At 37.3% G+C, this 288358-nt stretch overlaps 7 protein-coding genes and 1 pseudogene across 21 annotated transcripts; 4 read left to right on the forward strand and 4 right to left on the reverse strand.

Annotated features, from left to right (window-relative positions):
• Positions 1-42484: 42484 nt before the first annotated feature.
• On the reverse strand, positions 42485-76023 carry QPCT (glutaminyl-peptide cyclotransferase). Of its 2 annotated transcripts, none has more exons than XM_079109904.1 (7): positions 75787-76023; positions 63346-63492; positions 57147-57425; positions 50625-50801; positions 48189-48288; positions 45904-46020; positions 42485-43106 (listed from the first exon to the last, which is right to left on the reverse strand). In XM_079109904.1, the coding sequence occupies exons 1-7, from the start codon at positions 75904-75906 to the stop codon at positions 42961-42963; spliced, it is 1086 nt and encodes a 361-aa protein (XP_078966030.1). In that variant the 5' UTR covers positions 75907-76023; the 3' UTR covers positions 42485-42960. The 2 variants fall into 2 exon arrangements, with proteins under 2 accessions (XP_078966030.1, XP_078966031.1); XM_079109905.1 differs by lacking the exon at positions 75787-76023 and adding an exon at positions 65729-66057.
• Positions 76024-95211: 19188 nt separating this feature from the next.
• On the forward strand, positions 95212-168633 carry PRKD3 (protein kinase D3). 3 transcript variants are annotated; one of them, XM_079111060.1, is made up of 19 exons: positions 95212-95368; positions 102519-103446; positions 120230-120368; positions 122020-122151; positions 123373-123530; positions 129710-129902; positions 132202-132279; positions 135456-135639; positions 137205-137328; positions 139508-139585; positions 140879-141155; positions 144452-144504; positions 146459-146531; positions 148841-148947; positions 159863-160024; positions 160248-160346; positions 162973-163240; positions 164213-164298; positions 165566-168633. In XM_079111060.1, the coding sequence occupies exons 2-19, from the start codon at positions 103159-103161 to the stop codon at positions 165737-165739; spliced, it is 2673 nt and encodes an 890-aa protein (XP_078967186.1). In that variant the 5' UTR covers positions 95212-95368; positions 102519-103158; the 3' UTR covers positions 165740-168633. The 3 variants fall into 3 exon arrangements, with proteins under 3 accessions (XP_078967186.1, XP_078967187.1, XP_078967188.1); XM_079111061.1 differs by lacking the exon at positions 95212-95368 and adding an exon at positions 95576-95789; XM_079111062.1 differs by lacking the exon at positions 95212-95368 and adding an exon at positions 100986-101356.
• Positions 163103-181879, reverse strand: NDUFAF7 (NADH:ubiquinone oxidoreductase complex assembly factor 7). Of its 5 annotated transcripts, none has more exons than XR_013759253.1 (11): positions 181732-181879; positions 181258-181421; positions 179738-179818; positions 178752-178862; positions 175786-175999; positions 174882-174940; positions 174209-174319; positions 172319-172462; positions 171131-171304; positions 170326-170619; positions 163103-163231 (listed from the first exon to the last, which is right to left on the reverse strand). XR_013759253.1 is itself a non-coding variant. In XM_079111063.1 (10 exons), exons 1-10 carry the CDS (start codon positions 181784-181786, stop codon positions 170404-170406), a joined length of 1329 nt encoding a protein of 442 aa, XP_078967189.1. In that variant the 5' UTR covers positions 181787-181879; the 3' UTR covers positions 170321-170403. The 5 variants fall into 5 exon arrangements, 1 of the variants encoding a protein (XP_078967189.1); XR_013759256.1 differs by lacking the exon at positions 181732-181879 and adding an exon at positions 181563-181721; XR_013759254.1 differs by lacking the exon at positions 174882-174940 and having other exon boundaries at positions 175940-175999; positions 181732-181855.
• CEBPZ (CCAAT enhancer binding protein zeta) lies at positions 181852-200837 on the forward strand. Its single transcript, XM_079111059.1, has 16 exons — positions 181852-182083; positions 184300-185795; positions 187752-187983; positions 188585-188774; positions 189951-190039; positions 191728-191781; positions 192358-192460; positions 192586-192654; positions 193710-193776; positions 194752-194852; positions 195618-195675; positions 195932-196128; positions 197363-197449; positions 199871-199932; positions 200017-200098; positions 200467-200837. The coding sequence occupies exons 1-16, from the start codon at positions 181928-181930 to the stop codon at positions 200601-200603; spliced, it is 3180 nt and encodes a 1059-aa protein (XP_078967185.1). The 5' UTR covers positions 181852-181927; the 3' UTR covers positions 200604-200837.
• CEBPZOS (CEBPZ opposite strand) lies at positions 195929-204902 on the reverse strand. Of its 5 annotated transcripts, XR_013759257.1 has the most exons (7): positions 202780-204846; positions 202398-202513; positions 201287-201331; positions 200636-200726; positions 200177-200503; positions 199475-199638; positions 195929-196062 (listed from the first exon to the last, which is right to left on the reverse strand). XR_013759257.1 is itself a non-coding variant. In XM_079111065.1 (6 exons), the coding sequence occupies exons 3-5, from the start codon at positions 202510-202512 to the stop codon at positions 200644-200646; spliced, it is 243 nt and encodes an 80-aa protein (XP_078967191.1). In that variant the 5' UTR covers position 202513; positions 202780-202856; positions 204853-204902; the 3' UTR covers positions 200177-200507; positions 200636-200643. The 5 variants fall into 5 exon arrangements, 4 of the variants coding, with proteins under 4 accessions (XP_078967191.1, XP_078967190.1, XP_078967193.1 ...); XM_079111065.1 differs by lacking the exons at positions 195929-196062; positions 199475-199638 and adding an exon at positions 204853-204902 and having other exon boundaries at positions 200177-200507; positions 202780-202856; XM_079111064.1 differs by lacking the exons at positions 195929-196062; positions 199475-199638 and having other exon boundaries at positions 200177-200507; positions 202780-202856; positions 204590-204846.
• A 13570-nt stretch (positions 204903-218472) lies between these two features.
• SULT6B1 (sulfotransferase family 6B member 1) lies at positions 218473-237792 on the forward strand (the record flags this gene model as incomplete). Its single annotated transcript, XM_079109929.1, has 7 exons — positions 218473-218671; positions 219857-219969; positions 223701-223790; positions 227197-227323; positions 231266-231360; positions 235680-235836; positions 237662-237792. 7 exons carry the CDS (start codon positions 218473-218475, stop codon positions 237790-237792), a joined length of 912 nt encoding a protein of 303 aa, XP_078966055.1.
• An 11515-nt stretch (positions 237793-249307) lies between these two features.
• EIF2AK2 (eukaryotic translation initiation factor 2 alpha kinase 2) lies at positions 249308-283784 on the forward strand. Of its 3 annotated transcripts, XM_079109602.1 has the most exons (16): positions 249308-249498; positions 253459-253588; positions 254294-254414; positions 256619-256767; positions 263202-263325; positions 263686-263765; positions 264048-264144; positions 265420-265454; positions 266600-266662; positions 268543-268665; positions 271668-271802; positions 272659-272839; positions 276437-276565; positions 281958-282059; positions 283076-283129; positions 283209-283784. In XM_079109602.1, the coding sequence occupies exons 2-16, from the start codon at positions 253470-253472 to the stop codon at positions 283326-283328; spliced, it is 1632 nt and encodes a 543-aa protein (XP_078965728.1). In that variant the 5' UTR covers positions 249308-249498; positions 253459-253469; the 3' UTR covers positions 283329-283784. The 3 variants fall into 3 exon arrangements, with proteins under 3 accessions (XP_078965728.1, XP_078965727.1, XP_078965726.1); XM_079109601.1 differs by lacking the exon at positions 249308-249498 and having other exon boundaries at positions 252917-253588; positions 266603-266662; XM_079109600.1 differs by lacking the exon at positions 249308-249498 and having other exon boundaries at positions 252929-253588.
• LOC306643466 (ADP-ribosylation factor-like protein 4A) lies at positions 257181-263188 on the reverse strand (annotated as a pseudogene). Its single transcript has one exon. The product of its transcript is annotated as an ADP-ribosylation factor-like protein 4A (transcript).
• Positions 283785-288358: the final 4574 nt, after the last annotated feature.

Genomic DNA, 288358 nt, shown 5'->3' on the forward strand with positions numbered 1-288358 from the left:
CCCGTTCCTCCTCCTCCTCTGGGTAGCCCCCCAGGTGTTCAGGAGCGGTCACTCCGAGACCAAGAGACCCACCGCGCTCCTCCTCAGGCAGCCCCCTGGTGTTCAGGTGCGGTCACTTTGAGTCCAAACAACTCACCACTCTCCTCCTCCTCTGATCAGCCTCCCGGAGCTCTGATGCAGTCACTCCGAGTCCAAGCGACCCGCCGCGCTCCTCCTCCAGGCAGCCCCCCCAGCATTCAGAAGCAGTTGCTCTGAGTCCAAACAGCTCGCCACGCAGCTCCTCCTCTGGCAACCACCTGTAGCTCTGGTGTAGTCACTTCGAGTCCAAGTGACCTGCCGCGCTCCTCCTCCTCCTCCTCCTCCTCCTCTGGGCAGGCCCCAGTGTTCAGGAGCAGTCACTCTGAGTCCAAACAGCTCACCGCGCAGCTCCTCCTCTGGGCAGCCGCCCGGGGTCCCAGTGGTTGCTCCGAGTCCAAGCGCTGTGCTGAGTGGCCTCCTCTACGACGCTCCCAGTTGTCCGAGTTCACTGCTCCAGCGGGGGGAGGGGTGTCTCGCCAGGCAGCTCTACTTCACAAAGTTCCCTGCATTCCGGGACTACCGCCCCATCCGGGATGCCTCCCCAATGGGAGAGACTCACCTGGCTGCTTTGAGTTGGTCCCAAGTCTCTCAGTTTCTCCTCTTTTGAATCCTGAGTCCTGGAACAACATGAAATGCAGCCACCCTCTAGTCCACCATCTTGAAACCCCCTCCAAAAATATTTAATGGAAAATTCCAGAAATAAACCATTCATAAATGGTTAAATGGTTTAAATTGCACACTACTCTGCACAGAGTGAAGAAATCTCATATTGTCCTGTTCCATCTCACCCATGACATGAATCATCCCTTTGTCCAGCATGTCATTTCATAGTTGTCTGGGTTATCAGACCAACAGTCACAATATTGCAGTGCTTGTGTTTTAAGTAGCCCTTTTCCACTTAATAACAGCCCCAAAGTGCAGGAGTAGTGAAGCTGGCGATTCAGATACACCAAAGAAAAGCTGCAAAGTGGTTCTTTCAAAGTATCCTCTCATATCATCCCAAGAAGGGTGAGCATAGTACAATAAGATATTTTGAGAGAGAGCAAGACCACATTCACACAACTTTTATTATAATACAGTGTCATAATTTTCTATTTTGTTAATGTTGTTAAATTCTTACTGTGCCTAATTTATAAATTAAACTATCAGAGTGATGTGTTAGGAAAAAACATAGTACATATGGGATTTGGTACTACCCATAGTTTTAGGCATTCACTAAATTTTAAGAAGGTCTTGAAATATACCCCCAGTGGATAAGGGGGACTCTTTGTGTATTTATTTATTTATTCATGCATTCATTCATTCATTTATTGTCACTCATACACACACACACACACATACACACACACACACACACACACACACACACACATGTAAACTCCACAATGGCATAAGTATTTGCTCTTTGCTACATCTCCTCGTACCTAGATCTGTGCCTGACACATAATAGATGCCTAATACCTGTCAACAGAATGAACCAAGAGATTACTTGAGATGAGCACTAATCCTTCGTATTGTAGATAAAGAATTTGGGAAGAGTTAGTAACCACAGTCTGATCACAATATGCATGTCTAGTTACACCTTCAGCATCCTCTTGCCTGCACACCCATGTGCCCTGCAACTGGGTGACTGCCACAGATCGCACATAGCTGACCTGCCCAGTCAATGCTCCCTGTGAAATCTGGAGGAAAGGTTACTTGCATGATACTGAAGTCTGTGAGGGATACTGCTCTTTGAGTTACCCTGCTATCTGAGGCAATGCATTTGGGCTCTGTAGAAGGCGTGATAGTTAAGCCAAGCCCAGGTCATTTGGAAATTTCTTAACTGAGTGACCCAAGTCCTACTAGCTCTCCCAAGGACCCAGGCTGTCATCATCATATCTAGCACATAACAGCGACTCTGGAGACCGTTACTTGAGGTTGAATCCATCAGTATTTGAGTATCTTTCTTCTCTGTGTCTCTCTGAGACCAGACTCAGCCAAGGATGTGGTATGAGCCTTGTGTGATACTGGGGATATATGTGGGTTTGGTTTCACACTCAGTGTTTGACTTCCTCACCTGAGCCATCCCTGCATGGTTTGTAAACGCTGACACGATATTGGCTCAGACTGAAAATTTAGCTGTTGAGACTCAGTATTACAGCAGCTTCTAGAAAAGGTGTTATCCCCAGCTGCGTGAGTTCTCTGGAGTCAGAGGTGGTGAGATATGGATGGGACATGAATGCTAAACAGAATTTCAAGTTGATTTACCACACAAAGCAGAGCTATTTGCTTTCACGTATGTCATGATCATTACCTCCTTTAGAACAGGGACTCTGTCTTGTTATCTTTCCTTCCCCAGTATCTGGTCCAGTGCCTGGCACATGACTTTGCTCAGAAAACTTGTAACACTACATTCAGTTGAAGATAGCTGTCAGAAGGATTCCTGCCCAGCATGGTGGCACATGCCTGGAATCGCAGCAACTCTGGAGGCTGAGGGAGGAGGATCATAAGTTCAAAACCAGCCTCAGCAACTTAGTGAGGCACTAAGTAACTCAGTGAGACCTATCTCTAAATAAAATACAAAAACATGGTAGGGATGTGGCTCAGTGGTTAAGTGCCCCTGGGTTCAATCCCAGATACAAAAAAAAAAAAAAAGGATTCCTGTTCCCTTCCTGAAATCAGAAACTATAACCACATGTATACTCTTTGTGCTTATCATTTCTAAATAAGTTACAATAAACAGGGATTACCTTGCATTAAGCAAACAAATATCATCAGACAAGTCCTGTTCTTTTATAGAGCATGTGGGTATTACAAAGATAAAATGGTAAATGCACAATTTCATTTAGTTAATTACCATAACTAAGAATTTTAAAGTACTACTTCTGAAGCTAGAAAATTTCCAGAGAGCGAACCTCAGGAAATTATGCACAATGGTCAAGAACCTGCCTGGGGCATTAGGTTGATGTTAAGTTTCAAATCCTGGCAGACATTTATGAGCTGAGTGTCCTAGACAAGTTACTTGACCTCCCTGAGTCTCAACTTCTTTACCCCAAAAGTAAAGATAGAAAAGTTACCCACTGTAATGGGTTGTTATGAAGAGTTAAAAAGTAATATCTTTAAGAGACTATGTGCTTAATAAGTGATGGTTATTAGAGCCATTATTGGTTTTATTCTGTTATTAATCAGCCCTTGCACATCTATCCCCCAGTCTTCTCCTTAGTTCCTGTTCCTACGCGTGGAGTATTACAGTACTTCATCTACACCCAAGTCCTCATCTCTAAGAGCAGGTGCTGCCTCCCCTGATCCCTAGGAAATCCTGGCCTGCTACCTTTTCTCTCCTGACTTTAAGGGTAGGTCTTCTCCCTCTCTGAAACTTCTTTTCTCTCTTGCCTTCGACTCACCCAGAGGCTTAACTGGTTAGCTCTAGTATGAGAACTGCTCAGCTTTCGCAGTTCTTTCACCATTTTTTCCCACCTCTTCTTTTTTCTTCTCTTTAACTAGTAGTTTATTTGAGTGAGGAAAGAAATTTTCAGATATAGAGAAAATTTTGGCAGGAAGTACAGAGAATTTCCATATATCCCCTGAACCCTGCTTCTCAATTTCCCCTATTATCAACCTTTGAATTAGTCTAGTACATCTTCTACCGTTGATGAGCCATTGTAGACATGTTATTATTAACTAAAGCCCAGAGTTTACATTTATGTTCAGTCTTTGAGGAATGCATTCTTTTCTCACCTCTTTTTGTCCATTTTTTCTACGGATCTCCCTACTTCCTGCCCTAACCCCCTTTTATTGGAAGGCCCTTCCTTACTCCACCCTTTGCCCAAGTTATGTCCAGGTCCTTACTGCCTTTGCATAATCCTCCTCTAGCGTCAACGTGCTGTCTGTATTCATCTCCATATTTGACACTAGTGGGCTCTCTGCGTGTGCACTTAACACAGCACCTCCCTGGCTGGCCCAATACTGCCTTCCTTCTTATGGTGATTGGTTCTCCTGCAGAGCTCTCTGAGATGCTGGTGTCACCCAACCAATGAGTGTTTTGCACACATCCGACAGAAGGAAGAATCTACAGAGAGTGAAAGACTCTGCCCTTCCCAACCTGCCCTTAAAGCTGCTCATCCCACCATTTATTCCCATCACTCTTGTCCTCATCAGACCAAAGGGAACAGAAAATAAGAGCCTCTGAGCCTGCCTGCCTTCCATCGTTCCTTCCCTCTTTCCTTCCTTCCCAGAGCCCCCAAAATTAGCTTAACTAATTGGTTAATGAGAAAACATCTGCAAAATACCCTGGACTTGGAAGTAAGGCTTATGAATGCAAGGTGATAGTGGTGCTGAGTCCAGTTCTTCTGTAAGTCCCTGTTGTCCATGCAATTGGCACACCCAGGGCTGCTCTCAGGCTCAGAAATGTCCTAGCAAACACCCATCCTCTTGCAATACCTTGACTTGGATTGGTCACCAACTGCAGCAAAACTAGAAAGCCAGTACCTGCTGAGAGCATAATGTTAGGAAGCTGATATTTAGGGAATGCATATTGCTTTATTAAAGACTTTCATATCGAATTTGCTGAGTATGAGTTTCAGGCCAATCGCACATTTAGGCTGCAGCAATATGAATCGGTTTGACTCGATTTAGTGCAATATATGTGTACATGATTCAATCAGATAACTGCATTTTCTTTATTTACATGACACGAGTGATGAAGTTTTCAGTCCTCAACCAGTTGCTTTGACAAGTGCAATCCCATATTAAACCACCATTTTGGTTTTTTGCTTCATAGGAACAGGGCTGGGAAAAAAAATCTTTGGCACAATGTTTTAAATGGTATTTTCAAGTCACAGAGGGGATTTACCATTTCCTCACAAGCTAAAATGCCTTTAGGATGTATGTTTAACTGCATTCTCACCCCGTGGTGCACTGGACAGGACTTACAAGCCCCGGTGGAGAGTTTGGGGCCAATTTTATCGTTAAATAAACTCTGGAATGCCCCAGGCAGGGCTGTTAACTTGTCTCCACTACAGACTACACGTCCAAATAGCCACCTCCCTTCTGTGGGTTCCCACAGGGCTCTGGGTGTGCTCCAGAGCCCTCCCCCTGGCATAAGGGACAATTGGACCATTATATTTGCACCAAGAGCAAGCAGTCAGCTTAGTTCAGCTCTGTACACAAAGATGAAATAAAATGGGCACCAAATATAGGCCACTGGGACAATTTATTTGTCTTAAGAGTGTTTAAAACATACAAGCAAGCCCCGTCAAGCTATAAATAGTTAGCTTTGTGCAATTACCACACAAGCCCAAAGAGTATTCTATGTGGATACAGTTTAGAAACCCTATCATGGGTCACACCACGTAGGTGGCCTGACAAGAGTCCCACTTATTGCATCTGTGACAACCCAGGAGGTTAAGAACCCACCCAACCCCTTCTCCACATTGCATTTTGTAATGATTTTTATCATTGTCTTACTTAAAACATCAATTTGAAATTCTCACTTTTTCCAAAAATATTTAAGTTAATAAAGCATCTTCAAACCACTTCCAAAAGTTCTTCTTGTCCAACTCTCCGATTTTTTTTTTTTTTAAGAAGAAACTGGTGCCCAGGAGGATTCCTAAACCAGTTGAACAGCTCTATTCTAATTGCAGCTTTACCATCAACTCCTAGTCCAGTACATTTCCACAACTGTCCACTACAACCGAAACAGACCTGTGATCCCACAAGCTTATCAGAAAGAGACAAAAAAGAAAGAAAGGAGAAATAAGAGAGAAAAAATGAAAAAGAGAAAGGAATGAAGAGCAAGAAAAGAAAGAGGGAAGGAAGGAAGGAAGGAAGGAAGGAAGGAAGGAAGGAAGGAAGGAAGGAAGGAAGGAAGGAAGGGAGGGAGGGAGGGAGGGAGGGAGGGAGGGAGGGAGGGAGGGAGGGAGGGAGGGAGGGAGGGAGGGAAGGGGAAGGGAAAGGGGAGGAACAAAGCCAGGCAAGCAAAGAGCCTGATTTTTCTCATTCATCATTAACAGTATGTCTTTCAGATAAAAGTACTGGGAAGCATGCCCCTACCCCAACCCATCAGGAGAATTCACTCATCCATAATCCCTGAGGATTCCAGCTAGCTGCTCTGGCCCTTCTCCCTCTCCTGGAGAGGTAAATGTGCCACTCCTCCAGGCTCATCAGCACTTTGTACTGCAGTGAGGGACTCCTGAAGACAGTCGTAGCCCACGGCAGAGGAAGGCCTCCATGCCCTCCCAGGCTTTGAAGTCCTAGGTCACTCTGTGGAGTCTCCAGGCAAAGGCCACTGCCAGTGGAGACAAGAATGGAGCACAATGTGAATATAAAGGTTGCCTGAGAGGCAAATGTGAGCCTCTCTCTTGAAAACAAGTGGTGAGTGGATAGCAATCTGGGCAGAGACGACACAAGAACAAAACCACATAAGCACAGGAATGAGATTGTAAGATCAGTCAGCTTTGTGTCCAGACACTGCCATGGACAAAACTAAGCAACAGTAGCAGAAAGGAACTCAAAGAACCTGTCCCCTTCAGGAAGGGACTGCTGAACCAGGCAGTTTCAAAGTCAGGATGACTTGAAAAGCACTCTGTAATATTTTGGCTCAAGATGCCCCATCTACCCCAGCTTGTTGTATCCGCCCCCCAGAATGTGGCCCTCTCCGGTCTGTCCCATGACTCAGGCCAGAATCAAAATGACTGTAGCCTGGTGGGGACAGGGCTAGCAGCCTTCCACTGTTCCCTCTGTGTTGAGGTTCCCTTGACTTAGCCCCATCTCCTCCTTTTCCTTCTTCTTGGCCTTCTGCAGATGCTACACCTTCAAGAAAAGAAGGAAAATTCTCTGGACCAGAAGAAGCCTAGGCTTCTTCCCTAACCGGCTGAGACCCAGGTTGAGACCTTGACTGGTCTGACTCCTATTAGGTGGCTCCTTGCCTGTCGATTTGAGATAATAACCGGGAAGCAGAATACTTAAGGGACTAAATGGGCAGCTCCAGGATCAGAGACCTCATGTTAAATGGCAGCTCAGCCACTTACACAAGGTGGGCAACTGGCTACGCTTCCTGACCTCACTACGCTTCAGATTCTTTATCTGCAAAATGGGGGTAGCAGTATCGTTGTGTCAATGACTGGAGAAGATGCACGTAGTAATTGAGTGTGCGTGTCCCACTGTTAAATTAAGTGTGAGTGTGGTGTTGTTGCCCTGGTGCCTGGTGCAAAGTGAAATGCGGTGAAGGTTAACCGTTTGCATTGCCATCCTCACTGTCCTTCACCAAAGGATGAAACAGTGTTAAAAAGACAGGCACACTACCAGTGGTGGTATCCTTATCACAGGGAGTCTGGCCTTTGCTTTGCTTGCTTTTTCCCACTTTTTGGTTTGTCATTTCCTGCAGCCTCTTTCTCCAGGTGAAAGGGCAAAATCATCCTTTTTTCACTTTGGAGGAACAACTAAGATCTGACAAACAGAAATATTGCCTTCAATTCTCAATGGATTTAGAACAAAAGAAACCTGCAAAGCTCAGATAAATGTGGAGAAATAAACACCAACTGCTGTTCTTTCTCAATTCCTTGGATCTTGTGCATCTCCTAGTGGTGATCTTTTAAAATAACTCAAACCTCATCCTTTAAAGGAGAAACTGTGGAGTCATTCAAATATCTAGGACAGGGGCTGGGGTTGTGGCTCAGTGGTAGAGCGCCTGCCTGGCACGTGCGAAGCCCTGGGTTCAATACTTAGCACCCCATAAAAATAAAAGATCGATTGACAACTAAAAAAGGGTTTGAAAAAAAAAAAAATGTCTAGGATAGCCTGGACCTAACATGCCCAGACACTTACCAGTTAAAGGGACATATAGTGAGTTTGCTTCTCCCTAAAGAGGCATCAGGAAAATCCAATCAGTGAATTCTCATCTTCAACCTATGAAGTGCAAGAACCAGAAGACACACTGTATTTTGTGTGGGCCCATGTTATTCGGCTTTCCATACTGTAACAGCATGCCTGAAATAACTTACAAAGAGAAAATGTTGATTTGGGCTCACAGTTTTGCAGCAGTCAGTTCATAGCTGATTGGCCCCATTGCTTTGGGCCTGTAGGGGCTCAGTGCGTCATGGTGGGGAGCAGGCAGTGGAAGCAGCCCATTCACCTCGTTGCTGGTGTGAAAGAAGAAGACGGAGGGGCTGGGATCTCACTGTTCCCTTCCAGGGCACACCCTGAATAACCTTAAATCTCCCACTACGTCCTGCCCTTTAATAGCACCACTCTAGGGAACAATTTTTTTTTTTTTTTTTTTTTTTTTTTGTCTTTCTTGGAACTGGGGGTTGAACCCAGGGCTTTGCGAATGCAAGGTAGACACTTTGCCACTGAGCTACATTCAGTCCTAGGGAACAAATTTTTAACACATGGGCCTTGAGGGACTTTCTGGATCCAAACTATAGCAGACCCCAAGCAAAACTGTATGAAAATGTCATTAACTGGCAACAGTTCCCTTTTCTGTTTCCTGCCTTAATCCACCTCCTCCCCAGCTCCAGGAGGAAGTAGCAGCAGACAGGGCTGCACCTATCCACACACACCCAGAACCCCAGGACTTCTTGGCCTTTTAAGTGTAATCCACAATGCACAATAGGCAAAGAAGGGAGAATGAGAACCTGGACTTCAGAATCAGTCAGGCTCCTGAGTGATTTCAGATTCTGCCACCAACTGACCGTGACCTTGGGTGAGTTAACATAGGTTGAGCTTCCCTAACCCCCAAATCCAAACCCTGAATGTTCCAAAACCCCAAAGTTCCTGAGTGCTGACATGACACCAGAAGCAGAAAATTCCACACCTGGCCTCATGTGATGGGTCACAGTCAAAACACAGACACACTGAAAATTTGGCAGGAAATTATTTTTGGACTATGCACAGGAGGTATATAACAACATGAATGATTTTTTTGTATTTAGACTTAGGTCCAGTTCCAAAGACATCTCTTTAGGTAGATGTGATTCAGAGTCTTAAAATTTTTCTCAAAATCTGAAAAAATTCTGAAATTCCTATCTTCTGGTCCCAAGCATTTCACATAAGGAAACTCAACCTTTATTTCTAAGCCTAAGATTCCTTCAAAATAGAAATACTACCCACTTGGTGAGGTGGCTGTAAATAGTACACAAGAACCATCATAAAAGTACCTAGCCTTGTATCAGGAAAACGACAGGATCTCAGTGGATATATTCCCTCCACAATGCCCTTCTAAAGGGCTAAGGTAAGTGTTAGAGAGCTTCCCTATCCATGCACCTGCCATGACCCTCACATACCCTTAATGGAACACCTAAGGAACGCTGCCTTCTTGCTGGGTTTGGCTCACTCAGGAGAACTCAGAGACATTCACTTATTTCAGGGTATCACTCTCTCCCTTCAGGGATCTGGCCAGTCCTTCGAGGGATGAAGCATCCCTGGTGGTATCACTAGGTCAAGCAGGTTGTTAGAACGGAGCCTTCTTTGATCTATTTTGTATTTAAGAAGCCCACCCATGGAGCAGACACTCTGCCTGAGACTTTCCAGTCAGGACCCTGAAAAGTTGCCTCAGGACTGCCCAGGTATACACTGGTATTTCCCCAATCTGGTGCTGCATTTTCTTCTCTTTATCACCTAACACTTTTGCTTTTACTCTTGCTTCCATATTATTACTAAAATAAATGCTATCTTGTATAAAGCGAGTGTCTTTGTCATGTATCAGATCCAACCTGCCAAATTCAGCAGCTGCATACATATGTAACACTTTAACTTTATACCTTCCCACCATAATCAGAAATATTAATACTAAAGAGGCCAGATGAGGTGGAGCACACCTGTAACCCATTTAACTCAGGAGGCTGAGGCAGTTTGGGGCCAGCCTCTGCAACTTAGTGAAACCCTATCTCAAAAAAAGTTTTTGAAAAGGGGGTTTAGCTTAGTTTTTAAGTGCTTCTGAATTCAACCCCTTAGTACTACCAAAAAAAAAAAGGGGGCGGGGGGGCTAAAAGGAACTAGCCTTCAACATGGGGGCTGTCCTTCAAGTTGACATATCCTTAAAGGGCATTGTCTCTAAAACACAAAGTGCCTTCAAGTTCTCTGATTATCCTGTTCACACTGTATAAGATGTCAAGATGTATTTGTTAGTGTCAGCAATTTTGATGGTAATAATAGGTGAATAGTTAAGTATAATACCATAAACTCAAATGATGAAATACCATGCAGCCATTAAAATGTGTGTGGACAGTGCTAGGGATTGAACCCAAGGCCTCATGTACTCCACCACTGAGTCACATCCTCAGCCCCAATAAAGAACTTGCTAAAACATGGAAAGTGCTATAAGAAAGTTTAAAAAGCAGAGGGAAAAATCTTGTGTATGCAGGGTAATCACAGCAATACTAACTGTGCAAAGAAAGAAATCTAACAACAAAAAAATATATATATATATATATCAAACTATGAACTATTTTTTTTCTGGATGATAATACTTGGAATAATTTTTCTTTATATATTTTTAATTTTTGAAAATGTCTCTAATTGCAATGTATTAATTTCACAATAGAAAACACTGAAGTAAAATTTGTTGGTCTTTAATTACCTTGCTGAATTAGCAGGATGAATGATTTGAGACAAGAGAGGGTGGTCCAGTAAATTCGTACCAGGAATTGAACTCAGGGGCATTCAACCACTGAGCCACATCCCCAGCCCAATTTTGTACTTTATTTAGAGACAGAGTCTCACTGAGTTGCTTAGTGCCTCGCTTTCGCTGAGGCTGGCTTTGAACTTGAGATCCTCCTGCCTCAGCCTCCTGAACTGCTGGGATTACAGGCGTGTACCACTACACCTGGCAATCCAGTAAATCTTCAATGACTCTTTGAATGGAAAGAATTTGTGCCAAGGGCTTATTGGAGAATATTATGTGTCCAGAAAGCAGAAGCAATCAAAGGTAATTCAAATTAACAGCTGTGTAAGGAATTCAGATCACCTGTCCTGTTATACCAAGTCTTATCAATTCAGTGTCCCACCCACCTTTTCTTTTCCATTTCATCTAAATTCCAGAAGATTGAAGTCACACCAAAGCCGTGTTTGAAAGTAGAGGAGGGTCAGCTGTAGATGAAGAAAGGAAAGAATACCGACAAACTTGCCTGGGCTTCACCCCTCTCTCTCTCATCATCAGAAAGCCATAAAGTCTGTACTCAGTGGGCACAAACATAAAACACTTCTTTTTTCCATTTACCACCTTCATCCATATTCTATTGAATTCCCCTGGTTGCTTTGTTTTGTTCTGTTCTGTTTTAAACCTCACCTTTCATGTCCCATTCAAGGCCTTACCCTCCCCTCATCTCAGGCCTAAGCCCTAGCCCTGGAGACCTGGGCTGCAGCGGATCTCAAGGAAAGAAGCATCAGCTCTCTTTTCCACCCTGTGTCCCCACTTCTGCTCCTCCGAGGTGGGGGAAGAGGGGAGAGGCAAGCTTGTTCTACTTCCCTCTCCTGGCTGCCCTAGCTTCCCGGGATGAGGAAAGCTGCCACCCATATAGGGTGCAGGCTCCTCCCATGGGAGATGCTCCCCAGCACAACTTCTCCTGGACCCCCTTGACTCCTGCCCCAGGCCCTGCACCCCATGGATTTTACTTATGGAGTCCTCTGGTCCTTCTGGGTGGGCAATTCATACAAACACACACGCTAAAACTCAACATCCACCAATAAAGAGGAGGGACCCCGGCTGTCCTGCAGAAACTCGTCTCTCCTCACCCCCTAGTCGCTTCAATTCACTCTTGCCCAACACAGCTAGGAGCCACAGGATGAGCACCAATCTTTATCGTAAGAGAACCCCACCCAGCAGGGTAGGGAAGTTGCAGTCTGGCTTTCCTGCAGGTACCCCATCTCTGAAGTGGCTCATGGCTTGGGGTCAGGAGGACAGGAGATTGTTAGGGGAGTACAGAAACGCCTTGAAGCTCTTCCTGGGCCTAGACCTGCTCTCCACCGAACTCTCCTATTCCATGAACATCTCTCTGAATATCCTGTGGACTCTGTATAAAGGCCAGAAGTGGACGAGGGCAGATCCCAGAACAAGGTTTGCTGCCTCCTTGTTTTCACGGAGTGAGGCCTAATGTCTTTTTTGAAATTTATTACCTATTTTTTTCTATCTTAGGGTATGAACAAAAATATCATCTAAAATTTCGGTTTTAGAGAAAAACCCAATAAAAAACGGGTTCTCTTTGGTAAGAGAAAAAATCCAATTCATGTTAGTAAGTTCAGACAGTTTCATAGATGACTCCTCGACACCCACGCTCCCTTCCCAGCCACGAACCCAGTCCAACTTTTCTTCCTTCTACTATTTCCAGGGCTTTTCTGGGTAGACATAAAATATTAGTCTGCAATTGCTCCTTCCAGACTGTAGGAAATGTATGAGAGCTGACTCAAGACCTCTCCGCCAGACCACAGAGCACCAGGTACCAGGACACTGCCACCAACCTGGTCGTGCCCTAAGACTCCATCTGAGAGTTGTGTTTTTCCTATTTCCCAAATTACACAGTATCTGACATTCCTATTCCTCCCATTTTCATCTCCTTTCCCCAGCTTTTGAAATCTTTATCTAATTGATGATGTGGGTGGTAAGTGGCGGGTGAAGCAGAACTAGCTCTGACAGAGCACATATTTTTCCAAATCTGTAATTTAAATCCCGAGTCCCCCATTTTTTTTTTTTTTTTTACTTTTTAATCTCGATTATTTACTATTATTTTTTCTTTTTTTATTTAATATTTTTTATTTTTACAGACTGCATTTTTATTCCTTATACACAAATGGAGCACAACTTTTCATTTCTATGGTTGTACACAATGTAGATTCACATCATACAGGTACATAGGGTAATACTGTCTGTGAGTTCTCAGATTTTGAAACTAAAACCCCAACAATTCAAGTACACCTTCTACAATGCCATCCCTTCCCTGAAGCAACTGATGTCATCCAACGAATGAAAGAGGAGCTGGACCTAGCAGGGAACACCTAAGACCGAAAAACCACACTGGATAACGAGTTGCAGTGTTCACTGAAAAGGGCCTAACACTGTTGGGTTGAGGACTTGGCTAGAAATATGACTAATAAGAAAGAAGCCAGCAGAGTGTAATTACAATTTTCACATTTCTTCTGAACACCAGTTGATGGTTCTTTTCAGTAACTTCAACTTAGAGTCCATAAGAAAATGTGCAATTTAAGGAGACACACCCAGTCTCTCAAGTTACCCAACTCACCTGTCCAGCTCCTACCAACCCTTCCACTACCCCTACCCATAAACGCAAATGCCAGCAGCACAGACACAATTCACATGCCAGACATTTCCCTACTAGGCTGTATACTTCCATAGTCAAATATGCTTCTCCATCCTACTGTCCCATCTCCACTCTTAGCTCTGTCTCTACTTGGAAAATATTTCCCTCTTGTATCCAGCACAAAGTGCCATCTTCCTGGATGTCTGTAGGCAGCATTAGCCACCATCTGTATGTTCCCCATTTGACCACGAGCTCTACAAGGAGAAAGATCATGGCTGATGTCTTTTATCCCTCGTGTCTTGCAACTAAACTTTAAGAGTGGTTAACAGTTCTTTCAGCTTTACTCTAAAAAGAATCCAGACCACCAGTCCTGCACGCTCTAGCCTTGTCTCTAGTCTCTCATCCATGTGGATGAGTATCACAAGCCTCAAGTAATTCGATGTTCTGTGCTGCAAAAAGGATAGGGGAAGTTAAACAATGGAGCTTCGGGCTGCGGTTGTGGCTCAGTGATAGAGTGCTTGCCTAGCACGTAGAAGGCACTGGGTTTGATCTCCAGTACTACATTAAAAAGAAAAAAAAACTAAATGAACAAAATAAAGGTATTGTGTCCATCTACAACTCAAAAAAATTTTTTTTAGAAAAAAAGTAATACAGCTTTGTGATAACAGTTAACTGAGGTTATTACATTAGGCTTAAGATTCTCATGACTTTTAGTAATGCTTACTAAAAGTCCAAACATCTCTAGCTCTCACTTATACACCTGTCCTACTCATTACTCCTTTACATAAACTCAGAAGTACACAGATCTTAGATGAAATTATGCTTGTAAAATTTTGCTAAAGCAAGTCATTGGGTCTTTATCCCCACTGTGAAGTAGGTCACCTGGCAACAGATAAGAAAAAAAAAAAGAAAGAAAGAAAGAAAAAGAAAAAGAAAATCAAGAATGGCCCTGGCATATCCAGAGTCACTTGCTTCTGGCAATGGACGTATGTGTGTGCCCAAGTGCTATGGTCCCCCTGAGGAGAAATCAGCTACCTCCTTGCCTACCAGATGGCCAGAATAGATTCCAAAATAAGAAAGCACCCATGAATTAGGACAGCTGCCCTAATACAGAGCTTAGAGGACACTTGTGAGAAAGGTCAGGCCTGGAGGGAAACAATTTCCCAGCAGGAATACTTAGCTCCCTTTGGAGGTTAACCCAGCACCACCGGGCCTGATCCCAAACTCTCCTGCCCACAGGGCTTTGAGCCCTTTCCTTGGACAACAAGCACATTCAAATTTATATTTGAAGGTAAAAGAAAATGTTTTTTCTTAACCTTACTTTTCCAATAAGCTATTCTGGTCTTCCTTTTACACCAGTTTTTTAAAATGTGTCTAGATGACTCCTCTTTCTCACTGCATAGAACTATGTTTTATTTAACTCTTTATTCCCAGGGGTGGCATTCACAAGATTTAACAACTGAAATGGAATTAACTGAAATGGAGTATGCACTGAAGAGACCAGCAGCCACCACGCAGAGCCAGCATGGCTGCACCAGTGAGCAGCCTCTCACCCACTCACCCGCTCTATGAGGTCAATCCACAAAACACCCAGTGTAATGTTAACACAGGAGCCAGAATAAGATGCCGGCAGATCCTGTTTTTCCCTAATGCCCTGTGGTATTTTTCCAGGTTTTCAAGTTCTTGTCCTGACTTAAAATGTCTAAGGAAAACCACTGCCTGTCCATACCATTCCCATGTGATCTCCCACTCCCAGACCAGAGACCCAGAGTCACTGCCAAATCATGCCATCTCTGTCCTATGAAACTTCAGACCACTCAACAACTTTTGGGGGTTGAATTGTATCTTCCAAAAAGAGATGCTGAAATCCTAACCTTTTTACTTTGAAATGTGACTTTATTTGGCAATAAGTTGGTCACAGATATAATTAGTTAAGATGATCCAAATGATCGTTCCCTTAAGAAGAGAGAAACCTAGGTAGAAACACAGGGTAATTGACCTCAAAACAGAGGTAGGGATTAGGATGTTGTTACCATGAGCCAAGAAACACCTGGGGCTACCAGAAGCAGCCAGGATCAAGGAAGGATGCTTCTATGCTCAGAAGGGGACCTTGGTTCTGCCAACCCTTTGATTTTAGACTTCCGACTTCTGGAACTACGAGAGAATCAGTTTGTTTTGTTAAATACCCAGTTTGCCATATTTTGTTACAACAGCCCTAGGAAGCCATCTTGAATCCTCTCACGTTCCTCGGCAGGCTTGCAGAGCTCTTTGAGATCTCACAAGAAAAGCTGAGTGGCTCTTTCCCTTTCTTTCACACTGATTTCCTCCCTGTCCAAGTTGTTACCTTGTCTCTACAGAGAGTCACCGCTGGAATCCCTGGGAGCCCTGTGTCCCCAGGTGAAAGCTGCCTGAGATAAGCCCTCTTTTGTCTTTTGAGACCCAAGATAAACTAAAACTGAAAGTCTATTTCCGAATTAGAAGGTGACACCTTTGAAAGTTGTACGTGGACCTCTTAGAAACCCATTTCATCCCACATTAGGATACTTTGAGGGATGAATTCTCAGCAAGTTGAATGCTGTCATTCTGCCTTGGAAACACAACACTGACTAATATTTCTGAAGAGATTTAGAAATATTTCTATTCGTGTTTTATTCAACATTTCCCCTATATGATTGAGATATGTTATGTAAATGATTTTATAAAATATAAATTTTCTTTAAAAATTAAACAGTAGAAGTTCATCTATGGCTAGATGTACATAAATGTATACTCTGGAAAATCTTATTAACTAAAGGTTAGTTTGTGTGTTTATTTTTTTGAAGTGCTGGACATTGAACCCAGGGACCCTGAGCTATATCCCCCATCTCCTGCTGCAGTCTTTTGTTATTTTTATTTTGAGACAGGGTTTCCCTAAGTTGCTTAGGCTTCCCTCAAACTTGTGATCCTCCTGTCTCAACCTCCCAAGCTTCTGAGATTATAGGCATGTGCCACTATGCCCAGATAAGTATATACATTTAACATTATACTAGTGCTGATAATTTTAAGTATGCAAATATAACCTATACCAATGGTATCCAGGTTGTTTTAATTACTCTCCCAACAGCAAAAAAGAAAAAGGAAAATGAATGTTCTCAAAACTTCATAATACATACACATTTGTGACACATTAAAATACACTAAGAATTTTAAAGATGAAACTATAACTAAATATAAATTTTCTTTTGCTTTTACACAGACCATTTTAAGAACTTCACTTTGAAGACCACTAACTTACATAATTGTAACTATAACATAGATAAAATCCTGTGTTATTCAGCAGTTATTGAGGATACTTGGAGGTATTCAAGAGGTGTCACAGAACTGGGCCATGGGAAATCTTTTGAGGTTCCTCCTACTTGTCTCTCTCTTATACAAAACCTCTCCTGCCACTATTGCACATGTTAGCACATTTCCAAAATACAGACATGGACAAAACTATTCTACCAATAGGTCATCAATACTTTCAGCCAATGACATATTGAAGAACAAACCTTAAATTTCAGAACCGTATACATCTTTTTCAAGTAGAAATAATTAAATCTCACACATTGAGAGGAAATACAGTATAATAGGCAGGGCTCTGGTTAGGCAGCCTGGGTTGAGACAGAAGGGATGAGTTAAGAATGTTGAGTCATTTCTTAATCTACACATATAGAGGAGAGGGTTCATACAATTAAGCATATTCTAAGCAAAGCAGATGTCATAGGGTCATTTGGTAGTCTACAGACCAAACAATGGGTTTGAGTCATTTTTTAAATCTATGTACACTAATAATGGGTTCAAATGTTTGGAATATGCCACACAAACCCTATGTAAATGTCTCTGTCTGCATCTTTCTGGATTTGGTATGGATCTTTTCCAGATACCAGCAAGACCACTGAATAGGCACTTACATGATGACAGTTTTCATGCTAGAATTATAAGCATTACAAACTCTCATTCACTGAGCACTTGATAAGTACCTTACAAACATTATCTCACCTGTTTCATGTTTCCTCATGTACAAATGGTATTATAATAACTGTCCCCACTGTATGGTTATTGTGATCAAGTACCTCATCCAGGATCACACAGGACTTAGGTGCCAAAGACAAGATTTCAGGCAAGGCAGCCCAACTTCTGTGGGCTCCACCATGCCTATACTCTCAAGAATAGACTGCCTCATTTCATTTGATCAGAGAAATGACATCGATTTGCCTTTTTAACAATTCTAGTTACTTCATTAAACCTTCTTTCCTACGTGGCAAATCACATAGGTGGAAAAAAAAAAAAACACTAAGCAATTAGTTGCCCCCATCCTTGTTCTTTTTTTTTTTTTTTTTTTTTTCTTAATAGCCTCAAGTTATTCATTATTGGAGATTGAAAGGAACCAATAAATCACATTCTCTCCTCCACCAGAATTTGAAATTTATTGAGAGAGACAAAGAAATAAAGAAGATGGAGAGCACATTAGCTCCTCTATTATTTATAAGAACTATGTTGAAGGTGATAATTTTACCCCAGAAAGCTGTAAAATAGGCCCTAATGGTTCATCAATTAAATTTATCCCAACACCGCTCTTCATCCAAGGTCAAATACTCATTCTATTTTCTACTTCAAAGGAGTCTATTCACATTCCCAAAATATTAACAGCTCGGAAAAAATAACATCATAAAAACACTACAATGATAAAATGCTAGTTATTCTATGTATAAATTTAAGCTTACTCACTGAAACTTCTAGAAAAAAATTAAAATTCTCAAATAAAATCTCTTTGTAAATTTGTCTTCAAAATGGAAATCTTCAAAGAGTTTCAAGTCTAAAATCAAATTCCCTTTCTTATATATATGAAAAACCCAAAGTAAATACTATAAAACTTCTCTTTATGGCATTCTACCTGACTAGATATCATGAAAATCTCTCCTAATAAAGGATACTTAATAATGCTGAAAAAAATACACGAAGCATTTCTTTAAGTGCCTAAGCAGCTGAACTGGCAAGAGAGTAACAAAAGTCCTTCAAAGTCAAAAGTTACTTAAAAAAAAAAATCAGCCAGGTACTATGGCTCACACCTTTAACTAATCCCAGCAGCTCAGGAGGCTGAAGCAGGAGGATTGTGAGTTCAAAGCCAGCCTCAGCAACTCAGTGAGACGATGTCTCTAAATAAAATACAAAATAGGGCTGGGGATCCTCAGACGCCTGCTGGAGACTAGAAGCTCATTGTAAGGTACCTCTCATGCATCAGGCTACTGAAGACTGGGAGGTTTGAATACTATATGACTTTATAGTGTAGATTTTCTTTTTTCTCCTTATTGAAAAATTTTAAGTTTTTATTTCTTTACTGTTCTTTACTTTCTTTACTTTTCTCTTGGGAGACATGGTTCTCCCATAAAGAGAGAAAGGGAATCTCTTTCTCCCTTTTTGCATGCTAACAACCAACTTCTTTTGATTATACTCTCACTCTTATTATCTAGAACTTCTATATATTCTTTTCTTATCCCATTAACAGCTACATCATGAGAAACTGCAGACCCCATTGCAAATCTGTTTGTTATACTGAAGATAATAATTGAACTCATTCTGTTTATTATGACAATATTGTTAATTACTTCATAGGGGCTATTTGGTCTAGGGTTGCATACTTTCTGAACTGGGAACTGCTAATATCGATCTCCCCCTTAAAGAAATGGTTTTGGAAACTTATAGGGTCACTATAAGCCTATAGGGGGGAAACTGCAATACCCCAGATCTACACTGCTAGAGGGGAAGATACATGAACAACATGAAAAAACAAGGGAAGAAAATAATCCAAACAAATCTAGATTCTATATTAATAGAATTCAGTGACAGTATGATAGAAGAAATGTCAGAAAAGGACTTCAGATTATACATGATTAAGATGATTCGTTAAGCAAAGGATGAGTTAAGAGAGCACATGTAGGCAATGAATGATCATATCAATAAGCAGTTGAAAGGGCACCTGCAGGAAGCAAAAGATCATTTTAACAAAGAGATAGAGATTCTCAAAAACAAACAAACAAACAAAAATGGAAATCCTTGAAATGAAGGAAACAATAAACCAAATAAAAAACTCAATGGAAAGTATCACCAACAGATTAGACCACTTGGAAGACAGAACCTCAGACAATGAAGAAAAAATATTTAATCTTGAAAATAAAGTTGTCCAAAGAGAGAAGATGGTAAATCATGAACAGAATCTCCAAGAACTATGGGACATCATGAAAAGACTAAATTTAACAATTTCCGGGATTGAGGAAGGCACAGAGATACAAACCAAAGGAATGAACAACCTATTCAATGAAATAATATCAGAAAATTTCCCAAGCCTGAAGAATGAAATGGAAAATCAAATACAAGAGGCTTACAGAACACCAAATGCACAAAATCACCACAGATCCACACCGAGGCACATTATAATGAAAATGCCTAACATCCAAAATAAAGATAGAATTTTGAAGACTGTGAGAGAAAAGCATCAGATTACATATAAGGGGAAACCAATATGGATATCAGCAGATTTCTCAGCCCAGACTCTAAAAGCTAGAAGGGCCTGGACCAACATATTTCAAGCTCTGAAAGAACATGATTGCCAACCAAGAATCCTATACCCAGCAAAACTCACCTTCAGATTTGAAGATGAAACAAAATCCTTCCATGATAAACAAAAGTTAAAAGAATTTACAAACAGAAAGCCTGCACTACAGAATGTTCTCAACAAAATATTCCATGAGGAGGAAATGAAAAACAACAATGTAAGTCAGCAAAGGGAAGAATACCATAAAGAAAAATCCATTTGAAGGAGAAACCAAGCCAAGTTAAAAACCAAAAATAAGCCCAATGACTGGGAATACAAATCATTTCTCAATAATAACCCTGAACGTTAATGGCCTAAACTCATCAATCAAAAGACATAGACTGGCAGAATGGATTAAAAAGAAAGACCCAACAATATGCTGCCTTCAAGAGACTCATCTCATAGAAAAAGATATCCACAGACTAAAGGTGAAAGGATGGGAAAGAAACCTACCACGCACATGGACTCAGTAAAAAAGCAGGGATTTCCATCCTTATTTCAGATAAAGTGAACTTCAAGCCAAAATTAGTCAGAAGGGATACTGCTTAAGGGAACCATAAATCAGGAAGACATAACGATCATAAATATTTATGCCCCAAACAATGGTGCACTCATGTACATCAAACAAATCCTTCTCAATTCCAAGAATCAAATAGACCAAAACACAATAATTCTGGGTGACTTTAACACACTGCTGTCACCACTGGATAGATCTTCCAAACAAAAACTAAACAAAGAAACCAAAGAACTCAATAACACTATCAATAACCTAAACTTAACAGACATACATAGAATATTCCATCCATCAACAAGTGAATACACTTTCTTCTTAGCAGCACGTGGAACCTTCTCAAAAATAGATCATATGCTATGCCACAAAGCAGCCCTTAGGAAATGCAAAAAAAAAAAAAAAATAGAGATACTGCCTTTTGTTCTATCAGATCGTAATGGAATGAAATTAGAAATCAATGACAAAATAAAAAACAGAAATTACTCCAACACCTGGAGACTAAATAATATGCTATTGAATGAAGCATGGATAATAAAATAGGGCTGGGGATGTGGTTCAGTTGTTGAGTGGCCCTGAGTTCAATCCCTGGTGCCTGCCCCACAAAAAATTGAGCAAGATGACTGAACACTGAAGAAAACAGCTGCCCCCAGGGATGTAGTGATCTCTGGTAGCCGAGAACTGAGTTTTCACTGAGTCACAAGCCACAAAGCTGCTATCCTAAAGAAGCTGTAATGCCACATGAAGGCCTCCTGATAAAGCCTGGACCCCCATTATGCTCAGAGAAAGAAAAAGACAATAACCCTAGAGAGATAAACCATAAGGAAATGTGACTCTTAGTTATGGATCAAGAAGGAAAAAAGCATATCCTCTGAGAATTTATGTCTATAAACTTCACCAATTGAAAGCTGGACTGGAATTTATAGTATGTATGTGGCCAAAAACCTCCAAGTTGAAAATTTAGTTTAAAATATCCCAGATTGGTAATGGCATGAGCTACAGAGAGGAACCAAATATAAATTCAGCCAGAAGGAATGCAAAATGATCTAGTTCTCAAAGAATTCCACAGATAGAGATTTTCAAGAGCATGAGCTCATACTAAAAAACTATTCTAAAGCAAAATAAAAATGAAACCAAGAAAATAATATGACCAAGGGTTGATAGAAAAACAAACCATAAAATTTTAATCATATCCATAACTAACACAGGTACTAGAATTAACAGGTACAAAGTATTAATTGTGTTACATATGTTTAATAAAATGAGCAAATTTGAAATTATGATAGAATAAAAAATAGGTCAGGAAGGTTTGAAAACCAAAAAAAGAAAAAAAAAAATTTTTTTTTTTTTTCAGTACTGGGGATTGAACCCAGGGCCTTGTGCTTGCGAGGCAAGCATTCTACCAACTGAGCTATCTCCCCAGTCCCAAAAAGTCAATTTTTAAAAGTTAAAAATATAATCCAAATTAGAAATTCATGAGTGAGCACAGGCCCATTAGATTAAACATAAGCTAAAGGGAACAGTCACACAGAAAGAGGAATTTATTCATAATGAGTCACAGAAGGACAAAGAGATATAAATATGAAGGGTTAAGAGATATGGAGGACAAACTGAATATTCATACTCAGAAGAATGAAATTCAACCCATATCTCACATTACAATACAAAAATCTACCCAAAATGAATTAAAGACAAATGTAAGATCTGAAACTATAAAACTCATTAAAAAATAGAAGGAAATCTGAAAGAGAGAGGGAGATGGAGAACAACACAAGGAGATCTAACTCAATGGTTGTCAGATTTTATCATGTAGATGAATCTCCTGCAGATCTTATTAAAGTATAAATTCTGATCTAGAAATATGAAGTGGGATATGAGATTCTGCATCTCTAACAAACTTCTAGAACAAACCAATATTGCTGGTTCACAGACCATACTTTAAATGACAAAGTGTCTAATAAATATCTAATCAGAGATCCAGAAGGGGAAGGGAATGGAGAAAATACAAAATCATAAAATAAAATTTTGTAAGGTATTAGCTCAGAATTTTTCAAAATTGAAGAAAAACACAAGCTTTTAGAATCGAAGGGGTTAATGATTAGCAAATAAGTTTTAAAATTTCATTAAAAAGAAACCATTATTATTTAAATTCATGAAAGATAAGGAAAGTGTGACTTAGGTACACTGTAATAAATTAACAGAAAATCAAAGAAAAAGAGATCTTTAAAATAGACACATTGCTGAAAAAGAAATGACAGACTTTTCAAGGAAATCTGTGACAATAGAAGTTGAAAGACAGCAGAACATGTTTTCAAAGACTCAGAGAAAACAACTGTTACCCTAAATATTTATTTATGGCAAAACCATAAAAATGCATTTCCAGAGAAATGAGATTTCTACCAATAAAACTAAAGAATGTACCTGAGGAAGAAGAAAAATAACGCCAGAAAACCAAAGATATAAGGAAAAGTATTGAGCAAAGACATTTTTACATGTGTGAGAAAAATATTAGCTAACTGATTCAATCAAATGCTTAGAATAATGCCCAATTTATTGCATTTTTAAAAACTAAGGAGAACTCAAAAACCACACAAAATATAAAAGGTAAGTTAAAAATCTGCATATTGGTAGTCCTTTGGCAGTCAGTAAAATGCTTAGAAATAAGGTCTATAATTTCTGAAGAAGCATGGGAGGCAGGGTAAAAATGAGAATAGCTGATTTAAAACACAAAGGGAAGGGGGAAGAATGAATAGCAGACAAATAGAACGCACTAAATTAGATGATAGAAATAAATCTAAACAGAGAAGTTATCCCAGTGAATGCAAATGGACTAAACACCCTGGTCAAAAAACAAAGATCATCAGATTATTACAAAATAAAATCTCTTTATAAGCATTTAACTGAAGGCACATCTAAAATACAAGAGAAAAAATACTATTGAAAAATAAAAGAATAGGGGCTGGGGAGATAGCTCAGTCGGTAGAGTGCTTGCCTTGTAAGCACAAGGCCCTGGGTTCAATCCCCAGCACCCAAAAAAAAAAAAAAAGAAAAAAGAAAAAGAAAAGAATGAAGACCTATAAAGCTAAGCTGAGTGTGGTGGTGCATACCTATAATCCTAGCAATTCAGGAGGCTGAGGCAGGAGGAGAGTAAATTTGAGGCCAGCCTCAGCAACTTAGCAAAACCCTGTCTCAAAATAGAAAATAAGAAGGCCTGGGGAATGTAGCCCAGTGGTAAAGTGCCTGCAGTAGAGAAAAGGAAAAAAAAAAAGAAAAGAACATATATAAAATTTAAATTGATACAACTAAAAAGGAAAAAAAAAAAAATATATATATATATATATATAAAATTTAAATTGATACCACTGAAAAGGAAGTTAATACACAGATAGTGGCAAATTTTAGTACACCTTTCTTAGTAATTAATAAATCAAGTACACAGACAAAAATGCAGTAGGTTTATAGAAAATTTGAAATGCCAGCTAGGCACCGTGGCATATACCTGTCCCAGTGACTTGGGAGGCTGGGGCAGGAGGATCACAAGTTTCTGGCCAGTTTCAGTAAGTTAGCAAAACCCTAAACAACTTAGTGAGACTGTCTCGAAATTGAAAAAAAAAAAAAAAAATTAAAGAGATCTTGGAATATTGCTCAAGGGTAAAACACCCCTGGGTTCCATCCCTAGCATGATAGAAAGAAAGGGAAGGAAGGAAGGAAGGAAGGAAGGAAGGAAGGAAGGAAGGAAGGAAGGAAGGAAGGAAGGAAGGAAGGAAGGAAGGAAGGGAGGGAGGGAGGGAGGGAGGGAGGGAGGGAGGGAGGGATTTGAAACACACAATAAGCAAACTTGGCATAAACAATATACAAGTTGAACATCCCTAATCCAAATATCCAAAACCTGAAATACTCCAAAATCTGAAACATTTTGAGCACAGAAATGACACCATAGTGAAAATTTTCACACCATGAAAAGTTTCATGCACAAAATTATGTAAAACATTGTATAAAATTACCTTCAGTCTGTGTGTATAAGACATATAATGAAGCATAAATGAGCTTCATGTTTAGACTTGGTTCACATCCCCAAGATGTCTCATTATGTATATGCAAATATTACAAACTCTGAAAAGCTCCAAAACCCAAAATACTTTTTGTCCCAAGCATTTCAGATAAAGAATACTTAACTGTACAAAACTCTGCCACCAACAATCCAAAAATACAAGTTCTTTTTTTAAGCATTACTGAAAACTAGCCACGTAGTATATAAAGCAAGCCTCAACAAATTTCCAAGATTCAGCACTTACTCTCTGATTTCAGTATGTCAAAGTATAACTTTCAAAAAATTAAAAAACATGACTCACAAAAATATAAAATGAACATGTGCTGAAAAGACAACTTAAAAGATGCTGAAATCAATTGTAAAAGCATTTGAGAAACTAGATATTTATAAGCATTTTTTACACAGAACATTCCAATAAGAGTGCTAGATTTGATTTTTAAAAATAAATTAATAACCTATAGGACAATAAAACAGTTATAGTTTTGTTAATTGTCTTCTCTACTGATTAAAAATCTACAAAGTAACATGTAATCCCACAAAACCGGGCCTTTGCTCAGAGTGAATAGCTAGTTCAATGAAAGTGCATTTCTTTAGATAGTTAAACAATGCTCCAATATGATATAGAAAGAATATGCTGTCCTCCCTTTGCCTTATTCTAACATTCAGATATTTTTCCTTAACATGGGTTAGCTTTGTTGGTTTAAATGGAATTTCTTCTAAGGGGACTCGGAATAGTGCAAGTAAAATTATAACCTTCAGTAAGAAAGAAAAAGCCCTCAGTTCTGCTGCGGTCTGGGCAGAGCTATACTTTAAGACATTTTCAAACAAGCTCCTTTTTCGAGGGTCCCATCTGCTCAGAAGCACAGCCTCCAGCTTCTGTGATTCTTGGTTTGTGAAAGGTCACACTATCACCGAAGCCCCACCATTACTGCAGCCTCAGCCCACTGACCCAAGCTCTCCTTATATCTGGAGCCAGCCCTGCTTTAATTAAAGGGTTGCCAGTATTTCCATCCTTTTTTTTTTATCATACATTTTTATATCTCCTATGGCAGCCTGCCTGGACAGACCAGATTATCTCTCCAGGTGCCAGTTATTGCTTTTGCAACTGCACTGCTTAGAAAGTTGCCTAAGTGTTGAGGGCTATGCCCCAACCCTGTTTTTCCCACACGCCCTGTTATTTTAGTGTGTAACACTAATGGTATGCAAGGTTTTCAGGAACATAAACAGCATATTATGGCAGAAACTTCTTTGTTTCATAAGGTGTTTGAAATGGCAGGAGACATTTTTTAGATTGTGGCAAAAACTGTGGTTGATGATTAATTGGTAGATACGGTAAATAATTGTAAACAAGAGATTAATTGGTAGACACTGTAAATAATTTGCCTAGTATTACAGGGAAAAAAATGGTATTAATGGCGATATTGTAACATGTACAGACTATTTAGGAGTACGACTTGGAATAGATTTGCAAACTTTTTATTGTGAGTTGATTAGGGTTTAAGTTTTGAGCCATGTATAAACATCTCTCCAGAGGGAGCTATTGCAAAGAAAAGAGACAGCAACCTTATTATTCATAGCCTCATTTTAAATCTTCATTTGATACTATTTTATTCATAAACGCCTCAGTTGACAAAAAGTGAATGCTGATATTTTCAGATCATTATCTATTGCCTTTAAATTGTAAATATTATCAAATCTATAGTGACTCACATTTTTAAACTGCTGTATGTGAGGAAATACAATTAACTCATATCCAGCACTTGCTCCCTCAGAAGTGATGTTTGCCATGGGGTCCTATAGCAACATGTTGCTGTTGCTGCTGTTAATTTACAAGTGAAAACAGACTCTGTCTTATGAAAGAAAATGTTTGTTAGATAAGCTGAACACTTAGGCTGGCTTTGCCCCTGAAGTTATATGGAGGGCATTTTCCCGAAGTTGAAAGAGCTCAGTGTACTGTGCCAATAGCTTGACCAAAAAAAAAAAAGGCATTTAGAGGAAAAAGAGAAAGAGAAGCATTTATAGAATTCTATTAAAATTTTGTACCAGTGAAGGTTCATTAATATTAACAATATTTATGTTTTTCCAAATACGTCTGTAATTCTTGGGTTAAAAAGAGTTAGAATAAAATCAGGTAGAATTTAGAGTCTTTTGAATAAGGCTTGGTAAAGTTTTTTTTTTCATTGCTTCACAAGAATTTACAAAGTGGATGATCTAATGATTGGATATGACATCCTTTTGCAAATTTTATTGTTTCCAAGACTTTGCTTTCAACAAAATTCTAAATATTAACAAAACCCCATTGATCATTTCAATAAATGTAAAAAAGGCATTTAATAAAATATAACACCAGCTCATGATTTTTAAAAAAATGTTCAATAAACTAGACCTGAAAGGGAACTTTCTCAACCCTATAAAATGGATCTGTGAAAAATCCACAGCTTGATATTAGTGAAATATTAGGGGAAAAAATAGTGTCTGCTCTCAAGATTTCTATTCAACATGGTACCAAAAGTTCTATCCAGAGAAATTAGATAAGGAAAAAAATGAAAATTTTCCATATTGGAAAGGAAGATGTAAAGATAGAGCTTATATGTAGAAAACCCTAAGGAACTCATTTAAAGAACTATTCAAGCTAGTAAGTTCAGCAAGGTTGCAAGATACAATTGGATCAGCATACAAACATCAGTTGTATATACTAACAACGAATACTCCAAAAATGAAATTAAGAAAGCATCGAAAAGAATAAGATACTTAGAGATAGAGTGAACAACATCAAGAATTATAATTGTTGAAAAAATTAAGAAGTTCTAACAAATGTAAAGATATCCCATGTTCATGAGTTGAAAGATAATATTGTAAAATTGCGATACTACTCAAACTGAGGTATATACTCCCATCAAGATCACACCCTTTTACAGAAATTTGCATGCTGATCCTAGAATTCATATGGGAATCTAAGGAAACCAAAAGAGACAAAGAACTCTTTTAAAAGGACAAAGTCAAATAACTCATACAACCTAATTTCAAAATTTAGTCCAAAGCTATAATAATCAAGGCAGTGTAGTGCTAGCACAGGAAAAGACCTATAGATCAATGAAGCGGAGTTAAGAGTTGAAAAATAAACCCTTACATCATGGCCAATTAATTTTCCTCAAGGATTCCCAGACAATTCAATAGGGAAAGTCTTCTCAACAATGGTGCTGGATAACTGAATATCCGCAAGCAAAACCATGAAGTTAAATCCCCAGTTTCACATCATATATGCAAATTAATTCATTAAAGAATTAATAGTAAGAGTTAAAGTTATAAAACTCTTAGAGGAAAGCATAGGAGTAAATTCTCCTTGCATTCAGCAATGGATTCTTACATATGGTACTAAAATCACAAACAACAAAGGAAAAAAAAATAAATTGATTGTTATTAAAATTAAATACTTTTCTACTGCAAAAGATACTATTTATAAGGTGAAATAATTCACAAAAATGGGGGGGATATTTCAAATCATATATCAGTTTCAAAATATATAAGGAACTCTTATAACTCAATAATAAAAAAAGATCCAATTAAAAAGTGAACAAAATAGCTGAATAGACATTTTTCCAAAGAAGATATATATAATATATATATATTTTATATATATCAAAATCAATGAGATAGTATTTCTCATCTATTAGGAAGCGTACAATCAAAAAGACATATAATGCTGGTAAGAATGTGGAGAAATCAGAACACTCACATATTTCAGGTGGGAATGCAAAATGTTATAACCTTTTTGGAAAACAGTTTGGTATTTCTCAAAAAAAAAAAATCACACTTATTTACTATGTTACTGGGCAATTCTCCTCCTAGGTATATATCCAAGAGAACAGAAAACATGCCCCCACATATGTTCATAACAGTGGTATTTATTTATCACAAACAAAAAGCAGAAATAATTCGATGTTCATCAACTGATGAATGAATTAACAAATGTAGTATATTCACACATTGAAATGTTATTCAGCAATAAAAAGGAAAGAATTATTGACACATGCTAAAACATGAATGAATCTGAAAAACATTTTGCTTAGCAAAGAAGCCAGACCTTAAAGATTACATATTTTATGATTCCTTTTATGGCCACAAATGGACCATCTATGGAGAAAAAAGCAGATTCCTGGTTGTCTAGGGTGGAAGTAAATGATGATTGACGGCAAACAGGCAAGAGGGGTGATGGAAATGTTCTAAAGCTGGATTGAGCTGCAAAACTGAGTTGGTTGCACAACTCAATAAATAACCTGGAAAAAAAAAAATCAAATCAGACACTTAGAATGGGTAAAATTCATCATGTATAAGTAAAGACCTCAATAAAGTTATTTTTAAACAGAAAAAAATATTTTTAAAGGGCTATGGAGGCTTAAAATAACATTTTATCCCTGCTGTATAATCAAATGGTTATTATTTTTCTGTCATTTCCTAGACACTTACTATGAGACAGAAGCTGGATATTACACTCATTCTGTTAGTAGCCCACATATTCACCCCAGTCCTATGAAGTAGATGCAGCTATACTCCCTTTTCAGAGGAGCATACTAAAAGGTAGAGTTTAAGTAACCTAGCTAGGATCAGAGATGGTAAGTAGCAGAGCTGGAATTCAAACCCAGGTCTGTCTGATAAAGTCCTAAGCCACACTGTTGCTTTGCTAAGGAATAAAAACAGTACCAATGATGTTTTTCTTATAAAAGAAAGGAGAATTGTTGCCAGCAACAAAGCTCTCAGTTTCAAGACCTATCGCATCCACTTTGTAAAGCCAGTCATAGAGTATTTCAAAACCTTTGTCACTGACATAAAATGGATACAGGACAAACAACTTGAAGACAGACCACCCAAGGTCTATCCAACATCTCTAACCACAACTTCCAAATGGTTCCATTGGTCACAGAGCAGATGAAGGGGGGGTTCATTTAATGAACACACACCAATCTCCCAAGTCTTATAAGTGCAAATTCTGGAGTTCTGGGCCCAGATGTCCAATAGGCCTGGGACAGGGCCTCAGAAACTAAATTTTTTTAACAAATATAGGAAAATTGCTAAAATTACAGGTTTCAAAAGTAAATGTACCTGGGTCTGAATACCACCTTTGGTCATTAATAGGTTGTGTCATCTTGGCAAGTTAGCAGCTCAGGGCCTCAGTTTCCTTGTCTAAAAAGCATGTTGAGAAGAACTATTGAAATCAAAATTGTTATAAATTTGTAATGGTTAGATACCATTACAAGCAGGAGCTTTTCTCTCCGTGTGTGTGTGTGTGTGTGTGTGTGTGTGTGTGTGTGTGTGTGTTTCCTAGAGAGTCTGAGAGGGAGGACTCTTGCCAGCAGTTGAGTCTGACTGCTTTTCCTCAGAATGGGGTCAACAGCCAACATGCTGTTGAGTTGGATGAAATCAACCTGACAGAAGAAGCAAAATAGCCAAGCCCTCAGGCACTGCTGACTTGTGCCCCTTGTAAGAGATTTTAATATTTGGAGCTGAACTCTATTGACTCACAAGTTTATTCTATTCCTGGCCTTCCAAAATGATGCTGAGAAAAATAGGTAAGAAACCAAGAGGAGAAACCATGAGGCAAAGATGACACCTACTGGCAACTCAAGGCCCTTTGCAAAAGGCCTCCCTCCCCTTGCTTAGCAGCCTCAACCTGGATTCACCTGGGAAGCATCAGACCCTTGCCCTCTTACACGCTAAATGCTATTGCCAAGGACATAATTAGAGACGTGACAAAGGTTTATATGCAAAATTTTTCAACAAGTATTATTTATAAAAATGAAATATTGGAAAGAGTTTTTAACACTGGGAATTGGGTTAAAATCTTTTGGAGCACTCAAACAATAGACTATCAAGTAGCCATTAAAAGCTGTGTTTTAAAATCATTATAATAACCTGAAAAATACTCAAAATAAATACAGAAAGCAAGTTATATGACAAAACATGAATAAGATAATGACTAAGTAAAAATGATGTATGTATGTGCTCTTAGAAAGAAAATCTAAAATGAAGTGCAGAAAATGTTAATAGTGGTCATCTCTAAGATTAGTGTTTTCTTCTTTGCATATTTCTATATTTTTCAACTTTAATAAACATGAATTACTTTAGGAAATAGAAAGCAAAGGACTAAATATTAATTATCAAAAAAGAAAAAGAATTTCAGAAGGAAAGAAAAAGAATTTCAGTGACATTTTAAAAGAGACCAGAAGCCACAAACAAATAGTGATGGAATAGTAGTGAAGACAGAGTTGGACGATTGTGAGTCGGATCTCAGGAACCTTGAGAGAGGCTGGAGAAGCAGAGCGTGGTCAGCATCAGATCAGATCCCACATTGCAGGACACTGGGAACAAAAGAAGAAGAAAAAAAACAAGGCTACATTATTTTTAAGAAGCAGAAGAATTTTTACTTCCCCTGGCCTAATCATCAGACGTCTGTCTTTTGTGTTACCTCTAAATATTCTCACAAAAATTAACTATGATTAAAAGATCTTCCCCACTGGGTAGGTGGGTACCACTCTATCTCTTCAATGAATGTCTGATTTCTCCACGGTATTTTTATCAAGGCCCCTGGCTCTTTCACACACCAGCTCTGTGGCCAAAAGGAACCTGACATCTACAAGCTTTGCTCTTCTTTTTGGTAAAGATGATGGAAGCCACCCAACTGACTTCCCACAATTGCCAGCTGTACATAAGATCATGTGCTTTGAAATCCCATGCCAGGTCATGTAGCCAACATCCTTCATGAGCGACTAGGTGACGGACACCTCATAGGTGTTTTCTTGTTATTTCATTTACCCATCATAAAAATCCTATAAATGAGTATAATCTGCATTTTACACAGGAGGAAACTGTACTATAACTGACTCAGAATGGACTATGTTTCACGTTGCAGAGTCAGCATTTGAATTCAGTTCTATCTTCAAAGGTAAAGCTTTTACATAATATCCTATACTACTGCATGGTATCTTCGAGGTCAAAGGGACCCTACAGGTCACTAGGTTGAACCTATGTGGCTTGAAGACAACGATATCAAAGTCCAGAAAGGGGACATGATTCATCCATAACACCACAAACTTTACTTCACAGGACACTAAGAGCCACCACACAGTCTTCAAGCCAATGTGTTTCCCTATTCCCAGGGAGTGGGCTGGGGTTTCTGTTCTCATTTCGTACCACTTCTCTATTGCTGGTAACTGAAGCTTTGAGTCCACCCTGTTGTTCAATGGTCAGATTATATATTCTGAACTGTACCAGGTAAGCCTTTGAACTTCTGGGGAAAGTGAACTTCCAAATAATCAGTTTCTACCGCCACCAAAGTCGAGGCAGGAGCAGGGAAGGGTGCAGAGGAGCCATGTTTTAGGCAACTTTTTTACTGCTGTGACTAAAGAACTGAACCAGAACAACTATAGAGACAAAAAGTTTATTTGAGGGCTCACACTTTCAGAGACCTTAGTCCATAGAAGGTCGACTCCATTCCTCAGGGCTCGAGGTGAGGCAGAACACCGTGTTGGAAGAGTGTGGTAGAGCGGAGCAGCTCGCATGGTGATGAGGAAGTAGAGGGAGAGGTTTCCACTTGCCACAGACAAATATATACCCCAAAGCCACGCCCCCAATTCCCACCTCCTCCAGCCACATCCTACCACTTCAGTTACCACTCAATCAGGGAATTAATTCACTGATTGGGTTAAGACCCTCACAACCCAATCATTTCTCCCCTGAACTTTCTTGCATTGTCTCACATGTGAGCTTTTTGGGGACACCTCTCATCCAAACCATAGCGTGCCACTAGTAGGAGGGGTCCAAGATCACCAGAAGATCTGAGCCCTAGATACAGGATGCTCCCCCAAATTAATATATTAATTAGGACTCTTGAAGAGGAAGGGGGTACTCCTAACCATTACAGTCTCCATATTCATAAAGCAAAGCTATTGTCAGAAGCTCCAAGTTAGAGAAACAAACAAGAGACGGTTACTGTAACTTGAGTCAAAGGGTCTGAGGACAGAAGCAGGAAAATAAAACCATGTTTGAGCACCCCTGTAGGTTGTGGTCTTGAAATACTGAGGCGATCTGCTCTTCATCAATAGCTAAGTGCCACTTCCCTGATGCCATGCCATGGCCCATCTGCAATGGCATACTTCCCACCAACAGTGTGAAAGTGTTCCTTTTTCTCCACATCCTGCCCAGCATTTATTGTTGTTTGCATTCTTGATGACTGCCATTCTAACTTGAATGAGATGAAATCTCAGGGTAGTTTTGACTTGTGTTTGCCTAATTGCTAAAGATGTCGAACATTTGTTTTATATATTTGTAGGCCATTTGTATTTCTTCTTTTGAGAAGTGTCTGTTGAGTTCATTTGTCCATTTATTTGTGGGGGGGGGGGGGTTGGTGTTAAGTTTTTTTGAGTTCTTCATATATTCTGGATATTAATCTCTGTCAGAAGAGTAGCAAAGATTTTCTCTCATTCTGAAAGTTCTCTATTCACATTCTTATTTCCTTCGCCACACAGAAGCTTTTTAATTTGATACCATCAAATTGCTTGGCAGAAGTAAGAATACTTGATAAGAGTCTCTTACAGTAATAAGATCAGAGATATTGGAGGCTTGACCAGTGTGGAAGCACTAGAGGTGGAAAAAGGGGACTGAGTTCTAGATGTGTTTTGAAGGCAGACCTGGCCTGCCTATTTCCTGACTAATTGGATGTGGGATGTGAAAGAGAAGAGTTAAGAATGGCTCCAATGCTTCTGGTGGAACTGCAGGAACAATGGAGCTACAGACGAGCAGGAGTGGAACACGTTTGTGGGAGAAGGATCAGAGGTTCAGAGGGAATGTGTTAAGTTTGACCTCCAGTGGAACTGTTCCTTGGGTAGCCATATATGTGAGTCAAGAAGACAGCTGAGAATTCTGGGGAGCTATCCTATCAGCACATGGGTGTTACTTAAATATTTGAAGCTAGATAAGTTCAGTAATGACCTGAGTGAGATAGAGAAATAAAGAAGATCAAGAACTGAGCCCTACAGCCCTTCAATGTTAACGAGTCTAGAGATGAAAAGTAATCAGTCAAAAGAGACAGAGAGAAGACCCTAAAGGAGTTGGGGAAGAACCAGGATAGTGAAGAAAGAGTAGTGGGCACACAGGCCAGGAATGTTCTATTCTCCAAGGATTCTTTTTCTTTGGTTCCTTGAATCAACGCAAATAAACTCCACAACTCTGAGTGCTTTTTTCTTTGCACTTCATGTCCAACCACTTCAAGCCCTCTTCCTTGGTTACTGCATAGGTCTGGTGGCAGCCAGAGCAAGTAGCCCTGATATCAGGGGGAAAAAAAATGGGCAGCATTTCTGTAGCTGATATACCCCATGTCCAGATGGAGAACTACAAATCAGAAGGGAAGCCACAGATTGTGCTCAACCCAACACTGTGAAAACACAGAATGACAGAATACTCAAGCACTCTGCCTATGGCAAACTGTCAGGGTGTCACACAGCTTGTGGGCATGCAGTAGCATGTAGAAGACAATGTAGAGAACCCAGAGAAGAGGACAGAGAGACTAGGGAGTCTGGTGTATCCTACAATTTGAGATATGGAGTCTCATGCCCTTGTAAGTTTCCTGCCCCACATTCCTAAAGTGCTAAGGAGGGAGCAATGTCTAAGAATTAACTTCTGTAGTTCTAAAAACACAGAAATAACTTCAAAGCTTTAACTCTACCTTCTGATTATACACTGAAATTTTGCCATTACAGGGTTTAATCCCTTGATTTAAAAACGTGTTTTTAATGAGCCTGCTATCCCTTATTCTCAGCTTCAAATGGGAGCTTGATGGAGAAGAACCAAGGAGAGGACGTGGGATGACATCATAGACAAAGCTCCCCCTTCATTTCCACCCCCACCCCCAGGAAGGAAAATGGTCCAGCACAGGGAAGCAACCTCCACCTCTGGAGTTTCCCTGTTGACAGATGTAGGCGGAAGTCACAGGGATGAGTCAGAAGCTCTCTGGAGGAAGTTTTAGAGCTGCCTCTTCAAATTTTCTCAGGTCTTCTTTGCTACCAGATGGACCAGCCTAAACCCAAAGGCCTTGCTGGCACACAGAAGCCACAAGGAGAGCATGCTGGCCTATACGGAAGGTCTAAAGATGGGTACCTTGCTCAAAGTCTGAAAGAACCTCAACTCCCTCTCCTTCTCTTTCCCTCTTCTGGCCTTTTGCTCCCCACCCTGCATCTCCTCCAAAAAGTTCACCAGTGCTGAAAAAATATTCAGTACTGTGGTTCTTTTTTCTGCTTATTTCATATCCACATTTCTCATCTCTCTTCCATGGAATTTCTTCAAAATGTCCTTCTTTGGAAGGAAAGAGGTCAGAGGAGGCAAGAAGCAGACCCAGGGGATTTTGCAAACCCACCGACTCTTGTGGCTGTTTTGTTTCTTAGTCTAAACTTTTCTGAGGCAACATGCACAGAAGCTACTGGAATCTGAAGGACAGATCCCCAGCCTTGAGCTTGGAGCCTTCCTTTGGCAGGCCCTGGGGCAGGAGGTCAGGAATTCACAGTTATGAGCCTGGATCTATGGCTGCTTCTGCTGTCCAGGTGCCTAATTCCAGCCCTGTGTGTAGATTTGATCCTCGGTAACTGTCTAATCTTTCAAGATTTGTCTATCTAGCCAGAAGCCTGAATTATTGTTTCTTTTCTGATTTTAAGTGACCATATCATCCATAACCTTTGGGGAGCCCATCTGAAATCCCAAGTAAGTCATTTTGATTAGAAATGAAGATAAAGGATTAACATGATACAGTGGAAAGACGTTGGATTGGACAGGAATATCCAAACCGGACATCTGGTCCCAAGTTTGCATATTGTAACTTATGTAAGCTCTCTTTGTCTCTGTTTGCCCCATCTCCTCTGAAATGGGACAGGAATGGTCTCAAATGAGGATATGGAACTGAGGGCTGGAGTTGGGTAGGGTAGAAGCCTGAGGCAGCCAGTAGATCCAATAGCAGAGGACAAACCTTGTTCTCACAGATTACCAAAGATCCAGACTAAGAATACCAAATTTCTCACCAACATCAACAGGCCAAAGCCGGGAAATACATTGGTATATCTTATGTAGGGTGGCTATAGGAGGTCAATCTGACAAAGGGACATCAGAACAAAGTCCTGAAGTCAAAGAATTGGAAGCCAGATCGACACCTGAGTATTTTTTTAATCACTAAGTATTTATTAAAATCTGCCACATGCTAATATCTCTGCAAGTCATTGGGAATGCAATAATAAATACAAGAATGATCTTGCCCTCATAAGACTTATAATTTGGTAATGGAGACAGCCATCCCCCAAAAAATAATTGCAAGTTGAAATAAATATAATGAAGAAAATGAGCAAAGTGCTGAGAGAGATATATACAGGGAAGAAACAGTTTTAGATAAGGAGGTGGGAGGGAAGACTCTGTGAGAGGCCAAGGAAAAGACTGAATTGAGAGTAAAGGAGAATTCCAGGTGGAGGGAAAGAATGGCCCCGAGAGAGCTTAGGAAGTTTGAGGAACAAAAGCAGAGGCAGGCGGGGCTGCAGATGAGAGAGGGAAAGAGTTTTGGGTGGGGCTGGTAAGCCACAGCACCGAGTTCATATTAATTCTTAATGCAATGACATGTTATCAGAAGGTGTCAGACTGCATAGTGATGAAATCTGATTCACATGTTTAAAAAATTTCTCTTCACTGTTGCAGGGAGTCCAGATTGATGGAGGGCAGAATGGCTTCAGGGAATCTATCTGGGAGGTTGCTACATTACTCCAGGTGAGAAATGAGGGAGTGGGGAACAAGATCAAGGGCAGATTAAAAGCAAGGTGTGTCAAGACGATTACATTTGTATTGAGTACGTGACTTAGAAGTGCATCATCCTGGTTGAAGATCTGGTATTGGGAAAGACAAGTTTCCTCATCATTCATTCAACATGTCTTTAAAGCACATCTACTATGTGCCAAGGACTGGGCTGGTCACTGGGACCATAGCAATAAATGAAACAAAGTCCCTCCTCTTCTTCTGAGCTCAGCTTCTAAAGGGAAAAGAGAGATACTACACAAATTAGCAAATAGATAACAGCGATAAGTACTATTTTAAAAGAGAGAGAAAAGGTGACTGGCTAACAGGACTGATCCCTAGAAATCAGAGCCTGAGACAGAAGCTGGTAGCTAACACTCTTTGAAAGCGAGTGCAATTTCATGGAAGTAAAAGTAAAAGGTGAGTGAGAAGTGAGGTAGGGAAGGAAAAAATGTAAATATGTTCCACATTCTGAGCTCTGTTCTGCAGAGTCCTAGGTTTTGTGGAAGTGATCAAGAGTCTCTGTGGGAGTGGGTGGGGAGAAGTGTGGTGGGGATTTGGATAAGGTTTGGCCAAAGGTTTTCTCCTTGCTTCAACCAGATCTGCTCTACTTTTATCTTTGAGGCTTCCATGCAAGAAATCCTTGGCTATGGGGGAAGAGTTCTACGGCTTAAAGCACAAATCTTTGGAAACCATTGCAGCACATTCTACCACTGGAAAGGAACAAGACTGTGGAGAGAGGCCCTATCTGCCTTGCTGCCCCAGGGAAAGTCTAAAGCTGAGGGCAAGAACCGCAGCTAGATGATTTCTAAGGTCTTTTTCAGTTCCAAGGCACTTGTATTCTACTCTCTTGATCCCAATTCCTGAACAACAATCTCAGTTCAGTCTTCACTGGTAGGGTAGTCTGATTATGACCTTGGTGGAGACCTATGATCTGGCTAGCCCTCCTTCACTGGCTTGATAATTTATGGGCCTCTAAGGAGCAATGTAAGAAATACATATTTTGTGGTATAAGAAGCAAAGTGCTGTCTTCAATGCTGATCTTGAAAAAAAAAAAAAAAAAAAAAAAAAAAAACACTGCTGGATTGAAACATTCACAGCAATTCAGTAAACTCTTCCCTGATCTTCAGGCTGCCTCTGGACAAGGTCTCACCCATGACTGCCAGCTTTCTATAGCAGAGAAGTATACATTTCCTGGTAAATTCTTGGGGTTCTCAATTTTTCCTGGAGTTTTAAATAAGCAATCTCTGTCTTCTGTCACAATGAAGGGTAAACAAGTCTACCCTTCTTCCCTTGGACAAAACTTTCTAAGCTCTTTCTATTTACCTGTAGGTTTAGAGAAGAAATATGATGATCTTGAAGAATCTGTGCTTTAGTTGAAGCAACTCTGCTTTTCTTTGACAGATTCATTTCACTGCAAAAAATGAAGCATGAGCAGCTGTATTTTAGGAACCTCTAACCCATCTAAAGCATAGATGCTTTATAACTCTTGTGGTCTTCTTCTGAGACTTCAACCGTACATTTTATGGAGAGCTAGTGTATCTCCATTCTGACACCATTTACTGCCACATGGTTCATAAGAGAAAGGAAGTGTGGCACCACGAATAAGACACCCAGTCATTTGCCTACTAGAGTGGACATCTGGTGTTCTTATTTGTACAGCATCCTTTCTCTACACCTCCCTGTCCCCACCTTCATCCCTGTGATTTGGTAGGTGTGACCCTCCACCCAGTTACAGGGATGGGCAATAGTCAAAATACTTCAGGACATTCCATCCCCCAGCCCACAGACTTGGTCACCAAAAGTCAAAAACTCGCTTGAACCAATGACAGTCAGGACTGTGTGGAGGAGGAAGTGCTTACCTAAGCTGAGAGTCTAACACATCGGAGAAGAGTGCATAAGGATCAGAAGAGATGGGGTTCTGGATTCAGTGGTGTCCAAAGTCACAGACATGAAGTAAATGTCCTGTTTTTCTCAGGTTAAGTTTAATTTTTTTTTTTTTTTTTTTTTTTTTTTTGGTCACTTGCAAACAAAGAAACTTAAATGATCATCATCCTCTCTAGATCTCTGGATCCTGATACCCAATACTGGAAGCTAATCAGTGTTTCTCAGTGGGGGCACCTTTGGCATTAGGGAGGGACAATTCGTTATTGTGCAGTGTCCTGAACCTGTCTTTGTCCCTGCCCACTCAATGCAGGAAGCACCCCTCAATCTGTAACAATAAAGTAGCCATCACATTCTAACACACACACACAAACACACACACACACAATTTCTTTATGCCCACTCTCAGCTAAAAACCAATAAACTAGAAAATCCCTGAGATCCCTCATAATCAACTTGAAATTAGCCATGTGGTGTATCAGAACCTAAATTCCCCAGGTACTCCTAACATCAATTGAAAATAATTTAATTTCTGTGTTCATTTCTTTGAAAAATGAGGCTACTAATACATAGCAACATGGGTAAACCTATCAAAGAAATATTGCAATAAATTACTTGATGTGAAATAACTCTAGCACAACCGAAAAGGGAACTTAGCGGCTTTTGAATACCATTGTTACATAAAATTTGTCCCACTAAAAAATTGGAAAAAAAAATTTTTTTTGAAGTGATCTTTTCCTACTCTTAATCCTTCTATTGACAAAGGATTAAAGTAATTTACAAAGCTACTCTCTGTAGCCATCATTTTTCTAGATCTCTTTAATTGCATCTCCAGCAAGAACAGTTGTCTCGGCAGAGGTTTCATGGGCCCTAAGGAACAGTGACCCTGATGGCAGGGGGCCGCTATGCTCATTCACTTCTTCACGCTGATCTCTTTAGGCACATAATTTATGTCATTCTTCCTTAGCCAAAACCACAATTATAAAACCCATGAATGCCAAGGACTTTCTGTACCACAGAGGGCTAAGCAAGTGTAAGAGAATAAAGTTTTCGGTGCTATTTATAAATTTGTCAGTTTTTAAATCTATTTTGAGGCTATCTTTGTCATATTTGTGAATTTGGGTGTTTTTTTGTTGTTATTGTTGTTGTTGCTTTTTTTTTTTTTTTTTGCTTTAAGCCATGTTGCTTTTTCTTCTTGGCAGTTGTGTGCTCTTGATATTGATTCTCAAACACACAGTCTAAGCTCTCCACTGGCCGGCAGAGTGGGCTAGGGTCCATGCCTTGTCTTTGAAATACGAGCACCATTAGATGACTTCACATTGCGTGAGCTCGCCAAGCAAACTCAGGGGAAGGGACACAGCCCCAACACAGACAGTCTTTTCATCCCCGCTCTCTTCAAAACTGTCATTCTCTTCAACTGTTGCAGACTGTCTTGCCAGGAGTCTGGGGACAATTTTCATGTTCAAGAAGATTAGAGGGGGGTCCTGTATAACCACTCTATTGGTTCAATTAACTAGCAACTTCTCTTGCCTCAGCCCTTCCATGAAGCACAGTAGTGGCTTTGCACAGTGGCATCAGCCCTTTGCAACAAAGCAGTCATTTTGCTGTTTGAAAGCTGAAAAAGATGTGCCATATACATAGAGAAGTGAGACAGAAGGAGGGAGTAAGGGGAGGAAGTAAAACCACTTCAAAACATTTTTAGAGTTTCAGGCTATGTAGAAAGTGGCCCTGAAACTGAGAGGGAAACCTCAATCTTTCTTACATTTATCTTTGAAGCCAGAAGTTAACGAAAAGTCTTGCCTTCATACCTAGCGAACTTTAATAATTTCTTCAGATTTCCTACATTCACTTTGCTTTAAATTACTGTAGGTGTCCTGAATAGTCTCCTTCAATTTATCTTTATTTATTTCCTTTATCTCCAAGCCTTAATTTCCCAGATTTAAGCCCTGCAAAAAAAAAAAAAAAAAAAACTGAGATGTGATACTCAGCAGAATAGACCATGCCCAAGCATCATGTGGGGCTGTCTGTACATTAGAGAAATGGAAGCTTCTAGAGTCTTACCCATTCCTCCTTTATGCAAAGTAATCACCTCCATCTGGGCCAAGCTGCTGGGGCAAATGTTCAGTTTTTGCTGTAGCATCATAATGAATATATTTCTTTGATAGAAGAAAGAAGCTTCATGTATAAACTGTTTAAGGATTTGAAGCTGGAGCTGGAAACATGGGCAGCTTTGTTCTTATGACAAGTGCTTCACTATCTAAAACATCTCTCCATTTTGAAGGATCTGTCTTTTCTCTTCCAGTCACAGCCCTCAAGCTACAACAACAGGCTCATGATTTTTTTAGATGCCAAGGTTATGAATGCTCTTTTATGAATATTTTCCTTTGAACTCACTTCTCCTGAAGAAGAAAAATAGCCCTGTGTATTTCAGGGTTGACAGTCATAGGCAAAACATACAAATTGTTCTCTTAGGGGCAGTAAAATGCTCCAAAATGCACATAGAAAAATTCCAAATGTAACATAATGCTTATGGAGCACCGCCTTTACGGCTATAATTTTCAAAAAGTAATATTTCTGACTGGCATGAATTACACAGAACATATTTCAGAGATTAATATCAAAGTTAATACCTTAAAATGCCTCCCTTTATGACATCATGATTGCTTTTCTCATATTAATGCACATTCTTAGTGAATTTCAGGATGTGCCAGGAAGCCTTCACTGGATTAAGCTGCTTATGTTTTCACTTTTCCCTTCATCCCATTTCAACATATCCTTCAACTTCCTCTAAAAATAATTCAACCAATGCCAACTCAACAGATTATAGTAGATCTCCTATTAATTTCACTCTGCCTCGAAAGGAGCTTATTTCAGCTTATAATTATATATGCAGTACTGTCAACTAATGTTTAGGTTCCTTATTTAACATGCTGTTTATCATCAGTTAAACCATTTAGCAATTAAACTGTAATACCATCAGTTAAGCCATTTCTGGTGTAAAAAAGAATATGTTTTCCCTTAACTCCTTTCAAATGTTTTCTCTCATCCAAAAAATTAATCTCAAAAACTCAGCTCCCTTTAATCCTGCTTTGTGGCTTAGATTCTTCAGCCCCAGAAGCACTTGTGTTGATTTTCTGTTATACCCGTGCTAATGTAAAATAGCCTTTGCTACTGCAGAGAAATAATTCTGTACAGAGATGATGTGCCTTTGATGCTTGACATTGTCAGGTGGATCGTGGTAATAAGGATTTAAGAATGCTTCCCCAGATAGAGGAATGACCTATAAAAAATTTCAAGATACAAATGTTGCTTCACGTCTGGCATTGAGAATATTCTGCAAAATTCTTTTTGTGGACAGAGGCAATGCTTTACGGTGATTCCAAGCATGAGTTTTAGAGCCAGACAGTTTGAGTTCAGATCCCACTGCACTTACTAGCTATACGATTCTGGATACATTTACAATGAGGGTAAATTAAAGAATATAGCTATATTTTTGAGTATAATTATACATAGCCATAAAGTTTAAAATTACACTTATCTTACCTGGACAGTATGTTTCAGCAAGGAAACTGCTCTTCCAATGGCCTTCACCATCACTGAACTTAAAGTTGACTTTGCTTCCCCACTCACCTGGTCTGTCTCATTCTATTTGGCCTCAGTAGAACAATTCAGTGAGTCTTTATTGTCTACACTGAACACAGAAAATAGTGGCCCCAACTAATTTCATCTATTTGGCAGAATCAATTTCTTAATTGTTCAGTTGATCAAGTTTGTATTTCTAGGTAATCGTTCCTCCTGTTACTAAAGACAATTCGTGATGCCTATGTATTTCCAGGGGGAAAATATGAATATATACTATAAGTGATTAACCAAACTTGAACACTGTACAATTTACCTACACAAAAATTATTATAACTACTGTGCTATGCCTGTTACTTTAATAGTGACTTTAGAGGTCACACTCAATGGTCTTTGTCTCCAGCTCAATCCAAGACCAAAACAGCAAATATATGCCTGGTAATTACATAAATGAACAGGGGAAAACAAGCCAAAATAATAATAATACCATCTGATTAATACCTATATAAGAAAAATTTGCACTGAAAAAAATAGAGAAAAATCTTTAAAAGCAGGGATGATTCTGCCAGTATAATAGGATAATCTTTTTTAATCCATTTTTCAATGCTTTCATTATTGATTATATTATTTTTACAAGAATAAAGTTGCAAAACTATAAAAATTGGGCTGTGCATTTAATTATATACTTCTTCATATGTATATATGACAAAGAAATTCACAACATGGCTTTTAATTCTGATTTTAATTTCCGTGAAATTAACCCTACAAAGATTTCTCAAAGAAATTTCAAAGTCTTCAAAGTACATTTCTGTTTTATATTATAAAATAGATGTCCATGTTTTAAAAAATCACAAAACTAAGGCTACATATTGCACACCACCATCATATTTAAGTACTGTTTAAAAGTCTATGATATTGAATAATTGAATTTGACTTCATTTCACAGTTTTTATCTGAAGAACTTTTTCAAAGATGTTTATTTTCTGTTTTTTTACATGTTCCCTTTTATTTCTAGATGAAAATTAATAAGTCATTGAAGACATAATTCTATAATTCACTGATCACGTATTCAAAGATACCTAGAGAATGCACCTACAGATAGAAGCTTCCACACAGAATCTATCTGAAATCAGATTATTTAAATGGTGCCTTGACTTTTTAATTTGGCGCAGAAACAATTACCATGTACTAAACCAAAACATTACAAATGAAGATATTCCAACACAAAGACTTGTATGATTTTGTTTAGATTGTCAATGGTTGACTCATCCAAATTTTCCTCATTATCATCCATGGTGTGCCAGACTTCAGGGAAAGGAGATGGAATTAGATGCAGAACTGGAACACCTAATAAGAAAGAAATGATTTGTCATTTAGTACAGGTTTCCAGCAAGTAAACTAGAAAGTAGCCTTCTGCAAGCAGAGGGAGTTCTGTACCACATAAAGACACATGATAATTCATCATCTGTTGTACTCTTCTTTATATCTAACGCATGTACTCCAAAAACATTCTCTCCTTAAACGAGTAATAATTGACTCAGTAAATAAGTAAAAAGCACCTACTACCAGTTCCAGTTCTATGAGTTGAAGCCTCATTAGTGAAAAGACAAAGCCATGCCATGTGAAGTTTACATTCCATCGGAGAAAGAAGCAAATAAACACATATCAAACATAATTTTAAAAAGTGACAAATTTTATTAGAAATAATAAAATAAGATAATGGAATAAAGGATGAGAGACAGGTGGCAGGGTGGGAGGGAACACACACCAAAGGAAGGGAAAGTCAGCCATGCAAAGATCCGTGGTTGAGCATTGCAGGCAGCAGTATTAGCAAGTGCAAAGGTGCTGAGATAGGAATGTGCTTGTCCTGCTTGAAGAACAGCTGTGACTGGAGAACAGCTGTGACTGAAGAACAGTGTGACTGGATCAGAGCAACACTTGGAAAGAGAGGTAGGAAGTGATATTGAAGAAGGAGACTAGAGACAGAAAATGGAGGGTGTTGTAGGCGATAGTAAAGACTTTAGGTCTTATTCTATAAGATGGCAAGCCACTAGACCTTTAAAATAATAATTATTATCACAATCTAATTTACATTTTTAAAAGATAGCTCAAACTCCTATACAAAGAACATAGAAATAAGAACAAAATCTGGAGACCAGTAGGGAAGCTACTGCAATAGTCCTTGGGTTGAATTAGACTTCCACCATCTTGACACAAGGATCTTGCTCCCTCATTGATCAGACAACATTAAAGTTACACAAAGTGCAAGAATACAATCTAACTTTTTAAAGGGGAAGCCAGGATGTATTTATGAATACAGGCTTTCATAAATATTCTACATGCAAAAAAATGAAAATGTCCTCAAGGATTTGGGATGTCATTCATGAAAAAATAGAAGCCAGGATATGCTATGATAGATAGTTTATGTTATGGTTTAGATTTGGAATGTCCCCCAAAGCTCAGTGTCCCCAGTGCAGCAATGTCCAGAGGTGGGACATTGGGGGAAGTGATTGGATCATGACCTCTGACCTCTTCAGTAGATTAATCCATTGATGACTATGAATGGACCCCTGAGAGGTGGACCTAATTTAAGGAAGTCCAGTAAGTCACTGGGGACAACACCTCAAAGGGTTTATCTTCTCTCCTCCAACTTCTCTTTAATTCTTTCTCTCTTTTCTTACTTTTTTATTTTCTTGATTTGTTTTATTTTGTTTTCTGTTTTTATTTTCCTTGTACCAGGGATTGAACCTGTGTCCTTTGCATGCTATACAAGCACTATACTACTGAGCTATACCTTCCAGCAGCCTTCTCTCTGTCTGCTTTCCAGCTGCCATGAGCTAAGCAACTTTCCTCCTCCACACCCTTCCAGAATGATGTTCTGCCTCACCTCAGACCCAGAGCAATGGCGCTCACCAACTGTAGACTGAAGTCTCTAAAATCATGAGCCAAAATAAACCTTTCCTCCTCTAAGATTTTTGTGTCCAATGTTTTGGTCACAGCAACAAAGAGCTTACTAACACAGTTTAATTAATCAATTAATTTAAAAAAATTTTTGGTCCTAGGGACTGCAGGGGCACTTGACCACTGAGCCACATCCCCAGCCATCTTTTGTAGTTTTCTTCTAGAGGTAGGGTCTCACTAAATTGCTTAGAACCCCATCATTGCTGAGGCTGGCTTTGAACTTGGAATCTTCCTGTCTCAGTCTATATTATTGCAAATCAGGGAGAATAGGAATTATTACTAAAGTCCAGTGCTGCACATCAGTATTCAACTTGTATGTTACCTTAAAGACCTACAAATGGATGTGAATGAGATAGATATGGATGTGGATCACAGGGAAAAAGATAAAAACTAAGGACAACTCCCAAGAGTCTATTCTGAACAACTACATAAATGTAGACTGTTCACTAAGAAGGGCAACACTAGGAAAGAAAAATTTACTTTGAAGTCAATTTTCCTCCATATCAATGAACAATGGTGGGTTCCATTATTTCATTTTATTACCCAAAGAGAGAGGCCTGGTAAGGGAAAGTTAAAACATTATATGTTGCATCTAAATCATACCTGGTGTCAATAAAGATCAGGTGAGGAACTGTCTACATGTCTTCCTTCTCACTTAATTTGGTTCAAGCACCCAACTTTTATTTTACAAGTACATAATCAGAAAACACATATTGGCCAAAGTTTGTTTATAGCACAATGTGTATATTTCCTTTTAAACTTTAGTTCTCATTCAAATTAATTTTATTGTCCATTCTTAAATCTTTAAAACACTTTTAGATTGGTTCAAAACATTAATATGTAAATTTAGCATAGTCAATTCTTAAGGATGGTCTTAGTGATTAAAAAGGTAGTTATTATTCAAGTTTAATATGCTTCTCAAATGTATGTAGCAGTTAGAGAACTGAAAATTTTTACTACTAAAGAAAGTTATCTGATGGTACCAGGAATCTAAGGTCTGGGGATGAGGCATGGCTGAAAACACTGATCTTAATTTACCTTTAAGAGAAAATAAGGGAAGTAGTCTGGAAATTGCAAAATGCACATAAAATACAATAAATACAATAGGTAATAAATGCACCTGCAGAGGTACTGGTACACACACACACACACACACACACACACACACACACACACACATTACCTTTTCTTAAAAATGGAATATGATCATCCTGAATAATAGCTCCATAACCCAAATTCTGAAAATACTTCCTTTCCAAAGAGTGATCCTTGAGCAAACCCAATTCATGAAGTTCATGTTCTGCAGATGACAATCAGATAGTAAATGAACATCTATTTTTATCCGATCAAGACTCAAAACATCCTTTTTAAGGAGTCAAAAGCTTAATACATGTAGCCATCATATTTTAAAAGATTATGCAGCAGTGAGCATGGCCACACCATGAAAACATACATCTGGCTTGAACTTAAGTATTTACATTTCGAGTAGGAAGAGAGAAGAGTGGCCCTTGAAGTTGGAAACTCAATAGAATAATAGAGAATGAGAAAATCATAGGAAAAGATGGGAAACTTGGGGACATAGGTGCTTGTAAGTCCATGAAAAATGCCTATAGAAGAGATATGGGGCTTCAAAGCAGAATGTTCAAACGGAATAGGGATGAAGTATATCAAAGGATCACTATATGAAAAGGGGTACCTACTGTGACCTACTTTAGTGGTTCTCAAAGTGTGGTTCCTGATCGCAGCATCAGCATCGCTTGGGAACTAGTTAGAAATGGATAGCATCTGGTTTCCCCTCAGATCTACTGAATCAGAAATTCTGGGGTAGAGACCAGCAATCTGTGCTGTAACAAGCCCTCCAAGAGATTCTGATGCATACTGAAGTTCAAGAACCACTAACTTGCATTCTGTCACTCTTGTCATCTTGAATATAGAACCCATATGTACATGAAATCCATGTGATATGTTATAAAACGATGAATGATCACAAAAAGATTATAAAATAACTAAATGAAAGTTCCTAGGTTGGTGTTTATTTCTTAATTGCTAGACTTATAAGATAAAACTAGTCCACCTAGTAAGCAAGCACATATAATATGATTTTAGGAACACCGGAAAGCTGTAGCCACCCCCCAAAAAAAATTCCTATTTATTGATATCCATAATTTCTTTATGATAGGATAAAAAAAAATTTCTTTATACAGTTAGAGATAGAGTTTGAAGTGTAAATACCGTGTGGAGTAGTAGCACAATGCACTAAATTTGCATTAAGGTAAAACTTACTGATTTAAGTTCATTTTGGTACAAGAAATAAGAAAAGTGTGCAAAATCCTCAAAAGAATATAAACTCAATCACTGGAGGCTACCATTAAACTAAGAAAAACATGGTTCAAGGAAGAGGTCCAGGGAGCTTTTAATCAATAATGCCACAATAACGATTCTTTCAAACTAGGAATTGAAATTTGCCAAAGGCAAGCATCTGGAAATTCAATCATAAGTTTCTCTTGTGCCATTTCTAGATCTGAAGATTGGCAAATTCTTAAGTCATGGCAAAGGCATGAGCTAAGATGACAGTGCTATTCCCACTGCTTAGAAATAATACAATTCAATCTTGCTCCAAGAAGTCTTTGTGTCCCATAAAACATTTCTGGAATGAAATTCTTGCTTCAAAAGCAGCCTCCTAGCCTGTGTTTTAGTATAAAAAAATATATCTCAGTTTCATCTTTCCTTGATTCCTCAATGGTTTGTCTTGATTTGTTCTGTTTGTTTTGTAAGGATGGGAACATGAAGGGAAGAAGTTATGCTTTTCTTTCTCCAAGTCCCAACCTCTCTCTTCAGCCATAGGATATCACTGTTTCTTGGCCAGGCCATTCTTGATCTGTCCTACTAAACATCCTCTTATTTGGCTTAAAACTTAAATGGCTCTTCATGGACCTCTTCTCTTGTATCCTGATTGCTTTCTTCTTTGAAAAATTAGCTGAGATTGTATTATATCAAAAAGAAAATAATGTCTATATAAGGTAGAAACAGATGATGATAAAAGTAGAGAGAGAGAACAGAATAAAAATTAAAGAGTATCTTTTGGTATCATCATACGGACATAATATTCATCATTAGTCAACATGCTTTGCTGGGTAAAGTTTTCCCTAGAAATTTATCCAATATACTTCAAACATAGTTCTGGGGAAATATTTTCAAACCATTTCTAAGAATATACAGGCATAAAATGTACTTAAAATACTACAGTGAAGCTTTTCCTTTTCAAAATAGAGTTACACACAGGAAAATAAACTGGCCCTACTAAACGAGATGAGTAGGAAATTATAAACTAATCATTAAAGCAAGGAAAAGGCCATTAAGGTATATTACATATTTAAATCATACCCTTAAATCATAATTTTGAATTTCAAAGTGTAATGTTTGTCAGTAGAAAGAAGTCATATGTTACTGTTTACTAATGATGCTTACCAATCACTTGAAGTCTCTCAAACCATCGGGCAGAGTTTGGGAAAAAATTGGGAAACGTTGGGTTTGGAGCTCCAATTAAATCCAATAAGATCATTAAATCCTAAGGGAGAAAAATACTGTTGCTTAATCACAGTCACCAAAGTATGTTTCATACTCAATGTGGAAAAACAATCAGTCAAAGCTAATAAGATTTTAGTAACTGAAAATGATACAGGGAGTTATTTAAAAGAACAAAGCTTTAAATTCAGAGAGAAAAGCCTCTGTCAGGGAATGGGGAGGAAATGGGGAGAGAGAGGTCAGAGGATACAAAGTAGTAGACATGTAAGAGGTAGTCTATGGTCTAATGTACAACCTCGGGACTGTGGTTAATAAATTCTGAATTTTAAAGTGTAGTGTTTGTCCGTAGGAAGAAGTCACCTGTCACTTTTTACTAACGATGCTTACTTTGTTTGGGACTCCCTCTAGATGAGCAGTCTTAGCTGCATTTGCCACATAAACAAAGAGGGGGCAGTTATAGGAGAGGATGGATGTCTTAACTAGCTTTACTACGGTAACCATTTACTGTCTATATGTACCCCCAAAACACCATCTTGGACAGCTTAAATATACACAGTAAAAATTTCTTACTACTTTTTAAAATGAACAAAACTTTGGTCATATTGTATGCTACTTATTTTGGGAAACTCTTCCAATCTTGCTTATGCATGTGAACAAATTGGCAAAGTGTTAATTCTTCACGTAGGTACCCCAAAAAAGGATGTCACTAAGGCTATTAGAGACTTCCGGATTACATAGATTAAAGAAAAATATATTTATTTTCAGATGGGAATCCAAGCCTGTCAGAACTTCTACTCCATTCTAATTATCCATTTTACCCTTCATCTGTGATGACATGACAGTATATTGGAGAGCACTTGAATAGTAACTATCCATCAAGGAACAGGAAAGAAAAGTCCTTGTAAAGGAGCTTTATAACATTGTGTCTCCAGATTTCCATTTGCTTGTGAATCAAGTGAGGAGCTCCAACTAGCTAATCCCTAAAGATCCCCTCTAGTTATATGCCTCTATAATTAAACCAGTGTTCCTTGACTTATTTAAGCCATAAAGCATCAGCAGGCATGAGGACTCCCTCAAGACTACTTCCTAGCTTAAGACCTCCTGATTTATATAAGTGAAATGATGTGTGGGTAAATATCTAGCGTAGATCCTGACACATAATAGATGAATATTTTCAGTCTGTGATTCTAAAGAGGAAGTATATATAAACTCATGAATGATAATTAAATGTATGCATTATTTTTAAAAATTAACCTTTGAAAAAGGAACATATTAACAAGTTTGGATAAGCTACTAAAATTTTGTTTCTGGGACAGAGGAATGGTCTTGGCCATCACTGTGGATTCAGATATTTGGACTGAAAAAATAAATAACTTTGTTCCCACACTCACTGGTCAACCAGTTCTCTCTTCTCTGGACCCTCTTAGTCTCCTGGGCACAAGTGAATGAATGAGGTGTGGACTATAATCTTCTTACCCTGATGAGCAAGACAATGCCAACTTAAGGTATGTTAGGTAAAGTCATAGAAGACATTAAATGTGGCCCGTTGGACTCATATGGTGAAGGTGAGCATTAGAGCAAGGGACAGGGATGAGTGGAGACTTTAGGAATAGGTTATCATTTATACATGGCTTGAGGATCAGGGATGGATGCAGCATACTGGGAAGAATGAAGTCTCATGGGTAGCACAAGGTCCCAAGCTGGAGTTAGTGAAGTCTTGGGGAATGAATAAAGATCAAACATGGGAAGAGTGTCAAAGTCAGGATAGGATTCAGGGATAGGGTGAGGGATTAGGGATGGAGTGTAAGCCCAAGAATAGGAATGAGAAAATGAGGCTGTGTGTTGGGCCCATTACCTACTAATAGTAGCAGCGTTTTAAGGCGGCATCAAAATGTCCCCAATCCTCATGTCAAAAATGCCATATAAAACCAACACATCAAAATATCATATAAACACTGCAGTTATTACAATTCTTTCGTGACATTGAGAAATTTCTCACCCTGTTCCACTCTAACTTCATTTCCCAGGACCCAAGTCCCCTTCGCCGTTACAAAAGCTTCACAAAAGGCATTTGCTCTCTCCAGATACATGCAGTCCTTGGGGAATGTGCTGCCATTAAACCAAATTGAATCTGACAGTTCTTTAATCTGATTTTTTATATCATTTTAATTAAGCTCCGTCAAACATGGCTTCTAACCCAGAATCATTCTTTGTAGCTCTGGGATTCCTCAAAAACCCAATGGCTGCCAAGGAATGTTCTACTATAAACACTCTGCTCCAAGGATTTCATAGCACTTTTAGGTCTTTACTTGGCTCTAGCAACCTTCTCTATGGAGGCATAGCCCGAGCCGCAGCACCCTGGAAATCACCCAGACTAACCATGCCGTGCAGCTGGTTGGTGTCTCCTGCTCCAGGTGGGTGTGAGGTTGCCGCCATCTTCAGAGCTAAGTGCTGAGACCCATACAGGGAATCTTGAGGAGACCAGTGAAGGAAAGCCTCTTCCCCATCAAAGAAAATTAGCTGAAGTGAAAGATCTCGCTTGGAGTCTAAGTCATTCTGGAAAAAAAAAAAAAAAAAAGCATTAAAAAAAAAAAAGAGAACAAAAACGCCGTGATGACTTAAAATATTTAAAAACAGCACTCTTATTAATAAAATAGACATGGCATGAAGAAAGAAAGATACCAAAGCAAGTGAAACTGTGCCAAAATATATTTCACACTGTTTCCTCTCCAAACATCATCACATTTCCCACGATGATCTACACTCATATAAATCTCACCTTCTCTTTGTCCCCCTGAAAATAGAAGTCTTACATTTGTTTTTACTCCCCAGGGAATTATGAAACGATGAACTGCTGCGATGAACACTGTGATAGGCCACCAGTTCCCCTTGAGGGAATGCGATGCCCTGGTTGTTGGGAGAGCTGTCCGCCACTTCAACCTGGGTTGCCCATCCTGGGCCTGCCCTATGTCCTCTCACTAGCCTAGACAGGTACTGAGGGGTCTCTAAAGTGGTTGCACCTCCACAGCGCCCCAGAGATTGGCCGGGGCTGCTGTTGAACTTGTACTGCAGCTTGACTTCTCTCTCTGTCCAGTCCCATGTCTTTTCCCTGCCGGCGTTCCTTCATCTTCCCTCCTAACCGACCCGCATGCTACACTCCACATCAGAATGTGCTTACTGGGGAACCCATACTGAAGCAACTGCACATCTTTCCTGCCTCTCATCTTATTTAACTTTGAAATTTCTTAATGAAACTGTGTTCAAGAATCTGCCCTAGAAAGGCAGGCTACAGGGACACTAAGAATTATTATGGGCTTTCCCTTGAAAGACCCTATACTTTAGTTGGGTTAGGAGAGAGAAAATAAATGCATGAGCGTGGTAAAATGTGCCAAGGGCCACGAATGTAACATAAGCCCTCTGGAAGCTGGATGGAGTGAGAGGCACAAATCCTTGGGACATCAAGGAAAGATTTGCGAAAGACACCGTATCTGAACAGAACTGAGGTGAGTAGGATTTTGATCCATTTTATACTTTCCACTGTTGGGCAACAACTTTGATGTTTCTGGTTGTGAAATCCCCACAGTCCTTCAACTCCCCTGAAATCACTCGTCTACTGAATCTTCCACCTTTTCACAGCCCTTGGCCCCCACGATACCCTCACCTCACTCCCTGTTCAGCTTCGATTCCAGTACGTCATTCTACTCACTCCCTTGCCTCTCTCTGCCTGGTCAAACTTTCCTGGCAAAACGCTGAAGTCCAGTTCTGTACCTACCTTGTGCCTGCTCCCGTGGAGTTGAACCAACCCCACTGTTTGGTCTCGCTTAAAATTCATGACCACAAACCTCAAGTCGGCATGTCATGGGAACGGCCATCATACTATTCTCAGTTCGTTCACCCTCACTCCAGCTTTTCACATTCCTCCTCTCCCTAACCTGCAGCACTTCACCCCAGCTCACGCCCAGCTGATGACCTCGATTTCTTCCTGCAGTGCTCGTATTAGATGCCATCTCTCCGCATGTGCTCGAAATCCTATCTCCTCGCATTTGCTCAAGGACATGGCACTAGCAAATACCATTTCTCTCCTACACCATCGATGTTTCTATCTCCGCTGGATAATCCCCAGGAACCTGCAAACACACGATTGCAACCCTCATCTTAAAATATTTGACCCCACTACTTCCACCAACTACTGCCCTATTTTTTAATCCCATTAATATAAAAACTCCTTGAAAGATTTATTTATTTGCACTGTCTCCAATTCCTATTCTTAAACCTACCTCAATCAGGCTTCATCTCCTCCATCTACTGAAACTGCTCTTGTAGCGTACACTTATCACCTCTACATGGCTAAGTCCAAAAGTCAACTCTCAGCCTTCATATCATATTTTGCCACATAATCATCACAAATTTTATGCCAACAATTTTTTTATGCAAAAATGTGGAGGGTTTGACCACTACGTAAAACTTTTTTAAAAAATTGTACCAGTATTACTTAAAAATCACTTATTACTAAACTGTCTTCTAGACTCACGGCTTGCAGTGCCCAAGAAGACAAATGTGCATCCATGTGCCACTGGTGAATACACTGCTGCTCTGGGTACCTTCTAAGTGGCATGCGTGATGAACAGAATCACAACTATGCTACAATTACACAATGAAAAGTTATAAACTAGTTTTGGGATTGAAAAAACAGGGCACAACAATTATGTCCTATGGGATTCCCTCTGCCTCTCCTATATGGCCCCAGAGACCAGACCCCATGACTTCCTCTTGATTTTTTTCACTAATTTTGCTGGAGCATACCTTTAAGGAACTTCTAAAATGAAACAGTACTTGGGAGCGAACATTCTTGAGCCTTTACAGCTCTGAAAATATCCTCATTCTCTTCTCATATTTGATTTGGCTGGGTATGAGGATTTTGCGTTGCAAATTATTTCTATTTAAACATTTTAAGGCACAATTTCATTGTCTTCTAACTCCCGTGATTTCTACTGAGAAGCCCAATGCCATTCTCATTCTCACTTTTATATGATCTATTAGGATTCCTGGAATGATTTTCCAGAAATAATTACCATCTCTTTTGTTACTGTTCTTTCTTGAAAAGCTATGATTTCTACTTTAGAATCCAACTCTTTTATTGATTTTTTTTTTTTTAAAAACAGTTTTTTGTTTGTTTTGTATTGGGAATTAAAGCACCCAGGAATACTCTGCCTCTGAGCTACATCCCCAACCCTTTCTGTTTTTTTATTTTGAGACAGGTCTCACTAAATTGCTGAGGCTAACCTTCAACCTGCAATCCTCCTGCCTTAGCCTCTCAAGTCACTGGGATTACAGGTGTGCACCACTACAATTCTATTTATGTTAATATTTAAAATAGTATTATTAATTTTCAAGAGTTTTTTCTTACTCTGTGACCGTCCTGTTATTATATATGCTGGTTTTGTTTCATAAATGTAACTACTCTTCTCTCTCTAAGGATATTGAAATAGTGTCACATCATCTTCTGCTCCTTGTACTATTCTATTTCTTCCAACTTCATTTTTCACTTTTATTATTTGTTTTGCTTTCTTTCATGATGGAGACTGTTCTTAAATGTCTGGTGATTTTTCATGTTCATTCATATTAAAGAATAAGGTACTAAAACACCAGTTAAAGACAAAAATCAGTTAACTCTGCTGCAGGGCAATCTAGTGTCCATGAAGTGTTTTCACTGAGAATCTCCAAAGGTCCCTCTCTGTGACATAAGTTAATCCACATTCTCCAATCCTCCAGTTTCCTATCTGATGGGTATCTGCTGGCTGCTAGTTATCTGTTGCTGGAAATGGGAGAAAGACTCACCATCTCATTGTTCAATGAGTAGCCTTTCACTTAATCTCCCTGATTTCCCTGTGGCACCTCATTATTGCTTGCTCTTCTCTAAATCTGATTTCTCCAAGTTCAGAAACTCCTTGATTCTCTAGAAAAATATTCTCTCATCTTCTGCAGAGGTACCTAGAGTACACTACCTACCTGCTGGTATGGATTGGAAATCTAAAATCGGAGTGCTCCTTATACAGACTTATAAACTGTGGTTCCTTTAAGCCTGTGTGCCCTACTTTCTTCCACAATGTAATTTTTCTTACTGTTTTTAAGGTGCGCTCATAAAAAAGAGAAAAAAATGTCTTTATCATCTGAAAACCAAGTTATTTGTTGCCAAACATTTTGATTGTCTTAATATTGCTCCTTCATTAGACCACAATTTCATTTCATTTTGAACCCCCAAAACTCCTGATAGCACTAAGCGAAGGATGTATCTGTGCAATATGCAAGCACTCAGGGTTTCATAAGTACCAAGCAGCTAAACGGATTTCCTCATTGGCAAAATGAAAGATGTACTCTTCAGGGCAGATAGTCTAAGCTTCCGGCTGTTGAGAGAACTTCTAATGCTTCCAAAGTTCTAGCTCCAAATCAAACAGCATACTTGCAGAACATGAGGGCAGTTCTAGAAGGTAGTTTCTATCTTCTGCAGGCTTGAAGGTTCAGGTGCCTCACAGAAATTTCAACAGCAGGGTGATTCCCATAATCAGTGCAGTGACTTACTTTCATTCTGTTCTCTTATTATCTGTTCATTTAGATAGGACTGGACTGTCATGAACTCTGATCCCTGAGTCCCATGAGACAATCTGCTCTATTTGCTTCTTTTCAAGAATGACAGGAAAATCACAATGGCCTTCAATTTCTAGTAACTTAGGCTTGTACAATGGAGCTAGAAGAATCTGTGTGGCCTGATTTGTGAAGGTCTTCATGGAAATATTATAAATGCCTAGTTATCAGGGTTCACATAGTTGGTGAATTATTTACAATCATCTCTAATTAAGGGATTAAGCTAATGTCACAGTAACATAGTACAGCAAGTCACCCCAAACTCAGTGGCTTAAAAAAATAATTATTAATGCTCCTGGGACATATCTTCCATAGGTCAGCTAGGGAACAACAGGCCTACAGTGGGTTCTGCTAGAGCAGCTTCTACTTTGCCCTGCATTCAGTGAGTGTCCTCTGCTCTACATGTCTCTTATCTCCTGCTGGAACTGGAAGCCCAACCAGGGGATGATCTTCTCAGGGTGACAGAAAAGACATAAGACAGCAAGCACATTCCCAGCCTCATGTCATATCTACTAAAATTCCACTGACAAAGGCAAATCAATAACCAAGTCCATAGCCAAAGGATGAGGGAGTGTAACTTACTACAGGGAGGACACAGTAAAGTCACAGGCAAAAGATATGAATGTGTAATCCATATCCTATTACTGGAGAAAAGAAGGGCTGCAAAGAACAGAAATAATAATTCAGTCTCCTATCCAGCTCTTTCCCAGGTGGCTTCCCACCACCACTTGACTAGTCTACAATGGCTGAAGAACTTAAAATAAATCCTGAATGCAAATTTAGTTAAAATATAACTGGAAGAATAAATCTGATGCCCTCCAAGTTTACATTTAAAAACAGTCTTAAAAAATTCTCCACATCACCCTTTACCTCTAATAGAAAAGGCAAATAATGGGCTGGGCAGATAGCTCAGTTGGTTGTCTGCCTTGCAAGCACAAGGCCCTGGGTTCAATCCCCAGCACCCCGCACACACACAAAAAGGCAAATAAAGAGAGCATATGTGGTAGCTCAAATTTTTTAATGGCAATCCCCATCTAACAATTCATTCAGTACTTTTTATTTCTGGTCACAAAAAACATATGTGAACTATGTGGAAAAAGGTAAAGCTGCTCACCAAGAGAAAACACACCAGCTGCACAAAACTGTGCCTTTACATAACACCTCATTTCATGTCCTTACACTAGAAATGCAAATATGAAAAATTAAGCTGTTCTATTAGTTTCTAAACTCCCTCGCCCAATTGCTGGGGAAAGGTACATGTTAAAAGCAGGGTAGGGCATGGGATAAAAGTATCATAGAAGGTTCAGAAAACAAAACAAGATGAAAAAAAACAGATAAATTAATACTGAGAGGGTATAAACAATCCTTGCTTTCTTCAAGTTCAGGACATCCAGCAAAAATAGAACCAAATATCTCTATTACTTCCATTACAAGATAAACCTTTTACTTCTTTACACCCATTGTATCAAAGGCTGGACCCTTCATAAAGCTCTGGGGGAAGAAAAGATATTTGTTGCCCATGAACAAAGTTTTTTGTTTTTGCTTTGTTGTGTTTACTTGGTTATGAGTGATATCAGGACAAAATGTCTTCATCTAGTTTAGCGCTTTTTTCCAATAGCCCCTAAGAACACAGAGACTGAAATAACATCTGAGAGTCCCTAAAGTACTTTGAGCTGGGAGCATAACAAAAGCTCTGCTATGCTACATAAAATTGAGCCGAGATTCAGAGATAATAACAATAATGCATTTCTGCTTCATGCTTTTCATCTTGATATGTCTGAATTACCCACTCTACTTTGGCACCACTTCCCTGCAGCTCCCTCCCCCAACTCAAGACCCATCATCTCTCAGATCAGAAGGTTGTGATGTTTCACAGCTGTATAAACAAGAAGAAATAAACATAGTTTATTATAAAACATAATTCTCATACTTTGGCTTGTACCAACCTTCCTCCTTCATTATTGTGTAAAGAAACATTGCATTTAATTTAGTATGTACTCAAGGTTGGCAAATTAGGGGCCAATTAATGCATGCAATGTCACATATCTTAGGCTTATTGCCCATCATTGACAATTCAAATCATGTCATCTTCCAACTAATATTTCTTCAACCTCATATCATCTCAAAGCAGATTACAAAAATGTACCAAAATGTCTCCATTTCCGAATGACCTTCTCACTCCCCCAAAGACTCCAGCATTCACTCTGAGTTACCGCTAATGTATTTTATCCTAGGAGTCAACAGAAGGAAAGCAGATACCTTTAAGGAAAGGAGTCGCTTGTCTAAGGCTCGAGCAAGTTCCAGCATCATTGCACATGGCACTGCTGAATCAGTGGCTCCCACAAACACTCTGTGGTCCCAACGGGGAAAATACTTGGAGTCATAGTGGCAGGCGAGGACCAAGTGTCGTTTAGCAGTGGGGTTGAGGGTGCCAATGATATTTGAGAAAGACCGGTACCCAAAGGGTGTCTTACTCAAGAAGGTGTCTACTTCCAAGACCCAGTCAGCCTGAAGTCTCTGAATTCGCTGCAGGATGTGCTGATCAAAACAAAAAACAAAATTTCAGGTCTAAACAGTTTTCATTTGTTAACTATGTATTTAAAGTTTTATGTGATGTATTTCTTAAAATCACAGTACATGTTCATTGTGCTTGATAATCGTAATAACACTGTTATTAATTGCTCTTATAATCCTTAGAAATTCTCCTATTTCAAGAAAAAGCTCATCCTCTGCCTCTCCCCTAACCTTCCTCCTACCATCAATCCCAGCCAATTGTTAATATGAACCAGTGTTAACAGTTTGATGTAGGTCTTTCAACATAGCTTCTTCTTGCTTATATGAATCTGTTGGCACACCGACACACACATTTGTTGAAGGTTGTTTGTTTTATAGGAAAAGAATCCTGCTTTACACAATACTCAGCCCGGTTGCCTTCCTCATTTAACAATATATCATAAACATATCTACACATTAGGACAGAGAGATGTAAGGTCAACTTTTAATATTTCTAAGAAGCTAAGAAGGCATGATTGAGAAATAAGATATATCAGGGTCCTAGGGGTCTCTAAGCTCTTTGAAACTAGGAACTGCAAATGGTAGCTGTTTTTGTCCCAAATGCATAGTGTATGCCCCAAGGTCAGCAAATGCTTCATATGTAATGAATATTAACAGAAGATAACCAGCACCCACCTGCAAAGAGTAATGGAGAAAGAGCTCATAACAAGGGGATGGATGGGGGATATTTGAGGCCCCTGCCCACTGTAAGAACCAATAAGAAACTCTGATCCATATTAGATATCAAGAAGCTTTCCCTCTGCATCCAGGACAAGTCCAGACCTCCCTGCTAATGCTCGGAAAAATAGAAAAGAATCTCTTCCCATGCTCTCTTGGTCACCATGGGCCTTATGAGCAACACAGTGACTACAGGTAGAGAAAGGACCATCACTTCCAGGACTGGAAGTGTCTTCCTTAATGACCTAAACTCTGTGGGGTGAGGAGTAATGGATGAGTTCATTGCTATTTCATTTTCCCTTTCCCATCCTTATTTTCCCTTAGCCTCATTTTTCTCACTGTATTCTTTTTTCAAATATTATATACATCTTTGTAAGTTGCCTTAAATTGGATATAGAGTGAAACAGACATTATTACCTCACACAGATGACTGATGTGATCCTATAATATGTACAATCAGAAAAATGAGAAATCATACTCCATTTATGTATGGTTTATCAAAATGTACAAATGCATTCTGTCATGTATGACTAATTTTAACAAGTAAAAAAAAATTCAAAATGACAAACTAACCATCAGAATAACTAACGATTTGCCCTACAATTAACAACCAAAAGGGATGGACCTTAAGAAGATGAACAAATAAACTAAAATAATTGGAAACAAATGGGAGGGGTTTTTTTATCCCCCAAGGAAACAGGATTTTCTATGCTAGCCAAGTCTTGTGTGTCCTGCTGCCTGCTAATGTGACATGGCACGTAGGCAAGAGCTTAGGAAAAACTATTGCAGGAAGTTTCCGGAGAAAGGGAACTTAACAGGGGTAAGATCCTGATTCTACAGCCAGTCCTAAACAGGTCAAATAAATATGATTCTCAACTCTTCATTCAACCCTTGCTTTTTGTTGTGGGTGGCTGGTGGACTACAGAGCATTGTCTCTGTCATAGCTTACTTTTTCTATTACAAGTTGACGTATTATCTTCTTATATCATCAAAAGAAATGTTCCCTAACCTTTGTGAAATCAGCATTCGTATCTCACTCATTATGTTATTCTCCACAATTCTTAGCACTGTGCTTTGCTTACAGAGGCTACCAGTAAGTATGGGTTTTCTGTAGCAATAAATTAGGGTAGATGCAATAAGAATATATAAAATTGCATAATACAGAACACTAGCTTTTTGAATAGAGAGGAATGACTGTGTAGCTAAGATAAGATTTTGCAAATATGAAGATGAGTTATCCCTAGACCATAAAATTTTTTTCCATAAAAGAGAACATCTTAAAAAAAAAAAAAAAAAAAAAAGCATATACTCCAGAACATCTGGTATCCAGATGAGAAACTGCTTCATAAAATGGCTTCTTTAACACCAAGAGTAAACTGCAAAATGAACTGGGATTTTTAAAAGTTTATCTGTTAGCATTGCTCAGAAGCCTCACACCCAAACTCATTTCTCAACTACTAACCAGGTCTGGGCCATAATTTCTGATGTCTACATGAATACTAAAATTCACAGGAAAAAGAAGTTAAGAAAAAGAGTTCTTCCTGAAGGAACATTTCTGTATTCAATATAAACATTTTTATTTATCTTAGCAACTGAGATAAATAATATTTATAAACAATCAAAATCTGATTAGATCACCAATACCCTGGTGGTTGTACTTCTGGTTTTCAAACTTGGTCTGCAAGTTTCAACTACAAGTCTAGAGAAGGTACCCCAAACCACAATGCTTAGTAACTAGAATACCAGAGTCTAAAGCAGCTGCACTTTCTGACTCCAAGGGAATGAAAGACTGGCCCCTCCAGACCTGATAAGGAACCTATTTGATGACGTTCTACTTCCAGTTGGAACAAAAGGGGGATTAATTCTAAGTTAACATTAGTGAATGATCCTGGGTCTAATTTAATTAAACTTAAATTCTAATTTCCAGATTTTGAGAAACAACGACATCAGTAGACCATATTGTATGGAGGAAGTGGATTCTCCAGTATTTGTAGACTTATCTACAAACACTGTTGTCAGATGCTGCACTCTGTCACTGTGGACTTCAGACCCATCTTGGATGCAAAAAGTGTGTGGGGTTGCAAGCCTAGGGCCCTCCACATAGCACCGCAGGGTGTAAACTGAAATATCTATACCTTTCACTGAATACGTTCAATTTAGTGTCTCAGATGCATGGTGCACTGTGGGGATTTTAGATACTGATTCTTTTTTTTTTTTCTTTTGTAGTTGTAGATGGACAGCATGCCTTTATTTTATTTGTTATTTTTTTATGTGGTGCTGAGAATCGAACCCAGTGCCTTACACATGCTAGCCAAGCATTCTACCACTGAGTTACAACCCCAAACCATACACCGATTCTTTTTTTTTTTTTTTTGGTATGGTTGGTTGGTTGTTTTTAACATTTAAAAAAATCACTTTATTAAGGTCACAGGTTCTGTGGGCAGGAATTCAGACAGAGTACAACTGAGTATCTTCTCTCTACCGCCATGTCTGTGTTCTCTCTGAGGAGCCTCAAACACCTAGAAGCTGGTACAGCTGAGCTGCAGAATCCACCTCCAGATGACTTCTTCACTTTTGCAGAGCTGCCTGGGCAGGGATGACCAGAAGCTGGATAAGATGAACCACTGACCAGAGCACCTCACATGTGGCTTCTCCACATGGCCACGCTTGTCACAGCACGATGGCCGCGTCCTGACTTTTCTGGTTTGCTTCGTTAGGACAAAGGCTATTCCTTGCTCCTTCATGAGGCCTTATCATTCTAATTTTTTAAGTTATTTTTTATTCCTATCTTAGATAAAAATCACTCATTACTGCAAAATTTAATGCCTTCACAGTACTTGTTCTAAAACAAGTTATTTCCTCAAATAAAAGTATTCTAATAATCCAATAGACAGTTTTAGGGTCACTGATCAAAGACCATAAAAATGTCAACTATAACATATGATTCCTCAAAATATTCTCTTATCCTGAAAGAGGATGTTAGAAATGCATATTTTTATTGATAACTGCAAAAGTTAATTTATTAACCAATTTTATATGAAGTCCACAGTTTCTCAGAGTTGAGGATCTTCTCTAGTTATAACCCAGTAGCTTTATGAATTATAAAACTTCTCATCTAGCTCTCAAAAGGGCTCAGAAGGGGAAAAAAATGCTAACACTCTTAAATTCAGTTCTGAGTGATAGGCCTCATCCTAATCAAATTAAGGTTATTAGTGTAGTTGCCTCATAATTATTCTGTCATCTACCTCACTTTCAAAAGGGGAAACTGTCTTTACCAGCTTAGGGGACAGGTCTCTAAAAATTAATGGTGATTTTTCTTTTTAAAAAAATTCTAAAACTTAATCTCTTAAGTGAAATTTCCAGCACAACCATCCTGTTGTGATTTACAGCTTCATCAGCCAGATCATGCACAGAAAGCCCAGCCTGGTTCCCAACACATTCTAAAACATATCAATCAATTTGTCCTTTGCCTCCACCCCTAAGAGCAATAGAAAATGTTACTATGGATTTTACAACTTTTAATGAATATGTATTTTGTAACTGTGTTTATTGACTTTTAGAACCCACAGGCAAGGAATTCAGACCTAAAGTGTGTATATAAAATATATATATATATATATATATTTTTTTTTTTTTTTTTTTTTTTCAGGTGAAAACAGCCTTTTGAGCAAATGGTGTGGGAAAATGAAAAAGGTTGAATCAAGTAGCACCATAGACCTGTATTTTTTCTAATGAGGAATTTAGGATTTTGGAAAGCACCAGTGAGTGCTTTTAAGAAAATGCTTGGGAGGTGAGGCCCAGAGAACACTGTTGAAACGAATGGTACGTACCGCACACTCCAACTTGGGTTTGAGAAGACACAGAGCCGGAACTAACTGTTCAAGTACGCCTAACGCAGAGTTGATTCTTCCCAGTTCTCCAGTGATAGAATGGAGAAGTCAAGCATATTTGGGTCCATATTCTCTCCTCATCACTACTACACATATAACCTTAAGCAAATTAATTCAGTAACCTAAACCTCTGTTATTTTTAGTTTTGGGATAACAATAGCACCCACAGTTGGCATTGTTTTGAAGACAAGTGAAATGTAAAAGTGCTCAGTGGAAGTCAGTCATCATCACTATTGTGCCTCCATTTGTCTAAAGGTTAGAAAGCACCTAAGATCCTGTTAGGATCTCCACCACCTAACTCCTTAAGACAAGCAGGAGCTGACTGGACAAAGACAAGAGGCTGGTGGGGCGACAGCTACATGTCTATCTGGTAAGACTCAAGGGGCAGAAAGTGGGTAGGAAAGAAGAGCCCAAAGCCAGGAAGTAGACCTTGCAGGTCTTTCTGGGCAGCCAGTGTCAAGATCTTTTACCTAAGGAGTGGAGGGCAGGTGGAATAGTTTCAGAGGAGGATTTGAGGGGCCAGTCCTATTCCTTATCAAGATGCCCCTCAAAATGGAGCTAGTTTGAAAAAGCAGATACTCAGAGGTGAGATTTCAGATTACTTAGGAAGACTTACAGTAAGAAGGCAAAGAGAAGTTCGGGGTCTAGGCCAGCTAATTTCTAATTCCAACCTCGACAGCAGAATCTTCCAAACAGCAGTGGAAAAATTAGTAAATCTTGACATCAGTTTAGTGATTAGTCATGACCAGTATTTTTTAAAACTACCAAAATAACAGAAATAACAATATACCAGAATATTACAGATAATGAGAATGAGCATTTCTTATAAAACTTTGGTTTCAGCTAAACATATCTTGATGTTTGCGTGTATAAAGTGTAAAAAAAAAAAAAATACTTTCACTGTGGGTCAGAGTCAGAAGTTTGTGAAGCATTGCTCTAGAAAAAGTAGCTCATCATGCCTCAGGGGAGAAAGCAATTTCCCTAAGGGAAAAGAAAGCTGACAGTACAGTGATTCACTCTTTGCCCAGAGATGCCATAAAAGGACTGTCAAAAGCAGTTGATCTTGGGTTTAAGGGTTAGGAGCCTAGGGCATGTTATTGAAATGGTCAGGGATTGGTACTTCAGACCTAGATTTCACACAGAGACCTAATGGGTAAACATGTATTGCTTAATTGAGAAGACATTTACTCATAGTTGATTGTCATGATTGCTTATGACAATGAATAATGAGGTGACAAATCTGAATATTACATACTTCAGAACTTCAGCCATGACATCATCCTTCATGGGAAAATGAAATCATCGACAACCTTTAGATTTGTGCATCATCTTCTCACCTGCCGAGCCGCATAGCTTCCAGGGGATCCCGGATATCGCTCTATCAGCAAGGGTCGTAGATCATTTTGCCACATTTCAGAAATACTGGTGCCTTCTGCAACTTGCTGAAGGGATGATGAATTCAAAACGGCTGGTTGGTGGTAATTCTGAGGATCAAATGAAATTGCTTAACTGCCTATCACTTTATATTTAAGACAGGCTGACACATTTGCAAATAATTGCTTTAACTCTCAAAAATAAGAGGATATTTTATATCACATGAGGTAAATTAAACTACTCAACTGTGAAATTGGCCTCTTCCATCTAGAAAGCTAAAAAAGAAAAAACTTTGGCAGCTTCTTTTAAAAACAAACTTGACAGAATGGTTTCAACCTGGGAATGACTGTTTCACACTTATTACCTGTGTAAATTTCAATGATTTCTGAACAATGGCTTTGTAAAACTAGGTATAAAAATATCAATTATGGGTCTCTTAAGAAAACCCAGTATTTAAAAAAAAAAAACTACAGCCAACAAAACAATATACTTTGTTAGCATACTTACTTTATAAAAAGCTGTGTTGTTATAGAATAAGTATTGTCACGAATCAGAAAAGCTGTATTCGAAAACTTCCAGTTGTCTGTTTGTAGGTTGCATGAACTCAGGTAGGTCTCCCAACTTCTTCTTCCCCCCAAAAAAACTAATAAAAGAATTTGATCTAGATTCACATTATCCAGTATGGTGGCCAATAGCCTAACATGTGACTAACAAGGGCTTGAAATGTAGCTAGTCAAATTGGGATGTGCTTTGTATAATATCACCTCTGGATTTTGAAGACAATATGAAAAAAGGGAAACTATGTCATGCATAATTTATAGTGATTAATACTGAAATGATAATTTCTATATATTGGGTTGAATAAAGTACATTATTAAAATTAATTTCACTTGTTTTTTTACTTTTGTAACGTAGCTACCAGAAAATTTTTAAATTATATATGTACATATCATTATATGTTTCTCTTGAACAGTACTGATTCAGATATTGCTGCCATTCCTTTCAATCCTAGTTTAATGATTCTACAACCTGCTAAATAGTAAACTTTAAAAAATCTTCAGTTAAAATTATTTTAACAATCTATTAATATTCACACTCTAAGGTATACTTACATACTAAAATGAAATTTGGAAAGCTAAATAAACTTAACATTCAAATTTGCATCTTGGATGTGACTTCATACATGCTGTATTCTCTTATGATAATAGAAATGATGAATCATTCATTATATGTTTATTACTCAATGACGAAATGTGTTAGTCCTCTTCAAAGGGAAGTAGATGATTGATCAGATGACTTCCTCCCTGAGGGGGATGATGAGAGTGTCATAAGGATACTGAATAATTCTTTGGAATGCAAAAGATAAATTGAGGGAGGAGACTTGTCTAGTTACAATCCTTCCTGGATCAGTGTGAGATGGATATGTTTAAATAATCGTGCAGATGTTTTCACTCCACATAAACTACTGGTGAGAAACTGTGGAATTAGAAAATGCTTATTACCTAATTACTTAGATTTCGCTACACTTTGAGATGGCCAGTCTCCAGGATTTATCATGCAAAAGAGCACAGCTGTTGGATCAGACGGATCATCTCAATTCATCTTTTAACTCAGCACCCTCTATTTAACAAGCTATAACTCTGGCTAGAATATTTAACTTCCTTAAGGCTCTATTTTCTCATATATACAATGGAGGTAATAACACCTACATCCTAGGCTAATTAGAATTAAGTTAGCTAATATATATGTATACTATCATTGTAACTATTCAATGTCTTAGTTCTATTATTGTCTTCTATCAAACACTAAAGAGGTATAGAATGTTAGAGCTGAAAAAGCCATTTAGAGATGATCTAGCCCAACCTCCTTAATTTATGTCAGAGGAAACTGAGGTTCATAGAAACCAGCTTATCATCCAAAGCTATAGGAGAGCTACAGGCAAATCCATGTAGAGATCTCTGGTCTGTGGGCTTCCAATCCTGTGCTCTGCCTCATCTATGCACTCCCAGTTTACTCCTGACTGCTGTTGCTGTACCTGAATGTTTTCAGGTTTCTATTTGTTTATTAGTAATACATTCTTAACTTTGTTTCTTTAGTAAATCTGTCACTGCCATCTGAAATTTCTTGGTAACTCCAGAGTCGAAGTCCTCATATTAGGTCTCAAAATAGCACTTGAAGAAGAAAGCTAAAGCTAAAAGACAAAACAATGGAAATGAGAAAAGAAGAAAAGAGAGGCGAGAAGTCTGAGGACTTCCACGGTTAGTTACTACTTACCCTCCCAACAGGAGCCTGCTTACTCTCCCACTGTCTCACAAGCCCCTGGCAGTGTCACCAAGCCCTGCTTACCATGCTTTGGTCACCTGGCATCCAAACAGCCCTCAAAGCACTCTGAGGCTCTGCCCCCTTGACACCATGGATCTGCAGCGCCACTGTCTGCCTTACAGGCTCTTTTTCTTCTTCGTCTGGCTAACTCCTACCCGCTTGGGTTACAGTATGGAGGCCTCTTCCTATGGGTTAAAATCTTCATTTGGTACACGCTGTTAGCAACAGGAGGGTTGAACTGTCTCTTATTTACCTCTCTCCCTCTTCAGAGCCACTGAAGTGGCTGGTTCATTGGCGGGGACGGTTTCCACCATGCTGATTGACAAGGTCCCAGCATGGGGAAGGGCTTGGCAAGGTCACCTATTCCATCTTCCTAGGAACTGGGTGTAATTATCATACTTATAACTACGCAACTACAAATCATATTCCCTGGATTGTTGTGATAAAAATTTAACCTCAAGGAGTCTGTGGAGCTTGGGGGAGGATGAAAAATGCTTTTAAAAATGTACTACATCACACATAATAAGTCTAAAGGTAGAGTTTGAGGAATGCTTTAGAAAACTATAGTTACAGGAATTGCTTGCTCCTATGCTGAGCACACCTGCCCCAGTTAATGCTTTACCAGTAAAACAGCCTGACAAACAGAACAGGAGACTTCATGCCCCCACAGTGCAAGGACCGCCCTACTTAACTTACAGGATTGGGGACATTTGTGGTATCCACCTAGAGGGAAACAAGTGAATAAGTATAAGGACCCACCTCCCACAGATCCACCTCTTCCCTCTACAGGAGTGTACAATGAAAATGATGAATGAATAATTAATATTAATGGTAAATGGACAAATGGCCAATATTTGTCCTTCCTTCAGAGGCTTGGACGTCAAGGGTCACCCTGGAAATGTAGGACTAAGAACAAAGAAACGGCATACGCAAACAACTAGAAAAATATTATCTTAACATCAAATGCCCTCATTGCATGTTAACTGGTTAAGTAGTTTATGCTGGCTTAGGTCTCACATATGTGTCACAGTAGGTAGAGGATAAATCAATAACATAAGGAATATTAGGATAAAAATTAAGCACTCACATCGATTGTTTGGCAGTAAATAACCTAACTTAGTTTTAACTGAGCTTGTTTAGGTAATAGAGTAGACCTTTAAGGTTAAGTCAAAAGCCTAACAATATGAGCTAAAAGATTAAGTGCATGTTTTGCTTAGCAGTTTGGTAAAATTAGCTTAAAACAAAATAAAGTCATTATGCTGACAATAGGTCTGACACCAAAGGGTAAACAAAGGTCAGTAGAATGAAAAGAGGACACTATCTTTCACTGTAATATGCTTATGTGAGTAACTAAGTAAATATAAAAAGTTGACCTTAATGTACCCACTATGTGATAGACACCTGCTGGAAAGTATGGTTAATGATAAATTTTATGGTAATTTTTCTATAACTTGTATCTTGTTTAATCCTGTTTTACTTAATACTATAAAAGAAGAGCTAAAATAAATCTGAGCAGCACTTGCTTTGGGTCATTCCTCTGCCCCATCTCCACCCATCCTTCAAGGAACCCGGGAGTTGGTGGGGCGGGCTCCCCGGCAAGTGGCACCCAATGTGGGGCACAAAGGTAAGCATATTTTCAGGGGGGATAGGATTTCTCCTGAGGGTTCTATAGGCCCCCTGGAAGAAAGAAAGTAGTCTGGGGAAAGGATAGGAGAATAAGTCAGAACTTTGGAGAAGCAATGGGCCATACTGAGTTTAAAGAAAGAGAATACGAGTAAAAATATGCTACATAATAAGGGTATAGCCATAACTACTCCACAGTTACAGAAGTTCCTTCACTTTGTACAAACACGCTCACCCTGGTTTCCTAAAGAGGGTACTCTAGACTTAGTAAGCTGGGGAAAGGTCGGAAAACAGATGAAAGTTTACTATTACCATCATGGTCCTAAAAATGTGCCAGTAGATGTTTTTTCTTTATGGAATCTCATAAGGGATATTTTGAACCCACAACAAGAGATTAGTAACTTTAATAAGAGAATCAATAGTTCCACTCTGGAACTCACTGAGCAGACACCTCTTGTGAAAAACAAGAGAAATGATGAAGCCTTTTCTGTGAAGGATAAGGATGAGCTCTCCCCTAAGGATGAGGAGGATTTAGAGGAAGCAGCCACTGATTAGCATCATGAAGATTTAGTGGCATCTATTACAATTTGGACCCCTACACCACTCAAATATAGAGGTTACAAGCCCCCACCTCCAAGATCAGCAGGTTTTACAGGAGGTGTTAAGGAAGCCCTTAAAAGAAGGAAATACTTCCTTCTCATGCTTTCCTGTTGTCTTTGAGGATAAATTTGATGAACCTTCTCAATGGGAGCCTTTACCTTACAAAATTTTAAAGAAATTAAGAATAGCTGTTAAGGATTATGGAGCTACAACACCATACACTTTACAGTTAAAACTGATGCTAATAAATGGATGAACCCTTATGATTGGTTTCAAACTGCTTATTCTTGTTTACCTAGAGGATAATTCTTAATGACTAGTGGCAAATGGATGTAACACATATACCTTCTTTTGGAAAGCTTTGTTTTGTTCATGTTTGTGTAGATAACCTTTTCTCATGTCATAATTGCTTCCACCAGAACCGGAAAGGCATTTAAAGATGTAATACAACATCTATTCTTTTGCTTCTCTTATTTGGGAATGCCTAAAGCATTAAAGACAGATAATGCTCCTGCTTATACTTCAACATCATTTTCACAAGTCTGTAAAAGATTCTCTATTCATTATTCCACTGGAATTCCTTACAGTCCACAAGGACTACAGTGGAAAGCAATAGTGGAAAGAGCTCATCAAACATCAAAAGCTCAAATATTAAAATTACAAGAGGTGGAGTTTAAATACAGTTCTCCACATCATGTATTACAACATACAATGTTTGTTCTAAATCACTTAAATACAAATGATAACAACTGTACACTATAGATAAACATTGGAATACAGACACATCACGGTTAAACCCTTGGTTAAATGAAAAAACCTCTTAACAGGACAATGGGAAGGATCTGATGTTTTACTAACAAGAGGAGAGGATATGCTTGTGTTTTCCCACAGAATGATGAATCACCTTTGTGGATTCCAGATCAATTAATTCGACCTTATGACCAAATGACCACAACCTCCGCCATGCTTTGCAGCAACCACAGGACGAGCAACCTACCAACTTGGGGACAAGTTAAAGCTTTAACATTTACTACACAACATATTGTTCTCTCTCTAGGCATGCAGCTGACTCCTGAAAACACGTTTGTTGCTATAATTGCAATTCTTTCTTGCCAATCTTTCACCTTTTGGCCTCTATGGGAATGATTTTCCTACAAAAACCCTAATTCTCCTTTAGAGACACACGTGACCACTGCTTGCATTAGCACACCCTATGCCTTACTATTTAAACATAAGGATAGTTACCTAAATATTACACAAAAAAATTTATGAAATTGTATGTAAGGGGTGTATTTTGTCTAATTGCATTGATTTATGTTTAGGATTGGGCACATTAATAATTGTTTATTATCCAACTTATGTGATGCTACCTGTTAAATTAGATGATCCTTGGTATGATGATCCAGGGATTGAAGTATTAGAAACAATTGTGCGTTCTCTTGATAGACCTAAGAGATTTGTGGCAGCCCTTATTCTAGGAATTACAGTTTTAATAGAAATACTTAGCTCTATTGTTGTCTCAACAACTGCCTTAGTGCAGGAAATACATTCTGCTAATCATATTAAACAAATGTCACAGAATATCTCCTTGGCTTTGGCCACTCAGGAACTAATAGGCAAAAAATTAGAAACTAGAATTACTACCTTAGAAGAAACCTTGCTATGTGTAGGTAATCGAATACAAATTTTAAAAACCAGATTAACTACCGTTGTCACTGCAAATATAGGTAGATCTGTGTGACTCCCTACCCTTATAATAATACAGATGTATCCTGGCAACAGATTGAGCTTCATCTAAAAGGAATCTGGAATAACATAGATATTGCTCCTGACATTCACTCTTTACAGGAAGAGATTAGGGCTTTTAGTCAAGCTCATCTTACTACCCTGGAAACATCTGATGTAGCCTCGACATTTTATCATTCATTTACTAATTTTGTTAGTGGAAAAGCATGGACTTCTTTTCTCATTAATTTGGGAATGAGTCTCTTAATAATTCTTATTTTTTCACGTTCTCCAGTCATCCTCTGACTGATTATCCACAATATCAAGACCATTGAACTAAAACTCAAAACTCTTCTTTTAAAAAATAAAAAAAGCGGGGGAGATGGCGGAGACTGTTTCAGCCATGCTGCTTTCCTGGTATGGGGAAGGGCTTGGCATCTCTCCTAGGAATTGGGTGTTTTCTTGTAATTATCATACTTATAACTTCGCAACTACAAATCATATTCCCTGGATTGTTGTGATAAAAATTTAACCTCAAGGAGTCTGTGGAGCTTGGGGGAGGATGAAAAATGCTTTTAAAAATGTACTACATCACACATAATAAGTCTAAAGGTAGAGTTTGAGGAATGCTTTAGAAAACTATAGTTACAGGAATTGCTTGCTCCTATGCTGAGCACACCTGCCCCAGTTAATGCTTTACCAATAAAACAGCCTACAAACAGAACAGGAGACTTCATGCCCCCACAGTGCAAGGACCGCCCTACTTAACTTACAGGATTGGGGACATTTGTGGTATCCACCTAGAGGGAAACAAGTGAATAAGTATAAGGACCCACCTCCCACAGATCCACCTCTTCCCTCTACAGGAGTGTACAATGAAAATGGTGAAAGAAAAATTAATATTAATGGTAAATGGACAAATGGCCAATATTTGTCCTTCCTTCAGAGGCTTGGACGTCAAGGGTCACCCTGGAAATGTAGGACTAAGAACAAAGAAACGGCATACGCAAACAACTAGAAAAATATTATCTTAACATCAAATGCCCTCATTGCATGTTAACTGGTTAAGTAGTTTATGCTGGCTTAGGTCTCACATATGTGTCACAGTAGGTAGAGGATAAATCAATAACATAAGGAATGTTAGGATAAAAATTAAGCACTCACATCGATTGTTTGGCAGTAAATAACCTAACTTAGTTTTAACTGAGCTTGTTTAGGTAACAGAGTAGACCTTTAAGGTTAAGTCAAAAACCTAACAATATGAGCTAAAAGATTAAGTGCATGTTTTGCTTAGCAGTTTGGTAAAATTAGCTTAAAACAAAATAAAGTCATTATGCTGACAATAGGTCTGACACCAAAGGGTAAACAAAGGTCAGTAGGATGAAAAGAGGACACTATCTTTCACTGTAATATGCTTATGTGAGTAACTTTAAGTAAATATAAAAAGTTGACCTTAATGTACCCACTATGTGATAGACACCTGCTGGAAAGTGTGGTTAATGACAAATCTTGTGGTACTTTCTCTATAACTTGTATCTTGTTTAATCCCGCTTTACTTAATCCCATAAAAGAAGAGCTGAAATAAATCTGAGCAGCACTTGCTTCAAGTTGCTCCAGGGGTTCGAGTCCTTCCTCTGCACCGTCTCCACCCATCCTTCAAGGAATCGGGGAGTTGCTAGGGCTGGCCCCCCGCAGTTCATATTGAGCATTCAATAAATGTTGGGCAAATTCATCAAATAAGGAATCAGTAGGTGAACCATCTTCTAAAACCATCTTCATTAAGGTTGCATTTACGTGTTAATAAAGTAAAACTTGCATTTTTGCCATCACAGATATCAACACAGTCAAATACACAAGCAAGTATAAAGAGAGAAGAGACAAAAGGCTACCTGCCAAGGGGCCAGGAAGCGTCCTGGTTCAATGTTAGCGGGTTTCATTCATTTTGAATTTCTGAGATGTTTCTGCCAATTTTGAGCTAGATTAGGCCAAGGCAGCCAGAGTGACAGTCAAAACCTCTTGTGTCACAGGTTGCTTGACTAGAGAGTTTTCTCTTACTATCCATTACTCTGGCCCAGAGGCAGGGTCTTCCACTCCTTCACTTCATGTTCACAACAAAAGAAAATCAAGTTCATGTTTAAATGATTGATTGATAGAGGCTTGAAAAAGTTCTTATGAGACTTAAGAAAAAACAGGAGCAAAATATTCCTCCAACCTCTCTAACTGTAAGGCAAATTGTGGTTGAAACCCAGTTGACAAAAAGCACCCATATATATAAATATACACACTACTTAATGGACGATAATAAGCTCAGCAAACAGGCCCATAGATACTCATGACTCCAGAGACTAACATGTGTACTCCCTAACCTCCAGGGCTCAACCACTTCATTAATGTACTTCATTAATGTCCTTTTCCTCCCTGCCTCTCTGGGAGCAAAGGTGTCCCTATGGACTCACAGAGATATAAGCTTCCCAGTCAGTGAAGGATAGAGAAGGTGAAACAGCTACACTCAGTTTATTACTTAGACCCATCTATTCATTAAAACCCCGTATGGAAAAGCATCCAACCTTCCCACTCTAAACAGCATACATTTGATTATTAAGGAATCTTACTCTCACATTTCAAAAAATATAAAAACCTATGGGCAGATGAAAAGACCAAATAAGAGAAGAAACCTGAGCAAAAAAGGGTGGGTTCAGCGGGAGGACAGTAACAGGGGCAAAACCAGAGTTGAACCAGTAGTAAATACGAACCCCAAGTTATCCTAGGTTTATTTCAGTTTAAAGGCACTTAGACAATTTCCATGGGTGCCGGCATTCTCAGAGGAACAAGGTTCTGTTACAGTCCTGGCCTTGTCTTTTCATCCAGGCAGAAAGGACAATAAGTCTGCTCTAAGTGACAAGAATCTTTGAGCTAAAAAAAAAAAAAAAAAGTGTGAACCAGCTATCCTGAAACATCTCCTCTCTGTTAATCACATGGAGCTAAGCCAGAGAGAGGCTTACATAATTTACATAATTTGGAGAGTGGGCCCAGCTTGTGAAGTGAGTTGAGGTTCCAAACCATTGAAATCCCTGCCCAAGTGCAGCCAATTCAAGTCAAGCTTCCAACCTATCGGAGGACTCCAGACAACCCTCAGATTAATTCTTCTGGCTGCCTGCAAATTCAACTACTTACTGAACTCCTTCTGTGTGTTACATGTCACTGACATTTCAAATGCAACTGGGAAAGAGTTGGGAAGTGAATGAGATAACATCTGTCTTTTTAAAATGCAAGCAGCCCTTCTTAAAATTAGAGCAGAGCAGGCTTTAAAAACAATTTACGGTCAATTCCCAGCTTCCTTATTTACTAGCTGGGTCTAAGAAAAGGTTCCTAATGTGCAAAATGGATGTTGTAGTACTTACCCACAAGATAGGAGAGGTTCCAAAAGAATGTGTTCTTTCTCCCTGTGTCAACACTCAGCCCACCACTGACCTCCCTGTCCCTGCCTTGGTGTCTCCATGGCTGCTTCCAGAAGAATCATGCAGGTGGAAGGGTGAATGGCTAAGGTACTAGGGTCATGGAGGAGGGAAACCCTAAAGACCTAAAATACATATGGTTCTGGCCAGGCATGGGAGTGTACTCCTGTAATCTCAGCAACTCAAGAGGCTGAAGCAAGAGGATCCCAAGTTCAAAGCCAGCCTCAGCATCTTAGCAAGACCCTCACTAAGTTACTGTCTCTCAAAATAAAAAACAGAAAGAGCTGGGAATGTAGCTCAGTGGTAAAGTGCCCAAGTATAATCCCCAGTACCAAAAAATAAACAAATCAAAATACATGTGATTCCAGAAGAAGAAAATGAAATGCTGGAGAGAGCAGTTAACAGTTTTCAGAGCCCACCCTGGAGAAGGACTTCTAAGTGAAGCTAACTCTCCTGTATGTGGTTCCCCTTTTCAAAAAATCTACCTCTTAGCTGGGCACAGTGATATATATATATATTTATATATATATATATATATATATATATAAAATCCCAGTTACTTTGGGGGCTGAGGCAGGAGGGTTGGCAACTCAAAAAAAATTTCTTTTTAAAACAGGATTGGGGAAGCGGGCAATTAGCTCGGCCTGTAGAGCGCTTGCCGAGCGTCTGCACGGGCCTGGGTTCGAATCCCCAGCACCTCAGAAGAAAGCAAAAAAATAAAAAAGGTACCACAAAAACCCTGCATCTTCACCCTCCCTAATTATACATGTGTGGGCTCACCTGGGTGTCTAACAACTTATGATACTGTTTCTATGGAAAAATGCTTTCCAGGTTTCAAATAACCAGATCATGGTCTTCTAAACACAACCATATACTATCATTGATCTGTTTTTACATATTAGATGCCACTAAAAGAGACACACCTTTATTTCAAAATTGATGCTTTCTTTACCACACCTCTCCTGTTGGCAGACCAGTGTACCAAGGGCACACCTCACATGATTAAAATAGCCAAATGTCATAAAAAGCAGGAAGGCATGTATTTCAGTGTGAACTGAGTCATCACCAGGCTGCGAGCTATCGCTGGTCACCTGGAAGACTTTATGAAGGCCTATAGCACAAGGCGGTGGGGCTAGAAATGGAGAAATGTTGTGGTTGATTGTCACTTACTTATACCATTTACTTCATCCACTTACGCCATTTGAAACTATTCAGTTTCCCAATGGAACAGTGACTAGAAGTTTAATATAAACTTAGCAGGAACTCATGTATTAAAGACATTTCTCAAAAGTTAAACTCTCATGGACTTAAAACATTTTAGAATCACACAGTATCTTCTGTCCACAAATGCCCCCTGTCTGCACATGCCTACAAATGATCTCTTCCAAGCAGCTAGTTCTAACAGTTTCCCATCTCACTTATTCTCATTCGTTTAGATATGTCTTAAAAAGACACATTTGGTGTGGACCCACATTCTGGTTATTAGTATCCCCTTCCCAATGTCTGAAAGGGAAGGTATTCCCAGAGGAGTAAATATTGGGACGATTTTGCATGTAATGTAATGGTCTTCTTCATGGGTATCACTCCTAGTCAACCCCTGTGGGAAGTTATTTTTCTTGAAATGACTGGAGTTGATCTCCCTCTCAACCCTATCAGGTTCCCTGTGGCTGCAGGTTTCCCTGTGTAAGTGGAGGATTGTTGTAGGTGGTGTCGCTGATTAAGTCCCATCCAGGACTGAAGTGGGCTATTCTCATACATATGCATTTGGCCTTGTGGGAGTGAGCAGTCACCTGTGTGCCCTGCATTTCAAACGTCTGAGTAGACCCAGACATACTGAAAGCATTTAGAGGAGCTGTTCAATAACATTGAAAAAATTTCCTATCACTTGACTTTGCAGCTTTTTTGTAATTTCTTTAAAAGTATACTATTTTACTCCAAAACCATTAACATTTGCAAAAGCCCTTAGCAATTTCATGATTTCAAAACCATTACACAAGAAAAGGAAGTAATTGTGAATCTATTTGCTTTATAGAGAAGAAATTGCAAATCACTTTCATCCTAAGTTCCTTATAGGAGAATTCCACTATAATAAGATGCGTTTCTCTAAAAACAGCCTGTACCCTTTTTTAAGGAAAAAAAAAAAAAATTTTTTTTAAAGTGGAACTTTAAGGTTCTACATACTGAGTTGCTCCACTTAATAAATCTAAAACAACACATGTCGGTCCTGGATGTCAGGGAAACTTCAACGCTAGGAGCGCATCCTTGGAGGTGCGGGCCCATTTCCAAGCGCTCCCAGGACCCTGGCACCCTGGCGGCCCGGGTGTGCCAAGACGGCTGGCCTCCAGGGTCGCGGTGAGACGGTTTCCCTGCTTGCCCGCCGCGAGCGATGCACACTTCCTGTGCCTATCAGCACGCCCATTAGCCCGCAGTCCAGGGGAAGCCAGTGACATCACCCAGCGCCCCTGGCGTCTCCAAAGCAGCCCCGAGACCAGCTGAAGCACCCTGGCGAGGACGCAGAATCCCGACTCCCCCGGGCGCTGTGCTGAGGCGCGGGCTCCTGGGCCCCGGACCGCCGCTCTGCCGCGCCTCCCGCTTTGCCTAGGTAGGGTTGGCAGGGCCCGGGGTCCCCGCACGCCCCAAGAGCCACTCAGGTACAATCACACAGAAGCAGACCCTCACCTTCTCCTGGGTCCAGGCAACCGGGCCCCTATTGAAAGCCCGGGCTGCCAGAGGCAGGGCGGCCACCAGCAGCAGCAGGTGGAGGGTGCCCGCGACGCGCTGGTCACCGCAGCCTGCCATCTCTGCAAAGCTGTGTGGGCGCGGGTTCCCCAGGCCGCCGGCGGTCACGAGCCCGAGAACGCGCGTCTGTCGCCTTCCCCCTTCTCCACCCTTGGGTCGACTGCGCCCGCCTCCCCATCGCTCCGGTCGTCTCCCGCAGCGCGACGCAGGCCGCAGCCGAAACCCTCCTCCCCCAGACCTTAGCAAACCAGGGGGCTGGGCTGCCCTGGGTGACACAAACTTCCGAATCCAAGGGAACAAAGAAGGCCACTTCTTTGTTTTGGAGAGGATGCAAGGAAGGAAGGAAGAGCCTTTTTATGATCTCCAGTGCCACACAGGGAATAGAAAAGAGAGGAAGGGTTCATCAGACCTTGGAGTTTATGAAGTGTTTTTCCGCAGCTCTTTAAGAAAATATTTACTGAATATTCTGTACCAGGCAGACCCTGTCCTATGTGCCTTTTCCATGATCCTCTAATCTACTAATCCCATTTGACAGATGAGGAAACTGAACCCCCTGGAGAAAGACTGAACTGGAACCCTCAAGGGAAAGTATTTATAACAGTGAATCTTTATCTTTGCTCACAAATAGTTGCCTTGTCTTGTGAGAAACATACATCCAAATTGAGAAGTATGTTTTAAGTAATTATCTGAAATACATGAGTTCTTGAATATATGGACACTCTCTAGACAGTCATCTTCTTTAATGTATGCCTCCAAAAGGAAAAACCAGAAACAATTTTATTAAAATTGTCCATTTCCATGGGTTCTGTATCCCAACATTCAGTCAATCATAAATCAAAAATACTCAGGAAAAAAATTTGCATCTGTACTGAACACAGATGATTTTCTTGTCACTATTCCCTAAACAATATAGTACAGCAATTAATTACATAGCATCTACATTGCATTAGGTGTGTTGTAAGTAATCTAAAGATGATTTAAGGTATACAGGAGGATGTTCATAAATTATATGCAAACATTATACCATTGTATATAAGGGAATTAAGCACCTGAGAATTTTGGTATGGGAAAGATACTGAGGGTTAACTATTTTGTAACATCAAAGATCATTGTTACCCAAATAATCCTATTTAATAAGAAATAAATTTAAAAATTTAAATTTAATTCAGTGGCATTGCACTTGCCTAGCATGTGCAAGGTCCTGGGTTTGTTCCCCACCCCAGAGAGAAAGAATGATTTTGTATATAGGTTTCTGATCTAAATTGTTATCAGGACAATTATTTCCTCATCCTCTTTTTCTACCACAGTGAGGATCAGGGCTTGGTCTGTCCTGAGTCATCTCCCAGTAACAGGGTTCTCAGAAAAAAAATCAGAACAAGGATGCTGAAAGAAAACTATTTTCTAGGAATTAGAGCAAGGATTGGAAGATTATACGCACTGCTGGAAGACCCATCCACTCTATTTTCCCAGGCGTGGCTACAGGGTCAGTATTTAAATAGAAGAGAACTGGCCTGGGAATATACACTGTCCTGCCACCATCTGGAGCTGCAAGGGAAGACAGCATGGAAGTATCTCCTTTTCTCTGATCAAAATTGCTAATCTAATTCTTGTCCAAGAGTTTGAGTGACAAAAATATATAGGCTTAAATAACATAAATAGTTTCTTTATTACATACAGGAACAGTATGTAATAAAAATAACAGTATGAAATAAAGATAAATGGATCACCTCAGAACTTTCTATTGGTCCAATGTTCAGAATGAAACCATTATTACACAACCCAATATACTTCCTCTCTTGCTGCTTGAGCTAGCCTTGAAACAAGAGAATTTCCAGAGTGGTAATAAAGAACCTAGTTTTCTTACCCTATTCCTTTTAATATTTTAACAGTATGATTCCTATAAAAAAGGAAGGTATAAGTGGAAAACCTATATGAAACAAAATGTGAACATAAGGTCATACTAAATATAAGTAATTCAAGACAAAAAATATGGGAACACTTGAACTTGCTTGTTATATATATATTTTTGTTTTTAATTTTTAGTAGAGGAGCATGAACCCAGAAGTATTCTGCCACTAATCCCCACTCCTTTTACAGGGTCTTGCTAATTTGCCCACGCCACCCTCAAACTTATGATCCTCCTGCCTTCGCCTCCAAAATTGCTGGGGATTACAAGCATGCACCACTGAGCTCAGCTTGAGCTAAATTTTTTTGGTGGGGGTGTTACCAGGGATTGAACTCAGGGGCAATCAACCACTGAGTCATATCCCCAACCCTTTTTAGTACTTTAGAGACAGGATCTCACTGAGTTGCTTAATGCCTTGCTGTTGCCAAGGCTGACTTTGAACTTGCAATCCTCCTGCCTCAGCCTCCCAGCCATTGGCATTATAGGCGTGTGCCATGGCACCTGGCTTGAGCTAAATTTTTAACAAGTTACTTGACAATGATGTTCTATTCCCTACAGTTCTTCAATTTGAGATATAGTTAAGTGAGTAAGATGCTATTGCAGTTTGGGAATCTATAAGAAACAAAATCAAAAACAATTCAGCAAGCAGATGTGAATTAGGGAGTGCCTCTGGAACAGACGTCTGTGGGAGGAAGGAGAAACAGGATGAAGCAGAGGGACAAGTTAGCAGGGAAGTGGGCTGCACAGCCTCACTCACCCCAGAGGGAGCTGCAGAACTGAAATTGCCTGTCAGAGCTGTCTTGTGATGGCCAAAATGATTGGGGCTTTATCTCCACGCCTGGATGGGAGGATTTCCCTTTAATGGCTCTGCTGCCAAGAGAGTTGTACCCAGCCTCACTCCAGCAGCTGGAGCACTCTTTCCCTGAAGGCAGATCTAAGCAACTGGGCTTGGTATCCACCACAAATGCACCCATACGATGGATCTCATACAAACCAAAATATTTCACATAATAAGTGAGGCTAATCTACAAACCCAACCCAACTGTATGTATCCCTGCCTTTTTTATTCACATTTCTTGTGTCTTATACATTAAATATTCTTCTTCCACTTTACTTCACTTATTTTTCTGTTATTTCCTCCATCGTTCTAGAAACTTATAGAAATCCTTATATCTGCTATTTTTCCCTACAGCAATTTTTGCTGTCATGAAACTCTTTCTATGGAATATAATCAATAACTTTTACACTTTAACTAAAGTTCTAGCCTCTGTCCGCCCCCCCCCCCATGGAAATAAATCAATTGTCTACCCAGTATTCCCAAGAGGTGTGATTTGCTAGGCAAGATGGCACATACCTGTAATCCCAGCAATTTAGGAGACTGAGGTAGGAGGATCACAAGCTGAAGACAAGCCTCAGCAACTTAGCAACTTAGACTCGCCGCCACTTGGTGAGGCCTTAAGCAACTCAGTGAGACCCAGTCTCAAAATAAAAAATAAAGAGTGCTGGGGTAAAGCATCCCTGGTTCAATCCCCAGCGCACATGCACACACACACACACACACACACACACACACATACACACACACGAAGAGTGGTTATCATCTTAGTATAGATTCTCTACCATGATTTAAAAGACTAGTAGGACCTAACTGCCAAAAAACTATCTTCCCACAAAGCTACCACAGCAGGATTTTCAAACACATTGTCCCACCTTTAAAGTGACATCACTGAACTAAAGCAATAATGACTAGAAGGTTAGTCTATTAAAACAACAATTCTCACTAGGCACAGTGGTATATACCTGTAATCCCAGTGACTTGGGAGGCTGAGGCAGGAGAATCACAAGTTCAAAGCCAACCTCAGCAACTTAGTGAGGCCATAGGTAACTTAGCAAGACCCTGTCTCAAAATAAAAAATAAAAAGGGCTAGGGATTTGACTTGGTGGTTAGGCAACCCTGGATTCAATCCAGCAGGTCTTAAAGTATAGTCTATGGACCCCTGATTCCCTGAGAACTTTCTGTATGTCTCCAAAGCCAAATTAATTTTCATAATAATACCAAGACAAGATTTACCCTTTTAGTGCATTGACTTTACACAAATGTTGCAAAAACAAGGGTGGGTAAACTGCTAGTACCTTAGCACCTATCAAGACAGGTCACAAGATTATTATTACTTTTTTTTTTCTTTTTTTCTTTTTGGTACCAGGGATTGAACCCAGGGGTGCTTAACCACTGAGCACATTCCCAGTTCTTTTTATATTTTATTTTGAGACAGAGTCTCACTAAATTGCTTAGGGCCTCACTAAGTTGCTGAGGCTGGCCTTCAACTAGCCATCCTCCTGTCTCAGGCTCCCAAACCACTAGGATTACAGGCATGTGCCACCTCACCCAGCAAGGACAAAAAAATTATAATATAAAAAAAACTTTATTTGTAGTCATAGTCTTCACTGTCATGCACAGAGTGCAGAAAAAAGAATAGAAAGATAAAAGAGCCAGTTTCACTTAAGAATTCATCGATGAAAAAAAAGAGAATTCATTGATGAAGCAATTAAAAAGTATTTCTTTCATTAAATCTCAACTCCTGAGTACATACATTTTAACAGTGTTATTGCAATATAATTGTAATGCTATAAACTATACATATGTAAAATATATAATATGATGAGTTTTAACATAAGTATATACCTGTGAAACCACAACCAGTGAGTGGACATTATTCACCATCTCCAAGGTTTCCTCCTTGGCCTTTGTAGTCCATCTCTCTACTAGCCAGACAAACACCTATCAGTCACACAGCCTTTCAAACTCATTATATGACATTGTGTGGGAATTTTAGTTCCTCCACATTCTCACCAATATTTTTATGAGTTGGTCTTTAATTTTAACCATAGGAATAGCTGATTGATTTCACTGATGTTCTCTGTTTCTGCTCTATTTTCCTTGCCATTCATTTCTGCTTTGATCTTATTATTTGCTTTCTTCTGCTTACTTTGGGTTCACTTTGACACACATTCTATTTAAGTTTCAAAACATGGAAGCCTGAGTCATCAATTTGCAGCATTTTACTTTTTTCTGACAAGAAGCCTTTGGTCCCTGTAATTCCTCTGTAAATGCTACTCAGCTTTGTTCCACATATTTTGCTGTTGGCTTTGTTTTCATTCAGTTCAAAATACTTTCCAGTTTCCCTTTGATTTCTTTTATTTTACAAACGGACTATTCTAATTGTGTTATTTGGTTTCCAGATAGTTGAGGATTTTCCTAATTTCTTTTGTTATTGATCTCAAATTCAATTCCATCATGATCAGAGAACAGACTTGTTTAGATGATTTTTTAAAATTTTTTGAGAATTAATTTACATCTCAAAACCTTAGTAAATGTTCCTTGGCACGTGAAAAGAAGGTGTATTCTCTTGTTATTGGGCAGTGTTCCATAAATGGCAGTCAAGTCAAGGTAGTTGATGTGGTACCTAAATCTTCCATATACTAACTGGTCTATTTGTCTGTTAATTAATGAAAGACTGGTGCTAGAGACTCTGACTATAATTGTGAATTTGCCAATTTCCTTCCAATTCTATTTTTATATTATGGATTTCTAAGTTTTCCCAATAAGTGCATGAATGTTTGGGTTGCAATGTCCTCTTAACAAATTGACCCTTTGTATCATGAAATACCTCTTTGTACTTGTTAATATGCTTTGCTCTGAAATCTACATTTTTCTAATACTAATATAACTAACTAGTCCAACTATCTTTTGATTAGTGTTAATCCTTTATGAGTGTCCATCACCTTATTTTTAAACTATGATCTTATTTACATTTAAAATGGGTTTTTCTATAGGCAGCATACAGGTAAGTTTTGCTTTTTATACAATTAGACAATCTCTGACTTTAAAGTGAGGTATTTGGATTATTTATATTGAACATGATTTTTTGGGGGGGGTTGGGCTGGGGATTGAACCCAGGGCCTTATGCTTGCAAGGCAAGCACTCTACCAACTGAGCTATATCCCCAGCCCCAAAACTTTTTTTTTTTTTTTTTTTTTTTTTTTTTTTTGCAGTACTGGGGATCGAACTCAGGGCCTTGTGTTTGCGAGGCAAGCACTCTACCAGCTGAACTATCTCCCCAGCCTCTTGAATATGATTATTGATGAGATCAAATTTAAACATACCATTCTGCCATTTGTTTTATGTGTTCCATCTGTTTTTTGTTCATTTTTTACCACTTTTTCCTGATTTTGATTTATTTTATTAGTATTCCATTTTAGCAACTTAACCTTTTAGCTACATCTCAGCTTTTGGTCTTGGGTTTTCATTTTTGTTTTGCTTTGTTTTCTCTCTTTCCCTCTTTCTTTCCCCCCTTCCTTTTCGAGTGCTCGCTTTGGGATTTGTAGTGTATATTTTTAATGGAGCACCATCTTCAAAAATCACTTACCTTGTAGTTTAAGACCCTTAGAGCTGCACCTGTGGTGGCCTATAATCCCAGCTTCTTGGGAGGCTGAGGCAGGAGGATCGCAAGTTCAAGGCCAGCCTGGGCAACTGAAAATTAAAAATAAAAAAAGCTGGGGATGGAGCTCAATAGTAAATCACCCATGGGATCATCCACGGGTACTTCTACTTTACTTCTCTTGGTCTCCATACTATTTTGGTCCTATATTTTACTTCCAAATATGTTATGTACCTCAAAATATATTTTTATCTTTGCATTAAATAATTATCTTTCAAACTTATTGTTAAATGAGTTTTAAACTCTTTTTCATCTATCTACATATTTACCATTTCTGATAGTCTTCCTTCCTTTGGGTAGATACATATGCCTATCTGGTATCATTTTCTTTGTGCCTGAAATATATTTCTTGCCACTCCTCACTCCCCAAACCCCAGTACTGGGGATTGAACCCAGGACTTTGCACATGCTAGGAAAGTTCTCTGTCACTGAGCTACGACCTTAGGTTTTTCAAATTTGAGACAGGGTCTCACTAAATTTTGTCAGTTCAGCATTGAACTTATAGTCTTCCTGCCTCAGCTTCCTGAGTAACTGGGATTATAGGCATAAGCAACTGTGCCAAACTTAAAATACATTCTTTAATATTTCTTGCAGTGCATATATGGCAATGATTAATTCTGTTTCTGTACACTGAAAAAATTATTTTTCCTTAATTTTTTAAAGTTATTTTATCTGAGTTTAGATGTCTGTGTTGATTTTTTTTTTTTTTTTTCTTTCAGTACTTTAAAGATGCTACTCTGGCAGGGGGTGCGGGTTGTTTTCGTTTTGGGGTTTTTTTGTTTTGTTTTGTTGTTCTTCTTACCTTGTTTTTTATGATGATTCTGCTGTCATTCTTATCCTTGATCCTCTCTGCATGTAATATGACTTTTTTTTTTTCTCAATCTGCTCTTAAGACTTCTTTTTATTCACAGGTTTTAAGAAATTTGATTATGATGTGCCTTGGAGAAATGTTCCTTATGTTCTTGTGCTTGAGGTTTACCAAGTTTCTTAGATGAATAGGGTTTAAGTTTTCATCAAATTGGGAAAAATTTTGACCCTTACGTCTTCAAATATTTTTATTCTCTCCCCATTCTCTCCCTACCCTACCCCAGACACACTCCTTTAGCGACTCCAATTAAACACTTATGAAGTTATTTGAAGTTTCCCCATAGGTCACTGGTCTCTGCATCTTTTTTCTTTGTCTCCTCTCATTTGTAATTTTAGTTCTATGTCTTCAAGTTTACTAATCTTTTCTTTTGAAGTACTAAATCTACTTAGTCCCAATTAATGCTTCTTTCATCTCCAACATTGTTTTTTTCCCCATGTTTACATGTTTGATTTAGGTCTTCTTTATTCCACTTCTCTCTCCCTGTATGCTTATCTTTTCCTCTACCTTCTTGAATACCTGGAATATGGTTATAACAATAACTGTTTATCTTTATCTGTTCATTTATTATCTGTGTCATTTCTATTTCTTTTTGTATTGATTGTTTTTCTTCCTCATTATGGGTTATATACTTCTATTTCTTTGCATATCTGGTAATTTTCAAATAGATATGAGATATTGTGCATTTTGCTCTTTTTCAAAGCTGGGCATTGTGTGTGTGTGTGTGTTCCTTTAAATATTCCCAATCTTTGTTTTGGGATTTAGTTGTGTTGGAAACAATTTGATCCTTTAGAGATTGACTTAAAACTTTTGTTACACTATTGCAGAGCAGCCTGTAATTCAGGACTAATTTGATCCACTACAAGGACAACACTTTCCTGAATATTCTAGTGTTTGCATTTTGAAGCTTTTCCACTCTGACTAGTGGAAACACAAAATAGTCCTGACCCTGTCCTTGCTCTAGTGTTTGTTGTTCCTGCTTCTTTTTGGTAGTTCTTTATCCTACCCCAAGAAGTATCATCCTACTCAGCTAAAGACTTGTGACGAAATCTTTACTGACCTCTGAAGCTTTCCCTTCATGAAGCTACTTCTTCTCCTAGAGTTGCTTCTGCAAAACTCTGACCACTGATCTTGCCATGTGCTCAACTCTGTCTTTTCATCTCCTGGAGACCAATGGTTCTGTTTGGACCTCCTCCACCTGCACTGCACTGGAAATTCTCTCAAGACAGGAAGCCAGGAAAATCATCAGGCTTATTTCATTTCTTTCCCATTTTTTCATCACTCCCCTGTAATGTCTGGTTTCCAATGTTTCAACATCATTTTTAGTATTTTCAAAATGGGATGATGTATACCATCTCATCTTAACCAAAAACATAAGTCGAGAGTACACTTTTTATATTCTGCGTGACAAAACAGAGGTACAAAGAAAGCACTTGTGCTGTGTACTGAAGGGCTGTTATCATCTCAAGCAAAAACATTTGTACCATTGTTTGAGATGTGTGGTGAACTTTTTTGCTTTTTTCATGAAATGCCACTTTTAATTGAAATAACAATGACTGATAAGTTATGATTACTCAGACTTGGATATTCACCAGATATGTGCTTGAAAATGAATAAACTGTACCTACCCCTTCAAGGAAAATATCTGACAACATTAGTTGCCAATAATACAATTGGATCTTTCAAGGGAAAATTGGAATTGGATAACTTGTGTCTGCTACAATAAGCTTGATAGTGCTCTGATATATAATAACTTTTCTGACAAAATCAGTGATGTTAACAAATGTGATTAAAATATATGTGATTAAAATATATGTGATTATAATATATAATATATAATGAATATATAATATATAATTATATAATATATGCAATATATTATATATATTGTAATATATAATTCTAAATGTTCTACATTTTTAATATCTGCATAACTCAGTATATCAATGTTTTTTTCAAATTCTCAATTTGCCATGTTACAAATTCACAAAGAAAATATCCAAAGTATAGAGAAACCGGGGGGTTTTTAATGTAATAAAGGAGAAAATTTTATTTATGTGGTTTTAGATTCTAAATTGCAACTTTTATGACACTACCATTTGTCATGTTTTGATTTAATAACAAAGATTATCAATAATTATCTGAAAAAGCTATTAAAATTCTCTTACCTCTTGCTACTATATGAGAAGCCAAATTTTCTTCACGTGCTTCAACCAAAATAACATTATTAGAGATTGAATGCATAAGTAAACATGAGAATCCAGTTGTCTTCTAAGAAGTTTTTTTAAAAATAAGAGAAATTTTTTTTAAAAAGTTCAACAATATCAATGTACTTACTAAATTCTTTGGTTTTAGAAATGCAGTTTTCTCATAAAAATGTATTAACATGTAACGCTTTTATTATTTTAAATGAATCCATAATTAAACATCTGTAAAATGCCTGTTTTAATTTACAATACAATAAATATTGACAAACATATTTCACATTCTATTTGTGGTCCTCAATAATGTAAGAGCTATTTGTGGTTTTCAATAATGTAAGAGGTCCTGAAACCAAAAGATCTGAGAACCACTATGTTCTCACAGGGAAGAGATTATACATAAGTCAATGGTTCCAATGGTAACTACATATTAGAATTAGAAAGCTTGTTTTAAAATGGTGACATTTGGTCTGTGGTCTGGATGTCAGATTTTTTTTAAATCTCCGCAGGTAAGTCTAATGTGCAGCCAAGCTGAGAATCACTCTCTTAAGCTACATACTTTGAAAAATACATTAGCAAAAATCATATAATCCGATTAATGATAACATTTGTAATCACGTTGCATAGTAGTTATTTTGTAAGGCTCTGAGGGTAAAAGTAGAAAGATTGGGAAAGAGACAGTCTTAGACAAATTATTAAGAAGGCAGCTCAGATTCAAAACTGTTACTTACCCCTCACTGGTCCCCAACTTTTTAAATTTTTTTTTTTTTTTAGTTGTAGATGGACACTATACCTTTATTTTATTTATTTTTATGTGGTGCTGAGGTTTGAACCCAGTGCTTCACATGTGCTAGGTAAGCGCCTTACCGCTGAACCGCAACCCTAGCTTTTTGCCCCTGCACAAGCCTCAATCTGAAGAACCCCGCCCTTAGAGAATTAAAGACATCCACTTTAAATCTCTGCCCAAATCTGTCCACCACTGCTCTCAATAGTGGAATGAACATTAAAAGTATTTGTTTTTACAGTCCAGAGTCATACTTTTGCTATTCCTTAGAAATCTTAGGAATCTAGATTTCCTGTAAATCTTCCCAACGCCTTTCGTAAGATCAGGGGTCAAGTCAAGGTGGGAATGAAATGTAGAAAAAAAAGTTTCCTTCTCTCTTCTGGCTTCTTGGCCTTCTCCCTTCCCAGCCCTTTAGAATAACATTTATTCTACTCTCAAAGAAGGGAAGATACACAGTCTCCATAAACCCTCCTTCCTTTTACCAACACTAATTATGTGCCCCAACACTATTTCTTTTCCACCCCCTTCACCAATTTCATTATATTTTGTTTGTTTGTTTGTTTGTTTGTTTTGTGTTTTTGGATTTTTCTGGATTTGCTTGTTTTTTGTTTGTTTGGTTTTTAAAACCCAGGGCCTTGTGCATGCTGGACAGTCAGTCACTCAGTCAACTAAGCTACATCCCCAGCCCTGTCATGTTATTTTTATCAATTTTTCTCTGAAGGCTCTAAAAACCAAAAAACGTTCAAGACCCAAAGAACTGAATTTCTAGTAAGGAATTTCTATGCACTCAAGGAGATGAAAGTAGAGAGGAAAAAGATGAAGACCAAAGAGAACTTCATTCTTGATAGACTATGAAATAGCTCTGAGCTACACAATGTCAAAACTGTCTATAATAGGAAGTTACAATCAACTCATTGTTATAGGAAGTATCCTTATATATAGTATGTATGACTTAGAGATATATACGTGTTGACTTTTTATTAAAAAATTTCATCTATGTTAAATTTCTTTACATTTCATGAGATCAAATAAGGTGACAAAGCACCAATTTCTGCAATATGTTAATAATAGTACATGGAAAACATAAAGGCTGTTAGCTCAAGAACTTGTATCCATTCAGAATTACTAGCTAAATTTGTGGTATATGTTGAAAATATGATCAGGGATGTTTGGTGTGTCTGTAATACGTTTTTAAAGAGCTTCTAATTCTATAAATTAGCGTGTTAGTGAAGTTATCATTATCTAATTGTTAATGACAAGAAAATTAAGATATGGGGCAGTTAACTAATCTGTCCAACCCGTATAAAGCTAATTCGCCTGCAGGCGATGTGCCCCTGTCTTAGACTATTTTCTGTTGTTATAACAAAATACTGAGGTCAGGTAACTCATGAAGAAAAGAGGTATATTTAGCTCATAGATTGGAAGGCTTAAAGTACACACCGCATGGTGATGGCTCTGGTGAAGCAATCCCTAACTGCATCACATCATGGTGAGTGACATCATGGCAGAAGTGCAGGAGAGAGGGAGAGATCATATGTCAAGACAAGAAGCCAGAGCTTGGGAAGGAACCAGTCCCTTTCTTTTATAGTCACACTCTCTTGAGAACTAGCTAGGGTCCCAGAAGAATTGCATTAATTTGGGGGATGTAGCTCAGTGGTAGAACACTTGCCCAGGATTTGGGCCAGGATTTGATCCCCAGAACTTCAAAACAGGTATGGAAGTGCCCCCAGCAACCTTAATCACCTTCCACTAGGCCCACCTCTTAAAGTTCCCACCACCTCTCATAACCCCATACTGGGAATCAAGTCTCTAACCCATAAATTCTTGGGGGTACAAATCGTGCCCAAACCATAGCAACCCTACAGGCATTTGTTTCAAAGGAGAAAATTTAAGCAGTCATGAAAACTACTTCTTAATATACTAAAATAAGCTTTCACTGAAGGTAAAATGAGACCTTTGAAATCATCTTATTTCCAGGATTTAAGCAGAATATTCATTTTTATATTACTTTCTCTTCTTTAAGAAAAAATTAAATACCCTACTATAAGTTAATATAATCTAAAGTCAAGACTGAAGCCCTTAGTTATCTTTTGCTTTGGGATCATTTGTGCATTTTCTAAGGTGTTATATTCTATTTATTTTTGTTTAAATGGTGTGAAATTGTGAGATTTTTCTACTGATCAGGCTACAAAGAGTTTTAACTGAAAAATGCCCTTTCTCTCAATCTTGTAATCTTGGAACAGTGTTAATTGTGCTTGTTAATTAGTCCCCTTCTGACTTTTCATGAAAGAACAATCATTGCAAGAGAATTTTCAAGTTATTTTTAAAAAATGCTTGTTTTTAAGATGCAGGTTAGGTCTACTAGTCTCAGAAACAGGGAGACTCTAAAATCTCTTCCCACAGGGTCCAAAAATAGAACATTAAGAAAGTAAATATGGGTTGGCGGTGTGGCTCAGTAGTTGCACACTTGCCTAGCAAGTGCAATGTCCAGAGTTCAATCCCCAGCACCAAACAAAAATCAAACAAGCAAATAAAAATGACACAGATTCACAGAAAATAGCAATGGTCATTAAAAACAAATTGGTTATGCCATATATAGCTACTACTGCTAGTACTAGATAGAAAGTTGCAGCATAATATTATAACTCAAATTCTGCCTTTAAAACCACATATGTTCCTATATATATATCTTTAGTTTTACTTAGATTTAGGCTAATTTTATGCTGTTTGTTTTATTTATATATCTGAAAACATTAGCAAAGTATTTTGCTAAATACTAAATACTAAATAAAACTAAATACTACTAAATACTAAAACAGCATAAATTATGGTCATAAAACAATCTCAATTCTACAGTTTACATGTACGCCATTATTCAGACTATACTATATTAGATGAACTAATTCATCTTCTATTTTAATGTTTGAAAAAGCATTTCAACAGAGCTTATCATCAACAAAAGTGTATCTAAATTTCCCCCCAAAAGAAGCTTAAATTTTAGCATAGAATTTTAGCAAGACTAATCCCCTTCTGTTACTGGTCAAGGCTTGATCAGTATGAGCTTCATTCAGTAAGTCACATAACTATTATAGGGAACAGTGAAGCTTGAATTTACAGATCTGTGACAAAAAAAAAAAAGAAGTTGATTAATTACCTTTCATAATGTGTTCATTTAGTCTTTCAGGAAAATCCTTCTAATAGTTTGGGTTAGATCTGTATTACAAATTAGGAAAAAGTAAAGTAGTAATTTTAGAAAGGGCGCAGGCAGAAATTTTATAAGCAAAAGAAGGAAAAATGATCACCCTCTTTTGATACAATTTTTAGATTAGAGAAAATGAACATCCATCAGAAAATAAGGTAATGGCTCAGACAGGAGTTGAATGCCATTCATGAGTAAGCCATATAGGATGCAGTAAAAATTATTATTCAGGATTTTTACAGACTGAAAATATGAAGAAAACACAATATAAGAGATAAACAATAGCCTGATTACACACATCTCTATGTGCTACAATTACATATATTTATTAAACCATGCAGTTATAGAATACTATTATTTTATAGTACACATACATCTTTACCATACAAATATAGGTGTGTGTCACTTAACAGATACATTCTAAGAAATTCATCATTAGGCAATTCTGTCATTGTGTGAATGTCAGAGTTTATTTACACAAAAACCTAGACGGTATCACCTAATACACACCGAGGCTATATGGCTGGTATATATTTGGTATAGCTTATTGCTTCTAGGGCCATGATGAACAAAACAACAGGAGATTAAATCAAGCACAAGAAAAAATTATGCAATCAAGAAATGCTATAAATATGAGACACATGAGCCTCCTGCCAGCAAAACACTGTATACAATTTTACATTAAACTTTTTTTTTTAATAAGTAAAAGGAATACACTCTAAAATAACAATAAAAAGTATATTGGGGGTCAGGGATATAGTTCAGTGGTACAGCAAGAGCTTAGCACCTATTAGGCCCTAGGTTCAATCCCCAGCACAGATAAATAAATCAGTAAACAAGCAAACAAGTAAGTAGTATAGTAAATACATGAGCCAGTAATAGTCTCTCATTGTAATTTTCAAGTATTATGCATTGTACATAATTACATATATTATACTTTTATACAACTGCTGGTTTGTTTATACCAGCATCATCACAAACACAGAAGATGCACTTCTCTGACATTTTCTAACCCTTTGTTTTGCCTCCAACTTTTTTTTAACTCTCTTTTCTGTTTTATAGATTTTCCCATATCTTAGCTAATAATCTCTAGGTTTTGACACAAATACCTCTCAAAAATGTTTAGTGAATCGATAAATCAAAGACTGTAAATTCTCAAAGGAAATCTAGGAAAAACAAACAAGCAAGCTAAATTAAAATTGATTAGGCTTCAGCTAAGTTAGCCATCATCATTCAAGTGACAGACAGCTTCAAGTCTGTTATGTAGTCAATTTGTTCTGGAGTTAATTCAGGTTGTAAAATGTGAGGTTTATGATCAGAGTACAAATTATAATTAAATGTAATGATCATGATAATTTAACTGACTATATTTAAAATAAAACCAACAAACATGAAACTAATGATTTTTGTCGTGCTGGAGCACTGCATAAATGATAGCTTCTGGTCACTTGAGGGTGGCAGTTGGCTCTCCCTTTGAGGAAGTATAAAGGAATTCACTGTATGACCATTCAGATTCCTGTTCCTTTTCAGCTTTTTGTTATTTTAAATTTCCCTCCATAGAATCAAGCTAACCTACTTTTCTTTCCTGTACTGTCAAAGGACAGGAAGAGATAAAGAGATATAAAAAGCTCTTACTCTTTAACATGAATAATACTTGCTAGTATAATAAATAGTAGTAATATTTATTGAGCATTTAAAATGCTCGTGTGTGGGGCTGGAGTTGTAGCTCAGTGGTAGAGTGTGTGCCTAGCACACGTGAGGTGTTGGGTTTGATCTTCAGTACCACATAAAAATAAAGACATTGTGTTCATTTACTATTAAAAAATAAAATAAAATAAAATGCCTGTGTGCAAGGCGTTTCAAAAAGTGTTTTCTGTGCATTATCTCATTTAATCCTTATAAAAATTCAGGGGTAAGGACCACTATCATCCCAATGAAGAGGAAACAAAGACACAGAGGTTAACTTTCACATGCATAAGTGGTGGAACCATGATACATACCAATGCAGATTATATTACATGTATAATACATTACATGTATTTTTTTCATTTAATTTTCATAAGAACCCTATGAGGTAAATAATTATTTCCTCTCCTTTAACATAAAATCAATTCTTGATGAGATTGAGTAGCATGAAGCTACTAAATGGCAGCGCCTACTGACTCTTTTCAAGTACCTTCCTAGCTGTTTCCTTCCTTCTGGCTTGATGAAGTCTCCACACTGTGAGAGATATGGTTCAAATCCTGTTTGGGTTGGTCCTGGTGTGGTAATTTAAATAACTTCCTATGCAGGTTCATAGTACCTTTGTTTTCTTTCTCAGTTGGCTTTTTAAATATATTATAACTAACTGGACATGGTGGCACATGCCTGTAATCCCAGTGGCTCCAGAGACTGAGGTAGGAGAATCACAAGTTTGAGGCCAGCCTCAGAAACTTATCAAGAACCTCAGCAACTTAACGAGACCCAAAATAAAAAATAAAAAGTGCTGAGATATACCTCAGCTGTAGCATGTCCCTGAGTTCAATAACCAGTGCCAATAACTTAATTAATTATAATATATTAATTATTATAATAACTAGTTTTCAGTTTTTCAAAAGTTCTAAAATTAATACCCAATTAAATTAAATCTAGAATAAAAGATATACTCCACAGCCTAAGGGAATCTAATGTAAATTCCATTTAAAAAATCCATTTATGCATTACCTTCTTTTTCCTATATGAACCCATTTTGTAATCACAAAAATAAACAGAAATTATTGGGGTCAGACAACATAATTGGCTTTTTATTGCAAATTAACTGAATATTCACTTTTAAGGACACCATATGAAATCCATGGTGGGGCATATATAGTAATCTCTTCCTGTAGTTCCCCGATATTCCTAATCTTCTCCTTAGTCAATCTTTACAACATCTCTTTTTGATTATATACAGATATGTTATAAATGCACATATAGATATATGCAGTCTACTGTGTAATATTTTAGGAGTACTAGGCTAACCAAAATGATCAAAACATATTGAAAAATTCACCCAATTCAGCCCAAAGTTACTAAGCACTTGTTAAGTGATGAGTAAATAAAAAATAGGACACAGTCTTCCACAAATTCAGTACGGCGAAGGGCAAATAGAGAGGCCAGAAAGATCTGATATATACTTAATTCAAAATCAAATGTGACAAATGAAGGGCAAATAGAGAGGCCAGAAAGATCTGATATATACTTAATTCAAAATCAAATGTGACAAATGACAGAAGAATTGCATATCAAGATTTATCAGAGTATAGAACAATTACTGAAAGACTACAAATCAGAGGAGATAGTTCGAAGGATGTCATAATTCTAGCTAGTCTAGAAGTAGACCAGCTAAAAGTCTTTTGTAATAATTTAGATTGAGATATGGACAGGGTGACAGTAGTGGAAAAGGAGGCAGGGAATTTTGAAGTCGATATCAAGTGCATCTTAGCTGGTTTAAGAAATAGAAACTATTTTGTCCTATAACTATTTTATTAACTTTATACTGACACTTGAATGCTGAGTTTTTCAATTATGTTCCAAGGTCATGGAAAATGACATAATCAAAATAATTTTCCAGTAACTTCAATATATCAACTAAACCCAGATAAAGTTTCAAAATATAATGCCTTATTTCCTCTTGCTGGTCCTTAGCAAATCATGTTTTTTTTGCATTTAGGATTTTTAATCAGGTAATTGTTGTCTCAAGTCACAACAATGTTGACCCTTTTTGCTTATATTAGGTACCATGTGCATGGTTATGTGTGTGTCATTAAGGAAGAGGGATATTCCACATGGGGAAGGAAGATGGGTAATTATGACCATAGAAGAGAAAGATTGTAAGATTTTGTTTTCATAAAATACCACCCGGAAGAAAACTACTTTCTGTCTGGGTCATTCAGATTGCATTTTCTCTTAGTGATAAAATATATTACTTGTTAAACCCAATCTGTATCTCTGTAATGCCCTTAGAACAAGAATGGAATGTTGGGAGGAGCTGAAGTTCATGTCCAACAGAAACATTACAGGTACAAAAAGTCTTATATTTAAATTTGTTATTGAACAATTAAACTAAAGTGGAGAAGACAATTTATTTCTTGCAGCAATGTGAGTGAAATAAAATATATGTAAATATTTATCTGTTCTCTCACACTTAAAACTGTATATTAACAGTTCGATTCATTTAGAAAAGTTATTTCCAGAAGAGTAACTGTCTCTTTAAGGACCACAACAGAAAATTAAGTCAACAATGAGATGAGACTGGCTACAAATTGCTCCAATGAGGTCTTGGGAATCTTGCTAAGAGGATACTTGGGGCTGGACCAAACCTTTGGGAAGTGGAAGGGAAAAAAGGACAAAGTTAGGCAAAGATGTTCTTTAAAAAAAAAAAAAAAGATAAATGAGTGAAAGCAAAAATATGGTAAACTAAGAATAAGTTCAAAAATATAATCAGATTGAGTTTAGATGCTACTGGACACCATCAGTTTACAATTCCTGAGACTGTCAGAAACACCTTTTTAAAAATAGCTTTGGAGTAGATCAGGGTCATATACAATTTTACTTGTCCCATCTTTAATAGAACTTATTTAAAAATTCCCATGGTGGGGGTCTGGAAATGTAGTTAGTGATAAAGTCCTAAAGTCCGTGCTCGGCCTGTGTGAGGCCCTGGGTTCAATCCCCAGAACAGCAGAAACAGCACAACGACAACAATAACAAAATCCCATTTCTTAACTTCAAATTCAGGAATATTCATTAAGATTGTGATATAGTATCAAAAGTAGGGACCCAGTTGGCCGCGGTGTTGCACGCCTGTAATCCCAGCTTGGGAGGCTGGGAGGTGTTTCACGAGTTTCAAAGTCAGCCTCAGCAACAGAGTGAGGCCCTGAGCAACTAAGCAAGACCCTGTCTCTAAATAAAATGTAAAAAGAGGCTGAGGGCGTGGCTCAGTAGTTAAGCGACCCTGGGTTCAATCCCCAGTACTCCCCCCTGCCCCCAGAAAGAAAGAATAGGGGCCACTCAGGTTAAATTTCTTTCCATTTTCAAAAGCTGCCCTCTTGACCTCTGAACGGGGATTGTTGACGGTAACCCCTCCATTGTTTCCATTTATTTTGTGTAAGTACTTTTTGGGATAAACTGTTGACAGAGGAGAACTATGTCTTTTTGTGATAATGACCATTAGCCGCTCTGGCCTTTCTCCCACGTATATCTACAATTTAACATCTCTTCCCGCTAGATCCTATGCGACTCTCACCCCGGCCCCACTCGCCCTCGCTGTCACCCTTGCTTCCCTGCGTGTAGGAAAGCCTAGGTTCGGTGATTTTCGACTGCACTTTACTTGGGTGTTAGGGGTCACACTCGAGGGTGAAGATGGACAAGGAGCAAACACAAAAACGGTGGAAGTAGCCTTCCCAATTTACGGTGCCCCAGGTGGAGGGCTTGGCCGTGTCTCCGTGCGGAGTGTCGGGGCCGCCAAGTCAGGCGGCACCTGGAGGTCAGGAGGCGAATGTGGGGGCAGTAGGACGGTGACTTAGGGTGGAACCTTCTGCTTGCTCTGGACACCTTGAAGTCCCACCTTCAAACTGCCACCTCTTGCCGCCATCGTCTTCCTTGGAGCGGAGAGCAAAAGAGAAAAAGGCATGTCAGTAGAAACGATGGGGTTCAAGCGCAGCGCGGATCTGGACACACTCGGGGTCGCGTCTGGGGCAGCGCCGCCGCTCCGCGGCTCGGCGCTGGCAGAGCCGCCGGGACCCCGCGCACCCAGCGCCGCCGCTGCCCCTCGGCCGCGCGCGCTGAGAGCGCACGACCTCCCGCGCGGCCACCACCGGTCGGGGCCGCGGGGGAACTACAGCTCCCGGCAGGCGCCGCGCCGGCCGCGCGCCCCCGCCCCGCGCGCCCCGGCCCCCCGCCCTCCGGCCTCAGGACGGGACGGGAGGGGGAGGAAGGGGCGCCGGCGGCGGGCGGGATCCTGCGAGGCGCGTGAAGCCTGGCTGGCGCCTGGTCCGGGACCCAGACGCTGGCGGGCGCGGAGTTTCTCACGACGGGCGGAGCCCGCCTCTGTAAGTAGTGGCCTCAGGGAGTGCGGAGCAGTCACCGAAAAAGTTCGCGCCGCCGCCGCCGCTTTGTTCTCCCGGCCCGTCGGGCTGAGGCGGCGGCGCCCCTCCCCCACCCGCACGCGGCGGCGGCGGGACCTGGACCCCGCCGGGGCTGGGCGGCGGCCGCGGGGCTGGGCGGGAAGTTGGGGCGGCGGGCGGCCGCGGGACCGGGGGCGCCGGCGCGGCCGCCAGATGGGGCCAAGTTCCGGCGTCCGCGCGGAGGCCAACTTGGATTCGCTCTCGCGGGTGACCGCCGCTCCCGGCCCCTCGGGGTCCATCTGTTCCCGGGGTCCCGAAACTAGTTGCCGACGCCACTCACAGTGCGGAATTTTGCACGAGGCTTTTCGTTTCCTTTCATCACTTTACGCTGTACCGTCTGAAAGGGGTGAGTAGATGGTGCTCGGAGAGTCCCCCCGCCCCGGTTTCCTGATTGCCTAAAGGTTTGCAAGTTGCCGCGTTGCTCCGAGTTGTTCTCGGCGCCGGGAGGGTTTTCTTAAGATGATACACTGAAGAGTTCGACCGCTCCTTTGAACAATGAAAATGACCACATACTATTTGATTGCTTGTTATTTTGTTTCAAGTCGTCGCAACCAGAAGCATAGGCCTTGCCGTCTGCAGGCACGAATATAAAGCGACAGGCAACCTGCAGACTTTTCCACACACAGATTGATGGCCTGGACGTAACTGTCTCTTCAGCCACACCCATCCCCACAGGAAATGAGACTATCGGTGTCATCTTTGATTAGGAAGGATAAGTTACACCCTGAACTACTACTACTGCAGGACATGGCCTAAATTTATGAGCTTTAGCCACAAATGAAATGAAAACTTTTAAAATGCGTTAATTTGTATTCTAGAAAATGTTATTACTATTAAGATGCTTGTACTTTGTTCTTAACGTTGTGGTTCTTGTATTTTTAGCGATTTTGCTTTTGCTTAGGTCAAGCTTAAAGTTTTAATGCAGTAAGGACAGGGAATACCTATGGATTTGCTGCAGAAAACTTCCATAAAGTTCCGTTTTACTTTCCTCTTCCCATATTAGAACCGGGGGTGAAGTCAAGTATGACAATTCAGCTGGAAGGAAGAAGTTGCATGTTTTAGTAAAAGTAGTTAAAAATGTGTCACAAAATCTTTATGGTAGCTTCGGTTCCCATAAGGTCATAATATAAATGAGGTGGACCTGAGCAGATGAGCTTCTAGTATTCCCTTTAAGAAGCTAGCTGTAAAACCGTTCCCATTTCAGGATTACTCAGATTCAAGAATGTTGAATGCTGTATATCTTAAAATTAATTTTTTAAGTATTCCAGATAGTAGTTGGTTTTTAGTGTACACATTTTATAAGCTTTAGGTTTCATCAGATGACCTCTTTAAAATAGACTTTTTTTTTTTTCTGTTTTGTGTATTTTTTTTTAATTTAAACACTGCCACACACACAAAAAGAACATAATGAACTTTGGAATGTTAAATTTTAAAAATTACATAAGAATTGAAAACTCCACATACAGGAAAAAATGAATCGGTGATCATTTAAATGTACTTTTCTTAAGGGACATTTTGGTACTTTTTAAAAAAGGCATTCTAAAATTGACAAAAATATTAACCATAGTGAAATTAATTGCTCATTTTAAAGTAACTGTACAGAACAAGAGGAAATTATTTGCTAGTAAAATTTTGAATTTGATTCAGTAATCATAATCTGTGCTGATTATATTTTGAGTCCCTCCGGTTATGTAATTTAAATTGAACTTGTTATATATGCATACCTTTTTGGAGCAGTTGTCTTGAAAAAAACTGAGGTAGGTACTTAGGAGATGTTTTAATTTCAGTGTAGGAAAAAAGTCTTCTCCACTTGGGTGCTTAGTTTATGATGGTGGCATGTGAGAAATTGGCTATTAGCCAATCAGATTTCTTAGTATACCACTGGTGCAAAGATGAAGATATTTGAAGCTCAGCATAGATTCGCTTTGCATTGCAAGACTGTCTGTCTATAATCGTATTACTGGATATAATTTTCAGTGCCTGAGCAGAGAGCACAGGTGGTATGCCCTCTCAGTGCTCTGCCTGACAATGAAGAGGCTGAGATTCAAATGCCACTGGTACAGATAAGCAGAATTTTAGAGGAAACAATTTAGTTGAGTAAAATCTAAAGTAATAGTCATGCTTTTGAAAATGTATTAGTGTATTGCTACAGAATAGGATTTTTGAAAATCAGCAGATAACTTGAGTTTTTACACAATATACAATATAAAAACCACATCAGCACTATTAAATAAGTGCAAAGCAAGGCAAAACATGGGAATTGACTTCGGCACACTAGTCAGTGTTGCATTGAAAAAGATCAAATGCTTTTTTACATGCTAAAAGAGCACATGCACATAATAACATAGGGGTGATGAGGAGACACAACCTGCCACTTTATTAGCATCCGTAGCACACAAAACTAAATTGAACCTGGACAACCGTTTGCTGGGTGGGAGTCATGGTAAATACTATTCCAAATCGGAAAAGCGTTTTACCTCTTTAGCCTTTATTGAGTACAAAAAGAATGCTGGCTATGCTAAATAATGAGCTATCTTTTGAAATATTTAATAACTACCTATGTTTTTTCTTCTTACCATCCTCTCACCTCTCTTCCTTCCTGATTGCTATGTATCTAATGGTCCTAGCTTAAATATCATTTCCTTAAAGGGACCTTCCTTGAGATCTCAACTGAAATTAAGTTCCCTTAGTATGCTTGGTCATATCACTTCTCATAGTTTGTAATTGTCTAGCTATTTATGCAAATGTTTGTTTAAAATCTGTGAGTTCCTGAGAGAGCACTGGCCTTGTCTGTTTCCGTCACTGCTATTTAATGCCAGTGTCTCTCATAGCAGTCTGGTAAATATTGCTTACTCAGTGAGAATTTGTTGAATGAAAATGCTACTTTTAGAGCTTCTCTTAAGTAGATACTTTGTTAAGAAATAATGTGTTGCAGGAAAGGTGACTTTGAGGGGAAGAAGGTAGATCAACTTGTATTATATCATGAGGTAACCCTCAACCAAGTCCCTTAACCTCCAGGACCCTTGTTTCACCTTGTCTATAATAGTTTGGCAGATTGGGCTCATGATGCCTTTAATATTCTATGTTTTTATTCCATTCAACAATGACAGGTGACAGGTGATGTAAACTCAATTAAACACAACATGTAACAGCTCCCCAAAAGAATACTTGAGATGTTCCTCATAAAAAATTCTTGCCAATGAGACAATATTATCTTTGTTTAGACCTCTCATAGCTTTCAGAAAGAATATAGCTCATTGATATACAGTTTATAAATTAATGAGAGGTACTATTTCAGCCTTCTACTTGAAACATAAGGACAGAGTAACATACCAGGGTTTGTATAAATTAGAATTGTTAGTTTTGTTTTGTTTTGTTTTGTTTTGTTTTTCCTGATACTTTGTATTGACATTTTGCTTCCTACATCTTGTTGCGTCTTGCAGAGCAAATCAAAGTTCGATAAAGTAAGCAAGGAGAGGGAAACCGGATGAGTGGGCAAAAGCTAATATGACAGCTTCTTGGTTTCTTAGTGTTCATACTGCAACTTTAAAAAAATCACCTTTATACAAAATTATATGTAATTGATTATGAATAGTCATCATTAGTTCTATTAGGTAAATTAGCTAATTGTATTATTAATTACTGCTATTTGGTTAATATTAATTTTATAATAAAATAGAAATTTAGTGGAAAAATATTCATCAAAATAATTTATTATTAACAGTGATTATATTTTGAAGAGGTTGATTTGCATATAGTGTTCATCGGTATTCTACTGTATTGTGATAGGTCAGCTTTTTATAACTATTGAGTTAGACATATTATGGAGTTCATTTCCTCTTAAGACAACCTGTTCCATTGCTGGGCTATGGATGTGAAATGAAATATTAGAAAAGGTATTTGGAGTCCAGAAAATTTTAGTTCAAATTGGAGTTCCATCACTTATAAACTCTGTAGTTGTGGACAATCAGCAACTTCTCTGAAACTCTGGTTCCTTTTCTGTAAAGGAGTTAAATCTCCCAAGGATTTTGCAGGGATTTAATGAAGTATCTGTATCTCACTTGCAGAGTTTAGCGTAAGGTATAGGAGTTTGTTTTTTGATTTGTTTTTATTTTTTTGTACCAGGGATTGAACTCAGGGTCGCTGAACCACTGAGCCACATCCCCAGCCCTTTTTATTTTTTTATTTTGAGACAGGGTCTTACTAAGTTGCTTAGGGCCTCACTAAATTGCTGAGGCTGGCTTTAAACTTGTTATCTGCTTGCCTTAGCCTCCCAAGCCACTGGGATTATAGGCATACGCCATTGTGCCTGGCCTTAATTGCTGGATTTTTTTTTTTTTTTTTGTAATTATCATGCAAATTGCTCAGATTTACTAACCAGTTTGAGCACTTACTGTAAGCTATGTATTGGTTATAGGTACTTTATGGGCAGGAACTCAGTTCTTACAATCTGCCACAGAAGTAAGTAGTATTGTCATCTTCAGTTCTGCTCTCTGAAATAATACTGAATAAAACCAGTTCCTCTATTACTACCTCTTCAAATATTTGAAGGCCACTTAGTCTGTTTGGTTTTGTTAAGCACATGTTTATCAGATGCCTTTGCGTTCCCCTTTATCTGGATGCAGTTTTTTCCAACCCTAAATCTCTGTAGGTCTAGAAATGTGGCCCATAAAAATAAACATTATAGTATACAAATTGATGCTGATGGGTTCTTTGGTGTCCAGGGAATTTAGTTTTGCATTAGCTCTTTTAGTCACCCTTTATATTAACAGCTCATAATAAACTCTTGGGTTCATAATCCTGTCTTATGTGAACAACTTTCAACTCAACATTTCCCTTTTTCTGATGCACATTTAAATATCTGAAATTAAATGCAAAGCTTTACATTTATCCTTATTAAGTTTCACTCTTATTGTAGTCTATTTCTCCTGAATTTGTTCAATCTGAAGATTGTATAAGCATGTCATCTGTGTCCATTCACATACATAATGAAAAGCAAAGTAAGGCTAAGAACAGAATTCCAAGGCCCTTCCCTAAAGACTTATGTAAGTTGACAGAGCAGCACATTTACCCAGTGACACTAATATCCAGCTCACACTCAGACAACATATTTACAAAGATAGCATAGAAAACCATCTTGAATACTATTTTTTGTCAGACCATGCTTACCCCCAGCCCACTTTCTTAATTGTCTGATCTTGGGCAAATACTTCAATCTCTGAACTTCTCTTTTCTCAACTATAAAATGGGTTGTAAGGATTAAATAAGGTAATACATTTATAGTGCTTAGAACAGTGTCCAGCAGATAGTAAGAGTTCAGTGAATGTAAGCTGTTTTTTCCTCCATCTAAGAAGCTTTAATAGTCATTCTTTTTCAAGTTGTAAATGCAGTGGACTTGGCATTACTTTTTCTGTTCAAATTCAGGCTGACATCTAGTGACTGTTGTATTCTCTGGTTATTCACAAACCATGCTTCATAATCTATTCTAGGATTCGGTTAAGAAGTTATAACTTTATATATCTAATTTTTGAAATTTGCTTATCTGCTCTCTGGCCCCCAGTATTTGAAGCATCTCTACCCACCTCTGGATTTTGACCCTGTCTCTCATTCTGAGATCCTTCTCCAAGATTGTCAAGAGTCAGCTTTGTGATTACCCTTGATCATTACTTTATCTGTATGGAGTGGACTGCATTTGGGCCCAGAGGCTTGAACTTTCATGAACTTTTTTAGTCTCTTATTCAAGGGACTCAGGTTTCAGTTCTTAATCCTTTAAAACAGTTGGAAAAGAAAAGCAAAATACAAGTTGAGCAATTCTGTGTGATCTCTCAACCTTAGCAACATCCTCCCTGAGCAGTGATTCTTAGTTCCTTGTTCTTGTTGAGAGATAGTATGTGATTGTGGAGACAACACTAGGTAAGAAAATATGTAACCTGCATTCTATTTTCCATTCTACCTCTTCATAGCTATGTGACACTAGGCAAGTTGTTTTATTGCCCTGTGCAAAAATGATATTTTCTCATCTGCAAAAATGATATTTCTCTGTCAACTTTCAAAGAGGTATTGTGAGATACAGTATGTGAAATGTTTATAAACTATTAGGTACTGTACAGTATGAGTATGAAATAATTATTTGAATAGCTGTGAATACTTTCAACATTTTTTCTGGTTTCACTTTTTTCTGAACTTTCATTTCTAGTACTATATCTGCATGTTTTTATTTTTCCGTCATGTTCATCCTAATTTAACCCATTAACTACTCTGTAGCATGACTCTACATCCACACTGGATGCCTCACTTTTTTATCATTAGAATTGTTTATGGGTACATAGATGAAATTTAAAAGGGTCCTTCTCTTAGAAGCCATTTTACTTAGCCATGTAGAGTCATAACAATCTTTTTTTAAATTTCTGAACTGTTTTCCTAAAAACTATGATACATATTTAATTGTATCTAGTGTTGTCTTTCCTCCTATTAGAATCTCTCATGATGAGATCATTTTATCCTGTGTTCCTGTTGTTTGTATGTATGCCTTTGTTGGCCATGTAACAATCCTGGTCCCTTAGCCTTCTGAAAGGAATTTGTCAACAAAGCAAGTGAGGAGTCATATTTTGGCAGGATTAGACTTCTAATATATAAAAAGAAGAATACTCAACTTACTTATATTAGAAAATTGTTATACATCTTTTGTATAACTGGGTAGTATGTATTTTACATCTATCGATGTCAGTTTTACTTTTTTTTTTTTTTGGGGGGGGGGGTTGTCCCTTCTGTTTCTCCTCTTGTCATAACCCAGTTGTAATTGTAGGATAAAAGTGTTAGAACTTCATCAATTTAAAATCCTGAATGCTTTTTTAGAGTACTTCTTAAGTTTCAGGTGTTAGCAGTGCCAGGGATATTTTTTAAAGTAGGAGGCTGTCTCTGAAATTATACCTGTAGTAAAAAATGGCTACTCATTGTGAAATATGAACATACAACCAAAAATTATTTTTAAAAAGTGTAAGAATATATATATTTTCAAGATAATGTCAAATGAATATAAAATATTAAAAAAAACTTTTTCAAAAATTCCTTCTAGGCTGACAGCATTTCAGAAAGCATCAACTTTTCTCCATGGATCCATTCATCAAATGAAATATGCATGTACTATTTTTAAAAGCTTTTTACTTCATCATAGAAAAGTTTACCCCCCCCCAATGAAAATGAGAACATTTGAGAGGGTGATTTGAGAAAGTGTCTTATCAGATCAATAAACCAAAGGATAAATATTGAATAAATTAATCTAAAATGGTTTTTTAAACCAGAAGGATTTCATCTTGACAGATAAACAATTTTGATTCAGTATATATTTTCTGAAATGAAAAGTGAGAGACAAAAACAGATAATATAGGTGAAGATGTTTAGCAAATAAGCATTGTCAATTGTATGCTCATGAAGATTACTCAGTAATGTGAAATCCTGTACAAATCCTTGATTGTGGTCCTAAAAACAAGACTGTTTTTGATAGAACTGATATTAAGAGAAGTAGGACTATTTATGCATTCAACTCACAGTCATAGAATTTGTCATCATCGGTATGAGTGGCTTAATAGAGGAAATAAAGAAGATTTCATCTAAATCCAAAAGAGCAGTTTTTTTTACTGCTATTATTTTGCAGACCTTTTCATAACCATTTAAAAAGAATTGACAACTATTTTTTAAAGATTAAAGAAAGGCAGATGTCTGCAAATAATTCTCCTCCATCAGCCCAGAAATCTGTGTTATCTGCAACTATTCCTGCTGCGCTTCCAACTCCTTCTCCGTGTTCAAGTCCTCAGACGGGACTCTCTGCCCGAATCTCTAATGGAAGCTTCAGTGCACCATCACTCACCAACTCTAGAGGCTCTGTGCATACAGTTTCATTTCTGCTGCAGATTGGTCTCACACGGGAGAGTGTTACCATTGAAGCCCAGGAACTATCTTTATCTGCCGTCAAGGATCTTGTGTGCTCCATTGTTTATCAAAAGGTACTGTGCCAGCTATTTATGTCAATCGTTTTTCTAATTAATAATGTTTCTAATGCATCTCTATCAATTATTTACATGTGACAATGAGTTAACACATAATGGATCCACCAGTAATTTATATCCTGATTATAAGCATTTTTAGAAGTGTTCTAATAGACTATGAGCTGAAAATCTGAAATTTCAGAACTTAATTTGAAACCTGTAGTATAGATTGAGAATACCACTTACCCCAGTTTTAAAATGCTGCTGTTCTGTTTGTCTCTGGAAAGCAGGAGAATCTATAACATCAGAGGTACATAAGAAATCTCATTTTCTTTTAGAGAAAAAAGTCAGAGTTTGAGGGGACAAGATGATTGAGGTGGCTTACCAAAAAGGCACTCCCTTTCCATTCAAAATTAGGTAAATCAATTTTAAATATATGACAACATATTGAAAATGGTTTTATTTTCCCATTTATCCACATTCTGCCCTCTGTATCATGCCGTTTTTTTAAAAAATTTATTCTTTTTAGATATACATGAGAGTAGATGTATTTTGCCATATTATACATATGTGGAGTATAACTTACTCTAATTAGGATTCTATTCATTTTTTAAAATATTTTTTCAGTTGTGTATGGACACAGTGGCTTTATTTATTTTTATGTGGTGCTGAGGATTGAACCCAGTGCCCCACACATGCTAGACAAGCACTCTACTACTGAGCCAGCCCCAGCCCTAGGATTCCATTCTTGAGTTTGTGCATGATGTGGAGCTTTACTGGTGGTGTAGTCATCTATGAACATAGGAAAGTCATGTCCAATTAATTCTACTGACTTTTGTTTGTATCATGCCATTTTTTAAGGATCTTTTTTAGATGTCTTTAACTTTCATAGATGAGCTAGTATGTTTTTTATTTATTATGAACTCCATATATGGGTTATATGAATTGGTATATTTTATTTTTAATGGACCATGCATATGTTTCACATTTGCTTCATACAAGTAAATTTGAGAATTATATTCTGTGGCTACTAACTTTACTGTATCTTGAACTGAAAGGCATTTTACAAATGCACAATGCTTAATAGACAATTTGGCTAGAGCATGGTCACAAGACTCAGGAATTAAAACAGATGGAAACTTCCTCAACCCGGTGGACACCTAAATTGTTTGATTTGTTTTAGACTGTAGAATTCTGCCCTACACTACATTCTGAATGTTACATATGCATTTTTTGAGCAGATGTCTTCTGTTCTTAATGAGTGGAATTTTCTATAAATGTTAGTTCATTTGGTTGATAGTGTTCAAATATTCTGTATCTTTTGTTTCTACTTGCTCTATAATTCATTGAGAAAGAAGAATTGAAATCTCCTAACTAATAATTATAGATTTGTCAATTTTTTTTTCTTTTTTTTGATACCAGGGATTGAACCCAGGATCACTTAACCACTGAGCCACATCCCCAGCCCTTTTTATTTTTCATTTTGAGACAGGGTCTTGGTAAGTTACTTAGGGTCTTGCTAAATTGCTGAGAATGGCTTTGAATTTACAAACTTCCTGCCTCAGCCTCCTGAGCTGCTGGGATTACAGGCGTATCCAGCCTCTTGCTTCATTTAAAAAAAAAAAAAAAAAAGACCACTATTTTATTTGTACATGTATTTAGGATTTATAAAACCTTTGATGTATTGATCCTCTTTTTAATATAACTGTTCTTCTTTATCTCTTATAATATACCTTACTCTGAAGTTTTCTTTGATATTAATATAACCATTTCTACCTTTTTTTAAAATTAGTGTTTGCACTGTGGTATTTTTTTCTCATGCTTTACATATAATCTCTGTGCTTTCTATATGTAAAATGAGATTTTTTTTTAATAGACTTTATGTAGTTGGTCATGCTTTTTAAGTTCAGTCTGTCAACTTCCACTTTTTCAGTGTTTCTATCACTTAGATTTAATAACAGTTTTCTGTATAGATACATTTATCTTTTTTTTTTTTGGGCACTGGGGATCGAACCCAGGGCCTTGTGCTTACAAGGCAAGCACTCTCCTGACTGAGCTATCTCCCCAGCCCCTAGATACATTTAAATATACAAATGGTCCCTTGCTGATGATGGTTTGATTTAGGATTTCTCAACTTTATGATGATATGAAAATGGTACTCATTCAGAAAAACTACTTTGAATTTTCCTAGCTACCTATACATGGTACAGAACTCTCGCAGTGCTGGACAGCTGCAGCCCCCCCTCCCCCCCCTCAGTCAGCCAAGCAATCACAAGGGTAAACAGCTAACACTACAGTGTACTGAGTTGCTGAGCTAGGTGTATTAAATGATTTTTAACTTAGAGTGTTTTTAACTTCGGATGAATTTATTGGGATATAATCATAAGTCAAGAAGCATGTGTATTAAAAAATTTGCTATTTGTTTTATATTTGTCCCTTCTGTTCTTGAGGACTTTTTTCTTTTCTACCTTCTTTTGAATTGAGTATTTTATATACTTTTATTTTATCTCTGCTGCTGGTTTTTTATTATATAATTGCAAAATTATTCTTTCAGCTGTTTTCCTACTGTAGGGGTCAGCGGTCTACATCAGAAAGCAAAATCTAGTCTGCCACCTGTTTTATTTCTGTATACATTAAGTTATTGTTATTCATAGTAGTCATACTCTAAAATCTCTGCAAATACTGAATTAGCAAGTATTGAACCATTGCTCCTAGTGGAAATAAAGGTTCAGTTCCTACAGGCCTCTGTTCATAATATTTTTGTAAGTGAATAAATTAACTTGTACTCACAGCCAATAGCACCATTACTCATGCCTGAATAAAGCTTGATTAACTCAGCCAGAGTTTAGAGCCATTAGTCTAATGGAAATTATCATACTTAAGGACAAGATGAATAATAATCTGAAGGGTTTTTTCCCAATGTTTCAATTGTATGTTTTATTGTATGAGCTTGGCATTTGTTTTTTACATGCTGAAAATGTAATAATTATAATAATCTTGTAATTTAAAAATTCATTGAGGTCCACATCTAATCATTTAATTAAGTTTAATTAAGATAGTCGAACCTAGATAGAAAGAAAACCTGTTCTAGTGACTTCATTTTTTCTAATTGGCAGTTTGCAGAAAGTAAATAGTATGATACAGTTATCCCTTACCTTAGGACCATTATCTGTTATCTTCAGTTGAACAAATATTTATGGTCCATTTACTTTGTTGAGTCACTGTGCTAGATACTATGGAAGCTCCCAGGAAGAAAGACAGATTCCCTGCCCATAATGATTTATGCTCCAGAAAAGTTGAGTGAATGTGAAATTACTGTAATATAAGGTAGATCATGAAAGAAAGGTTCAAGATGGTAAAATGACCCAAAATAAGAAAAACTCCTAGACTGTTGAGTTAGGAAAACCTTCCTTTTTGCTTTTGCCATCATCTCCTGGGTACTCCACCTAGGGAAATAAACCTTACTGCTGGTACAGTGCCTACCTGCTACCTACTGATAGCTTGTAGTATAAATAAAATAAGGTGGCTGAGAAAGCAGAAACCAATCCATTTATGCAAATGTGGACTCTACTTTCTTTTTCATGGTGAAATGAATAAAGTCTTGTGTACTATGTAAGCTAGACCTAGATTTTCAAGAAATTCATGGTAATCTCTGCCTTCCTCGCTCCCCTGAAATAAACTAGACAGACATCTGTAGTTGCTAACTATGAGCAGGTGACAAAAATATGTGATTGCTTATGTAAAGTGTTATTGCAGGATTACTTACAAAGTATGCTGATGATTCCCAAAGGCATGTTTGTGATCCAGATTACTTTCTTAACCTTCAAACATGCCACATGCTATCTCATTAACTAGGCCTTTGTGCCCCATGTTCCTCTGCTTCAAATAACTTTTCCCCACCATATCCTCTGCTTAGACCTCCAGCGAATCTCACTGATTATTTATTATCACTTTATTTGAATATATGTACCACAAAGCTCTATGAAGCCAGATAACACGGCACAGTAAGTGCTCAATAATTATTTCTTGGGTGAATAAAGAAAGGAATTCAAGGTAGGCACTATGGCACACACCTGTAATCTCAGCAGCTTGTGAGACTGAAGCAGGAAGATTACAAATTCCAGGCTAGGCTCAGCAACTTAGTGAGACCCTCAAAATAAAAAAATACAAAGGAGTGGGGATGTACTCAGTAGTAAAGTGCCCTGTTTCATCCCCAGTACCAGAAAAAAAAAAAAAAAAAAAAAAGGAAAAAATTCACATGAAGCAGCATGATGTTATACTTAAAAACATGAGGTTTTGGTCAAATTGAGGTTCATCTCTACTGTTTACTAGTTGTATACCTTGGTTTCTTATCTGAATATTTATATTGATATTAAAAATAGTACTCATCTCATGGTTGTGCGTGTGTGTGTGTGTGTGTGCACATGTACATATGTATTAAATGTTTCTAAAATACTTAGCGCAGGACCTAGCACATAGTAATCACACCATAAATGTTAGCCTATCAATCTGATCTCAGTGGTTTCCTAACTAAAAAATAAAAATCTCCAAATCTGTAGCCACTGTGCTTTGAGAGTGCTCTCTGTTGAAAAATATAAGAGAATTCATCAGTGGTGATCTAGAAAATGACTGAAAGTTACTAAACAGCTAAATATATGTCAACTTCCAGTTTTGTTCTTTGTAAAATATACACATGTCAAAAATCTGTTTTATTACAGTATAGATGACAAATTGATTTTTTGATTTGTATAGATAAATTAATAATTTTCTATTAGCTCTACTAATGCTTTTTCTTGGTGCAGAAAATTAATAGGTTAATGGTTTATCAGTTATGTGATTGATCTACTCTTCTTGTATGTGTGTGAAACTATAGTTTTTATTAGAACACTATAGTGTATCATTCATCAGGGTAAATTTCTTTAGATTAATGGTGATTGCTTATGTGACTTCAGAATCATATAATTTTGAGTTCACCTAATTTAACTAGGCAGTTAATTACCATTGTTGAACAATAAGTTCAACAATGTGAGTAAGCTTGCTTTTTTGTATTTCCATACCCTCAGGCTATTATATCTAATAGTGAAGTTGAGCTGTTCCTGCTTCATATATACATTCCCTCCATTAAACTGCCAAAAAGAACCTGTAGTGCTACTACAAAGGGGTAAGAATAGATTATGTGAGATTTTATTTTATTATACTTTTTTGGTACTGGTGATTAAACAACTGCTGAGCCATATCCCCAGCCTTTTTTTTTTTTTTTTTTCTTTTTGAGTCAGAGTCTTGTTCTAGGGCCTTGTTAAATTGCTGAGGATGGCCTTGAACTTGAGATCCTCTTATTTCAGCCTCCCAGATTGCTGGGATCACAGGCGTCTGCCACTGCACCAGGCTTAAGATCTTTTTGTATCATAAGAGGGATAGGAAAACTAATTAAAAGTACATAAATGCAAATCAGAGGTAAATTAGTATAAAATGGAATCAACTATCAAACTTCTGAATAGTAGGAAACTCTCAGATCAGTAAACAGAAACAGAAGGGGAAAGTACAGTTTGTAGATCTTGTTCAAAATTGTAATATAAACATGTAAACATAAAACCAAATAAGATATAAGATTAATATCTTCATTCTATGGGACTGGAGGTATTTATCAGTGGTAGAGTGCTTGCCTGGCATATGCAAGACTCTGGATTCAACACCCAGCACCACCATAAAAAAAGAAAAAAGTCTTCTTCATTCTTTAAAGTGCTCATGTATCAGTAAGAAAAATATTGACCTCAACAAATATTTGGTCAAATAATATAAAAATATATTTCACAAAAAGATTAACAAAATGGGGGAAAACATGGGGAAATGTTCAAAGTAGTTTTAAAATAAGTATGCACTAGGCACAGTGGCACATGCCTGATATCCCAGCAACTCAGGAGGCTGAGAAAGGAGGATTACAAGTTTGAGACTAGCCTCGGCAAGACCCTGACTCAAAATAAAAAATAAAAAGAACTGGGTTGTAGCTCAGTGATGAAGCATCCCTGAGTTCAGTCAAACCAAAAACTAAAACTAAGTATAGATTAGGTATCATGTGTTTAAGGGGAAAATGAAATTGGTTTTCCTGGTATAGTGGGAGGGTATAGTAAAATCTTATAGAAATAGAGAACGGTGATGTAGGCTTATAGTAAGTTAAAAATTGGGTTAAATTCTAACAAAGATAAAATACAAAATATATACAGAGATTTTATTTTCCAAGAAAAATCTCTCTTCAACCAACAGGTAATTTTTAGTTGAGCTTTGCTTAAAACTTGACCAAAAGTGGTCACTCTTTGAATTTCATCCAGTTTCATGACACATCCCAGGGGTGGAGTGGGGTGGAGTTTCTTTTGTTTTTGTTGTTAGCATAAGCCAAAACTTAACTTCCTTTTTTTTTTTTTTTTTTTTTTTTGAAGCTTTGAAAGTCTTCCAACATCCATGATACATTGTGATTGGTGCTTACTCATCTCTTATCCTTAGAAATATCTTACTTGAATCAAGTGTTTGGTAAAGGATAACATTTTACCTGCTCTTACTGCTACAAAAGGATACTGCAAATAATCTTTGGTAATTATTTGCATTGATGAAACAATTCATAGTTGTCAGCACTGAAGAGAAATTAATGAGCTGATAAGCACCAGTACTTTTTCCCATCCTACTTCATGTGTCTGTGTCTTAGTTATGCTCAAATTGCTCTCACTAGTTTAGATGGTCAGTTAGTTTGTCTTCCTAGGTTCTTCTTTCTTTCTTTCTTTTGGACATAAGGGAGTTTATTAAGCAGAGTGTCTCCCTGCAGGGTAAGAGAGAAAATGAGAGGAAAAGAAAGGGAAAGAGAAAGGGCGCACACAAGAAAGAGTGTGAAAAGCGAGGAGGAGAAAGAAAGTCCCTAGGTTCTTCTAAAACACTTTAAAATCTCAAGTTATTTACTCACTCAGGACACCAGTGGACCTTTTCCTTATTTTACATATGAATGTGAATTAGACCGAGCACAGTGGAGCACGCCTGTAATGCCAGAGTCTCAGGAGGCTGAAGCAGGAGGATCGTGAGCAAAGCCAGCCTCGGCAATTTAGCGAGACCCTAAGAAACTCAGCAAGACCCTGTCTCTAAGTGAAATATGAAAAAGGGCTGCTGGGGATGTGGCTCAGTGGTTAAGTACCTCTGGGTTCAATACTCAGTACCAAAAAAAAAAAAAAAAAGTGTGGATTAGGCCTTTGTACTGGTCTTAATTGTCAAGTATTATAGTCTTGGTGTCTGGTTTTAATATATGAGATAAAATTAAACTTGTAGTTCTTAACTGAGGAGATTTTGACCCCCAGTGGGTCATTTCACAATGTCTGAGACATATTTGGTCTTCCCAATGGGAGCAGGGTAAGCAATGCTACTGGCTATTAGTGGGTAGATGGCAAAGGTGCTGTCACAATGCACAGGAAAGCCTCCTCAATAGTTATCTGACCCAAAATGTTAATGATATTAAGTTTGGAAGAGCTTATTTAAACTGATACAAAAATAGAATTTCTGAACTTCGGAGAAATCTAAAACTTTTCTGTTAGTACTATCGACAGATCTTGGAATATCTCTTAGATTAAAATCTTCTAATGTAAATTGTAATTTGAGATATTCCAAATAGAATTTCAAGTTGGATTTGGGCATTTTTGTTTGTTATGAATAGTGCATCATTTCTCTTATGAGCGTGGACATAGTTATACAGTGAATGTAAGATTTTAACCTGTACATGTGTTAGAGCTAGGGATTGAACTCATGGCCTTGTGTATGCTAAGCAAACACTCTACACCTGAGCTATCCCTCCAGATTCCTATTTCTTATTAGTTGGTACAGCAAAATTAAGCCCAAATAAGATCTCTGCCTCCTAGAGATTTATGAACTAAGGGGAGCATGTTGTGGTTTTTTTTTGTTTTTGCTTTTTGTTTGTTTTCCTGATAAAACACAGAGAACTAATGGGACTGGCAATCAGGAGACATGAAAAGGCAGACAGATCTGAGCAGCAGGGTGAACTAGAAATGAGCCAAGTAAAAATTTGGTTATTGGATCCCAGGTGGGAGGCACCTTAAGAAAATCAGATTACAAGTGAACAAATCAATACTGAGGGAATAGGCCAAAAGCCTGGCTCATTTTATTATTCTTCATGGGGTCCAAATATTGAAATTACATTAGCTTTGTTATTCATTATTCTTTAAAAGATATTTTTATTAGTTGTTGATGGACCATTAGTTTATTTACTTATTTATGTGCAGTACTGAGAATCAAACCCAATGCCTCTTACATGCTAGGTAAGCACTCTACCACTGAGGTACAACCCAGCCTCGTTATTTTGTTTTTTAAAGAATAATCCAAGGAAGACATAGTAGAGTATATTGTTTTGGTAGAGTTTCACTATCAAGGAGACAGACCAGGGATGTAAATTTTTATTTCGTCACTTTCTTGTTTTGTGCTGAGAGGTCCTTCTCAAATCACTTAACTTCTGATCCTCGGTGTGAAGCTACAATGATAATACTCACCTCAATAAAAAAAAAAAATTATGGTGATTAATTGTAAAACTGGTGATACAATGCCTGGCATATAATCAGTGTTCAGAAATAGTAATACCTGTGGTTTTTAAGTCTTTTCAAATATGGAAAAATCATGGTCTTGTAGAAATCTTAAAACTAGTAAATACCAGAGCATGTAAACCAACACTCTAACTTTGCTTTGCTCTTACCTTTTTAGTATTTAGCAAACTAAAAAATAAGATTCGTTTTTATCTTATTAAAGGACAGGGGTTACTTGTTTTAGGAATTTTCAGGAAAATAAATAAGATGGCCTATGTCAAGTGCTTTGTACAATTTCTGGTGCATAAATACTATACTCATTGAATGTTAGCTACCCACCTTGCTTTCATATTGCCAGGAGGTTTAGAAGTTATAGTTGTAATGCTACTGCTACTGTTAATTTGTTGAACATAGTAATTGGAGTGAAAAAGGAAATTCACAGAAAGGAAGTCTTTTTAAGTTCATATCGATGTTCGCAAAATCAGAATTATTCTGACTATAGCTGACCATCTGTATTTAGCTGATTTAAAACATTTAGTTTTAGTTTTGACCATTTATATGGTATTAAACCTGAAGACAGCATTTGCAGCCTAATTTATGAATGATTTTAGTCTGTCGAATGAATAGATTGTCTCTATAGACATGGATTGGGTATAATTTTCAGGTTTACCAAAGCAGAGCAAAAAAGTCCAGCTGTATCTTTTGTTTTCTAGAAACCAGTTGTCAGTCTATCTTGTTTTCTCTACCCCATTCTTTCTACTACAGCTGTGTTACAGCAACTTGATGACATCCTCCCCTTTCTCCCTACATTTTTTTTGTCTAGGCAAAACAGTGTCAGGCAGCCAGCCATTAGTAATCTGGAGGCTCAAACTGGAAGAAGAAAAAATTTTTACTTCTGCTTATTCAGCTTAAAACCTTGGATAGTGTGGAAGGTCCTAGAAAGTTTGAATTTAAAATAATCAAAATTAATAACAACACAAGAAAAAATTGCTCTGATTTGTGTCAGAATTGCAGGCCTTAATTGAAGCAGCTTTTTTGGTATGTGATATCCAGAAAATTCTGAGTCTCAGATTAAAGATGTAAGAATAAATTCAAATGCATTTGAAAAATTTTCTCATTCTTATCTGGACTTCGGTGCTTTGTGTATATATACAGAAACTCATTGGAATTCTTCAACACTTTCCAAAACTTGATGTTGAATTAATATTAGACTTGATTCTGGGGAATTTTTTAGTGCCAAATTAGTTGCTTAATATTCAACAAGTTGGGGCTGTAGCTCAGAGGTAGAGTGCTTGCCTAGCATGTGTGAGGTCCTGGGTTCAATCCCTGGCATCACAAAAATAAGATTTTAAAAATTAATAGTCAATAGATTGCTTTTCTTATAGAAGTCTTAAAACTAGTAAGTACCTGTTAACTAAGTTCTAGGTTCTTAGGGATTCTAGAGGAAACCTGAAAAGAGAACATTCTTGCCAATTATTTACTACTATCTGGTTTATGCATTAAAAAATTCACTCAGTATCAAATTTCAAAATTACATTAATATTCAGCATCTCAAATTAAGTGCATATGAAAAAAAAAACCTGTGGTGCTGAGAATGTTTAATATTTTAACCTAGGTGGTGGCTACATTTTATTTATTTGTATTTATTTATATAAATTTCCCAGTGTCTATACTTTTGCCTCCTTTATTCCCTAGAGCAGGTTTCTCAAATTCAGTACTAAATGGCATTTTGGACCAGATGCATGCACACACACATTTGTCAGACTTGCTAGATGAGATTAGTTACTTTACTCATTATACCCAAAACACAAACCTTTTTTAAAAAGTAAATTAAATGGCCAGACACAGTGGTGCAGGCTGTAATCGCCATGGCTCAGGATGCTGAGGCAGAAGGATGAATTCAAAGAGAGCCTTGGCAACTTAGTGAGGCCCTAAACAACTAGGCAAGACCCTGTCTCTAAATAAAATATTAAAAAGGCTTAGGGATGTGGCTCAGTGGTTAAGGCCCCTGGGTTCAATCCCTGGTACAAAAAAAAGCAAATGTGTATTAAAACTCCAGTGGTTTCCCAGTGTATTTAGAATGAAACCCATATTCCTTAAAAAAAAGTGCCCAGTGATAAATTATTCATTCTTTTGTTTAAATGCACCAATTGTAGGTGACCAAGTATAATAAAAACTTGCAAGCTTCCTACCTTATGTAACATTTTAGTGACAGAATTTTAATGACATGAGCTTAACCTTAGAGAACTCTCAGAATACATATTACTCAATAATTTTGCAAGTATTGGAATCTTATAACAAGTGTAAGTTAATACCATAAAAAGTAACTTCTATAAAATGCATATAGAAAAATGAGTCTTTTTATTCTTGAAGCCATTGTTCATGCAGAGGCAAAGAAAGAGTCCAAAGTGAATAAAGAGAATGCTTGGGAGTGATAATTTCATAAGTGTATGATGAAATTCTGTTTCTTTCCTATATAGACAAGGAAAATAATTCATTTTGCACAGTTAAGAAGACTCAGGTGTAATCTGTAGAAAGCAAATCAGGAAAAGCCAAATAATTCTTATAATAACTTTATGAAATAGACACTCTTCTACAGATGGTTAAACTAAGATAAAATTATACAATTGGTAAGACTTGAACTCAAGGCAGTTTGTCCTTAGTTTTACTGCTCACCCCACATCCCATCAACAGAGACTAGTAGAAAGCTACATACACAGTTGTGGGTTGGGGAAGAATAAGAACTTTCTTTGTTAATGGAATAATCTCTGTTGCTAAGTAAAAAAAAATTAAAAAGCAAGGTACTGAAGCATACACCGTCCACATAAAAAGGAAAAATATAGCCATGTTTACTTGATTGTATATAAAATATGTTCGGAAGAATCTGGGTGATACTGATTATAGGGGAGACAGCTGAGCAACTAGGACATAGATTTTGCCCTCTTTTACCTTTTGAATTAAAATTTTTTTTAGTTGTAGATGGATACAATACCTCTATTTTATTGATATTTATGTGGTACTGAGGATCAAACCCTATGCTTCACTTGTGCTAGGCAAGTGCTCTAGAAAGAACTACGACCCCAGTCCTACCTTTTGTATTTTGAACCATGAAAATTAATTGCCTATTCAAAAATAACATTTTATTTCAAAAGAGTATAATATCCCAAAGTATAAAATAAATATCCCTGAGTCCATACTGATACATATAAATGATTAAATAAACAAATGGAGGAAAATAGACAAATCTCCTAAGTAGAAGAATTCCAAATAATTTTTGTAGATACTCCACCTTCAAGGAAAGGGAACATAACTTTCTGCTTAAGTGAGGGATGCTCGTTTTGACTTTCTTGGAAAAAATATGATCTGGAAAGGGAGTGGGTAACTTTGCAGTGGAGAAATCTGGCAGACCTTACCTCAGTTAACATCAGTGATGTCAAGTTGATAATACCTCCCCTTGATAGGATATAATGAAGGTGGCACAGGGTGGCACTTTACTTCTGTGGTCTGCCTCACCGACACCCACAACCCCAGTCTGACCGTGAAAAACATCAGACACCAGTAGGGGGCATCCTTCCTGACCAGCACTCTTTAAAACAGTCAAGGGCTTTAAAAACCAAAATCTGGGAAACTGTCACAGCTAAAAGAGGCCTAAGGGTTCATGAGAGCTAATGGTAGTATGCTAACATGGATGGGATACTGGAACAGAGAAAGGACATTGTAAAAACTGAGGAAATCTGAATAACATATGGGCTTTAGTTAATGATATTAGGTGATTAATTTATAATAAGTGTACCAAACTAATATAAAATGTTAATAATAGATTATATGAGACCCTTTATGTACTATTGTCTGAATTTTTCTATAAGTATAAAACTACTTTTTAAAATAGACTGTTTTTAATATATTGAATAATATTCTTAAAGTCAATTTAAAATTCAGGTGTCTACCTAAAAAGAAAACCTGAGCATCTTTTCAAGTTTTAAGCTCCACAGGTGGTTTTGTTCTGAATTTCTAAAAAAATTATGAACAGTAAATCCCTGTATATTCATTTCATTGGCAGATTGGGTTTTGTTTATTTTCTATAATTGTTCAGACTTTTTAAAGCGTGTGCTCATTGTTTATTTCCTGTTTCTTCTTTTTAGATCTATATCTATAATATATTCATGTATATCTATAATATATTCATGTTTCCAGACTTCTAATGTTTTTAAAGCTTGGCCACAATGTTTCCCTGATGTTCAGTGGTAGGATTTAATCTTCTGTTGCTTTTTTTCCAAGCCACACTTTCTATTTCATTTAGTTCTGACCCTAGCTTTCAGGTAATCTTTCCAGACACACCTAAATCTCTTACCAACCACATCCTTAAATTACAATCATGAGTAGCAAAAATCGATCTTATAGGCTAGTTATTATAACTTCTCCCTTTAGAACTCTTAATTTCTTAATTTTGTAGGTGAATATATTATGAAAACATTTATTAGCCTAGAAAATGGCTTTATTCTCTATTATCACCAACAACTTTCTAGCCTCTGATGCACAAGTTTTTATTTTAAATAAATATTGGTAATATTTTCTGTAATTTTTTAAACTTGTTCTTTGGTCTTTTAATACCAATTTCATGTTGTTATTATTCATTAGGTCACGTGTCTGTTAAGAAGGTTATATATATATATTTTTCCAAGCAGTAAGTTTATTTGCTGTTTTCCTGCTTTCACTGGTGTGTGTATTATTCAGTTCTTCATTACCATTCTTTAGGACTTCTGCTTTGATAAAATCAGTATTAATGATCCGTATGATTTATTAAAGAGACAAGTATTCTTCATCTCTTTTCATTTTGTATTGTATAATCCACACCCTGATTCTTATTTCCCAACCAATAGCTTCATTCTTTGTTCAGGAGATTGTTCTGGTCTCTTCCTATTTCATTTCCCTTATACAGTGCTATAAGCATTATTATTATTATTATTATTTTTTTTTTTTTTTTTTTTTGGGTGCTGGGATCAAACCCAGGGCCTTGTGCTTACAAGGCAAGCACTCTACTGACTATCTCCCCAGCCCCAGCATTATATTTTTTAGGTAACAAATTTGTTCATATTACTACTTTAATCTGTGTCTTTGCCTCTTGGATACAGAATAATAATACGAACCGCTAGTATTTATTGATCACAGTGCCATCAAGAAATTTAATTTTGGCAGGAACCCTATAATGCCAGTACTTCTGTTATCCCCATTTTATAAACAAAAAACTGATATAGAGAGGTTTCATAGCTTAAGTTTCTATAGTTAGTAAGTAGCAAAGCTTGAACTAGCTCTATCAACTCCACTTTTGTTAGTGTAGCCCCAGTCACGTCAGTGTGCATTTTTGTGCTATTTTTACCCAGCTCTTCCCTACCTCATTCTTCAGTCTCATGGCTACACTCTACCTTAGTCCATTTACCTTGTACTTTCTCAACAGTGACACTTATAATTTTACCTTTAGCCTGTGGAACCTATGCCTGCCCCCAGCCCATATTTAACTATAGTTCTGTTTAAATCTCATACTGGATCCCTTTACTATACTTTCCCAGTTATTTATTTGCTCTTATTTCTGTGATTTTGTTTATATTTCATTTTCATCATTAGTTTAATCATGTGGTATAATATGTGGTTTATTTCCTACTAGATTATAATCTCCTAGAAGATAGTGTCTTTTTTTCTGTTTATACATTGTGGGGCAAATACCTTGCACTTAGCAGACATGTAAGTACTACAACTTTTAAAAATCAGCTTCATTCATACAAATATTTTGTCAGAAGCTAAACACAGTAGTACATGTCCTTAATCGCAGTCACTTGTGAGATTGAAGCAGGGAGATTGCCAAGTTCCAAGCTGGCCTTAACAACTGAGCAAGACCCCATTTCAAAATAAAAAATAAATAAAAAGGATAGAGGAATGTAGCTTAGTGGCAGAGTACACCCCAGATTCAATCCCCAGTATCACAAAAACAAAACAGAACTCAAATATTTTGTAAGGATGAAATGTGGAATTTTTGTTTTATTAATTATGAAAAATTGTTGCAACTAAGTTATGAAGATATTCTCTAAAATTTTTAAATTATTTTAAATTTTAAATAAAAATCTAATAATTTTAAGTGTATTTTTATTGTTATCTTTCTAGTTGAGAATCCTTATACTGTTAAATATTTTTTAAAGCATATTATGAACTTTTATAAATCCTATTGGCAACTCAAATTGTTGAAAATAGAATTAGTTTTGTAAAAATCTAAATATTTCTATCTTTTTCTGTTTTTTTACCAGATTTAAAAAATACTAATAATCTCCTAACTTTCTAATTAAGTCCTTGTTTTCCATTTTTTAAAACTTTACAGATTTGAGAACTCTAGAGAGACATAAAATATTTTTCTAATGGGAAAATTAAAGTCAGAAGGTAGGTTGCTTCGGCACCTAGAAATACCTGCCATAGATACTAGGTTAATGATAAAATGGACTGCAAATTTGACTGATTTTTTTTATGGTAGGCAAAGTAAACAAGAAAACATCACTGATTATATGATCAAGTTGTTCATATTACAAAACCAACCAGGGAATTTTGTATCATGGGTCCTTACAAAGCAGGGCTACTGTATGAAGTAGTAAACTCTATCACCAACAGCATCCCTGCAATAAATGCGTTTACAGTTTTAATGGGACTCCTTTCAGGCCATTCAACATAGGCCTGATAGTGCCTGACACACTGTGTAGTTTATTAAAGAATATTTTGTGAGTAACTAAAATAAGTCATGAATTCAAAATTATGAGACTGAAGAATTTTCTAGAGCAGCATATCCCAAGCAACTAAAAGATGATCTCATTTTTAAAAATTGATTGGGAAACTAAAATTGGTTCTTTTGTAAGGCAAATATTTAAAATCCTCTCTTAACCTCAAACTATTTACTATTAAAAATATTTGACACACTTCTTCATATTTTAGGCCACATACAAATCCCAAGCATCTTGGCACTACGTTGACAAAATGGAGAAGCCTTGAAATAATAACAGATAGGGCATGTGTGAACAAATCTGCAGGACTCCTGCTCTGGCAAAAGGTTTAGAAAGAAAGGTATTATAATAAATCATGCATTTGTAATTACAGTGAATAGATGTAAAGTATTAAATAAATGCTAGTGACTGTATGTGTGTCTGGGAAAAATATTATAAATAGCTCTCTTGTAACTATACTTTGATTATTATTGGTCTTTAAGCATTGTTCATTAGAACCTACTATGATGATGGAAGTGTTCTATATCTGCCTTGTTCAGTATGATAACTTGTAGCCAGCATGGCAGTTGAGCGCTTATAATGTGACTTGAGTACTAAGGAACTAAAATTTTATTTTTACTTAATTCTAATTATTTACATTTAAATAACTACATGTGGTTAGTAGCTACATGAAGCAGCCTTGTATTGCTGTGACACCTGAGATAATCAGCTTATAAAGAAAAGGTTTAAATGATTTAGCTCAAAGTTTCATAGGTTCCAGTTGCTTTCAATGAGGCAGCACACCATGGTAGGAGTATGTGGCAGAATAGAACTTTTCACCTTACGATCAGGGAGCAAAAGACAGTGAAGAAGAGACAAGGGTCCCACAATCCCTTCAGGACCAATGATGTAAAAACCTTCCAGTAACCTTGCTTCCCATATCAATGCTCCATGATCTCCTAATAGTACCACTCCAGGCCAAGCCTGTAACACATGAATCTTTGGTGAACACTTAAGATCCAAACTATACTAGCAACTATAGTAACTGTATATCAGACAGTGCAGTTCTAGAGAATGAGAAATGCTGCTTGTCTTTCAGGCTATGACGTATAAGATCAAGATTATATACTTTATCAGCAATATGGAAATCCTCTATTTCAAAGAGATGTGGGGCTGGGGATCTAGCTCAGCAGTAGAGCACTTGCCCAGCATGTATGAGGCACTGGGTTCAATCCTCAGCATGACACAAAACAAACAAAAAAGTGCTTTAATTCAAAGAGATGAATCTTTTAAGATAATCAATGACTATAAATTTACTTTTCTGTTTTTTAATTTTAACCACAATGCTTCAGTATGTGGTTTACCTTTTGGATATCAATAAGATTGTTATCAAATAGTATTAAACTAAAGCACTACTTAAAATTCCCTCATAACATTGAGACATTTACTTGTAAAAACAGAAAGCTATGAGTATATTGATATAGGACTATTTTCCCCCAGTTTCCAGAGTGTGGATTCTTTGGCATGTATGATAAAATTCTTCTCTTTCGCCATGACATGAACTCAGAAAATATTTTGCAGCTGATTACCTCAGCAGATGAAATACATGAAGGAGATCTAGTAGAAGTTGTTCTTTCAGGTAAGTAAATAGCTCCTTTTATTTTGTTCCCTTTTTATTTTATTTTTTTTTCCAAAGACCTTTAGTTTCTGCACTAAGTGCTATGTTCAGTTACATTCGGTCTTGGTACTATAGGGTTGCTTACTTCTTTCCTCTATAATAATGATTACTATGTGATTTTTACTTTGAGGAAGATTACTTATCACAGATGAGAAAGTAGGAAAATGAACTGTGAATTACTTGGATTTTACTAAACTAATGAAATTATCAATTGAACCAACAAAGGAATATATTTTTTATTCTCTGAGTCAAAGAAAGAAAACAATATTAAAATTTGGTTTCCTTTTTTCCCATTTTATGTAGAGTTTAGATGAAGAAAATTGAGGTTCAGAAAAGAATCGGGGGGAAAAAAGGAGAAATATTAAAGATATAGAAGAGGAAACAGCAATACTGGTTGTTTCCTTGGCTTAAAAAATACTTCTTCCTAGTGGGGACTGAATTAGAGTAAATTATATTCCATGATTGTATAATTATATAAAAATGAACCCTAATATTATATATAACTAAAACAAACTAAAATGCTTCTTCCCATTTTGTTCCCAATGGGCATTTTCCTCTCTCCTTTTCCTACCTCTCCTGTTCTTGCCTTTCCTTGTTCTTTAACTCTAGTCTCATACAACAGTCTGTGGGCAAGATTGTTGGTGAGGTATGTAAAGGGAGAAGGAATATCATAATCATGAACATAGTAGGTCTGTAATACTTTTTGTTTGGCGAGAAAGGAGTACTGATGGGAAAAAGCAAACAAGCTTACTACCTAAGGATCTGGAGTTCTGCTGCCTTGTTTCTCTCCCCTAAACTCATTTTTGAGTCTATTCTTCAGAGCCTCTGACCATCATCACCTTTATTTATTAGTCCCCACTCCTTTTATATTTCTGATCTTCCCATTCATCTAGCCCCCACTTCATTGATCACTCTTCTCTACTACAGCCCTGAACCATCTGTATACTTTCCATTCCTTGTCTTCTTCACTCATGAGGGTCTTCACTCCCTGCCCTCCCTGGAAGTCATGTTCACATCCATTCCTTCTTTGTTATGGACCGGTCAGAATCAAACCACAAGCTTGATTCCAGTCTTGATTATACTCTTGCAGGTTTGTTCTTTCACTCACTGAGGGGAAAGGAGTCCCCCCCCACCCCCAACCACTGGAACTATGGAAAACATTGTATCCTGGGATCCTAAGTTAGAATTCAGTATCTTTTCTCACAGAAATATTGTGATAAATTGAGGTTAAGTTCCACAGTATCTTTATTTTTATTTTAGTTATCCCCCCCCCCCCAGTGTATTGGAAGCTAAACAATTTTTTAATTAGTTAAAATAAATCTAACAACTATTCATAGTCTTGTCATTATGTGAAAATGCTTGTGAAGGTCCAAATAATTTGCCTATAGACCTCCAAGTTGAGTTGGAATTCAAATTATTTGAAGCCAGTGGACTTTGTAAACAAGAGTTTAAAAATCACCATATTGAATGTGGAAAATAATTTTTATGATCAAATGAAAACTTTAGAGAGAGTGATTCTGTTCCAACATAAATGTACATACATGGTGAGCATTTCTGATCTCCTTGTATTTGCAGATATAAAGTTTATATTAATACTTTTCTTTTTAAAAAGCTTTGGCCACAGTAGAAGACTTCCAGATTCGTCCGCATACTCTCTATGTACATTCTTACAAAGCTCCTACTTTTTGTGATTACTGTGGCGAGATGCTCTGGGGATTGGTACGTCAGGGACTAAAATGTGAAGGTATGTGTTTTAAAATTTTTCACATTTGCATTTTTCGTTATCAAAGAAAAGCAAGATTATAGTTGGTATATACGTAGTAACCAGGGTTTAGAATTGCAGAGATTAGCTGGGCACAGTGGCACATGCCTATAATACCTACTCAGCAGGAGGATCACAAATTCAAGGCCAATATCAGCAACTTAGACCCTAAGCAATTTAATGAGACCCTGTCTCAAAATAAAAAATGAAAAAGGCTGGGAATGTAGCTAGTGGTAACTCTGGGTTCAATCCCCAGTACCAAAAAAATAAACTAAAAAGGGTTGCAGAAATTATAAGAAGTAGGAATCTGTTCCTACTTCTGCCACCTGCTCATTTCTATTCTTGGGTAACTTACTAGACCTGAGGATTGATTTCTCTGTAAAATGTACTCATCCCCACTGGTTTCATAAATAGTTCAAATAAGGTAATTTGGATAAAACATTTGGCACAAAGTGTGGCTCAATAAATATTAACCTTTCTCTAAATATAAGAATCTTAAATACAATTGTCAAAGTCATTCTGAATTAGAATTGCTAGTGGGTGGGCTACAGCTGTACATTTCTTATAAAGAAGCAGTCTTCTAATGTGTAGGGTCAATAAACTTTTTGAAATGACCAGAAAGTAAATATTTTAGGTGCTGCAGAGCATATGGTCTCTATTGTGACTTAATTCTGTTGTAGTGTGAAACAAACTGTAGACAATACATAAACAATGGCATGGCTTCGTTCCAGTAAAAGTTGTATTTTTGAACACTGAAATTTGAGTTTCATACAGTTTTCTCATCAAAGGAAGGATGTGGTACATGACCACAGTTTGCTGCTGGCCACTGTGTTAAGCCGTGGTTCTCAAACTTTATCAGGCATCATAAAACACTTAGGTCATTCCCATTCCAAGTTTCTAATTAAGTAAATCTGGGGTGGAACCAGTAACTTACATTTCTAACAAATTCCCAGGTGATTGCCTTTGGGACTGTACTTCAGGATCTACTGCTTTAGCTAACAACCTTTCTAAATAAACCTTTTTGCATATTTCCTATTCTTGAATTTGTTACCTCTACTTAGCCTGTCATCAGGTTCTTAATTAGGGTAGGTATTGTTGACAGAAATAGTTAAGTTAAATAAAATAAGTGCTAGTTTTTTATGTGTCACATGTAAACAGTGAAGTTTTTTAGATCTTACATTTTACCTTTTAAAATATATTTAGGTTGTGGACTCAATTATCATAAACGATGTGCCTTCAAGATACCAAATAACTGTAGTGGAGTAAGAAAGAGGCGTCTATCGAATGTATCTCTACCAGGACCTGGCCTCTCAGTTCCAAGACCCCTACAGCCTGAATGTGTAACCCTTCTCAGTGAAGAGGTATGTATTGTAAGGAAATAGAAGGAGATTTTGCTAGTTATTCCTAATGTATCCACAGGGTATGACATCATCCTAGAATGACTTATATACATAAATATAATAATATTTCTATTTTACTGTAGGAATATTAGCCTACTAGCCAGTATCTTGGCTCCTGGTCTCTTCATACTTTACTTCCCATCTCATATACAACGGCCAGATCAGTATCTCTAATTCTCAACTCTGATTATGTTGCTTCCCACTAGAACACTATTAGGGAGCTCCAGAAGAACTGAAATGTGTGTGTGTGTGTGTGTGTGTGCGCGCGCGCATGTGCGCTCACACATAACTAAAAGAGAAAAGTTATTAAATTGACTTATATGTGGCCATCTATAGGCTGGAGAACTGCTCAGTCAAAAAAGCTGAAACCTCAGAGTAAGAAAGACCAATGATACAGTCCCATTCAAGGCTATAGGCCCCAAAGTCTCCTGGAGAGTCAGTAGTGCAAGTGCACATTCAAAGGCTGAAAAAGCTGGAATCTGTGATGGCAACTGAAAAAAAAAAAAAAAAAAAAAAAAAAATCCTGCCACTTAAAAGAGGATGTACAAGCTTTCTCCTTCTTCCACTCTTTGTTCCAGCCAGGCCCCCAGCCTATTGGACAGTGCCACCCACATCCAGGGCAGGTCTTTCCCACTCAGTTCTGTGACCTGCATGTCAATCATCTGTGGAAACACCTTACAGACACACCCAGCAGTAAGCCTTATGGATTTTTCTAGACATCTCTCAATTGAGTCAAGTCAATAGCCAAGATTAACCATCACAGAAACCTTTATATATTTTATGTTCCTGACAGTCTATATTGTTCCAACATTTCCCACACAACATTGTTCCTCCTAACTCTGCTCTTGTTGTCAGTTGTACATGGTTTTTCCAGACCTAACTCAAAAGCTACCTACCTACCTTTCCTTATTTTATTTTCTGAATGACATCACACTTTTCTCAAAAATTTCTAATTGTGTCTATGACATACTACCCGATACCACTTTTATATATGAAATTGTCCCAAAGGAGTTTATTCTCTATTTAAAGAAGACAATATTTGTGTCCTCTTGTGCCCCATAATGCTCAGCACAGTACCTGGTACTTAGTAGGTACTCAGAGGTGCATGAAATAGTGAATGAATGATAACATTGAACCTTACAATATGAGGTATATTTGAAGATCTCTGTACAGATAAGACAGTGAAGACACAGAATGGTTAGTGACCTGTCTGGAGTCACAGAGCCAATGAATAAGACATACTAGAATTAAACCCAGATTTCATAATTTTTAAATCTGTGATTTTTTTTCCCCAAAATGAATTGTGCTTCTCAAGGGTAAAGGTAGAGAAAAAAATAACTCCCTTAATCATTTAATAATACTTGAAATGACTTTCATCCATAGGTTTTAATCTTATCACTTAGTTGTTTTATAACCTCTTTGACCTTCTATAAATAAGTGACAAAGTCAAGACTTGGGCTATTGTCTTGATGCCCTAGGGGTTTACAGGATTTTGCTAATCCAAGATATTTGGGTAAAAGCCTCTGAAATCCTGTCACTAAAGTTCCATATTTACATATCACTTAGCCCTTACTCTGAAATTTTAAAGTAGAAAAAGAATATTGTGACATAGAGACAAAGAAGAAGGGGTTGTATATAAACGTAGAAAAACTTGGGAGAAGATTGATAATAGAAAAGTTGGTGCATCTTATGAACAAAATTCAGGGACACTAAAGTCCTTTATATAAAATGACATGGTATTTGCAAACAACCTTCACACATCCTCTTGTATAATTTTTGTGTGTGTGTGTGTCTTCACTATATATTCTGGTTAAGAAGACCTTCTTCCTCCTCTTTCCCTCCCCTCTTCCCTCCTCCTATTCTTCCTCTACTGATCTTCCTTTTACTCCTTTATTTTTGATTGATATTTTCTACATACACATAAAGGTGAAATTTCCTTTGGTATATTTATATATGTATGTACTCATACTTTAAATCATTTCTAGATTACTTATAATACCTAATATACTGCAAATGCTATGTAAATAGGTGTTCTTACTGTTTTGGGAATAAAGACAAGGAAAAAAAGTCTGTTTACATTCAATACAGATTCATCTGTCATAGGCCTAATTACATTTGCAGTTCAGGGTTGGCTGAATATGTGGATGCCAAATCCATGGATACTAGTTAAATTTTAATTTGTTATCTTATATTTTATCCTAAAAATGAAAGCTTCATAGGAAGGTATAAGAAGTAGAGTGACAAGTTTGAATTGGTTTGATTGCTTGGAGTGTTTTACAGCAAGTAAAACTGGTAGTATGGAAAGTTCTCAAAGTTTTCCTTTGTTGGTCTAGTCTTGCAGTCTCAGAAAAGAGGTGTAAAGTACAGGAAGAACTCAGGAGGAAAATCACAGGGAAGAAAGAGTAAGAAGAGAGGATACATTATAGGAACAGAAGAGACAGCTGAACAAACAATAAAGAAGAGCTAACTGAGTGGCTCACATGTGCCAGGCTTTATGCTAGAAGCTTTACCTTGTCTAGTGTAATTCTAACCACAATCCTAGGAGGTATATATAGTTTTGTCCTGATTACATAGGTAGGAAAAATGAAAAGTTTCTGAATCACTGAGTATTAAACATCACTGAATACTGTGATAAGCTTGAAAACAGGCAAGTTGGTAGTAAAAACCTTTTAATCTGACTCTGAGGTAGTTTTTGTTCACATTTAAGAAGGCTGTTTCTGTTATAATATCAGAAATCAGTCTAGAGAGGAATCAGAGATGGAAGAACAGAAGAAGATATATTGTTCATTGATTTTGGCTAGATTGGGACCGCTAAGGTTAGAGAATACAAAATTGAGTGCTAACTTTTTGAAGATGAGACAGTTAAGTGTTCCTTTCAGTATATTCCCGAGGACATAGGACAAAATAGAAAGAAAATGTTGGATCTAAGTGTATGTGTAAAAGTGGAGATATTTCTTTCACTGAGAAATACTCCAAAACCAATTAAATATACATAATTACTGATTTTTAAAATGTTTTTATTTTCTTCATTATTATATATAATAGAAAATGTTGTACAGTTTTTGTGAACAATTAACTTTGGCAAATGTTAGCTTAAAGGAAAGCTATGGAAATCAGATTTCTTATAGAAAATTTCTGGCTATGCATTAATAGGCAAGAAATAACAATTTAGGCTAAGTGCTACTTTATAAATAGGGGACACCAAAACAAGGTAAGAAGAACTTTCACTCAGTTTTGGTCTAATCTCAATAGTTCTTCTCTCCCCATATCTATCTATCTATCTCTCTCTCTCTCTCTCTCTCTCTCCACCTCACCCCCCCCCCTTTTTTTTTTAATTTGTCCCACCATGGATTGAACTTGGGACTTTGCACATGCTCTACCACTTAGCTAAACTTCAAGCCCAGCAAATTTTTTTCCCAGATGGACGTTATGAGTTTCTTTTTAAGTATCCTCTGTTTTGGGTTTTTGTGGAGGTAGTGGTGAATATTTTTGTTTGTATTTGTTTTTGTTTTGTTTTGTTTTGTTTCTTGGTGCTAAAGATCAAACCCAGGAGTTTACATATGCTAGGTAAACAGCTCTACCACTGAACTAAATCCTCAGCCCCTCCATAATCCCATTTTAACCAGTTTCTCTAGCTAGATTAACCAACATTCTCTTCCCTTCAAATTCTGATTAAGTCTGCCATACCATTGCTTCCTTCCTTCATAGAAGGCAAACCACTGTTACAAGTGAGATTGTATTGTAAGCCTCAGTATATATTGAGATGGGAAAAAGATTAAGACTCACTGGACTGCAGTGAAGAAGAACTAAACATTAAGCCTTGATTCTGATATTACCACTTACTAGCATTAATCCCTTTGAGTTTTGTTTTGTTTTTTTTTTTTTTTTTCCCTATTTAAAATTGAGATAACATAAATAACTGTACTGGATATGACAGATTAGATGGCTGCTACAACCATAGTCCTCTGAACTGTTCCTGGTACACATGGTCTATACCATGTCCCCAAGACCCCAATCCCAGTAGGACCTGACCAAAAGGCACTAACTGATCATTGGCATATGTAAAGGTCTGTTATGAAGTCCTTTTTTTTTTTTTTTTTTTTTCCACAGAAGTACCCTGTGTGTTCAATGATGGCTGCCTAAATCAATCCTACTTTATCTTATATGTTTTGAACTTGAGACAAACCAAAAGTGGTAGAAGTGGGAACAAAAGAAGCAGAGTGTTGTGTCACCATTAGAATAGGGAGCCAGGGGTGAGCAGGCTTAAAACATCTGTTTCTGGTTCCCTTTGGCTTCTTTCTTAACTTTGCAGAATCCCTGTGGTATTCCTTTGACTGAAGGTGTTCCTTGCATGGCAGCAGGGAGATAGGGTAAGCCAGACTAGACACCTTGGGCATCTGAAGCATGCAAGTGTGGTTTGGGCTTTTTGTACTTTTCCTGAATTAAATAGCTTCATATTCATTTTAGAAATTTCTGACTGTACATTAGGAAAAAAATATTGATCTGGAACTACATTTATGCTCCTTTTATAGTGTTCTGCATTCAGTTGTTTTGTTCTGATTGTTTTCCTTCTGTTTTTTGCTCGTCTTCCTCCTTTTGCTTCCCCTTTATTTCTCTGTCTCTCACTTTTTTCTGACTTCTTTTGCTTCCATTAGTGGAACATATCAATATAGAATGACTCAAATTTTCTGAGTTATAAATATTACTAGTTACAGAAGACATCCAGTCTCAGGACCTCAATTCTGGCAGTGAAGATACAAGTAGTTGTAGCAAAATCTATTCATATATCTAGGTGATAGTTAGGTATATGACTTTTGTGCTTGAGAACCTGGGTTATGTTTTATTCAGTTTTGTGTCCCAAATATATAACACAGGGCCTAGCATATAATAAGTGAATGTTTGTTGAATGAATGGAATGAGCCACACTGAACTGGCCTACAATTCAGTTTGATTATTCCCTTCATATAGAAAGAACCACAGTTAAAAATCCTCTTCCTTACATTACACAAAAATTTCATATTGTTTTTTAATTTTGTTTTTTGTTCACTTGAGAGAAAAAAAATCCAGAGAACTAGAAAATACTGAAAATATCAAGGAACCACTTAAAGCCTAAATACTAAGGTTAAAGCCATTTTAATTACTTTTGTACCTGTCATTAATTATATGATCAAAATGAATTAGACTTAAATTTGTATATATATAAATATATATTTTAGTATTGGTTGAAATATATTTGAAAATCTAAGATTTGCTTCAAAATAATTTTGAGACTGCATGTTCAATAATATAATATGAACCATAGTACTCTTCAAATTTATTTACATTTCCTATAATTAAATCCTTAGAATTTTTTTGATTTTGTTGCTTGTTTGTTTAGGGTTTGGGGATTGAACCCAGGGTCACTTAACCACTGAGCCTCATCCCCAGCCCTTTTTATTCCTTATGTTGAGACAGGATCTCACTAAGTTGCTTAGGGCCTCTCTGAGTTGTTGAGGCTGACCTCAAACTTGTGATCCTTCTGCCTCAGTCTCCTGAGTGGCTGAAATAACCTGCATGAGCCACCATGCCCCACTTTGGTCAATGTTTTGAATAGATTTGGAAATCATTTTTAAATTAATGCTAAGCTGCGCATGGTGGCACACCCCTATAATTCTAGCAGTTCAGAAGGTTGAAGCAGGAGGATCATAAGTTCAAGGCCAGACTGGGCAACTTAGCAAGACACTGCCTCAAAACAAAAAATAAATAAAAAGAACTGGGAATGTAGCTCAGTGTTGGAGCACCCAAGGGTATGATCCCCAGTACTACTGAAAATAAAATAATTAATTGAGTCATGTTAAGTTTTTTGGCTTTTAGTTATATGCCAAATGTGCCTGGTAAATAATAGTTAATCAATGAAAAAAAAAATACATATATATCTATGAATGAACATACCTTAGTTTTGTTTGTTTGTTTAAATGTGATTAATAGCAAAAAAAAAAAATGAAACTATGCTTTTCTCTTTCAAGGGTTGATAATTTAAGTTTTCCATAGGAAACTATTGAGATCCACATTTCAGATTGACTTTAGTATTTTCAATAATGACTTTTGTGGTTAAGCTCTGCTCCCAATAATTTTGTTTTTAATACTTATTTATATTTTAGTCACATGTTCACCAAGAACCAAGTAAGAGAATTCCATCTTGGAGTGGTCGCCCAATCTGGATGGAGAAGATGGTAATGTGCAGAGTAAAAGTTCCACACACGTTTGCTGTTCACTCTTACGGCCGTCCCACAATATGTCAGTACTGCAAACGGTTACTGAAAGGTCTCTTTCGCCAAGGAATGCAGTGCAAAGGTAGGATTGTTTGTTTTCCGTAAGTAAAATTCCTGCCTGTTTTTCTTAGTAAATATAAAATACTTTTTTTAAAATAGTTTTAGTTATAGATGGACACAATACCTTTATTTTATTTATTTATTTTTATGTGGTGCTGAGGATCGAACCCAGTGTCCCAAATATGCTAGGCAAGTGCTTTATCATTGAGCTACTAAAATATTTTTATTTACAAGAATTTGCTGAAGAAATTGTTCTTGTAGTTGTCAACTTTAAAGAGAAATATATATATATGTAAAAGCATATAAAATATGTGTTTGTTAACAACTATTATCTGCAGTGTTTGTACTACATACCAGTAGTACAGTACTGTTTGTACTACTGTGTGAAAGTTGTTAGTACTAGCAATCATTTTCCGTTTGTAAATTTGCTTAAGATCATATAGCTAGTGGGGCTGGGGATGTAGCTCAGCAGTAGAAAGCTTGTATAACATGCATGAGGCCCTGAGTATAATCCCCATCCCCACCACAACAAAAAAAGATTACATAGCTAGTAAAACAAGCTATGGTAAGTTGTATGGTAAGTTATGGTTACCTAGTGTATACTTACTATATGACTCATTCAGGCATTAGGCTTTCTCTTTTTTTCCAGTACTGGGTATTGAACTCAGGACCTTGTGCATGCAAGGCAAGTGCTCTACAACTGAGCTGCATTCTCAGATTGATGAGTTTTTAAATAAAGCTTGTTAATCCTGCCACTGGGTTATCAGTTTAACCTTTTAGGATTCTAGAAGAATAATGTTTTGTGCTTACACTGATTCAGAAGATGTTAGGTTAATATTTCTGAATAGCTGAGCCTTTTCAGTGATCCATATAATCATAATTTACTGTTTTTTATAATATGAATTAAGATAGTTTAAAAGTAAAATATTCATTGTTTTCATTCATTTGTAAAGCTAAGAAAGCAAAATTAGGTTATAATAAATTTACACTGGGTCATTGATTGCTATTCATTTATTCATTCATCCATTTATTTATCTTCTTATTTTCAAAATCCTTTCCTATATGAAAACTTTTTAATACAACTTGAAATCGTGTGTAAAATCTAAGAAAGCATAAATAAATTACTTAAGAAATGGGTAAGAACATAGAGAAATAAAAATACCTGCTGTTAGAACCTACAGACTACAGGTAGACCACAAATTTAGCTTTACTTTTTCAAAGGGAAGATGGAACTTGTTATTTGCAAAGTTTATGAAATTAAAACCAAATCTGTTGCTTAAGAGATATGGAAGATATTAATGTGTATGATTTTTTCCTATGATGTCTCCTAAAGATATTTTACCTAATGTAAATTTTATTACCCATCAAATTATTACATTTATGGGTTATTTTTCTATAATGATCTTCAACCTATGCTGCTCACATGATACATAGGATTTTCTTGACTCACAAGAGTTAAAGCGTTGTAAATCAGAACTCAAAATTATTTTTACTCAGTTATTGCTGGTACATTAATTTCAGAGGTTGTGTTAGACATAGTTACATAAGTGGATCTCAATTTTAATGTTACTTGAAAAGCTCATTAAGACACATTTCTCAGCCCTACTTCTAGGAATTTGCATTTCTAACATGTTGCCAAGTGATGCTGATGCTGCTGAACTGGTGACCACAGTTTGAGTTACATAGTAGTGTTGAATAGATTATATCTGATTCTATTCTGCAGTGCTATCAACTCTGAGGTTCTTATAAGCAGAAGAGAACTATTATGTAGAAATGGAGATGTTATGCCTGAGAAGCTTTGTTCTTCCTAACAGGACTGTATGTGAAAACCCTTATTAAAATTTTCATAAATCTTTGTTGATTTTTAGTGTCCTTTCTGCATCTGCATCAGGTTTTAATACCTAGAAATTAAAAATATGTACCCAACATACATTAGATTGAAATTTTATCAGCTTAACAGACTCTTAGAGGTGATGTGGTGAGATAAGAGATACAATGCATGTGAGATAAGAGAAGGAAATATGGAGCTGCCAGCACATTTTTGCAGTGTTATATGAATGGTAGTAGCCTCATTATACAGATGAAGGTCCCTGGTAGGGTTAAGTGACTTGTAGAAGGTTAAACAACTATTAAGATGTGCCATCAGAAGTTGAAACCAGACCTTTATTCCAAGACTTGAGTTCTTAGTGAAGGAAGATAATGTTATTTTAGCATCAGTATCATCATTAGTATTTATATTCCATGTGTGATTTAAAGAAAGTCTATGACCATATCTGATGTTGCCTGTCTATAATACTAAACCATATATTTTTTTATTTTAGATTGTAAATTCAACTGCCATAAACGCTGTGCATCAAAAGTACCAAGAGACTGCCTTGGAGAGGTTACTTTCAATGGAGGTAAAATTATTTTTTCTAATTTCTTAAAAGAACAGAGAAGATCACCTTGTATATTACCTTTGTGTAAGGTTATAGTTGCATATTTTACTTTTTTTTTTTTTAAGATTTTGTTCTTACTTAATAATCAAGCAAAATACAGAGATCAGTGATACTATTCATTCATTAGCCATTATATCTTCCCATCTTTTCTCTAGCCCCTTTGCTTTGTAGTTTAAGATAGCCAGTAGTGCTGCATATCATCTTCCATCTGTAGACATAAGAGGATCTCTTTTAAAACCCTGCTGTTGTCCTTATTCTTGCAAAGTTCTTGTATTTATTAACTTATTACCATGTTATTATACACTGTTCTGAACTCTGGAAATATATTGACACAACATAAGAACAACCCTTTGAGATAAATACCAAGAAAAAATGAGTAAACTAAGGCACAAAGACATGAAATAACTTGTCAGAAATACAGCCAATAGTTGGCAGTGCTGGAATTTGAACCCATATTTGAACCCTTGGGCGCTTAGTCCATAGCCATTGAAAAACATACTACCTTACTGTCTGCCTCTGTCTCTCTCTCTCTGTCAAATAATTATTATCCAAACATTTTACTTTTTGACTTCCCCCGACTCCTTCTCTTTTCAAGACAATATTAAACAAAGACATTACCATTTTTTGAATGAAGGAGTAAGGGCTCTAAATTTTCAACATACTTTTCCTTTAACATTTTACATGACTATAAAAAAAAAAATATGTCATTCTGTAGGAAAAGCATAAGGAATGAAAAATTAAACTGGAGGTTTAATATTTTCTTGGGCTGGAAATGTGGCCCAGTGATTGTTTGTCTAGTATGTGTGTGGTCCTGGTTTCAGTCCCTAGCACTGCAAAAAAGAAAAAGAATCCTTGAAAAAAGAGAGTTTAACATTTTTCCTTGTGTCATGTTTTCCATGATTACTGATTGTCTCAGTCTGTTCAGGCTGCTATAATAAAATACCAAAAGCTTGGTAGCTTATAAATGATAGAAATTTCTTTTACAGTTCTAGAGGCTGGGATGTTCAGGGTGCTGGCAGATTCTGTGTCTGATGAGAGTCTATCTCTTGGTCCACAAATGGCATCTTTTAGTAGCATCCTCATGTGTTATAATGGGTGAACCAGCTCCATTGGGCCTGTTTTGTAAGGGCATTATCCCAATCATGAGAGCAGAGCACTTATGATTTAATCATCTCTCAAAGGCCCCACTTCCTTCTACAATATTACTATGGGAGGTAGGATTTCAGCAAATGAATTGTGGGTAAAAATAGTCATTTGCACCATAGCTAGGTAACATCATTGACAGAGTAAAATTGGTTTACCTTTCAATTAATTTGAATTAATATACTTTTCTGTATAATTAAAGTCTTCTCTAGATTTGCAGTTCATGTATTTGCATTTTTGTACTTTTCTTCCTTTTGACAAATGGATATGAAATGCTATTTATTTTAGTGTGCATTTCTCTGAGTACTATTGAGTTTGAGCATCTTTCAGGTGTTTATTGGCTATTTAGAATTTCTTTCCTTGTAAATTGCCTGTTTAAATGCTTTGCTGTTTTTGTTACAGATTTGCAGGAGTTGATAATTCTACATACTAACTCTTTTTCAGTTATGTGTGGTATAAGCAGCTTCCCAGCAACTTAATCTTTAACACGTTTGAAATGTGATTTGCATACTTTACAATTCATCTAGTTAATATATTCACAAAGTTGCACAGCAGTCAAAACAATCTAATGTTAGAACATTTTTTTCACCCCTAAAAGAAATTTCATAATTAGTGGTCCCTGTCCTCTCCTCCCTGCTAGTCCTGGCAATCTCTAATCAACTTTCTGTTTTTGTCTGTTTTAGACATTTGTATACTTGGAATTACACAATATGATAGTCTTATGAGTGGTTTCTTTTACTTAGCATTAATGTTTTCAGGGTTCATCTGTATTGTAGCATGTGTCAATACTTAATTCATTTTTTATTGACAAATAATATTGCTCTGTAGGGGTATGCTGCATTTTTATTTATCCATTCATCAGTCAATAGATGTTTGAGTCATATCCACTTTGGAACTGTTATGAATAATGTTGCCATGAACACTTGAGTATAATTTTTCAAAGGATATGTTTTCATTTCACTTGGATAGACACCTAGTAGTAGAATTGTTTGAGTCACACAGTAACTTCATGTTGAACATTTTGAGGACCTACCAGACTTTTCCAAAGCAGCGGCACTATTTCACATCTCAGCAATATATGAAGATGCAAGTTTCTCTGTATCCTCACCACCTGTTGTTATCTGTCTTTCTGATTACAGGCATCTATTAAGTGTGAAGTCTATCTCATTGTGGTTTTCATTTGTATTTCCTTGAGCATCTTTCCATGTGCTTGTTGGCCATTTTTACCTCCTCTTTGGAAAATTCTCTCTTGGGGTCCTTTGTCCGTTTAACTAAATTATTTGTCTTTTTATATTGAGTTGCAAAAGTTCTTCAGATGTTCTAGATACAAGTTTCTTATGTAATATGTAATTTACAGGTATGTTTGCCCATGTTGTAGTCTGTCTTTTCACTTCCTTAAGGTGTGGTTTGCTCCACAGAAGTGTTACTTTGATGAAATCCAACACATGTATTTATTTTTGTCACTTAGGTTTTTGGTGTATCTAAGAAGGCTGTGCATAACCTAAGATCACAAATATTTACTCCCATGTTTTGTTCTAAGAGTTTATAGTTTTAGCTCTTCTATTTTAGGTTGATCTACTTTAATTTTTTAGATAATTTATGAAAGGCATCAGATTTAATTCTTTTGCATGTAGATATCCAGTTGTCCTAGCAGCATTTATTTAAAAGACCATTTAATTCTTTCCTCATTGAATTGTCTTGGCATTGTTACTGAAAATTATTTGACCATAATGTAACATAGGGGCTTATCTTTTACTTTGCTTACATGCAGTACCTCCTGTCATCTGGAAATTAAAAATTCTAACATAATCAAATTAATTTTGTACCTTATGATTTTTTGCATTTTGTATCTTCCTTAAGAAATACTTCTTTATCTTGAATCACAAAATTATTTTCCTGTATTTTAAGATAAAACTTTTTTTCTATTTAACAGACTATTTAGATGTGTTATTTCATTAACATAAAACTCTGAAATTCATTTAAAACTTTGCCAGAACCTTCCAGTCTGGGAACAGATACAGATATACCAATGGACATTGACAATAGTGACATGAACAGTGATGGTAGTCGAGGTTTGGATGACACAGAAGAGCCATCTCCCCCAGAAGATAAAATGTTCTTCCTGGATCCATCTGATCTTGATGTGGAACGAGATGAAGAAGCTATTAAAACAATCAGGTAACACATGTGTAGGTGTTGCAGGCTGCTTCCAAAAGCATGGTCAGGTTAGGATCTCCATTAAGAAAAACCTGCATCTCTTTAAGCAAAACTTTAAAATGTAATTTAAAACTAAATTACTAATGGCTAATTCTTTAACATACCCTACATGTATTTCTGAAATAAATAATATCATCTTTGCCATCCAGTGAAGATGGGAAAGCATAGAATCCTTATTTCCTTAAGAAGAAAAATGTTAAATTTAAATGTAGTCAAGATTTAATGCCTAGTTGTGGGGCAGTAACCATAGGGTGTCAGTATTAAACCATAGTTAAAGCAGCCAGTTTCTTCACACACATAGATTACCTGATAATAGAAATAGCAGTAAGGAATATATTCCTGGGCTGGGGTTGTAGCTCAGTGGTAGAGCACTTACCTACCATGTGTGGGCACCACATAAAAAAATAAGTAAATAAAATAAAGGTATCATGTCCATCTACAATTTTAAAAAAATTAAAATAAAGAAAAAAGAATATATTCCTGAGAACGCTGCATAAAAATAATGGCCATGAATTTGGGGGGGTGGCTTTCATATGACACAATCTGACTATTAGCATTTTTGTACAAATGTTACTGAACTATAAAACTTTTAAATATTCACTATTCTTATATAAATTCAATATTCATAGACTATAGGATATACTACTTTGTAGTAAGATGTAACATTTTGGCAGGTTTTGTTTTTCAGTTGGCAGTGAAGACTTATTTAGAGAAAATGGGTCATTTATCAATCTAACATGGCTTAGTCATCATTTATTTACTTTGACTTTTTGTAAAATTATGGCTTTTATTATCACTATCATTACTAGCTAAAACTTGATGTTTACCCAGTTTGTAGGCTGCTAAAAAATCTAGCTAGTTTCCTAATCATGGATGCTTCCTAGTTTAAGAGAGTTATTTAACTTTGCAGCTGAACCTTCAAAACTGTATATACCAGATTGCTCTTTTTTCTCTAGCTATAGTTACTGACCCACATTACAATATAATCTGATTTGACTGATTACATTGATTTTTTATTTAAGAAAGAATTATTTGTAAATTATTTTCTCTTAATTTAGTCTACTTGAAGGACTTTTGCTAACACCATAATCAACTGAGTTTGACATTTGAACCATGTGAATTTGAGTATATGTATTTTGCCATATTATGGATTTGCTAATTAATTATGCTGCCTAGGCAGGAAAACAACTCAACAGCAAACCTAAATAAGATTAGACCCTCCCCTAGGCTCTAGATGTTCTAGTTGAGGAGTATTTCTTCTGCTGTTGATCATTTTCCTTTTTTTTTTTTTTTTGTGACCCTCCAGAAAAAAACATTTACTCATGTAAATAATGAGTATTTACAATATTATCTTAGTTTTCTATGTATCATCATAACAGTTAATTTAGTTTCTTTGAGTCATTGTCTGTCTTCCTAAGATAGTTTGAAAAATCTTAGCTCTGTTATTTTAAAATGACTTGATGAGCTTATAGTGTTTGTTTTTTAAAAAATCTTACAACTATTTATAAATGTTAAATATTTTTTAGTCCATCAACAAGCAATAATATTCCGCTAATGAGGGTTGTACAATCCATCAAGCACACAAAGAGGAAGAGCAGCACAATGGTGAAGGAAGGGTGGATGGTCCATTACACCAGCAGGGATAATCTGGTCAGTAATCACATACCTTTTAATATGCTAGTGAAACTTGCTTCTGAGTTTTATTTTACATACTTTTTAAATCAAAATGAGGATGAAATAAGACAATATAGTAATATATGTTACACTGAAATTATAGTTACACTTGTGAAGCGTTTTTGAAAGGCAAAACATTTGAAGTATCGTCTTCACAAACTGAAAGAGTAGTCAAGATTCAAAAAGATTCTGAACCAGGCATGGTGGTACATACCTGTAAATCCATCAGCTCAGGAGGCTGAGGCAGGAGGATCAAAAGTTCAAGGACAGCCTTAGCAATTTGGTGAGAACCTGTCTCAAAAAAATAAAAAGAGCTGGAGATATGGCTCAGTATTGAAGTGCCCCTGGGTTCAATCCTGAGCCTCTTCCCTTCCCAAAAAAGGATCTGATATTACACCACAATAAAGAGTAATGAACCAAAACATAATGAGCTACAAATAAAGGAAGAACTAAAACCTTATCCAAAGTCATCGTAAGTTATTACAAAGATAGAGGCAATTGTTTTTATGTAGACTTTAAACTTAATGTATAAAGTCAAGCTATTTTTTAGATCTATTTAGCAAAGAGAAGGAATGGTGAGAGTATGGTGGGATGGCAGTGGCTTAGTGTTGTAGTTAAGAACATAGACTTTATACCTAGACTCCCTGAGTTTGTGTAACTTACTAAAACTGTGCGAACTTGGGAAAGTTACTTATTTTCTTTATGCCTCAGTTTTCTCATCTGTGAAATTGTTATCATAATAGTAACTACCTCATAGATCCAAGTGAGTTACTCTAAGAGAAAAATTTTGAACAATGTTTGGCATACAATAAGTATTAGTATTCATTATTTTATTATCATTTTTAAAATTTGATGAACAGGTTACTGAAAGAGACTTTTTAGTAAACGTTTTAAGAATATATGGAGTACTCAATACATTTAACTGGTTTAAATAGTTTTATTTGGTGAAAGGAGTACAGACTACAGTTGTGTATTTCTTTATTTGTAGTCCCTATTCTTCTAGATAGATGTTTGAGAATTTATCAGTGTGTCAAAGGTGCTATATCAAATCAGCAGGAAGAGAGGTAGATAAATGGTATTGGGACAACCATGTAGCCATTTTGGAAAAAAAAAATGAAATTATAAACATACCTCACACTACATGTAATAAACCTAAGTAGAGCTAAAATTTAAATGTAAACAAACTAGTAAAAGAAATTGTAGAATTATTATTTATAAACTGTTAATGAGGGAAAAAATAAAATGTAAGTAAATTCAGTCTTATAAATTCTACATGACACAAACCAAAATCAAAGACAAATGACAAACTGGAAAAAGTATTTTCTACTCATATTCTAAATGAGTTAATTCCATAATATGTGAATAAAGTCAACAAATGAATGAGAAAAAGATCACAGAACAATAGGAAAATGGCAAAAGAATATGAAGAGAGTTCACAGAAAAGGAAGTACAAATGACTCTTAAGAAATATCGATTTAAACTTGCATTGAAATAAGTTTTTATTTTTCAGTATATCAAAGATCAAAAATCAAAAAGTTTAATAACATTGCATTAGTGAAGGTTTATGAGTAAAAAGGTATTCCCATGTGTTGCTGATGAGACTGTAAATTGAGTTTTCTTGTGTAGAATAATTTAACGCTGTTTTAAAAATTACATGTGCACATGTTTTTTGATCCAGTAGGTCAGCTTCTAGAAATTTTACCTGTAGGCAAATTATATATCTGTATGTATGTCTGTACTATATAGATATGTGTGCATGCATACATTTCTCTAAAACAGTTCCCAAAAACCTAACAACATTGTTTGACTGGAGTAAGGAGTAGGAGTAGGATCTGAGTGACTGTTGGAGTGATACCCTATACTGGATATTCTTATATTTTGAGAATTTTGAACCTCCTGGATTTTAAACCTATCAAGAATATACATTTATGAGTAGAAATTAAAGAAAAAGGAAGTACAAGGCTGGGGCTGTAGCTCAGTGATAGAGTGCTTGCTTCCCACAGGTGAGGCACTGGGTTCAATCCTCAGCATCGCATAAAAATAAATAAAGATATTGTGTCCATCTACAACTAAAAAGTATTTTTAAAAAGAAAAGTATAAGTACTTTGGAGGAATTATTTTTGAACCTCACCATTTTCTAATCTCTCATTTATAGAGAAAGAGGCATTATTGGAGACTTGACAGCAAATGTCTAACATTATTTCAAAATGAATCTGGATCAAAGTATTATAAGGTAAGCATTTCATATTTTATATAAGGTATTAAAATATTATATTTTTTCAAATATATACCTGTTATGAACCTGCCTAATATAATTTATAGAAGTCACTGTTGTATTTCCTGTTGAAGTACCTATTTTCCACCTCTCCACACAACTCCTCTCAGCAACCCTGCTACCAAAGATTGTTTTTTGTTATATGTGTGGTTTTGGCCTGTCAAGTTGTAGCTATTTTGATTTGGAATACTGATTTAGATTGGATAGTTCAGAAAGTCCCATGATCATGGCATATGCAGAAGAGGCCACATTATCTTGGGTTCCAGTTCCCAGTTGTTTATTTTTACTCTTCATCTCCTTTGTACAGTCTTCCTTTCTTGGCTTGCTCCACTTTTTGCCATGTCACCAACTGATACTAAACAAAATTGTAAGTGTAGCAGTTAGGTAAGTAAGAAAGAATGGAAGCCAGGTGGAGTAAAGTTTCATCTTTCACAGGTCTTTGGAGCCCTCCAGTTTGATGTTCAATACCAGTATTTTCCATTGAGGGGAATGAAACATGGTCTCTAAAGGAGAAGCAGCTAAAAATTAAAGAACTGGTGAAAATACTCAGTGAATGAAAACTGGTTTCATGCTTAGAGCAATCTGAGCTACTCAGAGGCTGAGACAGGAGGATTACTTGAGCCTGGGAGTTTGGATCTAGCTTGGGCAACATAGGGAGACCCCACCTCTTTAAAAGAAAGAAAATGCACGGAAGTGCAACAGCTTGTTATTGGTATTTATTGTTTTTAAATAAACTTTTTTGCTTCAAGAAGTAGACTGAACACTAAATGATTGGTAGTTTATTACAGTTGACAGTACCAGGAGGTACTTATATGACCTCTAGTGACCCAAGATTCTGCTTTTTCTGTCATTTTTCTGCTTCTTGCTCACTTTGGGGCTATATCTTACAAAAAAGTAATCACTAGAAAAATAGTTGTTAAACTAATTTAATGACAAGTGGAAACTGAAAAATGTTAGATAGAGTGGTAAACTACCCTCCTTAATTCTTTCCTTCCTACATCCTAATAGCCTGCTACAGGCCTAAAGCTTTTGTATACTTATCATACTTCATGCTGTTTCACATTGCTAAACATGGAAATCATTTAAGGCAGGCGTTATCGTAAGACTTGACTGTTCAGTATGCCACATATTTTGTTTATCTTAATGGCATTTGTTCAAATGCATATCTTAAATTTATTAGCATATTTAAAAATAAAAACAAATAGGTATTCATATTTTTCAATGCTTGATTTTTTTTATTTCCACTTGCAGGAAATTCCACTTTCAGAAATTCTCCAAGTATCTTCACCACGAGATTTCACAAATGTTTCACAAGGCAGCAACCCACACTGTTTTGAAATTATCACTGACACTATGGTATACTTCGTTGGTGAGAACAGTGGGGACAGCTCTCATAATCCTGTTCTTGCTGCCACTGGAGTTGGACTTGATGTAGCACAGAGCTGGGAAAAAGCAATTCGCCAAGCCCTGATGCCAGTGACCCCTCAAGCAAGTGTTTGCACTTCTCCAGGGCAAGGGAAAGACCACAGTAAGCAATAAGCAATAAGCAATCTTCGGTTTTAAACATTTTGGTGTATAATTGTGTTCTTTTGAGCATTTTTAATGCTTAGCTTAAGCTTTATATAGTTGATTCCTTTATAAAATTATGTTCTCACACACACACACAAACACACACACACACACACACTGCCCAGAGCCAGACTCCAGAGTCATTCTCCCTACATATAAGTAGTTTTACCAACCTGCTATATGATCTTAGCCAAATACTTTACCTCTCTTAGTAGTACCTGCTTCATAGGGCTGTTAGTACTAAAATGAAAGGGAATCTATAAGGGACAGAAAAGTACTTGGCATCTATGAAGTTGCGTTGGAATAAATATTCTACTAGTATTTTTGTGTCATGTTGGGATATAAAAAAGCAATAAAGGATTATGTTCATAGCATGCCCATGATCAGTAAATTCATACCATATTCATATCTGTGAAGTCAGAAATGTTGTATTTCTTTTAAATGAATTTTTAAAATTCAGAAATATTAAGAATTATTGAAACACATGTTCTACAGTGGGAAAATTTATGAAATTAGCCCTAGGTTTGATAAAGGTTTGAGTGAATAGTTAACAATCAGAAAATCACAATATAATGCAACTTATACCCCATTGGCATTATAAAGAAAAATTCATTCATTAAATACATTTATACTCAAATGAGTACCAGCCACTTTGCAAATTTATTTCACATTGCCTATATAATTTTATGCAACAGTTCTTGGTATTATGCAGCCCTGAGCTAGAATATAAAAGAAATAACAAAAATCATAAAAAGGATATATTATATACATAAGTAAGTGGATGGATGTATTACTTGAAAAACTCTGATATGGATAGGATGAGAAACCAAGAGACTTCATAATAGAATCTGATTTGGACTTTGGATGTCAGGGAGTAATAGATTAGGCAGAGCTAAATGAGAGAGGTAGGGGAACAGTATTACTCTAGTTAAGGAGAACAAGGGTGATCAAAGGGATGAGGGTCATGACCATGTACATGTCTGGTGTTTAATATCGATATTGTGAAGGATAGGTAGATGGAGATTTGACAGTGATTATTAGGTTCTGGGAGTTTCAGGCAGAACTCTCTGACATTCTCATTAAAACCAAGAACCTTTTACCCAGAAAACAATGCAGACACATATACACAAACAGTTTATATGTAGTTTCCAAGGGTTTAGGGACCCTTTCAAGCTCACCTATGTACCTCTTCTCTGGAGTTGAGTCTCTAAAGATAGAGCTGCAAGTTGGGCACTGTGGCACATGCTGGTAATCCCAGAAGCTGAAGAGGCTGAGGCAGAAGCAACACAAGTTCAAAACCAGGCTCAGCAATTTAGTGAGGCCCTGAGCAACTTAGTGAGACCCTGTCTTAAAATAAAATACATGAATAAAAGGGCTGGGGATGTGGCTCAGTGGTAGGGCACCCCTGGGTTCAATCCCCAGTACCAAAAAAAAAAAAAAAGAGAGAGAGAGAGAATTGCAAGGATTAAGAGTGAAGATTCTATCCTGTAATCCCAGCAGTTCAAGAGGCCAAGGCAGGAACATCACAAGTTTAAAGCCCACCTCAGCAACTTAGTGAGGCCCTAAGCAACTCAGACTTTGTCTCTAAATAAAAATATAAAATAGGGCTGGGGATGTGGCTCAGTGATTAAATGCCCCTGGGTTCATTCCCTGGTACCACCACACACCTCCCCACAAAAAGAGTGAAGGTTCTAAAAAGTGTACACTCAGTTCTGATGCTTACTAGATATGTGTTCTTGGACTCTACAGTTCTCTAACCTAAAGTGGGAAGAAGAACTTCCCACTTTATATGCATATAACATGTTTAAGACAGTGCCTGACACATAAATGTTGTTATTGCTGTGCTGTTGGTATGGTCCTTAAAACAACCTGTCTGAAACAGAAATTAAAACTGGATGGAGCTAGATAGAGGAGACCTTTGAAAGAAAATAAATGTTGAGACTTACACTAGGAAACAAACTGCTGAAAAGCAGAGTGTAAGACACACTAATTTTGTTCATGCTCTGCCTTTTCTTCATTAATGTTTCAACTTTTTAAAATGTGATGGTCATGTTACTTATTTTTGGTGAATGCTTACATTTCTGTATTAACAATTTGGGATTATAAAAGAAACTTCATATTTTCTTCGAGTTGTCTCTGAGATTCTAGATGTTTGATACTATTCTCCTGCTAACTTCATTTTTCCCTTTTTTCTTGTCATTTGCTTACTTTGCTTACCAAAGCAATGCATTTAAACTTTATAAAAATATGTAATTTGGCTGGGTACAGTGACACACACTTGTAATCTCAGCAACTCAGGAGGCTTAGGCAGGAGGATCAAAATTTTGAGGCTAGTCTGAGCAACTTAGTAAAACTTATCTCAAGATAAAGAGTGGTGAGGTAGCTTAGTGGTACCCCTAGGTTGATTCCCACTGCAAAAAATAAAAAAAGAAAGAAAGAAATGTGTAATATAAAAGGAGAAAGCCCTTCCTATGTACATTTAACTCGCATCCCCACCCCCAATCCTGTATCTTTGCCCTCAGGAAACCATTATTAAGTTTGCTATATATTTGTAAATTGGGGAAGGACTCAGGGTGGGGAGGCAAACCTACACTATCTACTATACTTTTTTTAGTTTTCTTTTTACAAAAAAATAGGTTCATACCCTGTGTTCTTTTTGCAACTTGCTTTTATCCACGATTTAATATATACTAGATATATTTCAATGACAGTATATATAGGTTTACCTAATTTTAAAATTTTAAGTAAAAATAATGCATGCTTTTTATGTTTTAAAAAGTACAAATAGTATAGAAGTATATGAAAACTAAAATCCTCATTATCCAGCTTTACCTCCTCCATTCACCAAGAAGTAATTTTTTTATTTTTAATTCAGCTGCTACTACCATGCAGGGGGGTGGTTGCTGGAGATCCAAATCAGAGCCTTATGGATGCTAGGCAGGAACTCTGCCACTGAGCTGCTTCTACAACTGACTCAATATGACATCCTGGCTTGCTTTTGGACTCCATATATTTATAGTTCTATGTCATTTATTAAATGTTTAGAGTATCATTTATGTAGATGTACCATATTTTATTTAACCAGTTTCCTGTTGGTGGATTAGGATTTTACATAAACAAATTTTTAATGTATATATTATGTATTAACCTATTTTTTAAAGTTTGATGTACCATGAATATTCACATGTCAGTAAATATTGTCATATATTAATAATTCACTCTTTTCTCATATATCATCATTCTTATATTTTACAGAAGATCTATCTACCAGTATCTCTGTATCTAACTGTCAGGTCCAGGAGAATGTGGTATGTAATAATTACAGCTAACATGTGAAATTGGGTGATTAAAATAGGGAAAAATAAAATGTGAGATCTTATTAGAGAAATAGGTTCAGAGCCCAAAGTGTTGAACAGTTTGCCTAAAGACAGTTGTACTTTCTGAGTGATAACTTCCCTAAGGAGTTCTGCTTTATGGAGGAAACTAAGGTATATTTTTTAAATTACAGAATTAGAATAAGCTTTTTCACTTAAAAAGTGACATTAGAATAAACATCACTAAAACAGTAGAGTTGTTAAAGAAAAGAGAGAGGTTACTTCTTTCTGGGTCAGCAGGGAAGCCTTCCTAAATAAAGCACAATTCAATTTGCTATAAAGATGGGATGGGTTTTTGCAGAAGTACTAAAGATATGAGAGTAGGAGAACATTTTATGCAAGTATAGGGAACAAGATGAGCAGATAGAAGCAAAAAGTGCAGGACTTATAAGATATAATGAATAGGTTAAACTTGGGTACCATAATAATAGGTATGTATAGGATTTTATAAATGGTCAGCAAACTTTTTCTGAACAGGGCCAAATATTAAATATTTTAGGCTTTGTGGACCATATATAATGACTCAACTCTGCACTTGTAGCAACCTGGCAGCCATAGGCAATACATAAATAAATGAGAAAGCCTGACTACTCTAATAAAATTTGTAGACTCTGAAATTTGAGTTTCATATAATATTCACATTGCAAAATATCATTTTGATTTGTTCAGTCATAAAATTTAAAGACCATTCTTAGAAACCATGCAAAAAGAGGCCACAGGCTGCATTTAGCCCACTAACCATAGTTTGCCAGCTCTGTATCAGAATGAAGAAAGGCTAGAAATGAAGCCAGAAAATTGTTCTTTCTGATTTCTCTAAAAAAAAATTTCTCTAATTTGGGGCATCTAGCTGTTACATTTCTTTAACCTATAATGTTTGAAATTTATAAGATTGCACTGAAGACTGGACATCTAGTAGTATTATGGGAGATAGAGGGTTTCAAGGAGAAATGATCTGTGTCTCTTATCCAGGTGGTAGGTAGAATAGTTTATATTCTTGGGAAGAGAAAAAGAGAACACCAAGAATGTGAAAGGACAAACTCTGAATGATCTCACAGGAACTTAAAAGATATATCCATGCATGGATGAGGAGGAAAAAGACTCAGAATTAATCTTTGTTAAAGAACCTTTTCTGGCAATTATAATTACATTGGCTGCCCCTTGTCTAATTTAATTAGAACCAAAATTGGTTAGTTATATAAAAATATTGATTTAAGTTGAGAAGCACCTAACATCTTGGCATGTATATATGCACATTCAGTGGCCTTTATTGGAGCTGAGGCTTTGTCTTTAAGTGTGAGTCTGCTAAGTGAAGTTTCACTTCGTCTTTCGTCAGTCACACCTATAATGCAATTCTGACACTACACATCCATGTTAGAACATGAGTATTCTTACAGCAACAACCACTATCAAAAAAACAGGGAGAAAGATTGAGGAGTGAATGTGAATTACACACTTTCTCTCACGCAGTTTTCATTAATCTTTCAAAATCAGCCTAATCCCAATATGTACTTCTGAGTTTTTCTTCCAAATCAAACATAGCAGTCTTTTTAATGGCAAAATAAAATTGTTTTTAATTTTTTTATGTTAATGTACTTTTATGTACTTAATATTTTATATACTTTAATGCTTAATAAATACCAAATCTTTTTATTCAAAACATTTTTTCTTGAAGGTTCTTAGGGAATACTTTATATTTGCACATTTATATCATACCATAATATTGGAACTTAACTTTTTCTAGAATATAAAAAGTCTGTGTTTCATGAAATATTTTTACTTTATGAAAATTAGTTATCTTTAACATAAAAACAAAATGTATTTAAATATTTGAGTCAGAGATGTTGGCATTGTTTTCCAGAGATAAGTAATACTTACTTTTTCCTTGTAGGACATCAGTACTGTTTACCAGATCTTTGCAGATGAGGTGCTTGGTTCAGGCCAGTTTGGCATTGTTTATGGAGGTAAGCAACCACAGTCTTTATGTGTATTGTAGATTATTTCAAAAAATGGTGCAATTAAAACCTCGTAGTTATTTTGTCATTTCATAATTTTATTAAGTGGCCTTTTTCTCAAATACTGACTTGCATCCTTTTGGCTGTCCTTTTCACTAAAACTGAGTATTTATTCCTTAAATTCCACAGCAAAGTTTAAAAAGTAACAGAAGGAATCAGAAAGTTAATTTTATAATAGTTTTTATCTCTTGTAGCTCACACATAAAGATGTTTGTGGGATGGTGGTGTGAAATTTATGTTAGGTTGTTTGAACTTGTCCGTTGAAATATATTCCCTACTAGTTCTGTAACACAAATGTTATCATTTGTCCAGTATCAGCATAAATGTTCTATCAGATCCGAATACCTTGATTTTATTCTGCTCTATGACTTATCCTACTGGTAAAGTCATTTTATATCACTGTCTCAGTATGTTCATCTGTTTAATGGAGCTAATAAAATCTGATCTGCATATTCACAGGGCCATTAATATTAAATCTAACATGTATATTAAAGTACTTTATAATCTGTGCTCCATGATACAAAATAAGTGTTAAACCTTCTTTATCCCTTGCTACAACTGTACAGTAGACTATTACTAGTTGGCCTTTCTGCCTCTAGTCTTGTTCCTTATTCACAACTCTCTTCGAGTGGATCTTTCAGAAAACGCACGTCTGATAGTTAGTGTTACTTCATATAGAACTGTTGTTTACAGATTCATGGCTTAGTAAGGTATGCAAGGCTGCTGTGATCTCTCCCAGCATTTCTAACTTCTTATTATAGTTCCCTCTTTGCTCTCTTCTTTCAGACCTACTGACATTTTCCATCCCTTGCCTCTGCTCCTTCTGTATCCTTTTATCCCTATAGTGAAGATTTATTCATACTTCAAAGCTCAATTAAAAAAGCCTTTCTATTAAGATTTTCTTTTCCCCATCTCTACTTTTCGATCAGATAAAACTGATTGCTCCTCATTGATATTCTTGCTGCATAGTAGATATGCATCTGCTAGAGTGTCTGTAACTCTTTGGGTTTCTGTTAGTGTCTTCCTGCTGACTTTCATTTGAGGGTAGACTGAAACATGTCTGGTTTTTCTTTGCGTCCTAGCAAATATCATTGTGTTTGATATACAACAATCACCCAGAAAACATGAAGATCTTACATACATATATAACATCTATGATATATAACTTTCAGTTTGTCAGGGTTTTTTTGTTGTTGTTGTTCTGTTTTGTTTTGTTTTTTTTGGGGGGATTGCCTTATTTTATTATTTTATTTTTATTATTACCATAGTAAAACTTAAGGAAAAATTCTAAAGTTGTAAAATGGAAGAGATGCTAAAGAATTATCAAGTGTTTCATTAGCCAAGTTAACATTGTATATCCTTTTTTAAAATTTATTTGATTCATTGTAAACAAATGGGGTACAAGATAAACATCATTACCCGATATACATGTGTGATTACACAAATGGTATGACTACTTCATGTGTACATGAAGAGAAACAAGTTGTACCCCCAGTTTGTCAGTTTTAAGACTAGTACATCTCTTTTTCTCATTGAAGAGGAAAAGAACTGAGGTACTTTTGACTTATTACCAAACATGCACAGAACTGTATTGTTTTGAAGTAATCATATTTTTATAATTGTGCTCTTCTAACAGCAGTGGGTTATCTTCAGGTACATAACAAGTCACATATAGATTAAAAGAAGGATTATCAGAAATCTGTCATTTTCACTGCTTAATCTGTATTGTCTAAAGGTACCTACTGTATGATAGGTACAAAATACCTAATTAGTTTGAATTAATCAAACAATGAAGGAGTGACTATTTATTACACACTTACACCTTATAGATTCTACATCTAGATTCTAGCATATAAAGACCTGGAATTTGGGGACATAATATGTGGTTAATCACTGTGTGAACCTGAAATAAAATTAGCGGTGTTTCCATCTTGACACGTCTGAACACTAGGTCAGGGTATTTAACTGTCCTTTATTTAACAAGGTAGATTACTTTTCAGCAAACAAGTTTATTCAAATTTTCTGCTATTTCAGATAATAAAACTGCTCATTTTAAGGACAAACACTGTAAAGGAAAAACATAACTTATCAAAATAAAAAGTGAGTGAAGGAGTGTGGAAAAAGAAAATGAACATAGTAGAAGAGTAAATTTCAGTCTGTGGATAGACATTTCAGTCTAGGAACAACTTCCTAGTAAAACTTTTGTATTGTATGTGAGTTGTCACTTTGCTTCTTTTCTATTTTTTTCTTTTTAATAGGAAAACATAGAAAGACTGGAAGGGATGTGGCTATTAAAGTAATTGATAAGATGAGATTCCCTACAAAGCAGGAAAGTCAACTCCGTAATGAAGTGGCTATTTTACAGGTAATAAAAAGAGTGGCATGTGTAGGTTTAATTTTTGATTTATCAGGTGTTTTTGAGTCTGAGTTTATTTAGTGTGCAGATAATAATAGGATTTGTTTTTCATTTTGTTCTTATGATCTTCTTGCTTAGAAAAAAGCCAGTGAGATTCTGAATTAACTGCTCGAGTCCTTTTTTTTTTAATATTACAGTAAGGTATAAGTTAACAAGGACTGCCATTATTTTGCTCTGTAGTAGCAGTTTGTTTAGAACACATTTTTATAAGTAAAATCTTTTTAAAAAAATAAGAAAAGGTAAAATTTCATTCTTAATTCAACAATCATCACTCCAGGAACTTCAATTTGCTGTTTCAACCACCACATTTCATATGTCATTATTATGCCCATTCAGTTCTCACAGATGATATGCTTGATTATTATAGCTATTACTATAAAAATTATAGCTATTACTATAAAAAACTGTTAAATAATACCTTTTAACAGCAGCATGTTTTTTATTTATTTGAAACTATTTAATAATTTTATAATGGTTAATCCATTAAGGTATCTCTTAAAAACTATTGACAGTGATCTAAATCCCATTAAATAAGTTATCATGTGTTTTTCTTTTCATCTAACATTTTTACCTCTTTTGGGGGTCATCTAGAAGACTAAGATTTAGCTTGATCCTTGGATCATTTGTCTGAGTATCATGTATAAATATTGATAATATGCAAATATCTGTTAATTCATTGCATATCTTTTGCATATTATTTAAGAAACATGGCCATTTAATAGTCAATGTCCATTTACTTGTGGGTGAAATTCAAGAAAAAAACTGCCTACTGAACTTGTGCTTCCTTGGAGAAGGTAAGAAACTTACAAACAAGTGATGAATGTTAAATTAATTACATTGTTGGTTACAGTAATAACCATTTGCCTTTTTTTTTCCCCAGAGGAATGCTAATCAAAAACTTGTGGTCTATAGCTACCTCATGTCACATTAAACCTGCCTCCTGCCTTGCAGAGCTACCTTAGAATAATAGAATATTAGAATAAATAGAATAATAGCATTTAGATTGTTAGAGATATTTTTGCTTATTCAATTTTTGAATCTTGATAGCTTGTTTGAAGTTTCTGGCAGGGAAGTGCAGCTACTTATAAACCCTTGACCAAAGGATGGTCCTTCTCTATCAGGGAAGATTATCTTTTTCTACTCATAATGCAGCTTCAGGGCTGGTGCACATGGAGTGATGAGGAAGGGGATGCCTGCATAGCCAGTCAGATCAGTCAAATCAAACCTAGCAATCAGTGGGGTGACAGATGTCACAGCCAAATCGTCCTAACTCTGTACACACATATATATATGGGGGAATACTTGGGATCAAACCCAGGGTCTTATACATGCCAGGAAAGTACTGTACCACTCTACTACATTCCCAGCCCTAATTTTGGAATTTTATCATCTAACTCACATGCAAAAATATTCTAAATAGGGACATATCCCTAAGGAATGATTTCTCCTTAGATCACAAACACAGCTCTGGACTAAGCACTAAAGCACTTTTCCTCATGTTCAGCTATAGCTCATAACTAAATTCAGGAACTTTCAATTACTGCACAGTGTGAAAACAGTTATATCTTTCTGGTTATGTTCATCAATATTGCCAAACTGGGAATATAATTAAGTAATTGTAGTGTATCTTCAAATATACACTTTTCATACTAACTAAATACAGCACTGCTTTTGTTGTAGATTCTTTACATTAAAAATGTGCACTTTATATTTAATAAATGACTTATTTTGTAATAGAAATTTACTTTTTCTCAACCACTTAGGAAGAAGGCAGTTCAGAATTTCAGTCTATACCTGTCTACAAATCACATATACTTTTTTTTTTTACTTTATTAGAACTACTGTGAATGTGTGTGTACTTATGTGAAATAGCAACTTAAGGCATTCCTCTGCAGTATGTAAACTCAATAAAATCTAAAAACATAGCATAAAGATGAATTTAGCCTATTTTGTATATGAAATATACAAATATACTTTTGTTAGTACAACCCAAATTCATGCAGTAAACATTTTTTTTTTAAAGAAACTTATTCAAATCATACTTATTTACTGAAATTAGTTCCACAAGATTAAGTAGACTTTCACATATGTGCCCTTCTATACTCTCACATACCACACTTTGGCTCTCCTCTTTCCCCTCCAACTGTATCATCTTTACCCTTACATGTAGCCTTCATCAAACAAACCACTCCTGTGGTTTATTCTGGTGTTATCTTCTCCTACAGCATCAGTGACATCCATAGATTTTTTTTCCCATGCCCACATGGGCATATTACTTGAGACATTTGCTTTGGCCTTTCCAGTAGCAGGAAGGAAAAATCCTAATCATTGATTTAGAAGTGATCTCACAGCTTACCCAGCAACATAAGCTTCTCTAATAAGTACTTGTTGTTAGGCTCTGCATTCCTATCAGCTTATTAGAAATCAGCATGTACTATTTTTGGATACTGTGATTGTTTATTAAACAAAACCAAAATCTCTTGAAAATGGCTCCACTGTAGATAGCACACTCAACAAACTCAGTCTCTTTTCCAAATGATGACCACATTCACTCTCCTGCTGTTTCTCAGACATTTTCCCTTCTTAAGGGCTTTGCATTAGCTGTTCTCTTTCCTGAGAATGCTTTCCCCCTCAGATATCTGCATGACAAATTTCCATGTCTTCCTCAAGAGCTTTACCCAAATATCATTTCTTTGATGAAGCATTCACATTCTATTCCACACTAAACCCACCCTCCCACCCCTGCAATCATTTTAGACAGCTTTTTCATCACCATAACCAAAAGAACTGAGAGGAACAATTCTAGGAGGAAAAGTTTATTTGAGGTCACAGTTTCAGAGGTCTCAACCCATAAATGACCAACTCCATTGCTGTTGGCAGAACATCATGGTTGACAGGCACGGTGGAGGAAAGCAGCTCAGGACATGGCCACCAAGAAGCAGAGAAAGAGCTCCACTCACCAGAGAAAAAATATAAACCCCAACGGCACACCCCCAGTGACCTGCTTCCTCCAGCCACACCTTACCTACCTATAGTTACCATCAGTTAAACCGTATCAGTGGATTAATGCACTGATTAGGTTAAGGTTTTCATCAATTATTTCACCTCTGAACTTTGTCTTTTCTCACAGAGATATGGAGGACATCTTATATTTAAACCATAAGTGCTTTTCTCCAAAGTACTTACCATTTCCATTGTAGGTAATTTACTGGTTTATTTCCTATTGTCTGTCTTACCTCACTGGAATTAATAAACTCTCTGTGACAGGGCTTCTTTTTCAGTTTTATTACTGGATCCAGATTACCTATATGGTTCTAGGAAAATGACAAATACTTAATATTCATTGAATAGATGTGTTTAGGGTGGGACATTATGTACAATGTATCATTAAATGAAAAAAGTGTAGAGTTATTACATTTGTGTAACTTTTTAAAGGAATGTGTTACACACAGCATGGCCACATATGGGGATTTCATTGAGAGGCAAAGAAGAAATGGGGGATGGGTATCTTTGTTCCCTAGATATATGATAATGCAAAATGTTTCATTTACGATTGCCTGAAGAAGGTAGTAGAGTAGTGGGATATGTAGTGTTCTGGTAGCTACCTATGTAAATGGGAAAACACCAGAAATTCTTGAACGTTAAGGTATAAATTCAGAACTTTCCCCTTCTTTCCTTGAAATTCACTCCAAAGCTACAAAAATGATAAACTTAAGTGTATACTCTCTAACAAAAACAGAAAAGTTCAGACTTCCAGAATGCATAGAATATTTTCCAAAACCAGTGAATGAAGCAGGGCTACATGAAAAGGAGGGGCACAGTGAGAACTGGTTCTAAGATCTCATCCGTGGTACCCTCCCTAAATCCCTTCCCCAAACAATAGAAAGCCAAGAGCATTGTGATTTAACAAGATTTCATTTAAGGGAAAACATGAAATGAAGAAAGGCACCTTAAAAATAGTAAAAATCACAGTGTAACAAATAACACCATCATATTTATGAAGGAAAGCAAGAAAAAACACAAGGAGAGACAGCCAAGCCCATTTTAGTAGTTTATGACAGATGGAGCAGACAAAAATAACATACAAAGCCTAAACAGAGTAGATCTAACTGCTTTATACTGAATTCTATACCCTTTTAAAAAAAAACTCATTAATTCAAAATTAGAAGTCCTTAATCTTAATGTAGTAAAAGCAAACATAAATTATAGAACTAGAAAACAAAAAGCTCCCAGCAGAAAATTTTTAATTCTCAATTCTTAAAATAAAATAAAGATTTCAGAATACTAAGAAAATGATGAAAACACTGTATATATTAGAGTCTTTGGACTGTCATTCAGAGAAAGCTTTATAACCTCAAATAGTAAGCAAGAAAGAAACGAAACTAAGAATCCAACTCAAAAAATTAATGAACAGGGCTGGGGTTGTGACTCAGTGGCAAAGCACTTGCCTAGCACGTGCGAGGCACTGGATTTGATTCTCAGCACCACGTTATAAATAATTATAATAAAGGTCCATTGCCAACTAAAAGAAAATATTCAGAAAAAGTTAATGAACAATAAATCTTGAAAGCAAAAGAGAACAAAGATAAAACAAAATCAGTAGATGAAGAAAAGAATACGAAAATCCAGAAACCAGTTCTCTGGATAGTAGGTGAGGGGAGATGTATAAAAGTAAAATACTCAAACCAGGAAAAGACACATCAAGGAAAGAAAATTTTAGACCAATATCCTTGATGAATATAGACGCAAGGATCCTTAACAAAATATTGGCAAACCGTATCCAAAAATCTATTAAGAAAATCGTGCACCACAATCAAGTGGGGTTCATCCCTGGAATGCAAGGATTGTTTAACATCCATAAATCAATAAATGTAATCCATCATGTCAATAGACTTCAGGATAAGAATCATATGGTTATTTCAATTGACGCAGAAAAAGCGTTCGACAAAATACAACACCCCTTCATGCTGAAAACACTAGAAAAAATAGGGATAGTAGGAACATACCTGAACATTGTAAAGGCTATTTATGCTAAGCCCATGGCCAACATCATTTTTTTTTTTAACTGTTAAGAGGTATAGTAAAATAGTTTATTTGATCTTTTAATATGGAAAGAGTTAATGCTTAAATCAAAACACATAGTTAAAAATTGCAGTAATAATACTACCATAATATTAAGAAAACAGCCAACATTAAGCATACATAATACTATACTTAAACTTTATAGATTTTACCTATTCAGCTTTCTCTGCTAACCTTATGAGAACTAACATTATATCCCCTTTACATACAGAGAAATGCAAGTTAAAAGAGATATACAAACTTGCCCAAGTATATATAACTATGAGGCGATAGATGAATTGAAATTGCAGTATTTGGGAACCACACATGCAGTATTTGGGAATCACACATGATTCAGGGATCAATCTCCCCTAAATGGAGCCCACAAGAGCCACTAGCATCTCTCCAAACACAACCTTGATGATAGACAAAGCTTAGTCAAAGATAGAGACATCTTCCCATATTAGTGTACTATATAATGAGATGCAAGCTGTAGGCAGAGTCTAATTGAATTAAATATGTATCACATACTAGTTCTGAATTAATTTTGTTATACCCCACAGTTGGGTCTATCAACCACCTTTTTTTTTTTTTTTTTAAAGCAACAGTGGTGATGGTGTAAGAGAAAACTTTATGCTAATTTATAGTTGATGAACCTTACTCAATAGAAGTTATTGATATAAATGTCCAACACACTATTTGGCACATAATGGAAGAAAAAAATAGAGTATGAAAATTGTAATTCGGGGTCCTAGAGTCTGGTTCTGTCACTCACTACCTGTGTGATCTTGGGTAAGTTATAATTTCTGAGGCTGTTCCAGAAATTAAAAATAGGGATAATAATGGTTCCTGCTGCAGGGTTGCTCTAAAGTAAAACAGAATATGTAAATGTCAAAGATATTTATTTCTGAAACACTATTCAAACTTCCTCTGTGTGCTTTCATAACCTTCACACCTGGGAATCAAAATAAAATCTTAGCAGGAAAATGCAGTAATAACACTACCATAATATGACTAAGTGGCATCTTGTGCCACTGTTGTTATTTGGTGAACTAAGTCAGTTGATTTGGCAGTTAGAGACAGGAATGTAATGCTGTAATTCTTAGATATTTACCACTAAGAATTTGAATCAACAGACTGATGCATAAAACTGAAGAATCTTGAGAATAACTTATAACTAAATAATTACTAAGTTTTAGCACGTTTTATATGAATAGTAGTTGTCATAAGATGCAAAATTCCAATGCTGTTTTAATAATATTTTGACAAAATATAGGATAATGAAATAGTGTAACAGGGTGAAAACTTGGTTTCCTCTGGGAGGGAGCCTAATGGGAAAGGATGTTAAAAACAACACAAACCCCCAAAGAGACAGTATTTGTGCACCAAGCATTATGCTGTCCAAAGAAATAATATAGGTAAGATCAAAGCAAATTGCTTCAGGCCAAATATTTTGAATTTTATTTTTTAGAAAACTGACAACTATATAAGATCATTCTCTAATTTTATGTAGATTATCATTTAACCTCTTTTTTTTTTTTTTTTTTTTTTTGCCTTTACTGAAGTGCACTGGATGTGTTTTTCATATACTATGTGACCTCAGCCTACACTGCTTTCTAATTACAAGTTTGTTTTCTCTGTTCCATCCTTTACAGCTGGGAAACCAACAGTTCTTTACTGTCATTACTAACCTGTAGTGAGTCTTTCTTAGGAATGAAAGTATTTCAGTTTTCACTCAATGATCCTGTGTATCCACCTAAGAATCTTCCTGCTTGCTCTCTATTCATATTGTAAATAAAAGAGAATATTAGTTAGCCATTTTGCAAATAGCTGAACTTTTTTTTTTTTTTTTTTTTTAATCTAAGGTCAATACCACCTCAAAGGATCTTGGGCAAGCTTGAAATGTCACCAGCATTATTTATAATTATTGCTTAAACTAATCCAACAATAACCAGAAAAGTTTAAATAGGTTTGGTGGAGTCTTCTTTGCATACTAGATGTATAGATCCCAAGGAAATTTTAACATTGCAGAGTAAATGTGAAAAAAAAAAAAAAGAAGAAAAACAGCAAGCAAGAAAGCAAACAATGCCCTTCCACTTACAGTTTTTTAAAAAGAAATGGTAGCTTTTTTTTTTTTTTTTTTTTTTTTTTCTGGCAGCATCAAAAGTGTAAATTCTCAACACCTTGCAGACAATACCAATTAGGTTACATGGAGAAGCATTAAAAGTGCCTTAAAATGGAAATGGCTAAAGCTGTATCCAAATCATATGAATCCTGTACTAGGATTTTAACTGATTTTCTTACTGTGTCACCTTATTTAGTAATGTTGGTAGAGTCCCATGAAGAGAGATTACATGTAATAAATGTTTCAATGTCTAGTAAATGGATTATGGTTCAAAGAGCTTTGCCAGGATGGTTAAAAGGATGCTCCAGATGGAAGAGTCTGTTGGACAAATGATTTCTCTGGGTGCTGTTCATGGAATCATCCTTCCTGTAATATAGTCTTGAAAAAGGTTGGGGGGACACATTTTCTTCTGTCCGTTCTTAAAATTTTCAGCTTTTCATTTTAATACGCAGAGATTAGTGAGGTCCCAGACAGGAATAGTCTTCATTAATAAAAAACCTAGAGACCTTATCTTTGTCTTCAACAACATCTGCCAAGACATCATCTGGATCCAGGATACCTCCATCTGTGTATTCTAAGTGATAAATCTTCACCCAGTAACCAGGATCCTTTTCCTGGGTCTTCAGGTACCACTGCAGCGCCTGCTGGGTGAGCTCCCGGACACGCAGCTGGCCCTCTTTGCAGGGCACCACTATGCCCGTCCTGCCGAAGCACACAGTCACTTTCATCCTGGCTCTGGTCTACCACACCGGGTCCCACCGAACAGGTGTCTGGCCCCGCGGGTGCAGCCCCGACTCTGGGGGACGCCAGGAGCTGGCAGGCCGGAAGACCCGGGTACCTCTCCCCGGAGACCCCTCAGAGCCAGGGACTCGCGGTGCCCCTTCCACCGGGCAGAGGCCCCGGGCGGGTGGGAATTGAGGAGGGGGCGGCAGCTGGAAGGGCTACCTCCCGGGTGGCCGGTGGCCCAGGACTCGACTCTTCATGGCCCGCTCCTCCTGCTGCTGCTCCGGCCTGGCCACGGGCAGTTGCTGCACCACCGCCAAAGTGAAACTGCAGGCTCGGCGGGGCCTGGCCCTGCGCTGGCCTTGGCCCTGGCCCTGGCCCTGGCGACGGTGGCAGGGCTGGCCCCAGGCCCTGGGCTGGAGTGGGCGGCGGCGGTGCGCGAGGCCGGAGTTGGGAGGAAACTTTTGCACCGGCTCCCCACTCCTCCACGCCGGGCTCTCTGGGCTCCCCCCCCCCCCCCCCCAACATCATTCTTAATGGAGAAAAACTGAGTCCCTTTAAAAACAGGAACAAGACAGGGATGTCCTCTTTCACCACTTCTATTCAACATTGTCCTCGAAACTCTAGCCAGAGCAATTAGGCAGGCTAAAGAAATTAAAGGGATATGAATAGGAAAAGAGGAACTTAAGCTGTCACTATTTGCTGATGACATGATTCTATAGAGGATCCAAAAAACTCCTCCAGAAAACTTCTAGACCTCATCAATGAATTCAGCAAAATAGCAGGCTATAAAATCAACACACATAAATCTAAAGCATTTTTGTACACAAGCAATGAAACATCTGAAAGGGAATGAGGAAAACAACTCCATTTGCAATAGCCTCAAAAAAAATAAAATACTTGGGAATCAATCTAACCAAAGAGGTAAAAGATCTCTACAATGAAAACTACAAAACATTGAAGAAAGAAATTGAGGAAGACCTTAGAAGATGGAAAGATCTCCCATGTTCTTGGATAGGCAGAATTAATATTGTCAAAATGGCCATACTACCAAAAGTGCTATACAGATTCAATGCAATTCCAATTAAAATCCCAATGACGCACCTCACAGAAATAGAGCAAGCAATCATGAAATTCATCTGGAAGAATAAGAAACCCAGAATAGCTAAAGCAATCCTTAGCAGGAAGAATGAAACGGGGTATCACAATACCAGAACTTCAGCTATACTACAAAGCAATACTAACAAAAACAGCATGGTATTGGCACCAAAATAGACAGGTAGATCAATGGTACAGAATAGAGGACACGGACACAAACCCAAATAAATACAATTTTCTCATACTAGACAAAGGGGCCAAAAATATGCAATGGAGAAAAGATAGCCTTTTAAACAAATGGTGTTGGCAAAACTGGAAATCCATATGCAACAGAATGAAACTAAACCCCTATCTCTCATCCTACACAAAACTCAACTCTCAATGGATCAAGGACCTTGAAATCAGACCAAAGACCCTGCATCTTATAGAAGAAAAAGTAGGTCCAAATCTTCAACTTGTTGGCTTCGGATCAGACTTCCTTAATAGGACTCCCATAGCACAAGAAATAAAAGCAAAAATCAATAACTGGGATAGATTCAAACTAAATAGCTTTCTCTCAGCAAAGAACTATCAGCAATGTGAAGAGAGAGCCTACAGAGTGGGAGAATATCTTTGCCACTCATACTTCAGATAGAGCACTAATTTCCAGAATATATAAAGAACTCAAAAAAGTCTACACCAAGAATACAAATAACCCAATCAACAAATGGGCTAAGGAAATGAACAGACACTTCACAGAAGATCTACAGGCAATCAACAAACATATGAAAAAATGTTCACCATCTTTAGTAATAAGAGAAATGCAAATCAAAACTACACTAAGATTCCATCTCACCCCAATTAGAATGGCAATTATCAAGAATACAAGCAACAATAGGTGTTGGAGAGGATGTGGGGAGAAAGGTACACTCATACATTGCTGGTGGGACTGCAAATTAGTGCAGCCACTCTGGAAAGCAGTGTGGAGATTCCTTAGAAAACTTGGAATGGACCCACCATTTGACCCAGCTATCCCACTCTTGGCCTATACCCAAAGGACTTAAAATCAGCATACTACAGAGATACAGCCACGTCAATGTTCATAGCTGCTCGATTCACAATAGCCAGATTGTGGAACCAACCTAGATGTCCTTCAATTAATGAATGGATAAAGAAACTGTGATATGTGTATATATATATATACACACACACACACAATGGAATATTACTCAGCTATAAAGAATAATAAAATTATGGCATTTGCAGGCAAATGGATGAAATTGGAGAATATCATGCTAAGTGAGATAAGCCAATCTCAAACCAAAGGACGAATGATCTCGCTGATAAGTGGATGATGACACATCATGGGAGGTGGGAGGGGGGGTCAAGAATGGAGGAAGGAGGGATTGTATAGAGGGAAAAGAGGGGTGGGAGGGGTGAGGGGAAGGAAAAAATAACACTGAATCAAACATCATTACCCTATGTAAATGTATGATTACGCAAATGGTATGCTGTTACTCCATGTACAGACAGAAACAACATGTATACCATTTGTTTACAATAAAAATAAATTTGAAAAATAAGTAAAATAAAGTAGCCAACCTAAGCAAAAAATAAATATATCCAAGAGATATGACTACATATACAGAAAAAAATGGAAGGACATTCCCACCCCTCAATACATCCACTCTTCTGTGCCCTACTTGGAAAATCAGAATTTATGATCATGTCTAGTCATTATACTTTTTACATTGTTTATTTTTTACAAACTCTTTTTTAATGTGATTTCATATAGTTAACTGCAGCATATTAGATAATTGTTTAATAAAGCTACTTCTCTACTTAAGTTGTTGTTTTAATATCCTATAATCTCTTCAGAATTTGCACCATCCCGGGATTGTAAACCTGGAATGTATGTTTGAAACACCAGAACGAGTCTTTGTGGTAATGGAAAAGTTGCACGGAGATATGTTGGAAATGATTCTATCCAGTGAGAAAAGTCGCCTTCCAGAACGGATTACAAAATTCATGGTCACACAGGTATTTTAGCTCTTTGTAAACTGAATAATTAAAAAGAGCATTAAATAGCAGTACTTTGAAATATTGGGAGGTCGTGGGAATTGTTAACCTCAAGAAAGAAAATAATACTTTTAGCTAAATCTAAAACTGTGCTGGAGTTTTCAGATTACTACACCATTCAAGAGTCAGATTGTGGTTTAACTAATTTTCCAGGCATTAAGTAAAACCTCTTCTTTATTAACAGATACTTGTTGCTTTGAGGAATCTACATTTTAAGAATATTGTGCACTGTGATTTAAAGCCAGAAAATGTGCTGCTTGCATCAGCAGAGCCTTTTCCTCAGGTGAGATATTCTTTTGAAACATCATTTTAAGTGTCTGACATTTACAAAGTACCCACATAATAAAAGTCAATGTACTAAGTGCTGTGGATTCAAGGTATAGATCATCTTACAGAAACATTTTAGTCTATAACTGCCAGTGAGGACTAACAACTAATTTGAATTCTTTTATTAATTATGTTATGTTCATTAAGATATTTTTGACTCAGCAGATCCCAAGGAATGACTTTTTGTAAAACTTTTTGCATTTCACCTGTCCCTGTGGGCTCGGAATGGAGAGAATTAACCTTGGTGAGGGTTGGTGCTCAGGATGAATTTTTCATAAATTAAAAATAGCTGAGAGGTGGTACCTGAAATTGGGAAGAGTTTGGTTGAGACAAGCAGCCCGTCTCTTTTTGCTTTACCATATTTTAAGCATTTTCACCAAAACCAACATTAGAATTTCATTTCTCATCACCATTGATGCTCATACTCACATAACAATATTTTGTGTGTGTGTGTGTGTGTCCTGGCTATGTGTGATATACTCCAATGTGTGATATACTCAATTTTTTTTTTTTAAATAAAGTTGAGGTTCTTTTTTTTTTATGTTGATTTTGATCAACTAAATTTATCTCACAACCTACTTAATAAATCATAATTCAAATTTTATAACAACTATACTAAAAACATATTAGTGGTGGTACTTAAAATTGTTTTTCATGATTGTCATTGATATTTCCTCTAATCAACTAAAATATCTGTTGCCAAACTATCATTTATGTACATCTAGAATGTAGCCAGATGGCTAGAAAAAGGACAACACATAGCTATCTTACTTTATAAGTGCAAACTCAAACTGTCTTTCGAAGTAAAAGATACATTTTTAAAAATCATTCTACTTCACTTTTAAAGCAGGAAACTAGGAAAAATGAATTCTCTATATCCATTTCTTTTCACTGGTTTGCTGAGTTGTTGAGGCTTAAATGTTGACATATAGTATTACTGAAATAAGCTTTTTAACATTAAAAATAAGTAGTAAGCATATTCTTTTATAAAGCTCATGTGGTTAAAGTGATTGATTCCCTATCATTGTGAGATTAAAAAGAGTTCCTTAGTAATTGGTGCAATGTTTTAAATAAACTGCTTCCATATATTATTTCATTTAATCTTCAGACTAGTATAAGCAAAGGATGTACACTTGTGAAGCTAAAGGCTAAAACTCCAACTTTCTGATCTCTACTTGTGTGATCCACAGTGTTCCCATTAGGAGCAACAGGGAATTTTTTTTTTTTTTTTTTCCTCACATGCTAACCATGGCCACACTTCTTTATTCAACTGCCAAATTGCCAAGACATTTTTACTTTATCTAGATGTTACCTAAAACATGGCATTTAACCAAAAGAGAGAGTTGACATTTCTTCAGGGTTTGTGCTCCTACTCTTCAGATACAATAACAGCCAAATTCAAAAATGACAGAGAGTATCATTCATAAAAGCATACATCAGTGTCCATATCCCAGAAAATAGAAAGCAGCATTTGATATACCTTAACCTCTTTGTTCTCCAGTCACTGTCTGTACCACTGTTTTCAAGAGACCAAATCCCTTTTCTCTCAACTTAGTTTAATGCTTTTTCTGAATCACTTTGTGAATCAGAGCACTTCCACTGGAAAGTACTTGGCATTTGGTTGTTCAGCATAGATGGAGTCATTAATCACTATAATCTACAAAAAGACGGGCAGCAAGATAAGCGTTTAGGGCTCTACCAATGTCATTATACTTCCAGAACTCTTCCTGAGAGGATTTGATAGAACTATGACTGCCTTCACATACAATTTTTTTTCAAATTTAAACAACTGACTTGCAATAATTTGTACTATAGTAATAGAAAATTTGTTCTATAGTATAGAAAACACTGCTACACTTATTCTTTGGAGAAATCTCCAGAACTACATCTTCTATTCACATTAACAGTTATTTGTCTTTAATACTTCTTAGTTTATTTACTTGCTGATATACATTGTCTTTAGGAAGAGAGATTCTAGATCAAGTAGAATAAAGAATGTTTTCTAAATATTGTAACTTATTTGCGAGGGATTTGTCAGATCTCACCATTTTTTTTTGTTTGTGTTTTTGAGACAGGATCTCACTAAGCTGCGCAAGATAGCATCAGATTTGCAACTTTCATGCCTCAGCCTCCTCAGTAGCTGGGATTGTAGGTGTGTGTAACAGTCAGCATTTATTGAATGTATTTCTGTGACCAGACATTGAGGACTCAGAAGTGAAACAGTTCCTGCTCACAGATAACAGAAAAGTTATCTCCTTATGAGACAAATGCAGTACCCTCCATTTCATCAAAACACTGAAGCCCTGTAGCATCAATCTGGTAGTTGGCAGGCTGGAAGGTAGACCACAAAAGTTTTTTGAAATAAGCACTAGGGGAGCTCTTCATACTATGTTAGTATCACAGAGCTATAAATATATCTGCCTTCTGAGAAAATATTTCAGTGTCCCTATCTACAGTTGTTTGGTATTCATAATCAATACCGTTGGTAAGTGCATTGAAATGATTATCATATTTAGGAAGAGGTATTTACATATATTTCCATATAGATCGATACAAAGTTAACATCATCCTTCCATTTCCAGGTGAAGTTGTGTGACTTTGGATTTGCACGCATTATTGGTGAGAAGTCATTTCGGAGATCTGTAGTAGGAACTCCAGCATACTTAGCCCCCGAGGTTCTCAGAAGTAAGGGTTACAACCGTTCTCTAGATATGTGGTCTGTGGGAGTCATTGTCTATGTGAGCCTCAGTGGCACATTTCCATTCAATGAGGATGAAGATATAAATGACCAAATCCAAAATGCTGCATTTATGTATCCACCAAATCCATGGAGAGAAATTTCTGGCGAAGGTAAAAAAAAAAAATTGTTTTGGCTCTGTGCTCTTTAGTCTAAAATTCTTTGTGATTGCAAATCAGCCTGTCTCTTCTGACTTTCCTATTTAGTTATAAAATTTTGAGCCTTTTCTTCCTTTGACAGTCTTTTCTATCATTATTTTCCTTATAATTCCCATGGATCACAGAAATGCAGGCCCCAGATGCCTCACTGTAAACTATTAAAGTATCTTCTTAACTGCCCTACCCATTAGACTCTCTTTTCTGGTTCTTCAGGAAAACACTACCTTCATCATATTCTGCTCCCAAACAGCTCAGCTTCCCTTTGGTTTGCAATTGGCTCATTTCTCCAGATAATAAAATATGTATGCCAAGATCTCACCATATACACAAAACACCCAAATCTATTTGTTAAAACCTGTTGAGTATGAACTTTTGGGAACAAGTTCTAACCTCATCTGTAGAGGCAAGGCAAAGGCACTGGCTACTTTCCCAGACCAAACCAAGAAATAGTCTTGGAAGTGGTGGGGAAGATCAGCCTGAAATTGGAGAGTGTTTCATGTGTCTTGAAATACTAGTTAATAACATTTAGCTCTTATGTACTAAACACTGTTTTAAACCCTTTAAATGTATTAAAGTGATGCTCATCTCAACACTTTCATTTTGCAGATAAGGAAACCCAGGCACTGAAGAGCTTAGTAACACCCAATATTACACTGCTAATAAGTGTAAAAAGGGCTATCATCCAGGCAGTCTGGTTTCAGAGTATATAATTTTAATGTGTACTTTATACTGCCTTCTTACTAAATGATAATTAGGGACACTTTAGTTAATATTTATGGATCATTTTAATTGTTCAAGTCTGTTCTTGAGAAGCAAAAATTCTCAGTGTTGTTTTTCTGTGGATTAAACTGCCCTCCAGGAAGAGACATAGGTTTGGAGTATTTTACACATTGAGATTTGTGTATCTAATCTTGTCTTTTCCCTTAGCAATTGATTTGATAAACAACCTGCTTCAAGTGAAGATGAGAAAACGTTACAGTGTTGACAAATCTCTTAGTCATCCTTGGCTACAGGTACAAAAACATATTTATGTCTTTAGCAATCCTCATTTGAATGGTTCACTGTGATTTCTATTATATAAGATAAGATCAACAGATTCTACATGTTTCTTAGAATAATTTAAGTGCTCTTTGATGATGAATTTGTATGATTGAATCTCTGGAAGTCGTAATATATCATCCCAATTTGTATTGATAGGCTGAGGTCACTATAACACGCCTATAATAATCTCAGCAACTCAGGAGGCTTAGACAAGATCACTAATTCAAGGTCAGCATCAGCAACTTAGCGAGAAACTCTCTCAAAATTAAAAGAACTGGTGATGTAGCTCAATGGTAAAGCATCACTGGGTTCTATCCTCAATTCCAAGAAAAATGGTATTGATACACAATTAAACTACCATGTACTAAAAGCAGTGACAGCTTTTTATAAGACCTTGTGTGTTCATTTCACTTTTTTTAATAAGATTTAACATGACATACTATTTTGTCAGGTGTGTTTCATTTTAAATGTTCACTAAAAGGTTCATTTTTGCATTGAGGAGACAAAAAATAAAGCCCTTTAAAATATATTTGGATTGCCAGATGTGGTAGTGCATGGCTGTAATTCCAGTGACTCAGGAAGCTGAGGAAAAGAATCACAAGTTCAAAGCCAGCCTCAGCAACTTAGCAAGGCCCTAAGCAACTCAGCAAGACCATGTCTCTAAATAAAATACAAAAAGGGCTGGGATGTTGCTCAGTGGTTAAGTGACCCTGAGTTCAATCCCCCGTCCTCCAAAAAATAAAAAATAAAATATATTTGGATTGATTCCACCAAGAGTTATTACATAGATTCATTACAAAACAATTCAAAGTTTCATAGTAAGGAGATCAAAGTTTTACAACTATTTTAAAGGGAATGAAGAGTAGAATTAGTTTCAAAATAAATGCAATCATAGTTAGGCTCACCAATTATAAATTAACCTGATAATAGATTCCAAGCACTTTCCCCTATTTTGAGGAGTAAGGTTTAGGCCTCTAACAGAACAATATGTTTTAGTGATTATTACTAGTTACCTCAGAAGCCTGAGACCAGTTTTTTTTTTTCCCATTTTTTTTAATTTCAAAAACTAGTTATTTTCTTTTAATGGAGACTCTAAATTTGAAAAAAGTATCTTTAACTTTTCTAATTCAAGAACTTATGAGTAGATATTGTCAATTCTGTAACTAGGATGTTAAGCAAAAAAAAAAAAACAAGGTCAGTATTTATCTTATGGTTCATAATCCTTTCATTTTTTTCTAGGACTACCAGACATGGCTTGATCTTAGAGAATTTGAAACTCGAATTGGAGAACGTTACATTACACATGAAAGTGATGATGCTCGCTGGGAAATACATGCATATACACATAACCTTGTATACCCAAAGCACTTCATTATGGCTCCTAATCCAGATGATATGGAAGAAGATCCTTAATTATCAATGAGCTAACTTCAATGAGGAAGAATTTTATTTTATGGACTGATATTTTGCTTCCTAACTATTATTTGTATGTTGTCATCTGCAAGGAAGCAAAGACATGAGGAAATATAAGGAATTGGTGATAACCAATACTGTAGTTCATGCATAGGTACAGGAAGGGAAGCTGAGTAATAACACATAATGGAATCAAGGGGAAGTTTTCTATAAATTTTTATAGCATAAGTAATAACTGGTTTTGTATTTTTTCCTGTTCCTTCACTTCAGTACAATAATGCCACTTAATTTATCTTCCCTCTCCTGATCTTACATCATTTATTATTAAAGGCAAGCTACCATAGCTTGACTAAATCTTTCAAGGATTGTAAAGTTGATTACTAAACAGATTTGCATTGAAGCAATAACTGTGAGGCTAACAGTATGTGATTTACTATAAGGTCTTTTAAATGTTTGTCTAACGGACCATAGAGGCATTGAAGCATTTTTCCTAGATGCCTATGGAGAGCCAGCTGTTTTACCTTTCTTGTTTACATCAGTTAAGACTCTAAGGCAGTGATTCCTTACTTTTTTGGAGCTGCAACGCTCTCCATAAAAATGAATTGTCATCTTTTGTGAGTATTTTTCAGTAGCTACTAAGATAATTCGGAATGATTGGTGTTACAAAAAGTAGGAGTAGGAACTGCTGGTGTTAAGTATTGTGTGGTTATGTGTGCCTTTGTGTAGCTCAGTTCTGCTGCTAAACACTGATGTTCCCACCTGACACCATCGTGTATCCCAGCACTGCATGGGTGCAAATCTGAACTTCAATTACATAATTGATATTTTTACCCAAAATTGAATAATTTGAGGGAGAAAAGAAATATATACTAAAAGGCCAGTGTAGGTCAGTTAATGCTATCTATAGCATCACTATATAGCAAACAGTATCTCTTTTTCTTCCCTCAGCATATTGGAGGGTTTTCAAGTATCTGGAATGTTTTTAAATCAGTATTTTATTTTAAGCAATTTGGGAGGCTGTGGGTGGGATAGACATGAAATACTCAAGTTATGAGGGTTGGGCTGTGTTATCAGCCCAGCAAATGAAAGAATGGAGTAAGTACTTCTTTTTACATTCAGCTCCAGCAGCCAGCTATTTAAAATAATTACTAATAAAGGTTGAAAATCCCTTATTTGAAATGCTTGGGATCAGAAGTGTTTCAGATTTGGGTTTTTTGTTTTTTTTTTTTTTTTTTATTTTACAATATTTACAAAAACTTTACTGGCTGAGCATCCCTGATCTGGAAATCTGAAATCCGAAACTTGAGCTCTGCATTGCTTTCAGATTAAGGATGGTGAGCTCAGTGGTAGTGTTTGCCAAATATGCAGAAAGTACTGGGTTTGATTCCCAGCACTGGGGGAGACAGATTAGGGATGTTCAAGCTCTATTTTTCCCAAAGAAAATTTAAGATCTGGGATCCATTTTAAAAAATATATATATAATGGCTTTTTGTTTCTTCATTTTTCAGTAATCACCGTGACCCCTGTTTGTTTGTTCTCCTTCTTCCTCACTCTAAAAGCAAACATTCGAAGTCAGAAAATCTGGGTTTAAGTCTTTGGCTCCATTATTTATTACTTTTGTTGGCCTGGGTAGACAACAGCCTGTTTTGAGTCTTTAGTCCTCAGTTGATAAAATGAAGACCACAGTTCTTTCCTCTACTTTCCTCAGTGGTTAAAAAGATCAGATATGAATGAATGTACTCAATAATATCAAAATTATAAAAATATCCATTGCCCATTGAATAAGTAGTAAAGGAAAAGAATGATCTTGTATCAACAGACTAAGACTGAGAGGGCCGTTAGAGATCCCAAAAGCTACTGTTGAACCTACAACAAAAATATCCTTGAGAGAATAGAAACATTATGCAGTGGTTATATAGTCTAAGTTCTTTATGTTTTAATTTATCCTCACAACACCACATGGTAAATTATGAACCCCATCTTACACATGAAGAAACTGAGGCACAAAGAAATTAGCTGCTGAAGTTCATACAGTTAGTATGTGAATATGAACCCAGGCAGAATCTCCCCAGAATCCCTTTTTCTTTCTTTTTTTTTTTTTTTAAGGTACTGGGGATTGAACTCAGAGGCACTCCACCACTGAGCCTCATCCCCAGCCCTGTTTTGTTTTTTATTTAGAAACAGGGTCTCACCGAGTTGCTTAGGGCCTCACTAAGTTGCTGAGACTGGCTTTGAACTCGAGATCCTCCTGCCTCAGCCTCTCAACCACTGGGATTACAGGTCTAGAATCCCTCTTAACCCTGCTGGCCATTATACTGTATGCTATCCTTTGTGGATATATTTTATTGCAGAGAGATATTCCACATATGTCATTAATGTGTTCTCACAGGGCAGTTGCCTCTGCAGTTAAACCAAATTAGAGAAAACTTTCCGGATTTTTCCCTGTGTTAGAGGATGGCTTCCCCAAATTTCTCCAAAATCTGTTTATGTAAAAGTGCACAAAACAGAAAAATTTTGAGTCACTACTGTGGTTTTACTGCATAAGATGAAAATTAACTGGAATGTTCGTTTGCTATTCGTATATAATCAAACTTTACAAGCCATGAAATTAATTGCACTCTTTTTGTTAAATGCCTAAGTTTTCTAAAAAATTTTGTAAGGGCACTGTCAGATAATCTGGAGTTGAGTAATTACTCCAGATACTGTATAACCCGCATAACCTTTTGTCTTGAAATTGTGTTTGTATAAGGAATAATTGCTAGAAACATTTGATAATGTACAAAGTAGTCTATAATGACATTCTTCAATACATTTTTATATTTTTTGTTACATCCCACTTTTTGTAAATATGCTCTAAGAAGCTTGATAATAAAATGTATTTCTGTATCACTATACCTTTCCTATTTTAGCCTATCTCTAGCAGAAATATCCAAAGAAAATTATACTTCGTTGCATTTTCCCAGGCCTTGGTCACAGAAAAATTATGAAAATAGCATTTGTAAGTGGAACTAAAGCTATATTTAAAAGAATTTATTTATCTGCCCAAAAACCTTCATTACACTGGTACATTTAAGGTAATTATCTAGAGGGCTTTTTTCTTGGAATGGAAGTTTAGAGTAATTGTAAATGTTTCCGTACCACCAAATATTCAATTACTGTGACCTACCAGAAGATTTAGAAAAAAATTAAATACCTAGTTATCAAAATTAATTTTCTAGGATGTGAGTTATAAGTCACTAAATGACTCTTCCCCCTTAATTATAAAAACTATTACATGTTTGGGAGGAGGCAACTATGGGCATTTTCATCTTTAAAAAGAAAATAAATATGGAGAGTAAGAGCAACTAGAAATGGCCTAAGGCTGGGCAGCATTTAAAAGATAAGGTCTTAATCTCCTTTCAAGTGAGATACAGAATACTAATATTCTTCTCATTTAAGCAGAAGTAGCATCACTCTACCCATGAACTGACACTGTATTTAAGCCATAAGTTCACAACATTGCTAGTATTTTTTTCTTTAATCTACCTTGTAAATTTGTGTTGCTAATATATACTTCCTTAGAAAATCTATGTTCCTAGCATTAATATAAAAGTTCTGTGAACCACAAAATGAGAACCTAATGTGGAGCTAAAATTTGACACTTTTCTGAAAATAACAGAGAATTAGCTCCATTTAGAAAATTATTCCTCTTAGTTTGTTTAAATTTACTCTTATTTCAGGTACAAGTTTACTGGGACTTTTTACTCTTTCGTAATTTAAAATTCTTTTAAACCCTATTTTGACTTATCTATAGAAGCATAGGTGAGAAATTCAAATACCAAGTCTCTCCCCACTTCTCAAACCCATTTCCAGATTGAGAAATTTAATAGTGATTACTGGGCATTCTGCACTTACTACTTCTATTTAAGTACAAAAGTTTGTACTATTATATTAGTTTCTATGAAGACACTTAGAAATATTAACATATGTAGCTTTTCTCCCTCAACAAAAATGGAAACATAACTATAGAAACTTTTGCATATTATATTTTTTCATTCTTTGGTACCAGACATTGAAACCAGGGGCACTTAACCATTTAGCCACATCCCTAGCCCCCCGTCCGCTTTTTTATTTATTTATTTTTGGGGGGGGACAGTCTTGTAAGTTGGCTTTGAACTTGTGATCCTCCTGCCTCAGCCTCCCAAGCCGCTGGATTATTGGTATGCACCACTGTGTCCAGCTTGTGTATTTTTTTACTTACTAAATCTTAAAAGAGATTTTTCTATTTCAGAATGTACTGCTTTACCTCCTCTTTTAAAATAAAATACAGATGTGTTTAATCAGTTCCTTGGGAACAATTATTTGTTTTTTCCAACTTCTGTTAAACCAACCAAGTCCTCATGTAACTTTTTAATATTAAATAGAAAGATAGCAACTAGCTTTATTAAGGAAACTCAATTTATCAATAACCTAATTACTTCAGTAAGTTAAGAGCACACATTTGCACCAAGAGTCCATTACAACCCTAAGAGATCTGTAATTCTGATTATTCTACAGGCTATTTTTATTGGCTGTGAAGAGATAAAATACTCAAACCATCTGTTTACCTTTAACACATAAAATATATTCCCTTTATTTTGATTTCTTAGGCCAACTGAGGGATAGAAAAGGTCCAAACTGAAATGTCACCGCCAGGTAAGTTCGTCAAACCCAGCTACAGGTGATGCAGAGGGTTTTGTCTGCTGTGCGTTCACCTGATGATTTCCACCATGAAGTCTCTGATGAGGTAGCAAGGCAAAAAAGTTAAATCTTTCTCCCATCTTCTTAGGATTCATTAACATATCATATCCCTGAAGTAACTGCTGTCTGACTGATGGGTCATCAGATTTATCTAAAAGAACCTGAAAAGAAAAAATTTCTTAGCAAAAGTAACCAGAAAGGGAATTCCTAGGTAGGTGGAACAATACAGATTCTTAAATATTTCAGTGCTCAAAATGTGATTTCTAATTACCTAAAAGATCAAAGGGTGCTTATTAAAAATGCAGGTTGCTGTGACCCAAACCTGTGGATTTGCACTTTTAACAACTATCCACTGATGATTTGTTCTGTGAGGCTTAAAGTGTCCTTGGAAAGGAGTTTTAAACATTCACACCCCTGAATGTGGTTTTCTTAATGAATAGGAACCCTATTTAGAAGCCTTAATTCTACCTCACGTGGAAACTTACCAGGCTGTTCCACCCTCCAGCTCTCTGGTTACAATAAATTCTACACTATTAAAAAGACTACAATATCTAGGAGCTGCAAAAATGTTAACTACAAAAATGTTAAGGTCAAATGAACCCAAGAAAAATAATTTTTGAAATACTATGAAATTAATAAATTTAGTGACAATGAAATAAAATAAACCATTACCTTCAACCGAACATCAATACCCATATTTTTTAAAAATGTTTTTTGTTCTACTGGACCCAGAGAGGCTACTTTTTCTTGTGCCATTTTGCGCAAATAACTGAAGTCCACATCAGCTGTAAGGTCCGCTGTTCCAGGGGCAGTTAAGACATCATGAAGCTTGTGGCCACAAAACCCCTTAAACATAAAGAAATGAGTTTCTACCCTTTTATAGCTGTCATAATCAAGACTTTAAAACACTATTATATTAGCAAATTTTTATATAGCATCTGTTTAAAAGGAAAATATGGTCTAAATTTGTTTTTTAAGATTCAATGCAATAGCACACTTTCTTCAATGAGATACTAACATGGAAAACCCAACATAAAAAGCAAAGTTGGAGTGTCTAAAGATGCTGCCTTTAACATAAAGTTATTTAACATTATTTTCATTAATACTTGTGATGGAATAGAGGAGACCTCAGTAATTCTCTAGATTAATTCAGGTTATCAGAACTTAGGCACTGTTTTACAAAGTGTATCTATCAACCGTGTGCACCTGAAATTACCTGAACATGTTATTAGACTCCATTCAGACTTGGTTAATCAAAATTTTGGAGGTGAGAAAAAGATTAGCATTTTTAACAAACCTTTTCAAGTTATTCTTATTTATAATAAGTTAGAAATTAACCACAGATATAGAAAATGACAAATAATATCTAGTTTAATATGTTTGATTAAAAATATACAACAGAATTGATCATATTCAAAAAACATTAAGGATGTTTAGAAAGGGTAAAGGAATACATTTGCAGAGGGAAAAAAAGATGTTAAAAATTAAAGAAAAAGTTTGATTATGTACCTAGGTTAAATCTGAAAAGATATGGCATTTTTTAATGAAGGCAAGGTAGAAAAGTTTAAGAACTTGAAGGAAATACTTCCATTTGTATTATTCAGATGCTTACTAAAATATATGCAAACAGATTCTATAACTAAAGAAACCAAGTAATTCAAACTCTGTTCAATGGACAGTTGGACAGTGGGCTTAGGAATAAGATCTAGGGTTAAAGATAATTAAAATATGAATCATTAGTTCTAAAATAACAATACAACAATGCCAGGCAATGTAAAAACCAGATAAGGCAAAGATCTTAAATGAGCTTCAAATTTAAAAATGAAATTCTGATCAATCACATTCTTGAATTATACGTACTCTGAAGGTATCTGTCTTTGTTCCATCATGGCCATAATCAGCAATCAGTGCAGCACCTCCAGTTAATGCAATGCGTTGAGAAAGTTCCTGAATAATAACCCCAGCATCAGGACACACTTCAATGTGATCCCTTGTTTCATCTTGCTGGTGAGGGAATAGTTTGAAGAATCAAAACGAAATGTTTCCTTAAGGTTTTTCACGTTTTTCTTACAATGAGCATTTCTTAAATGCTTATAATAAAAATAAATTCCTTTTCAGTATGACTATGTCCTCTACACTAAACATTTCACATGATGTCCTTTTTATTATACAAAACTGACTCTCTGATGCTATCCACTAAGTTTATAGATATTTTAATCTCTTTAAAAGGGATATGCCCTTCTAACCCACCAGATGGCAAAGTACATTATCCCTTTTTTATTGTAAAAGTACTTTCACATTGTAATCAAACATACTCCACTGGGCTGAAAGCATAAGAAAGGGATTTCTGTCTACATGGAACAGTGCCTAGCATTAACAGGCTCAAAAAATTGTGCCAAAAGAGCAAATAATACAAACCCAATATAACAAAACAATTGTAGTGAGCAAGTATATTATAATGTCTTCTTTTGAGCAGAAAGTAACTCAATGATATGCCCTGTATCTACAGACATTAGCTTGCACACTATATGTCAATATATCCAAGGCCCTTATTACTCAACATGTTCAACCACTGACTTAAGGGTCCACAGGAAGTGCTTATTAGCTTTAAGCACCACCATTCACCCCATTCACGTGAAAAGAGAAAACTGCCTCATTCATAAATGCTAACCAAGTTAAGAACTAAAAAGAATCACAACTCCCAAGGTCACAATTAGCTCTTGATAGCTTTATAAGTATGTTTGTCATTCAGGTAAAATTAGGTGGACTATGAAATAATGTGCCAGGTGTGGTGGCACACACCACATAATCCCAGCAACCTGGGAGGCTAAGGCAGGAAGATTGCAAGTTCTAGCAGCCTCAGGAATTTAGCAAGACCCTGTCTCACAATAAATATTGCTGAGGATGTAGCTCAATGGTTGAGTAACAATCCCCAGTAACAAAAAAAAAAAAAAAAAAAAAAAAAAGTATTCAGTCTGATATTTTAACTTACACTTTACAAATAAATTTTAATTCACAGGTGTATACTTAAAAGCAATTGTGCTTTTAAAACTGATAACTTCTGAGGTAGGAAATTCTTAGTTGCTGTCCAGAAAATAGAAAGCTTTCTTTTTTTTCCCCCCTCACTTAAGTGAAAAAAAAAGGTGTTCTGAAACCTTAGACATGCCCAAGTATAGCGTACTTTTGGACCTTTAAACACAACTCCAAGGTAGATATGGTCGTCTGGTTATTCCTTCAGGTCAATAGAATGCTGCAATAAATCTATTCTGGCAGTCTAGAATCAAATTTGGATTTGGTGGAAGCATGGGGGGAAAGCCACAGAATACCCAAAGACAGGGATACTCAACAGTTGCTTTAAAAGCAAAATAAGAAAATACAGGTAATATATACAAAGTACTCAAAAATATGATCTGTACTGTTATTTACTACCTTCATAGACAAGCAACTCTTCCTGTAGATAGTATATCACCATTTAAGAGTAAGGACACATGTATAGGGAAAGTGAGGGACTTGGATGATTTAGAGCTTACTAGCTTTCTCTCTTATTAGTTGACATTTAAGATGAAACACTTTAAATTGTTTTAACCTATTCTGACTCTAGATCCTCTGTACTTTCATTGCCAGGAAAAAGCATCTCATGTGTTGCTAGCAATTCATCCTGTGAAAAAATTTTAAAACACTATTCAGAAGATTTTGAATAGCCTGTTAGCAATAAGAGAAACTTTGAAGAAGAAAAAACTATATTCATACTTGTATGAAGGCTTCTGCAGGGGTGGAACAAGGAGCCAAAACAAACCTCAATTTATCAGAAACTTGTGGATCAATATCAATGAATACTTCTCTCCATCCTTGTGGTGTTTTCTAAACAAAGTAACACATAAGAACAAATTTTTGCAAGTTCTCAAAACATCTTTCCCAAAATAACTGTTAGCTTTCTCCTCATACCTAAATATAACACTTTTTTACTATGTAGAATTATCTAAATGTATCTCCATTTCCCAGAATTAAAGAATTTTTAACATCCCAAATAAGAATTGTAGTTAATATTTCATCTTTGCTTTTTATTTATTTATGTTCATCAAAGTTCTAAATAACAGTTAAAAATAACTTAAACAGCCCAGTTGTGGTGGAGAACACCTGTAATCCCAGTAACCTGGGAGGCTGAAGCAAAAGGATCACAAGTTGGAGTCCAGCCTGGGCAACTTAGTGACACCCTGTCTCAAAATAAAAAATAAAAAGGGCTGAGGATGTAGCTCAGTAACAGAGCACCCCTGGGTTTAATCCCCAGTACTGAAAAAAATAAAAATAAAAATTAATAACTCCAACAAGTAATGTTCATCATAAGCACTGAAAATGTTCATTCTTGCAACTCAAGACCATTCATTATTTAATTATAAACATGACTTTTTTTTTCCTTCAATACCTGAAATTTATGCACAGGAAGAACATCAAAAAATTCATGTGCAAGATAAAAGCTGTACCCTATTTAAAAACAGAAAACAAAACAAAAAAATTAATGATTCAGCATTTTAAGGCAATTGTTTTTAAACATTAACTATAAAAAAGAAAATGCCCGTTCTTCGGTATGGGAACCTGAGATACTTCTATAATCATCACTACCAAAAATTTATCCTCTTTTTTGATGGAAAATTTACTTTATAGAATACAGAAAGGAATAATATTACTATTCTCATTTTCCACATAACAAGGTCAGAGCACTTTCATACCTGAATTATCAATTAAATCTATCCATCACAAGGCCTAAAAGAAATTAAAACTCAAAAGTTGTTAGCAGGAAGGAATTCCAAACTTCATACAATCAACTGACTAGACTGAACGTAGAAATGACTTTAGGTTTCTTGCCCAAGATTTTAGGTTTGAGCTAAAACTCAAAAGGTTTCTGATCACTACCACACCTTGCCTTTAGGTAAGTAAACTAATTAAGCTAAACCCATCTACTAATACTGCTTCCTTCAGACCTTGCTGTCTTGGGCTGCTTCATAATTAGTACCATTGTAATTGCAGAGAAATACTAAAGAATACAATGGAGATTCACATTTTGTTTTTTGATTGGGTTGGGGTCTTTTTGGTGGTTTGTTTTTTTTATAAGACTACACAAAATAAATTGCTCCCTAATGTTAGACAATTTTATCTTCTATTACACTGTTCTTTTCTGGGGGGGGGGGCGGGGAAGAAGCTATTCTCTATAGGTAATAGGGTTTTGGCAGCAATTATCTACTATACTGCTGTAAAAGGTTATGTTCGACTATCACTATTGTGAGGAGTTGTGATAAAAAATCTTTCATTATTCAATGTAAAGTAATTACCTTTTGGAACATCCTGTAGATTTCGGTACCAGGAAATTGGAATCCCAGACTTAGAAACACCCTTCATATATACTAGGGATTCAGCATTTCGCTCTAAGGGGATCTTCTCTTCAGTCAGTGTCAGTGCTTGAATCTCACTTAATTTTTGGCTCACCTCTACCAGGTGTATTGAAATATCACAGTTCTTCAGCACAGATCCTAGTTGACTGAACACCTAAATACAGAAAGATTGGCAAGATAACAATGTGTAAGTAAATTTTAGGTTTTCTATCCACTTACTACAGTAATTCAGTCATGTCACAATATAAGTAATTTTTTTTTTTCCCTCAGAAAAGTTTGTTTCTGACCCAAGCCACTCTCCAGAAGTCTATTACTTATTAGGAGTAATCTATACAAGAAATGAAGAGAGTACAATTTGGTTTCTTAATGATAAATTATGATTAACAAATTAGAAAAAGATTTGGCATCCAATAAAAACAATGTTTCAGATTATGAAATCTAAAAAAAAGACCTGTATAAAATAATCTTGTCTTTGAGATGATTAAACTGTATCCTCTGGGAATCAAATTTGAATGCCATTCAATGACAGCCTAACTCTTAATGTTTCCAATTTTTAGTTTTAAATTTTTCTTAGTTTTTTTTTTTTTTTTTACTGTGAGAAACATACAGCAGGAAAAGAAAAATATCAATATTTTACCTGTCATTTAAAACTAAAAATTTAATGGCAAAAACAAAGTACAACAGTAGTTTTATTTGAATTTAATTTTTACTGGCTATTTACCTCCTACTTTTGAGATATGAATGTATAGAAACAGACTATTCATTTGAATGAGATGATTTTTCCAAAATGCAATTTTGATATAGAATTATATATGGAAAAACTTCCCAAGAGAAAAATATCTCAAAAGTAATATCAAAATTAAAATACAGGTAAGCAATATTTTGGCTATTTTTTTTAACATCTCTTTTAAATTCTTTGACTTTTTAAAAATTATTTATTTATTTTTTATTTTTTACAGACTGCATTTTGATTCATTGTACACAAATGGGGTACATCAATTTCATTTGTATGGTTGTACACGGTGTAGATTCTTAAAAGTTCTTATGACTTGATCTAGAGAAACATCCCTTGTATATTTTAAGGGTGGTAGACCTGATTTTTTTAAAGTACTTGAAGAAAATATTACTTGAAAATCTTATTAAAATATTTCGTATGCAAATGACTGCCAATTTAAATAGAGCAGACCCTGGAAATTTAAATCAGCAATGTTGTTCTCTTTTTTTCTCCCCAAATTTGATATACTCAAAATTCTTATTTATCGATGCTTATAAATTTTCTTTCAAAAATTCCTCCAATTCCTAATTCAATCAAAATTTATATAGTATCAAGAAATGTAAATTTATAACCAGACACAGTGGTGCACGCCTCTAATCCCAGCAACTCAGGAGGCTAAGGCAGGAGGATTACAAGCGCAAGGCCAGGCTCAGTAACTTAACACAGCCCTAAGCAGTTCAGTGAGACCCTGTCTAAAATTTTAAAAAGACTGGGGATGTGGCTCAGTGGTAAAAAGCAGTTCTGGGTTTAATCCCCAGTACCAAAGGAAAAAAAAAAAAAAAAAAAAAAAGTGTGTGTGTGTGTGTGTGTGTGTGTGTGTGTGTGCATAAATTTATGAGTACATTTTATTTTTGGTATTGAATTGCCAGGTACAATGGGTTCCAAAATACTAAAAACTACAAAAGTTTAATTATGATTTGCCTGGTACAATAAACAATAATGCTCCTTAAATGTTTTTATGAAGTACTAGATAGACTATAAAGAATATCCACTTTAAAGAAATGGGATAAAACCTAGTCTCTAAAGCCTTTATATTCTCCCTCTACCCTTAGAAGTAACTACCATTCTGATTGTCCAGTTCACTTCTTTTAGACTTTTCTTTATGAATATTACAAAATATATTTGTATCATCAAATATGTATTATTTATTACTGCTCCACATATCCCAATTCTAACCAACACTTGGTACTGCCAGACTTTCTAATATTTTTTTTGCTTTTTTGGTACTGGGGACTAAATCCAGGATGCTAAGCTATACCCCTAGTCTCAATAAGTTCCCGAGGCTGGTCTCAAAATGTAATCCTCCTGCCTCAGCCTCCTAAAATGCTGGGATTACAGGTGTGCATCACCATGCCTGGCTTCTAATTTTTTCAAACCTGGTAAAGGTTACAGTGCTACATCACTGATTTTAATTTCCATTTCCTAACTATCAGAGACAGAGCACCTTTTTCTTTTTATTAGTCATTAGAATTTTCTCTTATTACCTGTTCACATCTCTGGCCTGATTTTTCTATTTAGTATCTGTTATCAGCTTATTGATTTAAAGCAGTTCTTTATGTATTATAACTATTTCTTTGTTGGTTATGTGTTAGAAATAACTTGTCCTATTCTGGCTTATCTTATCACTCTATAGTGTCTTTGAAAAAACAAGAAGTTCCTAATTTCTTTAAGTAACAAAAAGTTCTTAATTTTAATATAGTTGAAATTAAATTATTACTCTTTTCCTTTATGGCTTCTGGGTGTTTTGGTTTGTTTGGTTTTGTGCTGCTGGGGATTGAACCCAGGCCCTTGCAAATGCTAGATAAACACTCCACTGAGCTACATTCCTAGCCCAACTTCTGCTTTTTATATAATTAAAAAAATCTTCCCTACTCAGAAGATAAATATACTCTCCCACAACGTCTTCAAGTGTTTCATAATTTTAGCTTTAACATTCTCTCTACCATTTTTAAGCTTACAGACAGTAAGTAAAGATGATCCATTATATTATTCTGACATTACTATATTTTAGCTGAGAAATGTAAGATTAAGGAGGTAGGACTGAATGCTGAGGAAATCAATGAAGTGTTCAAACACATTTATGCTATGATTAATCTCAGGTGACTTACAGGCATTTTTTTTTATTACCTACCCTCAAAATATCTCCTGTGAGAGTACCCCGACCTGGGCCCAGTTCCACCAGCTGGAAAGCTGCACTTTTTCCAGCAGCTATCCATTCACTAATGAACCATATTCCTATTAGCTATGACAGGGAAAAACACAAAGCATTATAAAGTATTAAAGAAAATATAAAACTCCTCATAAATATGCACTTTATGCCAGAAAGCAAAATATTTGCAAATAACCCTATTATTTGATAGGTATACACACACACACATGCAGAGGAACTTCATCAGGACTGTCATAATATACACCATGTAGAAAGCTTAACACTAGGAGAAAGTAATAAGACAGCCTTCACTGTAAAGGCCCCATGACATAAATAAGAGGATATCACTTTCAGAAAGTTTATCAGATTTGAAAACAGACATATGAAATGCCATTATACCATTTCTTCATACTTGCATGATTTTATAAATATAAGACTGAGATATAATTGGTTTTTCAATACCTGTATTCTAGTTCTACTTGTATACAATTTATTATTTCTAAATTGCTAAAGGTACTTTATGGAAATAAATGAATTAAAATTCTATTTTAGTGGAAAGAAGACTTCTGTAACTATGGATAAATCATGACTGGGAACTTTAGAGCTCATCTTGATTCTACAATTCTTCAGTGTTCTTTTTTTGTCTTTTCTCTCTTCCTGCTTCCATTCTAATATTTCCTCTGGTTCTCCTCTTCCAGCCTCTTTACTTTCACCATCTTTCCTTCTCTTTGTCCCTCTCACCTCTTCATTTCCTTTTCTACAATAGAGTATAAACTTTTCAAATGTCTTCACTACCATTTTCTTCTATTGCCTCCCTATTCCCCCTAATAAAATTAAAACTTTTGATGAATCACACACACAAAAAAAAAACCTGTAAAGTACTATTATATACCAGTACAACTCAATCTGTTCTCAAATGTTTGATATTAAACATTATAGTTTCTTTTATAGTTTACATTGGGTATTACCTCCCCAAAGATCTGACTTATTTCAGGTGAAGTAATGAAATCTCCTTTTTCTCCTAGCATGTCATGATGTACGTAATATCCCTGAGTAAAAAGAGAAAATGGAGAAAAATTAATTTTCAAATAAGCCTTTTTAAAACACTCATTCAAAATCTTACATAAGAAACAAAACAAAGTATCAAACAATTCAAGTATCAAAGTTCTTTCTTCTAAATAGGCAGTGTCTTTACCTAAATTTTACCAAGTAGTATTTATTTTGCAAAACTGATAAAAACAATTATACCTCAATTTTTTAGACATGCTGTGTTCCATCTGTCCTCTCTACTTTTCCTCCCCTTCCTGCTCCCACAATCCAACACAGTAAGACCCTGCCTACCCCTCCTGCCTCAGTGTTTTTAAATGCATAAAACTTAAAATATATAGAATTGTAAAAATCAACTTAAAAACACTTATCAAGTGTTAAAATAATAAATTTGTGATAAAATATATATACTTCTTTATTAGTTTACTAAAAGGCAAAAATCAAACCAAAGACCTGTTAACTAAGTTTTTAATAGGAATGAGCACAATGGTATTTCAAAACACCTGGGATCTATATTATGATATCAGTGATTTCCACTAATGATAAAGTCAGAGATATTATGGGATATTACTGGTTGTTCCTGTTCATAACTGAAGAAATACTAAATTACTGTTAGAAGTTAATGAAAATGAAGGAGTAATTTTCTTTTTCAATTCAAGTTCACAAACCCCCCCAATTTCCATTTAAGGGTCTTTAGGTTAACCTCAACACTAAATTTTAGAGTTACCCCAAATCTTAATTTTGGAAATCTTTCTTTTTGTAGTACATACTTCCCAGTTCTTTGGCTTTAAACACCATCTATACACTGATGACAACCAAATTCACATACATAGACCTAAACTTTCTCCTAAACTCTGGACTACTATAGCTAATTGCCTACTTACTATCTCCACCTGGATGTCACTGTCAACACGGTATGTGTAAGATGCAGCTCCTGATGTAGACCTCTTCCTCAGTGCCCCTTCAAACCTAGCTCTCTCCATCTTAACCTCAATAGAGATCATCACCATAACCAACTGCTTAAGAATCTAGGAGTCAGTCTTGACTCCTTCCTTTCCTTCACCCTTCCACACTCAGCAGACGCTGAGTCCAAGTTCTGTTTCTAGACCACTCATCTTTCACCCCATTTCTGTCTGCTACCACCACACTAGTCTAAGCCGCCTGTCTTGTTCACAAGTATTCAAGTATCCCTGCCTTTAGAAAACCTCTGTATACTTGGGTCATTCCACCATATCCAACAGCAATAGGTCAAACCAATCCCAGAACTCTACAGATTATCACACTGAACCCAGCAAAAAGTGAAAAAAGTCTAAAACAAAGAACTTCAGGTTTTCACCAAATGGATCTGTAGAGCTGACAAGGAAATTCAGATCAAAAACCCATGGCAGTCCTTAGAACGGGAAAAGCCCGGCCTCCCCATTCTCAGGAATCAAACCCGTACCTTGGCTGGGTTGGTCAACACCTCCTTCATATACTCAGCCACGGTGATGGGGCCAGTAGACTTTATTTTGTACATAAGATGCCGCTGCATCGGGGTCACCCGGTTGTTTTGTGCCGGCACATTCCCAGAGCTGAAGTATTTCCCTCTCCAAATGCAGGGAATGACTGAAAAACACAAGTCAAGTGGGCCCCATTTCAAATCTCAGTATCTGCACATGCAAGCAGCCTTAAGTTTCAAGGCAGCTCCGCTAACCCGAGCCCAGAACGCGAATTACCGCGCCCAAGAGGCGCAGAGAAGGCACGCACTTTGTCCACGATCTCACAGCCATTTCGTGTCCGGAGGGACTCGGGTCTCCGGCCCCGAGCGCCTTCTGGCTGGAGGTGAGTCCCTGAGCCCCGAGAGACCCCAAACGAGCAACCGAGGGGCCCCGGGCTATCTCCACGGCAGCCCGGATTCTGCGGAGCCAACGCTTACCAGGGCGCGTTGTGTTCCACAGCGGCCGCAAGGCAGACCTGACTGGCACTCTCATGCTGACCTTCTCAAGCGGCCACACCCCGCCCCGGGGGCGGGGTTTGCAGCGGCTTCCGCGAGGTGACACGCCCCCACGGGGAAGTACGTCACGCGTCAAGCGGAAGTTGCCTGCAAGTCGAGCGCGCGTGCTCCGCTAGCCATGGCTGCTGCGAAGGCACGTTTGGAGTTCCATGCCAAGCGGCCCTGGGCCCCGCAGGAGGTGGTAGGCGATCCGGATGAGGAGGACGAAGATGATAGCGATGAAGCCGAGAATGGGTTCTCTCTGGAGGAGGTATTACGGCTCGGAGGCACCAAGGTAACTGCCGGAGGCTTCCGTGGAAGGGAGACGGGCGCGGGTCTCTGAGTGGTCCTGAGAGTGTCAGCTCCAAAGCACAATATTATGCAATTTGCTTTTTAAATCAAATACTGCGGACCCGGATCCGAGCGGTAGAATGTGGTCGGTGCGCTTACCTCACTTCTTCCCACTGCTGTTCGCAAGAGAAAACGTTTTATGCCGTGGCCTTCTTTTAGGGAATAGGCGATCCCCTTGTTATTGACGTGGTGTAACCATCATTCCATCAGGTTTGAGAAAACGGACTTCTTGGTCCTGACCTCGTGACTTCAGTGTTTTGAACGCCACTGGTGTTGGAACTTTAATTTCTGTATGCAAAGGTGACTTGCGCATGCTCACTGTGCGCCCCCAAGCTTCCCTTTCTTGGAATGCACTTCCCAAGTTAAGAGAAACAGTAAACAAACTTTAGATAGTACGTCAGATGCTAAGTGGTGCCAGAGAAAAAAGAGAGGGATGAGGAGTTGAGAGGGCATTACAGTTTTAAATGAGATGACCTGGAAACATATGTGTCTGTGAAGACATTTGAGCAAAAACCTGAAGAGAAAAAGTAAACCGTGTATCTGTCCAGTCAGATGGAAAAGCCAGTGCAAAGCCAAAGGCAGAATTGTGCCTAACTTGTCCCAGGATCCGCAGAAATGCCATTGTAGTTCTCTTCTTACATCGGGTAAGAAGAGAATAGTGAGAAATGGTTTTAAGAGGTAAAGAGAATGGGCTTCTGCTCCAAACTTGGTGCAAAACTATTGGAAGATTTAAAGCAAAATACGTGGCAGGCTTTCTCATTTTTTTCATAAATAAGTTTGGAGATCAGATTTGGGGTGGCGGCTGTTAGAGGCAGGAGAAATTATACAGGCAGATTTATAGTTTATTTCATACTTATGTTATATTTAATTTTTTAATAGGTGACATAATTATTATATATTATACTTTATATATAACGTTTTACATAATATGATTATATATTACATCACATATATATAATACAAACTTTTAAAGTTTATTGGGGGAGTGGCACACGATGAAAATCTTCTATCCCACTTTTACCTCCTGACATGCAGTTTCTCTTCTAGGAAGCAATTATTTTTATAAGTGTATTTTATATCTTCCAGGGATGTTCTATACCTCACACGTACACAAGTATGTAAATGAAATAGATGTGTGTATGTTATATTTTACACTAATGCCATATATTTTGCATCTTTTTTTTTCTTAGAGATCCTTCTGTGTGAATGTATAAAATTCTATCATTGGATTTATAACTGCATAAATCATTTTGTGTCCTAATTTATCTACTATGAATATTTAGGTTGCCAATATTTTGCTATTTTAAATAATGCAGTAAATAACCTTAAACATATTTCTCACCTCCATGTTTGTATGTGTAATCTAAATTTGCAAAAATGGTACTGCTGGGTTAAAGGACATGTGTGTGCCTTGCAATTTTGATGAAAGTTGACATATCACCCTCCATCAAGGTTATACCAATTTATATTCACATCAACCATGTGTGAAAGTGCTCCTGCCCCCACCAAATGTGGTTTTAACTTAAATTTGTATAAATGCTAACAAAGTTGAGCATCTTTTCAAATCATTTAAAAAAAACATTTTTCCTTATCACATTGCTATCCTTTGTACGTTTTCCTGTTGGGTACTCATCACTTTCTTGCTAATATGCAGAAACTTTCATATTAAGGTAATGAGCCTTACTTTGATATGAGTTGCTGCTATTTTCTTTTTCAGGTTTTATTTGTCTTTTTATCTTTCTGTGTTTTATGTGGGATAGAATGATAAATTTACTGGTCCTATCTTTTGTGGGCCCTGAGTTTCACATTAAAATTTAAAAGTTTTTTCCATTCTAAAAATTTTTTATGTTGTGCTTTCTTCATTATTTTGTGTTTTTTTGTTTGTTTGTTTGTTTGTTTTGTTTTGTTTTGTTTGCGGTACTGGGGATCGAACTCAGGGCCTTGTGCTTGCAAGGCAAGCACTCTTACCAGCTAAGCTATCTCCCCAGCCCTATTTTGTGGTTTTGGCACATTTAAATTTTGCTCCATCAAGTATTTATTTGGAGGGAGGGTAGATCCTAGGTAATACAGTAATTCAATGTTTCATTGATTTCAAAGATGAAATTGTACCTGAAGTGTTGAAGTGGTGATATATTTTTAACTTCTTGTGCTTTTATGCAGCAAGATTACCTTATGCTGGCTACTTTGGATGAAAATGAGGAAGTGGTGGATGGAGGAAAAAAGGGAGCAGTTGATGATCTTCAACAAGGTGAACTGGAAGCTTTTATTCAAAATCTTAGTTTGGCCAAATATGCAAAATCTTTCATTGAAGATGATGAACAACCTAAAAAGGAAAATTCCAGCAAAAAAGAAGCAAAAGTATCTAATAGAGATAATAAAAAGCAAAATGCAGCAGAAAGTGAACGGACATCAGTCAATAAGGTGAAAAATAAGAGGCCAGAACAGCATTCTGATAAGAACAGTAGTTCCACATCAAAAGTAAATAAAGTTAAACAACAGGACATCTTTGAATTTTTTGAGAGACAGACATTGTTGCTGAAACCCGGAGGCAAATGGTATGATTTGGAGTATACCAATGAATATTCTTTGGAACCTCAGCCTCAGGATATTGTATCTAAGTACAAAACTCTGGCTCAGAAGCTATATGAGCATGAAGTTAACTTATTCAAAAGTAAGACAAATAATCAAAAGGGAGGTTCTTCTACCTGGATGAAGGCAATTGTATCCTCAGGGACACTAGGTGACCGGATGGCAGCCATGATCCTTCTCATCCAGGATGATGCTATTCACACACTCCAGTTTGTAGAAACTCTTGTGAACCTTGTTAAAAAGAAGGGCAGCAAACAGCAGTGCCTCATGGCTTTGGATACTTTCAAGGAGTTACTCATTACAGACCTTTTGCCTGATAGTCGAAAGTTACGGATTTTCACTCAGCGCCCTTTCAACAAACTAGAACAGTTGTCCAGTGGCAACAAGGACTCAAGAGACAGAAGGTTGATATTGTGGTATTTTGAACACCAACTAAAACACTTAGTAGCTGAATTTGTTCAAGTCTTAGAAACTTTAAGTCATGATTCATTAGTAACCACTAAAACTCGAGCACTTACAGCTGCTCATGAGCTGCTTTGTAACAAGCCTGAGGAAGAAAAGGCTCTTCTTGTGCAGGTGGTAAATAAACTGGGAGATCCTCAGAACAGAATAGCTACAAAAGCCTCCCATCTGTTAGAGACATTACTTTGTAAACATCCCAATATGAAAGGAGTTGTGTGTAGTGAAGTGGAAAGGCTACTCTTTCGCTCAAATATCAGCTCCAAAGCTCAATATTATGCAATTTGCTTTTTAAATCAAATGGTTCTCTCCCATGAAGAAAGTGAATTGGCCAACAAATTAATAACTCTTTATTTTTGTTTTTTTCGGACTTGTATCAAGAAAAAAGATATTGAGTCAAAAATGCTTAGTGCCCTTCTAACAGGTGTGAATAGGGCATACCCTTATTCAGAGACTGGTGATGAGAAAGTGAAAGAGCAGGTTGACACTTTGTTCAAAGTGTTACATATTGTAAATTTTAATACCAGTGTGCAGGCTTTAATGTTGCTTTTCCAGGTAATGAATTCTCAGCAGACAATATCAGACCGATATTATACAGCCTTATACAGGTAAGTACAAAGCATTCTAATACATAAATGTGACATAACTTGATCTAATATATAGCACATGCAGTGCCCCCTTGTGGGGCATGAGGAAGAGTTAGAAAACTGGAGTTAGACCTCCCTCAGCAACTTGCTATTCAACATCTTAGGTGACTAAGTCATATCCTAACCACCTGTATTTCAAAATTTCATTTTGTTTTAAATCTTTTGGGATATTGAGGAAATGGAACTGCAAGTATAATGGAAGTCATTTCTCTGGTACACTATAAAGAATCTCAAAGATCTTTTTAGTGTCTGATTTTTTTTTTAAGTAATTGATAATAGTCATAGTTGAAGAAGAGTTCCAATAAAGAAAATGTGTGTGTGTGTATATATATATATGTATATACATATACATATATACACACACACACACACATACACACATACACAATGGAATATTACTCAGCTAAAGAAGAATGAAATTAATGGATTTGCCAGTAAGTGGATGAAACTGGAGACTATCATGTAAAGTGAAGTAAGCCAGTCCCACAACAAAGGAATGGGGGATAGGAATAGGAAAAAATGGAATGAATTAGACATAACTTTCCTGTGCATATATATGAGTACATGACCAGTATAACTCCACATGAAGTACAACCACAAGAATGGGATTATATTCCCACGTACATATAGTATGTCAAAATACATCCTACTGTCATGTATAATTAAAAAGAACAAATTTTAAAATTTAAAAAAGAAGAGTTCCCAAGGATGGAAATGTAGAGGTTTGGAGTTTTTGTTTAATTTTTGAGGGTCATATGAACCAATTTTTAGAAAGTGTTTGAAATCTATTTGGAAACTTTTTTTTTTCAAGTCCATGTAACATCAGTCTATTTAATGCAACTGTCTCTCTCTGAGGACAAGTATATTCCCAAGTTCTTTCAGTTACTATTAGCCAACACCTCTCAGAGATGAATTTCTTTAGAGCTTTTAAGCCCTCTCATTTTTAAGTTTACTTTTATTTATTTACTTTTTTCATTATCTTTTTTGATAGTGATAAATTTTTTTTTCATACATGTATATAGGGTGATAATGTCTAGTGTAATAATGTCTCTCATTCTACCATCCTTTTACGCCCTCTTAAATTATCTATTTGCACTTGATTTTACTGAGAATTCTTTAAATTAAAAAGTCCTACTTAATTGAAGGATCAACAAAATTGCAAAAAATATTATTTATCAAAAACTTAAGGAACATGCTCTCTGTGATGATGGAGACATTTCTATCTAAATTCTTCTCAAATCTGTTGACCTAGGATGGAATTTGTGACTAAAACTGAGTTGCGTGGGTAAAAATGTTGAAAAGTTTAGGTGTGAAAAGAGAAATTTGAATAACACAATATTCTCAGAGTATTACCAACATATTCAAGAATTATAGAACTAACTGCTGGGGAAATGGGATACAGAGCAATGTAGAAACATGTATTTTCATTTCTGCTACTAATAGAAAGAAGTTAATGGTATTGCTTACAGTAAAGGAAGCAATGATCCCACATGTTATGAAAGCTAACCTAGTTAGATGACCTAGTATGTGGAGGACCAGACCAGTTGGGGCATCTATAGGATTCTAGGGTAAGAGTATTTTAAAATTATTATAGGAGGGTATATGTCTCTGGTCACCCAGCAAGTAGGACAAAAACAGATTTGGTCCACTGCTTTTTTCATTATTTGGTTTTGGATTAGCCTTTTAGTGGAGTTCTATATCTGTATTATCATTACACTATTAGGGTTGTGGCCCATTAGCTTATAAAACAGTTGGAAAAGAAAGGAAACAAAATACCTTTTGCTCCTGTGACTTTTTACACCCCCCCACCCCACCCCCCGCTTAACATGATCATTCTTTCTCTTCAGGTCATTAGAGAAGTGGTCTCCTCTAACATATATAGGAAAGTTATCCCTCAATCTTGATTTTATTTTACAGAAAGATGTTGGATCCTGGGTTGATGATGTGTTCCAAGCAAGCTATGTTTCTTAACCTTGTCTACAAATCTCTGAAAGCTGACATTGTGTTGCGCCGCGTGAAGGCTTTTGTGAAGAGGTTACTTCAGGTTACTTGCACACAGATGCCACCATTTATATGTGGAGCTTTATATCTTGTGTCTGAGATCTTTAAAGCAAAACCAGGTTTAAGAAGTCAATTAAATGATCACCCGGTATGTTTTACAACTGCTTTTTAAATCAAGTATGTGCTAAAATATATTGGTGGTTTTGTTTTATTTTTCTTTACTTCAGTGAAGGTAACTTAGTTCTCTGGAGCATATTATAGTGTGAGGTTTAGAGTCAGACATAGATTCTAGTGCCAGGTATACAATTAGCTAGGTGGGGGCAGGTTACTCAATCCCTTTAATTGTAATAAATTGTATTATACTAGAAACTCCAATTGTATGAGAAAGTTATAGAAGATTACAGAGCTAATAGATGTCTTAACCTGTTTCCTTAATTGCAAAATGGGAAAAATAATAGCACCTCATAGGGTTATTTACAACATATCAGATATTTATTTGTGGGCTCAGTAGTAAAGTTCCAAAATCTCAGGAACTCTTGGCTCAAAATTTAACACCTTTTCATTTAGAAATAAGAGTGTGATCGTTCTTATTCTATAGATCATTCAAGGCCATCATTTTACTTATTAGTCTTTTCATGTTTCACCAGATTGCATAAGTGAATCTTTAAAATTCTACATGACATGATTGAATACTGACTTTATTGCAATTTCCAGTTAATTAACATAAATTTATTAAATCATTTTTTTAGGAGTCTGATGATGAAGAAAATTTTGTTGACATAGGAGATGATGAAGACATAGAAAAATTCACTGATGCAGACAAAGAAACAGAAATAGATACAGTGAAAAAAGTGGAAACAGAGGAAACAGTGCCTGAAAGTGACACAGACACCAAAAAACCAAAGATTCCTTCCTGGGTACACTTTGATAATTTGAAAGGTGAGAGTTTTCAGTCTTTAAACTGTTCTCATGAATTTTTAAATTGGGTAATTAGTTTTCTCTTTGATCTGCACAGAAATATTTTTTTCCTTTTGGTGATACAGGGGTTCAAACCACATACTTATACATACTAGGCAAATCTACCATAGAACTGTAACCCTAGGCATAGAAGTAAATTTTAAATATATATCTTTGAGCCAATTTAAATTTCCCGAACTTTATCTTTACATGTAAAGCTTTGAAATTCATGAATATAAACAAGTGTGATTTCTAAACAGAAGTATTTTTTCGTAAGTTGTGAATTGGGCAGACCTTTCTGTTCTTTATTTGATTATCTACAGTTTCTTAAAACAGTGTTTTAAGATAGAAAAACTTTCTGTGACATAGAAACCTTAAGTGGTTTTCCACATACAGGAACTGAATTAAATCTGTTCATAGAATGTTTAAAACCAAAACAATCTTAAAAATGCAGCCTCTCATTTGAGGCTGTAAGAACACTTGCCTAGTCTCTGAGGATCAAGAAATGTGCTAGACCCATTTCTTCACCATTTGTTGTGGGACTCATAGTCATATTAATTCACCAAATTTCACTTTGTTAAGTACAAAAGTAGTCTAGTAACAGCCAAGAAAGTTTTTATAAGAATTCATTAGTTATCCTGAAGATTAATCTGAGAAAAATCCTTTAGAAGGATGACAAGGTGTGCATCAGATAGTTTACAGTGGGTTTTGAAAATCTTGTTGTAAACTTTTTAATTGCTGAGTTTCTGAAAATATGAACATAGTATAAATCTGTTCCAAGTAAGAACTATTTCTGGAAACACTTTAAAGACAAATAGTTGGAGCACTCTACAACTTCAGAAGACTTTAAACCTATTCCATCTTCAGGTAGTTTCCATCTTGACATTTATGACCTATATTTTTTAGCACTTTTGTTGCAATTTGAAAAGTAATGAAGGGAACTGTTAGTAATTGGGATGAGCATAGCCTGGTTTATTCAAGAACAAATGTTAGCTTAGATACCAAGATAAATTTTTGAAGAGACTTGGAGTTTTTAATCTAGGATGCCTGGCTAACTAAGAATTCTGAAGATTTTCTATAAGAATACTGATGGTGGTAGTTTAGTGGCATATTGGACTAGAAATAAAACATTTGAAATACACTATTTTTGGTTTTTAGGTGGCAAACAGCTAAAAACATATGATCCATTCAGTAGAAACCCTTTGTTCTGTGGAGCTGAAAATACAAGTCTTTGGGAACTCAAAAAGGTAAAATAATTCCAAATTATCTTTCAATTCATTTCTGCTATGTATAATCTTGATCTTATGAATTTAACACATCAAAACGTCCATTTTTCCTGTAAATGATAGTCTTCCTATACAACTAGTATCAAAGTGTGAACACAGACCTCTTAGTGTCTCTGACACCTTTTCAGTGAGTCTTGACTTTAAAATACACGTCAATTCAGTATTCCACATGCTTCTGTAGCAAGTATGCATAGCACATTTCTGTAGTGTGAAGGTTCTTTCATGTCTCAATGAACTTTGTGTAGCCATTCCAAACTCACGTAGCTGCTTTTTCATAAAAGACTGACAAATGGACTACTCAGACATGGGTATTTGGGAGGCATTTTCTTGAAAATGAATGAATGAATCAGTCCTGTTGCTTTTAAGCAAAACAATCAACATTATTTGTTGTTAATAATAAAATTCAAGATCTCAAGCAAAGATTAAAATTTTTAGAAATCTTGTAACCACTAGCTTCAGGTGGACAGCATATCAGCATATCCCTAAGCTGAAATTAGTGGTGACACTGTGATCTTTCTGTAATAAATGTACCAACATTTGGAGGAACTACCTAAGTCAGTTGCTGTTTTTCAGATGACTGATGTATGACATTACAAATTCATGTGTGGATTAAAGATACATTCAAAGTAGACCAAATAATTAAAAGTAAAAAATGCCAAAAGCCAATTGACTTTGGTTTCAAATTGTAATTAATCTTCAGTTTCAGTGTGGCATCAAAGAAGAAAATCTCCACACTTTTTGTGAAAGGGTGTTATTTAAATCCTCATTTTCCAATGGCATATCCATGTGAAACCCAATTTTCTTCATAAACTTAAAAGTAAAATAACATGGAATTCAGATAAAAAGAATCCATTGTTTTTTATTAAGCCAGATGTTAAAGAGATTTGTAAAGCTGTAATTTAAGCCAGGTGCAATGCCATACACCTCTAATTCTAGTTACTCAGGAGTCTGAGGCAGGAAGATTGCAAGTTCGAGGCCAGCCTGGGCAACTTAGCAAGACCCTGTCTCAAAATAAAATTTTATAAAAGGGTTGGAGATGCTCAGTGGTAGCATGTACCAGGCCCTGGGTTCAATCCCCATTACCATCAAAAGAAAAACAACCTAAGATAATGCTACTCTTCTTGCCATGGTAATTTTTTTGTTCTGAAACTTTTTCATAAACATGCTATTTAGATTAATAGGCAATGGGTTTATTATTTTAAATAACTCTAGTTATTTAAAAGTTTTCTGTTGTAATTGCTAATAAATACCAACCCATATAACCCACTTACATAAAAGCTCTGGGATCTTGATTTTTAAGTATATAAAATGGTCCTGGCACTGAAATGCTCTAGAATCACCCTTGGTGATATATTAAATTTTAGTTCTTTGGATTGTCTTAAATAAGTTTAATTTCAGTAAGAGATAACCTTAGAAATACTGACTTTAGTTAGGCATGATGGTGCACCTCTGTAATCCCAGCCCCTCAGGAAGGTGAGGAGGAGGAGGAGGAGGATCACAAGTTGGAGGTTGGCCTCAGCAACTTAGTAAGACCCTGTCTCAAAGTAAAAAGTGAGTACAGGTGTAGCCCAGTGGTAGAGCACCCCTGGGTTCAATCCCTAGTACCAGGAAAGAAGAGAAATTGACATTATTCACATTTTTCTTCCTAGTTATCGGAGCATTTTCATCCCTCCGTGGCCCTTTTTGCAAAAACTATCCTTCAGGTGAGTCTAAAATATTCAAAAGATAAAGAAGTAAGAAAAAGTAATGTAGGTTTTGATAATCAGTAATTGGTCATAAATTGTTTTCTCTACCATCTAGAATCATATATATATATACTTTTTCACTTTCTTATAGAGGAACAACTTATTTAATATAGAATAGCAAATAATTCTTCCCATTGCCTGAGATGAATAGAAATTTGGAACATTAGAAAACCAAATGGTTATTTATTACATTCTGGCTATTCTGGAAAGATTGCCCTCTCCCTTCCCATTTGCCGAGTTTGCCACTTCAGGGTTTGGTTCCCAGATAATGGTAGATGGCCACGTTATTCTTATTTACCTATCCACAAAATCAGCATAGCATAGAATGTGTATGTACGTGTATGCTTAATTTTTTTCTAGTATAATGTGTATGAGAAAGATATTTGAAGGATTATTTGTGCCTTTGATAACAATGTAGTAGAAGCTTATATTTTTCCTTTTTTTTTTTTTTTTTCCTTACTTGGATTGAGAGATTAATTCTTTTTGTTTGTTTTTTAAGTAAGTTCTTAAATCTGCTCCCTTCCTACTTTTCAGGGAAATTATATCCAGTATTCAGGGGACCCACTGCAGGATTTCACACTAATGAGATTCTTGGATCGATTTGTATACCGAAATCCAAAGCCACATAAAGGCAAAGGTAGGCTTCCGTTTGATGAATTGTTCACTTTTCACTGTTGATATTTAGTAAACAACATGAGCACAACTAGGTCTTATATTAGACTCTTATATTAGAGTCTTATGTTAGACTCTTTTACATTTCAGAAAATACTGACAGTGTTGTGATGCAGCCAAAAAGGAAACATTTTCTAAAGGATACTCATAGTCTTGCTGGTAAGTACAAAGCTTGGATGACTGAAACTGAAAAGATGGTACAAGTCCATAAAACATAAATTGTTTTATTCTTTGCTTTACTTTAAGAGTAAAAAATTCGAACATAATCCAAAAGTAAAACGAGATGATATGATGAACCCTCCTAGAACCCTCACCCAGCTTCAACAATTGTCTCCATTTTGCCATTCTTGTGTCCTCTGTAGTTCTATCAGTAACTTCTTCATAACTCTTCTTTTACAGCTCAGACCATTTTAAGCTGATATGAGCTTAGCAGGAAAAAAATATACATAGTTGACTTTGTCATGGAATATCATTTTAACTTTGTTGATATTCTTCTACTTCTGTTTAGTACCGATCTTCTGGACCTGATTCTGCTTTTCTATTCAGAGCAGACATTTCTTTGCATGTGAAATACTACCTCCCCTTTGTCCTGGGATTAGGGTTAAGTTAGACTTTATAAATCATTTAATTTCCAACTGACTGACTTCACAAAGATCCACAGATGTGAAAGGGCCTACTCAAAGTTAAGAGTTAGAATTAGAGGTCAAATTTCCTTTCATTCAACATGAAGCAGATGTCTTAATTCTGAAGGGGAAAGCTAGTATTTTTGTTGTTCATTGTTTTTGTTTCTTAATTTTCTTCAGTAATAGGTAGTTATAGAAAATCTGTTTACTTACCATCCTTAGAATGACAAGCATTATTGTTCTAAACAAAAATGGCAAGTTGAAAGTGATTATACATTAAGAGAACTCTGAATTTTTATTTCTCTTAAAATTTGAATCTTGGATGCAATTGGAAAACTGAAGAATCCTTTACTTTCAGTGACTAGGCTATGTATGTACTGCCTACTTTTCTCGGTGACATCAGCAGTTTCATATGTGGTTCTCCACACCAGCTTTTCCTGAGATTGTCCTTTGCACTACAGGATCTCTTCTCTCCACTTTCCTCACATTTTAAGATGGTAGAATTATAGATGCATTGCATTTGGTCACCTGCACTTTTAAATAACATAAAGGAGATTAAATGTGGTAAATGAAAATGCTTTATTTTTACAGTGAATAGTAAGGAGTTCCTTGCAAAAGAAGAAAGCCAAATACCAGTGGATGAAGTGTTTTTCTACAGGTAATATATTTAATATAGTTTCATTTGAGGAACTTTTTAAATTTAAACTTTTTACATTTTTAGATCCCATAAAATGTTTCATTGACATTGGTGTATTTTCAAAAGCTCATTTTCAAGTCCCATTTTGTAAAGGAAATTAAAATTACTCATTTTGCTGATCTTAAGATACCTTAATGAAACTAAGCTTGGGGATTTTTTTAATAATTTATAAATTTGGGTTTATAATCTTGAATTTATGGAATTTAGTCTGTTTTTTTAAATAATTTTATAGACTTAAAATCTACATTAGTTTAATACAGTGATAACTCATCAGTAATTTGGCCAGATCATGGCCTTTAAAGCAGAATTAGCAAAATTCATTATGTCTAAGTCTACTAAAATTACAATTAACACCTTATAGTAGTAAAGTTGATGAGTTAATTTGACTTAATTTTAAGGGTATGAATATCATCTAGAAAATACAATTTTTTTGCTGTGTCCTATTGTAAGAGTAGGACTGACAAATTATTGTGATTTTGAAGTCATTTAGAACCAAAATATTCTAATACTTACATCATTAGTGTTGAAGCTATAACAATCTGTTGCTATACCTTTGCTTTTTTGTTATTACTTTTTTCACTGTACTGATGATCAAACCAGGTCCTCATGCATGCTAGGCAAGTGCTGTACCACTGAGCTACACATCCAGCCCTCTATGCCACATTGATTAATATGAGTTAATGAGTGAGTACTTTTGTTAAGAACTAGTTTATAAGAAACTCAGATTTTTGAAATTTATTCCACATTTCAAGTTTATACCTATTTTGTTGAAATAAAATCATTTTTTGTAAATTGACAAATTTCACTCATCTCCAATTAAGTCTCTACATTAAAAAACTTAAAATTGCAGTTTATGACTAGTCTTAGGTGTTTTGATTATAGCAAGATCAGATCTTTAATAAAATTATCAAATAGATAACATGCATTTTATTTTAGGTATTATAAAAAAGTTGCTGTTGTTAAAGAGAAACAAAAACGGAATGCTGATGAAGAGAGTATAGAAGATGTAGATGATGAAGAATTTGAAAAGATGATTGGTAATTAGTTTTTGTTGAATCTCAATTTTAGATCTATTACTGTTATTAGAACATGGACATTAGTGGCAGAAGAGAGCTTAGTTTTTAAAAAATCATTTAGCTAGGAATATCATATAAGTCATAATGAAGGATTAAGAAATATTTAATGGTATATGGTAACTCATCCACATGTACTCCAAAAATTGAGAAAGTTTTTATTGATATGGGTATATTCATTTCTAAAGCCAAGTGTCATAAAATAGGAACCATGTTTATTGTTCACAATCTCATTATATACTATTGCTAGAATTAAGTCTACTGTTTCATCTTTTTCATCTTCCCAAAGCACTTGAGAAATTTTAACTGAAATGTAACAGACTGAAACAAAATACATGCAAAATTGGGAAGGCTTAACATTGATTTCACTTTTTTCACATTATATCTACTAAAAATAAGCAACTAAATAGCTATTGTAAAGTAAAAAAGAACGGAAGTTACTACATCTCATTTTATTTAATGTGCTTTTTTTCCATAAAGAAACTGCAAAAGAACTAGAAGTTAACTGGAGCCCATTTCAATTTAGAGACTTCATTAACATAGTTCTTTAACAGACTTATACAGATATACATTTCTAAGACACATGAACAGTAATCATGTTTATATCATTTTGGTGCTTGCCATAAACAGCAGAATCATGATTCTGCTACTATAAGTGATTCAATATAAGACATGTCAACCTTGTTATTCTTTGCTATATTTCATAATGTGAATGTTATTCTCTGGCAGACACATTTGAAGATGATAACTGTTTCACCCCTGGAAGGGATGATCTTGATTTTGCCAGGTGAAATACTTTTCTTCAGTCTTCTCTTTACTGTTTCTTACTACTTCCTAAATTATTGTTCCCCAGAACAACAGACCATAGATGTATATGATGTTATTGGGAAGTGAATATAGTACTTTAATTTTGGATGTATATAATGCATATTAGTATATTTTTGTGTAGTCTTTCATTCTCCTTTAAAGTCATTCAATAGCCTGCTAGGCACTAAACACTTGAGAAAACACTGCCTTCTTTACAAGTTTGGGGTTTTTTCCAGCAATATGAAGAAAAAAACAAAAAGAGCTAAGGATAACTTGGAATATGAAGATTCAGAGGGTAGTGACGATGAACTCGGTAACCTGGATGATGATGAAGTTTCTTTGGGAAGTATGGATGATGAAGAATTTGCTGAAATTGATGAAGACGGAGGAACATTCATGGATGTGTTAGATGATGAAAATGAGAGCATTCCAGGTTAGTTTTTGTTCTTTGTTTTTAGTAAAATACAAATTTTAGATAAATACAAAAAAAATCATTTTTCAGTCTTGGGATACTTTTTCTAATAAAGGTTTCTGTATTCACATTAATACAATAAACAAATTTAAAAAGAACCTTTTTCTTATTTCAAACTGAAGGTTTAGTGGCAATATTTTTTTTAAAACTGAGTTTTGAGTTTGGGACTTTTTTTTTTTTATTTTTTTTTTAGTTGTTGTTGGACCTTTATTTTAATTTATTTATATGTGGTGCTGACAATCGAACTCAGTGCCTCACACATGCTACGCAAGTATTCTTCTACCACTGAGCCATAATCCCAGCCCAAGTTTGGAACTTTTAATCAACAAGTAGCCTCTCTAAAGTGGGCCATATTCCAGAATTGTATACTACCCACATGTTCATGAATATATGAAAAAATGATGTGTATGAGAACATAGTCATAAGAGCACTGTATGTGAAAGTCTGAAAATAAAAAAGAATATCAATAAAGAACTGGAGAAGTCAATTATAAAAAAAATTAGCCTCTTTATATAATACATATTGAGTTTATATCTTTCTAATGTTAGAATGATTAACAGCCAGGCATGGCTATAATCCCAGCAACTGTGGAGGCTGAGGCAGGAGTATTGCAAGCCCCAAGATAGCCTCAGCAACCTAATGATATGCTTACTCAAGATAAAGAACTAAAAATAAAAGCTCAGTTGTACTGGGTTCAATCCCCAGTAACAAAAAAAAAAAAAAGAATAGTAATTAACAGGGGTTGAAGGAAATTAATATTCATCCTAGCTCCCTACAACATAGATGAAGATGATAAACATTTTATCTTATGGTTGTACATTAGTGGAGAACACCCAAAATTGTGTCTGCGGACTGTTTTCTAACCTTACTTGTTTTTTCACCTTCCTTCAGTATATATGCACCTGCCCAGTATGCTGCTACTTATTCCAGACCATGGCAGAAGTTTCTCAATTTATATTGTTTGGTCACATTAATGAAACTAGTAAATTATGTACTTCCATAAATTACAGAACTATACCAGTTATTCTTAGAATCTTGATCTCACAACATCCTCAAGTCTGTGCTAGTGAAATTGAAGAATTATGAAACCCACATGCAATGGCAGTATAGAGCCCCCACTGGGCTAATAGATTTTAATGTACCTTGAGGTTCTTTTGTTTTTAATTACTTAAGAGCAATTGTTTTTGGGTAATAGAACCTGATGAAGACAACTCCAAAGTCAATACTAAGAGAAGCAAGAGAAAGGGTGCTGATGATTTTGACTTTGCTGGGTCATTTCAAGGTAAGAAAATACATTTAATCTCTTAAACCTAACCAGTTTCCATGTGAAGAGCATTATTCATTATCATTTTGGGAGATAAACTTTTCTTTTGGTTAATAAGATTTAGGGTCTGTTTCCTTATGTTTTTATAATTGATAAATAACAGGTTTTTTTAAACCCTGTGAAAATTGGTCTCACATATACCTTAAATTGTTTTCATCTTCTAAATTTTTTCTTCTCATATTTAAATATCTCTATCTAGATCATATTTTCATTCATGTTGAAAGCATTTCATGATGTATAAGCCCTGGATTCTCAGAATGTTGCTTTTTCCTTTCCTCAACCAAATGTTTTTGTTGCCATTTGACCCTTGTCAAAATTCATGCTCCTTCATTAATTTCATTCTCCTTTTTCATGATATCTGACATTTTGTTGCCATGTTAAAATAATTCTAATTTCAAAATCATCTAACCAAAGATATGAATCTTTCTGCTAATTCTCTAACATTCTTTATAGTATATCTTAAAAGATTTTGCCTTACAGTATTAACACTTGTAAAGTAGTAATAAAAGAAAAAGTTCTATGTCAGATGATACATCTAAGTTTTTGATAAAAATATGGAAAGCAGTATATGCTTTGTTTCTAAAGTCTTTCTAGACTGTGCTTACTGGAAAATACTGATAAAAAATAAAAACAGATTCACAAACTTAAAAACAATTTAAATATTTAAAGAAACTATTTACATATTGGTAGTAGTCTCTCATACTTAAACCTACAAAATTTTTATCAGCTCTTACAAATACTGCTGATCATACCCCCTAATAGCTAGATGATTTAACTGGTGAAAATTTAAATTACATTGTTATTTTCCAGATTTTGTCTCCCTTGAGTGATAGAAAGTCACATTTTATTAATAGCATATGCTCAAATACAATTTTCCTCAAGATTGTCCCTCAGGGCCAGGGTGTAGCTAAGTGGTTAAGCACTTGCCTAGCATGTCCAAGGCCCTGGGTTGAAGCCTTAGTGCCACCAAAAAAGAAAGAAAAAGAAAAGACCAAACAACCTTAAGGGAACTTTAAGAAAACGGTACAGACATGTTTACTCATAGAGATCACAGATATTGCATACAAGTGGGGGGAAAAAAAAAAATCCCAGTGCTATGCTAATACTTACTCAGTTCTTATGTAATATACATTTCACCTTAATAAAAATTAAGAAGAAATGCTTTTGAAATTTTTATCAAAAATGACTCTGATGTGTCTACACAAAGATTTATGCAGGATTCTGCATAACAGCATTATTCGTTAATGCCAAAAAGTTGGCATAAACCAAATGTCTATTAACTGATGAATGGATAAAAAGAATGTGATATATGCATACACTAGGATATTTTCAGCCAATGGAATGAAGGACTGATACATGCTACAATATGGATGAACCTCCAAAATGTTATGCCCACTAGAAGAAGCCAGATAACAAGCAATCATATAAATGACTCCATTTATATGAAATAGTTAGAAAAGGCAAATCAGCAACAATGTAAATTCAGGGTTAGAGGAGGTAGCATGGCTGTAGGTGGACATCAAGGATATTCTGGAGTTGATGGAAATGTTCTAAATTGGATTATGGTCATGTTGAACAACTGTAAATTTATTAAAACACTGAATTATTGTACCTAAGGCAATTCAATTGAGAGTGAAGTCGAATTTTTAAAGTGTCCTCTATTAGTGCTAGAGACTGATGTCAAAGATGCAAGGAGTTTGAATAACATTATTTCAAGAAAGGTGAGAATGAATAAAAGCAACATTTTTAGTTAATATATATTTTAGCTAGTATTGTACATTTAAATTAATAAAAATAAGCACTAATTTGGAAATTAATTAAGAATAAGTATTTTGCAGTTTCATCTATTTCAAAAAGTTTATGGGTTCAAAACTATAAATGAGTTTTTATGGAGGGATTTTTATCTTGAATAGGTAAGTTTTTAATGGGAATTTCTTTATTTTCAATAGTATAAATAGAACTTCATTCACATAATAAACATACCTTCAGTCACCTTTTTCACCTTTTTCATAGTCCAAAGATAAGGACTCTGAATTAAAATTTGTATTTTCCTTAAATATTCCAAAAGCCCATGCATGTCAACTGTGGAATTTTAATCTTGGCTGATAGTATTTCTCTTAAGAGTAAATTCTGATCAATGGCCAGATCTGAAAAATAAAAACATACTAATTATCTGAACAATTCGATTAGAATATTGGCTTTCTTAAAAATCATATATACTAATTCTTAATATCTGCTAATATCTGCTACCTAACAGTGCTAGAAGATAATTGCAATTATGTCTGTACCCAAATATATTTTTTAACTTAATTTCATACTTAAAGGTTTATATTTAATTCTAATATTAAGAATTGAAAAATCTGGACACTATTTTTTTAGGACCAAGGAAAAAAAAGAAAAGAAACCTCAGTGACTCCAGCCTATTTGTATCTGCTGAAGAGGTAACACTAATATACTGCTTTAAGAAGTTAGCTAATTCTATATCATTTTACATTTTCTAATAAATTTATTCTTTTTTTTTTAAGTTTGGCCACCTGTTGGATGAAAATGTGGGATCCAAGTTTGATAGCATTGGCATAAACGCCATGGCTAATAAAGATAATGCAAGTAAGTAACTTGACTTTTTAATTGAAGTTTTTAAAAATTGCCTTGGCTAGGGCTGTAGTTCAGTGGTAGAGCACTTACCTAGTGTTTCTGAAAGTAATAGTTACTGTTTATATTCTTTTATAAGTAAAAGTGTTCCAGAGAAATAAAATCTTCAAAACATTTTTCCTTTTCCTTCCTTAGTCTTTTATTTGTAAAACATTAATCTTTGACAATAAAAATAGAAGAGCAACAAACAAACATGGGTTTGCAGTAGTGCGTGGGAAGCCACAGGCCAAAGCAGACCTGACGTTCCCGTTAATCAGTAGGATGGTCTGTGGTGGCCCAGAGTCTGCAACATGGCTCAGCTCATCTTTCTTCTCCTCTTAAAGGTCTCAAACAGCTCCGATGGGAGGCTGAACGTGATGACTGGCTACACAACAGAGACGTGAAAAGTATCATCAAGAAAAAGAAAAATTTCAAAAAGAAGCAGAAACCCCCTCATAAAACTAAAAAGCAAAGGAAATGAGTTATTAAATTATAAATTAAGGTTCTACTTACACTTATTCTTAATTTTTGCTATCCAGCCATTTCTCTTGATCTTGCTTTCTGATTCCATACATTCCAGCCTGTTCGATGGATTTATAGTAAACTATAAATAAAAATAAGTGCCATTTATAAAAATCATATAAAATGTTAAACTTTCATTGAGAAGAATAATCTTTTTTCCATATTGCTACATAATAAAATGAAAAGAACAATATTATTAACATATTTCTTGTGTAAGTTCTAGTCACACTACTAATTACTGTGAGCACTGTTCAAGTGTTACGACGTCATCTTGTTCAGTCCTTGTAACAATCACATGAGGATTAACACTACCTGATAAAGAAGCAGCTCTGAGAGGCAGCAAATTTGAAGATTTTAGTTGTGGTTTGCTTCATCACCACCTCAGACAGGTCTCATTCTACATTCTTAACTACTGGAAGAACTAAGAATCGACCCATAGCTAACTCTGCTCTCATCTAGATAATTCTAGGTAATAATTTTCCCCACTACCGTCTCTGAAGGAGCTAAAATAGGGTGAATAGTGTTGTTGGAAATTGACATATGACAAAATAAAGCCATTTAGTCCTCAGTCATAAATTACTACAGAAATAAAGTTACCTGAAAAAGTTGTTATGTATTCTTTTTATTTAAGGAAAAACATACCTTCCAAGATGAAGGGAAATTTCTTGTTCATTGTTTGCCTGAATTCTAATGAAAAAAGGAAGTTAGACATGATCAGAAATTCATCTTAGTAACACAAAGCCACAATTTTGTACTTTGGGGTCTTTATGATGAAAACCATGTAGTTTAAAATTTAATGTCCTGGTAATCCAGGAACTAAACCCAAAGTTGCACTTGCCATAATGCATAGCCTTCCTATAGTTATTTTAGAGTTTTTAAAATTTAATCTGTATGTGATGTAACTTAGAAATGTAAAAGTAAATTTTCATTATCAATATATAATTCTTTTATGTAACCTTATCAATTTTTATAGATGTCATTTTCCCTTGATAACAAATTGGAAATAAGGTCACGCCTAGTTTTTTAAATTAATACAAAACTTTAATTTGCTTTTGAAAACTGTTGATATGTTGGTATTTTTTTTATGCCATATACATATATGATATATATATATACACATATATAGCATAAAAGTACAAAAATTTGTGATTATTCAATAGTATCCTGGTATACAATGTTCCAGTGAAGTACTTGGGGGAAGAGAAGTGACAAACTTCAAAGATAGTCACCACCCCAGGACTAACTCCTTGATTTATTCAGTTTTAGGGAAAGAAAAAGGTTGAATTTAAAATGTTAAGGGCTCTAATATAAAATTTCACAAAATATCAAATCACTTTCAGTGACAGCATAGGGAAGGGTTTTAGTGCCCACCATTGGTCCAGAGTTAATACAGCCCAAGTAAACAGGTTATTCTGAGAATACAGTGATGTTACTTTCTGCTTTCTCTAAGTCTACCAAACAAGGAAGTACAATGGGCAGGCTATTTCCTCCATCTTTGCTTCCAAACTAAGCCTGACCCTCCCCATCAGTAAAACCCATGAATGTAGAAGTATCTCAAATCCAAATGCAAAAGCATGTGAGAAATGAGTCACCTAGTTTACCATAATAAATACCTTGCTACTTCTGCCCATAAAAACATCTAATACACTGACTCTGAAGAACTATTTCTCCAAAAATGCCAAGTGTTTAATAACCAAAATGCATTAGAAAACTATGTCCCCGTAGAAAGCATTAACTACTGAATTTTGATTACCTTGATTTGTGTTCATTTTATTAAACAAAAAATAGGCTCCAAAAACACCCATCAATTCAGCTACTAAAATTCCTTTAAAGATCTTCTTTGCCAGTGGTTCCATATTGTGGGCCATCCTAAATTTAACAATAACAAATACGTATAAAGCCAAATGAACATGCTTAAATTTGTTGCCACATCTATAAAAATAACTATTTCCACAGTATGAATACTTTATATAGGAGTTAGATCCCAAAGTTACTGTATTTGTTTTAGTTGCATCCTAAAGGGGGATTACTGATTAGATGGTGACCCAATAAGTAGCCACACAGACAGATTAGATCTTGATTTTCTTCCTGTAATTAAAATCAAGAAAGTTTAAGGTGGGAGCAGTGGCACACACCTATAATCCGGGCAACTAGAGAGGCTGAGGCAGGAGAATCACAAGTTCCAGGTCAGCTTCAACAACTTAGTGAGATCCTGTCAAAAATAAGAGCCAAGGGTGGAGCTTGGTGGTGGTAAAGCACAACTGGGTTAAGTTCCCAGCACCACATACAAAAAAGTTCAGTGGCCTGGGGCTGTAATTCAGAGGTAGAGTGCATACTTAACATATGAGGCCCTCAGTTCAATCCCCAGAAAGCTTAAAGGGGACTGGGGGACGGGAGGGATCTGTCTTTTTCTAATTAAAGTAAAAACAAAAAAGGAAATGGGCAAGAAATTATGACTTATTGAATATATGAAATCTAAGCCCAAGTTCTTACTCTGCCTCCATTTAACTCAAAGTCAAGAAGAGGACAACCACAAAAAATGGCAGAATGAATCAAACAACATTGCCCTGTGTAAATTTATGATTACACGAATGGTATGCCTTTACTCCATGTACAGAGAATCAAAACGTATTCCATTTGTTTACAATAAAAAAAAAGAATAGGACAACCACTAGTTTTTAATCAATTGTGATCCCCCCCCCCCCATGTGTCCTTTGTCTCTGTACAGAGGCATTTTGTTGTCTAATACTCTCTAGTCCCAGTTGTCTCTCCTCACTGGCAGGTGCTTAACACTCCATTTGTTTCTGCCTTCTTTTCACAATGCCTAGGAATGGGGGTGGGAATCTCCTAGTTCCTAGTGAGCTTAAAAAGATGTTTGATTTAACCTGTCTTCCACCATTCTAGATCCTTCAGACAATTTTAAGATCTTAGTTTTATAAGATTATAGGAATCTCCTTCTAATATCATCATATCTTCATCAGGTGTTCACCACTCCAACTCTCCGCCCAAATTCCCTTCTTTCATTTTGATAATGTGATCGCCCAGGGACCAAAAGATTAAATTTTTTAAATGATTACAAGAAATGAAGCAAAGGAAGTTAGAGCTTTGGGTGAGTAGGTGAGAATAGTTTTGTTACATTCTCTACAATGCTTTGCATTAATTACTGACAAAGTAAGTTATGCTCAGGGGATTATTTTTAAGACAACAAAACCTGCCTGCAACCAGGTCTACAGTTTAAGAAATCAAAGACCCCCCCCCCCCAAAAAAAAAAAAAAAAAATCGGTGGAAGAGATTGATGCTAAGGGTTCAAAAAATAAATCCAGATAACACTGTAATAATAAAACATTTGCCTTTCTTAAAATATATATGTACGTGTTACATTCCAAAAGCCCAAGCTTCCGGACAAGGTTTCTACAGGCTAATACCATTTGGTAAACACCACCAGGGGAGCCCTGACCAGGTTAAGTGGGAAAGGAGGTTCTTTCGATTTCTCAGCACCGGAACACCCAGGATTGCCTAGGCGGGTGGGCCTTAGAAGATATTTAAAATGAAGCTGTTAGTCAGGCTCAAAAAAAGAAGGGGTACGTGTCTTAGGGTTAACATCACGCTGGTCGGGGAAACTGGCTGCGGGTGCACACGCTCCAGCGCGGGCGAGTCCCGCCTGCGCAGTGCTGTCCGGAAACCCCTGATTTGAGGCTGTGAGCCAAAGCTGGAAATCAAAGTGGCTGCTTTGAGAAGTGGCCTACAAGACCCAGCATCTCCGGGCGACATGAATCCAAACAGCCAAGGCCTCTCAGTCTAGAAGCGCGGAGCGACGTTTCCCAACATCACGGCCCTGAGCTTAAAGAGCAAAAGCAGTCGAAGATTCCCGCAGTCGGCAACCAGGCTCCCAGCGGACGCCTCAGCTCCGCTCCCACCCCTCTGCGACTCCCCGGCCCGCCCCACCTTCGGCCCGGTGCTCTCGGGCCGGGTCTGCACCCACGCGCGCGAGGGACCGCCAGCACCACCCGGGTCGCCGAGCCAAGGTCGACCAGCGACCCGGAAATGCTCGGCCTCTGGACACATTGACACCGGAGTATCCAAGGTCTCACAACTTGGCAACTCCCCCGCTTCCAAAATAAAAAATAAAAATAAAAATAAACCCATCCCAGTCGTCAAAGGAGAACTACAACTCAGGGAGCCGCGCAGATGCCACCAGCCGCTCTTACCTGAGGCGTGCGCACCCAGGCGGCGCATGCGCAGGGCTGCAGCGCCCCGCCCCTCTCGCTGCTGGCCCCGCCCCCAGCTAATTGGCGTTTTGTGAACCCTCTAGCAGGTCCCGGCTGCCGGCTGCGAGTTATTATAAGGCCTGAAGGTAACCCTGTGTAGCAGGTGCTGCGGGTTTTACATAAGAGGTAGATTTACCCTGCACACAATCACTCATCTAGTAAGGGAAAGAATTCAGATCATTTCACACTTCACTAAAATCAAGTGTGGAGAAAGAATTCGGAACCCAGAACTCTAATTGAAAAGCCTGGGATGAATATCATCTTTCTACATCCTAACCCACAATGTCTCGGGATCAGCAACATCGTCATCACCTGAGGAACTTGACAGAAATGCAAGCCCAGAGACCCAGCATCTACAGGTTACCCGTATCCCTAGACAATTCGATTGCAATTCAGAATTCAAGAAGCTCGTCTATACTGTCCACTAGGTAAAAAGAGAGGAGATGACGCTGAAGGGAGAAGGAGAGGGAAAATGAGAGGTATATTGAGATACCACGTGTAAGACAAAGCCTGAAATACCCCAGATATTTAGATATACCTTCACGGAAGTATAATCTGAGGGACAGTAAAATACATCCACAAATAACTGGAGAAGAATACACAATGCTAAGGACCTTGTTTCGGAATCCAGGAAGCCATGAAGATTTTTAGAGAAGGGGTGATCACTGAAGCTGTTTTTGTCAAAGCCAGTTAAGGAAGCTCTGGGGGACCTCTGCGACTGCTCTGATTTTCCAACACAATTCCACACCTCCTACAACACTCACCCCCCCCACCCAGCCAAGTCCAAGTCTCCAAATCCAGCCTATGCAGTTAATTTGTACAACTACCACAAATTGTGAGAAATGTTGATGCATAAACTATATTTATTTATTTATTTTAATTTATTTTTATTATAAACAAATGGGATACATGTTTCTGTTTGTACATGGAGTAACAGCATATCATTTGCATATTCATACATTTACATAGAGTAATGATGTTTGATTCATTCCGTTATTTTTTCCTTCCCCCCACCCCTCCCACCTCTATTTTCACTCTATACAGTCCCTCCTTCCTCCATTCTTGCCCCCCACCCACCCGCCCGTTATGTGTCATCATCCATTTATCAGTGAGATCATTCATCTTTTGGATTTTTGAGATTGACTTATCTCACTTAGCATGATATTCTCCAATTTCATCCATTTACCTGCAAATGCCATAATTTTATTATTCTTTATAGCTGAGTAATATCCCATTGTATATATATACCACAGTTTCTTTATCCATTCCTCAATTGAAGGGCATCTAGGTTGTTTCCATAGTCTGGCTATTGTGAATTGAGCACCTATGAACATTGATGTGGCTGTATCTCTGTAGTATGCTGATTTTAAGTCCTTTAGGTATAGGCCAAGGAGTGGGATACATGGGTCAAATGGTGGTTCCATTCTAAGCTTTCTGAGGAATCTCCACACTGCTTTCCAGAGTGGCAGCACTAATTTGCAGTCCCACCAGCAATGTATGAGTGTACCTTTCTCCCCACATCCTCTCCAACACCTATTGTTGCTTGTATTCTTGATAATTGCCATTCTAATTGGGGTGAGATGGAATCTTAGTGCAGTTTTGATTTGCATTTCTCTTATTACTAAAGATGGTGAACATTTTTTCATATGTTTGTTGATTGCTTGTAGATCTTCTGTGAAGTGTCTGTTCATATCCTTAGCCCATTTGTTGATTGGGTTATTTGAATTCTTCGTGTAGAGTTTTTTGAGTTCTTTATATATTCTGGAAATTAGTGCTCTATCTGAAGTATGAGTGGCAAAGATATTCTCCCACTCTGTAGGCTCTCTCTTCACATTGCTGATAGTTTTCTTTGCTGAGAGAAAGCTATTTAGTTTGAATCTATCCCAGTTATTGATTCTTGCTTTTATTTCTTGTGCTATGGGAATCTTGTTAAGGAAGTCTGATCCTAAGCCAACAAGGTGAAGATTTGGACCTACTTTTTCTTCTATAAGATGCAGGGTCTCTGGTCTGATTTCAAGGTCCTTGATCCATTGTGAGTTGAGTTTTGTGCAGGGTGAGAGATAGGGGTTTAGTTTCATTCTGTTGCATATGGATTTCCAGTTTTCTCAGCACCATTTGTTGAAGAGGCTATTTTTTCTCCATTGCATATTTTTGGCCCCTTTGTCTAGTATGAGAAAATTGTATTTATTTGGGTTTGTGTCCGTGTCCTCTATTCTGTGCCATTGATCTACCTGTCTATTTTGGTGCCAATACCATGCTGTTTTTGTTACTATTGCTTTGTAGTATAGTTGAAGTTCTGGTATTGTGATACCCCCTGTTTCATTCTTCCTGCTAAGGATTGCTTTAGCTATTCTGGGTTTCTTATTCTTCCAGATGAATTTCATGACTGCTTGCTCTATTTCTGTAAGGTACGTCATTGGGATTTTAATTGAAATTGTACTGAATCTGTATAGCACTTTTGGTAGTATGGCCATTTTGACAATATTAATTCTGCCTATCCAAGAACATGGGAGATCTTTCCATCTTCTAAGGTCTTCCTCAATTTCTTTCTTCAGTGTTTTGTAGTTTTCATTGTAGAGATCTTTTACCTCTTTCGTTAGATTGATGCCCATGTTTTTTTTTTTTTTTTTTTGAAGCTATTGCAAATGGAGTTGTTTTCCTCATTTCCCTTTCAGCTGTTTCATCGCTTGCGTAAAAAATGCTGTGTCTCGTCCAGCGAGTACAATGAAGACTCGGCTCTCAAATGAAGTTTTAAGGTCTTCATTTTTATGGGAGAGCTTCTGAGCTGAGTGCCTGGTTCTTCCTCCTCCTCCACCGCCACCGTCTTCTTCTTCTTCTTCTCTTGTCGCGCAGCTCTCTCTCTCCTTCTTTTCCCTCGTGCAGCTGCCGCTTCTCTCTTCTTCCTCTCTCGTTGCGCCACCTCCGCCTCTCCTCTTCTCTCGTCCTGCAGCTGCTGCCTGCCCTCCTTGCCTGCCCCCACCGCGCAAAGTACGCAGCTTTATGGGATGTAACAGCCAATCACCTTAACGGGTCAGGCGTTTGGCTCGTGGAGACTTAATGGTGGGTAATGAGGACATGTATTGATCACGAGCTAAGCACGGACTCGGAGGAGATCAGTCAGCCAATAGAAAGCACTTCCTTAAAGTTGTTTTTCTTTGCAGTTGGGCTTCTCGGCGCCATCTTGGGGCGAGGCCAGCCACCACTGCGGGCCCTATAGGGCAGCGGTCTCCAACAATGCTGTAGATTTATGCGTGTTGATTTTATAGCCTGCTATTTTGCTGAATTCATTGATGAGGTCTAGAAGTTTTCTGGAGGAGGTTTTTGGACCCTCTAAATATAGAATCATGTCATCCGCAAATAGTGACAGTTTAAGTTCCTCTTTTCCTATTCGTATCCCTTTAATTTCTTCAGTCTGCATAATTGCTCTGGCTAGAGTTTTGAGGACAATGTTGAATAGAAGTGGTGAAAGAGGACATCCCTGTCTTGTTCCCGTTTTTAAAGGGAATGGTTTCAGTTTTTCTCCATTAAGAATGATGTTGGCCATGGGCTTAGCATAAATAGCCTTTACAATGTTCAGGTATGTTCCTACTACCCCTATTTTTTCTAGTGTTTTCAACATGAAAGGGTGTTGTATTTTGTCGAACGCTTTTTCTGCGTCAATTGAAATAACCATATGATTCTTATCCTTAAGTCTATTGACATGATGGATTACGTTTATTGATTTACGAATGTTAAACTATCCTTGCATTCCAGGGATGAACCCCACTTGATCGTGGTGCACAATTTTCTTAATATGTTTTTGGATATGGTTTGCCAATATTTTGTTAAGGATCTTTGCATCTATATTCATCAAGGATATTGGTCTAAAATTTTCTTTCCTTGATGTGTCTTTTCCTGGTTTGGATATGAAGGTGATATTAGCTTCATTGAATGAGTTCAGTAGGGTACCCTCCTTTTCTATTTCCTGGAATACTTTGAGAAGTATTGGAATGAGTTCTTCTTTGAAGGTCTTGTAGAACTCGGCTGAGAATTCGTCTGGTCCTGGGCTTTTGTTGGACAGTAGATTTTTAATGGCTTCTTCTATTTCATTGCTTGATATTGATCTGTTTAAATCATGTATGTCCTCCTGGTTCAGTCTGGGAGGAGCATATGTCTCTAGAAATTTGTCAATGTCTTTGGTAGTTTCTATTTTGTTGGAATACAGATTTTCAAAGTAGCTTCTCATTATGTTCTGTATCTCAGTGGTATCTGTCGTGATATTTCCTTTTGCATCATGTATTTTAGTAATTTGAGTCTTCTCTCTCCTCTTTGTTAGTGTGGCTAAGGGTTTGTCTATTTTGTTTACTTTCTCAAAGAATCAACTTTTTGTTTTGTCAATTTTTTGAATAGTTTCTTTTGTTTCAATTTCATTGATTTCAGCTCTGATTTTAATTATTTCCTGTCTTCTTCTACTTTAGCTGTTATTCTGTTCTTCTTTTTCTAGGGCTTTGAGCTGTAATGTTAGGGACATTTAGTTGTTGACTTTTCATTCTTTTCTGGAATGCGCTCCATGCAATGAATTTTCCTCTTAGTACTGCTTTCATAGTGTCCCAGAGATTTTGATATGTTGTATCATCGTTCTCATTGACCTCTAAGAATTTTTTAATCTCCTCCTTGATGTTTTTTGTTATCCATGTTTCATTCAATAGCATATTATTTAGTCTCCAAGTGTTGGAGTAATTTCTGTTTTTTATTTTGTCATTGATTTCTACTCTCAGTCCATTATGATCTGATAGAACACAAGGCAGTATCTCTATTTTTTTGCATTTCCTAAGGGCTGCTTTGTGGCATAACACATGGTCTATTTTCGAGAAGGTTCCATGTGCTGCTGAGAAGAAAGTGAATCCACTCGTTGATGGATGGAATATTCTATATATGTCTATTAAGTCTAGGTTATTGATTGTGTTATTGAGTTCTATGGTTTCTTTGGTTGGATTTTGTTTGGAAGATCTATCTAGTGGTGACAGCGGTGCGTTAAAGTTGACCAGAATTATTGTGTTGTGGTCTATGTGAGTCTTGAAATTGAGAAGGATTTGTTTGATGTACAGGGATGCACCATTGTTTGGGGCATAAATATTTACTATTGTTATGTCTTCCTGATTTATGGTTCCCTTAAGCAGTATGAAATGTCCTTCTTTATCCCTTCTGACTAACTTTGGCTTGAAGGCCACTTTATCTGATATAAGGATGGAAACCCCCACTTTTTTACTGAGTCCATGTGTGTGGTAGGTTTTTTCCCATCTTTTCACCTTTACTCTGTGGATGTCTTTTTCTATGAGATGAGTCTCTTGCAGGTAGCATATTGTTGGGTCTTTCTTTTTAATCAATTCTGCCAGTCTATGTCTTTTGATTGAGGAGTTTAGGCCATTAATGTTCAGGTTATTATTGAGAAATGATTTGTATTCCCAGTCATTTGGCTTATTTTTGGTTTTTAAGTTGGCTTGGTTTCTCCTTTGAGTGGCTTTTTCTCTAAGGTAGTTTCTCCCTTTGCTGACCTACATTGTTGTTTTTCATTTCCTCCTCATGGAATATTTTGTTGAGAACATTCTGTAGCGCAGGCTTTCTGTTTGTGAATTCTTTTAACTTTTGTCTATCATGGAAGGATTTTATTTCATCTTCAAATCTGAAGGTTAGTTTTGCTGGGTATAGGATTCTTGGTTGGCAACCATGTTCTTTCAGAGCTTGAAATATGTTGGTCTGGGCCCTTCTAGCTTTTAGAGTCTGGGTTCAGAAGTCGGCTGCTATCTGTATTGGTCTCCCCCTATATGTAATCTGATGCTTTTCTCTCATGGCCTTCAAAATCCTATCTTTATTTTGAATGTTAGGCATTTTCATTATAATGTGCCTTGGTGTGGATCTGTTGTGATTCTGTGCATTTGGTGTTCTGTAAGCCTCTTGTATTTGAGTTTCTATTTCATTCTTCAGGTTTGGGAAATTTTCTGATATTATTTCATTGAATAGGTTGTTCATTCCTTTGGTTTGTATCTCTGTGCCTTCCTCAATCCCAATAATTCTTAAATTTGGACTTTTCATGATGTCCCATATTTCTTGGAGATTCTGTTCATGATTTCTTACCATCTTCTCTGCTTGGGCAACTTTATTTTCACGATTAAATATTTTGTCTTCATTGTCTGAGGTTCTGTCTTCCATGTGGTCTAGTCTGTTGATGATGCTTTCATTGAGTTTTTTATTTGGTTTATTGTCTCCTTCATCTTATTGGTAGTATCATTCATTGCCTGCATTTGCTCTCTTATCTCATCCTTTGCTTCAGGAATCATCTTAATCATGTATAATCTGAAGTCCTTTTCTGACATTTCTTCTAACATACTGTCATTGGATTCTATTACTATACAATCTAGATTTGTTTGGATCATTTTCTTCCCTTGTTTTTTCATGTTGTTCATGTATCTTCCCCTCTAGCTAGTGCAGATCTAGGGTATTGCAGATTTCCCCCTATAGGCTTTTAGTGGCCCTATAGGTTTCCAAAACCCTTTCTTTAAGGGGAGATCAATATTAGCAGTGCCCAAATCAGACACTATGCAATCCTAGATCAAATAGCCCCTATGAGGACAATAACAAAATTGTCATAATAAACAAAATGAGTTCACATATTATCTTTGGTAAAACAAACACGTTTGCAATAAGGTCTGCAGTTTCTAATGGAGGACAACGAGGATGCAGAGGGATGTAGAATGTGGCTGTTAATGGGATAGAAAAGAATATACAGAAGTTCTAAAAATAGAAAGGGTGAGAGTGTAATCAAAAGAAATCGGATGTTAGCATGCAAAAAAGGGAGAAAGAGACTGAGGGAACAGGTAAACAAAAGGAAAAGAAAGCAATAAAAGTAAAGAAATAAAAACTTAATTTTTTTAAAAAAGGAGAAAAAAGAAAATCTACTGTATAACAGTCATATACTAATGAAACCTCCCAGTGTTCAGTAGCCTGATGCATTGAGAGGTACCTGACAATGAGCTTCAAGCCTCCAGCAGGCGTCTCAGGATGGGATTTGCCCCACCCGAAGATCGGAGCTAAGGCTTCCAGGATCATCCAATATGGCCGCTCTGGCTTCAAAATGTGTTGGCAAATGGGGAGCTGCAGCTCAGGGGTGGACGTGGTCAGCTGGAGGTCCTGGAGACGGGATGCGGTTCGTCCGGCAGGGGTCCTGGAGGTCCGGTGTGTTTGGTGTAGTTGTGGGATCCTGACGGCCGGGCGCAGTCAGTTGGTCTGGGGGTCCTGGCAGCAGGGAGCAGTCAGTCGATGTGAAGGCCCAGAGGCAGGGAGTGATCAGTCAGGATGAGGGATCCTGGAGACGGGACTCAGTCACTCCAGCCAGGGGTCCTACGGGGCCTGGCTATTGTCTCAAAATGGCAGCGCAGCCACGTGTAATCAAACCTGCAGGTACTGTAACAGTGAACTTCCAGGCAGCAGCGGGCAGCTGGTGCTCCACTGGCGGTTGGCGGTCAGTTTGCTGACTGTTGTCGGACATTCGGGAGGTGAACCTCGAACGTTGGGAGATGGATAGGAGTGAGGCAGGTGATGGACAGGCGAGAGGCAGGCAAATGGCGGATGATAGACGCCTGACAGTGAGCAATCTGCTCTCAAAAAAGGGCGTCCATATGCTGGCAGACTGCAGGTCATCACAGCAGACAAAAATCACTATATTTATTTAAAGTATGTTATATTAGTCAACAGCACCCAGATCTACACAGATCCAGAGCCCCCAAAAATCTCTTCCATTAAATCAACTTTTCTAGTATCGTCTTAATATTTGGGCTTTGTGCATTCCCTTGACCATGCCACTAAAAAAAAAAATCTCTGGCTTGTACTTTCATTCTATTTAATATTGCTTACTTTCTCTGAGACATCCATAATCTTTAAAGAATCATTCTCATGGACTGGGGATATGGCTCAGTTGGTAGAGGGCTTGCCTTGCAAGCACTAAGGCCCTGGGTTTGATCCCCAGCACCGCAAAAAAAAAAAAAAAAATTCTCATTCAAGTTTTTCCATGATAAATATTTTTCATATCAAATGCAACCTCTGTGATGTCCATTAAACATTTTCATAAATATTTATCAGTTAAGACACTATTATATAGTGAAGAAACCACTATGGCTTTTGTAACAAAATATCATAAACTAGGAGGTTGTAAATGACAGATATCTATTTCTTACAGTTCTAGAGGTTGAGAAGTTCAACAACAAAGCATTGGGCAGATTTAGTGTCCGGCAAGTTTTAACTTTCTGGTCTAAGATGGCCCATGTCCAAGTAGAAGCAGCAAAGGTCTCTGAGGATTCTCTCATTTATAGAAGGACGCTAATTCCATTCATGAGGGCCCTACCCTCCTGAATTCATTACCTCCCAAAGACCCCAAATTTTAGTATCACCTTGGGGGTTAAGATTTCAGCATATGAATTTTAGGGGGCACATACACCTATAGATTCCACAATCATGTTTTGAGGCAAAGAACATTTGGCCACAAGGTTTAGGGCAGGAAAAGTAGAGATGCTTACTAAGTTGATTTGATCAAAGAATTGGGCAGAGGGTGTTGGAGCATGTGGGAGAGACACTAGTGTCAGATTTTCAAGGAGGATGTACTCACAAGTAGCAGGTGTAAGGGCTGCCCTTGTATGTAACTGAGGAGAGGATGCAACTAAACCTGCTTTATTCCAGCCCCAGAACAAATGTCCAAGCTTCCCAATTCAGGAGTACAGTTGATCCTCCTCCAAGTCTCCAGCACCTCTCCCAAAAGGTCCCTTGGGGGCAGTGCATTCCTAGTCCTGTCCTGATTTGCTAATGCTGGCAGAGGGATAACCAGTGACTAGAAGTTCATTTTGCATCAGGCAGAGGCACAGAAACTGACTAAAGTCTCCATCTTCTAAAATGACTGTAGGACTCCAGAAATCTCCCCATAACAAATATGTAGAAGTTTACTATGCATTCGCCCATGCTCACCTCAGAGAGAAAGCAGCTGGCCAAATCCTGAAGGGAAAGCTCTTTCATTACCTGACAAGAGGCAGCAATGATCCTTCACTGCTAGATACCAAAGGGCACTTTACCAGAGAGAAGGGGCCCAGGGTCTTGGAAGTGGCTAAGCATCCCCTCCAGAAGACCACAGAGTAGTCAAGAGTGGTGGGCACTGTTCCTGCAGCAGGAACAGTGGGAGATGGTTAGGACCCCTGCTCTACTAACTGCTGACTCTAGAATGGAGCAGTCCTCCATCACCCTCAGTCCAGGAGCTGATGGGATTCAGAACATGCTACTCTCAAAGATGACAACTTGGCATTGAGAAAACAGCAGAGGCAGAAAGGTTACTCTCACCCTTCCAAGTTTCTGCCTTTCTCCCCTGAAGCATGTCATAAGATCTAGGAAGGATTTTCTGATCTTCCACTAAAATAAATCATAACACCCTTGTTAGTGAGGTGCCCTCCCTCTGTCCAGAAGAAAGGAACATTCTTGTCCCTGAATACATAAGATCAAAGGAAAGAATCAGAATTACAAGCCTGGTTAAGTTCCCCTAAATTTATTCGTCTTGGATCACACCCCTTTGTCCAATTACATTTCTCCATAATTGTCCAACATTCATGAAACAACATGAAAATACACAAGTTTAACTGTTTCTTTGCGGTGAGGGGGGTTCAATTTTTTATGAAGTCTCGATATCATGTAAAACTTCATGGTTTTCTCTTGTTAATCTATCTTCTGTCCTAGGGGCCTCCGCCATGAACACGGGATGGAGGAGGAAAAGGAATTTCTCCTCCCTTACAAAGGCCAAAATATCACACTAGACAAAGCATCCTGGATCAAATGCCTCCGCCTCCCCTGTCTCATGAGCTCCACCTGCCTGGTGGGCCAGTCTTTAGTAAACACCCTAAATGAAAAAGGTTTCACTCTCTTCCTACTCGAGGGATTCCAAGGTAAATCTCAGTCCTGAGCTACACTGGAAAATAGCTCATCTCTTGCTAAAGAAAAGGCACAACTTCATCCAGAAGGAACGCTGCTGCATAGAGAGGGCCAGAGTCAGAGGGACCGACTTGCCTGGTCCAAAACACCAGTGGTAAAGCTGACTGGCTCACAGAAACCCTATGCTATTTGATCCCTGCTTTACTAATCTGACTTGATTTCAATCACACTAGACATTTTTTTTTCCAACCGTTTTCTCATGGGGGTGGGTAATAAGCCTGTAGCCAAGAAAAAGAGAAGAGGAAAGAAAGATCTTAATGCAAAGGAAGGACATTTAAATAAGCCTCCTTTGCAGCTGAGTCCCCGGGCATGGGTCAGGCTGAAGTGGGAAAGAAGAAGTAGGATAGGTATCGAGGACATGAACAGGGAAGGAAAGAGGCACTATAAGCTAGTTTCCAATCCAAAAACTCCATAAACATCCTCACCTTGAACCCCCCAGGCCTGTTTTTTCTCTAGACCTAAATTCTTAAAATGTCTAATAAATCGTAGAGTACCTCAATTGCTTACAGAATGTATTTTTAGACTAAGTAAAAGAAGCCTAGAAGGAAATGTTGTTAGAGATGCATGATAGGGTTGCAGTCCAAGCACACAACTAGATAACGCCAAACCTGAGAGTCTGAGACCCAGACCACAGTGGCCCGCTCTGTCCTCCACCATCGAAAGAATCGAGCTCATTAAGCCAATCCACCTGTATACTTCTCATGTTCACCATTTACACAGTTATCTTTAAAAGAAGACAGAGAACCCAAAGCATGCCTGAATCTCAACTTCCTACACCCCTTCTCCCTGTGACTGCATATCCTGCTCTAGTGTTTGTTTTCCTGAATAAATCTCGACGTCCTAAACAAATCTCTTCTTGTGTCTCTTTTGACATATCTTTCTGTGATGTAAGTCAAGAATCTGCCAGAGGGGACCAAAGAGTTGAGGACCCCTTTTCCCTTTTGAGGACCACCCTGGACCCCATATGGTGATAAGGCCACAGAAGAGACAGTCTGGAAAGCCCATGGCCATTTATCCCTACCATGGATAAGACAGGAGCTGAAGGGGAGGGCAGGATTTCACATAACATGAGGCCGGCCTGCACTTGTAGGTGTGCAGTGCTAATACACCTAACTTCCTGCCTTTTGCCTCCATCATACGTGCCAGGCAATTCAGAGTCAAGTATGTGGAATGGCCAATTGACAGAATGACCTAAGCCTGGGGAGACAAACAAGAATCAGAGGTCACATTACCCACTCCAAAGAGGCCCCTAAATCCTCTTGTAATCTCAAGTATTACTGTCAGGACAGGATCCAGACCATTGTCTTTTCAAATATTTCACTCACCAGGAAGCAAGCAAACAACAATGATGTCTAAATGTCTTAAAATTCTATGTGAGGAAAACAAAGACTGTATATTGGATTGGATAATCCCACTGAGCAGGTTGGCAGGAGTCCAGTCCCACTCCTTTCTTTTCTGAGAGGGAGAATCTTACACACCTTCTCAACCACAGTGAACATCATCCCCTTATTATGTAAGATAATAAGGCCTTCAAGAGGGAGTGGAACAGGGAAATACAAAAATGTTAAGATACCTATTCTGGTTTTACCTTTTCACAAGTCAGTTTTTTAAAAATAAAAATTCACAGCCAGGTACAGTGGTACACACCTGTAACCCCAGCAACTCAGGAGACTGAGGCAGGAGGATTACATGTTTAAGACCAGCCTCAACAACTTAGTGAGACCCTAAGCAACTTAGTGAGACCGTCTCAAAATTTAAAAAAGGACTGGGGATAAAGCTAGTGGTAAAGCACCCCTGGGTTCAATCCCCAGTACCAAAAATAAAGATTTACAAATGTAACTATATTCAGATATTTGTTTCTAGCTAGGGACCCTCTCTGGTTAGTTCTTTTCTACAAAAATGGAGACAAAAATCTGCTCTCCCACATCCACACCCTGCTCAGTAAACTACTTTCTGTTGACATATAAAATTTCCTCAGTTCTAAGAAGTATGTTTCCATATGTTATATTTCTGAAATTGAATGCATCTTACAATTAACAAACATTCAATGTAGTGTTTGTTCCAAAATGTTATTAAAAAAAATGTTGTAGAACCCGAGAAATTTATTTCCCCTGTGATCATAAAAACCTCTCTCTTCAAAAGGTAAGTTTTTTTGGTTTTGTTTTTTTTTTTTTTTTCCAGTGAAAGTTCCACTATCCTGGTTCTATAGCAGATAAAGAAGCATCAGAAAACATACCAGCACTGGGTGCAGTGGCTCATGCCTGTACATCCAGCTGCTTGGGAAGCTGAGGCAGGAGGATCACAAGTTCAAAGCCAATCTCAGCAATTTAGGCCCTAAACAACTTAGTGAGACTCTGTCTCAAAAAAGTAAAAAAGGGCTGGGGTTAAGCACTCCTGGGTTCAATCCCTACGAGTAGGGCTGAGGGGGACCCAAAAAAGAAAGAAAGAAAAGAAAATATACCAGCACTAACAACTAAACCTGTGACCTCTGAGATCTTGCAAAAGTTGTTCTCCCTAGTCTAAGCGGTCCTGCGGGCATTCTGATACCAGCTCCTCTGAGAGCTCTTCAAATTCCAGTAGTTACTTTGACCCTATAAGCCTCAATCAGCCAATAGGTAATGAAGTAATACCAATTTCACAGGTTTTTAGGAAGTTACCTTAAGTCATTCTTGTCATCTCATCAGTGTGGCAGGGGCATGGTACGTGGGAAGAGAGATGAATGGGAAAGCCATCAACTTCTGTCTTAAGGACATGACCCAGAAGTTGGACACATTACTTAGGTTCACTTCCCACCAGCCCCAAGCCCACACCATGCTGTAGGGAGGGTGGGAACTGTAGGCCAACTCACCCAAGGGAACAAGGGGAGAGTGGCTGCCAGGGAACCTGCTGCAGAGAACAGGCATCTCATCCTAGAGACCTTAATCAGCCAGGAGCTGAACACAGAGGACTGGAGACATGGTAGCATTGAGTTCTCCCCTCACAATGCAGCTCCCCCTATGAACCAGACAATTCTATTGTTAAATGGCAAAGAAGAGACTTCTAAATCTATTGAGCTAATAAATGGCAGATCTGAGCCTGACGACCAGGCTGTCCCCAAGACCGGACTCTTTTCCATCTCTTTTCTTAATGCTACAACTCCATTGCTTCCTTGTCACACTGAGTAAGATGTGTGTGGAAAGCTGCCGTCCAAGAAGAAAAGTGGATTTCATTCCATGAATGGATAATAAGGCAATAGTATGCCTGATTCAACTAAATACTTATATGTTAGATATTCAATATCTATTAATCTTCTATTAGGAGATTTCGTTCTTACTTTCACTGGGCAGGTTACCTAGATGGTAATGTAATCTGCCTTTCAGAGTTAATATTGCCTGATCCCCAGGCTGGTTTGCACCTGTGGCTTTCCTTTTGTTGAGGATGAAATGTCAAAAAGGGAAGAGGGGGGTGGGAATTAAATGATGAATGGGAGGAGACTTTTATTCGAGCTCTTGAAAGACTCCATTAAAAGCAATCACTACACCTTGGACAAGCACAGAGCGGATTCATTAGCAGGAAGTCAGCATGGCGGATAAGTCCAAATTTATTGAATACATTGATGATGCTTTAGAAAAATCAAAAGAAACTGCACTTTCTCGCTTATTCTTCACCTATCAGGGGATTCCTTACCCAGTTACCATGTGCACCTCAGAAACTTTCCAAGCGCTGGACACCTTTGAAGCCAGGAGCGATGACATTGTGCTAGCGTCTTACCCAAAGTGTGGTAAATAACCAATCATTTCCTATAAGCGCATTTTTAACAATGGGTAGGTTGAGGGTGTGTGCAAGATAAAGTGGGACGAAGACAGTTTGTCCATGAAGCTGAATGGACACCAGTGAGGAGGGGGTGTCCAAGAAGGCTAAATATACAGGTGGTAAGATCAAAAACTAGAATAGCTGGATTTTAAAAACCCCAGTGTCTGAAGGAAGAGATCTGTGTAGATGGCTCGGTGGATGATGGATGGTGGAAGTGGGTGGGATGGGGGCTGCAAAGATGAAGCAGGAGGTGGGAAAGTCCAGTTGCCATGGAGCTCTGATAGTGCTAGAGATTGTCATCTTGATTTTTGACCAAAGACAAATGCGTGGCCATTTCAGTAACTTATGTAATGATTTCCATGTCACCAGTTATTTTCCAGGATCAAACATGGATCCTCCGGTTTCTCAGATCATTCTTACAAAGGTCCTTTATCAATGGAGGATAAGATATAAGATATTAATTAAGAATCTAAATTACCCTATTTTACACCATCTATTTTTTAAAAAAATCTTTTTAGTTGTTGATGGACCTATATTTTATCCATTTATTCACATGTGGTGCTGAGAATCGAACCCAGTGCCTCACACGTGAGGCAAGTGCCCTACCACTGAGCCACAACTCCAGCTCAAAATCTGCTTTTAATTCTTTAAACTGTTGCTTATTAAAGACAGCTTCATTTAATATTTCTCTTTCTTGTACCTACTGCTGTGTTTTTATAAAATCAAAATTTACACCCCCAGCACCATAAAAGAAAATAAATAAAATTATACTCTCTTGTGGAAAATGTTTGTTAATTTAAGGTAAAATAATACGAGATATAATAAACAACCATTTCTAGAACATAACATTTTTCTATAAGGACATATTTTAGATTCAAAAAGAAGCATTAAAGGAGACATCTGAAAAATAAATTGTAAAATAAATTGGATTTTACCCTAATGTTAAGTAAATGCTGTTTTCTAAAAGACTGTTTCTTTCTATAGCCCCAGTTATTTCAATCTCTGAAGAACTAAATCTACCCATTGGGGAATGGTTATACATTTTCTTTTTTTCATGATACATTTTCATTTTTACTATGAATATACTAAGGTAACAAGCTTTTGTTTTATGTAAACTCCTTAATGAGCTTTTATTTTCTGGATTTTACTATAGGTTCAAATTGGATCCTTCATATCATCAGTGAATTAATATTTGCTGTTTCTAAAAAAAAATATGAATGTCCAGAATTCCCAGTTCTTGAATGTGGTGACTCAGAAAAATATCAGGTTAGTACAAATAGACTTTAAATTTATAGAAAATTATCATAGAAGGATTTCTTCCACTCTGGAGATTCTTCAGTGTCAAGTTCAGAAAGAATAATACTAACAACTGCTGCAATTTAGTGTGTGCTTGCCATATCCTCCGTACTTTCCAGGTATAATCTGATTTTATCTCAAAATAACCTTCGTCACCATTTCACAAAAGAAACAACTGTGTGAGATTTACCCAAGGTCAAGGGGCTAATAAGTGGCAGAGCCAAAATTTGAACCTGAGCTTTCTGATTTGAGCTCTTACAGACTACACTGTATACCTAACCATATTATTATTGCTATTTTAATGTAGTGGGGAAAGTAAGTGAAGCAACCTCTGGAAAAGAACTGAAATCAAAAAAGCTTGACCGCTGAAGACAAGGGCAGGATGCTGTAAGAATCCCTGGTCTTTTCCTCACAAGACATTGTTTTTTATTTCCCTATCTTAATTATGATCTGGTGTTTATGTGTGAGGGATGGGAAGGGACCAAGTGATAGCTCAGAGACTAAGCCACTGATGTGTGTGAAGGTATTAACAACTCACCGTACCTGAAATTTCTCACTTTTCCAATACCAGGACTTGGGTGTGAGTCAGGATGTTTTACTCCCTGACAGCCCAGGGAAGGAAAGAGAGTGATAGGAGGGAGGATACACCTGAGAACCTTGGTGCTTAGACAGAACAGAAGTGAGGAGGAGCACCCTCTCCTTGCCCCTAGACACATCAGAATGCTGTGGGAAAGGTAGGCTGTATTTAAGGGGACCATGGTCTCAATCAAACTTCAGAAGTGTTCACCACCAAGCCTCCCACCAGGCAGAGAAAGCTGATCCTGTGAAGAAAGTCACTGGATTGGAACTTTTGGAACAGCTTCTGGAAAGTGACTGAGACAAATACAAATCTTAAAAGTTCTAACCTAGGTGGCAGGAAGCCCATTTCCACGGATTGGGCCCAAGTAGCATAAGTCATTGACTGGGGAGCGGGCCAGGGAGGTAAGTGCTGAGTCCTGTGTCTGGTTGGTGACCAAGGAACCTCAGGAGGCATCAGAAGGACTCACAGCCACAGCAGGGCTGCAGGTCCCACACCTGGGAGGGTCATCTGCACTAAAGAACACTTGGTGGAGGCTCAGCCAGGACAGGCTCAGACATGCAGGCAGGATGGGTGGGCAGGAGCTTTAAGAAGCTTTTTCCTAGGTAAGAAATGGAGGAATCAATGAAAAGTCCCATTAACTTCTCTCATCCAAGTTCTTGCAAAACCTTTCCTCTTGGACTAGGCCCTGGGTTCAATCCCCAGCACCACAGGAAAAAAAAGAAAAAAAAAAAAAAAAACCCCTTCCCCTAATGAGCATGCTTAACATCACCTTTGGAAATGACACTAACATTTGTCCAGCTTTCCAACTTCTCTTTTTAAAACTTATGTGGGTCACGGGTCATCTCATTTGTTATGCACCTTACCAATATAAACTTTCTTATTGTATTTGTTTATGTTATTACCTATCACTGAGATAAACAGGTTCTTCTTTTAATTGAAATAGGGTTTGGAATACTAACTCATAAATTCTCACATTTTTTTCTGGTCCTCTAGGAAAGTCTATTTTAATTTCTAAACACATGACCTCAAACGAATCTTGGTAACATAAACCATTTGTAAGTAGGGAATGTCCTGTGATGTTGCTTCCCAATATTGGGAAAAGAATTAAAAAAAAAAAAAATTTGTAGTTGTAGATGGACATCATGTCTTTATTTTATTTACTTATTTTTATGTGGTGCTAAGGATCAAACCCAGTGCCTCCAATGGGCTAGGCAAGTGTGCTGCCACTGAACTACACAGCCTCAGCCTCTTGGGAAGAGTTTTGATTCCTGGTCAAGAATTTGACCTGCTACGACTCAACTTTGAGCGTAAGCACCCAATATCCTTGGAACCTCTCTTTCTCAAGGAAAACCTACTCTTCTTCCTTAGCCAGGGCTCTTTCTGTTTCACTGGCTCAATTAGTATTAACGTAAAGCCAAGGGTTGCTTCTGTCTTTGGATCCTTGCATGCTAAATCTTAGCTTTGATTCCAAAAGGCAAAATTGTACTTCTGATTAAAAGAATTTCCAGCTTTAGTAAATTAGTCTACAAGATTTTTTAAAGCCAAAGAAGTCTTATAGAAGCCGCATAATCCTAGCTCTAGAGTTTCCTGAAATGCTTTGACTCCATGTAGTATTTTGGGTTTTGATATCCATGGTTCCTCAGAAATGATTTTTTTTCAGGTATTTTAAAAGACCTTTTTGTATCTTAATTGTGTTTTAAAAGACTTTTTTGTATCTTAATTGTGCTTTCACTATTTCTGGGAGCAAAGACACTCTTGTATGCGATATGCCTTTTATCTTTACATGGAAGTCAGAAGATAAATTTCACTAAGTAATTCAATTTATGGAAAAGTTTTCTAGAATGCATATATTTCCTTAAACAAAATAATCTTTACATGGCATACTTTGGCTATATTATACATTTTATGAACATAGTATTAGGTATTTATCTAGTTTTGTGACATTTAACTGTCATTTTCCCCAGGGATATGTTTCTAATCCTTTAAATAACCTTCCTCTCTCTCATGTGTCACAGTGTGATTTTTGGGTCCTGTGATTTAGTAGAAACAGTGCTCTATCACTTAATCTGAAAATTACCACCTGTGTGATTTTGCACAAAGCATTTACAATCTCAAATCCTGGTCTTAATCTCTAAAATGGGGGTTTCAATATCTACTTGAAAGTATTGTGGTGAATGAATGCAAAAGTACTTCAAATACTAAAAAGTACAATTTGATGTAAATCAGATATGGTCACTACTAATCACCACTTGGACCCATATTGTTGACCAAGTTTTCTTTTTTAAAATCTCATTTTTTTACCTCCCTTCTTGAATTGAGATTTGCACTAAATTTTTACAGAAAAAATAGCTATAAATGTCTAAATATCATTTTATCTCTTGAAAAAAGTAGGTACACTGTAGCCATAGCAAACAGAGTAACCTCTAAACATGTGGAACTAAAACATGAAGGCAGTGTTGCCCGCCCCCCACACCATGACATGTTCTAAAGGTCTGATTTTAAGTTAAAACCCTTTACCCTGGCAGATTAAGTAGAAACTTGATTTTCAAAATTATCAATAGAGATAGATAATAGAAAAAGAATCAATCTCCTTATAGTTCTCATACTGACAAAAATTTCTTTTGTAATATATTTCTCAGATATTTAAGTAATTCTTTGGACTTTCAAATACTGTTGGGATATTTGCATGGAAATTTAGTTGGTAAAAAAAAAACAGATCTAGATATTAAAAATGGATCTGCAGGAGCTGTGGAAAGACTTGAATATTTCCATTAAAAGACCTTGAATATAAAAAGCTCCAAGTAAGTGTATTGCAAATTGTAAACTGTCTTGAACAAAAGAGATTTGATATGATTGTAGAAACAAGTAAACAAAAGTTTTAAGTGATAAAAAACATTGGAAATTGGTAGGCAGGATCCAGCAAGGAAGCTCAAGAGGAAAGTTCATTGATTTGCTTGCAGGGGGAGCAGGGGAGATGAAGAAGCAGTGGTAGTGGTGCTTGAAGTTCCCATTTAAATACCACACCTGGGTGATTCACACCACACACACACACACACACACACACACACACACACACACACACACACATGCGCTCTTTCATCTTACTGTGTATGTTTTTAAGAGAATGAAACAGTTTCCATCACCAAGGATTTTGACAACTCACCTCCATTATGACAAATTACCTGGGTCCATCCTGGAACATAGAGTCAAGGTGAGTGTTCCTTCCTCCTGGTATTTGAATTTGCAATTTTTATGTATAGATATTGGCTGAGGTTTTTTTTCTTTGTTTTTATTGCAATGCGGGGGAGGAACCCAAAGTCTTGCATATGTCTGAAAAAGCATTTTACCATTGAGTTACACCCCAGTAGATAATAGCTTTTTGAGGTACATGATGAATTTACTCCTCATCATAGAATGTTACTAATCATAATGTGGGATTTACTATTTCTTTTGCTGTTTCTTTCTTCAGATATATTTGCTATGGTTAGGTTCAAATCAAGTGCACTTTTTACTAGAATATTAAGACAAATACATAGAATGAAAGGTGTAGTATTTTGTAATCTGTTTTATACAATTAATAAATTTCAGAACCCCAATAGAATATTTACAGAGTTCAACAAAATAATTCAGCCTAATAATATGAGCAGAATTTTTCTTTTTGTTCTTTCTGGTAAGCACTGCTTGCCTGAGATCTGAAACTATTTTATTTCTGCATTTCACACATAATAACAAACTTCATGTCATGCCTGCAGAATTACTTGGTGCTTTGGCTAATGTGATGATTTGTTGAAAAATCTTGTTTCGTTAATCTATTTCTTATCATTATTAGTTCTTACTCAGTCCTTTTTGTTTTCTGTTCCCTGGTCTCGGCCCACCCCGTTCCTTTTTCTCAGTGCCTCTTTTATCTGTCTCAGAAGAGAAGGATTAGAGTGAGTTAAAATCAAGATTTAAACTCTGGAATGCCACAAAGAAGAATGGAAAATAGTGAAGAAATGGCAAAGACAGGAAAAGAAAACAGTCAATTTAAACTGCCAATGGTGAGGGGCAGGAGGAATAGAACAGGAAGGAAGAGTAGGAAGGAGAACATTATGGAAGTCGGGACTAGAATTAGCCTCCTCCTGACCACCATACAAGAATCCTAGGAATCTAGAATTGGAAAATACCTTAAAAATGATCTACTCTATTCCCACTGGGTTAATTGCACTAAGTGACTGGATCAAGATTGAGCACTTCTGATGAAAAGTCCTCTATCCCCTCAGTCAGCTTTGTACAGCTCAGTAAAACAGTTTTTCCTTATGTTGTGAATCTACAAAATTGGAAATTATACTTTAACATACCATTTTTTGTTTAGTGCAGTTAACATAATCACAAATCTAGACAGTTTTTTTTCTCTTAGTGTTTTTATACAGAGTTGAAGTAATTCATAATGCATTTGGCCACTTTTTCTTTTTCTTTCTTTCTTTTTTTTTTTTGAGGGGGCCTTTACTGAACCCAGGGTTTGCTCGCTGTACCACTGAGCTACATTCCCAGCCCTTTTTTACTTTTTTAAAAATTGAGACAGGTCTTGTCAAGTTGTGGAGGAACCTGACCTTGAACTCGCAATCCTCCTGCCTCAGCCTCCAGAATAGTCGAGATTACAGATGTGCAGCACTGCACCTTGCAGACTGACACCTAAAAAAGAGCGAGGGAGAGCTGGGGATATGGCTCAGTTGGTATGGTGCTTGCCTCACAAGCACACAGCCCTGGGTTCAATCCTTGGCATCACAAAAAAAAAAAAAAAAAAAAAAGCAAGGGATGGGTTAAGAGGTGGATGCTGGGGATTGGTCCACGCACCAGCCCGTTGGCTCTCCCAATTCAAGTTCCTGTCTTTGTGAAATTATGAATTACTGCAAACCAGAATGTTCAACAAGTGGTACTTGGATCCTCAGACATAAAAACCTTCAAATGACAAGAATGTACTAAATTTGGATTGGGGGGTAGGATAAGCTTTAGCTAAGAGCACAAGTCAAGACTCAAGTCCATTTATCCCTATTCAATTTTACCCTGTCCTGGCTGCACACAGTGGCACACCCTCTTTTAATCTCTGCTACTTAGGAGGCTGAAACTGGAGGAATGAAATTTTAAGGTCCCCAGATAACTTAGCAAGACCCTGCTAAAATTAAAAAAAAAAAAAAAATTAAAAGAACTGGGGGTATAGCTCAGTGGGAGAGCGCTTGCCTAGCATGTGCGAGGCCCCGGGTTGATGCCCTGCATGGGAAAAAATTTTCCCCAGTAAGGGGATTAAACCCGGGGCCTCGCACATGCTAGGCAGGCACTCTAACACTGAGTCACACCCGCCGGCCCTGGGGGGGTATTTATAGTATTAGCATTGGTTCATTTTTTTAGAAGCACAAAATATTTGGGAATCCTATTTCCCTCTCAGTTTCATGTCATCTACTAATTTGATCAAATAACTCCTAATCTTTTTATCAATCACCCATTAAGTTGTTAACTATGGTCCTCTCGGAATTAAAAAAAAAAAAATTCAGATAGGTTTATATTCATTAATGATTTAGCTTCTTTTCCACTTGAGTCCCTGGTCAACTTTATCTGCCTAACTGCTCCTGCTTCCTGCTTGCGTTCTCCTATTTTTCATATAAGCAATCAAAAGCAACTCAGTCTACTAACCTAGAAACCACGTCCAAAAACTCCGGCTGTCAGCAGTGCCCTGATCTGAGAGGACCCAGGTTGCCCCCTGCTGATTACTGCCTCCTCCTTCATGTGGCCTTGAATCTATCCAGCCAGTTAGAGAAACTGCCCACACAGAGGTCAGAATCGCAATCTGAACTTTGTGCCATCTGTGTCTCCTGCATGTTCTGTAAGTGAAATGACCGCTGCCTGTTTCTAGTCACCTGAGCTCTTCTGTGTTACCTGAGAGTCCCCAGAGTTCACTAACATGCTCAGTAATCTCCAGAACCCTCAGTTTGAAACACAAAGCGTCAGACTGGGAGACCAGAACGCACCTGGAGCCGCCAGGCACCCTCCTGCAATCTTTTGATTCTCTTCAGTTTCAATTTACTCTTCAATGTTTGCTCTTCAATATTTATTTCACATTTTTTCATACAAAGGAACACTCGCATCATCAGAGAAGACAGAAGGTGGGACTTGAGAGGTTCTGCTTCTTCTATGTTGCCGTCTCACACAAACCCCATTCCTTGGTACCCAGACAATGGGCCTTGCCATTCTCTGATCTTCTCCACCGGCTCTAACCTTATTTTCATGGTCTTTAAAGTATTTTGCAATTTTAATTTTATGGGGGCTTAGCCTTTCACATAGTACTCTTGTGACTCTTCCAGTGCCCGTGTTCCGTTAACTTATTTCTCTCTTCTGCACACATCTTTTTACTGTCTGAAGTCATCATCAGCCAAAGCCCTCCATGACTACATCTCTCTTCCTTGTCTTTCTCGTTCTTTCTCCCCTCTGCCCAGGCTTCCCCATCTGCCACTTTCTTTCTTTCTCTCTCTGTTAACACAATTGTGCAAAATATACCTCTGGACACAATGACGCTGCTTACCCTTTCACTTTTCCAACATCCAAAACATAGACTTAAATAAATTAACTTGGTTTTCACTCCCCAGATATTGGTGATATTTCGAAACCCTAAAGATACGGCAGTATCTTTTTTCCATTTCCACAATGATGTCCCTGATATTCCAAGCTATGCCTCTTGGGATGAATTCTTCAGACAGTTCATGAAAGGACAAGGTATGGCTATTGGTAAAAGAATCCTTACTTCAGCCGATGACCATCTCAATATGAAAATTCAAAGGTGTTTTAGAGTAAAAAGGAAAGTTTTAGGTAGATCCAGGAACTAAAAAGTTGCATTGAAATTATAGCACCACTAGTGCTATAAAACTTGCTGGGCATCAAGCAATTACAATGCATTACTGATTTTAAAATAATCTGACAATTCATATGTTGACTAGGAATATAGAATGACCCTGGAACAGGTGTGGGACAAAGGTCTTTGATGAAGTCCTGTAGAAAAGCATTTTTAGTTACAGTTCCTTAACACTATGTAAACACAATGATAAAAATCAAAAGAGACTCTTAAAAAATCCTGACCCAGAGCAGTCATTCCTAAGACATTTGTTGCCAGAAAATTTTTGTTAGAAGGTGGTGATGTTTTACCCTCTGGTCATTTATAACCACAGTTTTGTAAGTGTCTATTAATGCTTCAGGCACTAAATTAGGTGTTCTATATGCATAATTTCCAAGACTCATAACAGCCGCGTGTGGTGGCACATGCCTGGAATCCCAGCGGCTCAGGAGGCTGAGGCCGGAAGATCATGAATTCAAAGCCAGCCTCAGCAAAAGTGAAGTGCTAAGCAACTCAGTGCGAACCTGTCTCTAAATAAAATACAAAATAGGTCTGGGGATGTGGCACAGTGGTCAAGTGCCCCTGAGTGCAATCCCAGTACCAAAAAAAAAACCTCATAACAAACCATGAGCAAGGCCCTGCGCACAGATGGTGAAACTAATCAAAAAATATAAATCATTTGCCTGCGGTGCCACTACTTATAAGTGGCTGTGATTCTACTTCCATGAGTACAGTGGTCATGGAACAGTAAATACTTTCATTAATTAGAGGCTCTTTTGAGTCTTTGTAGTGTAGTAAAAGGAAGAATTGACACCAGATGACTCTAGGAGAAAAGAGTTGTCAGTTCACTCTAGAGAACCACTTTCCTTTTTTTCTTTTTCTTGTTTTTCAGTACTGGGGATAGAACCCAGAGGCCCTCTACCACTGAGCCCCAGCCCCCAGCCCCCAGCCCCCAGCCCTTGTTTATTTTGAGACAGGACCTCACTAAGTTGCTAAGGCTGGCCTCAACTATGTGATCCTCCTCCCTTAGCCTCCTGAGTTGCTGGGAATGCAGGCACACACCACAACATTACACACACACACACACACAGTGAAATGATAATTATGGTCAAGCAAATTAACACATGCATCATTATTACATAGCTATGTATGTATAGCATGTGGAGAAAGCACCCAGAATCTACTCTCCTAGCAGATTTTCAGTATACAGCATTTTTAATAATATAGTCCTTATGCTGTACACTAGATCTCTAGATTTGTTCATAACTGAATAATTCAAAAATGCATACCTACAAGTTTGTACCCTCTGACCTACACCTTCCCATTACCTCCCCTTCTCCACACCTGGAAAAACACCATCCTATTCTCTGTTTCTATATACTCAACTTTTTTTAGGGTCTACATTTAAGTGAGATAATGTAGGTTGTTTTTTTTTTTTTTTTTCCTGTATCTGGTTTCTCTCAGCAAAATGCTCTCCAGTTTCATTCATATTGTCACAAATGACAGTACGTCTTCCTTTTTAAGGACTGAATAATATATATATATATATAAATGTATATTACATGTATATATCACACACACACACACACACTACCTAAAAGGACTTCTTTGAAAGGTGATAGGCACAGCAAATGCCACAGCATCCCACCTGTGTGAACACCAGCTCAGTGATGGCTCCCAAGCAAAGGTTGAATATTGCGACTGGGGAGAGCAGGAAGAAAAGCCCACAGAAGGTACAGATGCAGCACCCTTGAGAATGCTTTGCTTAGAAGTTGTGACCGTGTTCACACATTATAGCTACTGTGTCAGGTGACTTTCAATAGGCTTCCTACAAGGGAAGTTCGAAAGGGGATTCACTAGTAAGATGAAGTTTAAGGCACTCCACGTCTACCTTTTTGTACTGCTAAATGACCTTTTATAGAATCGTGAAGACATTTTTTTCCCCCTCTCTTAATATCAGAGGAAGATGGGGGAGGGTGAATGGAGGAACTTTGGATTGGGCAGAAGGGAGTAAGGGCAGGGAAGGGGGCAGGGAGTAGGAAAGATGGTGGAATGAGATTGACATCATTACCCTAGGTTCTTGTATGATCGCGTGAAAGGTGTGACTCTACATCATGTACAACCAGAGAAATGAATAGTTGTGTTCCATATATGTACAATGAATCGAAATGCATTCTGCTGTCATGTATAACGAATTAGAACAAATAAAAAAATTTAAAAATCATACAAAAGTGTATAACTGACTTGAGAAATCTTTCTCTGCTTTTCAATTTTACCAGTTATTTTCCCCTCAGAGGCTTACCAATTTTATTACTTTTTACTTACTTGATAAAAATTGCACAGTTTTTGTTTAGATACTCAAAGCTGCTCAGTCAGATAAATTTCCAAGGCTATTATTTTATAAGTAAAATATTTTCCTTAATAAAGAAATTCCAAGAAAAGAATTTTTCTCATGTTGTTCCACATAACTAATTGGCAGACCAGAAAATTATATCACCTTATTTTGGTTTAATACTAATAAAACATACCTTACAAACTCAAAAAACAACCAAAAGGACATCTTGTTTTGTCTAATAACTCTTCACTAAGATGTACAGATGCAGTTAAGGCAAACCTGAAATGTCACTCAGTTAACACACAAGAGAACACCAGTGACAAGAAATGTATTAGCAGTGGGATAATCTATTTTAGGGAAACTTCGTCACCCTATCCATTCTCTCAGCCTTATTAGTTGACTGGCAGTGGTAACATGTGGCCATGATAACTTGGATAGAAGCTCTGCCTTGCAAATTCTTAAATCCAACTTATAGAGGCAATTGGATGTACTGGAAACATCAGATTTGGAATGAGAAGGTCTGGATTGGGCTTCATCACTTATTATATAATAATCGTTAAGATTGGACAAATTACAATAGCTACCACTTACTGAGAAGTTACTACATGTAAGAGGTGCTATGACAAAACCCAGTATTTAACTTTAATTCTCACTTCAATTATCAAGGATAGTACTTATTATCCCCATCTCATAATGAAGGAAGTAGAGGCATAGCAAGGTCACACAGCCATTAAATAGTAGAGCTCAAATGTAAACCCAGGTTCATACGACTTTATACCTGTGTGATGTAGGAAAGACATTTGATCTCTTTGAATTTTGTCCTCCTTAATTGTAAAGTAAAGATACATATTCAGTCTTCAGGAGGTAAGACAGTATAGAGAATTCTGTTTCCAACTTTTCTACCTCCCTTAAGCAACACCAGTTCTGTTGTCAGACTGACTGAATGACAGCAACACTGCAGTGTAATAATGGTGTGGTCTTAAAGTGGTTACTTATCTTCTCCCTGATTCTATTTCCCCAGCAATAAAATGTGCATAAAAATTGTAACTATGACCCTGAGTGGCTTTATACTTGACATTCTTCTTTGTCGTTGGCGGTGCTGGGGATATTAAGTTGAAATGTCAGTAGTGTAATTGTAGAACTAAATTTTTAATACTACTTAATTTTAATTACTTGAAATTTAAATTTAAAAAGGATATTCAACTCAGTTGTTTCGAAACATTTTAAGTTTTTTTATACACTGAATGTATAAACATGCTTTTTCAACTGTAAGTTTTATGAAAAATAAATATGCATAAGTATTGACAACAAAAAATTAGCATTTAAATTGAGATTCTGTATATATGTAAAATACCCACCAGCTTTTGAATTCAGAATATAAAAAATAATGTATAATGCTTTATTAATAATTTTAGGGCATCAATTAACCATTGTTTTTACCTCAGTTTTATAAAATTCCCTATGTATGAAGTCTCTTTCCCTTTGTTTTTAGTTTCTTGGGGAAGTTATTTTGATTTTGCAATCAATTGGAACCAACACCTAGATGATGAAAATGTTAAGTTCATACTATATGAAGACCTGAAAGAGGTAAGACTGTGCTCACTGATATTCTAGAACGAGACTTATTAAAAGTTACAACGTGCAGTACATACTTACCAGTTCTGGTTGTATGATCAAATATGGTATTCAATTTTAAAATATTCCAAATATGCAACACACTACTAGAGAACAATCCAACCATACAAAAATCCTTCAGTTGTTACTTAATAGAAACAAAACAACCCTTAACAACTTAATAGCATCTGTTTATTCTCCCTTCATGATAGTTCAAATTAGTAATGGAAAAAACATTAGGTGTTAGTTGATTTAATTGAGCATGCATTGGGTTGAAAATTGATTTTTTTCAGCTTATGTTATTTTTATTTATTTGTTTATTTTTGCTGTGTTAGGGATTGAACTCAGGGGTACTTTACCACAAAATAACATCCCCAGCCCTTTTTTAATTTTTATTTTGAGATAGGGTCTTGCTAGGTTGCCCAGGCTAGCCTGGTGGGTAGCTGGGATTATAGGCGTGCACCAGTTAGTGTTATTTTTAAAAAAACTGTTTACTCACTTAACATTGTTTTAGGCCTGGGTGATACATCAATCTCAGGCCACACAAAGTTCATTGATATCAAGGAGCCTACATTCTAGCTGGAGAAGGCAGGCAGACAGAATGATAAACAATAAATACAATGAAATTGAAAATGTAAGCAGCATGTGGGAAAAAAGAACCCACATAACCGGTTAAGAAAGATTGTAAGTGCCAGCGGGTGGGGGATTAGAAGGCTGCCCAACTCCCAATATAAAATAGGGTGGTCCGGGGAGTTTCTGTAAGGGATGTGATCTGAACAAAGATGGGAAGGAGGTGAGAGAGTGAGCCAAATAGGTCATGGAAGAGCATTGCCAGCAGAGGAAATCAACCACAGCAGCGTCCCTGATGGAGGTGCCCCTGATGAGGTTAAGGTACAGCAAGAAGGCAGTCGTGCCTGGGCCAGGAGGAGAGAACCAAGCGAGAGTAGCCAGTGAGGGCGGAGTTAAAGCATCAGGATGGAGGGTAAGATGGCCGACCTTTGAACAGACTCTTGCTTTCACTCTGGATGAAATGGGAAACCAGTGTAGTATTGGAACAAAGGAGAGGAGCTGATGTGTTTTTGACAGGATCATTCTGGTTGGTGTGTGAGAATGGATTGGGGCAAAGATAGTGCAGAGAGACCTGTGAAGAGGCTACAGCCCTAATTCAGGCAAGGGAAGATGGAAACTCAGGCCAGGAAGGGGAAAGGGCAGGGCAGGTAGGAGAAGTGGTTAAATTTTGGATAAATGTTGAAGGAAGGGTCAATAGTATTTTCTGGTGGATTGGATGAAAGGGAAGGTCTGAAGAGAAAGAGAAGTCAAATAGAACTCCAATATTATTGGCTTGACCAACAGAGAGGATTGAGTTGTCACTCACTTGAGTCGGAGATGAATTGGTGAAGCCCGGCTGTGGGGAAAATCAGTTTTGTTTTGGGCATGGTAAGTTTAAGTAAGATGGTTATTAGTCAGTTTAATGAAAAGGTCAAGTAGGCAGTTGAGTATAAAAGTCTTGAACACAGAGTTGTGAGCTGTTGATAAAATTTGGGCATGATAGATGGCATTTAAGGCATGAGATTTCATACCTAGGTGTAGAAAGAGAAAAGAGAAGATGACCAAGAACTGAACCCTGGAGATGGCTGATATAAAGAATTTGAGATGCATACTAGACAAAGGTTCCAAAAATATGCAATGGAGAAAAGATAGCCTCTTCAACAAATGGTGCTGGGAAAACTGGAAATCCATATGCAACAGAATGAAACTAAATCCCTATCTCTCACCCTGCACAAAACTCAACTCAAAATAGATCAAGGACCTCGGAATCAGACCAGAGACCCTGCATCTTATAGAAGAAAAAGTAGGTCCAAACCTTCAACTTGTTGGCTTAGGATCAGACTTCCTTAACAGGACTCCCATAGCACAAGAAATAAAAGCAAGAATCAACCACTGGGATATATTCAAACTAAAAAGCTTTCTCTCAGCAAAGGAAACTATCAGCAATGTGAAGAGAGAGCCTACAGAGTGGGAGAATATCTTTGCCACTCATGCTTCAGATAGAGCACTAATATCCCGAATCTGTAAAGAACTCAAAAAACTCTACACCAAGAATACAAATAATCCAATCAACAAATGGGCTAAGGAAATGAACAGACACTTCACAGAAGAAGATGTACAAGCAATCAACAGATATATGAAAAAATGTTTAACATCTCTAGTAATAAGAGAAATGCAAATCAAAACCACCCTAAGATTTCATCTCACCCCAATTAGAATGGCGATTATCAAGAATACAAGCAACAACAGGTGTTGGCGAGGATGTGGGGAAAAAGGTACACTCATACATTGCTGGTGGGGCTGCAAATTAGTTCAGCCACTCTGGAAAGCAGTATGGAGATTCCTCAGAAAGCTTGGAATGGAACCACCATTTGACCCAGCTATCCCACTCCTTGGCCTATACCCAAAGGACTTAAAATCAGCATACTACAGAGACACAGCCACAGCAATGTTTATAGCTGCTCAATTCACTATAGCCAGATTGTGGAACCAACCTAGATGCCCTTCAGTTGATGAATGGATAAAGAAACTGTGGCATATATATACAACGGAATATTACTCCGCCATGAAGAATGATAAAATTATGGCATTTGCAGGCAAATGGATGAAATTGGAGGATATCATGCTAAGTGAGATAAGCCAATCTCAAAAAACTAAAGGACGAATGATCTCGCTGATAAGCGGATGAGGACATATAAGGGGTGGGGGTAGGAGGGGTTAGCGTTAGGGTTAGGGTTAGGTTTAGGGTTAGGGATAAGGAGGGTGGTAAGAATGGAGGAAGGAAGGACTGTATAGAGGGAAAAGAGGGGTGGGAGGGGTGGGGGGAGGGAAAAAATAACAGAATGAATCAAACAACATTGCCCTATGTAAATTTATGATTTTTAATTAAAATTTTAAAAAAAGAAAAAAAATAAAGAATTTGAGATGAAGAGGAATCAGTAAGGAGACTGAGAAGGAGCAGTTAGGTAGGAGGGAAACCAGAGTCCTGGATCCTCAAGGAAGAAAGTGTGCCAAAGGGAAGGGAGTGGTTCAAATGTTCCCTAATTTGAGTTCACGCTATGTTCCTGAGATATTCTTATCAAAAGCACATGCAAGTTAATCCACCCTTTCTGTTTATGTGATGTATTTATATAATATGGAAGACATTTTTAGGTTAGTCTTTTTTCCCCCTTTAGAATTATGCTTCTGAAACTTGTGCTCCATGGAGTATTAGCGTTGCCCCAGACGTTAGTATTTCTTTCCTGGGAGTTGGAAGGAGGCTGTCTGTATAAACAGATCTGGGAAGTGCTATGTTACATAGCCAGCTCCTATGGAGAGTCACACTGTACAGAAGTGTGTTAAAGGCTCTGAGAGAGCCTAAAGAAAAAAATCTTGCATTCGTTTAGTGAAAGAACTTTAAACTAATTTGACTTCCACCCATTGCTCTTCTTTTTTTTTTCTCATGAAACATCTATAGCTGTCTCAAAGCACATTATTGTTGTGTAGAATACAGTTTAAAAACCTGTTCTAGAATATTTATGAATTTACATTAGTCAGTGTTGGGTGGTTCAAGATTTACCTGGTTGGTTAGACAAGATCAATTTCAAGATTCCTTCAAATTTTTTCCTTTTTTTCCTTTTTTTTTTTTCTGGTTCTGGGGATTGAACCTAGGGGCACCTCGACCACCTGATTACATGCCCAGCCCTTTTATTTTTAATTTTGAGACAGGATCTTGCTAAATTGCTGAGGCCTGCCTCACATTTGCCACCCTCCTGCCTCAGCTCCTTAAGTCAATGTCATTCCAGGTGTATACCACGGTGTCCAGCTCCAAGCTTTTATGACTTTAAATATTAGAGTTTCTTGGTGGAATTAAACATTAACTATAAAGAGGATTCTAAAGAAAGAATTTGAATAAACTCATACAAATACATTTGCTCAGGTAGCCTAACTAAGCAGGTACTTTTTAATACAATGCATATCATCCTAGATAAAATATCATCCTCGCTAATTAATGGTACTATCATTATTTATATTCTAAATAGTATTTTCCAGTTCAATGAGTGTCATAAATTGAAACTACAATCAATATAGAATATCTTATAGTGATATCTTGAAAACTTATTGTATAAAAGTATCCAAGAATTCTAAAGAGAGAAGCAAATGAACAAGGGAGTTAGACTTAATAAATCCACTCCAAGAGTCTCTCTTTATGCCACTTTAATTCCCATGGAAAAATATTTATCCTTTAAATTTTTTATTTTCAGAATCTGACCGCTGGAATAAAACAAATCGCTGAGTTCTTTGGATTCTCTGTAACTGGGGAACAGATTCAAACCATCTCAGCCCAGAGTACCTTCCAAGCAATGCGAGAAAAATCTCAGGAAACACATGGTGCTGTTGGCCCATTCCTGTTCCGAAAAGGTAAACTTGCTTGCATTTCTGGAGTATCATGTCCCTTAAGGAATAACTTTACTCATAGCAGGTGATCCGAATAACTTCGTCTTAAATAAGACAGTTGTACTTTCCTCTTCCACCATAGGAAGTCTGGAATAGGCAGTGCAGAGCTGTAAGTGGCAGCTCCACATGACATTTTTTTTGTATCAAGTGCCATATGCCTTTCTTCTTGTCACCTTGTGATGACAAAGAGAGCCTCTGTACTCCACCATTATATTCAAAATCCAGGCAGGTTAAAGGGACTGGCACGGGAAACAATCATGCACATTATCTGATGAGCCCCCTTTAAAAACAGCTTTCTGGAGGCCCCGTTCAGGGACTGCTTACATTTCGTTGATCACCTCTCTCTCTGCAGCAGTAGTTGAAAAAATGTGATTTTTTTAAAGAAAACCTGGGCACATTGTTACCCAATTAGATTTTGTTTAAATGGAAGAAGAAGAAAATGGGTGTTGGAGAGAAAACCAGGTGTCCCTGACACAGATGTTTTTACTTAGTTTCATCAAAGTACTCTAAATTCTTGTGGAAGTGAGTGGTTATATAGCATAGGAATTGCCAGTTTTATTTTTATTTTTTTGCATATCTAATGGAAATTTGTTATTACAAGATTTAAAGGCACCACATATACCAGCAAGGACACCCGCTAACATCGGGCCTTTATCATGCATTAAACATGTTGGGATCAAATTTCATAACAAAAAGGATATGAAATCCCTAACCTTACAAATGTAGAAAAGGAGCCAAAGCTATTACTTTTCCTTCATCACATAGCTAATAATCAATGGAGGCAGGAATAGAGCTTCATTTACATTACTATGCTTTTTCATTTGAAGATCCATTTTAAAAATGCAGTATGAACAGAACATTGAACACAAACTTGACTTTGGTCTGATTCCCAGCTACTTCTACTTGTATGCCCTATTAGCTTTAAGGAGGAGAAGAAATGAATCTTTCTATACATTGTTCATCAAATACTATTCAGGATAGAAAAATTCTAAAGTCAATAAAGTAATAGTTTTAAATATTTCTGATGTTCCTTATAGAAAATTCAGACAGTACAAAAATATGTGGAAAAGCATTAAAATAAAATGCAAAACCATTTCCAAATGTCATCAGAACTTTAAATTTCTCTCATTAGATGCACATTTTCTCTCAGCCTTATTCTGTTTGTATTTTATATAGTTGACATCTGTAAACAGTTTGGGGTTTTATTTCATTTCCTTAATATGTCATAAGCCTTTCCTTGTGTCATTAAATTCACTGTATTAACATATACTTCAATGTTTATGTAACGAAGAACTTACAATTTCACCACAAACCATCAAAAGATTCTAAAGACAGAAATAACATAGCCTCATGTTAGGCAAAAATTATTAAATTTTTGCAAAATTTTCAGTATCTGATGTCTTAACCAAAACTTGATGTAAGATGCTAACTTTTCAGAGGATATTTAAAGTATTTAAAAGACTATAGAGAATAAAAAGAAATTCTCAAAAAGTGGAATTTTAGATCCCGATATTGGGAGAGGAGTGGGGATAGGAGATCACTGAGGTTGAGTCTTCCCTCTGCAGTGATGTCACACCATCATGGAAGAACACCAGTGGATAGTGTTCATGTTACAAGGAAAATTATATTAGTCTTTAAAGCTGTCTAACTTTTTTCATGTGTTCATTTTCACATTCCAAAGTGAAATAGTGTATGCACAAAAATGGTAAAATCAGTGAGGACATGTCTTACAAAGCAAGAAAAAATATTCTAACAGATGTCTGGGTCTACCATGCTTTGTGTGTTGCAGGTGAAGTTGGTGATTGGAAAAATTTGTTCAGTGAAACTCAGAACCAGGAAATGGATGAAAAATTCAAAGAGCTTTTAACAGGCACTTCCTTGGGAGCAAAGATGAAATATGAGTCATATTGCCAGACTTGATTCTGGCCAAGTCAGAAGGCCTGAATGTTTTTTATTTCCTTAAAATTGAATAATTGAATTTAAATAATCATGTGAAAATTCAGTCAAAAAATCAAATAATGATAATTAGATAACATTTAAATCTGAATAATGCAAATTCAATAATAATGATAACATCTTAAGTTGTTGAGCACAAATTTAAGTTTGTTCACCTTTTCAAAGAAAGGGCTCACTTATTTGTCCTAAAAGGGCACTATTGTTAATGTGTTATACTGGGATTTTAACTTCTCTTGTGCTCTGAGTTCATAAAAGAGCAGTAGTAGATACTATGAGAGATATGCCTAGATCTGGGTTTGAGTATAGATGAAGAAGTCTTCAGGTGATGCACCATGCTTTGTATTTTCCTTATAATTACTCTTGCGGTTTCTCACTATGGATCATAGCACTGGTAGTGGCTATCTTCCACTTACTGTTGGGGAAAATTTAATTCTGACTCTGTATTGACTCTGTAGTTGAATAAATCATATTATATTTGATTCAAGAAAAATGCACTGCTCAACCACTCTGGGTAACCACTGCAGAAGGCTGTCAAGGGACTTTATTTTTCTACTGAGTACAATTTTTTATCAAAGTTAAAGGTAAGAGATTGGGTTATTCTACCATAAAGGCTTTTCTTCCACAAAGCCCCAAGAAGTCTTATGGAACTAAGAGGTGATAGAGAATATTATAAAAATAATCTTCTGTTTGATACTTCCCAACCTCTTAATAATCTTTATTGTTTACACTGGAGCCCATTGCATTATAAAATTAAATTATGTGCAATTATAAAAAGAATGATTCATAGAAATGTCAAGTAAAATTGTTTTGAGAAAGAGTGTAAGATTACAATTTCTGGAGGTATGGCAAATTAGATAAACAGAAAACCCGCCTCTTGAAACACCAAAAAAATGTTGGATAAAAGTTCTTTAAAACTCTTTATATGCATAACTTATCTCCCTATAAAGTAAACAGATCATCAAAGACCTAGAGCAAAGAAGGAGCAGAGAAACAGAGCAATTAAGAATCAGGGATGACACTGAGGAACTTGTAGTAATAAAGACACTTGAGTTTTAATACCCAAGCCCACATGATTAGGGCAAGAGGGGACAAAAAGAAGAGTAGAATGAAATAAAGCCACCAAACCAACCCATGCATGTCAGGAAACATCACATATGACAGAGATGGCATTGCACATCAAAGAAAGAAATTAAACTCTTTAACATTTGGTGCTAAGGCAGTTGGTTATGATATAGAGGAAACAGAATAAGCAGAGCTTGGTGGCCCATACCTGTAATCCCAGGAACTCAGGAGGCTAAGGCAAGAAGATCTCAAGTTGAAGGCCAGGCTCAATAGCTTAGTGAGGTCCTCAACAACTCAATGAGACCCCATTTCAAAGAAAAATAAAAAATAAAAAGGGCAGTGGATGTGGCTCAGTGGTAAAAGTGCCTCTGGGTTCAATTCCCAGTAACCCTCCCCAAAATAAAATCCTTCCTTGTACATCATTCACAAAATTCCTTGTGAATTAAATACTTTTATGCTTAAAGAAAGATTTTTAAAAATTGTTTTTTTGATACTGGGGATTGAACCCAGGGGTGCTTTACCACTGAGCTACATTCCCTGCCCTTTTTATTTTTCATTTTTAGACAGAGTCTCTCTAAGTTGCCCAGGCTGGTCTTGAACGTGGATCCTCCTGCCTCAGCCTTCCAAATAGCTGGGATTACAGGCATGCATCACCACCCAGAAAAATAGTAGGTTTTTAGAAGCAAATACAAGATAATGATATTTTTTACGACCACAGGATAGGATTTTTTTAAATAAGAAGCAAAAGCATTGATAAAAAGGAAATCACTTGGAATTTTTGTCTACATTAAAATTTAAAGCCTCTGTTATGCAGCCCTTCTCTCTCTCTCTCTCTCTCTCTCTCTCTCTCTCTCTCTCTCTCTCTCTCTCTCTCTCTCTCGCTTTCCTTGTGCTAGGGATCAAACCCTGCCCTCACACAGGCTAGGCAAGTGCTCAACCACTGAGATACATGGAATAAAATTCCACAAGGACAGTGCAGAGCCCCATCAAGACAGGGAGAAGACCCCTGGAAAGCAGCAAGCCAGAGAATTTTCCTGGTCCTCATTCAGAGGAATAGTCTGTGTTCCCATCAAAGTGAAGAGAGTTTAGGGCACTGAGTGGGTTCCTCAGCATGATCAGACCTTAATGACCAGCTCAGTTAGCCCTAAATTGGTTTTAGACCTGCCGTAACAGATTAAAGACAAGCTTTAAAAGGATCGAAATGAACTCCAGTAACAACGATTTGACAGTTGGCAAAAATACCAACAGCTACCTGCAAAAAATCCAACATTTTAAACAGGAGTTTGGTTTCCAAAACAGAACCCTCAAAACCATGTCTGCCATCCATTTAAGATTTTTCAGGCATACAAAGATGTAGAAAAACATGATGTATAACCAAAAATAAAAGCAATTTATAAAAACAAACAAGTGAATGACATGAAGGAATTAGCAGACAAAGAATCTGAAAGAAGGCTGGGGATGTAGCATGCCCAAGGCTTTGGGTTCAATCCCCAGCACCACACGCACACACTCACTCAGATTAAAAGAACTAGTGTACACTTTATAAATGGAAGTTCTGGAGGTGAAAAACCACAATATATGAAATGGAAGCTGTACTGGAAGAATAAACAGTAGATTAGAGTACAAAGAAGAAAAGACTAGGGGATTTGAACACATACCAACAGAAAATAAGCTAGATGAAGACAGAAAAAAAGACTACAAAAAAATGTGAACAGAGTTGCAGTGTACTTCTGGGACAACATAAAGCAAATACACATGCACTTGGAATTTCAGGAAAAGAAAAGCACTACCTAAGACATTTGAAGAGATAATACCTCATCTGCATAAGGATACATCAAAAAAATATTGTAGTATTGTTGGCAAATATCGAGAAATTTATAGACTAAAATGAGAAGAGATGAATAAAATTTGAAATACTGAAAAAGAAACATTCAGTAGTTAAAATTCACTTAATTAAATTGTATTAAGTAAATAAGTCTTAAAAATATAATAATGACCAAATAGGCATGGGTTTCCTTTTGGGGTGATGAAAATGTTTGGGAACTTGAGACTGGTCGTACAATATTGTGAATGGACACTTTAACGTGACTAAAATGTGAATTTCACACATTATGTGAATTTTACTTCAGTTAAAAAAATGAAGAGTAAAACATGCAAAATAAGATTGTAGTTTAAAAAATAAATAGACACATAGAAGTTGCACTTAAAATCTTGCTTATGAATAACTCAACTTAGTATCCTGGAGAGAGAAGGAAGGAATGGGATCAGGAAGAGAAACACGGGGGCTTCAATTATCTCCAGATAGTCTTTCAACAAAGATATGTTGAGCGACATTTGACAGAGTAGGCCACACTCACCTACCAAAAAAATTGTCTTTTCTTGACTCCTGTTTCCTCCTCTCCTGGTTTTCCTACTAGTTATAACTACTCAGTGTCCCCGGCAGCAATGTCTCTGTGGTCAAGCATTGTTGTAGAACAAGGATCAGGAACATTTTCCTGTGAAGGGTCAAAGGGTAAATATTTTCTATTTTGTGGGTCGGCCAGAATGAGTCCATTCTGCCAGTGTTGTGTGAAAGCAGCTATAGACACTATATAAAGGAATGGGTGGGGTTGTGACCCAAACAAACTTTATTTACAAAAACAGGCAGTCCAGATTTGGCTCATGGGCCATACATAACTTGCTGACCTCTGTTCTAGATAAGGAAACACATGAGTGAACATTAAACAGTTAATCTACCTGATCTTACACTTTAAAGGAAGGAAACAACATAGGCAATTTTTTAATATAATAAACAGCAATAAATACCTCAGAGGGCGGCTGGGGAGATAGCTCAGTCGGTAGAGTGCTTGCCTTGCAAACACAAGGACCAGCACCGCAAAAAAAAAAAAAAAAAAAAAAAAAAAAAACACAGAGGAAAAATTGAACAGAATGAGATGGATTAGAGTAATGACAGAGTGTGGATGATAACTGCAACTTAGCTAATGTGAGCAGAGGGTCTCATTGAGCAAGTGACATTTGAACTAGATCTATGAGCCCTGCAGATAGCCTGGGAAAGAACATTAAAGGTAGAAAACACAGAAAGTGCAAAGGCACTGAGACAGAAATATATCTGAAATTCCTTTCAGAACAGGAAGGAGGCCAGTGTAGCTAGAAAGGAATGACAACTGGGAACAGTAACAGGAGATGACATCAGAGAAGCAACCAAGGACCAAGACATGTAGGATCTTGTAAGCACTTGAAAACTTTGGTCATAATTCTCAGACCTGCAGCATGCCTGCGGCTCTATTTGTTGAGGCTGTACTCTAAGAAGGAGAAGAGGAGGTGAGAATGAAAGCTGAAGACCAGTGAGGAGGCTGATGCAATGACCTGGTGGCTGGGGCCATGGCAGAAATGCAGGATGGTTCTCTAGGTTGCCTTGGATTCTCCAGAACCCAGGTTTTGCACTTGTAGTTTTAAAGAATGATTGTAAAACTAGGAATGTCGCACATACCTGTAATCCCAGCAGCTTGGGAGACTGAGGCAGGAGGATCTCAATTTCAAAGAGCTTCAGCAACTTCGCAAGACCCTGTCTCAAAATTAAAAAGGGTGGTGGGGGGCGGGGAATGTGGCTCAGTGGTTAAGTGCCCTGGGTTCAATCCCTACTACCAAAAAAAAAAAAGAAAAACTATAAAATGTGCTGGGAATGAAACATACTGAGATGAAGGGGAGAACAGCCCAGCTCTGTCTACTTCCTCCCAAGCAACAGAATTTCCTTCAGTGCTTTAGCCCTGTGAGTCCTGTGATCTCAGGCTACAAAACCTAGGGTGGGCTGCTTTTTGGGGCCCCCCAGCTGTGGTGCAAGTGGGACACATACAGTGGTACTCATCTGCCCCAGGCAGTTTTCTTGAGACTTAGGAGACCAGCTTGCAATGAATCCTAGGCTTCTGTCATTTCTTGCTGCGTATTTGTGAGATATAAACCCACTTCACCTAACTTGTAGTACATGGGTATTTCACAAGACTCAGATATGTTGGCAGCCAGCTCACTGTGCACCTGCTTTCACAAGTGAAGTGGAGGTGACAGAAGCAGTCAGAGTCTAGACATACTGCAACAGAGTCAATGGGATTTAATGACATTGAATTTAGGGTGTGAAAGGGAGACAGGGAGGACTTCAAGGTTTTGGAGGAACAGGATGGATGGAATTGTCATTCACAGAGATGGAGAAGTGTTTTAAACAGGCTTGGGCAGAGGGAGAAGGTAGGAAGCTGGCATCCCTGTCAGCCATCCAGGTGAATGTTGAAAACTGAACTCACAAAATCAAAACTCAGTGGGATGCTCCTTTCTGGAGATACAGATTGGTGAATTATCAACATGTAGTTAGTATTTGAATCCAAAACATTAATTGGATAACTAAAGAAGTAGGTATATCTAAAGAAGGAGTTCAAGGACGAGCCCTGGAGCCCTCCAGCCATTATGAGGGCAGGCAGGAAAGGAGAAACCAAAGAGCACTGAGAACAGGCAGCCAGTAGGAAACTGATGTCCTGGAAGCCGGGTGAAGAAAATGACCTGAGAAGGGAGAGTGACCTACAAATCAAATGTTCCTGAGAGGCGCTGATGATGCACAATTGTGAACGATAAAGCTGGGGGTGGGGGGCGCTAAAGGTGTTCATTATATTATCCTCTAAGCTTTCTGTGTATTTATAGTATTCTGTGTGTTATAGAAATTTTAAAAGCACAATACAATTAAAGAAACAGAGAAAAGACAAAAATGTTGAGGCGACTGAAGAAATGCCATGACTTTGGTGTATTCTGCCTCCGCTCTCAACATGAGATTGCTCTTCCTGGTGCATGTGTGGCAGTGGCGAAATGATCTAACGTGAGGTTAGAGTCATACCTGGGAGGAACTTTGTTGAGCAGGTCACATTATCCCCCCATGATGACGATAAAGACACCAAGTACCTTAAGGGCAAAAAAATGCCTTATTTTCCCACTTACCCTCAGGTAGCAGATGCCCAGTCCAGGGGGATTGCTGAAAAAATCCTCATGAAAGGAACAAACCAATGAAAGAGAATCTGAGAAGTTGGGTCTTGCTTAAGGTCCACTTGCTACATAGCATCAGGTTATCTTCTTAGTCCATCCAGGCTGCTAGAACAAAATACCACAGACAGTGACAAACAACCTGGAAAGCCCAGGATGGAGGTGTCTGCAGACCCAGTGTCTGGCCAGGGCCTGTTTCCTGGTTTTCTTCACATGACAGAAAGAACAAGGAGCTCTCCAGGGACTCTTCCAAGAGGGCACAAATGCTCTTCCTGAAGACCTGGAGGGTGAAAGCTTCACAGTCATGTGCATGAGCGGACTCTTGACAAGCAGATTTTTAGAAGTGAGTTTTAAAAATTAATAAAACAGCAATATCTGAGGGAAAGAGCCACCAGAGAGAGGGGACGGCATGGATACTGACCATTCTGCAATGTTCCAAAGCAGGAAAAACAGTAATAATGTTTTCTCTATGAGTTAAAGGAAGTTAAAAAATACTTGGCACACACAAAACTCTACCTTTGTCCCGTTAGTTGCTTTGCCATTATGTGGTTTGGTCTAAAAGTTGCTGTGAGCATCAAAAGGGATAAACAGGGGTGGAGAGGGACTGAAACTCAGTGAGGCATTGGTCTAACAAGCATGAGGCCCTGGGTTCAATTCCTGGCAAAACACACACACACACACACACACACACACACACACACACGAATATATATCTATATATCTACCTACCTGTCTTTCCATCTTCTAAACCCTAGTTTATTCCCGTCTTACAACAGTCCATCCTTTAGCAACTTATTTCCTGACAAAAAAATTTTAAGGACACAGTATCACTTTGGACCATCATTTGATTTCCATTATAATACTGCACAAGCTAGGTAGGCATTCAATAAATATGTATCAAATAAATTAATGGAGAACAATTTTCCAAGAAATGTGTTTCTGAATATCATCTCAGGATGCTTTTGATGTAACAAGAAGAAAATATAATACAAATTAGTTTCTGAGGGAAGAAAACAATGGAATGCTCTTATCACTGGATCTGGTATCAAGTGAGGCTTGATCTAGGGGTCACATAAGGACCTGATTCTTAATCTTCATTCCTCTACTCCCTCAGTGTAGAATCTCTTTTCAGGGAGGTTTGGTTTACTGTTCAGTGTTTGGTTGAGAAAGATATAGTAGGAAATTAACACTTGCATAATTGCTGGAAGGATTGATTAGAGTGGAAACCAGGAGACCTTCCACTGTGGCTGCAATGCAAAAGGCAGGACCCTTCCATTGCCAGTGCTGGTCCCCCTTGCTGCCACCATAGATTACAACACCCTTAGAAAACTGTCAAGGATATGAGGAGTTCAGCTCCTGCAAAAGCCCCTGAGTGTGACATCTTGCTTGTCAGTTTGTCCTGCCATGGAAGGATAGCCTTATTCTCCCTCCCATCTCCCCAAACGGCACTGCTGGTCACCCATCATTGGCAGATCCCAACTTATATCCAGAACCTTAACTCCACAGAAATATGGAAATAATTGCTTAAACATCCATACATTATAATTCAGGAGATGGAGAGACATTGAAGGGGTTGAGAATAGAAGTTAAAAAAATTAATATCTAGTATGATCCACTCCTTCTATCAGTAAGCTTTAAATAAAACAACAAAATTGTATCCCTGATGAATACAACCATTTTCTCCTTCAAATGAAAACATGCCCATCCTATTCCTTAAATCTTTATATCCATTACTATCTGTTGCTCCTTCATCTTCTATTTTAGTCACAATCCCATCTTAAGACACTCTAAAGGATATCTTATAAAATTAACCATATAAGTATTATATAAAATGAAATAGAGAATTGAAAGAAATTCATTAATATATATAAAATCGAAGCAAAGGAGAAAACTTGCATAGCTTCTATGATCCTTATTCTCTGTTCAGAAGACCACAGTTGGTGTTTACAGCTTCCTGTTCCATGTTCCTTTTGCCCTCAGAGAGCTCCTCTGCTGATAGTGATATTAAGTTTCAATCCTGACGGGTTGGAACCCATAGCAGTCCCGCCTGTGATGGACAGGGTAGTTTCCATTAACCTTTATCACTAAACATGGAATTACCATGGGAACCCCAGAGGAACCCCTCCGTTGAAGACATACACTTCCTTGACTCCATCATGTAGCCGCCACACAATTTGCCCTTGGTAAGTGGTATCAATCACCTTACAGTTCAGCATCACCTTCTTTTCTCGATAACAGATGGCATGAGAAACCTGCAATATCTGAATGCATTTCAAGTTCCCCTTCAAGGAACTCTGTGTCTCCTGGTGGAACAGAGCCCAAGGTCATGGAAGCAGAGGCACTCATGTTGCACTTAGTGATTAGGTGTAATTGGGGGAGATAATCTTCTACTTCTATTGTTTCCTGGGGCCATGCATTCTAACCAGGAAGGAACAGCAAGCAGGTTTAGAGTATGCATTGCACCTGAAGGACTGTACCTCTAACTTGCAAAGTGTTGTCTCCTACCTAGGGCTATAACTGAGTCTTCAGTACTCCATCCCACCCTCCTATAAAACTAGCTGCACTGGGACAATGGGGTTTGTGATGAAACCATTGAATCCCATGGTAGTCAGTGTACCACCTCAGTTGTGTGTGTGTGTGTGTGTGTGTGTGTGTTTGTAAAAAGGCCTCTTTGATGAGGGAGACTATGAAGGTGAGCAAAGCATTCAGAATGTCCAACAAAGACGTGTGGAAGAGACATGGCAGGAAGGAAAAGCAAACTGAATAAGTATTTACTCCAAACAATAAGGGGAACAGTATTTTACTCCAAAGAGGAAAAAATTCCCTGCTCCCTCCATGATGAGAGGATCCTGGTGTAACCAGTCTGCCACCAAGTGGTTGGCTGGTCTCCCTTGGAGTGTGGAGTACTGGGCTCTGCGCATGGTGCTCGGCAACCACAGCAGCTTCGATGAGAAGTCTGTCTTGACAAACTCATATTCCTGCTGCTGGTAAAGAGTCCTAGAGTAGCTGGGGGAAGACTGACGGAAAAGTCTTCTTGCTCACCACCTTCCCAAAGCTTGCTCAGCTGAGGGTGCCTTTGGTGAACACTCACATGGAAACCCAACATACTCATACTTTGTCTGATTCCAAGGTGGACTCACTTTTACCAGTCTTCCTTCTCACCAGCCCTGTGATTTCATTCCTTCCAAATCTCTGAACATCCACTAATGGGATAGCCACTGGCTCTGTGCAAGCCACCAGAGAAAGGATGCTTGGGTCTTCTTGGAGGCCAAGGTTAGGGTGTAAGTGCGTAAGTTGAGCCTTAATCTACTCTCATACTCTTAACTTCCTGAGTATTTCTGATTTCTTCATCTGCATAAATTGGTATTACAATTTCATTTAAACGTGGGCTACCATTAAGCTCAGGCAGCAGTAAACCAACCGAGCAAACTTGAAACCATTCCCAATGCTGGAGTTAGCACAATGACTTGCTTCATGTTGTCTTTTCCTGGGTTTCTGTTAATAAATATTGGTGAGATTCTTTGGTTCTATAAACTATCTCCTGTCCAACAGCTCTTGTCTTTATCCTTTCAGGTCATGGTAGCATTTGATTCTAGTTCTAGGAATGGAGGCGGAGGTAGGGATGGGGCATTTGGAGAGTCACACCTCCTTACAAAGTGACTACCATGGATTCTTCAAACCAGGCTGTGCCAGCCGGATTGGTATGGTGGAATACCTGTGGAGACAGCAGATTTTGGGAGGGCCAAATCTACTCAAATACCCAGGGCTTTATTCTTCCCCAATAAATACACTTCATGTTCACCTAAGAGACCGGATGAGACTCGGAACTAAATTGATATTGGAATTCTGCTACCTGCAGCAAAGGACTCTGCACCTGATTTTTTTTGACGTTAGTCTTGAATCTGTATGAAATAGGAAGTTCTTCTGGAAAAGTTATAAAAGCTTGTATCCTCTGATCATGCTTGAGTTTATGATTTCTATTTTTTATTTTTAAAGAGAACTCTCTTGGGTGAAGTGTTGGGGAATGATATTGCCCAAAATATATTGTGTGCATGTACAAATACATAACAATAAATCCCATCATAATGTATAACTGTAATACACCAATAAAAAAAAAAGTGGAGAGAAAAAAGTTATCTTGGGCAGTTCAGGGCCTTGGAATATCAGAAAACTTGTCCCTGCTGCGATACTGCTGCCACACCCATCCCACACATGCTGACAAATGAACTCCTGCAAACACCCACCACCATCTGAGCTTCTTTTTTGTTACTTTGATGTGCTACAGATAGACGGCTCTATCTCTCATCTACCTTCTAAACCTCTCGCTAGAAGTTCATATTTAGGGACCTTAAGCCCTTCTATGGACCTAAAACGTAAGAATAGTGTAGGTTTCAGTTGCTGGCACCCTGTAACACAAAGGCGAGTGGAAGGACAGCACCGTATTTAAAGTGTATTTGAGGTCTGCCTTGGGACCTCCTCCCTCCCTCCTCTGGCTAGGATGCTGAGTGCAGACCCCTGGTTCTAATTCTAGCTCCCCTTCTTACTGACTTCCCTGTGCCTCAGACACATTTCCTCATCCGCTGAATGGGCGTAGTATTGGCACTATTGGCACTCAGCTCGCGGTCCTGGTGTGAGGATAAGCGCACCAAACAGTGTTTGACACAAGGTAAAACCCTCAACAGCCTTCAAGCGGTGTCTAGGAGCCAATGTGACTCTAGGAAAGTCACAGTGCTTCAGGTAAGTAGGACTCCTGGTGGGTCGGGTCGGAAACTCCAAGGGAACGGGTCACTCTCTTTAACTGCTGGCCAGTCCTGGTGGTTGGTATAGCGGTTGGCAAGTACCAGGTGATGAATGGATGGGTGGGGAAGGACTGAGGATAGATTAGGTCCCCAGGCAATTTTTGTAGCGTGGTGGTGTCCCCACACTACAGAGTGGAAAAGGGAGAAGGATACTTCCAGGCCTGGGCTTGAACTGAATCCCGGCTCTGCCACCTACCAGTGTTAGGACCCGGAGCGAGTTACTCAATTTCTCCTCTGTGACCTGGAACCCTTAGTACGCACCTCCCCGGCCCCATCTCTAATGTTTGCATAGGACCATCGACCCCGGAACCCAGCGAGCGCCGGGCACGCCAAGGGCGCTGGAGGACCTGGGGCCAGGAAGCCGCGCGAAGCCCGGGAAAGGGTGCGGGCCCCTGGGCGTCGCCGGAGCTGACTGGGTGCGGAGCCCGCCCCGCAGTGCTCCGCGCACGCTCCGGACCCTGGGCGGGTGGCCTGGAGCCGCTCGCTGTGCGCTTGTGCGAGGTCAGACAGTGCGGGGAGGCGGAGTCGGCCAGGGAAAAAGAAACCGAGAGCGAATGGCCGGGAGGCGGCCGGGCGGCTGCTGACTGCGGCGGCGCAGGCGAGCGGGGCGGCGGGCGGACAGAGGTCCACTCGGGACGCGGGCGCGGGAACGACCGCGGACCCGGGTGCGGCCGGCACAGAGTCCTGCAGTCACGCGCGGGGCCCTTCCTTCCCGGATCTGGAGGAAGGATCGTGGAGCGCAGCAGGAACCGAAGGCTGTTTCCTTCCCGCGAAGAACCATTACCAGGGAAGGTAACAGACACCTCCCGGGCAGCGCAGGGGGGACGAGGGATGGGGTGTGGGGACCGACTGGCCCAAGGACCTGATGGACAGCTGGGAAATTTGGAGTCCTGAATAACCTGTAGGTTGGCGAAAAGGTTCACCAGTTGCCCCGCATCAGGCCCCTCCACCCCGCTCCTCACACCGCGAGTGTCCCTAAGTCACAAGCCCACATTCACCTGCTGGGACCCAGCCCGTCTCCTCAGACCCGGAGAAGTGTTTATCAAGGCCCGAGGGCAGGGCCCCTGTGTGCCCCTTTCTAGCTACGGACTTCCCTGCCGCTCCTGTTTCTTCCCGGAAAGCTGTTCCCGCAGATACTTGCACGGGCAGGTTCCTTGCTCCATCTTACCTTCTTCCAATGCCAGCTTCTCCGGGCGACCCTCTCCCAACAACTTCTATATTACGAAACCCCACTCTATCCGGGCTGCCCCCTCCAGTGTTCAATATAGCGCTTACCAACCTATGACTTTTTTCTTTTTTAATGTTTTTTTTTAGTTGTAGATGGTCTTTTATTTTATTTTATTTATTTTTATGTGGTGCTAAGGATCCTACCCAGTGTCTCCCACATACTAGGCAAGGGCTCTACCACTGAGCTACAGCCCCAGCCCCAAACCATGACTTTTTAAAAATGGGTTTTTCTGTATTTTTTTTTTCACTAGGAAATTCACAAGAGCAGATTTTATTTATTACTGTGACCCCAGCAGTGAATCATTAAATGATACATGAATGGCGATTCATAAATTATCGACTGAATTTCCAGAATAATGAAACTTTATATTACTTACGCTTTGTTTTGTACTCAAGAATGCATTTTCCTGTATTTTTCACTAGGAAATTCACAAGAGCAGATTTTATTCACTGCTGTGACCCCAGCACTTAGTATATAATATGTGCTCACTAAACGTTAGGTGAATGGTGATTCATAAATTATCAACTGAATTTCCAGAATAATGAAACTTCATCTTACCTATGCTTTGGTTAGTACTTAAGAATGCCTTGCCAGGTGGAAAGTAGAAGATACACTATCTACTGTCACTTAGGAATAGTGAGAGCTTGAATCAGGACAGTGGCTGTAGACATCTTTGGGAAGGAGAAATAGTTTTGGTAACAAGGAAGATCATAGAGGCAGTTTGAATATTTTGAGTTTAAAGTTCATTTAAGGTGTTCCAGTGGAGATGTTGGGTAGAGAGATCTGAAACCCAGAGAGATGTTTATAAGAGATAAGTAAAGTTCAGAGTTAATGACATGCAAATGATTGTTGAGAAAAAGAGCCAAGAGAACAGGATTTTGTTTTGGGAGGGGGATACTCTGGATTTAACCCAGAGGCATTTTGCTACTGAGCCACATCCTTAGCATTTTTTGTATTTTCTTTTGAGACAGGGTCTCCCTTAGTTGCTTAGGACCTTGCTAAATTGCCAAGGCTGACCTTGAATTTAAAATCTTGCTGTCTCAGTCTCCCAAGCTGCTGGGATTACAGGCAAGTGCCACATTGCCTGTGGAGCATAAGGTCTTCCAACCATGTCAGCATTTGGGGCCTGTGAACATTAAGAAGAGTTAGCCATGGAAGAAGGAAAATCACAAGAGAGTGAGAAGTAAGAGTTTAGCAGGGTTGGCTTGCAGTCTCTACAGGTGTACTTATTCTGGCAACTTCATATAAATAGAATCATGTATTATGTGACCTTTCACATCTGGCTTTTGTCATTTAGCGTGTTTTTGAAGTTCATCCATGCTTCTGCATATTCTAGTACTTCATTCCTTTTTGTGACCAAATAATATTCCATTGTGTGGATACACTTCAATTTTCTTACCTTTCATTAGTTGATGGATACTGGGTTTGTTTACACATTTTAGCTACTGTGAACAGTGCTACCGTGAACATTCCTAAGTAAGTATGTGTTTGAAAATCTATTCCTCAGTTCTTTGGAGTGGAATTCTAGGAGTGCAATGTAGTTAGCAGCTTAACTTTTAAAAAGACTTCAATTAATTTTAGGTGATACATAAAAACATAAAATTGTGCATATTTATTGAATGTCAAGTAATGTTTGATACATGTATACATTGTGTAATGTTAAGTCAGGTTTAAATCTATCAATCTCCTGAAATATTTTTCATTTCTTTATGGAGAAAACATTCAGATTCCCTTCTTCTAGCTTTTTGAAAATACACAGTTACATCATCATTGCCTATAGTCACCCTACTGTGTAATAGCACCCCCAGAACTTCTCCCTTTGAAGAGTCAGGCCACATTGGTGACCCTCCCTCATTAGCTTGACTTTTTGAGGGACCCACGAAACCGTGTTCCCCAGCACCTCTACCTTTACAGTCCATTCAGCAATGTATGAGGGTTTCAGTTTTTTCCATATCCTTACTACTGTGTTAGTCAGGATTTTTCAGAGGAACAGAATCAACAGGAAGTATGATTATCAAAGGGGATTTATTAGATTGGCTTACATGATCAGAAGGTGGATAGTCCACAATGGCCATCTGTAGGCAGGAGAGCTGGAAGAACCAGTAGCTGGGTGGTCCAAGAGGCAGAAGCCCCAGAACAAGAAGGATCAACAGTGCTACCCTAGTCCAAGATCACGGCTTCTGGAAACTACCTGGAGAATCACTGGCAGCATCTGCTTTGGAAGAGTGAAGAAGCCAGAGTTCAATATCCTCAAATGATTGAAGTCGCAATCAAGAACCTGTTCAAGAAGAGTCAAGCTCACATCTGCATCTGCTTCCTTGTTCTTCTAATTTTTATTCCATCCTATTGAGCAGTGCTGCCCAAGCTCAGGAAGGGGCTCCACTTCCGTTCACTATCCCACAAGCCAGTCATTCCTAGACACACCCTCACTGACACACACAGAGGCCTCTTAATCATCTGCATCTCTTAATCCAATCAAGTTGACAATTCAAATTAATCATTACACTTACCAACACTTTCATTTTCTGATTATTGTTAGCATCGAGGTGGATATAAAGTGGTGTTTACTTGTGGATGTGAAGTAGTTGTGATGTTGAGCATATTTTCATGGCTTCTTTCTCTTTTGGAGAAATAACTGTTCCGGTTCCTTTCCTGTTTTCTAATTGGGTTAATTTTTTAATGTTAAATTACAAGAGTTCTTTAAATATTCTGGTCATTAGACTCTTACCATGTATATATAAATTCAAAATATTGTATGTTGTAGCTTGTCTTTTCATTTTCCTTTTGTGGTGTCCTCGTTACACAAAAGTTACTCATTTTGATGAAGCCCAATTTTTCTGTTTTCTTGTTGCTCATACCTCTGTCATAAGCAAGATTCTGTTGTCAAATCCAGGATCGTGAAGATTCACTCTGCGTTTTTTCTAAGAGTTTTATAGTTTGGGCTTTTACGTTTAAATTCTATATCCTGTATATTTTGTTTATAATTTAAATCATCTGTCTAGTAAGACCCATAAACCTGGGTCTTAATTTACCCCATTGGGTAAATTGTCCTAAAATGGATTTCTGCAGATTTCAAAGGAGGAGTTTTTGCAACTTCATAGGGAATCTATCTCCATACAGCAAAATCCTCTATGATTGCATCAACTTATTTGTTATATAGACACTAAACCTTGCTATCAACATAAAAAATTATAATTTTACCTGTTGCCTTTTTACCTTCACAGGCAGGTGGGCAGATTTGCACTTGACACTCAGTAGAAGCACAGAGCAGAGTGAAGAGAAGGACCCTTTTCTTTCTTAGGCCCACTGGGTTTTGAAAATAGAATTTTTAGATGGATTAGCTTGGCTGTACAGTCTATGAGAAATAAAGATTTTAAAAGAAAGTTCTCTCTAAATTTCTGTGGGACTCACGAGTCATATCAAGGAGTTTCCTCATCTCATGTTGTCTCCTAAACTGCATTGGGAAAATCAGATTAAATATGTTCTGTGAGTGTCACTCATTGAATCATCTCTTCCCTTGTAGGTTTACTGAAGAAATGGCAAACAGTCTCTCACGAGGTTTCTTCATAGAAGAACTTAATAAATACCGTCAGAAGTATGGAGTAGTTCTTAAGTACCATGAACTACCTACAACAGGACCTCCACATGATTTAAGGCAAGTTGCTGTCAAAAAAGATAAGTCCCTATGGGCTTGGGTGGGGGTGTAGTTTAGTGGTAGAGCATGCGTATAGCATTAGTTTAGATACTTGGCTCGATACACAGAGCACACTTCCAGAAAAGGGTATATCCCGTAAATGTAAACTAGGACATTGGCAATTCTGGACATAATTTTTTTTTTTTTTTTTTTTTTTTTTTTTTTTTTTTTTTTTTTTTTTTTTTTTGGTGCTGGGGATCGAACCCAGGCCTTGTGCTTGCAATGCAGCACTCTACCGACTGAGCTATCTCCCCAGCCCCAATTCTGGCATAATTTGAGGTCACTATTTTAAGTCCTGTAGCAAAGTTGTCAAAGAGTTCTGTGAGAGTCCTTTTGACTTAAACTGGTAACACCTCAGCTGACTCCAGGGCAGGCGGGGAAGAAGAGGGTATAAGCTCTCTGTGCTTCAGAATGTGTGCTGTTCTACGGTTGGGGTGGCTGCTTACTTTCTATATAGAACTGAATCCTTAGAAGTAGTCATGGGGGCTGGGGAGATAGCTCAGTTGGTAGAGTGCTTGCCTTGCAAGCACAAGGCTCTGGGTTCGATCCCCAGCACCAAAAAAAAAAAAAAAAAAAAAAAAAAGTAGTAGTCACGGGAGGCTTGCTGATCAGACCACTTTTCTCACATATGCATGAGTTGTATGTGAATGTTCTCTTTGTAATCAGGTTTACATTTCAAGTTATAATAGATGAGAGAAAATTTCCAGAAGCTGGAGGTAAATCAAAGCAGGAAGCAAAAAATGCTGCAGCCCAATTAGCTGTTGAAATACTTACTAAAGAAAACAAGGTAAGGAATTGCTCTCTTATTTCATCTAGTAAAAGGGAACTTTCAAATATTTTATATTTCTCTCTGTGAAAAAATACCTACATACATGGTAAAGCCATTCACAGTTTTCTTTACATTTAAGTGTAGTTCAGTCTTTCCCTGTCTTCATCTCTGGAGAACCCTGAAAAGTACATCTAGGAAAGAGTGGGCAAAGCTGGATACTGCCTGGTTAGAGTGCCAGCCGCAATCCAGTACTTGGAAGTTGGGCAAATGTGCAGAGGTGAGACATGTTCAGGAAGAAATGAACTGACAGTTTGAGGGAGGAGTCCCCTCCAACTAATTGGGGAAATAGGAAAAAAGAGATAATAGTGCTTGTAGGGAAAATTATGTATATGGAGGGCAGATAATGGAGAACCAGCATAAATGTAATTGATGTTCCCTGAACATGCAGACAAATAGAACAGAAAAAAACTCTCTGGGAACTGGAAGGGTAGCTCAGGGGTAGAGAGCATGCTGAGCATATGCAAGGTTCTGGGTTCGATCCCCAACACCCAACAAACAAAACCATCCGAAGGAATTTCAGCATGAAATCTTTCATTTCTTATGAAAGAAAGACCTGACTACAGATTAAAATAACTCACTAGTTATAGGATGTTATGGTTTGGATGTGAGGTGTTCCCCAAAAGCTCACGTGTGAGATAACGCAAGAAGGTTCAGAGGAGAAATGATTGGGTTGTAAGAGTCTTAATCAGTGATTTGATCCCCTGATAGGGATTAACTGAGTGGTAGGGTATGGCTGGAGGAGGTGGGAATTGGGGGCATGGATTTGGGATATATATTTATATGGCAAGTGGAGACCTCTCCCTCTGCTTCCTGATCACAAGTGAGCTGCTTCTGTCTGCCACTGTCTCCCACCATGATGTTCAGCCTCACCTTGAGCCCTGAGGAATGGAGCCTTCTGTCTATGGACTGAGACCTCTGAAACCATGAGCCCCTAAATAAACTTTTCCCCCTCTTCAGTTACTGTGGTCGGGTCTGTTAGTCACAACAGCAAAAAAACTGACTAACATGTAGGAAAATTACTGAACTGCTAAGAACAACAGTGATCCCAGTGAAAGTACTGAGCTCCAGGGAGGAAGGAAGAATTCTACAAGCAGCTAGGCAGAAGTTGAAAAATACATAGAAGAAGAAAAATAACAAAGTGTAAAAATGAAAAAAAACTTCAGTGATGTCCACCAGGTTGTAAAGTGAGACATGAAGTCATTTACATGTGAGACAATACAGGATCGTTCTCAGATACTGATAATTTTGGAAAACTAGAGCTTTCTTGGAAAAAAACTTACTTGAAGATGTAATCCTTTTAATGAAAATTTAAAGTAATTAAGCAAAAATACAAATTATTAATTATCAAAAAATATTAATAAGCTGAAAACTGAGTCAAGAAGTTCTAAAAAAAAAAAAACTACCTTCCCCTTAAGGATAAGAAAGACAATAGCAACAATGGCAGAAATTATTGTAAAAGAAACAAAAATAATACTAAGAGGAGCAATAAAGCCCAAAGCTGGTTCTTTGGTAAGATTAATAAAGTAGAAAAACTTTCTACCTGATTCTGTCAGATTGAGAAAAAAAATGAAGGTTCAGTTAACAATAGTGGGAATGATGTTCTCATATTAATCTTTTCTATTAAGGTGTGATCCAGGATATATCTTTACTTTAATATGTTGCCCTGATTTTGAGATTTAGAAAAGGTAGAGAAACCTAGAGAGTGTTAAAGTACCTTGCCTGATAAGAAAATTGACTAATATTTTGTTTTTTCTTAATGGTATTATAAAAGGAAAATGGGTGAATTAAAATATTACCTACCTTAAAATTGCTGAGAGAGTAGATTTTAAGTGTTCTCACCACAAGAAAGGAGATAAGTATATAAGATGTTTATGTTAATTATTTCTATTTACCCTTCCATAATAAATATGTATTTTAAAACATCATGTTGTATACCATACATACCCATAATTTTAATTCTTTAATTACAAAAGAACTTTTTTGGCAGAGAGAGGCATATAGTTATACTTTTAACAAGATATCATTGGAAATGTATAATATCTAAGTTGTCTTTAAGATTGTGCACTTAGTAATCTTACTAGAAAAATAAAGGGTCAAATCTTTGTTATAATGTTTATGAGACAATTTTTTTTTTTTTTTTTTTTTTTTTTTTTTCTTTGCAGGCAGTTAGTCCTTTATCCTTGACAACAACAGATACTTCAGAAGGACCATCTACTGGGAATTATATAGGACTTGTCAATAGGATTGCCCAGAAGGAAAAACTACCAGTAAATTATGAAGAATGTGAATTGAGGGAGCAGGGTCCCAAAAGGTAAGCTGTAGTTTGGTCTTTCCTTTGGCTTCATTGTATCTAAGCAAAACTGGACTTATTTTCTTGTCTCATTTTCAGAAATATTTGTTTTTTTTTTTTTTTTTTTTTTTTATTCTGCATGGAAGGGTTTAATAAACAATTGGATATCTTTTTTTTGAGACCCTTTCTCACCTTGTTGCCCAGGTTGGTCTTGAAGTTGTGAACTTAAGTGTCAGCTCCCTTGTATCTAGGACCAAGGTGTGTAATGTCAGCTCTGGACTTTTTTTTTTTTCTACTTATGCCTCTAATAGTTTATGGGTAGTTATTACCCACTTTTCTTTCTTTTTTTTTTGCAGTGCTGGGGATCGAACCCAGGGCCTTGTGCTTGCAAGGCAAGCACTCTACTGACTGAGCTATCTCCCCAGCCCTTATTACCCACTTTTCTATAAATATAAATATGCTAAGTGACCATCACTGGCGTGCAGCTATTTTTAACATGAAAGCACCACAGGAAGCTACTTCATTTTGTGTAGAACAAGAATCAAGGTTTCAAAAATTCAGTTATGCTGAAAAAAAAAATCAAAACCAAAAACCAAAATAAATGCTGCTAGTAAAGTGCATTTCTTTTGGCGATTTCAGAACAAACAGCTATTGGCATTACACATAGGAAATATGCTAATTTGCCAATATATGATTACTTGAACTAAGACTCTTCCTGGAGATAAGAATTAGACAAAGTTCTTTCCTCCTTCTATGTAAGTTTGGTGGGGTTTTTTTGTTTATTTGTTTTTATTAAATAGAAGGCAGCACCAGTGAATTTTCATAAAACAGCTTTGCTACTTTCCTCTCCATTTTCTATAATCATAATTCTTATCTGCAGTACCTTACCATTCCTTACTGTAATCAGGACTGTATATGCCAGGTCACACTGTTCAGTTGGTAAACCAAATAAATAAATAAATAAATAAAGCTCAGAACATATATAGATATTTTACATATTCATTCTACTACACATCAGGTATTGTTTATAAAGTTTTTGTCCCTCCCAAGACACTACAAAAATATATGAAAAACCACATCTGTTTTCAGCCAGCAAATACTAGTAGAACAAATATCTTTTGACCAGATATTCTAAAGACCATGCATTATCTACATTCACTAATTGCTTTCTTCAAAAATCCATATATATCCAAGTATATGCATTTAAGATTAGTCTACATTCACATATTTACTGTTGAAAGTCAAATAAATTATTATAGGTTCTTCAAGTGAAAGTGCTTCTGACAACATACTACTTCTGTAATAGCCCCAAATCCCAAAAAAGTTGTTTTCACCCTGCATAGTTACTTCTAAAAAGTAAGACTACACACCAAAACATGCTTTGTCAAGAAAACTAATCCATGCACTTGGATATACCTTAAACATTTTATTTTTATTAAGTCAGACCAGCTTCAGCATTTTTTAGAATTAGGAGATAGCATTAAATTATTTGATTCCAGAAAACATCAAAAATCATTTAGCCAAAGCTTAAAAAAGCAAATACTTCCTCCCTGTCCCAGTGTGATCACTATAACTGCATAAATTTGTGTATATATTAATCTATCTTAAGTAACCATTCACTTGCATTTAATCTTAACATACAAAGCCTTGTATGCAATTTCTTTGCAAAGGCTTATCCCCAAAATATTTAAGCACAAAACACTAGGCAGACATTCTTCAGAGTTTTATTTTACTAACTTCAGGTCAAATTTCCACAACTGTTTTCTGGTCAACTTACTATCCTTGCTTGTCTTCCCAGCATGGTAGTACCAACAGATTTATGGGATAAGGAGAGGAGACCACTTTAAGAAGCACTGCATTTACCTGTCTTCCAAAAGGCAAATGAATTGGGCATCTGATTGTTCAACAAAACAAAGCTTTAATAGCATCCAGGAAGCCAGACACACAAACCAGGCAGTAGACACTCCCATTTGTCAAAATCAGACCAGAGAAAACCTAATCCACACAGATATAATAGGTATTGTTATTCATCTTTCTTTTTCTGTTGCTGCAAACATTTTTCTTTTTTAAAATGTTTAAAATTTGTTCTAATTAGTTATACATGACAGTAGAATACCTTTATGTATTTTGATAAATCATATTTAAATGAAGTGTAATTTCTCATTTTTCTGATTGTACATATTATAGGATCACATTGGTCATGCAGTCATATATGTACATGAGGTAATAATGCCCTGTTTCACTCTACTATCATTCCTACCCGCTACCACTTCCCTGCCCTTTGCTCCCCTCTACCTAATCCAGAGTAACTATTCTTCTCTAGCGCTCCTCTCCTTATTGTGAATCAGCATCCACATATCAGAGAAATATTTAGCCTTTGGATTTTTGGGCTTGGCTTATTTTGCTTAGCATGATATTCTCCAATTCCATCCATCTACCAGCATATGTCATAATTTCATTCTTCTTAAACCTGAGTAATATTCCATTGTATATACATATCACAGCTTCTTTATCCATTCATCTGTTGATGGGCACCTAGTTTGGTTTCATAGTTTAGCTATTGTGAGTTGAGCTGCAGTAAACATTGATGTGACTGGGTTACTGTAGTATGCTGATTTTAAGTCCCTTGGGTATAAACCAAGGAGTGGGATAGCTGGGTCAAATGGTGGTTCCATTCCAAGTTTTCTGAGGAATCTCCATACTGCTTTCCATAGTGGTTGCACCAATTTACATTCCCACCAGCAATGTGTGAGTGTACCTTTTCCCCCACATCCTCTCCAACATTTATTGTTGCTTGTATTCTTGATATTTGCCATTCTGATTGGAGTGAGATGAAATCTTAAGAGTAGTTTTGATTTGCATCATTTTTCTTCTTTTAATTATCATATCATGTAGTTTCTCAAGTCCTTCCTTTATTTCATCTCCTATAATTGCACAGGTAGGCTGCAAATGCCCAGGTGTTGATGAGTTCAGTTTACCCATTGCTAACAATTTTTCAATTTCCGTGAGACAGTGAGTTCCCCAGGTCTTGTTTGTTAGCAACTATAAGTACAGGGACTCCTTGATTTTCTGATATCCTAGTTATTTTCTGAAGTTCATTTTGGCTTCTTCATCCTTTCAGCATCACAGAGTCCACAACAAACACAGAGCCATCTGCACATCTGGTAATGACTTCCCCAGTGGCCTTAATTGCTCCTGATCACCTACATCCCCAAGTGAAAAGTGACTGTTTTAGAACTTCCCAAGGTTACCTTAATTTTCTCAGTGGTCAGTTCTTTGGTAGGTACAGTAGTTACAAATTCATTGAACTGCAGCCTGTGTGAAACTGTTGTCTTTCAGCACAGTCCAAACCCAGAATAACAACGTGAAAGGACTGAAATGAAGGGAGGCTCGACTAGATAGAAATCTGATCTGATGGTCTATTCCTCATTTCCAGTTGCAAATAAGTGTCCCGAACTATAATGTTTTCTTTTTTGGAATCTCTTCTTTGTGGGTGATCCAGCTATAAGACTGCTCCCCTATCGGAGTCCAGGTCCAAATGAGAAACCATTGGCAGGCATTTCTACGTGTGGGGAACACACCCCACGTCCGTCCAGCTTAAATATCATCTGTACATTTTTTTTTAAATTAAAATGTGTAGTTGTTGAAGCTGTGAGGCCCATAACATTGATAAATTTGGATAACCCTTTAGAGTAGTTCTCCCTTATCTGTGATTTTGCTTTCTGCAGTTCCAATTTCCTATGGGTTAATAGAAGAAGGGTGAATATAGTACAGGAAGATATTTTGAGAGACAGACAGAAACCACATTCATAAAACTTTTATTATAGTATATTGTTATAATTCTTCTATTTTATTATTAGCTGCTATTGTTAATCTCTTACTGTCCCTAATTTATACATTAAATTTTATCATAGGTAAGTATGTGTGTGTGTATGTGTGTGTGTGTGTGTGTGTGTGTGTGTGAAAATAATGGTATATGTAGGGTGTGGTATTATTTGTGGTTCCAGGCATCTGCTGGGGTTTTGGGAACATCTCCAGGGATAAGAGGGGACTTCTGTATTTCTGAGATGTATCTGGGTGGTTAGTCTGTTACACAACTCAAGAGTACAGGGTGCCCCTGTTCAAGGCCCATGGGGTCCTTCCCGTCCCTGAGGTCACAGTGACAGTAGCTATGGGAAAACTTCTCTGCCACATGTCTAGAATGACTTTTCACCATTGTCAGACTGGGGAGCTATTTGTCTAGGTGTTTGTGAAATTTGATCAAATGGGCAAATACCATGTATCAGAAGGAACGGTTTTAACCTTAGACTTGAAGAGAACAGATTTGAGGGATAGGCTGAATGAACACATGGATTAAAGCCTGGGAGTCACTAAGAACATCACCAGTGAGCTAAGACTCGTGGATAGGGGTAAAGGATGGATTGGGACTGAAAAAGTAGAGAGTAAATGTATATAGGGAGATTGTATCTCAACTACAACCAACTAGTTAAAGGAAAAAGAAGAAAACCCAAGTGGCAAATAGTCCAAACTCTCACTCAGGATGCTGTCCTGTGATGTGACTCCACCATTTGCTTCTTATTCTGATGAATTTTAGACCAGAAACAGGAAGAGAAAAATTCAGTAGTATTACTGGAATGAAATAGGCAAAAATGAATTAGATGGGTCAATCTCAATAATCGTGACTATTTTTATTTTTCTGTAGCTTGTTTTTTCACTTTCTCCAATGAAGCACTCCAACATCAGTTACCAAAAGAGAAAAGTCTATCTGGGGATACTGGATGAGATAGGAATTATAGAAATTATTCCATCACTTATTCCAGCTCTTTAATTCAGGGTGTAGTGGGATGACTCCTTCTGGTTGGGTGTGTTTCCTTCTACTGCCTCCAGTTGAAACATTAAAAAAAGTGCAAATACTGAAATAATTTTATAGTATCACATAAAGTAACTCTGTGATATGTAGTGCTGTGTTCATTGCTTTGCCTGTAAAAAGTAGTTCTTAAAACTTGGAATGGAACTGCCATTTGACCCAGTTATCCCACTTCTAGTTATATACCCAAAGGAATTAAAATCACCCTACTAGGGCTGGGGATATAGCTCAGCTGGTAGAGTGCATGCCTTGCATGCACAAGGCCCTGGGTTCAATCCCCAACACCACACACACAAAACAAATCAGCATACTACAGTGACAGTGACACAGCCAAGTCAATGTTTATAGCAGCTCAAGTCACAATAGCTAAGTTATGGAACCAACAAATGAATAGATGAATAGGTAAAGAAAATATGCTCTGTATACACAATGGAATACTACTCAGCCATAAAGAAGAATGAAATGGTGGCATCTGCCAGTGAATGAATGGAACTGGAAACTATCATGCTAAGTGAAATAAGCCAGTCGCAAAAAACCAAAGGCTGAATGTTTTCTCTGATATGTGGATGCTAACACAATAGTGGGGGGGAGTGGATAGAAGTTCATTTTATTAGTAAAGGCAAATGAAGGGAAGAGAGGGGGGATGGGAATAGCAAGACAGAATAAATCAGACATAACTTTCCTATGTTCATATGAGTACATGACCAGTGAAACTCTATATCATGTACAAACACAAAAATGGGATCCTAATTAGAGTAAGTTACACTCCATGTATGTATAATATGTCAAAATAAACCAAAATACATGCTACTGTCATATATATACAAAGAATAAAACAATTTTTAAAAATAGTTTTTATATTGTCCAAAATTTTTTTTTTTCACCAGGGATTGAACTCAAAGGCACTTAACCACATCCTTAGCCCTTTTTATTTTTTATTTTGAGACAGGCTCTCACTAGGTTGCTTACAGCTTTGCTAAGTTGCTAAGGTTGGCTTTGAACCTGTGTTCCTCCTGCCTCAATCTCCTGAGCCCCTGAGATTACAGGCATGCACCACATCCCTGTCACCACAAATGTCTTTGCATCTAATATGAGGGGAGTGTGGGTTTTAGTATTAAAAGGATCTACACCGTGGGGGGTTTTCATTTTTGTGCATATCAGCAGACAGCATAAAATACTGAAGTTAGCACAAGATCCCTGTTCTGCTTAACCTCCCACCGGCTATGGCACAGGGACCGCCGAGCTTCTCCTGGTAGAAATCCCCTTTTGTTTACTGGCTTTTTAATTCCTAAGTCTTTGGACCTTTGAGGAGCTTTTAGAAATCATCATTTAGTGCCTTTGTGTAAGATCTTTCAATGAAGCAACAGAAAATTAGAAGTTGCCTGGAACACGTGAACTGAGATGTCAGCCAATAGGGGTTATGCTGACAAAATGGCCAGCCATCTTACTGAAGGTTTAGTTATATAAGATATGAAATATAAATCTGGCTAATAAATTTGTATTATCTTACTATGTGATTTTTTTTTCAAATCATAAGAAATTTACCGTGTCTTTGATAATTGGACGAATACTCTATCATTTCTCTTAGATTTAAGTATAAGTGCAAAGTTGGGAAGAAAGAATATGGTGTTGGCATAGGTTCCACTAAGCAGGAAGCAAAACAATTGGCTGCTAAATGTGCACTTCAGAAACTGTCAGAAGAGACCTCAATGGTATGTACTACCATGAGATTTAATTTTTTATGTCTTAAAATTCCCTCTGAGGTTGATTTGAGGTTGGACTGTATTTACATAATGCTCCAACATAGCCACTTGCATCATAGTAATTGATTCCTCTGTGTCCCACCGTGGGGGTCTTGAAGCCCTGAGGGATAAAAAGTTCTGGGGGCAAATCAGTGTTGTTTTTTAAATTCAGACCAAACATGCATAAAAAGCATTCTTGTCTTATGATTGTTTATGCCTGTGGGTTTTGTGAAAGTGGGGGAAATGTAGATCATAGTTGTACCCTGAGGCTGAATTACTGGAGAGAAGGAACTTAGTTGCATTTAAATTAAGTGCTATTCCTTCTTTCAGAAGACTGACCTTGTGCCCTCTGGTGCTTTTCCTGCTAACTCCAATCACTGCGGAAGCACAGGAAGCCCTACAAGCACTTCGTAAGTTTGGGCAAATAAATGGTGATATTTAACATATTCCACTTGCTGTCTGAGAGCTGGGGGTTTAGCTCTGTTGGTAGAGTGCTCACCACAGCATGTTCAGGGACTCGGGTTCCATCCCCAGACCTGCAAAAAAAGAAAAGAAAAATCGCTGCCTGAAAGAGCAATTTTTTAATGAAAACTTGTTAATGTTTAAGGAGAATTTATAGAAAGATGTTACTGGTAAAAAAAATAAAAATAAAAAAGTAGAATTATAAATTAATAGTTACTCTTTTCTTTTAGTTGCTCTGAGTCACTATCTGGAAAGGACTCCTCATCAAGTGAATGGACGAACAGTCACAGTAGTAACAGTTTAAACGGTTCTGTGTCTTCTTCTATGGTATAGTATTAGTCTCTAAGCTTCTTATCTTCCTGCATGTTTCCTCATTTGAAAATGAATCATTTTTAAGGATTCATATGTTTTCTTTCATATATGGAAGATAGAAAGGAGAAAGGAGGAGAAAAGGAAAGAAAGTTTGGGGGTGGAGGATCTCATGAAAATCAAAGAGAGATCAGTACAGCAAAGGGACCGGGTGGGGGTGGAGGAAAGGGTGGGGGGAAGTGCTGGGGCGTGAATCTGGCCAAATTATATAGTTGTATTGTGTGTGTGTATGAATATGTAACAACAAATCTCATCATTATATACAAACATAATGCACCAATAAAAAAAGGGGAAGGAAAAAAGTGACCTTCACTATGCCACAAAATTTTTATGTTTTTATCTCAAGTGCTCATACTAAATAATAATATTTAGCAGCCTCTTGATTCTTTCATTTTTTTTTCCATTAACTTCCACTCCTGACATGGAAAATTCTTTCATATTTCACTTCCATCCTTCCCTACTCAACTTGTGGTTTTAAACATTCCTGTAGTCTTGTTCTCTTTCTCCCATCAATTGGACAATAATTTGAAGGCTCATTAGTAGGGTTCTACTTCTGTTTCAAAAACTCAAAACTAAACTTAAAATACAAACTAAGCTTAAAAATCAGATAATTGTTTACAAAAGTATTCTGTTTATAAAGAACTACAAATCAATACCAAAAGAATCACAACTCAGTAGAAACATGTACAGAGCATCTTAGTAGACATTTGAGAGGTGAGACACCCACGTGGGCAACAAATGTGAGAAGATGTCTTATTTTACTAGGTGTCAGGAAAATGCAGATCCAAAGAACAAATAGATGTCATTTCCAGTCCTGCATGAGTGGCAAAATCTCAGTCTTGCAATACTAAGTGTTGGTCTAAGGTTTAACAAGAGTGTGAACATGTGTGAAGCTAATCTATAAACTAAGAAATGTGCTCAAGGAGCCACTTAAAGAAGCACGATGAAAGCCAGGTGTGGTGGTGCACACCTGTAACGCTAGCTACTCAGGCTGAAGCAGGAGAATCACTAAGTACAAGGTCAGCTTTGTCACCTTAGTGAGACCCTGTCTTAAAATTTAAAAATAAAGGACTGGGGATGTAGCTCAGTGGTAGAGCGCCTCTGGGTTCAATCCCCAGTATGGGAGAAAGAGGAAGGGGGAAGCCAACCAAGATGATTCAATTTAAGATTCAACCATCTTAAGTCATCTTAATTTAATCATCTTAAACTATTTCCCATTTTCTTTTGTTGTAGAATGATCTCAGAAATAATAAAAAGAAGAAAAAAGTGTGAGTATTATTATGCATCGAACGTATTTTGGACTAAAGTTTTATTTCAGTTTTAGTTTGTTAGTCTTATTCATTGTCTTCAGTATTAATAGAATATTATAAATGTTTATTTGAGTGGAGTTTCAGATGATGTGAAAGCTTGAAATCTACAATTTTTAATATGTAGAGAAATCTTTGAATATATATATATATACACATGTTGTACTGTAGACATAAAGCTCTATGGCAATTGCTAGAGTAATTAGTTAATGGCATTATTTTGGATGAGGCTGATGAGGAATTGGGCTGAGAGAGGTGTTTTCAAGGGAAGCGCATTATTTTGCAGCCAGGTAAGGTAAAGATAATGACTTGAGTTGTAAAAAGACAAATATTATATAAGAATTGGTTTAACTGAAGAGATTAGCAAAGATGTCAACATAGTCAGAAATGAGAGTGAGAGAACAGAAGGAGCCATAAGGAACCACCAATATATTCTGAACAGTAGTGAGACACGTTAAAGAAAGACGACTCCTGATGTGGGTGGATGGAGAGAAATGAGATCTACCTGTGGGATGATTGGGCCTGTCGCCATGGTTATTTTGGCAGGAGAATTTGTGAAGAAGGGTAGACATGACTTGAGGGGATAGAATACAGTTGCAGGGTGAGAGGGTGCAGAAGAGGGAAAGGAAAAAGCATATGCACATTGCTCCATTTTGGATAGGATGCAGACAAGAATCATGGCGCTGCTTCTGTTAAGGGCGTTGAAGACTCCAGGACTTGGGGAAGAAAGCAGTTGGGATATCTGTAGTTTCAGGTGATTGAATTTCCAATCTCAGAAGGCTTATCACCAGTGAGGAATGATAGCCAGAAGGTGCCAGGAGATTTCATGAAATCCTGAGGTTCTGAGTCTGGTGAAAGAAAAGGAGAGGCTAGCGGCATGTCAACAATGAAGGTGAGAAAGACAGCCAGCGAAGGGATGAAAAATTATTGGAGGACAGAGTCATAGTCTGTCATTTTATAAAGGAAAAGATTAACATTTGCTACCCTGTTATTTTGATAGTTGATGCAAATTAAGAAAACCCCAGCGCAAGACATAAAATGTGCTCTAAACAAGTCATATTCAATTTTAGTTTTATTTGAATTTTATATTCTTGTCTTAATTTTAGAAGTTTGGCAGCTAGATTTGACTCTTCCAGTGTAGAAGGAAACCAGTATACTGAGGACTACAGGTAAGAGGGAACTGTTCAATAGAATTTGTTTAAAAATATATTTGTTCATTCAACAGAACTTTCTTAAAGGCCTGTCAGAAGATTAAGTTATATTCCCACCCAAACAATTTAACAGTTGTAGCCCAGTCAGACCCACAAAGGATCTTTGTGTGTCTTGAAGAGGTAAGGTCTAGATAAATCCAAATGAAATGTGGCAAGTATAGATCTCTGTGATGCTCATGAGTTTCTCCCCTATGCGTGAATTTTTTTTTTTTTTTTTTTTTTTTTTTTTTTTTTTTTTTGCGGTACTGGGGATCGAACTCAGGGCTTTCACTCTACCAGCTGAGCTATCTCCCCAGCCCATGTGAATGTTTTTGATATTGAAAGCAAATACTCCTGTAAGCCTGTGTTTTTTTTTTTTTAAGTATGCCTGTAGGAATCAGAATAGATCCATTTGGACCTGTTATCTGTTTTCTAGCTCCATATCAGATTTCACTTGGAAAAAAGAGGTTCCTGTACTGTAGATGATATGTTTGGGTTTAAATTAAGCATCTAATGCCAGTCATGGTGGCATGTGCCTGTAATCCCAGCAGCTTGGGAGACTGAGGCAGGAGAATCATGAGTTCAAAGCCAGCCTCAGCAACTTAGCAAGGCCCTAAGCAACTCAGTGAGACCCTGTCTCTAAATAAAATATAAAAAAAAGGGATAGGAATGTGTCTCAATTAAGTGGCCCTGGGTTCAATCCCCAGTACAAAAAATAAAAATAAAAATAAAAAGCATCTAAAATGAAAGAGGTCTGTTTGGAAAAGTAGAACATTGAATTCAAGTTTTAATACAAGTAGTGAAGAACCAATACATGTTTATTAAGCCGCTGATATATATCTGGCACTGTGCTGGGCATTGGGTTTAGAGAGGATGACCAACATTAAACATATATTTACATAAAAACTCTGTAATTACTAAATATGGCCGGAACTCCAAAGAAAAAGCAATAGCATGATGAGAAATGGAAACAGAACCCTCAAATTTTATGTTAGAGGTGAGACAAAACTCCTGAGGTCACCTTGGTACGGAGACCAGAAGGATGTGTTGGCACAGAGAGATGGTGTGAAAGGAAGAATGAGTGAGAAGATGAAGGTGGAAAAGGTGATGTGTGTTTGAAAAGCAGACAGAGGCCATGTGCTGGGAGAACAGTGAGAAGGGAAGGGTGCCATGGGTAAGACCGGAGAAGGGAGCGGGAGGCAGATCCTGTGACACCTCCTGGGTCCTTTACGGGCTTTCTGTTTTTTGCCAAATGCAAAGGTAGACTAGTGGAGGGTTAGCAGGAGAGTGACATGGTCAACACCCTGGTTGCTGTGCGATCATGGACTGGCCTGGGGCAGGAGAGGAAGGGCAGTGTCCAGTTGGTAAGCTTCTGCAGGAGCTTGATGGAGGCATGGCCTGGGGTGAAGATGTTGGAGGTGGAAAAAAGTGGGCAGGTACCAGCAATATTAGAAAGAAGAATTGGCAGGGCCCAGTGATGGAATGTGGGGCTGGAGGGAGAGGAGAAAAATAGGTTATTATAAACAAGGCAGGTTCAGAGCATATGCTCATTTCTCTAACAGTGTAGAAGCCGTGGAACACAACAGAAGGCTTTTTTAAAAGCTTTACACTTAGGGAAGGATTCTTTGGCTTATCATACAGCCTGGAGTTGATGGCCACCCTTAGGGGCGAGCTGTTATGTTGGACTCTCCATGGGAGGAGGAGGAGCAGAAGGGACCACCCTTTCTGAGTGAAGAGTCTGCAAAACTAGACTTTTCATAACCAGAAGGGGAGAATCATGATGATTATTCAGCTCATTGTACGTTAAAGGGAGGTGGCAAACACCGAACCTCAGAATAACAGTTGTATTTATCTTTAAGGTTTGCCAAGGATTTTAAAGATATAGAACCAGTTGGCAAAGGTGGATTTGGCCAAGTTTTCAAAGCAAGACACAGAATCGATGGAAATCTTTATGTTGTTAAACGTGTTAAGTATAATAACAAGTAAGTAGTACATGTTTTATTTTTTAAATGAGATGCTTGTTGAACCTGCACTGTTCTTTTTTTATGTTTCTTTCTTCCTCATTAGCATATCATTTACTTCCTTCCTTCCTCCTTAAACATTTTATTCTACCTAGAAGAGCTTGGCTTAATCCAAAATCATCTCATTTTACTATGGTTATTTCAGTTAAAAGCAGAGGAGTATCCATGGATCATTCTTTTCAGGCAGTCTTGAAAACTGCAAACTGAAGCTATAGAATCATTTGGTTTAAGATTTTCTAGTCTCATTTCCTTACTTTACATATGAGGAATCTGAAATCCAAAGATGTGAACTAATTTATCTAATGCTAAAGCTTGTTGATAATTATTCTGGTTATCTATTATTGCATAGTATACTGCTCCAAAATGTAGTGGCTTAAAAACAGCAATTTACTGTTGCCTATCATGGTACTATGATTGTGCTCAGCTGGACATTATCTGTTGGGTTCTCCCAACATTCTCAGTTCAGAGGACTGGGGCTGTAGCTCAGTGGTAGAGAACTTGCCTCACATTTATGAGGTAGTAGGTTCGATCCTCAGCACCACATTAAAAAAATAACAATAAAGGTATTGTGTTCAACATTCTTAGTTGGGTGTTATTTGAAAGCTTGACCAGGCTGGATATCCAAAATGGACAGCAGGTGAAGCTGACTGTGGACTGGACATTCAGCTAGGACTGTCAGTCATAGCACCTCCACGTAGCTTCCTTGAGTGACCTGGCCTCTCACAACTGAGAGGCTGGTTTTCAAGAAGAATTGTTCTAGACGGAGTTGTCCAGGTGATCAGGAGGAAGTGGTAAGGCTTCTTTTGAACTAGTCTTAAAAGTTCTAGAATATCCTTTCCACCACAATACATTTGTTAAACAAGTCACTAACACCAGGTCAGCTTCCAAAGAGGGCAGATAGATGACCTCTTAATTCCAGGAGTGGATGTGTATGTGGGAAGGGAAGGAATTGGTGATCATCTTTGGACAACACCTACTGTGTAATGAAGTGGAGGTGTAGAACTCATCTTCCGGAATGAGCCATTGCTTCCTACATTTGTTTTGTATGTGTGATCTGCCGCCATCTTCACTATATAGTTCAGGAAGGAAAACGCATGGGAAAGAACTTTTGTTGTTGTTGTTTTGTTTTTTTGTGGTGCTGGAGATTTAACTCAAGGCTTTGCAAGCACTCCACTAACTAAGCTATATCTACAACCTGAAAGAGGTCTTAAATCCCATGACCACCAGTTCAGCAGCCTTGGTACTTGTTCTCTGACTATTGTGACTATGAGTAATTTGGCCATGCTGATCCCTCAAGGACAGAAGGAGATGATGGAAAAGGGATCCAGGCTAAGGAGAATGACATGAGCATAGGAGAGGCAGACATGGAATCCAGACATGGAGGTTCTTCACCCCAAACAAACCTTCCTCTCTCATACCTACTCAGCATCAAACAGGCTTGTCCCTTCCTGTTTTACCTCCCAGGAATGAAGTAGTATTTTCCTTCTATTAGATAGCTATTTTTAAAAATGGTAATAATGTTGATAAGGATTCAGACTCTTATACATTTCCAGTGCTTTATGAATTTTCAACATGTTAAAAACATACTTGTAAATATTAATCTAGAGCCATAAACATGTTTCTGTGCTTTGACCCAAGAATTTCCTTTTTGGAACTTGTTCCAACAATATCATCCAAATTGTGGCTATGTGCAAGAAGATATCAATCACAGTCTCATTGACAGTGGAAACTTAGAACAAATAAAATTATCCAGCAATAAAGAAATGGTTAAATGTTTTGTTTTCTCCCCTAAACAACGGCTATTTTGCAGCCATTGAAAATAAGAGATATAGATGGCAGTATGTATTCATAAAATGATATGATGAGATCGACCAGGAACTGACAACTGTTTCATTTGGGTGATGACTCGTTACACTATTTTCTCTACTTTTTTATGTTTCTGAAATTTTATATCAAAATCTTTATAAATGAAGCCAGGTACCATTGTGCATGTCTATAATCCTCATTACTAGGAAACTGAAAAAGGATGATCACAAGTTTCAGGCCAGCCTGGGCAACTTTGTGAGACCCTGTTTCAAAATGAAAAACAAAAATGACCCAGGACGTATGTAAGTCAGTGGCAAAGCACCCCTGTGTTCAATTCCTAATACCGAGGGGGAAAAAGCAACTTTATAAATGATACTTATACAAATTTTTTTATAAGGAAAACTATAAAGATAGCATGTTAGGTGAAAAAAAGATAAAATTATATACTATAATTACAAATAACCAAACATGCATATGAAGAAAGACTATGAGAAATATTCCTAAATAATAGCTGCTTTTGGGGGGATTGTTGAAGCATCAGTAATTTTTTCTTTAGTATTATAAATTTATGTCACACAGAACTTCTTCAATTAATAAAAATTGTAAAATGTTTATATACCTCATCTTTGGAAACTTCAATTTTTTTTTTTTTACTCTATTTAACATGGATTTGTCTGAACTTTTGCCAAAACCCATATAAAGCTCCCACAGTATGTGGTAAAGTGTCTGTTTCTCTGCATAAATTACCACCTTGGTATATTTTTGTCACACATGGAAAATTCTGAATGAGATTCTGCATTCTGCCTGGGTTACCTTGTTGTCCAAATGGGGTTTGCTTGTGAAATCCAAAGATTTTAACACATTGTCCATAAAACACATGGCACTTATTTTAGTTATCAAGTTGTGTCACTAGCATTTCAAAGACTAACTACAAGTGACTTTTAAATTGAAGTACTTAACTCACTGCTTTTTCTTTTATGTTGAGAGTGAGAACAATTTTTTTTTTTTCCTATATGTTCAATTTTTCCTTCTGGATTCCATTTTAAAACTTGATGTGGGAACTGCAACTGTTAAGGGAGTATGGACAGTTGTCTCCTGCTGTTGGAGTGTTTTGTAGTTATGTGTACTGACACATTTGTGTTCTTTCTTTTAACCAGGAAGGTAGAGCGTGAAGTACGAGCATTGGCCACATTTAAACATCCCAATATTGTTCACTACTACAGTTGTTGGGAAGGATTTGATTTTTATGATGATTCTGAAAACAGCACAGATAGTACTAGTAATAGTCCAAGGTAGGTAAAAAGAAGTTCTATAGCCATGACAAGATGGAAGGAAACTGCCATTTCCTTCCATGGATGGAAAGACCATTAATCACAATTAATAATCACAACCAGTTCTAACAGCTCCTACCCTTGCTTTTAAAAACCTTTTAAGTCTGGTAGAGTAGAGGTAGAAGAATGGGAGAGATGAGGGAGGACGAGAAGAAAAAGGGGGAAGGAAAAGGGAGGATCATGAGCTGAAATCAGTTTCCATGCACGTATGAGTTTGTTGGGATGAACCTGATTAGTATGTATATCTATAAAACTTTAGTAATAAAAAAATTTAAAAAGAAAAATCTTCTTTTAGCTGGGCGTGGTGGCTCATGCCTGTAATTCTAGTAACTCAGGAGGCTAAGGCAGGAGGATTGCAAAATTAAGGCCAACCTTATCTACTTAGCAAGACCCTGTCTCAAAATAAAAAGGGTTGGGGATGTAGCTCAGTAGTAAAGTGCCTGTAGGTTCAGTCCTCAATAGTGTAATTAATTTCTTTTATGTCCTCAGCTGTTTTCAGAATTTCAGATTTAGCTTTTTGGATTCCATTGTTTAATATATAGCTTCTTTTTTTTTTTTTTTCTTTAGGATCAGCAAGGTCCTAAGAAGGTATTAGTGAGACCCTGTTTCAAAATAAAAAATAAAAAGGGCTGGGGTTGTGGCTCAGTGGTGATTTAAATAAAAAATGGCTTATGATATTTTGATTCAAATTTATTATATTTAGATTTCTGTTTTGAGGTGTGTTTGGGTATTCATAAGAAGATAATGTATAATTAAAGATATTTTAAAAATAAATTTAATTTTATTGCTTTTAACATACTATGAATTTTATATCCAGATTAAAGACTAAGTGCCTTTTCATCCAAATGGAATTGTGTGATAAAGGGACATTGGATCAATGGATTGAAAATAGAAGACAAAATGTACCAGACAAAGCTTTGGCTTTGGAATTATTTGAACAAATAGCAAAAGGAGTGGATTACATACATTCAAAAGAATTAATTCATAGAGACCTCAAAGTAAGTGGAAAATGTACTTTTTGAATTGATGACTGTAACTTAGTAATTGCAAAAATTATCTTCTCTGGTTTTAGAATTGTGATTGATCAATAGCCATGACAAAATACTATCTCTGATTCCTTGGGGTTAAACTGGGTCTAGAGCATGCCTTAGCTACCATTCTATGCAGATACTCAGATCTCCAGGGTTGGTGAGCTCGTGACAGTGAGCCCTTCAGGACTGCTCATTGACTTCTGGTCCTTATTGGGTGATAGTCAGACCCCAGTTGAAAGACGAACAGCTTTCATATGCTGAGTGTTTCTGTGCAAATAACTGTTGTGGCTGGCACAGCCCTCTGGCTGCCCTGTCCTTGCCTCTGCTACTACTCAGTTTGTTCAACCGTCATGGTTCCATAATCCCTCAGTCCTTCTCCCTGGGGCAGTCGCAGGTGCTGGATCCAGAGTCCAATATTTTCTTGGTTGGGCCTTGAAGTTCAGCCCAGAATTGGAAACACTGCAGTAATCCAAAACTTGGAGCATGTATCATCCCTTAGTATTTTTGTTTTCTTTTAGTCTTCATGGTCTGGACTAGCAGTGTTTCCACGTTTCCTTCTCATCAAAATGAAGGATGAAGAGGCAGCCTTTCCGTCCCTCCTCCATACTCTTTTCCCCCTCATCACAAAGGAGCCAGGCTAAATCCTACTTCTGAGCCTTTGCTGATGTTCTTGTCTCCCAGACACTCTTCTGCCTGTTTCCTTTAGTCCTGACTCCTTTACTTAGCCTTGCCTGATCATTCCTGCAGAAGTCCCTCATCTGTGTGGATCTTGGCCATCTGCTTACTCCACCTGTCTAAAACAGCCAGGAAAAGGAAAGAAGCAAAACAGTTTTTGAGAAAAATAAGTGTAGAGTGGTTAGCTGAACCTGGGTAGGATTCACTGACCCTTGTAGAATACTGCTTTGGTGTTCCCTAGGACTGGATGTCTAATACCTTGACGTGTGAGTTCACCTGGTTCTAATAGTTCACTTTAATGACGTCTAAGAGTGATTTCAGAAGCTAGAACATTAGATGGACTATGTACAAAAGAATAAATTGACTATTGGTCATACCCTCACTTTGGGATAAGTCATACAGAGTTAAGTGAGCAATTATTTATTTTTGTATTCATATGCAAATAAACTTGGTAGTTTTGGGTGTTCTTGCCTCAGAATGAATTAGCGAAATTCTGGCTAGTGCATCCCCACTCATCTGCCAACTCTTCCTAATCCTGCACTGATTGTGCCCTGTACCATGCAGTGATTTGTTCTTGTGTCTTTGCAGGGGGGTTTTACTCTGGCTAGAGATGCTCCAAGGTTAGCCTTTACTACTGAGCCTTGTTTCATCTTCTGCAACTTTTCTAGCTCTCTCTGCTACAGTGCTGCTTTCTCTCATCTGAGAGAACATGTGAAAGAAGGTATGCATGTTTTTGGTTATGCCTTGCAAAATATCATCTTGTAGGTGGCTTTGCCAGAGAATAGTCTTTACCCAATAAAGCTCCTCTTACATGAAGTCTCCAAATGTTTGCCACTCTCTGTTGGAATCCTAAACTAGACCAAAGGCTGTGGTGAAGGGTTTAGGGGTTCCTGGAGTAAGGGCTTGATATTCTGGGCTGCTTTAGGGTTGAGAGTATCTCCAAATAGGCCCAACCTCTTTTGTCAGCCTTGGACTGAACATCAACCCTTGTTTCTTTGCCCCCTATAGAAAGGTTGCATGTTTTTTTTCACACTGTACAATCCTACATTTAATCCAATTTTATAATAACAGATTAAACAAAATGCAGCATAACTTTCTTTTCAATGAACTATATAAAAAAACAATCTGAGCTGGGAGTGGTGGTGCATGCCTATAATTCCAGTGGCTCAGGAGTCTGAGGCAGGAGGATTGCAAGTTCAAAGTCAACCTCAGCAACTTAGTGAGACCCTAAGCAACTCAGTGAAACCCTATTTCTAAATGAAATACAAAAAAGGGGTGGGGATGTGGCTTAGTGGTTAAGTGCCCCTGAGTTCGATTCCCAGTACAAAAAAAAAATCTTATTTTTACTAATCTCATCCAACTTGGATATTTTGACAGCATCATATTCAACTTTCTGTTGCTCAGGGTTAGGCTGTATAGCCTATGTGGCTTAGCAGTTTCACTTGAAAACCCAGCATATTCCTACACTGTAACTTGAATGTAGCACAGGGACATTTTCTCCCCATACCTACTTCACCCATCTGCAACCTTTCATCTGTATTTTTGGCATTAGATTCCAATCTGTTAATTGAATTCTAATCTAATTGCGAATATCTGTCCAGGGCCTCTCAGACTGGCTTCTCAGAAGCTCCTCAGAAGCTCCTTGTATCCTTCCCTGGTCTCCTCCTTCTCCGTTCTTTTGCTAGACTCTCTCATAATTGTTATTCCACAGGGTCTGTGTGTGTAGAGCCCAACATTTTGTTTAAAGTCAGCCTCTGCAAGAATAGCAAAATACTGATTTCCTCATCAACATCCTTCCTGTTTTCATGATCTTTAGGTTATTGGTCAATACCTTCTACAAAATTGTACAATGGGGCTGGTCACCCTTCATTCTGTACTTCCTTTTTATTTTAATTTGCTTAAAGAATTACTCAGGAAAAACAATTTGTGCTAGTTGTCAGCTCCCAGTTAGCTTAGAATACTTTAAAGGTGGAAGGCGTGTGTTTGTAAGAAGTTGATAGAGGCCTGGCAAAGTTCACATAAAGAAAGTCCTTGGAGAAATTCTGCACAGGACATTCTGCAGCATCAGTAGGAATGGACTCATTTAGAGAATCTTAGAATTGGAGTGGGGTCTTAAGGGTATCTGCTTCAATCCTTATCTGATCCTGAATTCATATTTGTGACATTTCCTAACCCCATGCTGAGAGGGGGAACTCTCTAACTCCCACTCCCATTATGTGACTTTGGGTCACATAATCAGTATATTAGGCTATATTAAAGCAAACCGATAGGTCATGTCTACCCTGTAGACCAGAATCCATCCCTGGATCCCTGCAGAGTGAATCTACCTTTCACTTGGCAGCTGTTGAGATATGTGGAAGTACCTATGCCCCAAGCTACCTCTGCTGTTGGCTAAAAAGTCCTTCTTTCAACTGGCATTGTAGAGAGCTATGGTACTAAATTCCCTGATTTGAACTACCTGGGTAAGGGTAAATGTCATACAAGTAAATACAGAAGTAGCCTTTGCTTATTACTCAGCCTTAAAGAAGAATGAGGTTATGGCATTTGCAGGTAAATGGATGGAACTAGAGAATATCATGCTAAGTGAAACAAGCCAGTTCCAAAAAAACAAAGGCCAAATGTTTTCTCTGATCAGCGGATGCTCATCCATAGTCAGGGGGGGAGTGGAGAATGAAAGAATCTTGGATTATGCAGAGGGGATTGGGGGAGGGGTGGGGTGGTGGGAGTGGGAAAGGCAGTGGAATGAGACAGACATTATTACCCCGTATACATGTATGAAAAAAAATTTTAATAAAAAAACGAAGTAGCCTTTGCTAAGATAATTTAGACATGTGGTATTACTCTGTCAAATTGGTACATATAAATTAAATATTGTTTTTTTCCCCATAGCCAAATAACATATTTTTAGTAGATGAAAAACATATAAAGATTGGAGACTTTGGACTTGTAACATCCCTGAACAATGATGAACAGCGAACAAGAAATAAGGGAACTCGGCGATATATGAGCCCAGAACAGGTAAGTTTGCTTTCCTCTCTGCTCATATATATGCTGCTTCTTTAATTTTTTTAAATTATAAAATTATTAAACCCGTCTCATAAAATTAAAACATTAGAGAAGTATATAGAATAAGAATTAAAAATTCCTCTTGTTTCAGTCAGTTTTTTTGCTGCTATGATCAAAAGACGTAACAAGAACAATTTTAGAAGAGAAAAAATATATTTGTCACTTATGGTCTCAGTGGTCTCAGTCTATAGATGGCTGACTCCATAGCTCTGTGCTGGAGATGAGATAGAATATCAGGGCAGAAGGGCATGATGGAGTAAAGCATCTCAGGATGTGACAATCAGGAAGCAGAGAAAGACTCCCAACTCTGGACAAAATGTAAACCCCAAAGGCAGGACCTCAGGGACTCACCTCCTCTAGCCACACCCTACCTGCTTATGGTTACCACCCAATCAATCCCTGTGAGGGGATTAATACACTGATCAGGTTATGGCTCTCCTAACCCAATCATTCACCTCTAAACTTTCTAGCATTGTCTCATACATGAACTTTTGGGGAATACCTCATATCTAAACCATAACACCCCTTAACGTTCTTCTCCTACTCTTCTAACAAGTGTGTGCTTTATCCTTTTAGTTCATTTTCTGTGAGTTGCAAAAATAATTCAAGCATAAAGACATGCACACACTTTTTTACATAAACATATACATGCATTTTTTTACTATTTATTTTAGTTGCAGATGGACACAGTGCCTTCATTTTATTTATGGATCTTTATGTGGTGCTGAGGATCAAACCCAGTGCCTCACACATGTTAGGCAAAGTGATTTACCACTGAGCAACAACCCCAGCCTGCATGCCTGCATGCCTATACTTTTAAAAGGATACTATAAATGTTATTTTGTGATGGGATTTTTTTTTTTTTTTTTTCTGGTAGTGGGAATTGAATCCCAGGGTGCTTAACCACTGAACCACATTCCCCAGGCCTTTTTTATATTTTATTTAAAGACCAGGTCTCAGGGTTTTCTAAGTGCCTTGGTTATCTGCTGAGGCTGGCTTTGAACTCATGATTCTTCTGCCTCAGCCTCCCAGATTGCTGGGATTACAGGCATGGGCCCCTGTGCCTGGCTATGACTTGATTTTTTCACTTAACAATGTATCATAATCTTTTTGTGTGTATGTATATCATAATCATTTTATGTTAATACAAATAGATCTGCTGTCCTTTTAACAAATGTATTCCAAAGTATAGAGAATCTATCATTTCTTTCTTTCCTTATTGAAGAATATTTATTTAGATTGTTTTTAACTGTGTACATCTACAGACATGCTATATGTCTTCCTCCTTATCTTTGGGTCCAAGGATAAATACACTTTTACAGTTTTTCCTGATGATCTGTGGGGTTGGGTTCCAGGACACCCCCTTCCACCCCACAGATTCCAAATCCATGGATGTTAAGTCTCTTCTATCAAATGATATAGTATTTGCATACAACCTACACATATCCTCCCATTTATTTTAAATCGTCTCTACATTACTGATGATATCTAATGAAAATGCCATGTACAAAGCTGCTATAGCATATTACCCAGGGAATAATGCTTAAACAATAGCAAAAAATCCTTATGTTTTCAATACAGATACAAAGTTTTTTCAAAATAAATCTGCAGTTTTAGATTTAGACAGGTGCAGAACCCATAGATAGAGGGTCACCTGTATTTCTGTGATAGTCTGGTAGATTCCTCTAAGTAAAATGACTGAATAGAATGATAAATACATTTCAAACATGATACATGCTGCCCAGTTGTCAATAAATAAGAGATTATAGCCAGTCATGATGGCCCACCCTTGTAATCCCAGCAATTCTACAGGCTAAGGCAGGAAAATTGCAAGTTTGAAGTCAGTCTCAGCAACTTAGCAAGACACTGTCTCAAAATAAAAAATAAAATGGACTGGGATGTAACTCAGCAATAAAAGGCTCCTGGGTCAATCCCCAGTACCAAAAATTAAAACAAAACAAACAAAACAAAAGTGGGGTTCTAATAATAATCTTCCACTACACGGAGAATGCTGCTTTCTCACACTCTTGAGCAAACTCGTGTACTATCTGTCTTCAGTGTGGCCAGTGTGATGAATGAGGACGCCTTGCTATTTTTGTTTGCGTTTTTTAGATTCTTTAGTAAGGTTTTTTATTCAGAAACAGGGTCTCACCGAGTTGCTTGTTAGCGCCTTGCCATTGCTGAGGCTGGCTTTGAACTCAAAATCCTCCTGCCTCAGCCTCCTGGGTTCCTGGGATTACAGGCATGTGTCACCACTCCTGGCCAGAGTTTTTAAGTTATCATATTTATAAGTATTTTCTTTATGGTTCTTTATGGTCATTTTTATTTTATAGACCATTCCGATCACAAGATTTTAAAATATTTTGCATTTTTGCTAATACTTTGCTTTAATATGAATTAATTTTTTTGTATGTGGAAGGGATATAACCTGATCTTCCCCACATGAATATGCAGTTTCTCCATCATCATGTAGCAAATAGTTAATGATTTAAAATACTATTTTAGGGAAAATTCATGGTGACAGAAACTAGAACAGAGGTTAACATGGAAGGAGGGGGGGAATAGGAAAAGTTAATTGCTTAGTAGTTATGATTTTTGTTTGGAATGATGAAAAGTTCCAGAAATAAATGGTGTGATGGTTGCACAACATTGTAAAGCTGTTTAATGACACTTATTGTTTACATAAAAATGTTAAGATTCTATGTTATGTTATACTTTACCACAATTTGAGAAAAATACTGTATTATTATATGTAAAATTCCTACACACTTGTGAATCTATTTCTGGACTCCGTTTTGTCCCATTGATTTATTTTTTCCTCTTTAACATTTTTCTGTTGTCATCATCGAGACATTATGAAATAGATTTTCATATTCAAACAGCAGGACCTCCTCCTGCTCATTATTCTTCAATTTTAAACCATTCTCAGTGGTTCAGATTTACAATTCCGAATGAGCTCCAGCTGCAGTGTGTTGTATTCCATTACTGGTTTGGGGGTTTTGATGACTGTTGCATTACATTGGAAGATTTGGTTGAGGAGAACTGACCTCTTTGTATGGTTGAGACGTCTCTAGGAGATTGGTACGTCTGCACCGGTTCAAGTCCTCCATCAGTTGGCTTTTGCCAGGCTATGCTGTGGTAACAAATGGACCCAGGATTCCTGGTGACATGGGAAGCACTAGGGTTTATTTCTCATTCATATGCTATGCCAGCAGCAGTATGCTGGTTGCTCCACATGTTTCCTTTATCCAAGACCCATGCTGAAGATAGACTCGAGCTGGGTCTCACTGCCCTCGTGGCAGAAAGCAATGGTGGAAACTCATGGTGGCTTTTACAAGTTCTGTTCATCAGCGGCACACATAGGTGGCTTGCCTCGTTGCCCAGAGCAGATTGCGTGGTCCAGCTGAGGGCAGTGTGGGGGGATGTGTAATCCTCTCACTGGAAGGCCAGTCCATAACAGAGCACACAAGTACAGTCTACCTCCAGGTCAGTTTTATATTCTTCAGTGAAGTCACAACACTGGTAAATTAAGATTATTCATATTTTTTAAAGCCTGTCCCTGAATACATACTGTGCTTTGCTATTAAAATGGGATTCCTTATAACAATTTGGTGGTGAGTGAGAGCACTGATGTTAAAAATATATTTCTTTCTTTTTAGTTGTGATCAAATACACATAAAAATTGCCATGGCAAGAACCATTTTTAATAGTGCCCTTAAGTACATTTATATTGTTACGCAACCATCACCACCATAAATCCATAAAACTCTTCATTTTGCAGAAGGAAACTCTGTACCTTAGATAATTTCCTTTTCCCCTTCCCTCCAGACCCTGACAACTACCATTCTATTTTGTGTCTACAAATATGACTTGTCTGTATTTACATATAAGGGGAACCATGTACCATTTATCCTTTTATGACTTATTTCACTAAGTCTAATGTCTTCAAGGTGCACCCAGATTGTAGCATGTGCCAGAATTTCCCATCTTTTTTTAAGACTGAAGAATATTCCATTATATGGACACCACTCTTTGTTTATCCATTCACCCTTCAATGAACTCTTGGGTTGCTGCCATCTTTTGGCTGTTGTTATTAATGCTGCTTATTAATATGGTAATACACCTATTAGTATTTGAGTATTATTATCTTATATACAGGCTTCTTGTGCTAATATTTCTTTATTTTGTTTGATTGCTTCTTATCTGTTTTTGTCTTGAGATTCTTCATCTTATGGTTCATTAAATGCTCTTTTTAGATGATTTTACTGATTTATCTTTCAAAATACTCATACTATTCTGTCACTGAGGAATAAGTCTTCTGAACTAGCTGATAACTTGAGAGTATAGAATGGAGAGGGCACTTACCTGTCCTTCCCTTTGAAGACCATTTGGTCTAAAAATATAATTTTTTATGGATTGTGAAATTAGAATACAGTAGGAAGCGAATGGCTCTTTAAAGTCCTACATTTTAAAATATCTCCTGTGTTCTACATTGTCACTCTCAGAATATTAAAAAAGCATTCATCATTGGGCTTTTATTTTTAAATTTAAGGTGATTTTTAAATTTAAGTGCATTTTATTGAGAATAATTTATCCACCATAAAATGCACGTACCTTAATGCACCTGTATTAGTTTTGACAAATGCATCCTCTTATGCATCCTATAAGCCTGTGAAGATATAGAACATTTTGCTTATCCAAGAAAATTCCCTCTGGCCTCTGTCCAGTCAATCCTTTCTCCTCATGGCCCATAGGCAACCAGTGCCTTCAGTTCTGTGATCGTATTTTAGGTTTTCCTGTTCTTGAACTTCATGAGAGTAGAATCATATAGTACATACTTATTTGTATTTAATTTCTTCATTCAAGGTAATATGTGTTAGAGAAACTAGTTATTTGTACCAGCAGCTAATTCCTTTTTATTGCGGAGTAGTACTCCATTGTATGTATAGCATGATATGTTTCTCCATTCTCCTTTGATGGATATTTAGATCATTTCTAATTATAGAATATTATAAATAAATGTGCTATCAACATTTGCATGCAAATCACATACTATGCACTATTTTAACTGCTTTACCTGCTACATCTCATTTAACTCCACAGTTGAAACTGAGCCCCATTTTACAGTTGAGATTATACCATGTGAGTGGTTAATTTACACAGGTGTTTCTGCTATTCAGTGGTAAAAAGTTGAACCTTGGGCAGTCACAGTTACAAATCCTGCTCTGTTAATAAACAGACTTTTTTGTGTGTGAGATAAGAATTTGTAGTCAATTCTTTTTTGGCATCAGGACGTATTTATATCAGGTGAGTAATGAAGACAAATATATTTTTGTCTCTTCAGATTTCCTTGGAAGAATATGGAAAGGAAGTAGACATCTTTGCTTTGGGGCTAATTCTTGCTGAACTCCTTTACATATGTCCCACTTTTTCTGAAACAGCAAAGGTAAATAATCTCAAAGGAAGAATTAAACAACAAAAATAATTGACTGTCATCTTTACAGATGGGTATTGCCCTCATGTGAGGGTGGGCATGTTAGTGTATGACTATAAGTAAAGTTTGTATTTTCTCTTGCACGTTTTGACAGCCATTTTGTTATAGACTAAAAACTTTGACCTTTGGAAGGTGTGCATGTCTCATGAGAACCGAATTTAAGCCAGTCAGCAAAAATTCATCAGTGCTTTTCTGAAGGAAGACATTGTGCTAAGTGTCAGGAGGATTATAAAAATGATCAAGCCTATTCTCTAGGACTTACTTTTCTAAGAAGAAAGAATATAAGAGAACACTGTAGGTGTTCTAGGAGAAGTCCACGGAAACAATCAGAAGGGAGATGTTTCTAGCTATAGCAGTTAAGGTTTCTCGGAGGCATGTAAGCTGGACCCAGAAGGTTTGGTTGTTTCTTATAATCCAGAATAGAAAGTAGGAGGACCCAGCATCAGAGATAGAAATGTGCAGTGTATTTGAGAACAGCAGGCAGTGCAGTTTTACTGGAGTGTGTAAGTAACAAAGTGTGTAAGTAAAAAGTGTGGTTGATGGAGCTGGAAAGACAGGTTGTGACTAAATCCATGAAAGAATATGGGCTTTCTTTTGTGGGCAGTGGGGACCCAATGAAGTTAGCAGTAGGAAACAGGATAGCCTAGTCTGAAGCTCAGGAAAGGGACTTACCTGTCAGCCACAGCCTTTTCCTCTATAAAAAGGGACAATGAAAGTACCTGTCACATAGGGTTCCAGAGAGGATGAAGGGAGATCGGGAATGTGATGCAACTAACACTTCCAAACGTCGAATGTTAGGTATGATTACTAGATGGGGTAGAATGTGGGGAAGGGAGTTCTGCTTGCTTCTCTCCAAAGTTCTGGAACTATCTGGATTTAGGGTATCCTCAGCCTTTAGTGCTCCCTGTTTATTTTTCCTCCCAAGAAAATGATTTCCTAATAAGTATATATATATGTTTTACCTTCAGATTTTTACAGATCTAAGAAATGGCATCTTCTCTGATGTATTTGACAGCAAAGAAGTAAGTACTTTGACTTTAATCAGAATTCTATCAATTCCAATGTTTTAATCCTTCGTATTAACTCTTACTCTGTTTACAGAAAAGTCTTCTACAGAAATTACTCTCAAGGGAACCCCAGAAACGACCTGACACATCTGAAATACTGAAGACCCTGACCAAGTGGAAGGATGTCTCAGAGAAAAAAAGAAACACATATTAGGGACTTCTGAAAAAATATCCAGCTTCTGATATGTGATTTTCTTTTGATTATCTAAAATCTACTAGGGGATATTGATGGATATTTACCTTTTATTTTCATTTTCTTCCCTTATTTTTTTACTGCATTCGAAGGCAGATTTTCTTTTTCTTTTTTGGTACTGGGCATTAAACCCAGGGGCACTTTACCATTGAACTACAAACCCAGCCCCGCCTTTTTAACTTCAAAAACATTCTTACACTTGCTCTTTCCTATCTCATCTCTTTATTCTGATAAGGGGAAAAAAACATCAAATTTTCTTCTTATATCAATTACTGAATTGACAAATTAATATGTTTATTAAAAGACTACTCTTTTTAGGTGCCCCTCCCCTAAAAAAAAAAAAAAAAAGAAAAGAAAGTAAAAAGAAAAAAGATCTTTCCCTGCCTTGACTAGCTTACAAGCCAGTTATGGAAATTTGGTACCCATAAAAAGACAAATGAAATACAATCACTTTGAAATCAATTTGACATTATCTAGTAAATTTGAAGCTGCATATACCTTCAAAGCAATCAGCTCCATTCCTACATATGTGCTTGTAAGAATGTTTATAGAAACCATATTTATAAAGGAGCCAAAATAACTGGAATCAACCACAATGCCCATCAAAAGAATGAAGAAGAAAATTATATTTATAGTTAGGTGTGGTGGTACATGTTTGTAATCCCAGTGACTCAGGAGGCTGAGGCAGGAGAAGCACAAATTTAAGGCCAACCTGGGCAACTTATTGAAGCCTTAAGCAACTTAGAGAGACCCTGTCTCAAAACAAAAAATAAAAAGAACTGGGGCTGTAGCCCTGTAGAGTAGTCCTCTGTTCAATCCCTAGGATCAAAAGAAAAAATATGTAAAGAATTATAGTCACATATTGGAGTACTAGATAGCATTGAAAATGAATGCATTATAATGAAATGTAATAAATATATCTCTCTGGAACATAAGGTTAAAACAGCAAAAAAAATATAAATTATGCCATTTACATAATTCCAGATCATGCAAAACACTCTTTTTTTCAGTATTCCCAAGAAATATAGTAAAACAAAGGGAAGGAAAGGAATGAGAAATATTAAATTCTGGATGGTGATTATCTCAGGAGGGAGGGAGATATTGTAATTGGGGAGGAGGACTTCAGAGGCAATTAAAACTGTTTCTCTGAAATTGGCTATTGCGTCCACTACAGATTTTCTATTTATCTTAAGTATATGTCTCTTATAACAAATGCTTTGAAGAAAAGATAACTGTGCTAGCTGAACAGCAGTAATTTAGAGATAAGTGAATCTGGAGGGGTAAGCTTTCTACCAAGTCCAGGGCTTAGAAGTAATATTCCAGTGAGACCTCCAATGGGACCTCCAAGCATGTGAAGCATTTGAATGAGTAGAGGGCCCACCTGGGCAGTCTGGGAAAGGGGCATGGCATGAGTTCTGGAAAAGATGTATTTGAGGAATATTGGGTGTACTAGGTCGTTGCCTTCACTGTTGCAGAGAACGCTGGAAGATAATTTAAATTGCATCTTGGAAGATCTTGAGGGTTAATTGAATCTTTAGAGCAACCAAGCACTGTTCTAAAACTGCCATGCAATTTTACAACTTTTAAATGTTAACCAAGTAATTCTAGTGACTCGGGACTGAGACAGGAGGATTACAAGTTCAAGCCAGTCTTAGCAGTTTAGTGAGGCCTGAAGCAACGTAGTGAGACCTCTTCTCAAAAAAAAAAAAAAAAAAAAAGGTGTGTATGTGGGGGGGTTCTGAGGATGTAACTCAGTGATAAAGCACCCCTGGATTCAATTCCCAGTACCAGAAAAAAATAAAAATAAAAAAAAGTGAGCCAAATTTAGACCAGGCAGAAAATTCAGAGTAAGAGAAAATATTTTTGTAAACGTTTAGAGCTATTTTTAAAAGTCTTCATAAAAAAGTACTTAATGTGTTTTTCAACTCCCAGTTCAGTATTTGATTAAGGCAAGGTTCCTCAGTGGATGCTAAAACTATTGGGTGAAAAGATGTTTGGGAACAGAATATTCAAAAGGATTTAAGTGTTATCCCACAGATGATATATTACAAAGCGGAAAATGTGCTTTTACGATGGAAAGGTCTGTGGTCACCACAATAACCATGTGATTCAATCTAGTATCACCCAAGGTGGAACAACCTAACGTTATGCCCCTCCTGACATGATAGAAAAATTATACAATATCACGTAGCTTTCTTGCCCAAAGGGTCTGATTAGAATTCAGTCACGAGGAAATTATTAAATACTGAATGTAGTCATTCTATAAGAAAATTGACTTAGTTTTCTTAAAAAAGTCAATGTTGTGAAAAAAGTAGGGAAACTATTCTAAATAGAGACAAGAGAGATCTAATGATGAAATGCAATGCTTGAATCTTTATTGTATTCTGTATATTAAAAATAGAATCCCAGCAAACCAGCTACAAACGACATTTTGGGGACTATTGAGAACTTTATGATTGCAGACTGCATAGTAGGTAACAATGTAATTCTTAATTGTCTCAGGTGTGACAGTGGTATTGTGGTCAAGGAGAAACTTTTATTCTTAGGCAATGTATGCACAAATATTTAGGGGTAAATGGTCACAATGTTTGGGACTTTCAAATGGTCAGCAAGAATTGATGTATATATGGAGAAGGAAAGAGATGGAGAGAGAATGTAAATATGATAAAATGTTGACCATCAGAAAATTGGTAAATATAGGTGTTTGTTGTACTATTATTTTAACTTTTCTGTAGTTTTGAAGTCTTTTTTTTTTTTTTTAACTACTAATGTCTGGTTTTAATGATTGGGGCTTAAAAAGAAAAACTAAAAAGAGGAGCCATGAGAATGTAGCCTTTTAACCTTTCTTCGTGCAATATTTCTATTCTTATAAAGCAAACATAGCATCTCTTAATTTGTGAGTATATATCTTTTAAGCCTCAAAAAATAGTAAATAAAAGGCATCTTCTTAATCAGAGGAGAGGGGCAAAAGCCAGGGACCTTATTTGCACACACACAGCATTTTGAAAGAGCCATTTAATCTTGTTACTTCACCAAAAACAGACCTTGTAGTTAATTTTTAATCACTAAACATGCACGTTATTTGTTAAATATGTGTATTTATTTAACATAAACATGCATAACACACATGCTTTCATTATTTATGTTAAATACATTTAATATATATATATATGTACACACATTCATATTTATGTGTGGAGTATGTGTATACATGGGTGTGTATGGCCAGCTACATAATTTGTGGGACCAACTATCAAGTGAAATTGCAAGACCCTTGTTAAAAAATTAAGGGTGGCACACTTCTGAGCATGGTCTTGTGCAAGTGCACAGATGGCATGTCTGTGAAGCCAGCTATATGCATCTGTGTGCCTGAGAAGAAAGCTTGAAAATTCAGTTTACTTATAAATATTTAAAAACGTATCTCTAATAGATAAAGTATTTTAAATTTTAACAAACCACCATATAATTGTCACTTAAAATTAACAAGATTTCTTTGATTATCATATAATAATTAATCTGCATTCAGTTTTCCTTTCTCAAAAGTATCATTTTATTGGTTGTTTAAATCTGGATCCAACAGTACATTTGGTTGTAGGTCTCTTGTACTCTGTAACATTTGCCTCTGTTTTCTTTCTTCTTGCCATTTATTTGAGGAAGGACCTGGATCTTTTATCCTGTGGAATGTCCTTCGTTCAGGATTTGGCTGATGGTATCCACATGACATCTAGTTAGATCTAGAAGCTTGATTTGATTCAGGGTTCACTTTTCTCCAAGAGTACTTTATAGGCAGTGCTGTATACTTTCTTTTGCAGTACTTCAGGAGGAACATGATGCCTGATTATTCCACTTTCAGTGATTTTTAGATTGATCAGTGGGTTCTAGTGGTATAATCCACTATAAAGCTTCCCGTTATTCTTTCACTTTATGGTTTGAGAAACCTTTGATCCTTGTTGTCTGAATCCTTTATTTCATTTTAGGGATTGCCAAATAGTGATTTTCTGATTCTACCAAACTTCTTGCATTTATCATTTGTGATTCTTCTGTAGAGAACTTTCTCTAAAACTGAATGGGAAGGATGGGATAAATATTTATCGAGTTTATTTTTTGGTGGTACTGGGGCTTGAACCCAGGGCCTCACATATGCTAGGCGAGCCCTCTATGTTAGATTGCATCATTCTCTTATCCCTTTTTATGGTATTTTGACAGAATTTCCCTAAGTAAACCTCTAATGGAGGCCTCTAATGGAGGACCTATGTGCTTCAGCCTCTAGAAGAGCTAGGTAGCTACATTTTGACAATATTTATTGATTTTTAGAATGAGTTAGTGCCTAGCAACCCCCAGAGGTGACAAATGAGTATTTTTTTAAAAACAGGTGTGGTCCAGCCAGTACGTTGAAAGAATGTGTTTAGAATGGGTTGGAGCAGGAAGAGACTAAATATAGTCTCTATATTAACTAAATATAGTTAGAAGGCTGAAAGATAAGAGGGCTTGAATAACAGAAGATGTGAGGATTATGGAAAAGGTAAAGATCAACGATTATCTCCAGGTTTCTTTGAAGGTGAGTGGCAGGATTCTGATGCCATAAGGAAATATAATCAGATTAAACCCAAGAACCACATATGTTTGGGAGGTATTTTATTTGTCTCACCTTTATCTAATACACAATTTTTAGTAATTTAGAATTTAAGCCAGTAGTGGGGCCATCGTCCATCCATCCATATAGTGAGGTAGAGCACATTTGGAAGGTAAGATGTTGAGAAAAAGTTGGAGGCATTTCCAGAAGGGGAAGATGCAGAGCCACAAGAAATGCAGGATAGGAAACATTTGTATTTAGATGTTTACTGGTTACATATGTATAAATGCCTGTCCAGATGTCACTGTCTGCAGTGTGATCTGTGATTTTGACTTATCCTTGTCCTAATCTTTCATTTCCCCAAAATGGCCACAGATGAAGGGATCGATTACTAAATGTATGGTGACATCACTACTGG

Source organism: Sciurus vulgaris, assembly GCF_902686455.1.
Source record: "Sciurus vulgaris genome assembly, chromosome: 14".
Taxonomy (NCBI): Eukaryota; Metazoa; Chordata; class Mammalia; order Rodentia; family Sciuridae; genus Sciurus; species Sciurus vulgaris.

Coding starts and splice junctions, on each gene's coding strand:
- QPCT (XM_079109904.1), bottom strand. CDS start 75,906: ATGGCAGGCTGCGGTGACCAGCGCGTCGCGGGCACCCTCCACCTGCTG. Junction 57,426..63,345: donor GAAGCTATGCGGCTCGGCAG/GTGAGAAGATGA, acceptor TGTTTTGATCAG/CACATCCTGCAGCGAATTCA. Junction 43,107..45,903: donor TATTCCATTTTTAAGAAAAG/GTAATGTGTGTG, acceptor CTTTCTTATTAG/GTGTTCCAGTTCTGCATCTA.
- PRKD3 (XM_079111060.1), top strand. CDS start 103,159: ATGTCTGCAAATAATTCTCCTCCATCAGCCCAGAAATCTGTGTTATCT. Junction 103,447..120,229: donor GCTCCATTGTTTATCAAAAG/GTACTGTGCCAG, acceptor ATTTTCCCCCAG/TTTCCAGAGTGTGGATTCTT. Junction 132,280..135,455: donor AGAGGTTACTTTCAATGGAG/GTAAAATTATTT, acceptor AAACTTTGCCAG/AACCTTCCAGTCTGGGAACA.
- NDUFAF7 (XM_079111063.1), bottom strand. CDS start 181,786: ATGAGAGTGCCAGTCAGGTCTGCCTTGCGGCCGCTGTGGAACACAACG. Junction 178,863..179,737: donor TAAGTCAGATCTTTGGGGAG/GTAATACCCAAT, acceptor TCCCTGTCATAG/CTAATAGGAATATGGTTCAT. Junction 176,000..178,751: donor TCACAGGAGATATTTTGAGG/GTAGGTAATAAA, acceptor TTCTGTATTTAG/GTGTTCAGTCAACTAGGATC.
- CEBPZ (XM_079111059.1), top strand. CDS start 181,928: ATGGCTGCTGCGAAGGCACGTTTGGAGTTCCATGCCAAGCGGCCCTGG. Junction 190,040..191,727: donor GTCTTTGGGAACTCAAAAAG/GTAAAATAATTC, acceptor TTTTCTTCCTAG/TTATCGGAGCATTTTCATCC. Junction 193,777..194,751: donor GATGAAGTGTTTTTCTACAG/GTAATATATTTA, acceptor ATTTTATTTTAG/GTATTATAAAAAAGTTGCTG.
- CEBPZOS (XM_079111065.1), bottom strand. CDS start 202,512: ATGGCCCACAATATGGAACCACTGGCAAAGAAGATCTTTAAAGGAATT. Junction 201,332..202,397: donor TAAAATGAACACAAATCAAG/GTAATCAAAATT, acceptor TTTTTTCATTAG/AATTCAGGCAAACAATGAAC. Junction 200,727..201,286: donor ATTTCCCTTCATCTTGGAAG/GTATGTTTTTCC, acceptor TTTTATTTATAG/TTTACTATAAATCCATCGAA.
- EIF2AK2 (XM_079109600.1), top strand. CDS start 253,413: ATGTTCTGTGAGTGTCACTCATTGAATCATCTCTTCCCTTGTAGGTTT. Junction 264,145..265,419: donor GTTCTGTGTCTTCTTCTATG/GTATAGTATTAG, acceptor CTTTTGTTGTAG/AATGATCTCAGAAATAATAA. Junction 271,803..272,658: donor AGTACTAGTAATAGTCCAAG/GTAGGTAAAAAG, acceptor TTTTATATCCAG/ATTAAAGACTAAGTGCCTTT.